General features: G+C 44.3%; 5 protein-coding genes, 2 long non-coding RNA genes and 2 pseudogenes across 21 annotated transcripts; 5 read left to right on the top strand and 4 right to left on the bottom strand.

The window, feature by feature from the left end:
• Positions 1–19,715: 19,715 nt before the first annotated feature.
• MAML1 (mastermind like transcriptional coactivator 1) lies at positions 19,716–94,008 on the bottom strand. 2 transcript variants are annotated; one of them, XM_077138222.1, is made up of 5 exons: positions 93,700–94,008; positions 29,449–30,858; positions 27,185–27,421; positions 25,725–25,821; positions 19,716–22,928 (listed from the first exon to the last, which is right to left on the bottom strand). In XM_077138222.1, exons 1-5 carry the CDS (start codon positions 94,006–94,008, stop codon positions 21,967–21,969), a joined length of 3,015 nt encoding a protein of 1,004 aa, XP_076994337.1. In that variant the 3' UTR covers positions 19,716–21,966. The 2 variants fall into 2 exon arrangements, with proteins under 2 accessions (XP_076994337.1, XP_076994338.1); XM_077138223.1 differs by lacking the exon at positions 93,700–94,008 and adding an exon at positions 87,759–93,637.
• On the top strand, positions 22,228–25,775 carry LOC143664831 (uncharacterized). Its single transcript, XR_013166606.1, has 3 exons — positions 22,228–22,392; positions 23,424–23,595; positions 23,806–25,775. It is a non-coding gene; the product is annotated as an uncharacterized LOC143664831 (long non-coding RNA).
• A 2,975-nt stretch (positions 94,009–96,983) lies between the features above and the next one.
• CANX (calnexin) lies at positions 96,984–134,218 on the bottom strand. The gene is made up of 15 exons (XM_077138225.1): positions 134,108–134,218; positions 118,190–118,369; positions 117,855–117,928; positions 117,210–117,268; positions 116,534–116,675; positions 116,015–116,096; positions 111,514–111,706; positions 109,937–110,126; positions 104,805–104,918; positions 104,353–104,509; positions 102,999–103,214; positions 102,094–102,213; positions 100,904–101,033; positions 100,653–100,732; positions 96,984–98,372 (listed from the first exon to the last, which is right to left on the bottom strand). Exons 2-15 carry the CDS (start codon positions 118,364–118,366, stop codon positions 98,319–98,321), a joined length of 1,788 nt encoding a protein of 595 aa, XP_076994340.1. The 5' UTR covers positions 118,367–118,369; positions 134,108–134,218; the 3' UTR covers positions 96,984–98,318.
• Positions 134,219–145,063: 10,845 nt separating this feature from the next.
• LOC143664757 (low molecular weight phosphotyrosine protein phosphatase pseudogene) lies at positions 145,064–145,843 on the top strand (annotated as a pseudogene).
• Positions 145,844–148,465: 2,622 nt separating this feature from the next.
• LOC143664834 (uncharacterized) lies at positions 148,466–156,231 on the bottom strand. The gene is made up of 3 exons (XR_013166610.1): positions 156,107–156,231; positions 151,243–151,675; positions 148,466–150,899 (listed from the first exon to the last, which is right to left on the bottom strand). It is a non-coding gene; the product is annotated as an uncharacterized LOC143664834 (long non-coding RNA).
• Positions 154,182–156,306, top strand: CBY3 (chibby family member 3). Of its 6 annotated transcripts, none has more exons than XM_077138228.1 (3): positions 154,182–154,243; positions 154,613–154,821; positions 155,731–156,306. In XM_077138228.1, the coding sequence occupies exons 2-3, from the start codon at positions 154,772–154,774 to the stop codon at positions 156,296–156,298; spliced, it is 618 nt and encodes a 205-aa protein (XP_076994343.1). In that variant the 5' UTR covers positions 154,182–154,243; positions 154,613–154,771; the 3' UTR covers positions 156,299–156,306. The 6 variants fall into 6 exon arrangements, 3 of the variants coding, with proteins under 3 accessions (XP_076994343.1, XP_076994341.1, XP_076994342.1); XR_013166607.1 differs by lacking the exon at positions 154,182–154,243 and adding an exon at positions 154,310–154,501 and having other exon boundaries at positions 154,613–154,982; positions 155,728–155,787; XM_077138226.1 differs by lacking the exon at positions 154,182–154,243 and adding an exon at positions 154,310–154,501.
• A 28,897-nt stretch (positions 156,307–185,203) lies between these two features.
• On the top strand, positions 185,204–194,216 carry HNRNPH1 (heterogeneous nuclear ribonucleoprotein H1). Of its 7 annotated transcripts, none has more exons than XM_077138235.1 (14): positions 185,204–185,324; positions 185,710–185,838; positions 187,009–187,164; positions 187,373–187,516; positions 189,032–189,170; positions 190,135–190,313; positions 190,400–190,471; positions 190,528–190,661; positions 190,819–190,954; positions 191,390–191,449; positions 191,541–191,630; positions 192,279–192,371; positions 192,825–192,874; positions 193,455–193,566. In XM_077138235.1, exons 2-13 carry the CDS (start codon positions 185,742–185,744, stop codon positions 192,872–192,874), a joined length of 1,350 nt encoding a protein of 449 aa, XP_076994350.1. In that variant the 5' UTR covers positions 185,204–185,324; positions 185,710–185,741; the 3' UTR covers positions 193,455–193,566. The 7 variants fall into 7 exon arrangements, with proteins under 7 accessions (XP_076994350.1, XP_076994351.1, XP_076994347.1 ...); XM_077138236.1 differs by having other exon boundaries at positions 191,541–191,600; XM_077138232.1 differs by lacking the exon at positions 192,825–192,874 and having other exon boundaries at positions 193,455–194,216.
• A 2,217-nt stretch (positions 194,217–196,433) lies between these two features.
• On the bottom strand, positions 196,434–254,063 carry RUFY1 (RUN and FYVE domain containing 1). Of its 3 annotated transcripts, none has more exons than XM_077138229.1 (18): positions 253,773–254,063; positions 243,259–243,432; positions 241,831–241,948; positions 238,780–238,881; positions 237,318–237,441; positions 217,106–217,167; positions 215,145–215,210; positions 212,463–212,532; positions 210,239–210,340; positions 209,435–209,551; positions 208,735–208,902; positions 202,867–202,964; positions 200,851–200,970; positions 200,443–200,572; positions 199,621–199,715; positions 198,266–198,314; positions 197,708–197,785; positions 196,434–197,054 (listed from the first exon to the last, which is right to left on the bottom strand). In XM_077138229.1, exons 1-18 carry the CDS (start codon positions 254,053–254,055, stop codon positions 196,911–196,913), a joined length of 2,100 nt encoding a protein of 699 aa, XP_076994344.1. In that variant the 5' UTR covers positions 254,056–254,063; the 3' UTR covers positions 196,434–196,910. The 3 variants fall into 3 exon arrangements, with proteins under 3 accessions (XP_076994344.1, XP_076994346.1, XP_076994345.1); XM_077138231.1 differs by lacking the exon at positions 253,773–254,063 and adding an exon at positions 243,537–243,717; XM_077138230.1 differs by lacking the exon at positions 196,434–197,054 and adding an exon at positions 197,062–197,243.
• LOC143664684 (THAP domain-containing protein 5 pseudogene) lies at positions 225,715–226,345 on the top strand (annotated as a pseudogene).
• Positions 254,064–288,358: the final 34,295 nt, after the last annotated feature.

The following is a 288,358-nucleotide window of genomic DNA, read 5'->3' on the forward strand; positions in this document are numbered from 1 at the left end:
GAAAACCTCTTCAAAAACCAAATCAATAAATTGAGGGAGGACATGAAGAAGGCAAGGGATGAACAAAAAGAAGAAATGGAAAGTCTGAAAAAAAAATCACAGAACTTATGGGAATGAAAGATACAGTAGAAGAGATGAAAAAACAATGGAAACCTACAATGGTAGATTTCAAAAGACAGAGGTTAGAATTAGAGAAATGTAGGATGGAACATCTGAAATCCAAAAAGAAACAGAAACTATAGGGAAAATAATGGAAAAATTTGAGCAGGGGCTCAGGGAATTGAATGATAATATGAAGCACACAAATATACGTGTTGTGGGTGTCCCAGAAGGAGAAGAGAAGGGAAAAGGAGGAGAAAAACTAATGGAAGAAATTATCACTGAAAAATTCCCAACTCTTATGAAAGACCTAAAATTACAGATCCAAGAAGTGCAGCACACCCCAAAGAGAAAAGATCCAAATAGGCGTTCTCCAAGACACTTACTAGTTAGAATGTCAGAGGTCAAAGAGAAAGACAGTATCTTGAAAGCAGCAAGAGAAAAACAATCCATCACATACAAAGGAAACCCAATAGGACTATGTGTAGATTTCTAGCAGAAACCATGGAGGCAAGAAGACAGTGGGATGATATATTTAAATTACTAAAAGAGAAAAACTGCCAACCAAGAATTCTATATCCAGCAAAATTGTCCTTCAAAAATGAGGGAGAAATTAAAACATTTTCAGACAAAAAATTACTGAGAGAATTTGTGACCAAGAGACCAGCTCTGCAAGAAATACTAAAGGGAGCACTAGAGTCAGATACGAAAAGACAGAAGAGAGAGGTGTGGAGAAGAGTGTAGAAAGAAGGAAAATTAGATATGATATATATAATACAAAAGGCAAAATGGTAGAGGAAAGTATTACCCAAACAGTAATAGCACTAAATGTTAATGGACTGAATTCCCCAATCAAAAGACATAGACTGACAGAATGGATTAAAAAACAGGATCCTTCTATATGCTGTCTACAGGAAACACATCTTAGACCCAAAGATAAACATAGGTTGAAAGTGAAAGGTTGGGAAAAGATATTTCATGCAAATAACAACCAGAAAAGAGTAGGAGTAGCTATACTAATACCCAACAAATTAGACTTCAAATGTAAAACAGTTAAAAGAGACAAAGAAGGATACTATCTACTAATAAAAGGAACAATTAAACAAGAAGACATAACAATCATAAATATTTATGCACCGAATCAGAATGCCCCAAAATACATGAGGAATACACTACAAATACTGAAAAGGGAAATAGACACATCTACCATAATAGTTGGAGACTTCAGTTCCCCACTCTCATCAATGGACTGAACATCTAGATAGAGGATCAATAAAGAAACAGAGAATTTGAATATTACAATAAATGAGCTAGACTTAACAGACATTTATAGGACATTACACCCCACAACAGCAGGATACACCTTTTTCTCAAGTGCTCACGGATCATTCTCAAAGATAGACCATATGCTGGGTCACAAAGCAAGTCTCAACAAATTTAAAAAGATTGAGATCATACACAACACTTTCTCAGATCATAAAGGAATGAAGTTGGAAATCAATAATAGGCAGAGTGCCAGAAAATTCACAAATACGTGGAGGCTCAACAACACACTCTTAAACAACCAGTGGGTCAAGGAAGAAATTACAAGAGAAATTAGTAAATATCTCGAGGCAAATGAAAGTGAAAACACAACATATCAAAACTTATGGGATGCAGCAAAGGCAGTGCTAAGAGGGAAATGTATTGCCCTAAATGCCTATATCAAAAAAGAAGAAAGGGCAAAAATTCAGGAATTAACTGTCCACTTGGAAGAACTGGAGAAAGAACAGCAAACTAACCCCAAAGCAAGCAAAAGGAAAGAAATAACAAAGATCAGAGCAGAAATAAATGAAGTTGAGAACATGAAAACAATAGAGAAAATCAATAACACCAAGAAGTTGGTTCTATGAGAAAATCAACAAGATTGATGGGCCCTTAGCAAGATTGACAAAAAGAAGAAGAGAGAGGACACAAATAAATAGGATCAGAAATGGAAGAGGAGACATAACCACTGACCTCACAGAAATAAAGGAGGTAATAACAGGATATTATGAACAACTTTATGCTAATAAATACAGCAATGTAGATGAAATGGACAAGTTCCTAGAAAGGCATGAACAACCAACTTTGACTCAAGAAGAAATAGATGACCTCAACAAACCAATCACAAATAAAGAAATTGAATCAGTCATTCAAAAGCTTTCCAAAAAGAAAAGTCCAGGACCAGACAGTTTCACATGTGAATTCTACCAAACATTTCAGAAGGAATTAGTACCAACCCTGCTCAAACTCTTCAAAAAAATTGAAGTGGAGGGAAAGCTACCTAATTCATTCTATGAAGCCAACATCACCCTCATACCAAAACCAGGCAAAGATATTACAAAAAAAGAAAACTACAGACCAATTTCTCTAATGAATATAGATGCAAAAATCCTCAACAAAATTCTAGCAAATCGTATCCAACAACACATTAAAAGAATTATACATCATGACCAAGTAGGATTCATCCCAGGTATGCAAGGATGGTTCAACATATGATAATCAATTAATGTAATACACCATGTCAACAAATCAAAGAAGAAAAATCACATGATCATCTCAATTGATGCAGAGAAGGCATTTGACAAGATTCAGCATCCTTTCCTGTTGAAAACACTTCAAAGGATAGGAATACAAGGGAACTTCCTTAAAATGATAGAGGGAATACATGAAAAACCCACAGCTAATATCATCCTCAATGGGGAAAAATTGAAAACTTTCCCCCTAAGTTCAGGAACAAGACAAGGATGTCCATTATCACCACTGTTATTCAACATCATGTTGGAGGTTCTAGCCAGAGCAATTAGACAAGAAAAAGAAATACAAGGCATTAAAATTGGAAAGGAAGAAGTAAAACTATCACTGTTTGCAGACGATATGATACTATACATCGAAAACCCTGAAAAATCCACAGCAAAACTACTAGAGCTAATAAATGAGTACAGCAAAGTAGCAAGTTACAAGATCAACATTCAAAAATCTGTAGTGTTTCTATACACTAGTAATGAACAAGCTGAGGGGGAAACCAAGAAACGAATTCCATTTACAATTGCAACTAAAAGAATAAAATACTTAGGAATAAATTTAACTAAAGAGACAAAAGACCTATACAAAGAAAACTACAAAAAAAATTGTTAAAAGAAATCACAGAAGACCTAAATAGATGGAAGGGCATACCGTGTTCATGGATTGGAAGACTAAATACAGTTAAGATGTCAATTTTACCTAAATTGATTTACAGATTCAATGCAATACCAATCAAAATCCCAACAACTTATTTTTCAGAAATAGAAAAACCAATAAGCAAACTTATCTGGAAGGGCAGGGTGCCCCGAATTGCTAATAGTATCTTGAGGGAAAAAAACGAAGCTGGAGGTCTCACGCTGCCTGACTTTAAGGCATATTATGAAGCCACAGTGGTCAAAACAGCATGGTACTGGCATGAAGATAGATATATTGACCAATGGAATTGAATAGAGTCCTCAGATATAGACCCTCTCATCTATGGACATTTCTTCTTTGATAAGGCAGTCAGGCCAATTCACCTGGGACAGAACAGTCTCTTCAATAAATGGTGCCTAGAGAACTGGATATCCATATGCAAAAGAATGAAAGAGGACCCATACCTCACACCCAATACAAAAGTTAACTCAAAATGGATCAAAGATCTAAACATTAGGTCTAAGACCATAAAACAGTTAGAGGAAAATGTAGGGAGATATCTTATGAATCTTACAATTGGAGGCAGTTTTATGAACCTTAAACCTAAAGCAAGAACACTGAAGAAAGAAAGAAAGAAATGGGAGCTCCTCAAAATTAAACACTTTTGTGCATCAAAGAACTTCATCAAGAAAGTAGAAAGACAGCCTACACAATGGGAGACAATATTTGGAAACGACATATCAGATAAAGGTCTAGTATCCAGAATTTATAAAGATATTGTTCAACTCAACAACAAAAAGACAGCCAATCCAATTACAAAATGAGAAAAAGACTTGAACAGACACTTCTCAGAAGAGGAAATACAAATGGCCAAAAGGCACATGAAGAGATGCTCAATGTCCCTGGCCATTAGAGAAATGCAAATCAAAGCCACAATGAGATATCATCTCACACCCACCAGAATGGCCATTATCAACAAAACAGAAATGACAAGTGCTGGAGAGGATGTGGAGAAAGAGGCACACTTATCCACTGTTGGTGGGAATGTCAAATGGTGCAACCACTGTGGAAGGCAGTTTGGCGGTTCCTCAAAAAGCTGAATATAGAATTGCCATACGACCCAGCAATACCATTGCTAGGTATCTATTCAGAGGACTTAAGGGCAAAGACACAAACGGACATTTGCACACCAGTGTTTATAGCAGCATTATTTACAATTGCAAAGAGATGGAAACAGCCAAAATGTCCATCAACAGAGAAGTGGCTAAACAAACTGTGGTATATACATACGATGGAATATTATGCAGCTTTAAGACAGGATAAACTTATGAAGCATGTAATGACATGGATGGACCTAGAGAACATTATGCTGAGTGAGACTAGCCAAAAACTAAAGGACAAATACTGTATGGTCCCACTGATGTGAACCGACATTAGAGAATAAACTTGGAATATGTCATTGGTAACAGAGACCATCAGGACATAGAAATAGGGTAAGATAATGGGTAATTGGAGCTGAAGGGATACAGACTGTGCAACAGGACTAGATACAAAAACTCAAAAATGGACAGCACAATAATACCTAATTGTAATGTAATTATGTTAAATCACTGAATGAAGCTGCATCTGAGATATAGTTGTTTTTTTATTTCTTATTTTTTATTTTTTCTCTCTATTATTGTTTTATTTCTTTTTCTGTTGTCTTTCTATTTCTTTTTCTGAATCGATGCAAATGTACTAAGAAATGATGAATATGCATCTATGTGATGACATTAAGAATTACTGATTGTACATGTAGAATGGAATGATTTCTAAATGTTGTGTTAGTTAATTTTTTAATTAATAAAAAATAAAGAAGAAAAAACACATTGAGACTATAAAAAAATTTGTACTAAATGTTATTTGCTCAATTTGTACAAAAATATTTATTTATATGACCATTGTAAAAACTGAAAAGTATAAAGAGACAAACTGCTAAAGTCTTAGAAATATGCATACCCTAATAAAAAATATTTGTTTTGTAATCAATTTCTTTGAAAAACTTTTCAGGAAAAAAAAAAAACGATTCAGCCAAGCTCTCCTTCAGTACAAACCCCTCGGCAATCCTCCTCACTTGTCCCTTATCAGAAGAGTATTTACTTACTGCAGAGGTGGCGCTGCCGGCCCCCGGCCCCTATTTGAGGGAATTTAAAGAAAAACTACCAGGCATATGGGCAGAAACTAACCTACCAGGATTAGCTGTCCACTGGCCCCCCATCGTTGTCCAGCTGACTAGCACCACCACCTCAATCAGAGTCCGACAATACCCAATAAGCTGAAAGGCTAAAAGAGGCATTGCAGTCCATAGCAAAAGACTCCAGGAGGCAGGTACTCTAGTCCCTGCCATTCGGCCTGGAACACCCCCCTTCTCTTGGTCCAAAAACCTGGGACCGATGATTTCCAGCCTGTGCAAGATCTCCGAGGGGTAAACAAAAGAATTGAAACCATTCACCCCATGTGCCTAACCCATATACGCTGTTGAGCCTGTCGCCTCCCAGCCAGCAGGTCTACACTGTTCTGGACTTAGGATGCCTTCTTTCCGCTTCCCCTGCTGCGGAAAGTCAACCCATCTTTGTTTTTGAATGGACTGACCCAGAGTGGGGCTTCTCTGGACAACTAACCTGGACTTGGTTGCCACAAGGTTTCAAAAATTCTCCCACCCTGTTCGATGAGGACTTAAGCCCGGATCTGGCTCATTTTAGACAAGAGCATCCAGAGATAACCCTCCTACAATATGTGGATGACCTCTTATTGGCAGCTAATAATCTGTCAAACTGCAAAAAGGCAACTGAAAACTTGTTACAGGAACTAGCCCAGTTGGGCTATTGGGTCTCAGCCAGAAAGGTCCAACTCGGCACCAGCTCAGCAACATACTTAGGGCATGAATTAGAAGGGGAAAAGCACTCTGTCTTCTAGTAGGATTGAAGCTATCCTAAAAATACCTCAACCAAAAGCAAGAGGGCAGGTACGGGAGTTTTTAGGAGCAGTTGGATATTGCCAGCTCTGGATTCCTGGGTTTGCAGAAATAGCAAAAACCCTGCACACTAGCACAGGGGGAAAGAAGGAAGCTCTAACCTGGACTGAGGCTGAGCAAAAAGCTTTTAAAACACTGAAACAGGCGCTTGTGAGTGCCTCTGCCTTAATCTTGCCTGACCTGTCCAAACTTTTCAACTACATGTTGCTGAAACCCGAGGAATAGCAAAAGGAGTCCTCACCCAAATGTTAGGACCATGGAAAGGCCAGTTGCCCACCTGTCTAAAAGACTAGACTATGTGGTAGCTAGGTGGCGAAGCTGCCTCCGAGCCATTGCAGCCACTGCCATTTTGGTAAAAGAAGCATCTAAATTAACTCTGGGACAGGACTTACACATAGTGGCCCCACATTCAGTAGAAACATTACTAAGGAGCCCACCCGAGAGATGGCTCTCAAATGCCCGGATAACCCAGTATCAGGTATTGCTACTGGATCCCCTGAGAATCCGCTTCCTAAAAACGGTGGCTCTTAACCCTGCCACCTTGCTTCCGGATGATGACCCATCCGAGCCCATCCATGACTGTCACGAGATCTTGGAATCTTTCACGAACCTGAGGGCTGACCTCACCGACAACCCCTGGCCAGATCCTGATGAAGAATTATATACAGACGGGAGCAGTTACGTCTCAGAGGGAATCAGATATGCATGGGCAGCGGTGGTAACTGTGGACTGGGTCATCTGGGCTCAGGCTCTAGGACATGGGACTTCGGCCCAAAAGGCTGAACTAGCACAGGGGGAAAGCTCTGACCTAGGCTCTAAGGTGGGGAAAAGAAAGTTTGTCAACATCTACACGGACAGCAGATACGCCTTCGCAACTGCGCACATCCATGGGGCACTGTATCAGGAGTGGGGACTTTTGACATCAGGAGGAAAGAAAATAAAAAATATACCAGAAATACTCGCCTTGCTAAAGGCTATCTGGTTACCAAAAGGGCAGCCATTATACATTGCAAAGGACATCAGACTGCTGAAACTTAAATTGCCAGAGGAAATGCCCTGGCTGATAAAACGGCAAAAACCAGTGGGGACGCTGCAGATACTTCCTGTTTTACCGGGGCGAGTGCTGCTGAGCTCTCCAAATTATACTGCGGAAGAAATTAAACTGGGTGAAACTCTGGGCACTAAAACAGATCCGGATGGTTGGAAAACTCTCCCGGCTGGGAGAATCCTGGTGCCGGAGTACCAGGGGCATGATTTGGTTGCTCACATTCACCAAAGTACACACCTGGACAGTACGAAACTAAGTGAACTTTTACAGAGAGATTACTACATTCCCCGATTACAGCAACAAGCCCGCAGGTATCTTCCAGATGCCACATCTGCGCCCAGGTAAATTCCGGCTGAGGGAGAAAATGCCCCAAGGAACCAGGCTGAGGGGACAAGCCCTGGGGGAACAGTGGGGAATAGACTTCACGGAAATATTACCTGGTCCATATGGATACAAATACCTGTTAGTCTTCACCGACACCTTCTCCAGATGGACTGAGGCATTTCCTACCAGAACAGAGACAGCACAAATAGTAAAAAAACTAGTTTCTGAAATTGTCCCCCGATTCGGCCTCCTGACTGCAATGGGGTCCGACAATGGGCCGGCGTTCATCGTCCAAGTTACCCAATTGTTAGCAAGAATATTAACTATCAAATGGAAATTACATTGTATTTATAGGCCACAGAGTTCAGGACAAGTTGAAAGAATGAATAGAACAATAAAGGAAACTTTAAATAAACTAAAGCTCGAGACTGGTGAAAACTTGGTGAGTCTCCTTCTGTTTGCCCTCCTAAAAACTAGATGTACTCCCTGTGTTAAGGGAATTACCCCACATGAAATCATGTTTGGACGACCACCTCCACTAATCCCTAAATTGGGGGAGAAAAAATAGCTGAATTAATTAACCATTCTCTTCTAAAATCATTACAGGCCCTGAAATCTACCACCCAGGAAACTCGGGAACTGGTGAAGGCAGCCCATCTGGGACCAACAAATCCTGCCCCTAAAAAAGACCTTTTTCAGGTGCAGCCTGGAGACCTGCTCTGGATAAAGAAACTTCAGCCAGCCACCTTGGAGGCCCAGTGGACAGGACCCCCGCCAGTGATCCTCTCAACCCCAATGGCAGTGAAAGTTGCGGGAAAACGGCACTGGATTCATCACACCCAGATAAAAAAGGCTGCCCCAGACCAGATCCCTGAAAAATGGACCATCCAGCGAACCAAGGATCCACTAAAGATAAGACTTTCCAGAAATCCCTCTGGGTCCTCTTAATATCCCTGATGGGGGTGGCGGGAAAAACCCTCACCAGGTTATAAACTACACCTGGGAACTCACTGAAACGGTGGATGGAGTACTGGTGGCTACACCCACCACTGCCTCCCCACCAACTCTCCACTTGATCTCTGCCGACTGCTTGGACACCTGAGGAAGGGGAGTTACGGTAACGTGCTCAGATTCGGGTGTGCTACCCCCACCAAGAAAAAGGCTTATGGCATACCCAATACTCTGCCTGCCCTGCGGAGGGAAGTTCTAACTGCCAAGGGGGAGGCCAATACTACTGTGACAACTGGGGTTGTGAAACAATCACGGAATGGACTAACCGAGACCCATTCATAACTTTAATAAGGGCTCATAACCCCAACAGTTGCACCCGAGGCGCCTGTAACCCAATGATTATTACTATCCCTTCCTGGCGTAGCCAAACCTGGGCGAGTGGAAAAACTTGGGGATTGAGATTATATGTCTCAGGTTACAACCCAGGCACCATTTTCACAATTCAAAGGTTCCTTCCCCATAAAGCAGATAATCCCATAGGACCTAATTGAGCTCTCAAACCTGGCATAAAAGCAGCACAGCCCCCCAGACTCAGGGTCCCATCTCTGGTAGGCTTGAGCTCAAAAGCCTATGCCACCCCAAACTCCCAAATAAATTCCTCTCCCTCCCCTAAAAAACCCTGCTTGACATGTTGGATTCAGTTTTCCAGTTTATGAATCAAACCAGTCCACTTATTACTGAAGACTGTTGGCTTTGCTTAAACCCTGAACCCCTTATTACATAGGAACAGGAGCTAATATCTGCCTAGACCTCATGGATCCCATATCAGGAACCTCTCAGTCCAGGAAGCGCCAGGCCAGCACCTATGCAGGTGGGGACAGGAACCAAACCTCACCCTAGGAGACCTCCAAGGGCAGGGAACCTGTGTCTATTCTGAGGATTTTAACCTAGCCAAATCCCCCTATAGTGACTCCTGTGGTCTCATCATGTCACTAAAGGGCATTTTAAGTTCAGCCCCAGGTGGATGGGGCCGCCTCCTTGTAGCCCCTGATGGTTCTTGTTTCGCCTGCACATCCGGCATCACCCCCTGTATAACTCCCCCAGTAATGGCAGTCGAGGAGGAGTTTTGTATTTTGGTTCATATTATCCCCCAAGTATATTATTATTCTGGGGAAGGAGGTAGGGAACATTTAGAACCCACTTACTGGGTCAAGCGAGCCCCAATCTTAGTGCCCCTCCTTGTCGGACTGGGCATTGCTGGATCAACTGCAGTCGGGACTTCAGCCCTTATCACCAGGGACCAAAATTTTTTTTTTTACTTTTTTTATTAATTAAAAAAATTTAACAAATAAAACATTTAGATATCATTCCATTCTACATATACAATCAGTAATTCTTAATATCATCACATAGTTGCATATTCATCATTTCTTAGTACATTTACATCGACTTAGAAAAAGAAATAAAGACAACAGAAAAAAATAAAATGATAATAGAGAAAAAAAAGACTATACATACCATACCCCTTACCCCTCACTTTCATTTACCACTATTTCAAACTGAATTTATTTTAACATTTGTTCCCCCTATTACTTATTTTTATTCCATATGTTCTACTCTTCTGTTGATATAGTAGCTAAAAGGAGTATCAGACATAAGGTTTTCACATTCACAGAGTCTCATTGTGAAAACTATATCATTGTTCAATCATCACCAAGAAACATGGCTACTGGAACATAGCACTACATTTTCAGGCAATTCGCTCCAGCCTCTCCGCTACGTCTTGAACAACAAGGTGATATCTACTTAATGCGTAAGAATAACCTCCAGGATAACCTCTCAACTCTGTTTGGAATCTCTCAGCCATTGACACTTTGTCTCATTTTACTCTTCCCCCTTTTGGTCAGAAGTTTCTCTCAATCCCTTGATATTAATTCTCAGCGCATTCTAGGGTTTTTCTCAATCCCTTGATGCTGAGTCTCAGCTCATTCCAGGATCTCTGTCCCATGTTGCCAGGAAGGTCCAGATCCCTGGGAGTCATGTCTCACGCAGAGAGGGGGAGGGTGGTGAGACTGCTCGGTCATGTTGGCTGGAGAGAGAGGCCACATCTGAGCAACAAAAGAGGATCTCTTGGGGGTGACTCTTAGGCCTAAATTTTAAGTAGACTTGACCTATCCTTTGTGGGGTTAGGTTTCATATGAACAAACCCCAAGACTGGGGGCTCATCCTATAGCTTTGGTTATTCACACTGCTTGTGAGAATATCAAGAATTCGACTTGGGGACGTTGAATTTCTCCCCACTCTCACCATTCCCCAAAGGGGACTTTGCAAATACTTTTCCAGTCACTGATCAAATCACTCTGGGATTCATTGGGGCATCACTCTGGACAAACCAACAAAATCTCATGTGCTACCTGAGATTCCAAGTACTTATGACATTCAATCAAACTATCTACATGAGTTATATTAGGAAATGCTCTAGTCAAAATCTAAATTTTGTAACAAATAAACATTTTTTACTTTAGTCTCACACATAAGGTGACATTTTAAAGTATTAATTATCATCTATTTTCAGTACCCTGCAATAATGACATTCCTTTGTTCTTCCTCATGTCAAAACATTTTTAAAATTTGTACATTGTACATTTCACTATTATTATACACTCTAGGCATTCCTAGATTATACCATCTCGATCTTTAACATTTATCTTTCTTTCTGATTTCATTTATGTCCCCAGCCCTCCTCCCTCTATCATTCTCACATGCAGCTTCATTCAGTGTTTTAACATAATTGTATTACAGTTAGGTAGTATTGTGGTGTCCATTTCTGAGTTTTTGTATCCAGTCCTGTTGCACAGTCTGTATCCCTTCAGCTCCAATTACCCACTATCTTACCCTATTTCTATCTCCTGATGGTCTCTGTTACCAATGACATATTCCAAGTTTATTCACTAATGTCAGTTCATATCAGTGAGACTATACAGTATTTGTCCTTTAGTTTTTGGCTAGTTTCACTCAGCATAATGTTCTCTAGGTCCATCCATGTTATTACATGCTTCATAAGTTTATTCTGTCTTAGAGCTGCATAATATTCCATCGTATGTATATACCGCAGTTTGTTTAGCCACTCCTCTGTTGATGGACATTTTGGCTGTTTCCATCTCTTTGCAATTGTAAATAATGCTGCTATAAACACTGGTGTGCAAATGTCCGTTTGTGTCTTTGCCCTTAAGTCCTCTGAATAGATACCTAGCAATGGTATTGCTGGGTCGTATGGCAATTCTATATTCAGCTTTTTGAGGAACCGCCAAACTGCCTTCCACAGTGGTTGCACCATTTGACATTCCCACCAACAGTGGATAAGTGTGCCTCTTTCTCCACATCCTCTCCAGCACTTGTCATTTTCTGTTTTGTTGATAATGGCCATTCTGGTGGGTGTGAGATGATATCTCATTGTGGCTTTGATTTGCATTTCTCTAATGGCCAGGGACATTGAGCATCTCTTCATGTGCCTTTTGGCCATTTGTATTTCCTCTTCTGAGAAGTGTCTGTTCAAGTCTTTTTCTCATTTTGTAATTGGATTGGCTGTCTTTTTGTTGTTGAGTTGAACAATCTCTTTATAAATTCTGGATACTAGACCTTTATCTGATATGTCATTTCCAAATACTGTCTCCCATTGTGTAGGCTGTCTTTCTACTTTCTTGATGAAGTTCTTTGATGCACAAAAGTGTTTAATTTTGAGAAGCTCCCATTTATTTATTTCCTTCTTCAGTGCTCTTGCTTTAGGTTTAAGGTCCATAAAACCACCTCCAATTATAAGATTCACAAGATATCTCCCTACATTTTCCTCTAATTGTTTTATGGTCTTAGACCTAATGTTTAGATCTTTGATCCATTTTGAGTTAACTTTTGTATAGGGTGTGAGATACGGGTCCTCTTTCATTCTTTTGCATATGGATATCCAGTTCTCTTGGCACCATTTATTGAAGAGACTGCTCTGTCCCAGGTGAGTTGGATTGACTGCCTTATCAAAGATCAGATGTCCATAGATGAGAGGGTCTATATCTGAGCACTCTATTCGATTCCATTGGTCGATATATCTATCTTTATGCCAATACCATGCTGTTTTGACCACTGTGGCTTCATAATATGCCTTAAAGTCAGGCAGCGTGAGACCTCCAGCTTCGTTTTTTTTCCTCAAGATGCTTCAGGGACCAAAATTTTAAAACCCTTCACAAACAAGTTGATCTGGATCTTAGTGAATTAAAAAGCTCCATCAGCTGTTTGGAAAAGTCCCTAAATTCACTGGCCGAGGTCGTCCTCCAAAACCGCAGAGGCTTAGGTCTCCTATTTCTGAAACAAGGGGCGTTATGTGCGGCCCTCGGAGAGACCTGCTGCTTCTATGCCAATCATTCTGGAGTAATTAGAAATAGTCTATCCCTAGTCCGTAGCAGGTTATGAGAGGGGGAAAAATGCCAAAAAACGGAAACCAACTGGTATGAAAACTTACTTTCCTGGTCCCCATGGCTGACCACGCCCTTGTCCACCGTAGCAGGGCCCTAGTTCTCATATCATTAGGCTTAATGCTTGGACCCTGTGCAATCAACTGTCTAACCTCATATGTGCAAAGAAAAATACAAACTGTAACTGTTAGTCCTTGGAACCCAATATCAACAGATTAATAATCAAAATGAAGAAACAATGATTTGATTCTCTCATAAAACCATTGGGGAATGTGGAGGGCCAGGAGCAATCAATCAGGCCCAAGTAGGGAGAGTCCCCACAACACTGGGGCGGACTGTCCCCGAGAGTTAAACAATAAGCAATGTTAGGGAACTGAGAGAAACGGGATGTGTTTTGGCAACAGCTAATGGCATTTTTCTGCTTCTATGATGACGTTTGCTTGCTAGCAACTGCAAACCACAACATGATTTTAGCCTTTATAAGCACCCTTTGAAAACCTCTGGGGGCTGCTCTCTGAATCTTCCTTCTTGGAGGTTTCTGAGGCAGTCGCCGGCCAGCTAATAAAGACTCCAAATTGGCTTGCAGTTTTGAAGTGTGTGATCTTTCTTTCGGTGCGCCCCACGACAAAACCCAGAGGGCCCAGCCTCTCCAGAACATCAACTAGTTCCATCCCCCTATCCTATATCATCAACACCTCTTTCCAACATGAAAATGAATGGATATAGCCCAAATAACCCTAAAGATTGGGAGAAGGGTCCAAGGAGGAGTTATACAGAGAAGACAGGATTTAGCAAACGAGTGTGACTGCTGAGTCATTACACTGGTATTTCTTTCTGTCTCCAGTGTCTTGGAGCAGCTGGAAGAAAAAGCCTAAAATTTTGGAACCCATACCAAACTCTGGAATCTGTCCTATACCTACTTGTTACAATGTACTTTGAAATTGATTGCTTTTCTGTATATATGCTTTCACAATAATTTTTTTTAAAGAGTTCTGTGTATCTTCTGGAAGAACAATTGGAAACATTCCTCTTTGGACTTAGAACTGACTGTAGTTCAACTTAGAGTTGAAGGCCATGCTCGTATAAAAGAGGATCCAAACTTAACATAATAATAATAATAAAAGTCTTGTTCTACTGCACGACCATCGAGAAGAAATGGCATGGAAGGGAAGGTGCTTTTTGATCCCCTGAGGACAGCCCCAGCTGAGGCCTCCAGGTCTAAGGGTCACCTGCCACGGGAGGGAGGAAGGATGCAGTGACCTGTTAGTGAGAGTCCAAGAGTGAAGTAGTGCTCATCTGAGGCTCCGGAACTTGAAGGTGTACTGCACAATGCCCGGCTGTGCCCTGCCTTAGATCAAAATACATGATACTTAACAAAAGTGTGAGAACCGACCACAACCTTAAAATTCATGCATTTCCCAGGAACTTCTCAGTAGTACCAAATCCAAAAGTAGTTAGTCCAAACTCTTGTCTCTGTTGCATAAAATGTAGTGACATCTTTTCATAGCTTATTAAAAATGTATCATTCCAATTTCTCTTTCCTTAACCTTGAAAAGTTCTTCTTTGCCAGTGTCCTGGTTTGAAGCTGTTATGCGCCCCAGAAAAGCCACGTTCCTTCTCCTAGTCCAAACTTATGGTGCAGTCCCATTGCTGGCTGGGGCCTTTTTGACTGAATTGTTTTATGGCGATATGACCTACCCAATTGTGGGCGGGAACTTTAGATAACATGGTTTCCAGGGAGATGTGTCTCTACCCATTCAAGGGGGGTCTTTATCCACTTACTGGAGTCCTTAAGAGGGAACCAATTTGGAAAAAGCTTCAGAGCTGACATACACACATTTGGAGATGCAGAAAGAAAACACTCCTGGAGAAGCTGTTTGAAAACAGAAGCCAAAGGACCAGCAGATGCCAGCCATAAGCCCTTCGAGCTGACAGAGGGGTTCAGACTCATCGGCCTTCCTTGAGTCAAGGTATCTTTCCCTGGATGCCTTAGTTTGGAGATTTTTATAGCCTTAGAACTGTAAATTTGTAACTTAATAAATCCCCTTTTTAAAAACCTATCCAATTCTGGCATATTGCATTCCAGCAGCTTTAGCTGACTAAAATACCCAGATGCCAAAGAAAAATGGGTTGTGGCCATCTAACAGACTCATTGGCATCCACGGAATGCATGTTTCTCACTGAAACTTGTCCAGTTTAGATTTGTGAAGAATTGTCTTCAGTGTGGAAATGTTCTGACTTGTTACCACGATGGACAGAGCAGGGAATTCTGCACACACACACATCCGCCCCCTAGACTCTCCCCACTAGCTGCCATATTTGCTGGTCAATTTATATTTGTTTTTTCCTAACACAGGTTACCCTTCCCAGAAACTCACATGCCTGGAAACAGCAGTGGTGCCTTAAATTCTGTTCTTGTCATACTGTTTTCTACTTTAAGGGAGGGTCTTAAGTTATTCTGTCCGGTTTTATGAAATGATCAGCATGCACTCAAGAGTCTGCAGCTCAGCTTAACACCCAGGTTTGCAACCATTCGACAGTAAATTACATTTGATGGTGAGTAAGTCTGAAAGGCGGATGGTACAGTAGCAACTTACCAAAGACAAAAGGGAAAAGACCCAGTAGGGCCTAATGCATCACAGCACAGAACAGCAGATCTGTTTCCAAAACACCATTGCTGGCCAAGCCTTGTTCTGGCCAGGGAGTGCCTGGAACTCTCAAGTTCAGTCCCAGCTTTGGCCTAGGTACCCAGGCAACCACCAGTCTTGTGTCTGCAGTAGCTGTACAGCCACAGTGCTAGTTCTCGGCCCACCTCAGGGCTACACCAGCTGGTTGCCCACAAAGCAGCCTTGGTGCAGGTCACACTGTTAACTGGCAGGGGCAGTCAAGCTCCAGGTTGAACCTGAGACTCCAGAGCTGGCCCCTGACTTACCTTGGGCATCTCCTGGGGCCAGGCCGGCCAAGCTGACTCGTCCAGGTCAGCGCACTGTAGAGGTCCCAGCCACCTGGAGAAGACAGGAGCTCATGTGCCCCCAACCGCATGCAATGTCATGTCCTCTTATGTTAAAAATTCAACACCTAAGCACTGGGCATCTTTGCCCTTCTCAGGATTCCTTCCCTCTCTTGTTTCCAGTACTCAGCTTTTTCTTTGGAGAACTTTCTTTCCCATTTCATGCAGCTTCAAGACCTTAGCAATTGCTGTTCCCTGCTTAAAAACACTCTTCCCACAGATCTCTGGGTGGCTGGCTTTGTCCAGTACTTAGGCCTCAGTCAACTGTCACCTTCGTAGAGACCTCCCTTACCATCCGTTCGGAGTGGCCTCGGGCCCACCATTACCCCTCTGTCTTATTACCCTGCTTCGTCTTGTCCCTACTACTTGCCACTCTGAAGTCCTTCTGCTGACCTGCTGATGCCGTCTCCTTCACCCACACGATGCGCTCCACGGAGCAGGGGCCTTACCCTGAGTTTAGGGCTGCCTGCTCGGCTCCTAGTAAGGACGCTGCCTCTCCATGGCAGGAACTAATTACCCAATGGCCTGTCCTTCCCAGCCCCTGCCTCCTGGCTGGGTGGCGACACTGTCCTGTAGCCCAGCTGCTTGACACCTTTTAGATTTCTGTTTGCCAGATTTCTTTTCTACTGGCTCGCAACATTACGGACCCGACAAAACCCCCACTCCAGGTACTCGTGCATCAGAACACTTGCAAACAGTTCCTATTTGTTTCCTGGGATACGAGTGAGGGTGAGCTTTTTTTCCTTCCACGTGCTGTGCATTCTTAGCCGAGGATTCATGGGGAGCCTTGAGACTGTTTTGCCCTTTATGCGGCAAGGCTGTGAACACTGTCAGGTCTCTCCCCCGCCCCCCGCCTTTTATTAGTATAATTCAATTTGTTGATTCTATCACCGCACAAGCTGCTCCACTCCAGCTGCCTGGAGACAGACCAGAGACTGCCCTTCCAAAAACACTGGCTTCCTCCAGCCGGACACACCTGTGTCACTGCACAGCGAGCCAAGGACAAAGGGGCGCCTGGCTCCGGCCTGCCCGGGAGGACTCACCTCAGTGTGATGCAGGCAGACCCGGGGTCAAAGGTGACCATAGGAAAAACCAAACTCTTCTCCAGGTAGGAACCGAACAGGACCTGGACAAGAGTAACCCTGAAGGTTAAGCCCAAGGACTTCAGAGAGAGCCTGTGCCCAGCTGAGATGCTCAAGTCTCCAGGTTCTGTAGTCCCACACAGCTGACACAAGGGCTCAGGGGGAGGAACTGGCTTTGAGCGACATGACTTCCCAATTTCGTGTCATCAGGATGAAGTCATGCCGAGGCTCAGCGCACACAAGGACGGCCCCACCACCAGCTACATGCAAGTCAAGGGCAGCTATGTGGGACGGGACGTCGAGGGGCGTGAGTCTCCCTGCCACGGTGGGATCGACAATGCCTTCCTGACCAAAAGGGTGAAAGAAATGTAATAAAATAAGGCATCAATGGCTAAGGGGTTTCAAATAGAGTTGAGTGGCTATTCTGGAGGTTACTCTTACACAAGCCTCAGGTAGATGCTGCTAATTGCCACAGAAAGCCAAGCTCCAGGTAAGGAAGGGTGTTCCTGAAAACCCTGAAGAGCCCTCAGGGCTCTATCTAAGCTACTATCAAAGTTTTACCGATTGGGATGGGTCTGTCTTTTTTTGGATGGGTCTTTTTCATTTTTTCCCTAGACAAAATTGTATTCTTGTAAATTTATCATTCTATGTGAAGTTCATAATTAGTTTAATATGCTTCGTAAGAAATCCTGTTGGGATTTTGTCTTGCATTAAATTTATATATTGATTTTTTTGGGGGGAGGGGAAATCAGCCTTGTCACCATACTGAATTCTACCCTGTTTATGTTTTTTAATGTATTTATGTCTTTGTAGTCTTCAATAAAGATTTATACATTTTGCCGTAAAATTTTCTTTACCTATTAGGCTTATTTCCTCAGGAACTCCAGGCCTCCAGCTGGCTCCTGGGCCAGGTGAGCCTGAACCCAGAGGTCCGAGTCCCTCCAGGAGCAGCAACCAGCTCCTTCCTCCACCAGAAGCTCGCCGCCCCTTTCCAGCACGAACACGTTGGAGTGGGCACGGCCAGGCGTCCCTGGAGACTGGGGGAGGTCAGACGAGAGGGAGGAGGTGGATCCGAGAAGGGAGGAGTAACAATGACTGTGACAGGGACTCGTATGGATATTCTTTTAGTTTCCAGTGTGTTAGAATAGCAGAAGGAAATGTCCAAAGTTGTTGAACTGCAACCCAGTTCATTGATCTTTGGTAACAACTGTGTAACTATATAGTTTTATTGTGTGATCTTGTGACCATGTGATTGTGAAAACCTGTGACTGACACTCCCTTTATCTAGTGTGTGGGTAAATAAGTAAGAAAATAAAGACAAAAAGTAAAAATAGGGGTATGGAATTGTACTGGTTTGAAAGCACGTGTGCCCCCTAGAAAAGCCATGTTTTAATCAAAATCCCATTTCATAAAGGTAGAATAATCCCTATTCAATACTGTATGTTTGAAACTGTAATCAGATCATCTCCCTGGATGATGTAGTTTAGTCGAGTGGTTGCTAAACTGGATTAGGTGATGACATGTCTCCACCCATTTGGGTGGGTCTTGAATGGTTTATTGGAGTCCTATAAAAGAGGAAACATTTGGGAGAATGGGAGATTCAGTGAGAGCAGAGAATGCTGTAGCACCACGAAGCAGAGAGTCCACGAGCCAGCGACCTGTGGAGATGAAGAAGGAAAATGCCTCCCAGGGAGCTTCATGAAACAGGAAGCCAGGAAAGAAAGCTAGCAGATTGACACCGTATTCGCCATGTGCCCTTCCAGCTGAGAGAGAAGCCCTGACTGTGTTCACCATGTGCCTTTTCACTTGAGAGAGAAACCCTGAACTTCATCGGCCTTCTTGAACCAAGGTATCTTTCCCTGGATGGATGCCTTTGATTGGACATTTCTATAGACTTGTTTTAATTGGGACATTTTCTCGGACTTAGAACTATAAACTAGCAACTCATTAAATTCCCCTTGTTAAAAGCCATTCTTTTTCTGGTATATTGCATTCTGACAGCTAGCAATCTAGAAGATGAATGTTCTGGGTTTTCTATTTTTATTTCTTTTTTGAGTAATGAAGTTGTTTTAAAATTGATTGTGGTGATGAATGCACAACTATGTGATGGTACTGTGGACCTTGGATTATATAACGTATGAAAATATCTTAAAAAAAAAGTTATATTTATAAGAAGAACCACTCATGCAAAAAGTTGATAGAGAAAACTGTGTGTGTGATAAATGAGAGCTCTGAATTTTCTGCACACCTACAGCTTCTGTAACAGACTAAATAAAAAGTACCAGTTGCAGTGCAGTGTGTAACTTGGTAAATAATGTTAGTCTTGCATGGAATATTGATGCCAGTAGTCACTTGGGCAAGGTTTTAAGCTGTTGGAGCTGGTTTTGCTCTTTGTTTTTATTTCATCTACAAATCATACATGTGAGCCTGCTGTCCCCTTTCAAGGAAGAAGGCGCACTTCTGCACAGTGCCCTGCCTGGGCCCCACAGGCCACCCCGCCCTGTGCCAGCCCTGCCCCACGCAGAGCCACAGGCTGTTTCCATACTAGCAAAATACTTTTATTATCTTTATAATGATAAGACAAGGAAAGTAAAGGTTTCTTTTTGGTGTATACCAGAGTTAAGGGAAGTAGAAGAACAAGGGGGTTAACAGGACTTTTATGTACTCTGATGACAATAAAAAGTTAACAATATCAACAGTTTGCCATAAAACATCACAGCTCCCCCAAAACACATATATAAAGGATCATCGTTTTAAAATCTATAAAAGTAAAAAATATACAGTCAGAAGATCTAAGTCTTATTCCCTCTTTAATATAAAATTGTAAACATTTATTTACACAAAGCAAGTGTGTATAACAAAGTCCGAGCACCCTTGTGCGAGCCCCGGCTCCAGGAAGACGGGGATTCGCACACAGCAGAGCCACCCCCTCCCTGCCTGCCCAGGAGCCAGATCCTTGTAAGGAAAGCTGCGGGCAGCTCCTGGGGGAGTCCCGAGAATCACATTTTATTGCTATGACACTGCAGCAAGTGAGGAGCCCGGCTGTCTGTCCAGCCAGCCACAGAGGCCCGGCAGGGCTGGGCAGCAGCCAGGGGGAACCGGGAGAAACAGGCCCCCAGCAGTCTGCAGGCTCTGCTATTTTTGGTAGAAAACCTGAAGTCGCCCTCTTCCCCTTCAGACTGAGGAACTTGCTCAGAGGGTGGAGTCTCCCCTGGCTTAATGACTCATCCCCTTCTTTGAGAGCCAAATTCAGCATCTGGGGAAGGCTGGGAGGGTGTTTAAAGGGAAATGGCCCCAACATCACCCACGGTGGCAAATGGCTATTAAAGAGGATCTGAGGGTCTGAGTCCCCCCAGTGAAAAGGCACTGCTGGTGCAAAATAATTACCAATGTGCGCACAACCCTTCCCCCCTCGGCGTGGGTTAGCTTCCCCGCCCAGCCGTTCCCTTGCGCTCGGCCACTGGTCGCGCTGGGGCTCAGGGAGGGCAGAGCGGGCTGTGCACAGACACAGCCTCCCGGCTGTGCTCACTCTGCACTACCACCTTCAGTTCCCACGAACGACCCACCGTGAAATACTCTATTTTGTATAACCTTAGCTTAGTCAAGTCCATTAATTCATAGACCTAAAAGGAAAAACCCACTTGAATCTTCAGAAAGGATATGTTAGTGTTATAAAGCAATTCTCTCTTAAAAAGTGCAAGTCATCTGGCGTGGGAGGGGCACCGCGGACTCCTTCCTCTGCCCCTCCCTCCCTCCTTCCCTGACAAGATGGATCTGGTTTGGGGGTGCCCCAAAACCTTTACTTTCTGGGGAGGAGCTGTTCCTTCTCCCCATGGTGCTAGGGTTCCCCAAGGGTTTTAGTAACTCTTTTTCCCCTTCAGTCCGGGAGGTTTTCCATCTTGGCTAGAGAGGAAGAAGGGGAGGCAAAAGATGGTCATGGGAGAGGGAGGCAAGGTAAAGGCAGCCATCTGTGCACAGCGCAGCGACAACCCCGGACCTAACACATTAAATACAAGCCCTCCGAGCAACCCGGAGGTGGAGTGCCAGTGCCAAAGGCTCTGCAATCCCACACCCGATGGACACGGACCCTGGGGGATGTGCTCGGGCACTCGCGAGAACAGCCCAGGGTCTTGCCACCAGGGACCTGGGGACCAAATGCCAATCAGGAAGAACAGTGCACAGGGAGGAGGAGGAGAGGCTTGCACCCCGCTTCCGTGCCCCAGCTCTGCTGTCGCACAGCATCCTCTTCCTGTCTGGCATGGGCAGCAAGAGCCTGCACCAACAGAAATGACTTTCCAGCTGCCCTTCCTCTGAAACCTGACAAAAAGCAGAAATAATACTAGGAAGGAAACCCTAGTTTCCAATGCCACTTAATCAATTTAAAGTATCAACTATCCTAATCTGCTTAAAATCCTTTTTAAAAATGTTTACCCTTTTCTATGCTACAAACTGCAAATAATTCTGCAATATGAAAAGACTCAACAAAAACTCATTGCCCCAACTGGGCACGTGGAGAAATCTTGGACCAAGTGGCCACGATGGCGCCGATTTTCTTCAGCCTGACGTTGTGGGGCTTCAGTGTTGGTTCTGGCCATTTGGGCAGCGAGCCACGTCCAGAAGGGGCTCCTCCTCCGGAAGGGGCTCCTCCTCCGGAAGGGGCTCCTCCTTCGGAAGGGGCTCCTCCTGAGCCGGGACCTGCCCGCCCACAGCGCCGCCCATACAGGGCCTTTGGTCCAGAGGGCTTGCTCCTCCCTGCATCTGAGAACAAGAACTGTAGCTGCAGAGCTCCTCTGTCACTGGGAACCTAAAAGGTCATCCAACTCATCGATCCACTCCTCTGAAGTCCTGTTTTTCAGCAGGGAGTCGATCAGGTCGGTGTCTCCGGCCATGCTGGACAGCCCACTGCTGCCCGGCTGCCCGCTGTAGGCAAAGGGCAGCTCCTGGCCCGCGGTCCGCACGGGGAAACCCTGGGTGCAGGGCAGCCCTGCCCGGGCTCCCAGCTGTGGTGCTGGGCTCTGGCTGAAAGCCCCCAGCTCAGGCACAGCTGGGCTCAGCCCTGGCAAGACCTGCTGTGGGGGTCCCGGGGCTGGGGCCGGCGCACCAGTCCTCTGCTGCGTGCTGACGGAGGGCAGCAGGGACCCCACGGGAGCTGCCGAGCCCAGGGGTGCCATGGGTCTGCTGGGCATCGCCTGGGAGAACTGCGGGCTGGACATCTTCAGGTGGGTCTGCTGCACATGGAAGCCAGAGGCTGCAGAGAAGGGGCTCACGCTGTTGCTGCCTGGGCTCTGGCTGCTCAGGTTTGGCATGCCCTGATGTTGCCAGGAGGGGTTCTGGCTCCCCATGGTTGCGGAAATCCTTGGGACCTGTGGCTTAGTTAAGCCAGCGCTCAGGCCCCCCTTACTGTGCTGCTGGGAGAGACTGGAGCTCCCCAGAGAGCTCTGCCCAAAGGTGGCAGAGGCTGAGGGGTTCTGGCCCACGGGGGCCTGCCGAGGAAGGTGGGCGTGTCCATTGGTGGCCTGTGGCGGGGGCTGGGCCACCATCTGGGGGATGCCAGCAGCCATGCCGTACAGGCTGCTCTGGGAGGCGGTGAACTGAGCCACACCCCGATCCTGCTGGCCCGAGTTTGCGGGGAGAGAAGAAACCGCACTGTGTCCAGAGCCCATGGACATCAGAGTCCCAGGCTGGGGGAATACCCGGGGACAGCTGGAGGCAGACGGACCCAAGTTACTCATGCCAGACACAGCAGCAGAGGGCCCTGGAAGGCAGAGAGAGTGTGTCATCCAAGTTGGCTTTCCTTTTGCATTTCACTGTGCTAACATTAACATGCACGCGGCTGCACTGCTTTGGCATCTGCTGACCCCTACAGTCATGGACGTCACACCCAAACACCAGAGAGCATGTGGGCATTGGCAGCCAGTGGTGGGCCAGAGGGTCTGCAACAATAACAGGATTTGGACAGGCGTGGGGAGGGGAAGCCAGCAGGGTCATTCATTCACGTCCCAAACGCCCACCCCATTTTTGCTCTAGGCCCCAGGGATGGTGTGATCAGGGTCCCAAGGGAGGCTGGGGCAGCAGGCTGGGGCAGGCGCAGGGCCTGGGGATGGCTTTGGGTGGCTGGGGTTAGCCACCTGGCCAAAGAGGACTGCAGGCAGAGGGGAGGAGGGCAGGTGCACAGGGGTGGGCAATGGTGCGTGTGTGCGGTGGTGCAGTTAGAGACAGAGCTGAAGACGTGGACGTGTTCTGGATGCAGGTTGACGAACAGGGGCTGCAGAGTCAGGGTCAGCAGACAGCGACGTGGTTTCTATCTGCCGGGAAGAAGCTGTTGAAGTGAGGTGGTAACGTGGAGACGAAGAGGGGAGAATCCTGCTGCTTATGCCTCGGGATGACCCGAAGGTCATGGAAGGTGGCCTCTAGAATGGAGGGTGAGTTCAGCAGCACGCTCCTGGCAGCCACTCTGGGGAGGGGCATGGAGTGGGACAGGGCGCCCTGGCCCTGGGAGCCTGCTGCTGGGGCTTGGGAAGTGGTGTTGGGGACAGCCATTGACTGAAGTGTAACATTGGAGGGTAGGAGTGCAACTGTGCAGGGACTGCAATAACTGAGTTCTTCGTCTCTCCTCTTCCTCTCTCCACTAGCACCTAAAATTAAAACTGCATTGAGGACGAGAGGCTGAAGCCTTCTATTCTGGTCTCAGGAGTGACTCATAACAACGTTAGGTGGGGCTGAGGCAGGACCCACGGCCCAGTGCCAGGTTCCTAGGCATCTGCACCCTGCAGCACCCACACTCCCAGCCGGCACACCCCACACCCCACACCCTGACCTGGGCTCCTCAAGAAGCCAAGGCTGGGGCTGCTTTCTCAGGGATGCCTTGTAATGGAGGTAATTGACTAAAAAAGGAGACAGGCTCCCAGGATTTTCTGAGAAGAGCTAGGAAGGCAGGTAATGACTAGCTTTTACTGCACAGATCAACCGGACTGTCTTCACGTCTGGAGAGGGAACCTGAGCATGCCATGCAGCCAAGCTCCCGGGCACAGCTGCAACCCCGGCAAGCTTCCTGCCCTTTCCCAGTCAGCTGTCCACAGCTGATACTGCCCTGTGACACCAAGGTGAGGAAACAAGGGAAGAGGGAAGAGGGAAGAGAAGCAAAGGACCACAAGTGCATTACGTCTCTTTTTATCTGGAAAACAGGAGAGGGCCAGTTGTTGAAGTGACATAAAACAGAAGCAAGGAACTTATCAAAACCATTTGCTGCTAATGTCATCTAACTAGAAATTAACGTTGCTTCAAAAGATTGTATATGATGGCTAAAAAGCACATGAAAAGATGCTCAACATCACTAGCTATTAGGGAAATGCAAATCAAAATCACAAGGAGATACCATCTCACACCTATAAGAATGGCTGCTATTAAACAAATAAGAACTTACAAGTGTGGGAGAGGATGTGGAGAATAGGAACATGCATTCTTTGCTGGTGAGAATGTAACATGGTACAGCTGCTATGGAAGAATCTGGCAGTTCCTCAGAAAGCTAAGCATGGAACTGCCAAATGATGTGGCAATCCCTTTACCAGGTATCTACCCAGAACTGAACACAGGGACACACAGACACCTGCATACCAACATTCAGAGCAGCACTATTCACAATGCCCAGAGATGGAAACAGCCCAGGTGTCCATCGACCAATGAATGGACAAACAAAATGTGGTCTATACATACGATGGAATATTATTCAGCTGTAGGAAGGATGGACATTGGGTGCAAGTGACAATGTGGATGAACCTTGAGGACATTATGTTGAGTGAAATAAGCCAGAAACAACCAGACACATACTATATGACCGCTAATATGAACTAAAAAAAATGAGCAAACTCTATGGAGTTCATAGGTAGAGCTTAGACAGAAATAGGGTAAAGAACAGGGAGCTGATGTTTAATTTGTGCAGAACATTTAATAAGGTTTGGAAAGGGACAGAGGTGATGGTACACATCACTGGGAGTAATTCAGTGCCAAATTACGGGTGTGATGGTGGCTGAAAGGGGAAGCTCAGGCACGTGTGTGTCACCAGGAGGACAGCCACAGGACGAAACCCAGGGCTGCGTAACACACCGAGCCCTGCTGAGGACGATGAAGGCGGGGAATTGCGCAAGCACAAGAATATACTTTCATTAATTAGAACAAATGTTATGTCACAGCTACAAGGTGTCAATAATAGGGTAGTATAGGGGAAAAATGCAACTCACGCTAACTGGGCTATAGTTAACAGTAATATTGTAATATTCTGTATGGTATGTGAATAAAACTATTAAAAAAAAAAAAGTATAGCCACAAGTCTGACCTGTGACCCTGTTCTCCTGGTGCAGCTGGGCACACGGAAAGCCAGGCTCTGTAGACAGGCTGATGTCCGTACGAGCAACCCTATTATTTGGCACCTAGCATAAAGTCGGGCCACCAGAAGGAATCTGGGCAGCACGGACAGTCAGCTGACATGGACCCGCTGACACACGCGGGCCCACCTTCCCCCTGCCCTTATCCGTCACCCAGATACCCCTTTTACCTGTGAACTGTCCAACCTGCTGTGGGTAGGTATTTTGTGTGGGGTCTTGGTACTGGGGTGGCGGGCGGGTCAGATGGCGCTGAAACTGCTGCTTCTCCTAGAAAACGCAAGAGCCACAAAACAAAACCACACAAACCACATGACACAAAAACAAACAAAACAGAGTTAGGAAACAGGAAACTGTCCAAGTTTATGACTCGCACCCAGGATCCTGTGAAGAGAATGTGGATGACCTTACTCTGGGGGTTTACACACAGTATGAAGCACCAGGACAGGGCAGTTTTAAGGAGCAATGACTAAAAAGAGGTACGTGGGTTAGTTTAAAAACATGAGGAGGGTCAGGGAAGTGCAAATCGAAGCTACAGTAAGACACCACTTCATACCCACCACCTGGCTAGAATAAAAAAAGACACAGCAAGCGCTGCAAAGATGCAGAGAGCTAACTGCTGGTGGGGATGTGAGATGGTACAGGCACCCTGGGAAGTTTACCGTCTGACCCAGCAATCCCACTTGTATATAACCACAGGAAATGAAAACAAAGGGCCACACAAAACATGCACCTGAGTGCTCACAGCAGCATTAGCCATAAGAGCCAAGAGGCGGACACACCCCAGTGTCCATCCATCTGTGAGTACACAAAAGAACGTGGCATAAGCCGCACAACGGAATATATAGCTTGGCCATTCAAAGGAATGAAGCAGAGATACAAGAATGTTCCAACAAGAATGATCTTAAAAACACTGGTGTAAAATGTATGGGGCCTTCCGGACGTAGGGTGATAAAAACGCTCTGAAATTGATTTCTGGAGATGGTTGCACAACTCTGTGAATATACTAAAAACCACTGAAGTGGTTTATGAATTCACCCATTTATATGTGAATTATATCCCAATAAAGGCGTTACTGAGGAAAAAAACAAAAATGAAGGACAGGAATGAAACAGGGGTATGGGTTTTAAAGTTATCCTCAATCAACTTTACTCTGGATAGCTAATGCTTCTCTTAGTTCTTAATGATGTAATTTAAAATCCTGAAAACTTTAACTTGTAAGCATTAGTGTCTGCAAACTGCACTTGGTGACCAAGTGGGTGAACTGCATGCTTGGGAGGGAGCTGTTCTGCCCTGAGTCTAAAACCTCAGAGACTTCTTTGCATCCCTGCCTCACTTTCTTGCTTATAACAAAGTAGGATCCCACAGCAAACTCACAGTGGTTTAGAAGCTGCCAACAAGAGAACCCACTACATTTCCATTTAGCCACCCATTCTGCCTCATTAATCCCCACTAAGAGACACGGTGACTTGTGACCCCGGCCACCACTGCCTGGGAAACGGGAGGAGGCTCTCCTTCGGGGTATCCAGCTCATCAGCGCGTGCATGCACAGGCGGCGCGGAGACACAGCAAAGGCCTAGGAGGCTGGCAGAGGTGGGTGGGCAGGGTGGCTTTCTCCTGCCTTCCTTCTCACCTGTTCCACCAGAAGGTGCTGCTGCCGTAGCAGGCACTGCTGCTGCTGCAGATGCTTTTGCTGCTGCTCCCTCTGCTTCTGCTGGTCCAGAAGCAACTGATGCTGCTTCAGGACTGCCGCCTGCTGCTGGCTGCTGAGATAGGCCGTGCTGCTGTGTGTGCCGGCCGCCGATACTGTGGGTGGCTGGGTCCCCACGCCAGTGGCCTGGGCTGGAGGGCCGTTCGGCGCATTCTGCTCCTGCCAACACAGGTACAGGGGCTCTGGAGTCGGGTGGCGCTCGGATGCGCTCCATGCTCTCAACCCGTGCCTCAGCCTCTCTGCTCCACATAGCTGTCGCCTGCAGGGCCAGGGCAGAGGCTGGAAGAGCCAGCAGCTGGGTCCCCAGGCTCCCAGTAGCCACCAACCGCTCCACATGTGTGAGCCTGCACCCTCTGACTCTACCTTAGGCACACTGAGGCGCTTACACTCGCACACGACAGCTCCAGCAAGCCGCTGCAACCGAAGTGTGCGTGCAGCTGGGCCAGTGGGAAGAGCACTCCGAGGAGGTCTCCGGCGGTGGAGACTCTCAGCCCTGAGTACGCACCGGGGTCGCTGGCCTCGGGGTTATCCCCAAACCACCCGAGACTGTGTCGTCTGCCCGCTGCTCAGTTTTCATCAAGAAACTTCTGTTCAAAAATTCCTTAAGTGTCTGGATGAGAACTTACTCGACAGAGATTATCTGCTAATACATGGACCAAAAGTGGGATTCATGTCATAGGCTACCACAATATTTTTGCACATCATCACTTAAATCGAAAAGAAAATGGAAAAACTCAAGACAGGGAAAAAACAAAAATGAATTACTATTTAAACTTGTCCGACATTCTGAGTTTTCATCCATCTCTCACTTGTGTATTGAATCTCGACAAGGTTCTGCTCTCACAGCAGACAGACTCAAACAGGGATTTCTCTGCCCCGTCACCAGAGGCGTAAGGGGCATGAGAACTCTCTAAGCTGCAGGGGCTCCTCCAATGCCAGGCACTCTCACTGTGTCACGAGGTCAATGCTGTTTTTGTGAAGGTCGTTTTTTTACTGGATGTGTAAATTTTAATGGCTGAAATATATGAAAGTATCAACATTTACACATGCACTTTCCTGCTGGGACATGCTTAAGCTGCCTCCAGTTTTCAGATATCAGACAGAGTCATGCAATGAATGTCGTGTATAAAACTTACTCCTTATTTAGGATTGCTTCTTTAGATGAAACGGCAAGGGTATAACATGTCAATGCTTAGGAACATTTTTACAGCTTATGAAAAACACATAATACCAGATCACTTTAAAAACATTGTCCCAACTTACATACCCTCAACCAGTATGTGAGTGTGTCAATTTCCTCATAATATTACTGGCACTGGGTTTAATTTTTAGAATTTTAGAGTGTGCAACAAATACACAAAGATATACATGCAAAGTTATTCACTGTAGGCTTATTTATAATAGGGGAAAACAGGGACAAGCTAAATAGCCATCAATGGGGAATGACTATACAACTGAATACCACACAACTGCTAAAATATATCAATGGATCTACTACACAGGCAGACGATAGAGGCATTTTGGGATACAGTGCGGAGGGGGGAAAGCAAGATATGCCCCAAACTATCTTTGAGGAAGTCGGGGGGACATTGTGGGTTTACCATATAACACCTGCCTTGAGAAGGGTGCTAGGGAAGAGATGCATTTTAGAACATATTTTAACATGAGTAGAAATACAAATAATGATCATGAATTACAAACAAGAATTATGCTACAGAGCCAGATAATTCAGTCAGGCTTGAGCGACATGCCCAAGTAACTTCAGAATTTAGACATGTTGAGAAGCACGTCTTATAAAAAATTAAGGGATTTTGAACTTAGAGATCTTACAGGAGGTTAAAAAAAATAATGAAATAAAAAGCAAACTCTCTAAGAGGCACATTGTATGTGATCTTTAGCAGTAAAAATAAGGCCACAAATGACGTCAACTGTACGGCATGAAAGAGACCCTGAGCTAAATGCAGGCTATTCCTTAAATGTCTGTATAGTAGGAATTAAACCCTATTTTTGTTTAGTAAGAAACAACCCTGGTTTGTTTGATAAATCAAACTTTTACTCCCAAGGGAGTTAAAGGTGGACAGCAGCCGCCCCCTCCCTCCCTCTGCTCCCACAACCACTGCAGAGCCTTTCGAGTTAGCTCCTAACGCATGCGTGCACGGGGACAGAACAGGAAGCCACCGATTTACCTGGCCAGGCGGAACCAGAGATCTGAAGGGCAGAGTTCCTGGCTTTGGTTTCATCAGAAACAAGGGGCTCTGCTCACTGCTCAGATGGGACAGCTGTTGTGGCAGATAAGTCACCATGGCTGTCTTACTCTGGCCAGCCCCAGGGCCTCCCTGCCCACAGTCTGCTTTGTAATGAGAAAGGGGCTTGGTGTTGCCGTAGTCCAGCGCGGACCCCTGGTTATTCACGGAGTTTTGGCTCAAGCTACTCGGCGGCTGGTGACCCAGCAGGTTCACGTGGCCGGGCTGGAGGTAGGGGCCTCCCGTCCGAGGGGAACTCTTGTTCACACTAGGCATTATGAGCAATTTGGGGTTACTGAAGTCTGGCTGGTAGCCAGAGGGGCTGGCAGGCTTCTCCACGGGGTAAGGGACTTCTAAGGGGCTGTGGGCAGGCCCTGCTTGCTGCCATGTGGGCATTGGGCCTGGGGCTGGGGCCGCCTGTGGTGGGTTCTGGAGCATCTGCTCGCGCTTCTGCTTGGCAGCGATCTGCTGGAGCTGGTGTGCGGAGGACAGTTCTGCGCCCCCTCCTGCGCCAGGGCTGGGCAGCACCACACCAGAGAGGGTGCGCTGTGCGTTCTGGGCCTGGGCAGGGGCCGGAAGCAGGTTCGGACTGGGGTTTTCTGCCCCAGCCTGCCCAGTAGAGTGGAACATGGTCTGAGAGCCCCCCAGGCTGGGCGATGTGGTGCTCACAGGGGCGGACGAAGGCCCCAGGAAGGTCTGGCCTGTAGACCCGGCCCTCACCTGCGGAGAGCCTAACTGTTCTTGCTCAAAGGCTGCTGGAGAGAACTCTGTCTTGATGTTCATGTCCTGAGCCAAAGGGGGCTGTGTGGTGGAACTAGAAGCCTCCGGGTCCTTCTTCTCTTCAAAGTCCTCGTTGAACAGATCCTTCATGTCCTCATCGGGCACCGACCTGTTGAGCTCCTCAATGAGCTCCTTCCACTCCTGCTCATTGAGGTTCAGGTCAGGCATGAGGTTGCCTTGTGGTATGGAACTGCCCGCTCCGGCAATCATGCATGGAAGGTCATCGACAGGCTCCTGCTTCAGTTCTTTACTCAAGCCCAGAGGAAAGGGCTCCCTGGGGCCACTGCTTCCGTTCAGGTGGAGGCTCGAGTCGGCCAGGCCCTTTTTGACGATGGAGTCCAGTCCCAGGGAGTGTTTCCCACTGGACGGGAGGGCGTCTGCACTGGCAGACTTGTCCGGCTGACCGAGTGGGGAGGCTGGAGGCAGCCCGTTGGAAGAGACAGTCACTCCCAGAGTGGCTTCCCGGCGTGTCTTCTTATGCCCAGAAAAGAGGTCTCCGTAGCCATTCTGCTGGTCACCGTTCTGAGGGGAGGCTGCACTTTCGAGGTTCCTCTTCACGGTGTCATGGAGATGCTGAAAAACATCGACAAGAGTGACCTAGGAATGCGACCTCTGCTTGGGACAGATGCTCACCCAGGGGCCTGGAGTTGTGCAGGGCTTCCCTGCAGCCTGGCTGGCCCAGCGTCCTATCCCCACCTACACCCCCCTGCAGCCTCCAGTGGACACCCCCCGCCCCGCCCTTCGGCCCCTGGCCAGTCAGCTGTGGGAAGGCAACCCAATTCAAGCCAGAGGGCCGCTCTGTACCTGGGCAGCACCACGCAGGAAGGAGGCAGCCTCTGTGCATGACACAAACCTGAGGCTGCCACAGACAGCGCACCTGGGGGCTTGCCCGAGAATGGAGTCACGGAAGAAAGAGAGGAGAAGCCCCAGGACACACACACAGGACGGAGGGCATCATTTGAACTCTGGCTCTAACTGCCTGGGAATCGCCACATCCCTGGAATGCTCACTTATGTGAACCAATAAATTCCTTGTTGTGTATAAGCTGGTTTAATTTGGATTTCTGTTGCTTTCAACTGAAGGAGCTCTCACTAGCGTACTTCTTGAGTCTCGCTGGGTCCCTCCACTTTTAGGCACAGGCCAGTTTCCAATCCCTTCCCAACGCTTTTTAGGCCACCCTGTCTGGATGTCCCTCTTTCTCCCAGGCCACAAAGCCTCGGCCTTTCAGCTTCTGTCCTGCTCTTTTCCTCCCTCGCCATTTGCTCTGAAGCATCTTCCCGCACGCTGCTTCTGCTCTCTGCCTGCCTCCGACCACTATCCCTCAAAACCGGACCACTTCTCATCAGGCCATCTGCTTACACCCAGTCACATCTGAGGTCCTACCACTGACATTCTGCTTTCCTATCCCAGTCCCCTCAAATAGATCTATCAACCTAATCCTCTTAACCTAACTTGTGCCCAGGACAGGTGCTACAGAGACTACAAGGTAACAAGGGGAGCCGCTACTCTTCACGGGCTGGCCGTCTTCTAGGACACAAGACACACAGACAGACAGACAGACCGCCACAGGGTCCAATGGACGGCCCATGCAAACAGCATGGGAGCAGTACTGGGGGGTTCGGGGGAGAGTGCCATGAAGAGAAAATGGCACTGGGAAGGGAAGGGGAGGAGAGGGGTGCTATCTTCCCACCACTTCTCCGGCCATGTTTCCAGCTGTCCCTGACACCCCCTGCCTGCAGCCTCCTCACACCCACTGCACCTTTCCCAGGTCTTCTTCGTTACATTTTCACCCTTCACCCACGGGTCCCTCCCACCACTTGAAGGCTCAAGAGGGTGCCATTAAAGAACGCTACAAGTAACAGTGCGGTGGTCACAGAGCGGACCGCAGAGGACTCACAGAGGGCGAGGCTGTAGGAAGGGGCCCCGCCGACCTACCAGTGTCCACCCAGCGGATAAAGGAGGCCACTTCCTCAACCTCTGAGTCTGACGTCTCTTCGGTCCTGCCAACCTCTACGGGCCCCATTCACCTTCCACCCCATTCCTGGATGTTCCTGTCTCTAAACTGTTAATAAAGTCAAGTGTACAGTGCACTGTACATCTGGTGGTCACTGTTTCTTTAAATCCACATCTGGGAACCTAAGCTAGTCTCAGAAAAACTGAGGAATGTTAAGACAATGGGAATTGCAGGAGAGGGACAAGGGAAACAGTTTTGGGAGCCAGGAACGCCCCCCACAACTGAAGAACGCACTCCCTACTGCCACCTGGAGGCAAGAGGGGGAAGGGACCCAAGCTCCCAAAGGGACTGTTCAACCCCGTGTTTGAAGTTTCTTTTGGGGGAAGGTAATCTGATCCATTTAATTAGTCAGGCGGAAATAAAATGAGCAGCTAATTTTTCTTACACTTTTTTGTTACTTCTGTTATTTTCTCTTTGGAAAGTCATTGGTTCAGCAGTGCCAGGCCTTGGCTTGTAAACCTGGGAGCTGAGTTTTCCATTTCCCTGGAGGGAAGATGGAAACAAAGAGGTCAGGGCTCTTGGTGAGTCAGCTGGCTGTCCCAGATTAGAACAGAATCCTTTGCCCTAACAATTATAAAAGCTACCACGCCCTCCTTCAATATACACATGCAAACAGCTACAGACAAGCTCCAGAGGAACAACTCAATTTTGCAATCCCAACTGCTTTTAGCCAAAGGAAAGACTGGGCCTTTTCTTCACTGCTCAGAGTTTCACTGGAACGATACAGGGGGGTGTGGGATGCGGGATGTGGTGGTCCTGGCAGCCTGGGAAGCCCTGACCTCCGCAGGACTGCCTAACAGGACAGGGCACTGCCGGGGACGGCGAGGAGGCGGAGGCCTGCAGCCAATCTGCAGCAAGTCACGGCAGAGGGGAGCGGCCTGAACAGGCTCACAGCTGCGCAAGCACACACTTGGTTGCTACGGGCAGGAACACTGGCTGCCATGCGCACATGCACGAGGCTGCCTCCGCTGTACCGTGGGCTGCAGCCCTGGAGGCTCCTGTCACCTGCTGAATGGCCTCAGGGAGGGTCTGGCTCTCCAGGGCTGGAGGCACCACCACTCAGGACTTGTGTCCTCTGAGAGTGGGGTCTGGGTGTACTGGCCAAAACCCTCACCAAGTCAGGCTTCCACCAGCGTCACCCTGCTGCCTGGACACCCACCTGAGCTCCTGCCAGCTTGGCTCTGGGAATACCCTGCTGGCCACACCGCATGGACACCAAACCAGTGTCGCACCTCTCCCCGACATACTAGCCACATGGGACAGTCCCCCTGGTCTCTGCCCAGCCCACTCCCACACTGGGAAGTCCAGTGTGCCTGGCTCAGACTCTCAGCTGCTGAAGATAGCAGCGGCTCTTCCTGGCCAGCACTCCGCATGCACTGGCCACCACCATGCAGACACCAGCCTCCTGGCTGCCTGGCCTCCCCCTCCTGCCTGCTGCCAGCCTTCTATCAGCACCTGGTCTACGGTGATTCGCTGCTGTGCTCACAGCTCAGGGAAGGGATTGGACGTGGGCAGTAAAGGACAGAGGGGAGCTGAGACTGATGGCCTTCTTCTCCATGGTCACCCATGGCCTTAAGGTTTCTAAAAGAAACCCACATCTCCAGTCCTTGCATCTCTCTCAGTAGCACCTGGCACTGAATCATGCCCTCCCTCTGCCAAGGTGCTCGTTCCTCATAGTTCTCCAGCCCTCTGACAGCACCCTGGAATCCTCTTCTCTTTCCGCTCTATACAGCCCCACCTATTCCCATGTCTTTAAATTTCTAAGACAGAATACCACTCTCAGAATAATCCCCCCCTCCCCTCCAGGGACCGAACGCTGGCGCACGGGCCCCCTGCCCACCTCTACACTCCCCCTTTGCGGCCCCTCCCGAGGGTGCACCGGCTTGAGTCCTGCCCCCCTTCTCACAGTGCCTTGGGGCCTCTGTGCCCGCTCTCCTCTTTGCAGAAGGCTCCTCTGTCACGTCTTCCCAGGGCTGGCTCGCCTCATCACGTGGATCGCTCGTGCCCTCAAAGGCATTCCCTGCCCACTCCCACTGGAGGAACTCAACTGGGTAGTGCCTTGAGGAGCGAGCTTGGTAGAGCTCCACTCCCGTTCCTCACAGCCTACCTGGATGCCTCCACTGGGACAGTCCAGATACCTCCAACGCAACCTGTGCAAGACCACGGTAGCTCCGCCCCAGGCCTGTTTTTCTCACCTGTGTTCCTCTGCCAGCAGCCTCACCCCATCCACCCACTCACAGCCACCCCACACCCGCTCTTTACTCCCTGCCTCCACCAAGAACAGACCCGAATTCTGTGAGTCTGCCTCCTGAGCATGCCCTGAATCCATCCGCTCTCTGTTCACCTACACCACTTCCTCTCACTTGAATGTCACCTTGTTGCAACGCCCTCCCCCCAAATCAGGGTTCCACACCATGGCCACAGTGGGCCCTTCACAGGGCAGAGCTGACCACATCGCTCCTTCCCTTAAAGCCATCCAACGGCTCCTGCTTAACTGCCCAGCAAGAGCCAAAACCACACCCTGCTACACTCCAGTGGTGCAGCTCACTCCACTCCTCAAACGTGTGGCTCGAAACTTACACAAGCATCACTACTTTAGGTGAGAACAGTACTGGCAATGTGAACCTAAGGCTGCGCTGGCCTCCGCTCTACGCGTGGGCACTCCTGGCCCCGAGGTGTGCACTCAGAAGTCCCTCAGGAGCCCTGACTGCTGTTGCAAAGGGTCTCTCCAGGGAAAGTGGATCCATTTTCATTCGGCACTCATGGTTTCAATTATTTGAATAAAAATCTGGTAAATCTGTGTCAAGCTGCAATCTGTCACTTTGACAAAGCATATACTTGAGCCAAGTGCTAAAGAGACAGGTCGATTAGCATGGAGGCGAGCCTGCGAGCACCTGGCACCTGCACTCACTGTTCCCAAGCAAGTCAGGGTTTCGAAGTTCGAGCCAGCCCTGGAAGACGAGCACAGCAGGAGCAGCTCTGAAAACGCATGAGGTTTCCCGACACATGAGTCTTTAGAGGACCCCCTGCACCCCTCCCCAAGTCCTGCATCACACTTGTGACAGGCAGAAACTGTGCCCACATGCGAAGCTAAGAAACGGAGTGCGTGCATGCAATGTGAGAAACTCAGTGGAGTGAGTCAGAGTTTCAAATTGTGACGAAAGGAACACACGCCTCTGGCCAGTACAAACAGCCTCACCAAGGTGTTATTACCAGATAAACCGGCCATGCTATGAGGAAATCCCATGCACCATGGGCACAAGCACCTCTTTTTAAAATATTAAAGAAAAAGAAAAAATATCACAGTACTTTATAACCTGTTACTAAAAATTCTCACTTGTTATTTGTCTCAGTGGCTTGGCAAACAACCCTGCATAGCGAGTATTAAAAATCTATCAAAACCACTTTTTGTCAAGGAATCCACTGATCAAGGACATATAGAAAACTGGATCTTCCAGAAAACTCTGCATTTGGGTGCCTGGACATTTTTACCTTCAACTTGTCAAAAAAAGAATCTGTTTATTTGGAAATAATTACAGATTCACGTTAAGTTGCAAAGATAAAAACAGAGAGGTCCTGTCCACCCCTTCACCCAGCTTTCCCAATGGGATTCTGCATAATTACAGTCCAATATTAAAGCCAGGAAGCTGAGACATGGGTACAGTGTGTGTACATAGTTCTGTCATCTTATCACATGGTCACCAGCATTTTCTGTTAGCTTCTGAAAATATTTAAGAAAGCAAGGCTCTGTAAATAACGCACAGTAACCTCTTTCTCCATGATTCAAAGTGGATATTATAAAGCAGAAGTTAAAATTCACTATACTAAGAAACAAAATTGCTTAAATAGATTGGTTCTTGCATTTGGCAGTCAGTCAGTATATGCTCCTAAGGAAAAACTGAGGTGAGAAAGCAAACGAGGTTCAGAAGGTGGCTGGTGTGCATGAAAACTGGGCAGGCTGTTGCTGACTCACCGTGTGCCCACATTAAAGCACACCTGTTTCACGGACTGAGTGTGGGGACCGGAATGGACGTTTGCACACTGGGGTCTCTGGCGGCAGTGCTCTCTGTTCACTATGGGTGCAGGCGGCCTAAGGGCACCGCGACTGAGGAACGGAAGGGGGAGCTGTGGGTATTTATGTGAAACCTGAGATTCAGAGTATATACTATGAAAGTCAGCATTACCACATTCAGCAACTGTTAAAAAGTTGAAAGAGATCAGACTTTGACTAGAGATATGAATGAAGCTGACCTGGATGGGATTAAGGTAAATCAGAATACCAGGTAAAGAATGATAGGGTCTATATTTAAAATTCAACTTATGTGTGAGACCAAAGGAAGAGATATTTATTTGGTGGAAAATTTATATTTTAACTAGTGCATTTCCTAATATAACTTATGTGGACAGCTTAATTGAACACCATAAGTACACGGAACCTTGAGTAGGGCATGAGATTTTGTAGGTTGGTCCAGAGTGATGCCTCGATAAATCCCGGAAGGATTTGAACAGTGAATAAAAAAGTATTTGCAAAGTCCCCTTGGGGGGAAAGGTGAGAAAGGGAAAATTCAACTTTCCCAAGTGGAGAATTCTTGATACTCTCACAAGCAGTAGGAACAACCAAAGCATTAGGCTGAGCCCCCAATCTTGGGGTTTGTCATATGAAACTTAACCCCGTAAAGGATAGGCTAAGCCTACTTAAGTTTAGGCCTAACAGTCACCCCCAAGAGAACCTCTTTTGTTGCTCAGATGTGGCCTCTCTCTCCAGCCAACACAACAAGCAAACTCACCGCCCTCCTCCTCTCTACGTGGGACATAACTCCAAGGGGTGTGGACCTTCCTGGCAACGTGGGACAGAAATCCTAGAATGAGCTGGGACTCAGCATCAAGGGATTGTGAAAACTTTCTCAATCAAAAAGGGGAAGAGAAAAATGAGACAAAATAAAGTGTCAATGGCTGAGCAATTCCAAACAGAGTCGAGAGGTTATCTTGGAGGTTATTCTTACACATTAAATAGATACCACCTTGTTATTCAAGATGTAATGCAGAGGCTGGAGGGAACTGCCTGAAAATGTAGAGCTGTGTTCCAGTAGCCACGTTTCTTGAAGACGACTGTATAATGATACAGCTTTCATAGTGTGACTATGTGGTTGTGAAAACTTTGTGTCTGATGCTCCTTTTATCTACCTTATCGACAGAAGAGTAAAACATATGGATGAAAAATAAATAAATAGGCAGAACAAATGTTAAAATAAATTTGGAAGTTTGAAATGCTAGTGATCAATGAAACAGAGGGGTAAGGGGTATGGTATATATGAATTTTTTTCTGTTTTCTTTTTGTTTCTTTTTCTGAATTGATGTAAATGTTCTAAGAAATGACAATGATGAATATACAACTATGTGATGATATTGCAAATTACTGATTATATATGTAGAACAGAATGATCATACGGTAAGAATGTTTGTGTCTGTATGTTGGTATGTTAAAAAAATTAATTTAAAAAATTCATATTTTGAGCAGTGCATTATTTAATTCATCTTGTGTGCTTAGTTGATTCAAACACCACAATTACATGGAATCTTGAATAGGGAGTGAGATCTTGTTGGTCTGTACAGGTTAGTGTGATTCAACAATGCATCCAAGAGTAAACTGTGCAAAGAATAAAAAAGTATCTGAAAAGTCTCCCTGTGGGTCTGGGGAGAAAGGAGGAAATATTAAACTTCCCCTTCTGGGGAATTCCTGATATTTTTGCAAGCAGTGGGGACAACCAAATCAATAGGCTGAGCCCTCAATCTTGGGGTTCACCCTATGAAACTTATTTCAAAGAAGAACCTAGTTGCTATACCTAAGACTTACCCCCCAGAGAATCTCTTTTGTTGCTCAGATGTGTCCTCTCTCTCTAACCCAACTTGGCAGGTGAACTCACTGCCTGCCCCCACTCCATGTGGGACATGACTCCCAGGGGTGTAAATCTCCCAAGCAATGTGGCACAGGGCTCCTGGAGATGAGCTGGGACCCAGTATCATGGGATGGAGAAACCCTTCTTGACCAAAAGGGGAAGACAGAAATGAGACAAAATAAACTTTCAGTGGCTGAGAGATAGCAAACAAAGTTGAAAGGTTATCCTGGAGGTTATTCTTACGCATTATATAGATATCCCTTTTTAGTTTATGGTGTATTGGAGTGGCTGGAGGGAAGAACCTGAAAACTGCTGGACTGTGTTCCCATAGCCCTGATTCTTAAAGATGACTGTTCAACTATATAGGTTTTACAATGTGACTCGTGACTGTGAAAATCTTGTTTCTGATGCTACCTCTATGCGGTGTATGGACAGATGAGTAAAAAAAAAAAAGGGGGGGGATAAATAAATAATAAGGGAGAATAAGGGGTAAAAAGAAATTGAGTACAATATTAATGGCTAATGAGAGGGAGGGCATTCTAGTGTGCTAGCTGCCAGAATGCAACACACCAGAGACGGGTTGGCTTTTAATAAAAGTGGATTTATTTTGTTAGTTCTTCAGAGGAAAGGCAGCTAACTTTTCACTGAGGTTCTTTCTTACGTGGGAAGGCACAGGGCGATCTCTGCTGGCCTTCTCTCCAGGCCTCTGGGTTCCAACAACTTCCCCCAGGGTGACTTCTTCCTGCATCTCCAAAGGCCTGGACTGAGCTGAGAGTGCTGAGATGAGGTATGCTGAGCTGCTTAGACTGTGCTACCTTGAGCTCTCTCATTTAAGCACGAGCCAATTCAATCAAACATCATTCATTGCAGCAGGCATGCTTCCTAGCCAACTGCAGATGTAATCAGCAACAGATGAGGTTCACATACCATTGACTCATGGCCACAGCAAAAGAACTAGGCACCTTCACCTGGCCAAGTTGACATCTGAATCTAACTACCACAGAGGGGTTAGGGGTACAGGACATATGAGTTTTCCTTTTTATTTCTTTTTCTGGAGTGAATGAAATGTTCTAAAAATGATCATGGTGATGAATACACAACTATGTGATGATACTGTGAGTCACTGATTGTGTACGGTAGATAGATTGTATGGTGCATGAATATATCTCAATAAGAATACATAAAAAAAAGGGAAAAAAAGGCACAACCATTTCAGATCTTTCTTGACCTGTAAAAGGAGATGGCGGGTCGGATGACCTAAGGCTCCCTCGCCAGTCTCAAAGGCCCATAATGCTGGACCCGCACAGGGAGATGCCCTCATGCTCCAGGACCCACTGTGTGCCAAGCACTGCCCCTACAGGCTGTGCACAGAGTCAGGCAAACAGAGTGAAGCGCATTACTCACATACTCACGAGGATTTATTATAATCTAGGCAGGGCACTAAGTCAGGGGATAAAAAGATGAGTAAGAGAGTTGCCCTCCCTGCCCCACCGGATGTGATGGAGCAGCACTACGGAGGCAGGCCCAGGCGATCCTGGGAGAGGAAAGAAGGGAGGGGGAAGGGCATGGCAGGGAAGGCATTCCAGGCTAAGACACAAAGGTGGGACCCACAAATCAGCACCGAGGGGGAGTGGACAGAGGGAGGCAAAGAGAGAGTTTAAAGAGTTGAGTGTTACTATAGTGTAAACGGCACAGCAGGGAGCACTAAAAGATGAGGCTAAAGAGAGGAAGAGAACAGGTCATGATGGTCCCAAAACATCTTTAATGGAGAATCTCAAAATACACACAACTAGAGAGAACAGTGTCATGAAACCCTGTACACCTATCAGCCAACTTAAATAGCCATCAGTATTTGGCCAGTTTTGATTCATTTCTACCTCCTATTCTCACCAACCTGTATTATTTTAAAAACAAACCCTGAAATTAAAAAAGAGATCAGGCTTCAATTAGAGATAAGAACGAGGCCAGTCGGGTCAACACTGAATACAGGGGTAAGGAGGGCACCATCTGTATTTTAGAACTTCACTACTATGTAAGACCAAAGAAGAGATATTTATTTTGTTCAAAACCTAGATTTTCTGTGGCACATAATCTAACTCAACCTGTCTGGATAGGTCATTTAAACAACCCAAACACATGGAGCCCAGAATGGGAATGAGAGCTTGTAATTCTGTACAGCTTAATGTAAAACCCAGACACAGCCCAGAGTATGCTGGGCAGATAATTAAAAAGTATTTGCAAGGTCCCTTGAGGGCTGGGAGAAAAAATATGGGACTATTAAACTCTACCCCTGGGAACCCCCGATATCAGACACCAGGGACTCCGAAATCAGTAGGCTCAGCGAGCCCCTAATGTGGAGGCTTGTTCCTGTGACGCTCGAGTACGCAATGGAGCCGCTCAGCCCACCCACAACTGTGCCTGACCGTCGCCTCCAGAGGACTCGGCTGTGGCTCAGATGTGGCCTCACTCTCTCTAAGCCCAACTCTGCAAGTGAGACCATTACCCTCCCCCTACGTGGGACATGACCTCCAGGGGTGAAGGTCTCCCTGGTGACGTGGGAGAGGACTCCCAGGGATGAGCCTGACCCTGGCACCATGGATTGACAACGACTTCCTGACCAAAAGGGGAAAAAGAAATGTAATAAATAGGTATCAGTGGCTGAGAGAGTTCAAATAGAGTTGAGAGGCTACTCTGGAGACTACTCTTTTTTAAAAAATTTTTATTTTGTATTATCAAGCCAAAACAACATACGAAATGAACATTCTTGACACACAAACATTCTGTGTGTGGTGTACAATCAATGGCTCACAATATCATCACACAGTAGTATATTCATCACCATGACTATTTTTTAGAACAGCTGCATCATGCAGACTACTCTTAACGCTAGCTTCATTTAGATATTGCTATATACCATGGTTTGTCAACTCCCAACCTACAACATATTCCTGCCAACCCTAAAGAACACCTTGGGCTCTATCTGAGAGTAATACTAAGGTTACTCTCCAGAAACCTAAAACTTCCAGATGGTTTCTAGGCCAGATAAGTCTTGAAACCCAGAGGGGCCCGGCTCTCCAGAATATCAACTAGTTCCACCCCCCCCTACCCCATATTATCAATAGCCCTTTCCAACATGAAAATGTTAGAATGGGCATGGTTCAAAAACCCCTGAAGATTGGGAGAAAGGAAAAAAAGGAGTTATAACAGAAAAGGTAGGATTTAACATGTGAGTATGACCACCAAATCATCATAATGATATTTCTTTAAATCTCCAGTATATCTTTAGAGCAGCTAGAAGAAAAAACCTGAAACTGTGGAACTGTATCCCATACCACTCTCTGAAATCTATTCTACAATTAACTGTTGCAGTGTGCTTTGAAATTAATTGCTTTTTTGTATATATGTTATATTTCACAATTAAATAAAACAATCTTAAGATATGTATGTAAATAATGAAGGACAGTATGCTGAATGAAATGTCAGGAACAAAAAGGCGAATATTACCATGACTCAATTACATAATTTGTATTTTTAACTATAATGTAAAACTCAGTGTACTGAAGTTGAAAGCATGGGTTATCAGGCTGGGGCCTACTATAAAGGGTTCTAGATTGTAAACTCTTACAGCAGTCACATTTATGCAGAAGGTGTGACTGTTATTTCTACATTCTGAGATGCTGAGCTGTTTGTTCATAGCCTGGTTGTTTCCAGAAACTATGGGTATTTCTGTGACACCTGAGACTCAGAGTTAGAACTGTGAAGCTATGAAAGTCAGCAGTACCCCATATAGGAAATATTTTAAAAGTTGAAAAAAATTTTCAGACTTTGAGAAAAGAAAGAAGCTGATCTGGATGGGACTAAGGTACAGTAGAGTGTAGGCAGGATAAAGGATGATATCATCCATATTTTAAAACTTCAACTTCTGTGTGGGACAGAGGGAGAGATTTATTTCCGTGCAAAATTTATACTTTGAATAGTACATTTCCTAATTTAACTTTTATGGTCAGTTTAGTCAAACACCATAATTACATGGAATCTTGAATAGGGTGTGAGATTTTGTTGGTTTGTCTAGATAAGTGTGATGCCCCGATGTATACCAGAGAAATCTGGGCAGTGAATAAAGAAGTATTTGCAAAGTTCCCTTGTGGGACTGGGGAAAAGGGGGAAATATTCAACTTTCCCATGTGGAGAATTTCTGATATTCTGGAAAACAGTGGGGACAACCAAATCAATAGGTCAATCCCTCCATCTTGGAATTTGGCCCTATAAAACTTATTCCTGCAAAGGAGAAGCTAAGCCTACTTAAAATTATGCTTAAGAGTCACTCGGAGAGAACCTCATTTGTTGCTCAGATGTGGCCTCTTGCTCTAATCCAAGTAGGTAGGTGAGCTCACTGCCCTCCCTCCTATGTGGGACATGACTCCCAGGGGTGTAAATCTCCCTGGCAACATGGGACAGAAACCCCAGGATGAGCCGGGATCCAGCATCAAGGGATCGAGAAAATTTCCTTGACCAAATGGGAAGAGAGAAATGAGACAAAATAAAGTTTCAGTGGCTGAGAGATTTTGAATATAGTCGAGAGGTTATCCTGGAGGTTATTCTTATGCATTATATGGATATCCCATTTTAGTTTATGGTATATTGGAGTGGCAGGAGGGAAGTACCTGAAACTGCTGAACTGTGTTCCAGTAGCCTTGATTCTTAAAGATGATTATATAAAGACATAATTTTTACAATGTGATTGTGTGATTGTGAAAACTTTGTGTCTAATGCTTCCTTTTATCCAGGGTATGGACAGATGAGTAAAAAAAATATGGATAATAAATAAATAATAGGGGGACAAAGGATAAAATAAATTGGGTAGATGGAAATACTAGTGGTCAGTGATAGGGAGGGGTAAGGGGTAAGGTATGTAAGAGTCTTTTCCTTTTTTGTTTTATTTCTTTTTCTAAAAAGATGCAAATGTTTTAAAAACTGATCATGGTGATGAATACACAACTATGTAATGATATCGTGAGCCACTGATTGCACACCATGTATGGATTGTATGTGTGTGAAAATTTCTCAATAAAAATGTAAAAAACAAAAACAAGCAAACCCAAGGCAACATATCATTTAATCCACAAATACTTTAGTATGTATCACTAACAAAAAAGAACTCTTAAAAAATATTTGTGTGTAACAATATCGTCACACTGAGAACTTTAATAATTTGTAATCATCTTATACACCATTAGCGCTTAAATTTCCCTGTCTCACTGATATCTTTTCATAACAAACAAAAAACAAAACCCAGCCTTTGATTATGTAAGATGCTGCCACACAAAGTAACAAGAACAGCACAATGGGCTTCCACGGACCCACTGCCCAATTCAAATAACTCATAACCAATCCAGCTTCATTCGTACCCTGCCCATTCCCTGGGCTAATCTAGGAATCACATCATATCTCCTCAAATATGTCAGTATGTATCTCAAAAATATGATGCTCTTTAGAAAATAACCACAACACCATCACTGAATGTTTAAAAGAATCAAATCATTTTTATGGATGGATTATTCAAATCAGGACCCAACACTGAGCAGCTCTTAAGACTCTTCCAATATGTTAAAGTTCCCTCTTCTCTCCCTTTTCTTCCCCCTTGCCCCCCTTTCTTGTCAAGGAAGCTTAAACATGTGTCCTATAAAATTTCTTGCCTTCTACAGATGGCTGATTACATCCCACGGTATCCTTTACAAGGTTATCTTTCTATCTCCTAAATTTCCTGTAAACTGGTAGAGGCTTGATCAGCACTTTGTTCTCCCACAAATACTTATAGGTGACGCTGTGCTGAATGTCATTTTGAAAGGAGTCATCAGAGGGACCTCAACAGGTGAGGGCAGATTTGTATTTTTATAAGATCTCTACAATGGCTGTGTGGAGACTGAATTTCAGGGGAAGAGACTACAGACAGAGTGACCAAGTAGAAAACTGCTGAAATAGACTGTAAAACAGATGAGGACCTGACTGTAGATGTGGGAACAGAGGGAAGATTTCAGAATCACGATGGCAGTCAATTCAGCAGGTAGTGGACACCAATTTTATACTGGGTGTGAGGAAAAAGACGTTTCTGTGTAAAGTTTGGGTTCATGGGAAGGACCGAAAATAATAGAGAAGCAGATTTGTTTTTTTGGAGGGTTGGGGAGGAGGAGATGAGTTCAAATTTGCAACCGAGAAGTTAAGAGTTAACAAATGGTAGGGTGTGACTATATTTCAATAAAATTGCATTAAAAAAAAAAGCCAACAGTTGGAGGCGGGGCCAAGATGGCGGCTTAGTAAGGTACGTGCGTCTTAGTTCCTCCTCCAGAGCAACTACTAGGTGAACAGAAACAGTGCAGAACAGCTCCCGGGGCCACGGCAGGGAATGGACACACAGCGTACCCCAGTCTGGACTGGCTAGACTGACTGCGAGACTCTGCTGCGGTGAGATCCCCGAGTGGCGCGCGCTCCCCCAAGCAGCGGCAGCTGGCGGCCGGAGCTCGTCCCTCCCTCCTTCCCGAGCCGGCTGAGAGTCTCGGAGAGGCAAGTTTCCCAAGCCGCGGCGGCCAGTGCCCCTCTTTTGCGGGCGGCTTCCTGGACCGGCTACGAGTCTCGGATCAGAGGGCTACCCAAGCCGCAGTGGCCGGCAACCAGCGCCCCGCCCCCGCGGGCGGTTTCCTGGTCCGGAGGTGAGTTCCCCAGGCCGCGGCGGCCGGCAACCGACACCCCTCCCCCGCGGGGGCTGGCGACCGGCACCCCTCCAGGGAGAGGAGGGAACTTCCGACAGTGGCAGGGACTGGGTCCAACCAAACACCAATAGGGGCATTAATAAAGGAACCACAGGGTCCACTCAAGCCGCGGCGGCTGGCGCCCACACCACGCGTGACCCCCCGGACCAACTGAGAGAATTGGATCGGAAATCCCCAGGCCGGGGAGAACGGTGACCGGGGGGATCCCTTCAAAACACGTGAGACAAACGTGTGACACGAGCGCCACCTACTGGGCAGGATAAGAAAAACAGAACCCAGACATTTCACAGAAAAATCTTCCAAACTGTCGGGTCCAACATCCAGGGAAATCTGACTAAATGCCCAGATGCCAGCAGAAGATAACGGACCACGCTCAGAAGAGTGAAAATATGGCCCAGTCAAAGGAAAAAAACAATAGTTCAAATGAGATACAGGAGCTGAGACAACTAATGCTGAATATACGAACAGAAATGGAAAACCTCTTCAAAAACGAAATCGATAAATTGAGGGAGGACATGAAGAAGACATGGGCTGATCAAAAAGAAGAAATAGAAAAACTGAAAAAACAAATCACAGAACTTATGGAAGTGAAGGATAAAGTAGAAAAGATGGAAAAAACAATGGATACCTACAATGATAGATTTAAAGAGACAGAAGATAGAATAAGTGATTTGGAGGATGGAACATCTGAATTCCAAAAAGAAACAGAAACTATCCGGAAAAGAATGGAAAAATTCGAACAGGGTATCAGGGAACTCAAGGACAATATGAACCGCACAAATATACGTGTTGTGGGTGTCCCAGAAGGAGAAGAGAAGGAAAAAGGAGGAAAAAACTAATGGAAGAAATTATCACTGAAAATTTCCCAACTCTTATGAAAGACCTAAAATTACAGATCCAAGAACTGCAGTGCACCCTAAAGAGATGAGACCCAAATAGGCGTTCTCCAAGACACTTATTAGTTAGAATGTCAGAGGTCAAAGAGAAAGAGAGGATTTTGAAAGCAGCAAGAGAAAAACAATCCATCACATACAAGGAAAACCCAATAAGACTATGTGTAGATTTCTCAGCAGAAACCATGGAAGCTAGAAGACAGTGGGCTGATATATTTAAATTACTAAAAGAGAAAAACTGCCAACCAAGACTCCTATATCCAGCAAAACTGTCCTTCAAAACTGAGGGAGAAATTAAAACATTTATAGACAAAAAGTCACTGAGAGAATTTGTGACCAAGAGACCAGCTCTGCAAGAAATACTAAAGGGAGCACTAGAGTCAGATACGAAAAGACAGAAGAGAGAGGTATGGAGAAGAGTGTAGAAAGAAGGAAAATCAGATATGATATATATATATAATACAAAAGGCAAAATGTTAGAGGAAAATATTATCCAAACAGTAATAACTCTAAATGTTAATGGACTGAATTCCCCAATCAAAAGACACAGACTGGCAGAATGGATTAAAAAACAGGATCCTTCTATATGCTGTCTACAGGAAATACATCTTAGACCCAAAGATAAATATAGGTTGAAAGTGAGAGGTTGGGAAAAGATATTTCATGCAAATAACAACCAGAAAAGAGCAGGAGTGGCTATACTAATATCCAACAAATTAGACTTCAAATGTAAAACAGTTAAAAGAGACAAAGAAGGACACTATATACTAATAAAAGGAACAATTAAACAAGAAGACATAACAATCATTAATATTTATGCACCGAACCAGAATGCCCCAAAATACGTGAGGAATACACTGCAAACACTGAAAAGGGAAATAGACTCATATACCATAATAGTTGGAGACTTCAATTCACCACTCTCATCAATGGACAGAACATCTAGACAGAGGATCAATAAAGAAATAGAGTATCTGAATATTACTATAAATGAGCTAGACTTAACAGACATTTATAGGACATTACATCACACAACAGCAGGATACACCTTTTTCTCAAGTGCTCATGGATCATTCTCAAAGATAGACTATATATATGCTGGGTCAAAAAGCAAGTCTCAACAAATTTAAAAAGATTGAGATCATACACAACACTTTCTCAGATCATAAAGGAATGAAGTTGGAAATCAATAATAGGCCAAGTGCCAGAAAATTCACAAATACATGGAGGCTCAACAACACACTCTTAAACAACAAGTGGGTCAAAGAAGAAATTGCAAGAGAAATTAGCAAATACCTCGAGGCGAATGAAAATGAAAACACAACATATCAAAACTTATGGGATGCAGCAAAGGCAGGGCTAAGAGGGAAATTTATTGCCCTAAATGCCTATATCAGAAAAGAAGAAAAGGCAAAAATGCAGGAATTAACTGTCCACTTGGAAGAACTGGAGAAAGAACAGCAAACTAATCCCAAAGCAAGCAAAAGGAAAGAAATAACAAAGATTAGAGCAGAAATAAATGAAATTGAAAACATGAAAACAATAGAGAAAATCAATAAGACCAGAAGTTGGTTCTATGAGAAAATCAATAAGATTGATGGGCCCTTAGCAAGATTGACAAAAAGAAGAAGAGAGAGGATGCAAATAAATAAGATCAGAAATGGAAGAAGAGACATAACTACTGACCTCACAGAAATAAAGGAGGTAATAACAGGATACTATGAACAACTTCATGCTAATAAATACAACAATTTAGATAAAATGGACGGGTTCCCGGAAAGACATGAACAACCAACTTTGACTCAAGAAGAAATAGATGACCTCAACAAACCAATCACAAGTAAAGAAATGGAATTAGTCATTCAAAACCTTCCTAAAAAGAAAAGTCCAGGACAAGAGGGCTTCACATGTGAATTCTATCAAACATTCCAGAAAGAATTAGTACCAACTCTCCTCAAACTCTTCAAAAAAATCGAACTGGAGGGAAATCTACCTAATTCATTCTATGAAGCCAACATCACCCTCATACCAAAACCAGGCAAAGATATTACAAAAAAAGAAAACTACAGACCAATCTCTCCAATGAATATAGATGCAAAAATCCTCAATAATACATCATGACCAAGTAGGATTCATCCCAGGTATGCAAGGATGGTTCAACATAAGAAAATCAATTAATGTAATACACCACATCAACAAATCAAAGCAGAAAAGTCACATGATCATCTCAATTGATGCAGAGAAGGCATTTGACAAGATTCAACATCCTTTCCTGTTGAAAACACTTCAAAAGATAGGAATACAAGGGAACTTCCTTAAAATGATAGAGGGAATATATGAAAAACCCACAGCTAATATCATCCTCAATGGGGAAAAATTGAAAACTTTCTCCCTAAGATCAGGAACAAGACAAGGATGTCCACTATCACCACTATTATTCAACATTGTGTTGGAAGTTCTAGCCAGAGCAATTAGGCAAGAAAAAGAAATACAAGGCATCAAAATTGGAAAGGAAGAAGTAAAACTATCACTGTTTGCAGACGATATGATACTATACATAGAAAACCCAGAAAAATCCACAACAAAACTACTAGAGCTAATAAATGAGTACAGCAAAGTAGCAGGCTACAAGATCAACATTCAAAAATCTGTAGCTTTTCTATACACTAGTAATGAACAAGCTGAGGGGGAAATCAAGAAACGAATCCCATTTACAATTGCAACTAAAAGAATAAAATACCTAGGAATAAATTTAACCAAAGAGACAAAAAACCTATATAAAGAAAACTACAAAAAACTGCTAAAAGAAATCACAGAAGACTTAAATAGATGGAAGGGCATACCGTGTTCATGGATTGGAAGACTAAATATAATTAAGATGTCAATCCTACCTAAACTGATCTACAGATTCAATGCAATACCAATCAAAATCCCAACAACTTATTTTTCAGAATTAGAAAAACCAATAAGCAAATTTATCTGGAAGGGCAGGTTGCCCCGAATTGCTAAAAACATCTTGAGGAAAAAAAACGAAGCTGGAGGTCTAGCGATGCTGGACTTTAAGGCATATTATGAAGCCACAGTGGTCAAAACAGCATGGTATTGGCATAAAGATAGATATATCGACCAATGGAATCGAATAGAGTGCTCAGATATAGACCCTCTCATCTATGGACATTTGATCTTTGATTAGGCAGTCAAGCCAACTCACCTGGAACAGAACAGTCTCTTCAATAAATGGTGCCTAGAGAACTGGATATCCATATGTAAAAGAATGAAAGAAGACCCGTATCTCACACCTTATACAAAAGTTAACTCAAAATGGATCAAAGATCTAAACATTAGGTCTAAGACCATAAAACAGTTAGAGGAAAATATAGGGAGATATCTTATGAATCTTACAACTGGAGGCGGTTTTATGGACCTTAAACCTAAAGCAAGAGCACTGAAGAAAGAAATAAATAAATGGGAGCTCCTCAAAATTAAACACTTTTGTGCATCAAAGAACTTCATCAAGAGAGTAGAAAGACAGCCTACACAATGGGAGATAATATTTGGAAATGACATATCAGATAAGGGTCTAGTATCCAGAATTTATAAAGAGATTGTTCAACTCAACAACAAAAACAGCCAACCCAATTACAAAATGGGAAAAAGACTTGAACAGACACCTACCAGAAGAGGAAATACGGATGGCCAAGAGGCACATGAAGAGATGCTCAATGTCCCTGGCCATTAGAGAAATGCAAATCAAAACCACAATGAGATATCATCTCACACCCACCAGAATGGTCATTATCAACAAAACAGAAAATGACAAGTGCTGGAGAGGATGTGGAGAAAGAGGCACACTTATCCACTGTTGGTGGGAATGTCAAATGGTGCAACCACTGTGGAAGGCAGTGTGGCGGTTCCTCAAAAAGCTGAATATAGAATTGCCATACGACCCAGCAATACCATTGCTGGGAATCTACTCAAAGGACTTAAGGGCAAAGACACAAACAGATATTTGCACACCAATGTTTATAGCAGCATTATTTACAATTGCAAAGAGATGGAAACAGCCAAAATGTCCATCAACAGACGAGTGGCTAAACAAACTGTGGTATATACATACGATGGAATATTATGCAGCTCTAAGACAGGATAAACTTATGAAGCATGTAATAACATGGATGGACCTAGAGAACATTATGCTGAGTGAGTCTAGCCAAAAACTAAAAGACAAATACTGTATGGTCCCACTGATGTGAACCGACATTCGAGAATAAACTTGGAATATGTCATTGGTAACAGAGTCCAGCAGGAGTTAGAAACAGGGTAAGATAATGGGTAACTGGAGCTGAAGGGATACAGACTTTGCAACAGGACTAGATACAAAAACTCAAAAATGGACAGCACAATAATACCTAATTGTAAAGTAATCATGTTAAAACACTGAATGAAGCTGCATCTGAGCTATAGGTTTTTGTTTTGTTTTGTTTTGTATTTTGTTTGTGTTTTTTTTAGTATTATTACTTTTATTTTTTTCTCTATATTAACATTCTATATCTTTTTCTGTTGTGTTGCTAGTTCTTCTAAACCGATGCAAATGTACTAAGAAACGATGATCATGCATCTATGTGATGATGTTAAGAATTACTGAATGCATATGTAGAATGGTATGATTTCTAAATGTTGGGTTAATTTCTTTTTTTCCACTAATTAATAAAAAAAAAAGCCAACAAATGATTATGAATACTGAATCATTCTCTAGATGGCCTTTTTACTTTCTAGTATGCTATCTAGTATATCATAGAATACCCAAAGTAAATACCTGAATCTACTGAGACTCACTGAACTGTCCCGAGACGGCTGAATCTTTGATAAAGGCTTTATCGTTACCTTTTGATCCTAAAAGCCTTGCACTGACTCGTAACTAGTCCCATAAGTGCCCCTTTATCTCGTTTTACAACTTCAAAGTCCTGTGATCACTAGACAGCCCCTTAATGTTAATTAACGAGGGAACCTGAATCAGCCCAGAACTAATCCATCCCAATTCCTAAGCTATCTTACTAGACAAGGCTAGAGCTAACCAAACTGGGCCCACCTGACATGTGTAGTAACTGAAACCTTAATCTGTAAGTGACTCATACCTCATTATAATACTAAACCCCACACCCATCATCATGTGAAGGCCACCATGTTCTTACATGTAACTAGGATGTAATCGATCTGTGCATGCTCAATAATTAGACCATCTCTAACCTTGTCATCTCAAGCCATTATAATCATTATCCTAAAACCTGCCCATCTTTTGATACTATAAAACTCTCAGAATTACTGCAGTTCAGGGAGATAGATTTTAGGCCATAAGCTATCGGTCCTCCTTGCTCTGTGCTTGACAATACACTCTTCCTCTCTTTGAAACCCCAATGTTTCAAGAATTGGTCACTTGTGCACATCAGGCAGAGAACACCTATGTTTTTTTTCTTTTTTTAATTTTCAAAAAAATATATAACAACAAACACAAACATTCTTAACTTATGATCATTCCATTCTATCAGTAATTCACAATATCATCACATAGTTGTATATTCATCATCATGATCACATCATGATCAATTCAGAAAAAGAAATAAAAAGACAACAGAAAAAATGCATACACACCATACCCCTTCCCCCTCCCTTTCATTGATCACTAGCATTTCAATCTAAATTTATTTTAACATTTGTTCCCCCTATTATTTATTTTTACTCCATATGTTTTACTCATCTGTTGACAAGGTAGATAAAAGGAGCATCAGACACAAGGTTTTCACAATCACACAGTCACACTGTGAAAGCTATATCATTATTCAATCATCTTCAAGAAACATGGCCACTGGAACACGGCTCTACATTTTCAGGCAGTTTCCTCCAGCCTCTCCATTACACCTTAACTAAAAAGGTGATAGCTATATAATGTGTAAGAATAACCTCCAGGATAACCTCTGGACTCTGTTTGGAATCTCTCAGCCATTGACACTTTGTTTCATTTCACTCTTCCCCTTTTTGGTCAAGAAGGTTTTCTCAATCCCTTGATGCTGAGTCCCAGCTCATTCTAGGATTTCTGTTCCATGTTGCCAGGAAGGTCCACACTCCTGGGAGTCATGTCCCACGTAGACAAGGGGAGGGTGGTGAGTTTGCTTGTTGTGTTGGCTGGAGAGAGAGGCCTCATCTGAGCAACAAAAGAGACTCTCTTGGGGGTGACTCTTAGGCCGAAATTTTAAGTAGGCTTGGACTATCCTTTGTGGGGTTAAGTTTCATATGAACAAACCTCAAGACTGGGGGCTCAACCTATAGCTTTGGTTGTCCACACTGCTTGTGAGAATATCAAGAATTCAACTTGGGGAAGTTGAATTTCTGCCGGTTCTCACCATTCCCCGAGAAGGGGACTTACTTTGCAAATAGTTTTTTATTCACTGTTCAAATTCCTCTGGGGTTTATTGAGGTATCACTCTGGACAAACCAACAAAATCCCATGTCCTACTCAAGGTTCCATGTACTTATGGTAGAACCCCTACTTTTGGTAAGTAACAGCTTTGCCTTGAAAAGTGATGAGATGGCAAGGGGACATCCAGATAATGGCCAAGGGGCAGTGAGCAACACTGTCTACAAGATCTGTGGAAAGGTAGTCAGTGGCAGGGTATGCAGCTGACATCATGAGTGATTCTGATCACTGAAGAGTGTGAAAAGCCATCCAAGGGGCAGGCGGACAAGAGCACATGTCAAAGACAGAAGGACTATGTGACGGTTAGGTTCAGGTGTCAACTTGGCCAGGTGATGGTGCCCAGCTGTCTTTCAGGCAAGCACTGGCCTAACCATTACTCCAGGAATATTCCATGGCAGGTTAATAAGCCAGAAATCTGGTTTTTAAAATCATCAGTTGATTGCATCTGTGTCTAATTACATCTACAATCAACCAAAAATGTGTCTTCCGTACTGACTGGAGAGAATCCAATCAGTTGAAGACTTTTACGGGAAAAGAGAGAATCTTCTTGTCTTCTTCAGTCTTCTACCCTCTCCTATGACGTTCATCAAGACCCTTCATTGCAGTTGCCAGCCTTGCTACCTGCTATATGGATTTTGGGCTCTTGTTTCCTCAGTTGCATGACACACCTTTATAAATTTCACAGTTATAGATATCTCCTGTTGGTTATTTCTCTAGAGAACACTGACTAATACAGATGGGGAGAATCAGGAGGAACTTGGAGACACAGAAATGCAAAGGAGTACAGTTTTAAGAGTGACAGGTTAAATGCACCAGAAAGGTCCACAAAGATAAAAAGTGAACATGTCAACTGGATCTGGCAATTAGAGGATCATGAATGTTGCTGCCCAGGGCAGTTTTGTTTTGTTTTGTTTTTTCCCTGAAGAGTGACCAGTTGACTTGAGAGGTAATTGAGAGGTGAGCAGTGATATGTATGGATTGTTCTTTCCCACATTCAGTTTAAAAAGGGAAGACAGGGAGAAGATATGGGAAGTCGGAGGGTCAGGAAGCTACAGGAAACAGTGCCTTCACCAGGACCGTTTCTTGGAAGTCTGGAAGAACACTGTGCAGCATAGAGGGAAGAGTGGGAAGAGGCTGGGGTCTGCAGTATACATCAGCGAACTGCACTCTCCAGGCAGTGGCTGCTGCCACCCAGCCCCAAATCTCATGGCTGGTAGCATGAGATGCTCACTCACACCTGGCCCCTGGTGCAGTAACCCGGTGCCTGGGTGGGACCTAAAGACCTAGTTCCCCTAAATCCAGGGGCATATGATCAGCTACAGCAGACTGCAGGGGGCTTTGGCTCTGGGGACAGCCCAAATCCCCACCCACCCTGGACAAAGGAGGTGAAGATGGTATGCTTCCTTGAGCTGTGGAGGACAGTTAAGGGACACCTTCACTGGCAGGGGCCAGGTCACGGAATGGCAGCCTTGAGGAGCCCTGAGAGAGGCTCCTGAGGCACTGACTGGCCCTCTGCCATCCTCTCCCAGAGCAGTCTGCAGCCAGCCAGGTTTCCTTTGTGGGTCCCCAGCCTTGCTCCAGCTTAGAACGACTGACCTGGGAAACTTGTCTCTGGCATGCCCTCAACCCCAAAGTTGGATCTCCTGGCAAAGGCAGCTTGAGGACAGCCAAAGTAGGTAAGAAACAGTTGAGCTGGCTGCCAGGATCAAAGGCTTCAATGCTTTAAGTCCTGCGGTGGAACACACGGAACAGGGAGAAGGTCTATCTCCTCGGGAGTTAAGGGGGCATTTAAATTCCTGTAAACAGGGAAAATCCTAAGGTTAGTAGCAAGCCAAAATCCAGGACAAGACATAGGACCGTGAAAGACAGGGAACCCTGCAGTTTGTTTTGCCTTGAGCTGACTTCTCGATAGGAGGTTGTAACTCTGAAGGAGAGTACTGGCCAACATAAAGTCAGTATGCAGACTGTGAAAGGTACTTTTTGCTCAGGTTTGCCTGATTTTGTTAGCTCCGGGCATTCACGAAAATCTGTCATATCACCACCTGGATACACCTCATGAAACGGACATCTCAAGGAATAAATCCCAGAGTCAACGTTTTAAAATATTAAAATGTACAGCATGCGAAAAAAAGAATACAAGACAAACAAACAGGGAATGATGGCCCATCCAAAGGAAGAAGATAAAAATCCAGAAAGCATCAATAAAAAAGACAAGCCTGAGAACATACCACACGAAGAGCTTAAAAAATACGCTCAAGGAGATAAGGGAAATACAAAGAACTATAGGATATCAGGGAAACAATGACCAAATAATGGGAGAATCTCCAATAAAGACATGAAAAATTTGAAATGAACCAAACAGAACTAATGGAGTTGATGACCACAATAACTGAAATGAAAAATTTCCAGGAGGTTTTCAACAGGACACCAGAGCTGGCTAAAGAAAGAAACAGCAAATTTGAAAACTATGTTGAAATAAGTAAGACTTATTCAGATAGAAAAAAAGAATTATAAAAACAGAAAACAACCCAGGTTTGATTCCTGGAGCCTACTCATGCCAAGAATTAAAAAATTAAAGGAAAAAAAAAACCAATAAGTAAATTTTCCTAATATAACTCATGTGGATAGTTTAATTGAATACCATAATTTCGCAGAACCTTGAGTAGGGCATGAGATTTTGGAGGTTTGACCAGAGTGATGCCCTGATAAATCCCAGAGTGATCTGAACAGTAAACAAAAAGTATTTGCAAAGTCCCCTTGGGGGAATGGTGATAGAGGGGGAAAATTCAACTTCCCCATGTGGAAAATTCCTGATATACTCACAAGCAGTGGGAACAGCCAAAGCAATAGGCCGAGCCCCGAATCATGGGGTTTGTTCATATCCCCACAAACGATAGGCTAAGCCTACTTAAAATTAGGCCTAAGAGTCACCTCCAAGAGTACCTGTTTTGTTGCTCAGATGCGGCCTCTCTCTCTCAGCCAACACAACAAGCAAACTCACTGCCCTCCCCTTATCTACATGGGACATGACTCCCAGGGGTGTAAACTTTCCTGGCAATGTGGGACAGAAATCCTAGAACAACCTGGGACTCAGCATCAAGGGATTGAGAAATCCTTCTAGACCAAAAGGGGGAAGAGAGAAATGAGACAAAATAAAGTGTCAATGGCTGAGAGATTCCAAACAGTCAAGAGGTTATCCTGGAGGTTATTCTTACACATTATATAGCTATCACCTTTTTAGTTAAGGTGTAATGGAGAGGTTGGAGGAAACTGCCTGAAAATGTAGAGCCATGTTCCAGTGGCCAAGTTTCTTGAAGATGATTGTATAATGATACAGCTTTCACAATGTGACTGTGTGACTGTGAAAACCTCTGCGTGATGCTCCTTTTATGTACCTTATTGACACACAAATAAAACATATGGATTAAAAATAAATAAATAAAAGGGGGAACAAACAAAAATAAATTCAGCAGACCGAAATGCTAGTGATCATTGAAAGGGAGAGGTAAGGGATATAGAAAAAAACAGGGGGAACAAAGGCTAAAATATATCAGGTAAATGGAAATACTAGCAATCAATGAGAGGGAGGGGTAAGGGGTATGTATGAGTTTTTTTTCCTTTTTCTTTTTATTTCTTTTACTGAATTGATGCAAATGTTCTAAGAAATGATCATGGTGATAAATATACAACTATGTGATGATATTGTGAGTTACTGATTATATACCAAGAATGAAATGATCATGTGGTAAGAATGTTCATGTTTGTATGTTATTATGTTTCAAAAAAATTTCTAATGACAAAAAAATAGAATAAAAATAAAAACAGAAAACAGCCCAAAAGACCTCGGGGATACCATCAAACCTACCTTCTCCCAGAAGAAAAAAGGGGCAAAAGGGATATTCCAAGAAATTATAACAGCAAAATTCCCAAGCTTAGCAAAAGATAAGAATATGCACATCCAAGAAGTCCAGAGAACACCAAACAGGATAAACTTGAAAGAGAAATAGGCTCCAAAGCACAGTGGTCAAACTGTTGAATGCAAAGCCTTTTAAGTACAAAGGAATAGTGATTAGATTGACAGTTTTAGTTCGTAAAAGTTGCCAGAATGCAATATACCAGAAATGGAATGGCTTTTAGAAAGGGGGATTTATTGTATCTGATGTTCCTTTTATACAGGATATGGACAGATGAGTAAAAGCATATGGATAAAAAATAAATAAATAATAGGGGGATAAGGGGTAAAATACATTGGATAAATTGCAATACTACTGGTCAATGAGAGGGGTGTGGAATGTCTAAGTTCTTTCCTTTTATTTCCTTTTCTGGAGTGATGCAAATGTTCTAAAAAATGCACACAGTGATGAATACACAACTATGTTATGATAGTGTGAGTCACTGACTGCACACCATGTGTGGACCTTATGTGTGTGAAGATTTGTCAGTAAAAACATTTTTATAAAAATTAATTCAGAAAAAAAATTAATTCAGAAGACCCAAATGTAAAAGCCAGTACAATAAGACTTCTGGAAGAAAACATAGGCAAACATCTTCAAGATCTAGTAATAGCAGGTAGCTTCTTAAACTTTACACCTAAAGCATAAACAGTGAAAGAAAAAACAGACAAATAGAAACTCCTTAAGATCAAGATCTTCTGTGCCTCAAAGGACTTTGTTAAAAAGGTTAACAGGCAGCCAACTCAATGAAAAAATATTTGGAAACCACATAACGGATAAAGGTTTGATATCCTGTATATATAAAGAAACCATACAGCTTGACAACAAAAGAACAAACAACCCACTTACAAAATGGGCAGAGGATATGAATAGGCACGTTTCTGAAGAGCAAATACAGATGGCTCAAAAGCACATGAAGAGATGCTCATTTTCATTGGCTATAAGGGAAACGCAAATTAAGACAACAATGAGGTATCACCTTACACCTATAAGAATGGCTACTATTAAACAAACAGGAAACTACAAATGGTGGAGAGGATTCGGAGAAATCTGAACACTTATTCACTGCTGGTGAGAACTGATAATAGTTCAGCCTCTGTGGAGGTCAGTTTGGAGATTCCTCAGAAAACTAAATACCGAGCTTCTCAATGACCTGATGTGCCTTTGAAAGGATTATGTTTTGATATTCTAGAAAAGCCATGATTTAATCCTGATCCATTTTGTGGAGGCAGCTGTTTCTTTTAATCCCTATTCAGTACCGTAGGTTGGAAGCTTGATTAGATTATCTCCACCGAGATGTGGTGCGCCCAACTGTGGGTATTAACCTTTGATCAGAGGGAGTTGTGACTCCATTCATTCAGGGTAGGTCTTGATTAGTTTACTGGACTCCTTTAAAAGAGGAAATAGGAGAAAGCTTCAGAGCCACAAGAACCACAGAGCCCACACAGACACAGACCTCTGGAGATGAAAAAGGAAAATGCCCCTGGGGGGAGCCTCATGGAACAAGAAAGCTGGAGAGAAAGACAGATTTTGAGATGTTCACCATGTGTCTTTCCAGTTGAGAGAGAACCTTGAACATCATCTGCCTTCTCGAAACAAGGTATCTGTTCCTGGACGCCTTAGATTGGACATTTCTATAGCCTTTCTTTAATCTGGACATTTTCACAGGCTTAAAGATGTAAACTTGCAACTTATTAAATTCCTCATTTTAAAAGCCATTCTGTTTCTGGTACATTGCATTCCAGCAGCCTGCAAACTGGAACACTTGGTAATACAAGTATTTGGTATATACCCAGAGAATATATACCGGGCAGTGACACGAACAGACATTTGCACACTGGAGTTCACAGCAGCACTATTCATAATTACCAAGAAATGGAAACAATCAAGGTGCGTCAACAAACGAGTACATAAACAAAATGCGGTACTTACATACAATGGATTATCATGCAAGTTAGACAAAATAATGTCCTGAAAGACACAACAACGTGGATAAAACTTGAGGACATAATGCTTAGTGAAATAGGTCAGACACAACAGGATAGATACTGTATGATTTCACTATTATGACTCTGGTAAAGCCTGCAGTGTTTTGGAGCAGCTAGAAGGAAAATCTGAGATGAGGGTATGGTAGCCCATGGCAAACTCTGGTACCTGTTCTATAGCTGCTGGTTGAAGAGTGCTTTAAAAATTATTGTTTTTTTATTTCTTTGCTTTGTGTATATGTGTTATATTTTACAACAACAGCAACAACAAAATGGTAAAAAAAAAAAAAAAGAAAGAAAGAAAGAAAAAGAAGAAAGAAATATAGGTGACAATACTAATATTAGAAAAAATAAGTTCCTTAAATAAAAAATTAGAAAATGTTTAGTGACACAGGTCACTGTTAGAGCAAAGATGATATTTGTAATAACTTTCTGCTTGATATTTCAGGAATATACACAGTTTTGATAGTTAATCAGATGGTTTTTAAGATAGTACAATCTAAGAATCTAGTATTTACAATCTAAGAAACTCTGATATCTGTATCTGTTGATTTTTCCCTTCCTTGCTTTAATTTTAAATTGGTTTATGAAACATCATACAAAACAGGTTTTACAAAAACCATTTAGATATTTTATTCAAATATACCTATGGATAAGCTAACTAAGGTATCCATTTTAGGTAGTTAAGATTTTCCTATGTCAATTGTAGAAATATTTGTATCTTTACATTTTCCTGAAATCAGGAAAATGTTTAGTAACATAGGCTAGAGCAATGTTGATATTTGTAATTAACTTTTTACTTGATCTTTTGAAAACATTCACAGTTTTGACAGCTAATCAAATAGTATTTAAGTTACTACTTAATATTTAGAATTTAAGAAACTCAGCTATCTGAATTTGTACATTTTTTTTTCTTTGTTGCATTAACTTTAAATTGGTTTAATGAAACTTACTGTGCTGGTTTGAATCTGTGGTGGACCCCAGAAAAGGCATGTCCTTTAATTCTCATTCAATATTGCGGATGGGAGCATTTTGATTGTTCCCACAGAGATGCGACCCACCCAATTGTGGGTGGTAACTTTTGATTAGAAGATTTCCATGGAGGTGTGTCTCCACCCACTGAAGGTGGAGAATCCTTTAAAAGAGGGAACATTTTGGAGAGAGTCCTTTTTTTTAGAGCCAAGAGAAAGCCGGCAGACGCCACCATGTTCACCATGTGCCCTTCCAGCTGAAAGAGAAACACTGCACTTCATCGGCCTTCTTAAACCAAGGTATCTTTCCCTGGATGCCTTAAATTGGCCATTTCTATAGACTTGTTTTAATTGAGACATTTTCTCAGCCTTAAAACTAGAAACTTATTAAATTCCCCTTTTTAAAAGCCATTCTGTTTCTGGTATATTGCATTCCGGCAGCTAGCAAACTAGAACACTTACTGTGCAAACAGGTTTTACACTGATTATTTGGATACTTCATTTACATATGCCTATGGTTAACCTAACAAGATATTACTAAAGATATTACTAAAATATTACTATAAGAAATTTTAAAAGACCTCAATAAATGGAAGGATATTCCATGTTCATGGACTGGTAGACTAAATATCATTAAGACATCAATATTCCCCAAAGCAATTTACAGAATCAATGTCCTCCAATCAAAATTCTAGGAACTTTCTTTGCAGAAATGGAAAAACCAATCATCAAATTTATATGGAAGAGTAAGGGGTCCCAAATAGCCAAAATCATCTTAAAAAAGAAGAACAAAGTTGGGGGGACTCATATTCTCCAATCTCAAAGCATATTACAAGGCTGTAGTAATCAGAACAGCATGGTACTCGTACGTACAAGAAGAGACATAGATCAGTGGAATAAAATTGAGAGTTCAGAAATCAACCGCCACAATTATGGCCAAACGATTTTTGACCACTCATTTGGGAAAGCACAGTTCCTTCAAGATATGGTATGGGGACAACAGGATCTCCTTATGTAAAAGAATTAAGGTGGACCCCTACTTCATACGATATATAAAAATCAACTCAGAATGGATAAAAAACCTAAATTCAAGTACCAGAACTATAAAACTCCTAAAGGAAAATGTAGGGGAGCATCTCCAGAACCATGTGTTAAGCAATGGTTTCTTAGATGTTATACTCAAAGCAGAAGCAACAAAGGAAAAAAATAGATAAATGGGATCTCATCAAAATTAAAAACTTTTCAGCATCAAAGGACTTCATCATGAAAGTAAAACAACAACCTACACAAGGGAGAAACTATCTGGAAACCACCTATCTGATAAAGGTTTAATATCCTGAATATGTAAAGATTCTTCAACTTAATAAAAAGATAAACAACCCAATTGAAAAATGGGCAAAAGACCTGAATAGACATTTTTTCAAAGATGACACGTAGATGGACAAAAAAAGCACAAGAAAAGATGCTCAACATTATTTGATATTAGGGAAATGCAAATCAAAACCGCAAAGAGATACCATTTCACACCCACTACAAATGTATCATGACAACCACTAAAAACATAAATACTGCGATCTTTTTGTTTACAGGGGAAGTTCCGAATTAACTGAAGGATTCTGCATGTAAAAATTATGGCCCTTCATTTCCAAACCTTCCCACCACCACCCCTCCCCACCATGGGGTTCTCCACCCCATCTCCACCCAATCAGTCTCTTCAAGTTCCCTGTCCATTTACCACTCCTTTTCTCTATTTTCTATTTATACCCCTCTTTATGGGTTCTTTCTTCCCCTAAGCACTGACAAATGCTTAGTACCTCCCATCTTTTAACTTGCATCCTACTGTAATACCAGTTAGAGTGTTAAGGGCGCAGCTACACTTGGCTTCAATTCTGGTAGCATTGTTTAAGGGAAGTGTGTACAAAAGCAAATTAAATTACTTAACATCTCAAAGCTTTGGTTCCTCATCTAATAAAAAGGGGGAGGTGAGTAAGAGCCACTTCCTGGGGTGGCTAGAAAGCACTTCACTATCACCTGATTAACTGTTCTTGCACTTCAGCTAATCCTCTTCCTTCCCTGTCCAATACAGATTTAGTATCATCCTCAGTATAGTAAAAACTTGCTTATTATTACCACAGGATTGACAATGGAAATATGTTACCCACAAATGTGGAAAAAAGCTTTCAAGTAGTCCCATTAAAAGTAAAATAAACATGTAAAGTTAATAATAAATTTTATTTAACCCAAAATATTATCACCTCAACATGTAAACAATATAAAAATATTAAGAGTTTATAATATCAGCGTATAGAGGGAAAACTACTATTGCAGGCTATGATCTATATTTAACAGGAAGACATCAGCAGTATGACAGCAATACCAGGGGTAAATAACTGGGGAGAAGGATAAGAGTCCTAAGGGTAGGTTTGGATTTTCTGTTGGGTGGGGGTGTGTTTATCAGTTACGTTTCTCTTGGGAGCAATGAAAATTGTCTAAAATTGAGTGTTGATAATTATATCACTAAGTGAGGATAATGTGAGACATGGACTGCTGACTTTGGACATTATCCAAGACATCCAATGGACAGAGGTGGCTGAAGGATACACTGACTGAGAAGTAGAAAAGCAAACTGTGGTGTACATATATGATCGAATACTGAGCTGCTAAAGAAAGGAATGAATTGTGAGACACGTAACATTGGGAATGAACTTGTGGGAAATTATGTGATGCAAAACAGGCCAGAAACAAAACAGCAAATATTGTATAGTCTCATTTAGAAAATACTTATAAATAAAATTGGGGCCTAGACTATAAGCTCTTATAGTAGTCACATTTAGTCTGGAGAGGTAATTGTTATTTCTAGATTTTGAGAGGCTGTGTTATGTATGTATAACCTGGTATTTCACTGGACTGCGGGTACCCGTGTAATACCTAAGAATCAGAGTAGGAGTTCTGTAGGTCTGAAAGTCAGCACTGCCTCATTCGACAACTGTTAAAGAAAACAAAAAAAGAGATCAGGCTTCAATTAGATAAAGGAACAAAGTCAGTAGGGTCGGGACTAAGGTAAATCACTATGCAGAGGTTAGAAGGTCATTGTCTGTATTTTAGAACTTTACCTACTCTGTGAGACCAAAGGAAGAGGGGTTTATTTTGTCTAAAACCTAGATTTTCTAATTCAACAGTCTAGATAGCTCACTTAAACAACCCAAACAAACACATGGAGCCCAGAATGGGAATGAGGGCTTGTATAGCTAATGTAACGCCCAGATACATCCAGAATATGTTGAGTACATACTTAAAAAGTATTGGCAAAGTCCCTTGAGGGAATGGAGAAAAAATAAGGAATATTAAACTTTACTACCAAGGAAACCCCAATACTGTGTCAAACATTAGGGACTCCCATCCAAGTCAACAGGCCAAGCCCTTGACTTTGAGGCTCAGTCTACTGAAGCTTATTTATTTAGTAGAGAAGCTAAGCCTACCTATAGGTATGCCTAAGAGTTACGTCCAGAAGACCTCTTTTGTTGATCAGATATGATCCCTCTCTCTCTCTCTCTCTCTCTAAGCCCAACTCTGCAAGGAAAATCACCACCTGCCCCCTACATGGGACATGACATCCAGAAGTGAAAGTCTCCCTGGCAACATGCGACATGATTCTCAGGGATGAGACTGGCCCTGACACCGTGGGATCAACAATGCCTTCCTGACCAAAAAGGGAAAAGAAATTCTAAGAAAACAAGTTATCAGTTGCTAAGAGAGTTCAAAGAGTTAAGAGGCTATTCTGGAGGCTAATCTTAATGCAAATTTTAGCTAGATGTTGCTACTTATCAAGGTTTGCCAATCCCAACCAACCCCATTCTTGCCAACCCTAAAGAACACCTAAGGGCTTTCTCTGAGATTCTACAAAAGTTCCACGCACAATGATTACTTTCCAGAAACCTACAAACCTACGATCTCCAATGGGCTTCTAGGCCAGATAAGTCCTCAAAGAGGGACCAGTTCCATCCCTCTACCCATATTATTGACAGCCCCTTCCAACCCAAACAATGTAGAATGGGCAAAGCCCAAATACCACTAAAGATTGGAAGAAGGATCAAAGGAGACGGTGGAGTTATAACAGAGAAGATAAGATTTAACAAATGAGTATGACTGCTTTCAGTATGTAAGCTGCCGGAACACAATATACCAAAAACAGAACAGCTCTTAAAAAGGGGAATTTATTAAGTTGCAAGTTTACAGTTCTAAGGTCATGCAAATGTCCAAACTAAGCCATCCAGGGAAAGACACCTTAATTCAAGAAAGGCCAATGGGTCCAGAACACGTGTGTCAGCTAGGAAGGTACATGGCAACGTCTGCTACCTTTCTCTCCTGGCCTCTCATTTATAAGGATTCCCCGGGGATGGTCTTCTTCTGCATCTCCAAAGACTCTAGCTGTGTGGACTCTCTTGGCTCTCAAGCTTTTTCCAAAATGGTTCCCTGTTAAAGAGCTCCAATAAGCACCCCCACCTTGTATGGGTGGAGCAACCTCTCCATGGAAACAATAAAAAAGATCCTACCCAGCTTTGAATGAGGATTAAAGCACTTGGCTTTCTTGTGCCTAAGAGTCACCCTTCAGAGAACTTCTTTTTGTTCAGATGTGACCTCTCTCTCTCTAAGCCAACTTGGCAGGTGAACTCATTGCCCTATTCCCCTACATGGGACATGACTCCCAGGGGTGTAAATCTCCCTGGTAATGTGGGACAAGACTCCCAGGATGAGCCAGGACCCAGCATCAAGAGATTGAGAAAGTCTTCTTGACTAAAAGGGGGAAGAGAGAAATAAGACAAAATAAACTTTTAGTGGCTGAGAGATCTCAAACATAGACAAGAGGTTATCCTTATGCATTACATAAATACCCCTTTTTAGTTTATGGTGTATTAGAGTGGCTGAAGGGAAGTACCTGAAACTCATGAGCTGTGTTCCAATAGCCTTGATTCCTGGATATGATTGTATTAAGATAAAACTTTTACAGTGTGACTGTGTGATTGTGAAAACTTTGTGTCTGATGCTCCTTTTATCCAGGGTATGGACAGATGAGTAAAAAAAAAAAAAGGATAAAAATAAATAGATAATGGGGGGGGACAAAGGGTAAAATAAATTGGGTAGATGGAAATACTCATGGTCAATGACAGGGAGGGGTAAGGTAAGGGCTACAGGATGCAAGAGTTTCTTTTCTTTTTATTTCTTTTTCTGGACTGATACAAATGTTCTAAAAAATGATCATGGTGATGAATACACAACTATGTGATGATGATATTGTGAGCCACTGATCATACACCATGTAGGGAGAATGTACATGGGAAGATTTCTGAGTAGAAATATTAAAAAAAAAAAAATGGCAGTTTTAAGTGTTCAATGAGCATGAAGTATATAACCTACACTAAAGTGTTCAGAAAATGGATTCATAAATGGACTGTCAGACAGATGGATGGATTGACGGACTGATGGATAGAATGATTCAGCACATATGGCAAAGTGTTAAAGTTGGTGGATCTGGGTAACCTGGGGTATGTTGGAAATCTCTGTAAGAGGGTAGTATTGTTTTTGTTAACTGTTGCTGCAAATTTGAAAGTTTTTAAAAACGAAAACAACCACTTAAGACAAGCCAAGTACTCATGAGAATCTGAGCCTAGCTCTCCAGGGTATCCTGCCCTTGGGTTAATGGCCTGAGGGAGGAGGGGATCTTAGTGAGGAGAGCCTATCTCTTGGGTCATGCTGCTGCCACCTGGCTCAGGTGTCATCCTCTCCTGGTGCAGATCTGTCATCCTGGGCCTGCTGGAACCATCCTGGGACCCATCCTCCAAAGTGTCTACCTGCTCAGCTCTTTGGTACTGGGTCTCCTCTATCTCCTGTCTTCCTTTTCCTTGAGCTAAGTATTTCAATTTCATGGAGCATCTCCCAGTGGTTTCTTAGAAGGTGTATATAACAGTTAAAATTTTCAAACATCGAATCTCTGAAAACGACTTTACCTTATACCCATTTTTGTTCTATAGTTTGGCAAGGGAGAACATATGAGATTGTTAAATAATTTTCCTTAAGAATTTTGAAGACAGTTTCATGTCTTCCTTCTTCCTATAATGCTATTGTGAAGTCCAAAGACATTCTACTGACATGTGATCTAGTGTGCTCCCCACCTGGAAGCTTGTAGAATCTTTTATTTAAGCCCAATATTGTGAAATTTTATGAATGATAGGACCTATTTTTATCTCTAGTGTGTCCTTTTAATCTGGCAACTCGTGTCCTTCAAATCTGGAAATGGTTCTTGAATTACTTTATCAACTTCTACCCTTTTTCTTTCTTTCTGTAATTTCTATTATTCATATGTTGGACTTCCTCCACTGGTCCTCTAATTTATTTTCACTCTTCTGTGTTCCATCTGTTTGGCTTTATTTTACTTTTTGGGAGATTTACTCATTTTTTCATATGTATAATTCATGTATATAATATTTTATATGTTTTTAAAAATCTCCAACTTCTTGCCTTCTGAATACTTCCTTTTTATTCTTGTTTCATGGATACAGTATATTCTCTTACCTCTCATTAACATCCCATTGGCCAAAGCAAGTCATATGGCCAAAACCAAACCAAGAGACAGGAAAATACACTGTGTACAAGGAGACCATGGCAAAGGGTGTGGGTGTATAACACGACCTTGGGAGTAAAGAAATGAAACCAATAATTTAATCTACCCCAACAAAGCTGAAGGGTAGGACTGATGCCCATTAATAATAATAAATCATTTCATCAAGAACAGAGAAAAGTGGGGGGGGGGGGGAGAAAAGGCAGGAGATATAGAGTTAACACATGTCCCAAGCAATTCTGACATACATACCCCTGTGGCACAGGGAGTATCTCTGACTGAAAATCCCTGGTCTATACTACATAGTGTATTAACTAACAATCTGTTTCTAAAAAGAACTTCTAGGCCTGGAACCCAGATGTACCAGTCCCTCCAAGAGTATCAACCATTTTCATTCCTCTACCCCAGAAGGTCAATGCACCTTTCCAACATGAAGAAGTTAAAATGGGCATTGCACAGATAAGGTTGAGAGAAAGATCAAATGAGAGGGAGAGATGTAACTGAGAAATTAGGATTTAACAAAAGACTGTGACTACTGACTCATTGTATAGATATTTCTTTCTAGTGTCTAGTGATTTAGAATAGTCAAAAGGAAGGAAATATGAAGTTGGTGAGCTGTAACCCAGTAGCCCTGATCTTTGATAACGATTGTATAACTGTACTGTCAAAAAAAAAAAAAAAAAGTCAGTTGTCTGAGTTTGTGCATCTACTTCTGGATGTTTTGTTCTGTTTCACTGATAATAAATCTCTCTCTGACAATACTACACTATCTTAGTTAAACTACCTTTTAAATTTGGATAGAATGCAATACTAGTGGTCCATAAGAGGGAAGGTAAAGGATATGGGATGTTTGGGGATTTTTTTTCTTTTTAATTCTTTTTCTGGAGTAACGTAAATGTTCTAAAAATGATCAGGTGATGAATGCACAACTATGTAATAATACCGTGAACCACTGACTGTACACTTTGGATGGATTGTATGGTGTGTGACGATATCCAGATAAAATCACATTCAAAAAAAAAAAAAAGAACTTCTAGTTTTATAAAGTTCTTTCCCATTTGTGATCTTACCAGCAGAAGTCAAATGGAAGAGCAGAAAGATACAGAGCCTTGGTATTGGACATCGGCTTCAATTCTGGTCCATACTTCACTGGCTACCTTAACAAATTAACCTCTGAGTCTCAGTTTCCTTACATGTAAAACTCGGCCTAACAATGCCTGTTTTTGAGACTACTGTGAGGATTAAATGACAGCTTATCTCAAATCCTGCGATGCACAAACGCTCACAACAGTGTGGACAGGCCTGGCTGCCCTAATCAGGAGCAGCAGAGGCAGCTAAAGGCATCATCCCCAAAGGGCTGTGCTCAGCACTAAAGACCATCTCCAGCCAGCCCCAGGCTTACCCAGAGGAAAAGTCCTATCAGCAACATTCAGAAACTCTGTTTTCTGAACACAGGAAGAGACAGCTGCGGTCTTCTGCCTCTGAAATACCCACTCTATTTCTTCTGCTCTGGAACCCACCCCTGGAGGCCAGACTCCGTACTGTGCTGGGCTCCCTACCTGGAGGCATCATTTTTCTACTCAGTTTTCAATCTTTCATCTCTTAAAATCTTTTTCTTCCCTTTTCTTTTAAACTTTTAATGCCTTTTAAAGATGAGGAGACTTAGGCAGAGAGAATAAATGCTGTGCCTAATGTGACACAATTACTTTAGGTTCAAGTTGTCACTGCATTCAGGTTTTTTTTTTTTTTACTCCTGGTTCATAATTAGCATTCTCCCTTCTGCGAGCAAATGTGAACTCTCCCAGCTTCTTCCTGCTCATTATCAGTACGCTTTTCCCCTGACACATGGGCCTACGGTCTGGTCTCTACCAGCTCCTTTCTGAAATGGTCCCAGCCAAAGGCTGATCAACAGCTCCTTCCACAACACAATGGAATTAAAACTATCCAGATTCATTCCATACCCAACTGGTAAGCACCAAACATGCAGCAGGTATGGTGCCACACTCCTGGTCTCACTCTCGGGTTGCTCCTGGTCGCGCGCAGAGCAACAAAATGCACTCATCAGTGCTCTGTTAGCACTTAGCCCACCTTGAGGAAGGGAAGGGGTCCCAGAGAGGATGACAGATGAGCAAAGTCCTAAACAGTGTTGGGTGCAGACATCATGGCACAGAGGGAAAGGCAACATGGTAAGTGTGCTGGTTTGAAATGATGTATGTACCCTAGAAAAGCCATGTTTTAATCCTAATCCCATTTTGTAAAGGCAGCCGTTTTCTTCTATTCCCTATTCAGCATTGTATATTTGAAACTGTAATTAGATCATCTCCCTGGAGATGATCAAGAGTGGTTGATCAAGAGTAATCCAAGAGTGGTTGTTAAACTGGATTAGGTAGAGACGTATCTCCAACCACTGGGGTGGGTCTTGATTAATTTCTGGAGTCCCATAAAAGAGGAAACATTTTGGAGAATGAAGGAGATTCAGAGAGAGGAGAGCAGAATGACATAGCCACGAGAAGCAGAGCCCACCAGTCGGTGACCTTTGGAGATGAAGAAGGAATATGCCTCCTGGGGAGTTTCATGAAACAGGAAGCCAGGAGAAGCTAGCAGATGACACCGTGCTCACCATGTGCCCTTTCAGATGAGAGAGGAACCCTGACTGTGTTCACCATGTGCCTTCTCACTTGAGAGAGAGAGACCCTGAACTTCACTGGCCTTCTTGAACCAAGGTATCTTTTCCTACATGCCTTAGACTGGACATTTCTATAGACTTGCTTTAACTGGGACATTTTCTCAGCCTTAGAACTGTAAACCAGCAACTCACTAAATTCCCCTTTATAAAAAACCATTCTGTTCCTGGTATATTGCATTCCAGCAGGTAGCAAACCAGAACAGATTTTGGTACCAGAAGTGGGGTGCTGCTGAGGTTTGCAAATACCAGATATGTTGGAATGGTTTATTTGATGGATAAGCGGAAGATTTTGGAGGAACTGTGAAGAGAATGATGGAGAAGTTGTGGAGTGCTTGAAGAGACCATTGGTGTAAATGGAATCACTGCCAATCTGGACAAAGGGGGACACAAAAGGGACAAATTGGAGTTTGCAGAGTGAGAAAATTGGAAGCTCGGGTCTGAAGCCAAGAAAACTCAGCCAGGAAAATGGACCCACCTATATACATGGAGAGGATGAGTTTACCCTGAAGGGTGAGGATGAATCTCCCACCTCGTTGCAGTGGAAGAGTTGTGCCACCTCAGGCCTTGGAAAAGGTACAGAGCGCTCCTGAGGAGAGCCTGGCTGTCACTACATGGAGGGGCTGAGCATGTGCCCTGGAAAAGGCAGAGAGCCCAGGTGTGGCCCTGATGCCTGGAGAGGGTGGAGCCGAGAAAAAAGGTAGTCTCCTCAATGTCCACTGTGGTTGATTCAGAAAGCGGCAGGCCACTGCATAGGCCCTTGGAAAGGGTGGGACTGCCAGTTTCTAAAGCTGAAGGATAGATGACTTTCAGATTTTGAAAGCCAGTGGTGTTTGCCCTGAAGGTATTCCTTCCAATTTCTCCCTGTGGATCCTGTGACTGTCCCTACTTTGCATACTGGCACCAGATAACCTGTTTTGAGATTCATAGGTGCACAGCCAGAAGAGAATTTGTGCCACTTTAATATCGTTTAAGGTGATGCATATAGTTTCCAAGTTGACAAGGGGTGGCCATGTGGTAATTAGGTTCAGCTATCAACTTGGCCAGGTGAAGGTGCCTAGTTCTGCTGCTGTGGACATGAGCCAATGGTACGTGAACCTCATTTGTTGCTCATTACATCTGCAGTTGGCTAGGAGGCATGCCTGCTGCAATGAATGATGTTTGATTTAATTGGCTGGAGCTTAAATGAGAGAGCAGGCCAGCAGAGATCGCCCTGGGCCTTCCCACATAAGAGAGAACCTGAGTTGAAAGTTAGCTGCCTTTCCTCTGAAGAACTATATGTTAACTAAATAAATTCCCTTTTATTGAAAGCCAATCCGTCTCTGCTGTGTTGCATTCTGGCAGCTAGCAAACTAGAACATGTGGCTTGTGCGTTAGGATGATTCAAATTCAGTTACGCCATCAAGTGGGAAGCAAGAATGATGTTTTTTTTTTCATTTAAGGACTTCACTCTTCCATCCCTCAACTCATCAAAGACTGTACTCCTTCATCAAAAGAAAGCTCCATGAGAGAGCAAAGAGTACCTAGGTAAGGAACATGGAAACAATATGCCTTAACTGACACAGCAACAAAACTCACAACAAGACTCCATGCCTGTTATCTAGCTCTCCTAGAATAAGAATTTGGAGGAGAATTCAGAGGGGTTATGACAGTCAAGGGTTATGTATTATCATGTATACTTGAAAAATGAAGTCAGAATGTTTCTGACAGAAAGTGAATCTGATTTGGCCGATTAATAGCTCCACAAGATATGGCTCTGCTGATCAGGTTATGTGGAAGATATTTCCCATTAATTAAATAAGTTACATCTGTAGCACTAAGGTTTAGATAAAAATATGTTTAGGGCAAAGTTATTTTATAAAAAAAATACTGTACTGGTAAAGGTGTATTGAGCTGACAGAATATTTATTTTCCCAATGCATTTTGAGTATATTAGGTTAAAAAAGATATTTCTAAGTGGAAGAATAGACGGTATAATCAATACTTAAATGATAAGGATTGGTAGAGCCTTTCTTGTTATACTTCTCAGTAACTGACAAAGCAAATGAGTAATAACTAGCTGAATCCTCTTACAATATTGGATTTCTACTTTTTTTGCTTTCAATAAAATGGAAGGAGGACTTAAACTGTCAATTCAACAGTAAAGTAATTTTTGATGACACATCACTACATGATTTCTGGCACTGAACTAGGGTTTCAAAGAATTGAATAGCACTGCTATAACTAGACCCCTTCCCTTTCCCTTATACTTATTAATATGAACAAACTCCCCCTCCCCCCCCAGGGCTGAAATTTATAAAAACAAAAACAGGAATACAATTGAGAACTCTGTCTCATTTTGGTAACAAATATATTCTTCCATGATTAACTAAATAAATTGAGGAGGGAAAGCCTCATCTTTCTCATGAAGAAGCATTTCTAATAAACCCGTACTTTTTGCTTAAAATTACTTATAGAAGTTTATAATGCATTTGTTTACTGTGCACTAAATTACTATAACTTAATTTCTAGAAGTAAGAAATTTATGTTAACACATGGTGCCTTTAAATGCTACAAATATTCTTTCGTTTCAATCATTTTAAAAAGAAAAAAATACACAATGATGCTGTGCAAGTCTGAAAGGATTATGTGCTCTAGAAAAGCCATGTTTTAATCCTGATCCGTCTTGTGGAGGCAGCACTTTCTTTTAATCCCTATTCAGCACTGTAGGTTGGAAACTTGATTAGATTATCTCAACAGAGATTTGACTCACCCAACTGTGGGTGGTAACATGATTTTTTAAAATATTTTTATTTTTTTATTTTTTAATACTTTTTATTAATTAAAAAAAATTACAAGAAAGAAACGCAAACATCCTCAATATATGTTCATTCCATTCTACACATATAATCAGTAATTCCCAATACCACATAGTTGCATTTTCGTCATCATGATCATTTCTTAGAACACTTGCATCAATTTAGAAAAAGAAATAAAAAGACAACAGAAAAATAAAACAAAAACAGAAAAAGAAAAACAAAAACTTTACACACCATACCCCTTACCCCTCCCTTTCATGGATCACTAGCATTTCAAACTAAATTTATTTTAACATTTGTTCCCATTATTTATTTTTATTCCATATGTTCTACTCGTCTATTGGCAAGGTAGATAAAAGGAGCATCAGACACAAGGTTTTCACAATCACACAGTCACATTGTGAAAGCTGTATCATTATACAATCATCCTCAAGAAACATGGCTACTGGAACACAGCTCTACATTTTCAGGCAGTTCCCTCCAGCCTCTCCACTACATCTTGGATAACAAGGTGATATCTACTTAATGCGTAAGAATAACCTCCAGATAACCTCTCGACTCTGTGTGGAATCTCTCAGCCATTGACACTTTGTCTCATTTCACTCTTTTCCCTTTTGGTTGAGAAGGTTTTCTCGATCCATTGATGCTGAATCTCAGCTCATTCCGAGATTTCTGTCCCATGTTGCCAGGAAGGTCCACACCCCTGAAGGTCATGTCCCAGGCAGACAAGGGGAGAGTGGTGAGTTTGCTTGTTGTATTGACTGGAGAGACAGGCCACATCTGAGCAACAAAAGAGGTTCTCTTAGGGATGACTCCTAGGCCTAACTTCAAGTAGGCTTGACCTATCCTCTGTGAGGCCAAGCCTCATGTGAACAAACCCCAAGACTGGGGGCTCAGCCTATAGCTTTGGTTGTCACCACTGCTTGCGAGAACATCAAGAATTCAACTTGGGGAGGTTGAATTTTACCCCATTCTCACCATTCCCTGAAGGGGACTTTGCAAATACTTTTCCACTCACTGATCAAATCACTCTGGGATTCATTGGGGCATCACTCTAGACAAACCAACAAGATCTCATGTCCTACCCAAGGTTCCATGTACTTACGTTTTCCAACCAACTATCTACATAAGTTGTATTAGGAGATGCACTAGTCAAAATATAAATTTTGTACCAAAGAAACATTTTTTGCTTTAGCCTCACACACATAAGTTGAAATTTTAAAATATTAATTACCATCTATTTTCAGCATCCTGCAATAATGACATTCCTTTGTTCTTCCTCATGCAAAAACATTTTTAAAATTTGTACATTTAGTCACTATCATTATACACTCTAGGCATTCCTAGATTATACCATCTCAACCTTTATCGTCTATCTTTCTTTGTGATTTCATTTATGCCCCCAGCCCTCCTCCCTCTAGGATTCTCATACTCAGCTTCATTCAGTGTTTTAACATAATTGTATCACAGTTAAGTAGTGTTGTGCTGTCCATTTCTGAGTTTTTATATTCAGTCCTGATGCACAATCTGTATCCCTTCAGCTCCAATTACCTAACATCTTACCCTATTTCCACCTCCTGATGGTCTCTGTTACCAACAAAATATTCCAAGTTTATTCACTAATGTCAGTTCATATCAGTGAGACCATACAGTATTTTTCCTTTGGTTTTTGGCTAATCTCACTCAGTATAATGTCCTTAAGGTCCATCCATGTTGTTACATACTTCATAACTTTATTCTGTCTTACAGCTGCATAATATTCCATCGTATGTATCTGCCACAGTTTGTTTAGCCACCAGTTCATTGATGGACATTTTGGCTGTTTCCATCTGTTGGTAATTGTAAATAATGCTGCTATAAACATTGGTGTGCAAATGTCCGTTTGTGTCCTTGCTCTCATGTCCTTTGAGTAGAGACAGCATATAGATGGGTCCGGTTTTAAATCCATTTAGCCACACTGTGTCTTTTCTTTGGGGAGTTTAATCCATTAACATTTAGTGTTATTACTGTACGGGTAGTACTTTCTTCTACCATTTTGCCTTTTGGATTCTATATATCATATCTAATTTTCCTTCTTTTTACCTTTACTCATAGTCTTCCTTTCTACACTCTTCTCCACACCTCTTCTTCTGTCTTTTCGTATCACTCTCTAGTGCTCCCTTTAGTATTTCTTGCAGAGCTGGTCTCTTGGTCACAAATTCTCTCAGTGATTTTTTTGTCTGAAAATGTTTTAATTTCTCCCTCATTTTTGAAGGACGATTTTGCTGGATATAGAATTCTTGGTTGGCAGTTTTTCTCTTTTAATAATTTAAACATATCATCCCACTGTCTTCTCGCCTCCATGATTTCTGCTGAGAGATCTGTGCGTAGTCTTATTGGGCTTCCCTTGTATGTGATGGATTGCTTTTCTCTTGCTGCTTTCAAGATCTTCTCCTTCTCTTTGACCTCTGACATTCTGATTAGTAAGTGTCTTGGGGTACGTCTATTTGGATCTATTCTCTTTGGGGTACGCTGCACTTCTTGGGTCTGTAATTTTAAGTCTCTCATAAGAGTTGGGAAATTTTCAGTGATAGTTTCCTCCATCAGTTTTTCTCCTCCTTTTCCCTTCTCTTCTCCTTCTGGGACATACACAACATGTATATTCATGCGCTTCATATTATCATTCAATTCCCTGAGTCCCTGCTCATATGTTTTCATTTTTTTCCCTATATTTTCTTTTTCTTGCTGGATTTCAGATGTTCCGTCCTCCAGTTCAGAAATCCTATGTTCCGTCTCTCGAAATCTACCATTGTAGACTTCCATTGTTTTTTTCATCTCTTCTACTGTGCCTTTCATTCCCATAAGTTCTGTGATTTGTTTTTTCAGACTTTCGATTTCTTCTTTTTGTTCACCCCTTGCCTTCTTTATATCCTCCCTCAATTCATTGATTTGGTTTTTGATGAGGTTTTCCATGTCTGTTCATATATTCTGAATTAAATGTTTCAGCTCCTGTATCTCATTTGAATTGTTGGTTTGTTCCTTTGACTGGGCCATATCTTCAATTTTCCTAATGTGATTTGTTATTTTTTGCTGACATCTAGGTATTTAATTATCTTAATCAGTTTATTCTGGAGACTGCTTTCACTTCTTTTACCTAGGGTTTTCTTGCTGGATGAATTTGTTGTCTATCTGTTCTTTGACATTCAATTCAGCTTTTTCTGGACCTCTAGCTTAGGTTTTGTTTAACAGAGGAGAATTTTTCAGTTCTTGTTTTCTTGTTTCTTGCCCTGCTTGTATGGTGCTTTCCCCCCACACACACACACACTTAGGAGGGTCTACTTAGGTATTATAGACCCCAGCAGATTTCCCCAGACCAAACTGGCCTCCTTTAGGAAGAAAGAGTCATCTGTGTCAGTTTTCCCCGAGGGTGAGACCCAACAGTTTAAGACTTTCCTGTGAAGTCTCTGGGCTCTGTTTTTCTTATCCTGCCCAGTATGTGGTGCTTGTCTGCCTGCAGGTCCCACCAACATAAGATGATCCAGTACCTTTAACTTTGGCAGACTCTCCCTGCTGGGGGTGTGGTGGAGACAGAGGAGAGTTTGTAGGCTGGTTTTAATGGCTTCAAATTACCAAGCCCTGGTGTCTGAGTTCCTTAAGGAAGGGATTCCACCTGAGTTGGGCTTCACCCCTCCCCTGGGGAAGGCACAGGCTCCAGACAAGCCCTCAAATGAGCTTGTTTCTGCCTATGCCTGGGGCAGTTGCAGCCTGAGAAGCCCTGCCACTGTATCCAGAGGCAGTCAAGACTTTGTGGAAACACAGCCACAAAAACGTCCTGTTTCCTTCTTTTTTTTTCCTTTTTCCATCAGCCCTGCCCCCTTGGTGCTGGGGCAAAAATGAGCGACCTCCACTTTGACCAGGTACACCTGAGCTGGGGGCCTATTTTTAGCAGTCATAATTTGTTAATTAATGCCACAATTGGCGTTTGGTTGGGCTCAGCCCCTGCTGCTGGTAAAGTCTCTTTCCTTTCCCCTCTGGGAAGCAGCCTGCGGGGGACGGGCACCGGCCACTGCAGCTTGGGGAACTCAGAGTTCTGGTGGGGGGGGGGCTTGCAGCCAGTTCAACTGGTCCAGATTGGGGTACGCTGTGTGTCCGGTCACTGACATGGCCCCAGGAGCTGTTCTGTACTGTGTCTGGTTATTTAGTAGTTGTTCCAGAGGACGAACTAAAGTGCGCACATTGTTAAGCCACCATTTTGGCCCAGAAATAAAATATTTTTATGGATAAATAACATACAAACACATTCCTAACATACAAACATTCCATACACTGTGGTGTACAATCAGTGGCTCACACTATCATTACATAGTTGTATATTCATCACCATGATCATTTCTTAGAACATCTGCATCACACCAGAAAAAGAAATAAAAAGAAAAAACTCATACATACCCCTCCCTCTCACTGACTTCTAGTGTTTCCATCTATGTGGGTAGTAACTTTTGATTAATGGCTTCCACAGAGGTGCGTCTCTTCCCACTGACGGTAAGGCTGCTTACTGGAGTCCTTTAAGAGGAACCACTCTGGGAAAGCCTTTAAAGCAATAGAGCCACAGAGTCACAAGAAAGCCAAGAGAATCAGCAGAGCCCAGGCAGCTAGACACCTGCGGAGGTGAAGAAGGAAAATGCCTCTGGGGGAGTATCATGAAACAAGAAGCAGATGCCACCACGTTTGCCATGTGCCTTTCCAGTTGAGAGAGAAACCCTGAATGTCATCGGTTTTCTTGAACAAAGGTTATCTTTTCCCAGATGCCTTAGATTGGACATTTCTATAGTCTTGCTTTGATTTGGACATTTTCACAGCTTTAGAACTGTAAACTTGCAACTTATTAAATTCTCTTTTTAAAAAACTGTTCCATTTCTGGTATATCACATTCTGGCACCATGCAAACTAGAAGAGATGCTTAGATCCTTATGGGCAAAGTAAAGTAAGGAGCTTTGATTTTCAATTTTTATAACTGTTTTTGTTACAGAGAAGTATGATAGTGAGCAATAAAGATTTTCAAGCATGTTATCTTTAAATTAAAATTATGTGTGCAAGAGTATTGGGCAGATAATTAAAAATATTGCAAAGTCCCTTGAGGGATGGGAAAAAAATATGGAATCATAAAACTTTCCCACTTGGGAAATCCCTGTTACTGTCTCAAACATTAGGAACTCCAAAGTCAATAGACCAAGCCCTTGATCTTGAGGCTTACTCTTGTGAAACTTATGTATATAACAGAGAAACACAGCCTACCTATGTTTATGCCTAAGAGTTGCTTCCAGAGAACCTCTTTTGTTGCTCAGATGTGGCTTCTCTCTCTCTAAGCCCAATTCTGCAAGTAAAATCATTTCCACCCCCTATATAGGACATGCTATCCAAGGGTGAAAGTCTCCCTGGCAATGTGGGGCATGACTCCCACAGATGAGCCTGGCCCTGGCACCTTAGGATCGACAATGCCATCCTGACCAAAAGGGGGAAAAGAAATGTAACAAGTAAGGTATCAGTGGCTGAGAGAATTCAAATGGAGTCGAGAGGCTATTCTGGAGACTACTCTCAAGCAACCATCAGCTAGATATTGCTAACTGTCACGGTAGGCCAAACTCCAAACAATATAATTCCTGTCAACTCTGAAGAACACATAGGACTCCAGCTGAGATTCTACAAAAGGTTCACATAGCAAGATTACTTTCCAGAAACCTAAAACCTCCAGATGGTTCCTAGGCCAGATACGTTCCGAAACACAGAGGAGCCAGTCTCTCCAGAACAAAAGCTAGCTTCATCTCCTTATCCCACATTATCGACAGTCTTTTCCAACATGAAAAAGTTAGAATGGACAGAGACCAAACACCCCTAAAGATTGGGAGAAGGATCAAAGGAGAAGGAGGAGTTATAACAAAGATAGGATTTAACAAATAAGTATGACTGCTGAGTCATTATATTGATATTTCTTTAGGTCTCCACTGCCTTGAAGTAGCTAGAAGGAGAAAACCTAAAATTATGGAACTTAACCCACACCAAACCCTGTAATCCATACTATGACTTGTTAAAATATACTTGGAAATTTATTGCCATTTTGTATATATATTTTTCATAATAAAAAATGCTAAAAAAAAATCATGCAGGCAAGTGTAAAAGAAACTGAATTCCAGGAGAAAAAGAAATGATTAAAATTTCTGTTAAAGGAAAAGTATCTTTGAATGGTTGATAAAAGATAGGACCATCTCTAAAGTATTCAGATTCCACTGACTACATTTTAAAAAGTGATGTAACCCTTTTATTTTTAAACATTAATGTTTATAATTCCCTGGAAGTCACATTCCTGGCAACTATAAATAGCTTCCTCCCCCAATTTTTGCTTCCTTTTCTCTTTGTAAAATAGTTGATTCACACACATAAAATATATTGGTAGTATTTATAAGGCTGTATTACATAAGTTTCTCATTTCATACTGTTCCCTTAATAATTACAGTAACTTAATATACAATTGATCCAAAGAACAAATGTTAACACTAAATTTTGATAAGTTTAAAAACTTAGGACAAAAAGTGTTAGATGTCAACTGAAAATGCATGAGGGGGATCAGTGTCTCAATATTACTTAGCCAAACATTTCATAATCAGACTCCTACCTTCCGAGCCTCTGGCACGTTCAGCCCCCAACTCAAATAACTACCCACAGTTATGATTTTGTGCTTTTACTTATGACAGTTTACAAAAAGGATCAAAGTCTTATTAGATGCCCCTTGATCACTGTTCCACAGACCATGTATATCATTATATTAAAGGTTCAGAAGAGTCCTAAATTAAGAAAATTATTCAAACCAGCTTAACCTAGCGACACCCAAATTTATTCTACTCTAGAACTACTTTAAAAGGCCAGGAAATTAATGTTCCATGGAACATCCTCTGAGAAAAGAATCTGGTAAAATCTTTTATGGCCCATTTTAAAATTCAAGTTTTGAAAGCCTTCCAAACCACTCAAGAAGCATTCCTTCCCCAAGATTCCCACAGGCTCTGCAGTTCTTAGCACTGCTTTGCAATTGCTTGGTTCCAGTCAGCTCCCTCCAGAGGCTGCGTGCTTCAAGCCCAGTCCCTGACACAAGGCCAACTCCCAGCAGAGGCTCCCTATTACCTGAACACGACCAGCTGAACGCTGCAAGTGGATAACTCCCAGGTTTCTACTTTGAATGGCTGGACTAGGGAAAATGTTCAAAAGGACTATAAGGTTTGGTAAGAAAGAGGGAGAGGCCATGTTGAATATGTGGGAAATCAAAGTGGAAATACCCAGTAGAGTTAGTTGGAAATATGGCTCTGAACTTCAGAAGACGGATCTGGGCTAGAGATCTGGAGAGTCTCATAGGTGATAGCTGAAATCATCAAAACAAACAAACAAACAAACAAAAAAAAAAACAGTGACATTACTTTGGAAAATAATACAAAGTGAAAAAGGCAAAGAGTATCTGGCAATAATCAGAAACACCATTATTTAAAAGCTGTACGGAGAATGGTATCTCACACTAAAATCCAAGGACCTACCCCTGACTCCTCTCATCCCACTTCTAATCAGTCAAATCCATTACCAGGTCCAGTCCAGTCACAAGCTGCCCAGAATCAGCTCCACCACACTACACAGCCCCAGCCCTCTGCAAAGGCCTTTCAACTACATCAGTTCTTGCTCACACCACCACATCCATCCTCCACCAAGCAGCCGAAATGACCTTTAAAAGCATAAAATCAGATCACATCATACTTCTGCTTAAAATCCAGCCACTGCTTCCCTTTGCACTTAGTCTAGCCCTTGCTTACAGACCTCTCATACCAGTCGCCTTGCCCTGCTGCTCCTGCCATGCTGGCCTTCTTTTCCATTCCTCTCACAAGCTAGGAAGGTTCTTGCCTCAGAGACTTTGTGTCTTTCTTTTCCTCCAGCTGTAATGCTCCTTCTGAGACTTTCCCCTGACTGACGGCTCCTTGTCATTTAGGTCCAAACCAAGACAAACCGTCTTAGCTTAACGTTACTGCTGTCAGTCACTCAGTATCACAATACTCATTTCCATTTTTTCTTAGCACTTATTATGACTTAAAGTTAAAATTTAAGGGGTACACATGTGGTTCAGTAGCAGAATGCTTGCCTTCCATGTGGGAAACCAGAGTTGAATTCCTGAACCATACACCACCACCACCACCCCAAAAATTAAAATTATAGATCTTCTCTTTTGTCACATGAGTATTAGTGTGTCTTGTTCAATGCTATATCCCTACAATACTCTCTGACTCACAGTAGACTCTCGAATATTTGCTGCATAAATTAATATGGGAAAGTAGGATGAAGACTGAGAAGAAACAGTCAGAAAGCTAAAAAGAAAATCAGAAGAGGACAGCAGCTAGATACAAGTCTTGGAGAGGAGGAAGTCAAGAAGGATGATGATTAAGAAGCCAGTAAATTTGGCAATTCCAACCTTCATGTCCTTCCCTGAAGGACAAAAGAGTTGGAGAGGTAGAAGGGCAGAGGATGTGAACAGATCCTCAAAAAATTAAATACTGATAACTTGTATGGTCAGTTTGGTTAATACCATAAGTACACTGAATCTTGACTAGAGTATGAGATTTTGTTGGCTTGTCCAGGTTAGTGTGATGCCCTGATAAATCCCAGAGTGATTTAGACAGTAAATAAAGAAAGAAGTATTTGCAAAGTCCCCTTGGGGGAATGGAGAGAAAGTGGGAAATATTCAATTTCCCCACTTGGAAAATTACTGATATTCTAGCAAGCAGTGGGGAGAACCAAATCAGTAGGCCAAACCCTCAATCTTGAAACTTATCCCTGCAAAGGATAGGCTAAGCCTACTTAAAATTATACTTAAGAGTCACCCCCAGAGAACCTCTTTTGTTGCTCAGATGTGGCCTCTCTAAGCTAATACAGCAAGTGAACTCACTGCCTTGCTCCTCTAAGTGGGACATGACTCCCAGGGGTGCAAATCTCCCTGGCAATGTGGGAGAAATATGATGAGATGAGACGGGACCTGGCATCAAGGGATTCAGAAGAACTTCTTGACCAAAATGGGGTAGACAGAAATGAGAAAAAAAGAGTTGAGAGGTTATCCTGAAGGTTATCCTTATGCATTAAATAGATACCCCTTTTCAGTTTATGGTGTACTGGAGTGGCTAGAGGGAAGTAGCTGAAACTGTACACCTGTGTTCCAATAACCCTGTTTCTTTGAACGTTGTATGATACAGCTTTTACAATATGACTGTGATTGTGAAAACCTTGTGTGCGAAGTTCCTTTTATCTAGGGTATGGACAGATAAGTAAAAATGTGGATAAAAAATAAATAATGGGGGTGATAAGGGATAAAATAAATTGGGTAGATGGAAATATTAATGGTCAATGAGAGGGAGGGGTAAGGAGTATAGTATGTATGATATTATGCTCAGGTTCATGTATCAACTTAGCCAGGTGGTGGTGCCCGTTTGTCTGTTTGGACAAGTGCTGGCCTGTCTGTTGCTATTAAGACATTTCATGAACTTACATCATGATTACATAGCTGCATCCACAGTTGACTGCATTTGCAATCAGTCAAGGAGAGTTCTTCCTGCAATGAATGATGCTTAATCTAATCACCGGAAGGCTTTTAAGGAGGATTCAGAAGAGACAGCTCTCTTCCTGCTTCAGCTGGCGAGCCGCTTCTGTGGAGTCTGTCCAGACCCTACATCGGAGTCGTAAGCTTCACAGTCTGCCCTACGGATTTTGGACTCCTCCATTCCCATGGTTGTCCAGCCAGCCAAGTTGCCAGCTGTGGCCTACCCTACAGACTTTGGACTCTACGTTCCCATGGTTACATGGCACTTTCATAAATTTTATATCTACTCATATTTCCTGCTGATTCTGTTTTTCTAGAGAATCCCAGCTAATGCATAGGAATTTTCACTTTTTTCATTGTTATTTCTTTTTCTGGAGTGATACAAATGTTCAAAAAAAAATGATCATGGTGATGAATACACAACTATGTGATTATATTGTGAGCCACTGACTGTACACCATATACGGAATGTTTTTATGTTAAGAATGCTTGTATGTTGTTTTACTAATAAGAATGTTAAAAAAATTTTTGAATATCAAGTTGGCCTATGATGCAGCAATACCAATACTTGGTATACACCCAGAACAGCTGTAAGCAGGAACACGAACAGACATTTGCACACCGATGTTCACAGTGGCACTGTTCACAACTGCCAAAAGATGGAAACAATCCAAGTGCCCATCAACAGACGAGTGGATAAACAAAATGTGGTAAACACAAACGATGGAATATTATGCAGCAGTAAGATGAAATGAGCTCCTGAAGCATATGACAATGTGGATGAGCCTTGAGGACATAATGCTGAGTGACGTAAGTCAGACAGAAAAGGACAGATACTGCATGATTTCATTATTAAGACCCTGGTAAACATAAACTCAGAGGTTACACTGTAGAATAGAGCAGACTTAGAGGTACGCAGAAGCTAGAGACAGGGGAAATGCTACCCAATGAGGTTGAAATTAAATGCAAGGGGAAGGACAGATATGATGGTAACTAACTAGTGGGGTTTAAGTAACACTGCCATATTGAGAGGGGACATACAGCGACAGGTATCCCACCAATTAAATCTACAGTTACCAATAAATTCTCACGTGAAATATTTCAAAGGTTCAATAGTGGACAAAGAGTCAGTAGTAGAGGGGTGTGGGGGAAATACATACTATGGACAATAGTTAACAGGCACGTCCATGGCACCACAGCAATACCAAGGGCAATGAACTGGTACAGGGACAACTTGGGGAGGGACGAGTGACAAGGGGATGCTTTTATTTGATATTTGGTGAGGCTGCGTTTGTCGATTCTTTGTCGCTACAGACCAATGAAAACTGTTAAAATTGAGAGTGCTGCTGATTGTACAACCAAGTGCAGACACTGTAAGACATGGCGTGTTTATTCTGACATCATCCACAATGCCCAACAGATGGAGGGAGCCAAAGGGCGCAGTGACTGAGAAGTAGCATGGCGAATGGTGACACACTTAGAAGATGGAAGATGGAGCGGCTACAAAAAGGAGGGACGTCGAGAGGCACACAGGAAGTGAATAAACCTTAGGGACAATGTGTTGTGCAAAATAAGCCAGAAACAAAAGAACAAATATGCGAAGGTCCCTTCCAGAAAATACATGTAAGAAAATTGGAGCCTAGATTGTAAACCCTTATGGCAGCCACAGTGAGTCTGCACGTGTAAATGTATCTCTAGATTCTGACACACTGAGCTCTATGTGTATCAGCTGCTATTTCTCTGGCAATTTGAGTAATTCCGTGACACCTAAGACCCAGAAATGGGGTGCTGCGGCCCTGCAAGTTAGCAAAGCTAGCTAAGTGACAGTTAAAGTGACCAGATATGAGACCAGGCCTCAACTAGGGATAAAAACGAAGCCACTCTGGCTGGACTAAGGTAAACCAGAACACAGGATAGGAGATGACAGTGTCCGTGCTCCAGCCCTTCAGCTACTGTATGAGACCAAAGGCAGAGAGGTTTACTGTGTCTAGAACCTGAATTTTCTGTAACACACAATAAAAATCAACCTGTCTGGATAGTTCATTTAAACAACCCAAACTCCTGGAATCCAGAGCGGAAACGTAATGTAATTACATTATGTAATAGCCAGATACATTTCAGACTGTGGCAGGCTGATGACTGAGAAGTATTGGTATAGTCCCTCTAGGGTCCAAAAGAAAACAAATATAGAACTACTAAACTTTCCCATCTGGGGAACTCTGGGTATCCTCACAATCATTGGGGACTCCCAAGAAAATAAACCAAACCCTTGATTTTGAGGCTTGCCCTTATAAAACTTATTTCTGTAGGGGAGACACTAAGCCTACCTAGAACAAAGCCTAAGAGTTGCTTCCAGGAAACCTCTTTTGATGCTCAGATGTGGCCTCTCTCTCGAATCCTAACTCTGCAAGGAAAATCATTACCTTACCCACTACGTGGGACATGACATCCAGGGCTGAAAGTCTTCTGGCAATGTGGGGCATGACTCCCATGGATGAGAGTGGCCCCAGCACTGAACCCCTTCCTGATCAAATGCAGGAAAAGAAGTGTGATAAAATAAGGTATCAGTAGGTAAGAGAGATCAAATAAGAGTCAAGAGGCTATTCTAGTTACTCTTAGGCAAGCTTCAGTTAGATAGTGCTATTTACCATAGGTGATGGTTAGTTTTTGGTGTCAACCTGACCAAGTGCCCAGTCGGCAGGCCAGGTGAGCAGTGGCCTGACCCTTCTGCAAGGATTTTCATGGCTCGCTGATAAACTAAAAGGTTGCTGTATTAAATCATCAGTCAGCTGATTCCATCTGTGAGTGATTACTTCTGCCATCAACTATGACACGTCTCCCACCAATAAAATAATTCAACCAGATAATGCTTTTAAGGAAGAAGAGAGACTCTTTCCCTGCTTCTTCAGCCAGCAAGACTTTCCTGTGGAGTTCATCCAGACCCTTCATTGGAGCTGCCAGCTTTCAGCCTGCCCTGCGGACTTTCTTCCATTCACATGCATGCATGAGGCACCTTTTTAAATCTCTTATTTATGGATATCTCCTGTTGGTTCTGTTTCTCTAGAGAACCCTGACTAACACAGCTTGGTACCAGGAGTGGTTCTGGAGAAACAGAATCTTAAAAACGGTTTTCTACTCTGACTAGACTCAGAGGCATTAATGACTCTATTTCCAAAAATCAAGATGGAACTGACAATTCACAGGATAAGTTGGCAAAAGCGATACTCAAAATATCACCATCAATATGGTAATATTATTCATAGACCCACTGCAGAACTGCTTTCACTTATATCTATTCACTTACATTTGAGTTCAACTTCATTAGCAAACCATCCACCCATCTCTAGTCTCTATGTGTTTCTAATTCTGTATTATAAGCCTCTCACTTTACCTTTCCATGGTCATAAAAGTGGAGTCATATTATATCTGTCCTTTTGTGTCTGGCTTATTTCACTCAGCATTACGTCCTCAAGACTCATCCATCTTGACATGTGCTCCAGGATATCATTTCGTCTTACTGCTGCATACCATTCCATCACATGTATATACCACATTTTGTTAATCCACTCATCTGTGATGGGCATTTGGATTGTTTCCATCCTTTGGCGACTGATTGTGAATAATACTGCTATGAACATGGGTGTGCAAATCCCTGTTTGTGTCACTGCTTTCAGCTCTTCTATATATACCAAGTAGTAGTGGTATTGCCACGTCACAGGGCGACTCGATATTTAGTTTTCTCAGGTGAGCAAGACTGAAAGGGGTTGTACAGACCTATGTATTTCGCTGATCAACATTAGAAATATAAGTAAGTTCTTGTAAGAACTACTGCAAAGGTATGATTCATGTACAGAGAGTGTTTAAGTCCAGGGGCAGGGAGAAAACTGCTATTACATGCTATGGGCTGTATTTAACAGGAAAACATCAGCAGTACCACAGCAAGAGCAGGGGTAAATAATGGAAGAGGGACAAAAGTTAAGGAGAGATTTCGATTTCCTATTTGGTAAGGGTTTGTTTATTGGTTATTTTTCTCTTGGGAACAATGAAATTATTTAAAATTGAGAGTGTTGAATATATAAGATTCTACAAAGGTTCCATGCACTAGAGTAACTTCCCAGAAACCTAGAACCTGCTGATGGGTCCCCGGAACAGGTAAGTCCTGAAGCCTAGAGGGCCCAGCCTCTCCAGAACATCAGCTAGCTCCATCCCCCATCCTATATTATCAACACCTCCTTCTAATATGAAAAAGTTAGAACGGCCATAACCCAAATACCCCTAAAGAGTGGGATAAAAAGACTAAAAGTGATGGTGGAGTTATACAGAGAAGGCAGGGTTTAAGAAACGCATATGATTGCTGAGTCATCGAACTGATACCTCTTTTAGTTTCCAGTATCTTACGTCTTTCCAGCTAGACGTAAAAACCTAAAATTGTGGAATTGTAACCCACACCAAACTCTGAAACCTGTTATACAACTGTTGTGCCGTGCTTTGAAATTTACTGCTTTTTTGTATATATGTTATTTTTCACAAAAAAGAAGAAAAAGTCTATTGTGATGATAAAAATATATTTATTCCTTCTGGCCTTCAATGTTCTGGAGCATCTAGAAGAAAAAAAATGAGAGGCTCTGTCCTGTAACTGGTTACTGAAGAGTGCTTTGAAAACTATTGCTTTTCTTTTCTTTGCTTCGTATATATGTTATATTACACAATTTAAAAAGTTAAAAAAAAATCACTATCACATTCTGCTGACTGCATGCATATACGAGGCAAGGCTCTAGGTGATAGTTTTTGACACCTCTATGGAGTTTTGTGGAATTAAGAGGTCTAATGATGTTGGCTGGTTGTTGTTAGACATGCTGGACACAATGATGAAGGAAAGAGATGAGATGAAGGCTTGAAACTTGGAACTTAAGTGCCATATGAATGATGTAAAAGTTTCCATGTATGCCCTGAAAGAAAATCTTATTTCCTGTGGTCCCAGGCTTGAGATCTTTGAAAACGATATGCAGAGCCTAACTGTGCCAGCAGCAGGTTTACAACGTAAACTAACATGTCAACCTTGCAGGGTGTCTGCTGTTGAGGGCTCTGACGGGAAAACAAGAGGACCCTGAACTTGGGATGAGAATACATGGCTTGACAATGATGGCAATGGGGAGATGGAATCTCTTGAATGGGTAATAAACTGTCCTGAGGAAAAGGCTTCCCAACTTCTAGCCTGCCTTAAAGACAGAGCTTCCCTGCCTCCAGTCTCTGCAGAGGAGTCTGCCTTCCAACCTCTACCAAAGGGACTACCCCTTCACTGCCTGCCAACCCCATCACACCTCCCCTGGGGAAACAGTCCTCACTCCTCTGTGCCTAACCCTGTTTCACCAGCTGAAACGCAACGGAATGCCCTGAGATAACTGGCTTGAAGACACTTCTATTTCTATTCATGACCCACCCCCACCACGTCTCTTTTCTTCCAGACCTATAATTAGATGAAAGTTCCAACAGGCCCCAAAAGGTGAGGTACAAAATGTGACCCATGAGGAAGTACACTATATTCCAAAAGTACTACATAAGTTTTCTAGTCTATACAGACAGAAATCAGGGAACTATGTGTGGGAATGGATATTAAGGCTGTGGGATAACGGTGGAAGGAATATAAAGTTGGATCAGGCTGAAATCATCACTATGGGCCCACTAAGCAGAGATTCTGCATTCAGTATTGTAGCTTGTGGGGTTAGAAAGGGCATTAACAGTTTGTGTGGATGGCTGGCTGAAACATGGATCAAAAGGTGGCCGACATTACCTGAGGTTGAAGTGCTAGGACTTCCCTGGTATAATACAGATGAGGGGATCCAGAGGCTTAGAGAGACTGGAATATTAGAGAGGATTTATCATGGAAGACATGCTCACACACCCCAGGAATGACCTGAGGACACAACTTTCACCAGAACCCTGAGAAATAAATCTGTGAGACTAGCGCCATCATCCCTGCAGAGCTCTGTGATCGTCCTTCTCTGTAGGTCAGACACTACTCTGGGAACTGCTGTCACTGAGCTGGAATCCTTAAACAGTGGGGATGACCAGCTCCCGAGCTGGCAGAAACCAGGTGCAGAGAGTTAATTGCCATAAACAAGGTGGGCACGGCCATCATAATGGACAGCAGACCCAAAGCAGCTGTTAAAATAACCTGACTCACAGAGACTTGTGGCATTGGCTAGTAGATTATGGGGTACCTAGAAGTAAAACAGATGGGCAGTCTACTAAATTCTTGCGTGAGCTGTATAAACAAAAAGAGTTCTTTTTTTTGTGTGTGTGAACAGAAAAGTGAACAGAAGTCTAACTTGAATTACAAAAACAGATACTTTCAGCCTCTTAATCAATTTCCAGACTTAAGACAGTTTACAGACGCAGAGCCCCTCAAACGAGGGGAGGGTGGGGCATTCTTGGGGAAGGACCCTTTAACACTGCCCAAAGTTTACAGTTACCCTTCCCCACAGCCTTCCCCAAGGAGACCTACGGCCTTTTACTAGGGAGACCATACTTTGGGGAAAAGGATTATTTTAGGGATTACTGGACATTGGCTCAGAACTGACAGGTGATCGATGGGGTTTTAGCTCAGGTCTGTCTGACAGTGGGTCCAGTGGGTCCCCAGATCCACTGTGTGGCCATTTCCCCAGTTCAGAATGCGTAACTGGAATCAACACACTCAGCAACTCGCAGAATCCCCACACTGGTTCTCTGACTGGTGGAGTGAGGGCTACTATAATAGTAAAAGCCAAACGGAAGCCAGTAGAACTGCACCCCCCCCCCCCCAAGCAAAGTAGTAAATAAGAAGCAATACCAGATTTCTGGAGAGACTGCAGAGATTATTGTCACTCTTAAGGACTTGAAGGATGCAGGAGTGGTGATCACATCCCCATTCAACTCTATTTGGCCTGTGCAGAAAACAAACGGGTCTTGGAGGATCACAGTGGATTATCATAATTTAACCAGGTGGTGACTCCAATTGCAGCTGCTGATCCAGTGGTGGTATCACTGCTTGGGCAAAGCAACACCTTGCTTGGTACCTGATATGCAGCTATTGACCTGACAAATGTTTTTTTTTTTCAATGGCTATTAGTAAGGGCCACCAGAAACAGTTTGCATTCAGCTGGTAAGGACAGTAGTATACCTTCACCATCCCGCCTCAGGGGCAGATCAACTTCCCAGCCCTGTGTCATAATTTCGTCTGCAGGGACCTTGATTATTTCTCCCTCCCACAAGACATCATATTGGTCTATTACATTAATGATACCATATTGATTGGATCTAGTGAGCAAGAAGTAGCAACTACTCTAGACTTATCGGTTAGGTATTTGCATGTCAGGGGATGGGAGATATATACAACAAAAATACAGGGACCTTCCACCCCAGTGAAATTTCCACTAGGCGTCCAGTAGTGTGGGGCATGTCAAGATATCCCTATTAAGGTGAAAGATAAGTTTCTGCATCTGGCCCCTCCTGTGACCAACAGAGGCACAACGTCTAGTTGGCCTCTTTGGATTTTGGAGACTATATATTCTTCATTTGGGTGTACTACTACAGCCAATTTACCAAGTGACCAGAAAAGCTGTTAGTTTTGAATAGGCACTGGAAGAGGAGGCTCTGTGACATGTCCAGGCTGCTGTGCAAGCTGCTCTGCCACTTGGGCCGTATGATCCAACAGGTCCTATGGTGCTGGAAGTGTCAGTGGCAAACAAGGATGCTGTCTGGAGCCGTCGGCAGGCCCCTATAGGAGAATCACAATGCAGACCTTAGGATTTGGGGGCAAAGCCTTACCATCTGCTGCAGAAAATTACTATCCTTTTGAGAAACAGCTTTTAGCCTGCTACTGGGCCTTGGTCGAGACTGACTGCTTAACCATGGGCCACTAAATTACCATGAGACCTAAGTTGCCAATCATGAGCTGGCTGTTGTCTGACCCTCCAAAACATAAAGTTGGGCATGTGCAGCAGCACTTCATCACAAAACGGAAATGGTATATAAGAGACAGGGCTCAAGCAGGTCCTGAAGGCACAAGTTACATGAGGAATTGGCCCAAATGCCCATGGTCCCCACTCATGCCACATTACCTTCTCTTTCCCGGCCCAGAGCTATAGCCTCTTGTGGAATTCCTTACAGTGAACTGACTGAGGAAGAGAAAACTTGAGCCTGGTTTACAGATGGTTCCACATGATATGCAGGTACCACCCGGAAGTGGACATCTACAGCACTACAACCCTTTCTGGGGTGTCCTTGAAGGACACTGGTGAGGGGAAATTCTTCCAGTGGGTGGAAATCCAAGCAGTGCACCTGCTTGTTCATCTTGCTTGGAAGGAGAACTGACCAGAGGTGCATTTGTATACTGACTCATGGTCTGTTGCTAATCGTTTAGCTGGATGGTCACAGAATGTGAACCAGAGGGTGATTGCAGCAGAGGAAGGTTTTAATAATCAAGTGGATAAGATGACCTGTTCTGTAGATACAAACCAGCCTCTTTCTTCAGCCACTCCTACCTTTTGCCTAATGGGCTCAGGAACAAAGCAGGCATGGTGGCAGGGATGGAGGTTATGCATGGGCTCAGCAACACGGACTTCCACTCACCAAGGCTCACCTGGCTATAGCCTCTGCTGAGTGTCCAATCTGCCAGCAATAGGGACCCACGCTCAGACCCCAGTATGGCACCACTCCCCAAGGTTATCAGCCTGCTACCTGATGGCAGATCGATCACACTGTATCACTTCCATCATGGCAGGGCCAGTGATTTGTTCTAAATGAAACAGACACACACTCTGGATGTGGGTTTGCCTTCTCTGTACGTAACGCTTCCCCAAAAACTACCATCCGTGGACCTAGGGAATACTTTATCCACCGTTATGGTATTCCACACAACACTGCTTCTGATCAAGGAACCCACGGGAATGGGGACATGCTCATGGAATTCTCTGGTCTTACCATGCCTCCCATCATCCGGAGGCAACTGGGTTGACAGAACAGTGGAATGGCCTTTTGAAGACCCAATTACGGTGCCAACCAGGTGGCAGCATCTTGCAGGGCTCGGCCATATTCTCCAGGAGGCTGCGTGTGCTCTGAGTCAGCAACTGCCGATTCTTCCACAGCCAAGATTCATGGGTCCAGGAATCGAGGGGTGGAAATGGGAAGGACACCTCTCACTATCACCCCTAGTGACCCACTAGGAAAATTTCTGCTTCCTGTCCCTGTGACCTTGAGCCCTGCTGGTCTACAGGTTTTAGTTCCAAAAGCAGGAATGCTCCTACCAGGAGACACAACAAAGATTCCACTGAACTGGAAGTTAAGACTGCCACCTGGTAACTTTGGACTTCTCAATGCACTGAATCAACAGGCATAATAGGGGATTACTGTCCTGTCTGGGGTGACTGATCCACACTATCAAGGGAAAATAAGACTGCAACTACACATATGGAAGAAAAATTTTCCTGGAATACAAGAGATCCTCTAGGGCATCTCTTAGTACTACTATGCCCTGAGATTAAAGTCAATGGAAAACTGTAACAATCCAATCCAGGCAGGATTACCAATGGCCCAGAAACTTCAGAAATGGAGACTTGAGTCATCCCACTAGCCAAAGAACCATGGCCAGCTTAAGTGCTTGCTGAGGGTAAAGGGAACATGCAATGTATAGTAGAAAAAGGTAGTGATAAATATGAACTACGACCACATGATCAGTTTAAGAACATGATTACAGGAGAGTATCTTCTGTTATGTTCAGAAACATCTACTCCCTGGAAATAATGCAAGGTTATTTACATGATCCCTACATAAGTTTGCTCACAAAATCATTACCAACATTATGTACACTTTCATTGCTGTTAGGATACTGGAGGGTTCAGGGGTAGAGAGCCATGATATGGGTGGCTTAATCTCACTTGGTTCAAAGACAAAGCTGAGAGAGTGAAATAGAGGGAGAGAGAAAGCACGAACCATGAAGCAAATGGGGTACAATGTTGACAAAGGGTGAGTGAGCCTGGGTAAAGGGTATGCAGGCCTTCTTTGTACTATCTGCACGTCTTTTCTGTATGTTTGAAATTATTTCCAATTAAAAGGTTAAAAAAAGAGAAATCTTGCACATCTGAAACTAGATAGGGAAAGCAATTTCCAGGACAAATGGATGTATGCAATGGTCAAACTGCTTTGCCAAGTCCACAACCACTTAGCAGTAATGCTCTTCTCTGCTCAGCAGCACAAAAAACAAGATTGCTATAGAGAATGAGAATAACTTTTATTGTATTTTACTAAAAGAAAATGGTCAACCTACTACAAAACAGTAGTTTCATTTAGCAAATAAATGACTATAAACTGGTAGGATAATTTTCCATAACACAGCATTCTTAATAGAAAAATCAATCATCTCATTAGAATATTGCTTTTTCTTTCTTTCTTTTTAGGAGCACAAACAGTATAAAGGTCAACCTCTGAAAATCAGAATAGGAAAAAAAAACACCTGAGACATTTCTAATAGTGTAAACAGATAATTGTTAAGACTTTGCTGTGGTGGGATATCCTAAGAAGGAAAAAAAAAAACTGAAGGTGAACCCTATTAACAAATTCAGCCCCCTTCCAGTTGTACAAATGGTTTGCTGACAGTAACTCTGGCTATGAAATGGTCGCCTGCCAGCTCTGTCAGGGACATTCACGAGACCAGGTATGTATGTGGAAGCGTTAGAAGAAACAATGGCTAAGAGACTGGGCACAAAGCTCTGCTCTCCAGGTGGCTTGTACTAAGTCAAGGACTCTCCCCTCCTGTGAACTGAAAGCGCCACTGCTTCTTAGCCATTGCCCCATTCCTACTACCCCATTCCAAGGCCAACAGGAATGCTGTGGGCCTGAAATGTAACACTGTTGCTCACGGAGACATGGAAATACACTTCTGTTCTAAGAAGTAAGCTCACCGACATGTGGGTCAAGGTAGAAGGCAAATACACCAACATGACAAGGCCCATCTGGTGAAGCTCTTAAGCCAGAGGGATGAATGACAAGTCAGAATCAAGCTCCAACACACCCAGAACTCACTTCTCTCAAAACAGCATCCTAGCATCTCCCCAGCAACTCAGGCAGCAAAATATCACATAGGGTCTTTTTTTTTTTCTTTTACCATAACCTTAAAAAGAAATTTAGTCACTACTTACCTACTTCGCAGAACTATGTGTTAACCTAAGATTTTTAGCAAGTCATTATCGACTTAAATTGGAATGACCACACACTCCTCTCCCAGACTTCCCTTAAAACAAAACACAGCTCATGAAATTAAGCCATTTTGCTTTTTGAGGGTGGAAAACAAGAGGATAGATTTCTGCACAGCAATCACTCAACAAACCTGTGCTGAGGGCCCAAGGTCTGCGCCCTCCCTGCCTCCAGGAGCTTATGACCCAAGGGAGTGTGCGACTGTGTGCTAACGTAAGTGGCACAGACAACACGTGTGCTGGATGCCCCGACAGAGGACACTGACTGGGGTCGGCTGGGTGATCAGAGACTAGCCTGAAGAGGTGGACCGGGAAGGACCGCACATCTGAAAGGCGGGCAGGAGGGTTCTGCAGGCAGCGCTTCCCTTCCTGAAATCCTTTCACATTCACACTCCTTTCTTTTGAGACTGGTAAGAACCCCGGGGATAAGAAGCCAAGCATTCCCTGGCTTACAAAAGAGAAAAGCAAGGCTGACCAGACTTGCCCAGTCGATTCAATCAGCAATGAAATCTAGGTTGAACCCAGGTCTTGCAGTTCAGTAGCCCAGACCAGCATGGGAGAGGACCAGGAAAATAACTCAACCAGAGTGGAGGACCCGGGGAGCGGACGCGAAGGGCGGGTTAGGCCCGACTGGACCTGAAAGCCGAGCCAAGAGAACGTGAGCTTCATCCCTGCAAGCAACACGAGGGCTTTTAGCTTCATGACAGCAGGATTTTAGAGAGATCGGCCACTGAGAATGAAAAAGGAGAAAGAGACTTAGAAACCAGAATGCGGGGAAAGCCCTGCCATGGCCCAGCTGAGCGGTAATGAAGGCATGAATGAGAAAACACAGAACGAAGCAGCACGGCGACCCTGGTTTTAAACTTTAAGTTACCAGGAGAACTACGTGCACAAAATCTTGTGGTTTCCCTCTTTCTTACAGAAATCCATGGCAGGGAGGTAAAAAGTCCCTATCAACCAATTTCACGAACTGTTTACTAGGAACCCGGAGCGCATTCGCGATCCATCGGAGACCTTCCACAGTCCCATAAATAAAAACGGCAATGGTCAATGCCGTGGGAATCGCGAGTCCACAAATGTCAGGGGCGCCTAAAAGAGGGAATACATTCCCGCAACTCGATGCGCAGCGCCGCGCATTTTACTAAGGTCTCCAAAGACTTGGGGTTTTCCGTCCAGCACAGTTCGCTGGGGCGACCCCAAGGCCGCCTCAGGTCCGCGCTTAAGCCCCGTCCTGGAAGCACAGGCCCCTGCAAATCGCAAAGGCCCCATGAACGTTTGCCAAGTAAACGGGACCAAACCGACCGGCAAGAGCGACGCCTCCATGGCAGGCGGCCCTAACGCCAGTCGGCTCCAGAGTAAAGGGCTCAAGATTTCGGGTTTAAGGGGCGAGGAAAACGGCCCGGCCAGAGAGCGCCGGGGCCCCCGGAGACCTCCCGATCGTCGTCTCTACCGGAGGCTCTTCTCCCGCGCGCAGGACCCCAAGCGGCCTCCGCGGGCAGGGGGTGCGTTTTCGGGAGGAGGGGGCGCCGCCGCCCTACTCACCGCGACCGGGCGGCCGTGCTCCGGGCCGTCGGCGGCGTCCAGTCGCGGGGCGGGCGCGGGCGGCGGGGCCGGGGCGGGCGGCTGCCGGTGCTTGCCGGCGCGCTTGGCCTTGGCCTGGATGCAGCGCTGGTGCAGGGCGAAGGTGTGCTGGCGCTCCAGCTCCAGGCGCTCGGGCGACACGGCCTCGTAGCGGGCCTCGCAGGTGCTGTGGTGGCGCCGGCACAGCTCGATGCGCCGGCGGAGGCGCTCCATGACGGCGCTGTGCCGCGGCAGCGCGAACTCCGCCATGGGGCAGGCGGGCAGCACCATGGGCCGCGGGCGGGCCAGGCCGGGCAGCTCCGGGCCGGCTGGCGACGCGCGCTCCCCTCCCCGCCGGCGGCCGCCGTCCGCCTCAGGGCCGCGCCATAGCCAGGCGCGCGGCAGGAAAGGCTCGCGCGCTGCGACGGGCGGCAGGGGATCCTCCTCCCGCCCGGCTCGGCCCGGGCCCGGGCCGGCGCTCGCTGCCCACCTCAGGCCTTGGCGCGTCCCTGCCGCCCCAGCCCCATTGTTATCCGCGCCGCTGCTGCCGCCATCTTAAAATTGTTTTCGGACCTCTCGGAAGAGGGCGGGGCCTCGGCGGGCGACTTCGGGCGTCAGGGGCTGACAAACAGGGACTCCGGCCAATCAGGGAAGGAGAGACGGGCCACCCGAGATAGAGGGGGAGAGCACGTCAGCGGCGTGCCCCGGCTCCCGAGCAGGGATTAAACGCGCTCTACGAAAGGGGCGGGGCCTGGCGAGCCGGCAACACGTGACCGTTGGGGGCCCGCCCCCGGGATAGGAGCTTCCGGGTGCGCCGAGATGATAGGGGTTTACAGGCATTCTGCGGCGAGGGGCGGAGCCTGGCAGGCCTGAGCACGTGACCTCTTGGGGCCAAGCCCCTGGAGAAGCCGCTTCCGGCTGCGCGAATTCAAAGACTCTCTACGGCGATGGGCGCGGCTTGGTGAGCCAAAGGCACGTGACTGCCGAGACCCGCCCCTGAAGCAAACCCTTCCGGGTGCGCGCGGCGAGGTGGGCGGTGGGCGGTGGGCGGTGGGCGAGCCGGGGTGGTGGGCGAGCCGAGCCCGGCTGTCTCTCCTTGGCTTCGTTCCTTTTGGTCGGACCGGCTCTGCTCGGGGCGAGCTGGGCGAATCTGAGCCCTACGAGCTCAGTTGCTCCCCTAAAGAGAAAGGGCTGGGGTGTGAGGAAGGGGTGGAGGGGCAGAGGGCCCCGCGGTGAACGAAGGTTCGGCGGGTCAGGCGGAGACCCTAAGCAGAGCTCGCCCACGACGGCTGTCCCTGTCGACCCGGCTCTGCGTGGCAGCTCGTAGGCAAAGGGCAGTCAGGGCAGTCAGGGCTGCCCGGCCGCCCGGAGCCGCGCCTGGCCCCCGCGAAGTGTGCCTTTCAAACTCGGAAGGGGGCGCGGGGCTGCAACCCACACCAAACGTTAGAAGCTGCGCTTTAATTACTTGTTAACATGCACTTGGAAATATATCGAAAGCAGTACGGGTAGGTCATAGAAAAATTCTTTCGGTATGATTTTGAAAATCATCCCTGAGACATGTAAAACTAATGGAAGATGGAGACCAAATGATATTTTGCAATAAAATCTCTCTCTCGCTATATATATGTTTTTAAGAATACTATATATTTTGTAATAAAAGCTTTGGCACTTCGTTTCCCAGTGCCTGCCTATGTTAAAAAAGAAAGGAACAAAACTCCGGTTCCTGTTAAGTCTTAAAAGAGAATATCTACCAATTACCAGTGGCACCCCCCCATCCGTTTCTGAACCTCTGTGGGTGATTACGCAACGGAATATACTGAACCACATAATCTGGCAGGAAAAGCAGGCAAGGAATAAATTTATATAAAAGACTGAATCAAATTCATGTTGTAAGATAATTACTCCCAGTCCATAATGAATTTCTGCCTATCAGCAAATTTTCATGCAGTGGCCAATTAAAGGAAGATTCACCCACTACAAAAACACACACACACTTAAGATCACCATGAAGTTCAGTCAAAAGCAGATACTTAATACAGGGCTTTAATGTAATACCATTTAGTAATTTCACAATTTGAAAAAAGCAAAAAGAGTACTTTGTGGATAAGAAGAATTGAGGGACCAACTGATGACATGGAGGAACTGAAGGTGGATTTTATGGGGTCCAGTTTCAGCCCTAAAATAATGCAAGACTTTTGCCATTAAAAACAGTCACAGTTCTCAAATTGCAGAGCCATCTTCATTTTAGAAACTAATGTTTCTTCAAACTATGATGGCCAAGGCCCTGGACCTGACATGATGTAGACACCCGCTGCTAAGTTAGTGGCACCCAAGACATGTATTTGGAATAATAGCGTCCATGTTTGGCTTTGGGTCTAAGATAAACTATTCTGTTTCTTTGTTTCATTTTGTCCTGTTTTTTAAACCAGTAATTAAACCATCCAGAGCCTAAAAAAAGAGAGGAATTGAGGGGCACATTAGTGGAAAGTGGGCATTTTACAATAGTGGGAGAGAGAACCAGGCTGTAAAATTCTAAATGGCCTTTTTAAGAATTGAAACCTTCTACTGGTCATTTCATTAGTATGTCAAATCAGGAGGCTGCACCTTAAAGAGTGTAAGAGAGAACCCAAAAAAAGGCACGTGGGGGTGGGGGTGGGGGTAGGGGCAAGGTTGCTAAATAACCCTAGGAAAGCCATAAACACTTAATGATTTGAACCACTCCACAATTCAGCTGGAAGCAATTGTGAGGCATGAATGCAATTCCAACAAAAGAGTGCCCAAGGCATATCTTTGGAAATGTAAGGGTCCCCACACTTGTGCTTCAAGGAGAAACCTGCAGACAGAGTTTCAGGTCTTGCTAAGTAACTGTTTATTTGCACTCAATACATTTGGGAAAGTCTGCTACATAGCTAAGGTCACTGTGACCACAGAACAAGAGATGAAAAGGGTAACGCACCAAACAGCAAGGACAATGCATCCCACCCTCAAAAGAATTTACATGAACCTGTAAAAATGTTAAACAACTTCTATGAATACCTCCCCAATATAAACACCGCAGAGTGTTTATATACTCAGTGCCAGGAACAGTATCATCAGTATTTGAAATGCCTCTGAAGAAAGAGTGAAGCAGATACCTACTTTTGAATAGGTGTGGTGTAATAATATCATTACACTCTTGATAGGGGAGGGACTCTGATAGCACCCACCTGAATTCCACATGAAAAAAAAACCTAAGATCACTTAAAAAAGAATCCTACAAGCCATACTTAAAAAAAAAACACTTGAACAGGATTGCTTTATTGGGTAATTTAAGACACAACTGTTACATGAATTGAAAATGAAAACTTGAAAGATGCAGCAGCTTTACACATCAGATGGCATGCTCTGTGTCATTCTTCCCACAAATACTTTTTAGCCTGCGTTCAATTACAGTCAATTCTGAATTGGCTCACCTCTGCATTAGACTTCTACAGTCTGCACAGAGTAACAAAAATGGGGAAAAAAGAAAGATTGTATTCTATCCTGTACTTCCCATCCTAGAAAGGTTGGGTCTGCTCAAAAAGGAAAAGAAAAAACATACACAGAATCACAATAAAGCTTAACACTATGCAGAGCTTATGATCGTTTTCAGCAACGAACAGCAAGCTGCGCTGTGAAGAAAATGCATAGCAGAGGAGAGTTGGGAATTCCAGGGACTCGGTAAGGAAAACAGTGTCAACACAGTGGAAGAAGTGATTAAAACACATCTGCATTAACTCCGGAGCTCACATGCTTTACTAACGTTCCTTAAAAAGCCGCATGTTCAAGAAGGCCAGAGGGCAGATGCCCCGTGTGCAATGTGACTGCTTAGGGCACATTAAATTGCCTCCTCCAAAGCTGTCTGAGAACTGCACAGTTAGTTCCAGGTGCCACCAAACACACATCCATGTAGCCAACATCAAGTGAAAAGGTGTTTTTCTTTTTGTATGTCTACTTTTAATACAACTTAAATGGAACCTTTATATAAATTTGGGCTTCCATCTAAGCCCTCATGCCTCAATTTCTTTAAGAGGAATTGAATGATGGCAGCAAGCAAAACAAGATTATAACCACAAATGACTCAGCTTGAAACATGATTATCAATTTTAAGGGACAGAGACACTTGAACATTTTGTAATACCAAACTTGGAAGAAAAAAAAAAGTACAAAAACTGTAATTCATTCCCCTAGCATTCTAAATGTTGGTGTTATTTCTGCACGGATAGATTACTATATTAAATTAAGCCAACATTTTAAAGACCAGCAAAGTTCTATCATTCTATTTTAGAAAACAAAGATGTTTAAAAACAAAAAAATACAAGTTAGTTTCTTCATGTTTCATTTCACAACCATTATGTTAAGTGTTTTCTTTCTACAAAAACAGGGTCCTTTATGTCACAACTGCAATTATTTACTGCTAGATGTTCAAAATTACAAGGGCCAGTGTTCGACTGGAACCTGTCGACGGTGTGGTTTTGAGGTTTTCAGGGTTTCAACCTAAGGTGTACCAGGTCCCCTCCTAGGACAATACTCGCAGGGAAAAGGGAGGGAGAAGAAATCACAGATCAAGTTCTTAAGACCGTTCACTCTCTTCGCGGCTTTCTGTTTCTTGGTGATCTGTTCAAAATTTCATCCTCCTGTTGGTTGAAAAGACAAGAAACTCTTCATAACTAGTGCACTTTTAAAGATAAAATTTACGATATTTTCAATATCAGCCAACCTGAGGGTGGCCTATGGACCAGATTATTACAAGGAGATACACCCCCAAAAATGGATGTCTCTAAAGTTGGTGGGCTTGTGAGTATTCTAATTTAGTTTACTTTTTTTGTTTTCCATAAACTAACCTACTTTAAAGACATTTCCTTTAAAAGGGAGAGACCGTATGACAGTCAAGACTACAACGGTCCGGTGCTCCTTCTGTTCTGCTGCGGCTCCTTTTTACTAGGTGAGACAGTCTGGGGATATAAAAAATGTGGCCTCAGCCTTCCAGCCAAAGCAGAGCATGTCCACAGAAAATGTAACCAAGGACACAAACAGCAGGACCTTTATCAGTAGGAGGGCAGAACGGAGGTAGCTAGAAACAGAACTTAGGTAGAGCTTTACAGGAAGGACCAGACTGAAACACAGAGAAGTGCTAGGGACCTCTGTAAGCAGATACAAACATCTAACAGTAAAAATGGTCTGGGGGACCCTCAGGAGAACATTAAGACAGAGGACATTTAAGCAGGGGTCAGGGAACAGCCCTCACATCAAGCTGGGTTTGAATTTGAACTCATCCTTCTGGCCATTCAGCCAGCCAGCCTTGGGGCCATCCTGGACTGTTCTCTTCTGTCAGAACCCATTCTCAGCCCCTCCACTCTTATCACCTTGTTCAGAGCCAAGACTGCCTGGACATTCCAGGGTTCTCCCTGGTCTACAGAAAGTGAACATCACACCTGCCCCCTGCCCCAAAGCCTGCAGTGGCTCCCCATGGTGCTGAGAGGGACAAGGTTTGTGAGGCCCTCCAATGGAGCTGCATGGCCTCCTCCCTCCACTATCATGCCCTTGGGCCCTTCAGGCCTCTGTGCTGGCTCTGCTCTCCGCCTGGAATACTCTCCTCACTGACAGCTCCATGGCAAAGCAGGCCTTCGTCTCCTGCGAGTTTGCTCAGGTGCCGCCTTTCAACAAGGCCCACCTTATTTAAAACTGCAATCCAAGCCACCCCCAGCACTTCCAATCAATACCTTTTCCTATCCTTTTTGGTTTCTTTTGCTTAGACAGCCTATTGCTTTCTAAATTTCAATGGCATTTACTTCCTTATGATGTTTTGTGTCTGTTTTCCTCTATTAAAATTTAAATTCAAAGGTAGGGGAGCTTTGTCTTATTCACTGTTGTATGCCAAACTCCTTGAATAACGCATGGAATTTATCATCTGTTAAGTGAGTGAATCAATTTATCTGTGGACAACAGGGATGAAGCTTAAGAAAACAGTGATTTGTGCAGAGGAATACGTCTAAGGGCTTGGTGAGGAGAGAGATGAGATGAGACAAATGTTAAATAATAACCTAAAAGGAATGGGAGAAAGATCAAAGGTGATGGTGGAGTTATACAGAGAAGGTAGGGTTTAAGGAATGAGTATGAGTGCTGAATCATACTGATATTTCTTTTGGCCTCCAGTACCTTAGAACAGCTAGAAATAAAAACCTGTAATTGTGGAATTTGTAACCCACACCAAACTCTGAAATGTGTCCTACAACTAATTGTTGCGATGTACTTTGAAATTTATTGCTTTTATGCATATATGTTATTTAAAGAGAAGGAGGAGTAACAGAGAAAATAGGGCATCAATATTTCTGTTGGTCTCCAGTGTCTTTGAGCAGCTAGAAGAAAAAACAAAAAACCTTGGAATTGTAACCCATGCCAAACTTTAAAATGTGTTGTATAACTACTTGTTAAAAAGTACTTAGAAATTTATTGCTTTTTGGTCTATATATTTCACAATAAAAAAAAAACATATTAAAAAAAATACCGGGTGGGCCACGGTGGCTCAACAGGCAAGAATGCTCGCCTGCCATGCCAGAGGACCCAGATTCGATTCCCGGTGCCTGCCCATGTAAAAATAAAAAAAAAAAATTTAAAAAAAAAAAAAAAACCTCAAATCTCATGTTAAAAAGCATTTTATTACTTTTTCTCCTAAAATATTATCTTACTCAAAGAAATGATTTTCACCACAGAAAAAACTTTGAGATTCAAATGTAGCTTGTAATTATCAAATGAAATGCTGGTCTGCATTATCAAGAGCCCCACCCACATAAAATCGTCCGACAGAACTTTTGCTGCCAAAGCCACTGCAAATCACCCTAGGACAATGCTCCCTCGACTTTAAATGTGCCTTTAACTCTGCCTGAAATAAAACACTAATCGCCCGCCTCTTTTACCTCTGCCTTAGGGTTTCTGTCTTCCTCCTCCTGACTGACAGAGCCACCGTCTTCTTCAGCATCACTTTTTTGTTTCTCTTCTAGAAGTTAGAAAAAACAACTGAGAAAACCTTACTTTTTTCAGTACTTAGACAATTACCATTAGAACACACTGCTAGGGTCTAAAACAGTCTTTACTGTAACTTGCTTATAATGCTTTGAAACGACGTCCTAGGGTCTTGGATTTCAGCAGATTCTGGTCCAATTCTTACCAAGTATCTCTTCAGCTACCCCCTCCTCATCTGCCTTGTCCTTGTCCTCCTCCTCCTTCTCTTCTTCCTCCTCCCTCACATCTGGCTGAGGAGCATCAGTCTTCTTGTACTCCACAGCACTGGGCTGCTTCTGAAATATTCCAAGTGAAGACACACTGTTCATATTTTAATAGATTCCATTATCACATGACTACTGCATATCCCTGGGAAAGACTCAGTACCAGGCTACATTCTGGGGGATAGATATACAGAAGTAAGATGCAATTCTTACCTTCAAGGGCCTTCCTTCTCCCGTGAGCATTGTGTGTGTGTGCACGTGTGTGAAGTGACTGAAGATGGAACAGCAAAAACAAAGGGATCAGGCAGAAAGTGCACGTCTGAGTACTCTAAGTTGACTGGAGCACAGATGTTGGGGGGGGGCAGACTAGAAAGCATTACAACTGCTTTGAGTACAAGATGAAGCATAATCTCCATTTAGCAGAAGTAAAGATAGCCTAATCAAAACTTTAAGATTTTTCTGTTGTCTCTTTATTTCTTTTTCTGAATTGAAGCAAGTGTTCTAAGAAATGATCATGATGATGAATATGCAACTATGTGATGATATTGTGAATTACTGATTATATATGTAGAATGGAATGATTATATGTTAGGAATATTTGTGTTTCTTCGTTGTCACGTATTTTTTCTTAATTTAAAATTAATTAAAAAAAACTTTAAGATTTCATTCAACAAAGGCTTAATAAGAATACTTAACACTAAGACTGCGGTACCCCCACCTTTCATTTCTCTTGGAAGGTGAGGATTTATAGGAGAATGGATAATGCAAAACCAAAGATCTCATTACAAAAGTTTAAGAACTGAAACAACTCTGCCAGGAGGAAAACTGGTTTGGGCCCAGAAGGATAGTTTGTATCTAAGTCTACTTTTTCAGAAAACTGCTGCCAAATATTGAAGACACAATAACTATATAGTGGTATAAAGAATTCTAGAAATTGAAGGGCCATAAATTCTACTCCTATCTGGGCACAATAAATGGCCACTGAGGTTTAGTGAATCCAAGTTTCGGAAGTGAATACCTTATCTGGCTCAGTTATTCGCAAGCTGCTACAAAGGAAACTTGAAGTTATCCTATCTTAGTGATTTTTAGCAGTACAAGAGTTCTTTCTAAAATCTTCAAAGAAAATTCTTACCTTTCCAGAACAGCAAAAGAGGATAATCAGGAACACAGGCAGAGCCACCGTCAGGACGTAGACCACCCAGAGCCACGGGCGCTCTTCGGCCGCCTCGAGCATCTGGCCCACCACACCAGGCTGAAACACAAGACACGCTCGTTCGGGGGGGTCTGGCCTTGGACCCCAAGTCTAGGCAAACAACTCTACTGTTCAGTTGCCACACAGCACTGCTCAAGCTCCTCCTTTTTTCAAAGAGCTCAAGCCAACACATTTATACAACCTAGAAGGGAAATTAGAGAAGAGCATCAATTTCCACGCTCCTTTCTATCATTAAGGTGACTTAACTCTGATAGGCAAGGAAATGACTTTCTTAAGTTACCTGTACTTGGTCTCCCTTAACCTCAGGAGCCAGTGAATGAGGACTTTCTTGACCTAAGTGTCCCTGACTCTCCAATTTCCAGCTCTGCCACATGACTAAGTGTTTGCAAATTCCATATATTGGGTCAACCAAGATTCAACATTTAAAAATGGATTAAAAAAATCAAAAAAAAAAAAAAAAGTGGATTAAAACACACCCTACACATAACACAAACAGAGAATCCAATTTTTGTGGGCAACATGGCTCACTGGCAGAGTTCTCGCCTGCCATTCCAGAGACCCAGGTTCAATTCCTGGTGCCTGCCCATGCAAAAAAAGAAAAAAAAAAAAAAGCTAAATTGAAAATCCAAAGCCACTACACACGACTAATGAAATCATGTCCAAAAACCCAGTATTTTGTCTTTTGCAGGCAACTTATCATCACTTCTTATGCCAATACTCCCAAATAAGCAAAGACATACCCTAAAAGATAATGTTTCACAAAAGTAGCATTTAGTTGCCCACAATAACAGGTATAAAAACATGAGAAACAAGCAAGCACCAACCTCGGCAGCCCCATCAGCAGCTTTTTTCAGACCCCATCCATCATTGGCCCAATCATCGACTACTCTTCGATCAGCACAAATTATAAAGTTGTCAAAAAAAATGTCAGAAGTCATGGACCATAGCTCCAAACCAATAGCACTAAAAGGAGTCATTCTGAAAGGTTCCAGGTCTTCAAAGAAATCTGGATTTGGTATTTTCCTTGGTTTCCAGATTCCCTAGGAAAACATATGAAAAGAGAAAATTATTTCAGAAAACAATAAACAAAAACCTGTGGTGAACCTACCATATAATGAATTCTTTATGGTCCATGAAGATAAACATTGACTTTATGAGACAGAAGTGAGAAGCAGGAGTAGTAAATCTGGTGCTGTGGCCAACACTGTGCTGAGGGTTGTCCAAGTTCTACCTCTAAGATAGCAGAACCCTAACTACTTTCTTTCTCTAATATTCCCCACCACTTGGTGCAAACCACAACAACATGGCTTCCCCTCAACTGCTCCAGCAGCCTCCACTCTCATCAGCTGCAGTGTGGGTTGGGAGTGCAAAACAGCACAGGCTTTTTCAGGTGATTTACAATGTACGTGATCATTAAGCGGCAACTTCACATCTAGATACTGCCCAGAGAACAACACATCCGCTGAGATACGGATGAGGGTGATTTACTGCAGCATTGACTCTAAATGCAAAAATGGCCATCCACCAAAATAGCCATCCACAGGGCAGCTGAACAGCAATTTTAGATTTATCTTGTTTGACTACACAGTTAAAAATACATTTGAACACAGATAACATACAGACAATGTGTGCATGCAGACAGACCTACACTTTACACTTTAAAGGCTGACAAATGAAGTGGAAATGAATGATGACAATTTTACTGGGGTACAAACCAGAAGAGGGGTTGCATCCTTATGTTATGCCCTTACTTGATCCCCAAGGTTCTGTCAGCGGGAGATGGTGAGGCCAAGAAAGGAGCTGGTTTGCCATGGCCGAGGCTCCACTCACATCACTCCCTCTCTCCACCGCTTTGCAGAGACGGCCAATCCTGAGACCTGGAAGGCCTATGGTGGGGGCAGCGCTGCCACCTGACAGCAGGGTGCCCAAGCCCTAAGTTCTCCATCTTTTTCTCTTAGTTCTTAAACTTATGTTTTAAGGCAACAACGAATGCCGTTCTCTCCAGATTCTAAGTTTATCTTTCTTTACAACACTTAACCCATTAAGATCTCAGTTTATGAAGTCTGCTTTGTTTTTAGTTCGATAATTTGAATACAGTGATCCACCTAGCAGCATCAGAGCAGAAAACTTTGAATATGAAGATCAGTAAAAGCAGGTAAGTCATTAAGAGGCACAAACCTGGTAGTTAGGGTTGTCAATCATGGGAGGCTTCCATTTACCCTTGTAATTCGGGTTGTCTATCATAGGTCGCTGCCAGGCGCCACAACCAGGAGCCGATTCACACTTGGGGTTGGCGATCTGGGGAGCTTCCCACTCTCCATCCATATCCTCATCCCTGTGGAGACGTAAAAGGCAAACTGCAAATGGTTTCCGTGAGGAGGAACAAAGATCAAATGCAAGCACTCTCAGAGATACTACCAGGATGCTTTTACAACATCATGCTGTAAGACACTTTTGCCTTTTGTTTCTGTACTTCTAATAACAGTGTCTTTCAATGAGAGAAGTATCAAAAAGCAGAAATTGCAATTAAATTTGTCAAGCTCTACACAAAAATCTGGGCACTTTGCTGTATTTGAGACTTAGTTGAACGAAAAAAAAAAACAAATTAATTAAAAAGCTACTGCGCTTACCAGTCCTCTGGCTTGTCCGCATCTGGGTCAGGAATGTACTCTGGTTCGTCATCTAACCAGCCTTCAGGTTTTGTGGCCTCTTCATCGGAAATCTTAGCAGGGGCATCTTCATCCCTTAAACAAAAGGAAAAAGCCAGTAAAGACAACATTGGCCAAAAATCACCGTGTAGTCCACTTCATGAATCTGAAACAGGGCACTCTTAACCGAATTTTCAGAATGGGCCAAGGACAGATGAGTAAAAACATAAATATTAGGGGAGGAGGTAAAAAAAATTGGGTAGATTGAAATACCAGTGATCAATGAGAGGGAGGAGTAAGGAGTATGGGACATATGAGTTTTTTCTTTGCTGTTTTTATTTCTTTTTCTGCAGTGATGCAAATGTTCTAAAAATGATCATGGTGATGAATGCACAACCATGTGATGATACTGTGAGCCACTGACTGGATACTTTGGATGGACTATGTGTGTGCGAAGATTTCTCCATAAAAATTTTAAAATGGGCCAAGGACTTGAAAAGACATTTCTCCAAGGAAGATCTACAAATTGCCAAGAAGCATCATCAGCCCCCAGAGAAATGCATGCAAAATCCAAACCACATGAGATGCTACTTCACGCCTACTAGGGGTAGCTGCACTAAAAAAAGGAACAAGGGGAAAGTAACTAGTGCTGGCCAGGATGCAGACAAATTAGAGCCCTCAGACACCGCTGGTGAGAATATGAAATGGTGCAGCACTCTAGAAAGCAGTTTCTACGTGAGCACAGTTCCCACAGGACTCGCAATTCTACACCCAGATGAACCGAAAACATCCGCTCACACAAAAGCTTGTACATGAATGGTCAAAGCACTATTCCTAACAGCCCAAGTGTCCATCAATTGATGAATGGGTGAGCACAATGTGGGACATCCATACAGTGGAGTTATCTGGTAAGAGGAAGGAGTGAAGTTCTGATACAAGCTACCACATGGACAAACCTTGAAACATTATGCTAAGAAGTCAGTCATAGAAGAGCACATTTACAAGATTCCATTATATGAAATATCCAAAGCAGGGCAAACCCACAGAGACAGAAAGCAGATAAGTAGTTTAAGGGACTGAGGGAAAGAGGGAAGTAGGCATCAACTGCTTAACGGGTATGGGGTACTTTCTTTTTGGAGTGATAAAACGTTCTGGAATTAAGATAATGGTGGTGGTGACAAAACTTGTGAATATATGAAAATCCACTTGACTGTACACTTTTACAAGCCAAATTTTATGGTATGGGAATTCTATCTTAGTGAAAAAAAATTTTCGTACTAAAAACACTCAGCTAGGAATGGGCAACTTCCTAGTTTCGTGCATTTGGAACAGCTAGGAGGAAAAACCTGAAATTGTGAAACTGTCACCCATACCAAACTTTGAAATCTGTTCATAACAACATGTTACCATGTACTCTGAAATGAACTGCTTTTTTGTACATATGTTATATTTCACACACACATACATAAGTTCTAAAAAAGAAAAATTATAAGCTGTTGCCATAAGTCAGCATCAAAACAAAGGCACTTGCTATCCTTGGTAGGATTATGCTTGTTTATACCAATTTTAAATTATGTGAGACCAAAAATTTGTTTAATAGTCACCTACCCTTTTAAACATTTACTCCACCTGTCTCCCTACTCCAAAAAAGCTAGTTAAGGAATACAGTACACAACAAAGCCAAGTTCAAATATAAAGACAGTCTACTATACAAATGAAACTGACATTTATATTAGTGCAACATAAAAAGTCACACATACAAACCCAGTATTTAGAGATAAGAATGAAGCCAATCAGGTCGGGATTAAGGTAATTCAGAACATGGGGGTAAGGAAGACATTGTCTGTATTTTAGAACCTCACCTACTCTTTGAAAACAAATGAAGAAAGGTTTATTTGGTCCAGAAGCTAAATTTTCTGTAGCACATAATCTAAGTCAACCTGTCTGGATGGCTCATTTAAACGAAACAAACACAGGGAGCCAGAATAAGAACGAGGGCCTTTAATCCTGTATAGCTTAATGTAAAGCCTGGATACATCCTAGAATATATTAAGTAGATAATCAAAAAGTATTGGCAAAATCCCTCAAGGGATGAGAGAAAAAATATGGAACTATTAAATTTTACCACCAGGGAACCCCCTGATAGTGTGTCAAACATTAGGGACAACCAAATCAACAGGCCAAGCCCTTGATCTTAAGGCTTGCAATTGTGAAGCTTATGTAGGTAGCAGGGAAGCTTAATAGCCTACCTATAAGTATGCCTAAGAGTACTACTGGAGGACCTCTTTTGTTTTTCAGATGTGGCCTCACTCTCTCTAACCGGACTCTGCAAGTGAAATCATTGCCCTCCCCCCTACGTGGAATATGACATCCAGGGATGAAAGTTTCCCTGGTGGCGTGGAAGATGAGTCCCAGGGATGAATCCGGCCCTGGCATGATGGGATCAACAATTCCATCTTGACCAAAAGAAGAAAAAGAAGTGTAACTAATAAAGTATCAGTGGCTGACAAGAGTTCAAATGGAGTCGAGAGGCTACTCTGGGGGTCACTTTTATGCAAGCTTTAGTTAGACATTGCTACGTATCATAACTTGCCAAACCCCAACCAAAACCATTCCAGTCAATCATAAAAAACACCCAGGGCAATATATAATATTCTACAAAGGTTCTATGCACTAGGGTAACTTTCTAGAAACCTACAACCTCCAGATGGGTCGCTGTACCAGATGAGTCCTGAAGTTAGAGGGCCCAGCCTCTCCTAAGCATCAGCTAGTTCCATCTCCCTACCCCATATTATTGACAGCCCCTTCCAACATGAAAAAATGACAATGGCCATAGCCCAAATACCCCTAAAGAGTGGGACAGTGAGGGTGGAGTACAGAGAAGGTAGAATTTAACAAATGAATATGATTGCTGAGTCATTATACTGACATTTCTTTTAGTCTCCAGTATCTTAGAGCAGCTAGAAGTAAAAACTAAAACTGTGGAATTGTAACCCATATGAAACTCTGAAATCCGTTCTACAACTAATTGTTGTGCTGTGCTTTGAAGTTTATTGCTTTTTTGTATATATGATATTTTTCACACACACACACACACACAAAGTTGACTGTAATGATAAAAAAATATATATTCCTTCTAGCCCCCAATGTTCTGGAGCAGAGAAAAGGAAAAATCTAAGATGGAATGGCAGTCCACAACAAACTCTGGGAGTTGTCCTGTAACTACTTGTTGAAAAGTGCTTTGAAAACTTGCTCTTTTCTTTCTTTGCTTTGTACGTATGTTATAATATATAATTTAAAAAGTTAAAAATAAATAAATAAATAAATAAAAAGTTAAAAAAAAATCTCATACATGTACAACTCACCTTAAAAGGGGTGGGGTGGGGATACTTCAACTAGAATTTAATTGCTAAGCCTAGGATACTTTTATAAATGAAATATGAGTTTTTTTACTTCCTTGATCTATGTGCTAACATTGCTGACAGCTACTGTACTGTACTTTGGAATCACACGTGGCCACATATAAGAGCATGACTCTGCCCATCTACATCCCTCAACACTCTCTAATTTGTACCCAACATAAAAAAGATCATATATCCTCAATTTCTCTCATATACCTCAAGCTCACTCCGGCTCCTCTACTTTTGTTCATGATATAATCTTTTTCAAACCAGGAGTATCATTTTCAATCCCTACCACTTAGATGACTCTCACCTTATCTTCAAGTCTCAATCTGGTTTACCTTTCTCCAAGAAACCCTGGGTTAGACCTACTAAGTGCTCTGTTCACCCAGTAACACGTTCCAACAGACCACAGACCACACCACATGCCGATGTTGTTTACACAACTTTCACAATAGACTGAGAGCTCTGTGTAGCCATGCTCAGCCCTCTGGCTTTGTATTCCACTGCCCAACATACAGCAGGGATCTCTAAGTGTTTCTAATTAAAATATAATTTTATACCGAAACTGCTGATCTGTAATTCAAAATCTTGATTCTTGAAGATGACTGAATAATTATAGAGCTTTTAAGGTGTGACTGTGTGATGATGAAACCTTGTGACTGACATTCCCTTTACCCAGTGTATGGGCAGATGAATAGGAAAAAAAAACCAAAAACAAATAGCCAGGGAGGGGGTATGAGACGTTTTGGGTGTTCTCTTTTACTTTCATTGTTTTAATTTTTTTTTGAGTAATGAAAATGTTCAAAAGTTGATTGTGATGACGAAAGCACAGCTATATGATCAAACTGTGAACCAATGACTGTACAATTTGCATGATTATATGGCATGTGAATATACAGCTCACTAAAATTGCATTAAAAAAAAAAAAAAAAGGAATGGGGAGGGCAATGGTGGTTCAGTGGCAGAATTCTTGCCTGCTGTGCCGGAAACCGGGGTTCGATTCCCGGTATCTGCCCATGTTAAAAAAGAAAAAAAAGTAATGAAGTTCTGACATTTTCAACAACATGGATGAAACTTTAAAATATGTTGATTGAGAACGGGCCACGGTGGCTCAGCAGGCAGGAATGCTTGCCTGCGATGCCAGAGGACCCAGGTTCGATTCCTGGTGCCTGCCCATGTTAAAAAATAAATAAATAAAATAAAATATGTTGATTGAAACAAGCTAGATACAAAAATACAAATATTATATGATCTCACATAGATGAAATAATTAGAATATGCAAATTAACAGAGCCAGAAACTGGAATAAAGGTTACAGGGGCCAGGGTAGGGATTGGAAATGGGGAGTTAATGGTAACTGGTATGGAGTTTCTGTTTGGGGTGATGGAAAATTTTGCAGGAGATACTGGTGATGGCAGCACAACAATTTGAATGCAATTAACACCAACGAATTGTATAATTTGAATGCAATTAACACCAACGAATTGTATAACTGCAGGTGAATAACAGGGAATTTTAGGTTGTAAAAAACCAACATGATTTCAGCATTTGCAGAGCAATGCAGATGGACAGTATGGCCCCCTTCTAGCTACGCAGTTCTGCATTTCTGTAGACTACTGAAAGTACCAGCCTTAACAACATGTGGTTGTTCAAGCCACATGAATTATACAACATTCCCCCTGGACTCCTAGACAGGTGCCAAAGGCTCACCAGTCATCTGGCTTGACGGCATCCGGGTCTGGGATTTTTGGTCTCTCATCCCAGTCCTCAGGTTTCCGGTCCTCGGGGTCCTCAATTTCACGCGAAGGATTTACAGGAGGAGTCATATCACTCAGCAGATTGCCACTGTTCACGACAGACTGGTCAACTAATATTTCAAAGCTGTTATCTGGATTCAAGACTGGAGGAAAAAAGGAAGTCAGTCGCCCATCCCCAAGTTCTTACCACAACCCAGACGAACCCAACTTGTGAGGGAAGGACCCAGTGCAGGCACCTGGAGGTGTGCAGTGGGCCCCACCGCTGGGACACAGCCTCCAGTGCCTGGCTCTGCTCTGGGCGGGCAGCAGGCCCACGGTAACCGGCACCCTCCCTCACCTGTAAACTCAGATGCTAGTACAGTAAACGATAGGTAACGTATTTAAAACCAAAAGACCTCATTATGGACGTTAAAAATAAAAAAAAGCATGCAAAGATACATAAACGAATGTAGGTAACTGCACAAACGGTTCCAATCATCAGGCAAATAGTTTATTATAACCACTTGCAGTAGGAGAGGCCCATTTCTCCATTGTCAGCAGTTGGCATTACCACCATCTGTGTGACGAAAATTTCAAGTCACACAAGCCTTATATATCCTTAATATTTTATTAAATCACATGTTCTCATAGTATATCCTCTGAAGTCCAATGAAGAACGAAAACAATTTTAGATACACGAAGGCATCTTAAATGTAGTTTCTAACAGCTAAAGCCCAGATTCCACACTTCAATGCGCAACAGGCAAGTAACCAACAGCACATCTAGACAATGGCGCATCACACTGCTGTGGTTAGTGATGATGAAGATAAGGCACATACATGGAAAAATTCTCACACTCTTTTGAAGTAAAGAAAGTAATTAGAAAGTACTACAGTGTGATTACTTTTTGTAAACATTATACACACAAACAAAAAGTTTGGGCAAACACATATCAAGATGTTCTATCAGTGGTTATTTCTAGGTGGTGATATTTCAGATAATGTTCAGTATCTTTTTCTTGCTTATTTCTATCTTCTCGATTTCTACAGTGAATATGCATTACTTTTGCTAAAAAGAAAAAAGGGTTCTTATACTCATTAGGGAAAGAGTCTCATCCATGTGAGCAGCAGAAAAGCTTCAATAAATTAAAAACCTATTCCAATGTTCAAATGATTAAACCCAGGTGTCAGAGCATCTAAAGATGAATCCAAGTAAAAGAGAATTTGGAAAAATTTTACATGTATTTCTACTGTATGTCCTCTTATTGAACATTCTTTTCAATAAGAAGTTAAAATAAACCGAGAGAGAAAATAAGGGGACTAAGTGAAGAAACTTTCTATGGGACAATAAAGAAGAATTAAAGAATAATCTTTAAATGGTTTCACACATCAGCTCTCAGTTCAACCTATGGGAAAGTAAACAATGGCTCCTTTCTTATTTGCTGGCCTAGATCTACTACAGATGTACAATTCTCAATTAAATGGGTAATAAATGCAAAAAAAAAAATAAATCATAATGCTCTAAAACCCTCAAACTCATTATTTTCCTTACTTAATGTATAGAGATGCGTTTTCTTATCAGTAAAATAGGTCTTCAGATCTGTGTCCGGCCTCTTCGCATGCTTTTCTTCATATATACCCGTCTTCGGGTTTTTGTGCCGGAAGATGAAGTGTAATTTATAGTCCTCTCCACATTTATCTGGACCAAACATAATCGTGTAAGGAGTCTTGTCGTGGAATTGATCCTTCAGAGACAAAAGTGGATTATTTTAGTAACTCAGTCAAAACATTTAAAAGCAACCTTTCAAAAGCTTGTGATGCTTCCTCTTATAAAATAAATTAGTGTTGCAATTAAAGGACAAGTTGATCTATGAGCTTATTTAGGTACCAGTGAAAAGGAAGAACCAACAATTATTAGTTAATTTTGAGAAACTGCAATATTTTTTAAAATAACAAAGTAATGCCTGCAACTATACATATATGGTTACTGCTTCTTTCATAAAAGAAATAGATTTGGTAAAACTAAAAATTAGAAGAGAAACTAAAGACACAACAGAAACCACTGACAGCTTTGAAAGTCAGCCTTACTGATTTTCAAATAAAAAGAAGAGAACTATAAAAGTTAATGTTCCTAACTCTATAAAATATTTAAGCAGCAGGGAAAAAGGCTTTCATTTTCACAGGTCTTAGAAAAATATCATTGCCTTTTCTCTAAGATTCTTAAAAGACAATTATGGACCCTGGCCCCATCAAGCCAGCAGAGGGAGCCGCTCAAGGGCTCTGTCCCTGCACAGAAGCTGTGAACAACCATTAAGAACTGGCAGCAACATCCTTCTCAAAGCTCCAGAAAACAGTTAACAAACTGGAGTGACCGCGCCAAATCAAGAAAAAAGCCACTTAACAGTAGTAGGACCAACGGCGTCCTGGCTAGGCCTTCCCTCACCCCTCCCCGGCTCAGGGCAGAGATGGCCTGCGCTCGTCCTCCCCCAGTCTCTGGTTTTGTATCCAGAGGCAGCAGAGTAGCTCTTGTGCACAGAGGGACACGTTTGTCTGTCTGGTGGTGGCCTGAGGGACTTGATATCTCAGAACCTGCCAAGGGTGCAGAAGGCATAGGGCTCTCTACAAGAGAACACTGTGGACGAGCAGTCAAACTGTACTGCCCATGGCAAGGGACCGCTGGCTGTAAGCACACAGTGCAGTGCCTGGCACCAGGAGGAAACTGCTTCCTAGGGCAGAGGGGACATTCCTATTCCTAGATCCACAAGCTCCACGCACACAAAGGACCAGGGTGGCCCCTATTCTTTGTCCTCGAGCTATTCTTCAAACTCACTGCATGGGTAAATCCTGGAGGACACAGCACTAGCACAGGTCAATCTGCAAAGACCAGAAAGGTGTTTATTTTCCTTCTTGTTCTTTCTTGTTGTAATTGTTAACTTCTGGCATTCAAGGAAAGCTCTTGTCATAACACTAGAGGGCTACAAGCTTAAGGAACAGACAGCCCAGAGTCTAAATTCCAGCAATAAAAACACTAAAATATGAAACCATCCAGGTTTCAGCAAGATTATGAAACACACAAAGAAACAGGAAAGGATGGCTCCGACAAAGAAGACAAGGCATGTTTAGGAATGAGGAAGATCAGACTTGGGACATTCCATGCAAAGACTTTAAAAAGTGGTCCTCAATACGCTCAAAGAGCTGAAGGAAAACACAAAGAACCAAAGGAAATCAGGAAAACGATAGTGAAACACAATATCAACAGAGCAATGGAAAGTATAAAAAGAGCTGAAGATCATAATAACAGAAATTAAAAATTCCCAAAGGATCCAACAGCAGCTTGGAGATGGCAGAAGTATCAGTGACCTTGAAGATAAAACTGCAATCATTCTGTTTAAGGAACAGAAAGAAGAAAGAATGAAGAAAAGCAAAGAGAGCTTCCAGAAGCTGTGGGACACGATCAAGCATACCAACAATATTCACATTCTGGGAACTGCAGAAGAGAGAAAGGAATAGAAAGAATAATCTAAGAAATAATGGATGAAAACTTCCCCAATTTTATATTAGACACAAATAATCACATCAAGGGTGCTCAACCAACTCCAAACAGAACAAACCCAAATAGATCTCTACTGCACCATGTTAAAATCAAGCAGCCGAACACCAAAGATAAAAAGAGACGATTGTGAAAGTTGCAAGAGAAAGAAGCAATGTGCAATGTGTAAGGGGGAGCCTCACTAAATCTCAGTAAGTGCTGATTTCTCATTGGAAATCGTGGAAGCAAGAAGGCTCTTGCTTACGTGGCAAGACACACTTAAAGTGCTGAAAGCAAAAATCGCCAACCAAGAATTCTACCAACAGCAAAACTTCCCTTCAAAAATGAAGGAGGGGGGGGGCCACAATGGCTCAGCAAGCAGAGTTCTCACATGCCATGGAAAAAGAAAAAAGGAGACCATGCTACCTATCATTACCTGCCAACCCCCAACCAGGGCCATTCCAGCCAAAAAGAACACCTAGGGCAGTATATAAGATTCCACAAGGGTTCCAAGCACTAGAATAACTTTCCAGAAGTCTACAACCTCCAGATGGATCCCTGGTCCAGATAAGTCCTGAAACCTAGCCCAGCCTCTCCAGAACATCAGCTAGTTCCATCTCCCTACCCCGTATTAGTGACAGACCCCTCCAATATGAAAAATCTAGAATTGCCATAGCTCAAACACCCCTAAAGTGAGTGAGCGATCAAAGGTGATGGTGGAAGACAGGATTTAACAAATGAATATGAATGCTGAATCATTAAATTGCTATCTCTTTTAGTCTCCAGTATTTTAGAGCAGCTAGAAGTAAAAGCCTAAAATTGCAACCCATTTCAAACTCAGAAATATGTTCTACAACTAACTGTGGTGCTGTGTGTGCTTTGAAATTTATAGCTTTTTTGTATATATGTTATTTTTCACAAAAAAAAGAAGGAAAAAGTCAATTGTGATAATAAAAAAATATTTAAGCCCTCTAGCATCCTATATTCTGGAGCAGCTAGAAGGAAAAATATGAGAGGATCATATGGCAGCCCATGACAAACTCTGGGATCTGCCCCATAACTACTTGTTGAAGAGTGCTTTGAAATCTATTGTTTTTTTATTTCTTTGCTTTGTATATATGTTATACTGTACAAAAAAAAAAGAAAAAACAAACAAAAAACGCAGGCAGCTCCCTATGGTTGCATAAAAGCAACTATTGACCTTGCTTAGTTTTGTTTCTAAGCCAGTGATTTCCTTGATACATAATAAAATCTCAGTCATAAAACTGAGCTCTAGTAGGATTATTTGACAATAAAGCTGTCAATATTATTTATAATCATCTGCAAAATGTTCATAATAATACCTATTTCTGCTAGTCTCACAGGGATGCTTTGAAAATAAATGAGTTACTAGCTGTAAAAAAAAAATGAAGGAAAAATTAAGACACATTCACGGATAAACAGAAGCTGAGGGACTTCAACACCGCTAGACCGGCCCTACAAGGGACGCTATAAAGAGAATTCTGCAGGTTGAAAGAGAACAGGAAACAATTCACTGAAGCCACATGAAATAAAGATCTTCCATAAAGATGATGACATGGGTAAATAAAAATGCAAGTACTATTATTATTTTTTGGTTTGTAACTCCACTTTTTATATCCTACAGGATCTAAAAGCAAATGCACAAAATATACTAATAAATCAGTGGTTCTGGACTGACAATCTATAAATATGCCATTTGTGACAAGAACTACATAAAGCGGGGGGTGAGTGGGGGTACACTATAAAGCTGTTGGAGTAAGCTGAAGCTGTTTCAAAGCAAACTAGACTGTTACAGATCAGGGATGTTAACTGTAAGCCCCAAGGATACCAGGGGTGGAGGTCAGGGACAGTGGGGAGTTAATGCAAAATAAGTGGAGGTTCTGCTTGGGGTTTAGGGTGAAGGGAAAGTTCTAGTGATGGAAGGTGGTGAGGGTATTGCAACACTGTGGATGGAATGCTTGGGAGGGGCTGTGATGGGAAGATTTATGTTGCTTTACGTTGTATATGTATTTCCATAATTAAAAAGAAAGTAAAATTAAGAGATAATGACAACTAAATGAAATGCATGAAACTGGATGGGATCTAAGAATGGAGGAGAAAAGGCTCAAAAGGACAAATATGTGACATAAGAAAAAATTGGATTATAGAATATATACTTTATATCAACATTCAGTTTCTTGAACTGAATAATCGTACTTAAGGTGATTACATAAGTGAATAGCATTGTTCATAGGAAATGACCATCCAAGTATGATGTAAAGGTCAAGGAGTATGATGTGTGCAATTTACTCTCAAATTCAGAAAATAGATAAATGGATACAGCAAAGGTGGCAAAATGTTAAAATTGGTGGCTCTGACTATGGGGGAGAGGCTGATATGTTGTGAGTTCTCTATGGGGTTTATATTATTTTTGCAGCTGTACTGTAAGCTTGAAATAATTTCCAAATAAAAAGTTTTAAAAAGGTAACTGTAGGTGCTATATAAAGAAACAGGAAGTACTCACCAGGCTGAGTTCTGGGGTTTTGGAAAGCAGTTTCACATAGGCACCACCACATTCTATTCCATTTTGGAAATTAACCTCATATCTAATTTCAGAGAGGAAAGCAGAAAAGCACATGGCATTTTGAAAAATCAAGTATCTTAGTTTACTCCCCCCAACACCCCACCTTGGGCATATGTTTTGTCACAGCCTCCGTAGTAAGGATTACACACAGCACATTCCTTTTGCATGGCTACTCAATCTCAGAAAATAAGAAAATCAGAGTCCTAATATATACTTTTGCAAAATCCAGACATTCATTTACTATCAGGAGGAAAAACGGCCAATTTGTTTCAATATAATTCATTAGGCAGGAAAAAACAATCATGGAATCCCATTTACAGGATTCTAAAAATCACCCAAAAATCCCTATTGTGATTTAATAATTCTTTAATTTTTTCTATAGAAAGAACAGTTTTACAGTGTAATGTCTCCTGCAAGGAGTGCCCCAGAAAGTCACTTTTCAACAACCATCTCACTTACTGGACGATGAGGGGCTTGCTGTCGAACAGGAAGGGCTCGTCTAGCTTGGCTGAGATGGCATGGTGCTTGGCCCGAGACAGCAACACAAGTCCTTTATCGCCTGGAAGCTTTGTTTCCTTCATTTCATCCACCTCCCACTTTCCTACAAGACAACCCAGAAATAAGGGAATTTTAAGCTAGGCTTTTCAAGGTCTTTTATGTGAGAATAAGCAAAACTCCACATTCTTTTTTTTTTTTTTACATGGGCAGGCACCGGCAAGCATCCTTGCCTGCTGAGCCACCGTGGCCCGCCCAGAACTCCACATTCTGAGTTGAGCAGACTGACAAAACTTTAATATGCTTCAGTAACCTAGTAGAGGTGGACTATTGATATTAAGTACACATATACTTGACAAATCTTAAGAGTATGGCTTTAAAAAAACTTTAAAACAGCTGCTGCATAACTGACCAAAATTATACATGCAATTATACATTGGGGATAAATTACCTTGTAATTTTATAGTGTAAAACAAAGATTAAATAGGCCTAATCCTATACAATATAAAAGACATACAAAGACAGCAAAATTTCCAAGGTAAAAATCTTAAAATGTACATCTTTTAAACTAGGATTGAGAGGTACCATAGAAACAAAATGACAATTTTCAATCTTTGATATAAATCAGTGGAATTCTCACCATCATATTTGGCAATTTCATCATCAGTGTCATCTTTTTTGGCTTTGGATAAAATCCACCTGTAATTAAGACAAACCCCAAAGTTAAGATTCAAATGACAGTTGATTTAGGAAGAGAAACAATGAAAATGCCTCTGAAAGCAGAATCTACACTTTCCAGTCCCCATTCTTCTTCCCCCTTTCTTTGGGGAGCGGGGGCGATGCAAGCTCAGGGACTCGCACCCGGGTCGGGTCGCCTGCTTGACAGGTGAGCGCCCGACCACGGAACCACCTCTGCGCGCCTCCATTCTTCCAAAAACCTACTTGGCCATTCTACTTTCAACCTGAAAGTCTGCGGCACAAGTAGGAACACCACACTGCACTTGACTCAAGAACCTGTATGAGAAAGTACCAAATACATCAGACTATTCCACTCTTTTCAAGACTCAGGAAAAAACTTTCCTCAAAGAACAAAAGAGGATGGCAGAGGGAGGAAGGAATGGAAGAAGACCCCAAGTTCCAAAAGATATTTTCTTAACTGGATGCCAACACTGTGCAGATTAAAAAGCTAGACATTTCACTACAGAAGACGCCATGTGAAGACTCCATTACTCCTTACTGTTCACATGACGTTTGCATTTAAGTTTGTTCTCCTTCAGGAACTTACCCTGAGAGAGTGCCTCTGTCAAAGGAATCGGCAAAATACACTTCCCCTGTGGGAACCGGAGCTTTGTAAGTGACCTGTCAGATAAAAAAAATCAATTAACAACTGAAATTGTCATCAACATTTCTTTCTTTGTAGGATTTATTGTCCTGGTTTGTTTTCAATTACCAAGCATTCACAGCTGGTCCTTGAATTCAATCCACATTTTACCTTTTGGCAAGACATACAGGCTGCCAAAAAGATCAATAGGTATTTTAGCAAGCTTTGCTTTCCCTTCAGAAAGGCCTGAAAGGGATCTTCATACTTAGACTCCCTGGAGGCCAAAGGAGCAGACGCACCTTTGGGGACGGAGGAGGAGCCCCAGTCTCCGCTCTCGGCTTTGAGTCCTCCACCTCCTCAATGACGTCTTCAAGGTCGTCCTCGATGTCAACCACGTCGTCGTCCGGGCCCTCGTGCGCGCGGGCCACAGCGGTGCCAAGCACCAGGAGCAGGCACAGCCACCACTTCCCTTCCATGCTCTGCACGGAGAAGATGGGGAGCTGAATACACTGCCTCCTATTCTACATTTCCTAACCATCACTAACCTCTCTTTTATTTAAAATTCAGGTCTTCAAATCACAGAGCTAGAAGGCACCTCCGAGTGAATCTTTAATTTTACAGATGAGGAAAGTGAGCCCAGAGAGGCTACACAGGTTTAGAGTATTCAAATAAAATGTCCAACTAATCCCTTCTTCTATCTGTCGAGTGTTTTACAATGGATAAAAGCCTTTCACACATAAATTTACAAAGGATATTGATTAAAACAATACAATGAAATGATAACTGAAGAGACAACTCGCCTTCTATTAAAGATTTAACATGGATGCTACTGTTTTGTTCAACTGTAGATATGCTTTTTAAACTGTCTTTTTTTAAGATGCAAGATCAAAAATATCAAAACCAAGGACCCAGCTACTTTTATCTCTTATTGCATAACATATGAGACTCTCAAGAGTGAGGTAGGGGTCATTCCAAGGACTACAGATTTAAAGACAGAGAAGAAATAAACTGAATCACACGGATGCACAAAATGACTTGGTGACACGTGGATTTCTCTTTGTTTGTTTTTGGATTTAGAAGTTGAGCCAAGTGGTTAGGGGAGAAAAACGTAGAAGATATACCTGATAGCCTTTTCTCCTATCCACCTATCAGGTGACATATCACACCAGCCCATCTTTCATTCTTCTTCACTACAGCCATCAACATATTTACTGGTCCCTTGTTTTACTATGGCTTCCAGTTTCTTCCTTCTTGAAGCCATTCTATATCCAGATGACACACAAATCACCCAAAAACTGATTCACGAAAGTCCAGGTTTGCAAAATTCCTGAGTTCCCTAGCTAGCCCGTAAACCCTCATGCCCATCTTGCTTTACAAGACATTCCCCCAAGAATCCGCCACTACCATCCTGCACACCAAGTCTACTTATGCATGTATACACTTCCTCCTCCTCCCTTAACATGCCCCTAAAAAACCTAAAACACATCCCAAGGATTGCTTTTCTCTCTAATCTTCTTTACCACGAGATTTAAAGAATCTGCTGCCCTTTCTCCCCGACAGCCACAAACCACTTTTTCTCATTAGGCTGCTTTCTCCCCAGGGTGATTACGATTCCTTTCTCTGCTGAAGTAAGCACAAAGAATCTTAAAGTTTACGTAATAATTACTATGTTAGAGACACTATAACAAGAATAAATCTGAAAACTTAAAAAGTTTGTATGCAAAAGAAAACCCCTTTTGTGTGTGTGTGTGCATCTGTCACTTTACTCTTTAGAACAATAAAAATTGTCTAAAATTGAGAAAAAAAGTTTGTATAAAGCTTTTGTTAAAAGCCTAATCCAACCATACGAAGCAAAAATATTCAATGTATTTCAACAAATACTTTACCAAACTGCTGCATCAAAACACATACATCAAAACATGCCACTAAAACTAAAATCTGAGAGGTCATTTGACTTAGAGCAGAGGTTGGTAAACTTTTTCTGTAAAGAGGCAGATATAAATACTTTAAATTTTATGGGCTAGAGGCATTTCTCTGATGGCTATTCTTATTTACAATCCTTTTTATTCTTGGTTCGTGGTCTGTAAAAAAGCCATAGTTTGCCATAAAGTTGAAATTTCCAGAAAGCTCTTGATGGTTTCTGGTGCCATAGGTAGGAATGAAGTTTAGGGAGAGTAGGGGAGGTATGACTAGTAAACCTTACTTTGCCTCTTTCTCATTTACAATGAATTTTAAAAGCAATTTCTCAACAGAAAATGCTAACAGGCCTATGATCCTGGTAATTTATTTAAATGATGCCAATATCTCTATTTTTATAAATAGGTTATGTTTAGAAAGGAAAAATGCATTGCCTAAAGTCTCTCAACAAACAAGCACAAAAACATGAACTTAGGTCTGTTTCCATGCCTTTCTCCCACACCTGATTATATAAAATCTTAAGAAAGCTGAGCTTAAATTTGTGGTCTCTTGTTTACAATGGAGACCTTTATTTTTCAGACAAAATCCAAAAACCAGGAAAGAAACTGAAAGGACTTCCTTCATAAACTTCCATGGCCCCAATTCACAACTGCGGCTGCCATTTTGACGAATTAAGTTTCTAGAAAAAATATACTTTAACTTATTCTGTTGAACTGAATACCAAACTTCTTATATACTCTATAATCCTTTAAAGCAAGTAAACGCAAATACAAAGAACTAGACTTTCATGTATTAGGTTCTGTAGTGATTCTCTTAGGCATTTGGGGCTGTGTTCACAAAATGAAAGGTAAAGTTCACTGGATGCCTAAATGCTCATGAAAACAGCAGTGCTGAGAGCAAAGGGCAAAATAAAATCACTAGTAACCTTTCCTAGCACTGGTATATTAGCTTTTAGAAGAAAATCTCAACGTCAACATTGTGCTATGGTTTCTTGTATACTTAAGAAATACCAGTAGTCACAATTTCCATTTATTCACTGAAGAGGGCTCTATTCTCTATCGTCAAAATTATACAAAATGGCACAGCAATACTGCTTCATTTGAATTATAGTAGGAGCCTCTGTAAAACTAAACAAGTTGATTCAAAACTTGTATCTGAATCAACTTACAACCCCCAAGTTGTCTTTCTTATAGAAACAATGCTATAAATGGTGAGCAGATTTGCAGGGGTAGGCTAGGACAGCAAATTAGCCTAAGAAACATAGCTAAAACATCATGATAACAACATTTACAACTTCTTAAAGGTAAAACAAAATGCTTTTAAGACTAGTAACTGAGTGAAGCACAAAGCCAATGGATTGGAACACTGATAATCAAGGAAAAGCCTAGCAAGCCAACAACTTGGGTTTTTTCCTCAATAATTTTAATTAGCCAATCTACTTTCTTCAGGTTTTCAAGTATAATGAAGTAGAGCAGGGCTTCCTTAACTTGAGTGTGCAGCAGAATCCCCAGAAGGGCTTGATAATAAAAAAACCGACTGCTGGGCTCAGTACCAGAGCTTCTGATTCAAAAGGGCACAGGAATTTACACTTCTAACCAGTTTCAAGGTGAGGCCCAGAAACCACGCTTTGAGAAGCACCGGTCAGGGGGTTATGAATAAGCCACAGGGGCTTGGTATTCCAATTTATAAAGCATTTTTGCATACACTGTTTCATAGAGGCCTCACTTTACGCACTTGTAACTATGACTTGATGAAATTATTTTAAACAACCTACCCATGTTCACACCAATATGCAAGAGCTCAAAGCATCCAAATCTGCTATTTCGAGGGCATTCGGCAAAATGCTAGCAAGTACTGAGGAGGCATGCCAGAAATCAGAAGGGGAGCCGGGCCAGGAAAGAGCACAAGGAGTGTGACCTGGGCAGAGGGCTTCAGGGGGTTCACTGCTGAAAGGGCTCTGCAGGCTGGTGGACTAAGGAAGCTGGGAGAAGCAAAATGACCCAACGAAAAGAAAACAGCTGCCTGTCCTGTCAAGAACAATACTGAAAGTCTCCAGCAAACTTCCAGAAACACATTTCACTCCCACCACACTTTCACCAAGATTCCGAGATGCAGAACAGGGCTTTTCAGGCAAGAGAGAGATGTACAGGCACTCATCAGCTATGTTCACACTCTCCACAGGACTGTTTAAATTGTGGGGACTCTAGATTGCCAAACCATGACAAGTCCATTCTCACAGCTGTGCATGTAGGAGTCTTATCACTGCTAGCTTTGTGAATACTCTTTTTATTAATTTTTAAAAAATATAACAAACTCAAACATTCTTAACATATGACCATTCTGTTCTACATATATAATCAGTAATTCACAATATCACAGTTGTATATTCATCATGATCGTTTCTTAGAACATTTGTTCAATTCAGAAAAAAAAATAAAAAGGGAAAACAGAAAAAAATTTATACATATCATAACCCTTACCCCTCTCTTTCACTGATCACTAACATTTCAATCTACTAAAATTATTTTAACATTTGTTCCCCCTATTATTTATCTATTTTTAATCCATATGTTTTATTCATCTGTCCATAAGGTAGATAAAAGAAGCATCAGACACAAAGTTTTCACAATCACACAGTCACATTGTGAAAGCTGTATCATTATTCAATCATCCTCAAGAAACATGGCTACTGGAACACAGCTCTACATTTTCAGGCAGTTCCCTCCAGCCTCTCCATTACATCTTGACTAACAAGGTGATATCTACTTAATGCGTAATAGGTGATATCTATTAATGGCGTAAGCCATTGACATTTTATTTTGTCTCATTTTGCTCTTCTCCCTTTTGGTGGAGAAGGTTTTCTCAATCTCTTGATGCTGAGTCCCAGCTCATTCCAGGATTTCTGTCCCACGTTGCCAGGAAGGTCCACACCCCTGGGAGTCATGTCCCACATAGACAGGGGGAGGGTGGTGACTTTGCTTGTCGTGTTGGCTGGAGAGAGAGGCCACATCTGAGCAACAACAGAGGTTCTCTTGGGGGTGACTCTTAGGCCTAAATTTTAAGTAGGATTAGCCTATCCTTTGTGGGGTTAAGCCCGTATGAACAACTCCCAAGGTTGGGGACTCAGCCTATTGCTTTGGTTGTCCCCACTGCTTGTGAGAATATCTAGAATTCTCCACTTGGGGAAGGTGAATTCTCCCCCTTTCTCACCATTCCCTCTAGGGGACTTTGCAAATACTTTTTTATTCATTGTTCAAATCCTTCTGAGATTTATTGGGACATCACTTTGGACAAATCTACAAAATTTCATGTCCTACTCAAGGTTCCATGTACTTATGGTGCTCAAGTACACTGTCCACATAAATTATATTAGGGACTGCACTAGTCAAAATATAAATTTTGTACCAAATAATCATTTTCTGCTTTAGTCTCACACATAAATTAAAATTTTTAAATATTACCATCTATTTGCAACACCCTGCAGTACTGACATTCCTTTGTTCTTCCTCATGCAAAAAACATTTTAAAATTTGTACATTTATTCCTGGGTCTAATTAATCACTAGATTTATGTGAATGTCAAGCCAGCAAGTCAGACCCAGTTAATGCTAGTCTTTCATGTGAAATGTGAAGCTGCCACGTTGCCTTTTCTGTTAGTGTGATAACTAGCAGTTGGTACATAATCACTAAGGAGCTATTTCTTGACATGCTTTTAAACCATGTTAATGCTAGACCACTATTTAAGGACTAATCTCACACCCTTTTCAGCCATAAAAGTCCGGCTTAGACCAGACCTGTGTGTGCAGTAATGTGGCTCTTTGGAAATCCCTGGCTTGCGTCTGTATTTGGGTGGCAATGGTTCCCAAGGGCCAAAGGAATTAAAGGCACAACCGTTCTCTGAGACTGTGGTGAAGCTCCTTCCAAGGCTGGGGGTAATTAGGTGCTTTAGAAGAACTCTGCACCATTTGAAATTCAACAGCCACTTGAGCCAATTATAAAACTGTATTTACAGCTGATGGACTCAATTTGAGCTTTCAAATATGTGGTTATCCTATTGTAAACTAAAACATTGTCTAGCATTGATTAGGTTCCTGTGCATATATGTATGTTCACAATCTGCTCCCCACTCCTCCCCAGATCTGAATTAAATCAGATTTTGCAAACTCAAAAAAAAAAAAAAAAATTTGTACATTTAATCACTATCATTGTACACTCTAGGCATTCCTAGATTATACCATCTCAGTCTTTATTGTCTATCTTTCCTTCTGATTTCACTTGTGCCCTCAGCTCTCCTTCCTCTGTTATTCTCACATTCGACTTCATTCAATGTTCTAACATTATTGTATTACAGTTAGGTAGTATTGTGCTGTCCATTTCTGAATTTTTACTATCAGTCCTGTTGCATAATTCTTATTCCTTCAACTCCAATTACCCATTATCTTACCCTATTTGTACTTCCTCATGGTCTCTGTTACCAACTGAAATTCTCCAAGTTCATTCACTAATGTCAGTACTTATCAGTGAGACCACATAGTATTTGTTCTTTTGTTTCTGGCTAATCTCACTCAGCATAATGTCCTTAAGGTCCATCCATGTTGTTACATACTTGTGAATACTCTTTTAACCACCATCATTTGTCAGCATTCCCAGGAGCCACTATTAAACAAATTTAAATTTTTGAACTTTTGTTAAGAGACCTACCCATAACTGCAAACACTTCTAGAAAATACCTTTTTTAAGGCGGCTTAATTCTCTGCTTCATTAAGTGGAAGAAATGGAAGCCGATATAGAGCAACGTTACAGTGGAACCTGGCAAACTACCTAAGCCCAGTGACCAAAGTCAAGGACAAGAGGTCACGGTGACAGCACGTGCCCTTGATGTGATGAAAATGGCACTTTGATGACAGTGGTGCTCCTCCACCCGTCTTCCTCGCGTCATCATGCGAAGACCATCAGACAAACCCAACAGCAGACATACTACAGAATTCGTGGTTGGCACCTCTCTCAAAAATATCAGGCTCATCAAAAACCAGGACAGTCTGAGCCACCGTCACAGCCAACAAGCGACTAAGGTACTGTGGTATCCTGACATGGAAAAAGAACTGCAGGCAAAAACTATGGAAACAGGAACAAAATACAGACCTCAGTCAATAATAGTGTATGGACACTGGTTCATTAATCATAATGAACATATCATCCTAATGCAAGGTGTTAACAGGGGAAACAAAGTATGGGCTATCTGGAAGTCTTGGGACTTTCTTTGCACACTTTCTATAAATCTAAAAATAAAGTTTATTTTAAAAAAGAAAAAGCCCCAGCTGATCCCTATCCCCTCCCCCCAAATACCCTGGGGCTGAAACACATTATAGAAATCCCATCTAACTCCCCCCCTTTTTTTTTTTACTTTTTTTTTAATTGTATAGTATAACATATATACAAAACAAAGAAATAAAAAAGCAATAGTTTTCAAAGCACTCTTCAAAAAGTGATTACAGGATAGATCCCAGAGTTTGTCATTGGCTACCATACAATCCTCTCACATTTTTCCTTCTAGTTGCTCCAGAATATAGGAGGCTAGAGGGCTTAAACACTTTTTTTTTCTAACTCCCCTTTTTGAGGAAAAAACTGAAGTGCCAAAAATCACACAGTTACTGGTAGAATCAGGACCTGAAACTAAGATTCCTGACTGTCAATACTCACATCTACCTGGCCACTCTACACTGCTTTAGATCTAAAAGACACAATGGGACTTTTCACACACTTTAATGTCTAAAGAGATCTCACAAGTTTTTCCCTTTTTAAGGTTAAATCTTCATTTGTCTTTACAGTCTCAGAATCCTAACAGACACTTACTTTGCTGTCACCCAGTTTCTGACTGTCAACAGAAAACAATTACCTCAAGAACAAAGCAATACTGCTTTGTAAAAACCTACATTAAAAAAAAACAACCCTACAACTCACCACCAACAAAGCCACACAGCAAGGGGCTCCTAGATTTGGACTGGTCAGGAAGAAAAATGAATAAAGAAATTACCTTTACACCAAATAATAATCTGCCGTACTAAAGAAATATTTACCGTATCTCTTAACATTCTCTAGGTCAAAGAGGAGGAAGAGTGAAATGAGACAAAATAAAGTATCAATGCTGAGATTCCAGAGAGGAGAGGTTATCCTAGAGGTTATTGTTATGCATTGGGTGGATGTCACCTTGTTGGCAGGATGTGGTGGGGAGGCTGGAGGGGGCTGCCTGAGGGTGGGGAGCTGTTCTGGTGGCCATGTTTCTTGGAGACGATTGTAGAATGATGTGGCTTTTGCAGTGTGGCTGTGATTGTGGAAGCCTTGTGACTGATGATGCTCCTTTTGTCTGCCTTTTCGGCAGACCAGTAGAGCATGTGGAATAAAGGTGGGTGACGGGAACAAATGTTGAATAGATTTGGACTGAGGTGCTGGTGATCGGTAGCGGGGAGGGGTGGGTGGTGTGGTATGCATAAATTTTTTCAGTTGTCTTTTTATTTCTTTTTCTGGATTGATGCAAAAGTTCTAAGAAATGATCATGATGATGATGTGCAACTATGCGATGATACTGTGAATTACTGATTATATATGTAGCACGGAATGACCATAAGTTAAGAATGTTTGCGTTTCTTGTTAAATTTTTTTTTTAATTAAAAACAAGAAATTCTCTAGGTCAAGGTTTTCAAAACTCCTGACTACCAGGACAGCACAATTTCCCCCATACTTCAAATTTTCTTCTTGAAAGTCTTCACTTTCTTGGAGCACTTCATCTTCTGTGGTTTTCTTTCAGGAGCCGTATTCTCACAAACACACTAGTAATTTTTGCCGTTCTAAGACTGTTACTTTTAACTCCACAGCAGAGCCCCTGTGAGCTGGGATGCAAAGGCTGGGCAGCGGGACCTGTGAGGAACAACCAGGCCGCTCTGGGCTGCACGACTGTCTCACAGTGAGCCCACCTAAGGTGTCTGTCTTGGCCTGGGCCTTTGGAGAGCCAGAAATTAAAAACTGAAACCACGAACATAAAATATTTTAACATCTATGAGTCTTCTGGAATGGACAAGTTTCCTCAAAACTGCTCTCCATTATATGTCAATGTGTCTCATACCATCCTTTAAAGTACGCAAAGAATAAATCAGTAAAACCAATAGGGGCTTGCGGGGGGAGGGGTACACACTATATGGCCCACCTCCTGTTGGTTCAGAACTCCATCTAGAGATAAAAGCTAGAATATCTAGGTTCTACACAAACAAACTACACATTCTTCAACAATCTGTTGATATATCTCTCAAGTGAGCCTTTGACAGAAAGTCCAAAACTACCTTCTCACAGTTGGAAGCTTCGACTGCAGGAATTGTGCGTGACAAAGGGTTGAGGGAGAAAGCGTGGTGCCTAGTAGGGAACTTGACACACTGCAGACATGGAATCAATGTGCTGAACGTATTCAATTTCAAGAGAGACAATCAGGTATCAAATAATTAAAAGCATATGCCATCCTGACCAAAAGGGGTGAAAGATGTGTAACAAGGTATCACTGGCTGAGAGAGTCCAAATAGAGTCGAGAGGCGTCACTCTTGGGCAAGCTTCAGTTAGACACTGCTCCTACCATAACCTGCCACGCCCAACCAACACCATTCCTCCCGATCCTAAAGAACCCCTAGGGCACTACATAAGACCCAGGTGAGTCCTGAAACCCAGAGGGCCCAGCCTCTCCAGAACATCAGACAGTTTCATCTCCCTACCCCATATTACTGACAGCCCCTTCTGACATGAAAAAGAACGACCATGCCCAAATACCCCTAAAGAGTAGCACAGAAAGACCAAAAGTGATGCTTGAGTTACACAAAGGTCAGGTTTAACAAACGAATATAATGCTGAATCATTATATCGGTACTTCTTTTAGTTTCCAGTATCTTAGAGCAGCTAGAAGTAAAAACCTAAAATTGTGGAATTGTAACCCACACCAAACTCTGAAATGTGTTCTACAACTAATTGTTCTTAGAAATTTATTGCTTTTTTTATATATGTTATTTTTCACAAAAAAGAAAAAAAGTTGATTGTGATGATGACTATACAGCTATGATACTGTGAACCATTGACTGTACACTCTGAATAACTACAGGGTATGTGAATATATAACATAAGAATACCAATAATTTTTAAAATAAATAAAAACATAAACAAATTTAAATAAAGGTCAACCAGTATAAGATATCTGTCAAGTCTGGGAATGTGATTTTTTTTTTTTAAATAGATTGAATGTGACCTGATGACCGTGTTTTTAGGACCATGTTTCTGGACTTTACGAATATAATGTAACATCAGTTCTACAAAGTTTGCTTTTTTGGTTTTCTTGGAAAATACAGGTAAACAGTATTACACTCCACTTTTTACCTAACTTGCAAAAATGCATAGATCTTTAGCACTACTCCACATTTTCCTTCTATAAAAAGAGAATGCCAGGGGCGGGCCGCGGTGGCTCAGCGGGCAAAGTGCTTGCCTGCTATGCCGGAGGACCTCGGTTCGATTCCCGGCCCCAGCCCATGTAACAAAAACGGAGAAACAGAATACAATAAAACAAGAAAATGTTTAAAAATGTTTCCCTTTCTTCCTTCCTTCCTTCCTTCTATCCTTCCTTCCTTCTAAAAAAAAAAAAAAAAAAAAAAAAAAGAGAATGCCAGAAAAGTAAAAATTTCAAACATGAATTATGACATGATAAAACTGCAAAGGACTACACACACACACACACAAGTGCATGTAAAATCTGGTGGCATCTGATGGGGGTGATAACATCTATTGGTGGTGATGGCTGCACAACACTGTCAGTGGGATGCCACTGTATTGTATACTCAAAAATGGTTAAAACAGCAAATTTTATACTATACGATACCACAAATTTTTTTTAATCCACACTCAGCTGTACTTCAGAAGTGTGAAATGTATGTTTTGTGAATTATATTTCAATAAAGCTGTTACTAAAAAAACAAAACAAAACCTGGCAACATCAGGCCTGTATATTGTAAAATGATATCAATTTCCTGGTTTTGATATTGTACTATAGCTATATAAGACATTACCATGGGAGGAAGCTAGGGGAAGGACACAAGGGACCTCCCTGTACTATTTTTGCAACTTCCTGTGGATCCTTAATTATTAAAAAAAAAAAAAAAAAAATTACTAGACCAGTGAAGTTGGTTGTTTAGATTTATCAAATTAGTCAAGAAACCAGCTTTAAATTGATCTGGTCCTCTAAAAAAAAATCGCAGAACTCTGTGTCAGAAATGAGAGCTCATCAGAAATTTGAACCTGATGAAGTCAAGTCCTTCCACTTTCTTACAGGTAAGGGTCTTGTTTTTAGTAATCAAATATAATTATCTATTTGCACGCAGGCCAGAGAATCCCTACTGCCTGGGATCACAGATACACATGAATGAATGTATACAAAGCCAAGAAAATCAGAGCCAAAACACACGCACATTTATATTGCACACAGATCATTTCTGGTTTGCTTCCCAATTTCTAAAAGGCGGGACACAAAGTCCAGCCCACAAGACTTCGGGGCCATAAGGGGTCTTCAAGAGCACCTACCCCAATCACAGGTAACATTTCAACTCACTGCCAACTTTTACAAGAATGAAGTTGGTTTAAATTCAAGACAAGTTTGAAACTGGTGATTCAAAAAATAGAATTTCCCACGCACAAGGCACACGGCACAGAAGTGGGGTGACACAACTGCCAGGCCAGCCAGAGGATTCTCCTGCTCAGCTCTGTGGCCCTGCTGGGTTACTGAACTTCCAGGAGTCATCACCTGCCTGGTTCATAGACGTGGGCGGTCTGCGTCCGGGAATGCGCGTCTAGCAGTGTCCAGTACTTCACAGCTACACTCAAACTTCGGGGGGTTTTTCGAAGCACAAAGTGAATACATTGTAAATTCTCCTATTCCCCTGGACCACAGGGAATAAGTGCCTGCTTAACTCCTACAACACATTTCAATGAACTGGCATGATTTTGCAGACCAAGAAAACTCACTTTCCCCTAATTACATTATTTGATTTCTTCAACTCTTTCTTGCAACAGTATATCTTCAATTTTAACATCCTGAAATGGAAATTTCTATGACTATCTGTGATTTTTTCCCCTAAATTTCAAACATTACTTCTTTTTATGAATTCTCATAATTTTTTTAAGGGTAATTACAATTGTTTTCAGCACACACTTTACTACACACACACACACACACACACACACACTTTACTACACACATTTAAAAATATACATGAGGGAGGGCCACGGTGGCTCAGCAGGTAAGAGTGCTTGCCTGCCATGCCCAAGGACCCGGGTTCGATTCCCCATGCCTGCCCATGTTAAAAAATAAATAAATAAATAAATATATATATATATATATACACATGAGATTTCCAATGAACATGAAATACTCTATTTTTAACAGGAGACAGACACTGCTTCGACCTTCGGCAAATCTGAAAATCTAGACAAATGGGCAATTAAAGAAGTAAATGTCAGATCTCAAAGGCAGAAACTTTAACCTCAATAAGGGTCCATTCAGAAGATTTTTTTTTTTAAATGGAGGCTCAAATTATTTTCAGGTTTATTAAATTTAAATTTTTATACTTTGCTCAAATTAAGTCTAATTTTTCCCCAAGGAGTTATTTCTTTGTATTTTAATCAGGTTGAGGAAATTCTTTTATTTCTTGTTTGTTGAGGATTTTTGTCATGAAAGCACTGAATTTTGCCAAATAATGTTCTCCATCTATTGAGATGATCACGTCATCTTTGTCCTTTACTACTGTGGTATATTACATTGATTTTCACATGTTGAACCAACCTTGAATTCTGCTATAAACCCCACTTGATCATGGTGTATAATGCTTTTTATATGTTGCTGGATTCAGTTTGCTGGCATTTTGCTTCTGGTTTTTGCATTGGCTGGTCTGTATTTTCTTTCTTTTTCTTGTGACATCTTTGTCTGGTTTTGGTGTAGGGTTATCTTGGACTAATACAATGAATAGGTTGGGAAGTAGACCCTCTCCTATTTTTTGGACGAGTGTGTAAAGGACTGGTGCTAATTTTTCTGTACTTGGCAGAAATCACAAGTGAAGCCATCTGATCCTGAACCTTATTTGTGGGACTTAGTTTCTTAAAAGAAGTTAGGAAACTGAGTAGTTGCTTCCTGTGACATTTTAAATCCTAACTCCTTGAACCCATGAGACTAGAGAGAGAAACAGAAGAAACTATCCAGTCTAATGCTCCTGGTTGTTTAAATAAAAAAAGGCAGTACATACTAAAAAATAAGGCAGGCTTTCCCTGACGTAACAGATCCATTCTTCTATTTTTATACCCTTTTAAAACGTCAAGGCTTGTAGTTTTTAGACACCTGTGTGTTCTACTTTAATCATCACAATTCTAGGTCAGTACTATCATGCCCATTCCACACATGAGGAAACTAAGTCTAAAGTTACATAACCTATCCAAGAACAAATAGCAATGAGTGTTTATGAGCAGGGACTCCCAAGTCCTGCTCAAGCACCTGACAACTTACAAGCTTAGGTGAATTACTAACCCCTCGGCGTGAGCTGTTTCATCCAGAAAATGAGAATATCAGTATCTACCTCTTAAGACTGCTGCATAGACACCATGCATGCGACATGCCTAGCTTACTTACAGTATATATTCAGCAACAGCTGGGATTTTTTTACTCTTACTAGATATTGTCTAATAACTCCTTTTATTTGTCATATTTTAAAGGTTTCAAAACTCTGAGTTTTAAGACAGTATAAGAAACTCTAAGTCTTAGGTTGGAAAGGAACCATTTAAAAGAATAGCAGTCACAGATGAACCAACTTACTGCTTCATATGGTACCTTCCGGTTTTACCATCATGCATATCTAGTCAAAAACAAAATAATAAAAGGAAATTAAAAGGTAGATAAAATACAAAGTGGTCTTTATTGTAAACGCTCACCCATTTTAAAGTAGATCTTCCAAACTGCCTTGTTGACCTTTATGGATTTTTTCACTGACAGAACACTAGAATGGACTTTTCCATAACATTTTATTTCTTCCTCTCAACTAAGTAAGTTTAAGAAGTGAATACTTGAAACATACTGAAGATCCTCCAAATTCTTTTTTTTTTTTTTGTATGCTGTATAGTAGGGTCACATTTCATTATTTTTCCATATGAGTATCCCATTATTGCACCATTTGTTGAATTTTTGTTTTTTCTTTTGGGAAGTGCATGCACTGGGAACCAAACCTGGGTCTCCGGCATGGCAGGTGAGAATTCTACCACTGAACTACCGCTGCACTCCTCTCCAAATTAATTTAAAACTGTACACCGGTTGCAGTAACAAGGCATTGAACTAGCATTTTTATGATGAAGTTCTACAGTAAACCATATAGACTGACCTATGCTTTGGCACTTTTATTATCTTCCAGGAATTATTAAGAGCTGCCAATTTTCCTAATTGCCCAATTTTCTACACTTTTCAAAGAAGCTTCGTGCTAAGATGGACAAAGGTAAACAGCCTCCTAAAAGTAAGGCATCTGAAGAGACATCTCATTCCCATTTTAAAGATGTGTAAACCAGGGAAGCACATGAGCTAATTACTGTGCTCAGCTTGAGCCTACACTTATGAATTACCAACTGTCATTCCTTTCTTGTAAGATATCTTGCAGGACAAAGTGAACTCTACTGAAAGGATGCAGCAATGTGATTGCCAAAACTGCAGCAATGACTTCTGCCACAATGTTTACTCCGTGGTCTGTGAAAGATAACATGACAGCTGATCTGCCTAGTTAAGATAGTAAGGGGGGTTGGGGGAATGGGGTGGATGGGATGCTGACACCCATTTTCAGATAGGTCTGGAGACTCATTTGCTGTGCAACATTCATGCCAATACTTTTCTCCAGCAGTCACACAATCCAGTTACCTGGACCTTTTCTCATGCCCCTGGCTGGTGGAACGGAGAATTCCCACACAGTTCTTCACCTGTGCTCTACGGATAATTATAGTAAACGTGCAAGGGGGCAGTCGATTCTACTCAGGACCCTCCGACATTGTTACAGGAAGATATAGCATCATTTTAAAGATTGCTACACTGCTTCCCCTTAAAACAAAATCTACTTGTTAAAAAGCTAAGCAAAAACTTCCATTTCTTAAAATTAGAAGAGACGTCACTGTCGTTCACCTCTGTCCTCCCAAGCATTTAATGTTCAGCTCAGTGTAACTTCCCTCAACCAGCATTCACTGGTGTCATGCCAGCAAGTTAATTCACACGCTCCAGTTTCTTCCCCCCAGACCATCAAGGTGTCTTCAAGTCCTGCAAAACAAGACTTGTCCAACTCAAAAACAGGACTGTCAATACAGCGAAACAACATCAAGATTTCAATCATTTATCGCAATCATTATTTATCGAGCATTCGCTATATGAATCAGGCTTCCCTGTCCTATTTTCTAAACATCCTAATGTATTCCTCAACGCCGCCAGATATTATTATATCCACTATTTGCCAAGAACTGGAGCACAAAGGTTATGGAAATTGCCGAAGCTCACAGAGCTAGCGAACCGCCCGGGCGGGATTTGAACCAGGGCCTTACCCTTCGCCACTACACCGAAACGACCTAGCCCTGGATCATACCCTCAACCGCCCGTTAAACCAATCGCATGACCTTGGGCCTGTCGGTTTCCTCCACCGCAGGGCGAGTCGCAACTCCGTGAGCTTTCCCTTTCACTGGGAATTTCCGACGGGGTCACTCCCCACACCCCCGGAGGTACTGCAACGCTAAGACTAAAGTTTCTCAGCCCCCTAGCTAGGTTCTAGTACATTCTCCGACCCCTCGGGGTGCCAGGATCCGGGCTTCGCTCCGAAATCTTATTTTCCAAACATTCCTCAATCTGATCCTGCATCCTCTCCCTCGGCCGGTATTCTCCTTCCCCCTACCGAGAGTGCCGACACGGCGCGATTCCACTCGGGATCTTTCCCCGACGGCTCCAACCCACCCCGCAGCCACTACCAAGAAGAGGCCCAGGAAAGGCCCAGGCGCAAGGCCGGGGCAGCAGGTGGGCCTTCCCGAGGCCGGCGAGGGTCGGTGCACCTGCCACGCCTCCCGGCCCCGGCGGCGCGGCCTGGGCGCGGTTCCCCCGCTGAGGAGGCCCAGGTCCCGAGCTCGCCCCTCATGGCCGCCGCGCCCACCGGGGCCTGGGGCCGGCAGATCCGGCCCAGTGCCCCGACCCCCGGCCTCTGGGGCCCTCGCAAGCCCCCGCCTCACCTCGAGCCTCCCGGGGACCGCCGGCGGCACCCGCGCCTACTCGCGCCTGCACACACGCCCGGCCCCGCGCTGCAGTGGAGACGGCGGCGGAGGCGGCCCGGCCGTCACGTGCCGCAGCTCCCAGAAGCCTCGGCGCGGGCGTCCCGCCCCGCGACGGCCCCTCGCTCGGGAGTGGTGGCGGCGGGAGCCAAGTCCCGCCCTCGCGCGCGAGCTCCGGGCTGTGGTTGGTCAGCGTGGCCATCGCTCGAGCTACCTTCCCAGACGCCTCCTAGGGCTATTCTTCGTGGAGCGCGCCGATTGGCTTGATGCGAGGAAGGAAGTGGCTACCGGCTGGGCGAGCGAGGAGGGGCGGGGCCGGGGACGACGGGCGCGCGCGTCCTGGGGCGGGGCCGGCCCCGATGAGCCGCGCGCTTTAGGTGCGTTGGGTTCGCGCACGCCCTGGGTCCTGATCCTCGGGGCTGGTGGGGAAGGCTTCCCGGGCTGTGGGCCGGCGCGGGGACTGGGCGCCCGGCACCGAGGGCCGCCCGCGGGCCTGGGCTCGAGTCCCCGGCGCGTTCCTGTGCGTCATCACTCCGCGCCGCGGCCGCCTCGTGGCCCGCTTGCAGTGGAGGCCGGTACAGACCTGCCGCGCGGACACGCGGACGACAGGCCCGCGGAAGGCCGGCGCGGCAGAGACGTGGAGACGCGCATAGCTCGCGTCACCCGCCTGCAGCACATCTGCAGTTTCTACTATGCCGAGAAGCTCGGGAAGTGAGAGCGACCCAGGGTTGCTTGAAAACTGGCCCAGGGCTCCGTCTCCCGTCCGCTCTGCTCCCCAAAGGCCGAATCCTCGGTGGAGAATAGCTAGAGCCAGTGGGTGTGTCATAGAAGCCAGGTGGATCTCCCGGAGGGGCATTTGAGGAGTTCAGGGTCTGGCGTTTGCCTTAGTTTCGTTTGCCACCTCTCAGGCTCCAAATGTGCATAAGGGAGTTTTGTTTTTTATTTCCTGCTTAACTGGGAAAGTAGGAATTAAAGGCAACATAATATTTCAAACAAAGGGCTTCAAAGTGAGGTAGAGTGAGCCAAGTCGCTGCTGCAGCAAAGGTTAAGTGCTAAAAGATGGGGGTACGCAAGTGAAGTTGGTGGGGTTCTGATTAGGGAAGAACTGCTTGCATGTAGGATGATGTTTTAGTTTGCTAATGCTGCTGCAGAGCAATATAACAGAAATGGGTTGGCTTTTATTAGGGGGATTTATTAAGTTGCAAGTTTACAGTTCTAAGACCATAAAAATGTGCAAACTGAGGCATTGAGGAAAAGGCCCCTTGACTCAAGAAAGGATGATGGCATGGAATGTATCTCTGTTCGCTGGGAAGGCATGTGGCTGGCATCTGTGGTCCTTTGGCTCCTGGTTTCAAACACCTCACTTGGAGACGTTTTCTTTCTGAATTTCCAAAAGTCTTTACCAGCTCTAAACTTTTTCTCAAATTCTTCTCTCTTAAAGACTCTAGTAAGTGGAGTAAGACCCACTTGAATGGGTAGAGAAATCTCCATGGAAACCACCTAATCAAAATGCACCACCCACGATTGGAAACACTTTAACCAAAAAGTTTAAAAACCAGAATTCCTAGGTCAGATAAATCCTGAAACCCAAAGGGAGCAGCCTCTCCAAGATTATCAGTTTATTTATGTGCCCATATCCTTTGCTGTCCACATCCGTTCTCAACATGAAAAAAGAACAGGCGTTGCCAAAAAATCCCTATAGATTAAGAGGAGGATTAAAGGAGAAGGTATAACAAAGAAAATGGGATTTAATGAGTATGGCAGCTGAATCACTATATTAATATTCCTTCGAACCTCCAGTGTTTTGGAGCAGCTACAAGGAACAATCTAAGATGGTGGAATGGTCGCCCATGACACTTTGGGATCTGTTCTGTAACTATTTGTTGTAGTGTGCTTTGAAAATGATTGCTTTGCTTTGTATATATGTTGTACTTTACAATTTTTAAAAAAAGTTAAAAAAAAAAAAAACCACCCAACAATAGGCCTACCCCCACAAAATGGGATTAAAATAAAGAACATGGCTTTTCTGGGGAACAACAGTTTCAAACCAGCACACATGGCCAGGGAAAGTGAAAACATGGGAGCTGGGCCTCGTAGGCTGTGTGGGTTTTCTGTAAGTAGAGGGTGGGAGGAAGGTTTCTTTAGATGAGGGAACAGCGTGTGCAAAGGTAAGAAACCAAGCAGAGTGTGTTTGTGGACAATGGTGTTCAAGCTGGAGAAGGATGTTCATTAAAGTGAGAGATGGTAAAGTGGCTCCACAGTTGAGCTGGAGCCTGGCTTAGCCAAGGAATTTAGAGGGAGAAATTTCACATTTTAAGTTTGTGTCATGTTTTCAGTGTTGGGGGAAGCCTTATTTTAACCATCATTCCAGGGAGGTCTGAAACAGGCAGGTAAGGAAACCAGCGCTTGCAGTTGATAAGGGGAAAATTCGGAGATGGCTTCCTATGCAGAAATAAAAGCATTAAATATTAATGCTGACAAATGGCCCATTGGACTCAGAAGGCTAAGGAAAGAGAGAAACAAAGCCAGTGCAGAGAGGCTTGGGGCCTGGACTGGAGGTGGTAGAACCCCAACAGAAAGAAGTAATTCAGGCTTGGTTGGACCTGGGAATATGGATTTGGGCCTGAGACAGAGCAGGTCTCGGGATGCGGATTTTTCCACCAGAGCATGATGTTCTTCAGTGTAGGAGGCTGACAATGAACTTGGAAGAAGGAAATTTTTCTTACCAATTCAAAAGGTACCTGCGGCATTAAAATACCTCATTAAAATAAATAAGCATTGTATAGTTCTTAGATGTTAGAGGTGTGGGAAATGGGACTGAATATTTTCTGACCTTATTGTATAACCTGCAAGTTTTTCGAAATGAATTATTTATATCCATTTTGAAATATGCATATCCTTTAACCCAGCAATTGCACCCCTGGGAATATATCCTCATATGTGTATGGAATATATCCACATACTGTTCTGGTAGGTATATACATATAAAATGTATGAACATATAAAGTTATACACACTGCATAATTGTTTTGGTACCAAAGTCCTAGAAAAAATCGAATTGACCAATCATAGAGAATTGGTTAGATGAAGTATGAAAAGCATGAGGTGAGGGTATATATATACTGATGTGGAATGACTGCCAAGACAGTGTTGCGTGAAAAAGTGCTTAGTAAAATATGCTTCTTTCTGTGTTGAAAAGAGAGATATATTCTTAAAAATAAAAGCTTGGACAAACAGGCTCCCTGGAAAACTACAAGAAACTGCTATGAGGGCTTGAGACTCTGGAAGAAAGAAGACATATATACATACATACATATGAGATGCATGTATTATTTTTTCAATAATCAAATAGATTTTTACATATGTAAAAATATGTGCTTAGTTACTAAAAAAAAAAAAAAAAAGACTATTTTAAAACTACTGTAAACAGGGTGGGCCACGGTGGCTCAGCAGGCAGAGTTCTCACCTACCATGCTGGAGACCCAGGTTCAATTCCCGGTGCCTCTCCATGTAAAAAACAAACAAAATACATAAGCAAAACTGTACTGAAGGCATTGATCAATTTATCCTTCCTTTCCAACCTCCTCTTATATATTAAGTTGCCTCCTCCACCTTACAAGATCCCAGAAGAAAAGCCAGCTAGCTCATCCTTACTCATTCTCACCATCCTTTGCTTGAAGGGGAGTGAGGAGCACGGGGAAAGAAGGGGCACCCTACATTTCCATCAGGCCCTTTCTTTCTGGTTAAGCAAGGAACGGTCATTTCCTTCTACCGACACTAATGTGGCAGTGTGAAATTGACAAGCACAGAACAATACGAGATTATTTTAATTGAGGTTTCTTTTATTACAGTGAGGTTAAACATACTAGAAATGGGTCAGTTTTTAACAATGGGGTTTTATTTCTAAGGCCATGAAAATGTCCAAATTAAGGCCTCAACAGGGCAATACCTCTGAGGAAAGCCCTCTGGCAGCCAGGCTTCCTCTGTCAGATAGCAAAGCACTGGTCTACATCTGCTGGTCCTTTGTTCCCAGGTTTCACTGCTTTCAGCTCCTGCTTCCAGTGGCTTCCTCTCTGAGCTTCTGTAGGTTCTCTCTGAGCATCTCCGGAGATTTTTCTCTAAGCTTTCTCGGCTTTTTCTTCCTTTGATCCTCTCATAAAGGACTTCGGTAAAGGATAAAAACCCACCTTAAATTGGGCTGGGTCACATGGCAACTGAAACCTAACCAAGACAACAGGTCTGCACCCACAGGAATGGATTAAAAGAACCTGGCCTTCTAGGGGTACATAACAGCTTCTAACCAGTGCACAGTAAGAAATCTTTATGCATTAGGATAATTAGCTTAGCTACTCTAATTCTTTTTTTCCAGTTTCTTTAAGAGCTTTTTCATTTGGACCTCTTTCTGCCTATAAAGAATAGAAATATATTGAGACTAACTCAAGGAAACTATCAAAGGACACCAAAGAATCCAAGGACAGGAAAAGAAGTATGGCCTTGCCTTTCGCTATCCAGAACTTGGAGGTGGATTGAAGGTTGCTCTTTCTGTCTTAAATTCTCTTTAAGAAGGGAATTTATTAAATTACAAGTTTACAGTTCTAAGGCCATAAAAATGTCCAAACTAAGGCATACAGAAAAAGATACCCTGACTCAAGAAAGGCTGATGTCTGTCACATGGGAAGACACGTGGTGGCATCTGCTGGTCCTTGTTCCCGGTTCCGTTGCTTCCAGCTTCTGACGCCAGTGGCTTCCTCTCTAAGCATCTGTGGGCCTCACTCAGCTCCTCCGGGACCCAACTCTGGGTTCTGGCTTGTCAGCATCTCATCGGAAGGCATGTGATGACATCTGCTGGGATCTGCATCTCCTAACGTCTGTGTCTAGGCATCTGCTCTCTCTGTCGGCTCTCCAAGCATTTCCACATTCTGCGTCTATATGAGCTCAGAAGCAACTGTGTCTTCTCCAAAATGCCTCCCCTTTTAAAGGACTCTAGTAAACTAATCAAGACCCTCCTTGAATGGGTACAGTCACATCTCCATCTAATCAAAATGTCACACCCAGAATTGGGTGTGTCACATCTCCATGGAAACAATCCGACCCATGTTTCTGCCCCACAATATTGAATCAGGATTAAAAGAAGCATGGCTGCCCCCACATTACTGGGTCAGGATTAAGACATTGCTTTTCTGGAGTACATAACAGCTTCAAACCAGCACAATATTCCATCCTTGTCAGATTGTCCTTGATAACCCCTAAATTGCATTGTATTTCCCCTCCCGGCTTTCTTCCTGAGTGGAGACCATCCATCATCATTGGATGGAGAAGGGCATTTGGGATCTAACTTGTGAGACTTTCATCCAGTCCTCCTGTTAATATAGTGCCCCCTTTACACTCACATCCAAGGTACTGGTGCCAGCAACTCTTCAGTCTTTCCTTGCTGCTAGAATGTCAGTCGGGCTGTTTCTCAGGTTTTTCCACTACCAGCTAATTCAGCACCGCTCAAACACCTAACCATTTTAGATACCCAAATTCTGAAGCTGTTTTCTCCTCTCCCATTCTCTTTGTCCTTGTGGGTTAAGGCCTTTCAAGAAATCCCTTTATTGTCTTTTCAATAGATTTTTATGAGACAGCAAAACTGAATGCATATAAGAATTATCACCAAACCTTCTTAAACTTTTCCAAAAAAACTGAAGAGGAAGGAATACTTAGTTCATTCTCTGAGGCCGGCTGTGCTGGTTCGAAAGGATGTATGTACCCTAGAAAAGCCATGTTTTAATCCTAATCCCATTTTGTAAAGGCAACCATTTCTTCTAATCCCTATTCAGTATTGTATGTTTGAAACTGTAATTAGATCATCTCCCTGGAGATGTGATTTAATCAAGAGTGGTTGTTAAGCTAGATTAGGTGGAGGCGTGTCTCCACCCATTTGGATGAGTCTTGATTAGTTTCTGGAATCCTATAAAAGAGGAAACATTTTGGAGAATGAAAGAGATTTGGAGAGAGCAGAGAATGCTGCAGCACCACGAAGCAGAGAGTCCATCAGCCAGCAACCTTTGGAGATGAAGAAAGAAAACTCCTCCTGGGGAGCCTCATGAAACTGGAAGCCAGGAGAGAAAGCTAGCAGATGATGCCATGTTCACCATGTGTCCTTCCAGATGAGAGAGGAACCCTGAACTCCAACGGCCTTCTTGAATCGAGGTATCTTTCCCTGGATGCCTTAGATTGGACATTTCTATAGACTTGTTTTAATCGGGACATTTTCTCAGTCTTAGAACTGTAAACTAGCAACTTATTAAATCTCCCTTTTTAAAAGCCATTCTGTCTCTGGTATATTGCCTTCCAGCAGCTAGCAGACTAGAACACCAGCATTGCCCTGATCTCAGAGCCAAACACACACAGAACACACTACAGGACAATATCCCTTAAGAATACAGACGCAAAACCCTCTACAGAAACGAGCAAACTATTTAGCAACATACTAAAAGGCTTATGCAGGGCGGGTCACTGTGGCTCAGTGGCAGAGTTCTTGCCTGCCATGCCAGAGACCCAGGTTTGATTCCCGGTGCCTGCCCATATAAAAAAAATAAAAAATAAAAATGATTATGCGCCATGACCAGGTGAGATTTATCCCAGGAAACAAGGGTGGTTCAACATTACATAATCAATCAATGTAAAGCACCATATTAAAAGAAACGAAGGTGAAAAAAACGTGCTTTATTGTTCTAGTTTGCTAGCTGCCAGAATGCAATATACCAGAAGAATGGCTTTTAACAAGGGGAATTTAATAAGTTGCAAGTTATCAGTTTTTAGGCAATGGAAATGTCCCAGTTAAAGCAAGTCTATAGAAATGTCCAATCTAAGGCAGCCAGGGAAAGATACCCTGATTCAAGAAGGCTGATAAAGTTCAGGGTTTCTCTCTCAAGTGGAAACGCACATGGTGAACACAGTCAGGGGTTCTCTTTCATCTGGAAGGGCATATGGTGAACATGGCATCATCTATTACCTTCCTCTCCGGATCCCTGGGAGGCGTTTTCCTTTTTCATCTCCAAAGGTCATTGGCTGGTGGACTCTCTGCTTCATGTTTCTGTGGCGTTCTGAAGCTTTCTCCAAAATACTTCTTCTTTTATAGGATTCCAGTAAACTAATCAAGACCACCTGGATTGGGTGGAGACACAGCTCCACCGAATCAAGTTTAATATGCACCAGTTGGTTGAGTCACATCTCTGTGGAGATAACTTGTAGTACTGATAGGGATTAGAAGAAACCGTGCCTCCCACAAGATTGATTAGGCTTAAAACATGGCTTTTCTAGGGCACATAAATCCTTTCAAGCCAGCACAGTGATCATTTCAATTGATGTAGGAAAAGCAACTGACAAAATCTAACATCCTTTCATGATTTTAAAAAAACAAAACACCTTATAAATGAGGAATAGAGAGAACTTCCTCAATATGATAAACAGCATATGTGAAAAACCCACAGCTAACATCATACTCAGTGAAAGACTGAAAGCTTTCCCCCTAGGACAAGGAACAAGACAAAGATGCTGACTCTTGCTACTTCTACTCAGGTTAGCACTGAAAGTTCTAAGCAGAGCAAATAGACAAGAAAAATAAATAAAAGGCATTCAAATTGGAAAGGAAGAAGTAAAACTATATTCATAAATGAGATTATCTTAAAATCCTAAAGAATCCACACGCAAAAACAACAACAAAAAAACTGTTAGAGCTAATAAACAAATTCAGCAAGTTACAGGATATGAAATCAGCATGTAAAAAGTCAGTTGTATTTCTATACAACAGCAAGAAATAATCTGAAAGGGATAGTAACAAAACAATTTACAATAGCGTCAAAAAGAATAAAATGCCTAGGGCTAAATTTAACCAACAAGGTACCAGACTTTACACTGAAAATTACAAAACATTGCTGAAAGTTAGCAATGCCACCTACAATAACAGTTTAAGTCACTGAAAAAGAGACCAGGCCTCAACTAGGGGTACAAACGAAGCCACTCTGGCTGGACTAAGGTAAAACAGAACACAGGGTAGGAGATGACGGTGTCCGTGCTCCAGCCCTTCAGCTACTGTATGAGACCAAAGGCAGAGAGGTTTACTGTGTCTAGAACCTGAATTTTCTGTAACACACAATAAAAATCAACCTGTCTGGACTTCCGGAGAAGATGGCGGCTTAGGAAGACGCGCGGGTCTTAGTTCCTCCTCCAGAAAAGCAACTAAAGAAACAGAAACAATACGAAACAGCTCCCGGAGTCACGACAGAGACCAAAAAGACAGCGTACCCCATTCTGGAACAGCTGAACGGGCAGGGAGAATCTGCTGCGGTGAGATACCCGAGAGGTGCGCATTTTCCTGGCCGGGGCGGCTGGTGACTGGGGTCCCCTCCACGCACGTGGCTCCCCGGTCTGACTGGGAACGTTGGATAGCGGGGCCTTCCCGTCACGCTTGGCGTCTCGGGCCAGCTGGGCAATTTGGACCGGCACTCTCCCAAGCCGCTGCAGCCAGCAACCCCCGCCTCCACGCGCGGTTTCCCGGGCCGACTGCCGTGCAGACAGACGAGCGCCACGAGCGCCACCTACTGGGCAGGAAAAGAAAAATAGAGCCCAGAGATTTCACAGGAAAACCTTTCAACCAGCCGGGTCCCACACCCAGGGAAATCTGATCAAATGCCCAGACACCAGCAGAAAATAATGGATGACGCTCGGAAAATTGAAGATATGGCCCAGTCAAAGGAACAAACCAATAGTTCAAATGAGATACAGGAGCTGAGACAACTAATGCTGAATATACGAACAGAAATGGAAAAACTCTTCAAAAACCAAATCAATAAATTGAGGGAGGACATGAAGAAGACATGGGCTGAACAAAAAGAAGAAACAGAAAATCTGAAAAAACAAATCACAGAACTTATGGGAGTGAAGGACAAAGAAGAAAAAATGGAAAAAACAATGGATACCTACAATGGTAGATCTAAAGAGACAGAAGCTACAATTAGTGAACTGGAGGATGGAACATCTGAATTCCAAAAAGAAACAGAAACTATAGGGAAAAGAATGGAAAAACTCGAGCAGGGGGTCAGGGAACTGAATGACAATATGAAACGCACAAATATACGTGTTGTGGGTGTCCCAGAAGGAGAAGAGAAGGGAAAAGGAGGAGAAAAACTAATGGAAGAAATTATCACTGAAAATTTTCCAACTCTTATGAAAGACCTAAATTTGCAGATCCAAGAAGTGCAGCGCACCCCAAAGAGAATAGACCCAAATAGGCGTTCTCCAAGACACTTACTAGTTAGAATGTCAGAGGTCAAAGAGAAAGAGAGGATCTTGAAAGCAGCAAGAGAAAAACAATCTGTCACATACAAGGGAAACCCAATAAGACTATGTGTAGATTTCTCAGCAGAAACCATGGAAGCTAGAAGACAGTGGGATGATATATTTAAATTACTAAAAGAGAAAAACTGCCAACCAAGACTCCTATATCCAGCAAAACTGTCCTTCAAAAATGAAGGAGAAATTAAAACATTTATAGACAAAAAGTCACTGAGAGAATTTGTGACCAAGAGACCAGCTCTGCAAGAAATACTAAAGGGAGCACTAGAGTCAGATACGAAAAGACAGAAGAGAGAGGTATGGAGTAAAGTGTAGAAAGAAGGAAAATCAGATATGATATATATAATACAAAAGCCAAAATGGTAGAGGAAAATATTATCCAAACAGTAATAATACTAAAAGTTAATGGACTGAATTTCCCAATCAAAAGACATAGAATGGCAGAGTGGATTACGACCCAGCAATACCACTGCTAGGTATCTACTCAAAGGACTTAAGGGCAAAGACACAGACGGACATTTGCACACCAGTGTTTATAGCAGCATTATCTACAATTGCAAAGAGATGGAAACAGCCAAAATGTTCATCAACAGACGAGTGGCTAAACAAACTGTGGCGTATACCTACGATGGAATATTATGCAGCTTTAAGACAGACTAAACTTATGAAGCATGTAATAACATGGATGGATCTAGAGAACATTATGCTGAGTGAGTCTAGCCCAAAACTAAAGGACAAATACTGTAAGGTCCCACTGATGTGAACCGACATTCGAGAATCAGCTTGGAATATATCATTGGTAACAGAGACCAGCAGGAGTTAGAAACAGGGTAAGATAATGGGTAATTGGAGCTGAAGGGATACAGACTGTGCAACAGGACTAGATACAAAAACTCAAAAATGGACAGCACAATAATACCTAAGTGTAATGTAACTAGGTTGGAACACTGAATGAAGCTGCACCTGAAATATGGTTTTTTGTTTGTTAAAAAAAAAAAAAAAAAAAAGAAAGTTAAATATTCTAGCAGCGGTGTAATGAAAAGTTACATCTTACTGTTGATGTGTGTATGCTGTGGTATAGAGATGTTATTTTGTTGTCACAGCACTATAATGAAATACATAAAAATTTAAATTCAAAAAAAAAAAAAAAATCAACCTGTCTGGATAGCTCATTTAAACAACCCAAACTCCTGGAATCCAGAGCTGGAACGAGGCCTTGTTGTTCTGTATAACTTAATGTAATAACTGGATACATCTCAGATTATGGTGGGCTGATCATTTAAAAGTATTGGTAGAGTCCCTTCACGGGTCCAAAGGGGGAAAAAAAATGGAACTACTAAACTTTTCCATCTGGGAAACCCAGGTACTCTCTCTCAACCATTGGGGACTCCCAAGAAAATAGGACAAGCCCTTGATCTTGAGGCTTGCTCTTGTGAAGCTTATGTATGTAGTGGAAAAGCTTAGCCTACCTATAGGCATGCCTAAGAGTTACTTCCAGAGGACCTCTTTTGTTGCTCAGATGTGGGCTCTAAGCCCAACTCTGCAAGTGAAATCATTGCCTCACCCGCTACATGGGACATGACATCCAAGGGTGAAAGTTTCCATGACAATGTGGGAAATGACTCAGGGATGAGTCTGGACCTGGCACCATGGGATCATCAATGCCTTCCTAACCAAAATGAGGGGAAGAAGTGAAATAAAATAAGGCATTAGTGGCCAAGAGAGATCAAATGAAGTTGGGAGGCTACTCTTATGCAAGCTGCAGTTAGATATTGCTAATTGCCATGGTTTGCTAAACCCCAACCAACATCACTCCTGTTGACTCTTAAGAACACCTAGGGCTCTCTTTGCGCCTGAGAAGAGGCAGTGCAGCCACCCAAGTCAGTGCTGATTGTATGTCTGGGTAACATCTGTTGTTCACCTATTGCAGAAGCAGTTTTCAGAGAACTTGTAACTGATCAAAATATTTCAGGTAACTGGAGGATAGACAGTGCTGCAACATCCAATTATGAGGCAGGAAACCTTCCTGATTATTGAGGGCAAAACTGCATGAAGAAGCATGACATTCACATGAATCATGTTGCCCAGCAGGCTACCAAAGAAGACTTTTGATTAAATACTGTATATGGATGAAAGCAATCTGAGAGATTTGAATAGAAAAGGTAATGAAGGTAAAAACTGCAAAGCAAAAATTGAACTACTTGGGAACCGTGATCCACAAAAACAACTTATTATTGAAGATCCCTATTATGGGAATGACTCGACCTTGAGATTCTGTACCAGCAGTATTTTAGGTGCTGCAAAGCATTTTTGGAGACAAGTAGCATCCATTCATTGCTGAAGGTCAACAGTGATTAACAGTGATGTGTTAAAAGTGTAATGTTTCATAGCTCAAGGCCACAACCTCTTTCTCAATTGATTTATTGTTTCTTATCTTAAAAAGTAATTGTAGATGAGAGTCAAGAGGCTACTCTGGAGGTTGCTCTCACACAAGCTTCAGTCAGACCTTTCTACCTATCATAACCTGCCAACCCCCAACCATGACCATTCCAGCCAATCCTAAAGAACACCTGGGGCAATATATAAGATTCCACAAGGGTTCCAGGCACTAGAGTAACTTCCCAGAAACCTACGCCTCCAGATGAGTCCCTGGTCCAGATAAGTCCTAAAACCTAGAGAGCCCAGGCTCTCCAGAACATCAGATAGTTCCATGTCCCTACCCCATATTATCAACAGCTTCTACCAACATGCCATAGAATGGCCATAGCCCAAACACCCCTAAAGAGAGGGATGGAAAAATCAAAGATGATTGTGGAGTTATATGCTGAAGATAGGATTTAACAAATGAATATGAATGCTGAATCATTAAACTGATATCTCTTTTAGTCTCCAGTACCTCAGAGCAGCTAGAAGTAAAAATCTAAAATTATGGAATTGTAACCCATGTCAAACTCTGAAATATGTTCTATAACTAATTACGGTGCTGTGCTTTGAAATTTATTGCTTTTTTGTATATATGTTATTTTTCATACACACACACAAAAAAAAAGAAGGGAAAAAAGTAAATTGTGATGATAAAAAATATTTAAGGTCCCTAACCTCCTGTATTCTGGAACAGCGAGAAGGAAGAATCTGAGAGGATCATGTGGTAGCCCATGACAAATTCTGGGATCTATTCTATAACTACTTGTTGAAGAGTGCTTTGAAAACTATTGCTTTTTTATTTCTTTGCTTTGTATATATGTTGTACTATACAATAAAAAAGTTTTAAAAAATAGTTGATGAAATCAATGTTGTGCTTAAAGACAAATTGATAAAAATCTTTGATTCACATAGCTTATGGGGTACATTAAATATTCTTAATCAAACTGTACCTCTTCTCTTGCCCTAATTACAAAAATAGTGGAACAAAATAGTAGAACCACAAAATATAATGTTTTGTAACAATCATTTCTTTTCAGTGTTTAACCTTAATGTACTATCCAGTGACGGCTAGCTTTCTAATATGCTTAATTATGATCTTAATAAATAATTAAAACATCACTTTCAGGCCCAAGTCAATATCTGAGCCCACTGAGACTTTTAAATAATCCACCTCCTTATTAACCGATATGTTTAATTTGATGGACAAATGTTCTCTATTCACTTATACTACCTCTTTTTTAAAAGGTCAAAAGGATCTTTTACAGAATTACATACTCCCCTAGTCATAGAAGTTAACAATTTTGACTGCAAGGATTTTGATTCACATGTACTCAGAGTGTACACTTGTATGTTAAAAGGATAGGAAAGAGAATGATTTGTGGTATAAATCTTTAGCATTAGTCTTAATTTTTATCTAGTTCATTTCATAAGGAAATCATCATTTTGCTCCCATTTGGACCACTTTGCCTCTGAAAATTTAATTATATCCAGAAAGCAGATTGTATGCCTGTTCTAGTGTGCTAGCTGCTAGAATACAACACACCAGAGATGTATTGGCTTTTAATAAAAGAGGATTTATTTCATTAGTTCTTCAGAGGAAAGGCAGCTAACTTTCAACTGAGGTTCTTTCTTACATGGGAAGGCACAGGGCGATCTCTGCTGGCCTTCTCTCCAGGCCTCTGGGTTCCAACAACTTTCCCCGGGGTGACTTCTTTCTGCATCTCCAAAGGCCTGGGCTGAGCTGCAAGTGCTGAGATGAGGAATGCCGAACTGCTTGGGCTGTGCTACATTGAGCTCTCTCATTTAAGCACCAGCCAATTAAGTCAAACGTCATTCATTGCAGCAGACACGCCTCCTAGCCGACTGCAGATGTAATGAGCAACAGATGAGGTTCACGTACCATTGACTCATGTCCACAGCAACAGAACTAGGCACCTTCACCTGGCCAAGTTGACAACTGAATCTAACTACCACAATGCCTTTTCATCTGAGGTTCACTTTGACAAATGTGTTTGCTTTATATGCACATATAGCCCAAATGTCAGATAATACATATTGGCTTATATGGGGAAAAAAAAAAACAGTTTAAAAAGCTGGAAAAAGAGGGTGGGCCACAGTGACTCAGTAGGCAGAATTCTCACCTGCCATGCTGGAGACATGGGTTCAATTCCCAGTGCCTGCCCATGCAAAAAAGCAAAAAAAAAAAAAAAAAAAAAAAAGCTGGAAAAAGAGAATTCTATCATCTTGAAGTCCTTAAATAATATGCTGTGTTCTTTGAACAAACAAACAAACAAACAAACATCTAGGGCTCCAACTTAGATTCTATAAAGGATTCATGCACTAGGTTTGCCTTCCTGGAACCTAGAATGCCAGGAGGGTCCTAGGTCAGATGTATCCTGAAATAGTGGAATGGTCGCCCATGACAAACTCCGGGATCTGCTCTATAACTACTTGTTGAAGAGTGCTTTGAAAATTATTACTTTCTCTTTCTTTGCTTTGTATGTGTGTAATATTTTACAATACAATGCATAATAAAAAATGGACAAAGGACTAGAATAGACATTTCTCCAAAGAAGACGTACAAATGTCCAATAAGCTCATGGAAAGATGCTCAGCTTCATTAGCCATTAAAGGAATGCAAATCAAAACCACAATGAGGGGCCATGGCAGTGCCCTGCCCGCAGCATGGTCAGCCCCACGGCCAGCACCACCTTCCACGGCGAGCCTTTGGACAGCATCTCCTTCGAGCTGTTTGCAGGCAAAGTTCAAAAGACAGCAGAAAATGTTCATGCTCTGAGCACTGGGAAGAAAGGATTTGGTTATAAGGGTTCCTGCTGTCATTGCATTACTCCTGGGTTTATGTGGCAGGGTGGTGACTTCACACACCATAACGAATGGCGCTGGTGGCAAGTCCATCTGTGGGAAGAAGTGTGATGATGATAAGTTCATCCTGAAGCACACGGGTCCTGGCATCTTGTCCACAGCCAATGCCAGACCCAACAAAAATGGTTCCATTCTTTCATCTGCACTGCTAAGACTGAGTGGTTGGATGGTGTTCCAGTTTGCAAGCTGCCAGAATGCAACATACCAGAACCGGAATGGCTTTTAAAAGGGAAATTCATTAAGTTGCAAGTTTACAGCTTCTAAGGCTGTGAAAATGTCCAAATTCAGGCAAGCCTGTGAAAATGTTCAAGTTAAGGCATGCAGGGAAATCAAGCTTCAGCTAGATATTGCTACTTACTATGATTTGCCAAACCCCAACCAAAACCATTCCTGCCAACCCTAAAGAACACCCAGGCGCTATCTGCCATTCTACGAAGGTTCCGTGCACTAGGGGAACTTTCCAGAAACCTACAACTTCCAGATGGGTCCTTGGACCAGATAAGTCCTGAAACCCAGAGGGCCCAGCCTCTCCAGAACATCAGCTAGTTCCATCCCCCTCCCCCATATTCTCAACAGCCCCTTCCAACACGAAAAAGGTAGAATGGGCAGAGCCCAATACCTCTAAAGAGTGGGAGAAGGATCAAAGGAGAAGGAGGAGTTATAACAATGAGTGTGACTGCTGAGTCATTGTACTGATATTTCTTTTACTCTCCAGCGTCTTGGAGCAGCTAAAAGGAAAAACCTGAAATTGTGAACAGTAACACATACCAAATTTTGAAATCTGTTCTATAACTATTTATTGCAATATACTTAGAAATTTATTGCCTATATATATTATATTTCATAATTTTAAAATGTTTAAAAAAATACTCTCGCAAGAAATATCAGGCTCTCCTGCCTAAATCTTGGTGTCTAATCCCATTCCCCACTAAAAAGAACAAGGGCTCTTTGGAGAAATACTCAATTCTGTATCTGACACAGGTTCATACAGGATGAGCCCAGAACGTCTCACTATGCTGGAAGTAGGGAGAGGCTCACCCGAAACGATGGAGCATCACCTCGTACCTATGATGGGAAAGACTTGACCAGGCTAGAATCACTAACGGATACTAAATTGGGGGGCAGCGAGGTGTTGATTTTGATGAGGAGCAGGATAGTTCTGTGATCTCAGTCTTTTCTGCCCAAAGATGCAAAAGAGGGAAAATAACACAGTAATTATACAGTGGAAAAATGGGACAGCACGTTTGCCAAAATTAACTTCACCAACAGCACGTGGACGTTGCCTGCCTCTGGATGGGACATACTGTGAGAAGGACACAGATCAGCTAAGCAGCCCTCTGGTGAAAAACATATAACTTTAATTGTAAGAAACATCAGACAAATGGAAAACAAGGAATTTTCAATTTTTAAAAAATGTTCCATATTAATGGAGGCTAAAAAGACACGAGAACTGTCTTTTTAGCAGCATCTGTCCCTAGATTGGGTCCTGTGTTGGAAGGATTAAAAAAAAGTAATAAATAAAAATAAACCACAAAATTGAAACAGAATATGAACAGTGGTTTAAAATAATTGATCAAGGGGTGCAAGGGTAGTTCAGTGGTAGAATTCTCACCTGCCATGAATTTGATTCCCAGTCCATGCACATCCCAAAAAACAAACAAAAACCAACAAAGCAAACAAAAATTCAACAAATGGTGCTAATAATGGGATACTCACATGGAAAAATAATGAAATGTGACCTCACCATACCGTATACAAAAAAAACATACAAAATAATTTATCAATATAAATTTATGAAGTTGATAATAACTATAGTGTAGTTGTAAGAAAATTAAGTATTAAGTGTTATAAATGGTTCAGAAATGACAAAGTGGGGTAAAATATTGACAATAGGGAATCTGGATAAAAGATACACAGGTGTTCCTTGGGCAACTTTTAAATTCACATTTTTAAAGTTTGAAATTAATTTTGAATGAAAAAAAAAGGCAGACTCACAATTTAAAACAATTGTACAGATCTTACTTTGGAAGTTAAAAGACCTGAAACCGATGCTGTGTTCTGCAGAATGCCTCAACCTCAGGCTTTCATTTAAATGACAACAGGACACCTATGTAAAAAGGAATTATTCAGGACAATACAACAACAAAACGCGGGCTAACACTTGAAAATACTAGCCCACCACACAATCTTACTCAAGCCCTTATAGGCATAAGGCCCAGGTCTAAACCCATTTACTTACAGTTTGCATACACTATAAATCCATTACCTACAAAAAAAAATTTTTTTTAATCAAATTAACATTATTTTAAGCTGACTACGAAAGGTGTTTTTCAGCTGCACATGATTTGCTGCTTGGCCTGCGTGGCGGTGAGGCTGAGGTTCTGGGGTCGCCCTGCCCCATGCCTGTTCCCCATCCAGCCGTCACTGTGCACAGGGCCCCGGGGGCTCACATTTGCTGCACTGCGGCTCGACACCGGCTCGCTGGCCTGTCCTCTCCCATTAGCCCTGATGCTGCAAACCCAGGGCAGCTTCTCAAGCCTTCAAGGAGGTTCCTCGTTTCCAGGGCAAGTAGGAAATGCTTTAACTTTTTTTTTTTCAAAAATTAAAACAGAAAATTTAAACATTTCTTCTAGAGACCTCAGATCCTAAAGAATGTCCATGGAGCAAATGTAGAGAATGCTGGTTGGAGGCAGCCCTGGGGTGGGGGGAGCCAGAGCTAAGCCCAGGCCCCTCTTCCCTCCACCCTGCCACTCCCCCCTCTCCTGTCACCACCAACCCTCAGGAAAGGCCAAAGGACAGGGACAGAAGACAAAGCCCAAGCGGAGGATGAATCAGAGGGAGAGGCACCCTTACCTGCTAGACTTGCTCTTCCGAGAAAGGGACCTGTAAAGAAGGGAAGATGGGAGTGCCAAGGTGTGCGTTTTCCCTGACTGTGTACTGCCTGCGTACTGGGCTGTCTGAATGCCTGTTCTTACCAAGATTTTTTACAAGTGCAGAATTATTATTAGCACAGAGAACATCTGCTTCTTGACTCAGGGAAGAGGCAGGTGTCACTATGGACATATTTCTGCAGCTGGATGAAAAGGCCACAGGGAAAGGAAGATTCCCCTTCCTCGGTTTCCTTCTTGGTCCCAGGGAGACGCACTGGGCAGTCACCCACCAGCCTGTGTGAGCAGATACCTGTGGCATGGGTCATGCAATGTAAAACTTCTGTGTGAGTCCAAAGGAAGAGATGTTTATTTGGTGCAAAATTTATATTTTCTGTAGCACACTCGTATGGTCAGTTTATTCAAACAACTTAATTATATGGACCCTTGAATAGGGCGTGAGATCTTTTGGTGTGTACAGGTTAGTGTGATGCCCCAATACATCCCAGAGTAACCTGGACAAGATCAAAAAGTATTTGCAAAGTTCCCTTGAGGGCCTGGAGGAAAAGGTGGAAATGTTAGTTGTATGCCATTCCTGATAATTGCCAGAATCCTCCCTGAAATATAACTGTTAATGAAAAGTCACTTTAATAAAGTGGAAGGGAGAGTAACAGGCTAAATCCCTGGCTCGGTGCCGGGCTCTGACTCCTGCCCACAGGCTGCTGAGGGCGTCCAGTGCCCTAACGACAGGGAGAGGCAGCTCAGAGCTGCCACCATAAGGGCTTATTTGTGGAAACTGACATTGTGATTCTGAAGTTTCTGGGGAAGTACAAAGGTCCTAGAAATCTTAAGCAATCTTAAGGAAAACTGATGGAATACTTACACTACCAGACGCTAAAACTTACGCAAGCTCCCATAATTATTGTGATATTTGTGCAAGGATAAACAGACCAACAGCAGAGAACAGAGAGCCCAGAAAGAGACCCAGGCATAAACAGTCTCATCACGGACAACACAGACACAACCGCAATGAAGAGGGAAGGCTAGTCTTTTCTACAAATGAGACTGCTGGGTCAATTTGACATATACATGGAAAAAAATGAGTCAATCCCTACCTCACACTATAAATGAAAATGACCCAAAATGGAGCATAGCGTTAAATGCAAAACAACTATAAAACTTATAGCAGAAAACAGGGGAAAATATTAGTGACCTTGAGTCCAGCAAAAAGTTATTAAGACACACAAAGTATGAACCAAAAGAGAAAAAATTGGTAAACTGGACTTCATCAACATTTAAAAGTGGTGAAAAGGCAAGCCAAAGACTGGGAGAAATATTTGCAAAACATATCTGACAAAGGACTTAAATCAAGCATTAAAGAGCTTTCATAACTCAATAAGATAAACAATCCAATAAAAAATGGGCAAAAGATTTGAACAACCACTTCTCCAAAGTGTGTATCACATAAACACAGGAAAGGACGCTCAGCCTCATTAATCACTAGGGAAATGCAAATTTAAAGTGTACTGAGGTCTAATTACACACTAGGATGGCTAAATTAAAAAGGTCTGCCAGACGATTGTGAGCGCGGAGAAACAATTCTGGAAAAAGCCTGGTGGCTTATTAACGTGCCGAGTATACACCTATCACGTGACCCAGTTCTATTTCTATTATTTCCCAAGAGAAATGAAAGCAAGTATCACAGATTTTCACAGCAGCTTTATTTGTAATCATAATAAAAAGTAGCCCCCAAATTGGAAACAACCCAGATTTCCACCAGCAGGTGAATGGAAAAACAAAGTGTGGTGTTTCCATACAATGGACTATTACTCACCAATTAAAAGGGATTAACTATAGATGACATGCGACAGCATGGATGAATCTCAAAATGATTGTGCTGGAAGAAGAAACTGCAACTGAGTACATACTATATAATTCTACTTGCATAAAATTCTGGAAATTGTGAGCAGAGGATGCACCTGGAGGCAATGCATACCTCCAGAAGACAATGGTAACTGATCTTAATTATGCATATATTTAAAATGGATAATTTGTCATGAGAACTCAGCATAAAACTGCTAAAGAGGAAAAGTTCCCAAATGGTGAGGCTACCACAAGCCTCCATCCCAGAGTGTGAGTTCCCCCTGAGCGTGGGTCACGGAGGCTGGAGTGAGGTTCAGACCCCTCTGCAAATGATCCCCTGGGGCTGGGAATGCAGTGTAGAGGCGATGGCCTGGCAGGAGGCCCAGACTTCAATTCCTTCTGTTACCCCAACGCATGGCACTTGTCCTTTCAACACACCAAGCTCCTCCCATCTCCAGCCCCCAGCCCTTCGTGTGGCTGGGGTCTCCAGATGAGCCAGGTCTTGGCATGAATGAGCACCTCAATCCGTTTCTCCCCTCCCCTGTCCCAAAGTCACCTCCTCTCCTTCTCTCCTTTATTTTCTTCACTGCATGCCTCACAACCAGAAATCCTGATTCATTTCATCATCACCTTTCATTCATGATCTCTTTTCTTTCTCCCTCCCTCAGGCTGGTGGCACGCCACCTGCTCCCTTTCACGGGTGACCCACCCCACAGATGCAGTAAGTTTGAGTTGATGAGTTACAGCTGAGATACAGTTGCCTCTGACAAGGGACTGAGATGGCGTCGGCAGGGCAGAGGGCGGCCCCCACCTCACCCTGGGCTCTGCGGTGCCATTTATGCACACAGCTCCCTGGGGGCGCTTCTCCCGTCCTGTGGTGCTTCCCTCACTCTTCTCCTGAGTGCACACACCAGACACATCATTCCCAGAACCTGGGTCTTAGGCTCTGCTTCTAGGGAACCCAACGCCCAACCCCTAGGTCGGCTTTGTGTAAGATCACCTTGCTCACTCCCCACCCCGGGCTCCTGACCCCCACCCCAACCCCCTGCAGGGTGTTGGCCTGGTGAGGGATTCTCCTCTTCGCTTCCAGGACAGTGCCCAGAGCAGGGCAGGAGGTGGGCAGATGCACCCAATGAATGCACCAGAGAGCCCAGGGTGGGCTTTAAAGCTCAGCTGCCAGCACCTCTGCTCGCCAGGGCTGGAGGCATTATGAGTCATAAGTGTTGGACAGGGGCTGAGCAGCTCAGAGATGGAGCCAGGCCTGAGGCAGCAGTTCAGCACCTCCAAGGCATCTTTCAGGTGAGGCCCAAAGCCGGAGAAGACTGTCAGGGCAGGGTTCTGGGGGGAGATGCGGGTCGCGTTCCACCCCGGAGTCCCCGTGGGCCTCCCGAGATGACCTCCCTGAACTAGCTCCAGGGGCTCGCACCCTCCAGCCTGTCCGAGCTCTGTAAGAGGGATAAGTACGCACTGCCCCTGCCCCAGTTCCTTCCCTTTTCACCCTCCATGGGGAGAAAAGGGATTTAAAAAAGGAACCCCTAGCCGGTCTTCTCACACTAGAATCAACTTACTGGGGATGGGGGTGGCCCTGTCGTTCTCCGGACCTCAGCTTCCTTGAGGCGGCAGTCTGCTTGGGACAAAGCTTGTGTCCGCACAGCCCTGGAACGTGGCCACCTAAGCACCGGTCCCAGCCCACAGCCCGTGGCCCGGGATGTCCCCGGGCACGCTGGACGGCGATCTGCTCCGGGTGGCACTAGGCATCCTGAGGGCAGACACTGGCCGTGCTGGGCCCCCCGCCCGGCCCAGACTCAGGCCAGGGCACATCTGTCGCAAGGATACGTGACGCGGGCGGCTGGCGTTGGCTAGGCTGGCCATCTCCCAGACCCCTTCCAGATGCACACCTAACCCGGGCTGCGGCAGGGCCCCTGGATGAAGTCTCAACTCCGGAGCCCTTTCTGCAGCCTCCTCTGCTAGCCCCAGCGAGTTCCTGGGGCCCACCCACCCCAAGCTGTCCCGTCGGCCTGGAAGCCCCCAGTGTCCAAGCCCGCAGCCCACCCCACCCCGGCACCCCCCTGCCCTCCCTGGCCCTGGGGGAAGGCGCTCCCCCGGGCTCCCCCGGGCTCCCCCGACTCCTCCGGGCGGGCTCCGGCCCCTGCAGGGGAGTCGGCGGGGCGGGGCCGGCGCTCAGCGCACTCCGGGTCCCCGCAGCAGCCAGGACCGCAGGGCCCGGACGCTGGAGGCCTTCGGGGGCGCGCGGGGCGGCCAGGCGGGCCGCCTGTGGGCGCGACTGCGGCAGCTCTGGGCCGACCACTTCTCGCGGCGCTTCTCCCCGCGCCGGCCGCCGCTGCGCCGCCTCTCCTCCATGTCCACCTTCTACCTGCTGGACCCCCGCACACGCCAGGCCGAGCTGGGCCTGGGCTACGGGGCGCCGCGCACGCGCCTCGGGGGCGACGCCTTCGTCTTCCGCGGCGGTCGGTGGGCACCCGAGGGGCCCGCGGCGCGCGCGCCGGGCTGGAAGGCGCAGGCGCAGGCGCAGGCGCAGGCGCGGCGCGCGCAGGGCCAGGTGCTGCTGGAGGAGAACAACTACCTGAAGCTGCAGCAGGAGCTGCTCATGGACATGCTGACGGAGACCACGGCGCGCATGCGTTTGCTGGAGGAGAAGCTCGGCGCCGACGTCGGCCCCGCGGCCGCGGCGCGCGCCTGGCACCGGAAGCTGCGCGCGCGCGAGAGCGCCGGCGGCGTGCTCATGCTCGAGCCGCGCGCCCCCGAGCCGCGATGACGCAATAAAGCTCCGTGCCGCGCGTGCGCTGTCGCTTCCTGCGCGTGAGCAGCTCGGCGGCCTGCTGTTCCCGCCCCTGGGCGGTAGGGCGAGTGCCCCGGCGCCTGTCTCGGGGGAGGAGGGCCCGGGGTGGTGTGGGGGGGTCGGCTCCCCGGGAACGCGGAGGTGGGAGCCAGGCCCGAGATTGGGAGTGTCCGGAGAGCGGGGGAGGGGGGGCGTCAGAAACCTAGGGCGGGGTTTAGGGGAGCGGGGGTCGTCAGGAACCTAGGGGTGGGGGGTCAGGAGCCTATGGGATGGGGGGTCAGGAGCTTAGGGGGTGGGGGGTCAGGAACCTAAGGCAGGGGGCGTGGGCGATCAGGAGCTTAGGGGGTGGGGGGTCAGGAGCTTAGAGGGTGGAGAGTCAGGAGCCTATGGGGTGGGGGGTCAGGAGCTTAGGGGGTGGGGGGTCAGGAACCTAAGGCAGGGGGCGTGGGCGATCAGGAGCTTAGGGGGTGGGGGGGTCAGGAGCTTAGCGGGTGGAGAGTCAGGAGCCTATGGGGTGGGGGGTCAGGAGCTTAGGGGGTGGGGGGTCAGGAGCTTAGGGGGTGGGGGGTCAGGAAGCTAGGGCAGGGGGCGTGGGCGGTCAGGAGCTTAGGGGGTGGGGGGTCAGGAGCCTAGGGCAGGGGGCGTGGGGGGTCAGGAGCCTAGGGGGTGGGGGGTCAGGAGCCTAGGGCAGGGGGCGTGGGGGGTCAGGAGCCTAGGGGGTGTGGGGTGGGGGGTCAGGAGCCTAGGGGGTGGCGGGTGGGGGTGTGGGGGGCGGGTGCAGGGCAGGGCGCCATGCGGAGGGTAGCCTGGACTGCCCAGGATTCCCCGACCTTGGAGGAGCGGGTAAGTGTATTTTTCGTCCAGGACACTGTCCCCAGAACTTTCTGGAAACCTTGAATTCTGCCCCCACCACGTGGCTGTGCAGCCTCAGGCGAGTGGTTAAGGGCTCCTTCCTCTCCCCTGTGGGACAGTGGGTGTGCCCGATGCAGCGTACAAATGAGCACTGTGCAGGGAAATCTGGATGTTGTTTGACTCACTGTTTTTGGGTTGGGGCATTAGTTGCTGATAGTTGAATGGTGAGAAGTCACCCCAAAATCCAAATTGTCTGTTTCTCCTGAAACATTGCAAGGCTCAGCTCCCCTGGACCTTCGTTCTGCCTAGCAGCTGTTGGCCTGTGCTGAGTCCAGCTGTGACCGCCTGGCCAGCTTCAGCCCCTCCTGCCCTAGGTGTCTAATCTGGGTCCCCTTTGAGATCAGTGTTTTTTCCGGGGCCCTCTCACTCCCAACAGTGAGGGGCGTTATGTAAGGCATGGCTGAGCAGTGCGTGCTGTGCTTGTGAATGATGTGATGCTGAACAAAGTGGGGGCAGTGGCCCCTGCAGCACGTGACCCTGCTTGGCCTGTAGACAGGCCATTTCCATAGGACTTGGGGCCTTTCTCCCTGTGCCAGGTGAGGAGTGACAGAAATGTGGGTGTCCTGCAGCAGCCTGACGTGCTTTCAGGGGCACAGCAGGAATGACTGAACCACAACATTGTTTAAAAGTGTGACCTTGTTAGATAAGTCCACAAAGCAACAGGAAATATTTCTGTCGTGTTCTAATTTGTACACTACCAGAACTGGAATGGCTTTTAAGAAGGGGAATTTAATAAGTTATAAGTTCACAGTTCTAAACCTATGAAAATGTCCACACTAAGGCATCCAGGTGAATATACCTTAGTTCAAGGAAGGCCAATGGTCAGGACCCCCTCTGTCAGCTGGGCAGTCACATGCTGGCCTCTGCTGGTCCCCTGCTCCAGGGTTCCATTGCTCTCAGTCTCCGCTTGGGTGGAGGTTCCTTTGCTCCTCCAGGTTCTGTCTTAACATCTTGTGGTGACGTCTGCTGGGCTCCAGGCACCTCCAGGCATCCGTGTCTCTGTTCTCTGCCTATCAGCTCTGCTCTGAAGTTTCTTTTTGGCTTTGTCTTTTCTGACTTTCCACAATGTTTGCACTTTTAAAGGACCCCAGTAAACCAATCAAGACCCACCTGGGATGGATGGAGTCACACCTCCATCTAATCAAAAGGTCACACCCACCATTGGGCGCATCACATCTGTGTGGAGATAATCTAATCAGAAGTTTCCAAGCTACAGTATTGAATTAGGATTAAAAGAAACAGCTGCCTCCACAAAATTGAATAGGATTAAAATATGGCTTTTCTGGGGTACATGATAGTTTCAAACCAGCACAGACAGTAAACTTAAAAATGATACTTCTTTAGAGCAGTGCTGTCTTGTTAATCCTGATAATCTTGTATTTATAATCTTGATAATCCTGTATTTATATTCGGATGGATTAAGTAAAAATATTTAAAACAGTTGTAATTGTTGTGAAATAAAATTTCCTTTAAAAATAACTAAAATATAATTAAGGCCACTGAATTGTGTACTTAAAAATGGTTGAAGTGGCCAATGTCATATATCTAGGTTGCCACAATAAAAATAAGAATAACTGAGTCAAAAAGAAGGAAGTTGACTGACATAAAAACGTGAAGTACGGACTGTGGGTGGTGTGGGGAGATAGCGGGGTTCACGAAGGTGACCCAAGCACGCCCAAGGTTGAAGGGAGTGGCTTTGGCCAGACCGCTGGAAGCTAGCGGACCTTCAGCGGAGGTGCCTGTGCCCTGCGGGAACCCCACGGCCCGCTGGGTGCCCTGTCAGTGGATAAAGGTGCCCTGCAGAACACTATTTTGGGTTTCTGACTTTGCTTTCCTGCTCTGGAGTTTAGCTTCCTGGCCTTGTCCCCCGATGGAGGCAGTGAAGCTCCTCGCCCAGGGAGAGAGATGACAGAGCAGGGACAGAGGGGACTTGGTGGCTTTCACTTCCTACTAGAACACTCAGAAACAGAGTTTTGCAAAACTATGACTTTGGGCGTGAGGAAGGAGGTTGGAAAGGCTGGAGACATGTCTCCAGTGAGGGGAGAGATGAAGGGAAATGAGATGCAACTGGTCTCCCGATGCTTTACCCACCCCCTTCCTGCCACTGCCCCATTTTTCTGCTCCCCGTTAGGACGAGTCCCCCAAAGTTACTTCTGCTGTCTCAGACACCGCCTATCCCATCTGCTGTTACACCCATCCGAGTTGGGATTTCTCCCCTACAACTTCCCCAGCCGTGCGCACGAAGGCGCCTTTCGACTCCACGTTGCTGGTGCGCCGTCAGCTCTCCGTCCTGGCCCAGGGTGACACCACCTCCTCTGAGGAAGGCTGCCTGCCCTGGCTTCCCGGACACCGCACTCTCCACACTCCCTCCTACTTGATGATTGCTCCGTCCTGAGGTCCTGCTGATTTCACTCCCTCTCACTGTCACCAGACAAGGGGGTGGTTTTACGCCCAATGCACTCATGACTGATTCCTGAGACACTGGTGCTACAAAGAGAGAAAGTTTACTACTAGGCATGAAGCTGGGCAGCAGATGGCCTATTGGCTCCAAAATCTGTCTCCTCTAAGTGGAGTAACCCTGATAATGTTTTAGTATTAAAAGATGGGCAGGTTTTAGGATAATGAGCACCATGGCCCCAGATGCTGTAATTAGAGGTGAGCTAATATTTAGCATGCATAGATTGATTGCACGTTAGTCACAGAACATATGTAAGAAAATGGCAGCCTTCACATGATGGTGTGATTTTAGTATAATAATGAGGTATAAATGATGTGCAGGGTCAAGTCTAAGCTACTGCCCATGTCAATGAGCCCATTTTGGTTAGATCCAGTCTCGGTTATCAAGGTAACTTTGGCCTTGGGGTGAGTTAGTTCTGGGCTGACCCAAGACCCTTCATTAATAAACATGAGGGGCTGTGTTTAGTTATTATAAGGCTCTCAATAAGAAAAAACTAATAAAATGGGTACAGGTGAGGGTTAGTCATAAGGTTTTACATAAGGGCACAAGATAAGGGCTGTACAGTCACAACCAGAGATCAAGGCTTCTGGGTTACAGGTCAGAGATTTCAGGTATTTCTCTCTGTCTACTCCAATATACCAGAAGGTAGAAAGGCATATCTATATCATGATTCCCTAATCATAATCACCCCTTAAATCCTAACTTCCCAATTATTTCACTTCCTTCAGGGTCTGCTTATATGCCCCCTCTTCAGTGAGATCTTCCCGAGTGGCCTTATTTAATTCAGCCTCTCTTCCCTTCAGCCCCCGACCAAACCAAGCACAGCTTATCCTCCTTCCCTCCTTTATTTTCCCTGGCATCCACCACTGTTAGCCATGCTGTAAATTTTATTTGTTGTCTTTCTTCCTCCATTAGGGTGTAAATCCATAAGGGTAGAAACTTTTCTGTTCTCTGCTGAAACTCAGTATAGAACAATGCTTAGCAGTAATGCACCTCCATCATGAACAAAGGCCCACAGGGGTCAGTGCCCCAATCCTGCTTTTCAAGAAGAGCCTGAGGGGCAGAGAGTGTTTGACATTTGGCTTTGTCACAGAGCCCTTGGGAGGCAGGGACAGCACTGCAGATGCTTTGGGCGCTTCTGGTTGCGTCTAATCAGCCCACCTCTAATCTTAGCTACCTCTAGGGTAGGTGGTTCTGTGTACCCTGACAGCGGCTCACTTCGAGAGACTGTTGTGCATGGAACACGACTACCCGGGATGAGCCTGCCTCTGGCGACGTGGAACAGGACTCCCAGGGATGAGCAGGACCCAGCTGTCATGGGATGAGCAAGCCTTCTTGGCCAAAAGGGGGAAGAGAGAAGTGAGACAAAGTGTCAGTGGCTGAGAGATTCCAAACAGTCGAGAGGTTATCTTGGAGGTTATTCTTACACGTTATATAGAAATCCCTTTTTAGTTTGTGGTGTATTGGAGTGGCTGGAAGGAAGTACCTGAAACTGATGAGCTGTGTTCCAGTAGCCTTGAGTCTTGAAGATGATTATATAACTAGAGAGCTTTTACAGTGTGACCGTGTGATTGTGAAAACCTTGTGTCCGATGCTCCTTTTATCCAGGGTATGGACAGATGAGTAAAAACATAAGGCTAAAAAATAGATAATAAGTGGATATAAGGGGTAAAAATATTGGGTAGATGGAAATACTAGTGGTTAATGAGAGGGAGGGGTAAGGGGTGTGAGATGCATGAGTTTTTTCTTTTGTGTTTTTATTTCTTTTTCTGGAGTGATGCAGATGTTCTAAAAATGATCATGGTGATGAATACACAACTATGTGATGTTGTGAGCCACTGATTGTGTACTTTGGATGTACTACTGTGCAGGAAGATATATCAATAAAAATAATTTTTTACAAAAAAGACTGTTGTGAGTTTCTCTGCTTTTCTGCTTCAGGTTTTCTCCTCCGCCTCAGGAGCTGCCTCAGCCCAAAGGCACAGCCCTGGCGTGGGGGTCCCTGGCATCGGAGCCTCCTGGCATCCTTCAGCCAGTCAGGGACAACCCACGGCCCATGGCTGTCCTTAGACAGCCTGGACGCCGTCCTCCAAAGCTTGGGGATTCCACTCCACTGGCCCGTTCTGGTAACCAGCTCAGGAACACGCCATAGAATTATCCTCCTATCCCCTGTCCCTGGCCTGTCCCCTTCTCTTCCCTTGGAATCATCTACCCATAAACTCCCTGCCCCCGACTTCTGGTCTCAGTCCCTACTTTGGGGGGCGTGGGCAAAGGCAGTGGAAGTAGTGCTGGAAGGCAGACCTTTGCCAGGGGGTCTGGAGTGAAAGCACGCACATCAGAAGGCAACGGAGGCGGTGCCACCTTGGGCGGCGATGACCTTGCAGTGTCCTGAAATGTAAGGCCCCCACCTGACATGGGCTTGGAAGAGAACGCGTGGCCTGTGCCGCAGCTTTGGCACTTGAGAATGAAAGGCTCAGGTCAGCTCCCTCTCAGCTCAGGGTGTGCTATAAATCCAAAAAGTCCCAAGCCCATGTTAAAGAGACCCTCACTTCCGGCAGCCAGGAGGCAGATGGGCCTCAAAACCAGGCCCATTCCATTCCCCTACCCCATATTATCAGCACCCCCTTCCAACATGAAAAAGTCAGAATGGCCATAGTCCAAATACCCCTAAAGAGTAGGAGAAAGATCAAAGATGATGGTGGAGTTATACAGAGAAGATAGGATTTAACAAATGAGTATGAATGCTGAATCATTAAATTGATACCCCTTTTAGCCTCCAGTATTGTAGAGCAGCTAGAAGTAAAAACCTAAAATTGTGGAATTGTAACTCTTGCCAAGGTCAAATCTGTTCTACAACTAATTGTTGTGCTGTGCTTTGATATTTATTGCTTTTTTTGTATATATGTTATTTTTCACAAAAAAGAAAAAAAAAGTTGATCATGATGATAAAAAAAAAAAAACCAAACTTATTCCTTCTAGCCTCCTATATTCTGCAGAAGCCAGAAGGAAAAATGTGAGATGATGGTATGGTAGCCCATGACAAACTCTGGGAGCTGTCCTGTAACTACTTGTTGAAGAGTGCTTTGAAAACTATTCCTTTTTATTTCTTTGCTTTGTATATATGTTATACTATACAATAAAAAAGTTAAAAACAAGCAAACAAAAAAGCCAGGCCCAAGTTTCCATCCAAAGGGTAGTAGAGGTACAAGGGGACTCCTAGCTCTTCGACAGTTTTCTCTACTAACATCGGGACTCAGGGGGAAGGAAGGGGACTGAAGCTTGGCCGGGTCGTGTCTGGGGAGATGGACCCAAGACCCTGGGGTCCCTGGAGTCCCCTGAGCCCTCCCTGCCTGCAGAAGCTGCTCCTGACCCCTTGAGAGAGGACCACGGCCTCACCGGACCTGAGACCATGCAAAAGCTTCACCTGCGGTGAATGTCTATAAGAGGGTGCTGGCTTTCCTAAAAATCTATCCCCTTCATTGCTTCCAGACCAGCACCTAGGATCAGGCCTCAGCAGAGCCCCAGCAGGAAAGTGGAGCCGCTTGTCTGGTTTAGTCACCCTGAAAGCTGCAGAACCCGTCTGCAGAACACTCAACACAGTTTTCGACATCAGCCGCCTTCACAGGTGCAATTCACTGGCCTGTTCATCAGTTCCGTGTCACAGCACCACCCAGTGCAGAACTTCCCATTGCCCCAAACAGAAACTGTGTCAGTGAGGCATTAACTCCCAATTCCCCACTGCTTCGGCTTGCTAGAGTTTCTAGAACACAATATACCACAGCTGGGTTGGCCTTTACAAAGGGGATATATTAGGTTTCAGATTTACAGTTCTAAGGCCGTGAAAATGTCCTTCCTGCATCAGCAGGGAGGCACTTGGACTCTGAAGAACGGCCGCCGGCAACGGGAGCACCTGCATCAGCTGGGAAGGCACGTGGCCGGCGTCTTGCTCCTGCTTCACAGCTCTCAGCTTCTGATTCCAGCGTCCTTTCGTAGCTTTTCCGGAGCAAACTCTGGATTTCAGCTCTCTGCTTAGCATCTCCAGGGGCATTTCTGTCTCCAAGCACCTGTGCTTTCTCCAGTTGGTTTCATCCCTTTGCTCTCGGCATCAGCTCTGAGCTCTCTCATGTTTTCTGTCTTCATAGAGGATTCCAGTAAGAGGATTAAATTGGGCGGGTCACATCTCCATGGAAACACCTAATATGTAAAATTGCATATTTTACAATATTTATCCTTTCCTGTCTGGCTTACTTCACTCAACATGATATCTTCAAGTTCATCCATGCTGTCACACGGTCAGACTTCATCACTTTTAGAACTGAATAATATTCCATCGTACGTATATACTAGAATTTGTTTATCCGTTCACCTGTTGTGGGCACTTGGGCTGCTGCCACCTTTTGGCAGTTGTGTGTAATGCCACTATGAACGTTGCACAAATATGTCTTCAAGTCCCTGTTTTCCGTTTCCCGGGGTGGACACCTAGAAGTGCAATTACTGGGTCATATGGTAATTTCATACTTAACTTTTTGAGAAACTGGCTTCAACAGGAGCTGCACCATTTTACATTCCCCCCAGCAATGTACAAGGGCTCCTATCTATTCACATGATAACTATCCTAAATGGGTGTGGAGTGGTATCTCATCGTGGGTTGGATTTGAATTCCCTAAAGACTAATGATGTGGAGCATCTTCTCACGGGCTGACTGTCCGTCTGCATCTGGAAAAGTTTTGAGGTTGGGATCTGAAAGCTCTGGGAAGAGGGGTGTTAGAATGCATTTATTATGTGAGTCCAGAGGAGTTGCCACTTGACCCAGTTCTCCAGAGTTGCCGAGAGGACCCTCTCTTTACTCAGGTAACAAGGAGGGACCAGCGCGGGGAGCACTGGCCCAGGAGAAGCCGTTGATGGCTGTCCTGGGATGAACCACATCTGAAAGGCATGGTCAGTCCTCGTCCCCGGCCCATGACTGGCCCTATTTTGATACAGGGTCTTGAAGATGGGGTTGGTTCAGATGATGCCACCTGGGTTAGCGTGGGCTCTGATCCAGTATGACCAGGTGCTGACAAGAAGAAAATGTGGGCGCAGAAAGACATGAGAGGGGATGATGACACGTGATCCCAGAGGCACCGACGGAAGTGCTGCAGCTACTAGCCAACGAAGGCCAAGGGTTGCTGGCAAACACCAGAGACTGGAAAGGATTCTCCCAGACAGGTTTCAGATGGAAACTTGAGTTTGGACTTCCAGCCTCCAGAACCGAGAGATGATACATTTCTGTAGTTTTAACCCCCCAGTTTGTGGTGCTTTATTATGGTGGCCACAGGAAAGCAAGCAGAGGGTCTTCTGTCACCCGAAAGCAAACAGAGGGTCTTTTGTCACCCTGGGATAACAGCAGGAGATGCCGCCATGGAGCCATCAGGAGCGACAGGTGCTGGGATGGTGGGAGCCAGGTGGTGGCATTTAGCCAGGAGAAGCCATGAAAGGCAACTAGAAGACCTTGCTCGCCAGGAAGTTCACAGGAGCCAAACAGGTAGCGAGCCCATCTAGAAGTGGGGTGTGCTGGTTTGAAGCTGTGATGTACCCCAGAAAAGCCATGTTTTAATTCTGATCCAATCTTGTGGGGCAGCCGTTTCTTTTAAACCTGACTCCATACTTAGATGATCGCCACAGAGATGTGATGTGGCGCCCAGTGATGGGTGAGATCTTTGGGTTAGATAGATTTGTTTTCATTCAAAGTGGGTCTTGATTAGTTTACTGTAGTCTTTTAAATGGGAGACACTTTGGAGAAATCACAAATGCAGATGCTTGGAGAGCAGTTGCTTCAGAGCTGACAGAGCCAACCCGAGAGCCAGATGTCTGGAGATGCAGAGTCCAGCAGATGTCACCATGTGCCTCCCTATGAGATTCTGAGCAGGCCAGAAATTGGAGAGAGCCAAGGGGAGCCAAGAGATTAAAGACAAGCCTTGGAGAAGGGAAATGAAAGCCCACAGACTCCAAGTGAGGAACCCCACAGGAATAGAGGCTGAAAACAATGGAGCCCAGGAGCAAGGGACCAGCAGATGCCAGCCATGGGACTACCCAGCTGATAGAGGGGTTCCAGATGGCATCAGCTTTTTCTGAGTGAAGGTGACCTCTTGTTGATGTCTTAGTTTGGACATTTTCTCAGCACTAGAACTGTAAACTTGTAACTTATTAAATTCCCTTTTTAAAAGCCATTCCATTTCTGATGTATTGCTTTCTGACACCATTAGTGAACTAATAACGGGGGGGGGGGGCAGAGAATTGCCAGGTGGAAGGGGTTAGGGAGCTGTGAGGAGAGAGCTGACACTTCTTGTTATAATGCTTTAGGAGTCTTAGGGCTAGGCTAGCATTTAGACACACCCAGAGGGAAAGGTGGGCAGAGGAAAAGGCCAACTTGACTGAAGTTAAGTTTCCACCACTACAGGTTTGGCATTATAAATTAGGCTGAGTTACAAAAAAAATGTGAAAATAAAAAAAAAAACGTACTTCTTGCACACTTGAGAATGTGAAGTGAGCTTTGTATGTGCCACCAAAGCTGACGAGGCACCACTGAGGCTGAGATGGCTGAGACACGGCATGCACACAGGTGAGGGTGGCCTTGACGTCGGCCCTGCCCTAAAGACAGAAATTCGGGCTGTTAGGAGGCGAAGCCCAGATGCAAAAGCAGGCTTGGCAAGCAGCAGGGATGCAACCTGGCCTCTGCCTGTGGCCACAGCAGGCTGTGCCTCGACATGCCCCCCAGTGCAGGTGACAGGTGGGAGCTGGAAGTGCCACACGGGTGGGTAAGCTTGCAGAGCATGGGGTCCAGGGTGGGATGTGAGCCAGAAGAGCAGAGGAAGCACAGCTGCTAAGAGGAGGTACAGACAGGTTCTGTCCAGAAAACAGATCTGCAAAGTCCAGGGTAGAAGTGCTTAAGAGACCTGTTACTCAGGTGTGGCCTCCCTCCCTAACCCAACTCAGCAGGTGAGCCCACTGCCCTGCCCTCCCCTCCGCAGGACATGACTCCCAGGGGTGTAAATCTCGGTGGGAATGTGGGGCCTGACTCCCAGGATGAGCTGGGACCCAGCATCAGGGGACTGAGCAAGCCTTCTTGACCAAGAGAGGGGAAGAGAAAATGAGACAAAATAGTGTCAGTGGCTGAAAGATTTCAGAGTCGAGAGGTTATTCTTATGCATTATATAGATATCCCTTTTTAGTTTATGGTGTACTGTAGGCTGGAGGGAAGTGCCTGAAACTGCTGAGCTGTGTTCCAGTAGCCTTGATTTTTGAAGATGATTGTATAATTATAGAACTTTATACAGTGTGACTGTGAGTGTGAAAACCTTGTGTCTGATGCTCCTTTTATCCAGGGTACGGACAGATGAGTAAAAAACATAAGGACAAAAAGACAAATAAATAATGGTGGGTAATGGGTTTATGGAATGTTTTGGCTGTTCTTTTTTATTTTTATTTTAAATCTTATTTTTATTGTTTATGGAGTAATGAAAATGTTCAGAAATCGACTGTGATGATGAAAGCATAACTATACAATGATACTGTGAACGCTGAATACTTTGGGTGATTATATGGTGTGTGACTACAACTTAATTAAATTGCATTAAAAAAACAGAAGTGCTTGAGCGAGGGAAAGGGCTGGCGCGGGGGTCGCAGGCGCGGGGCGGCGCGGGGCGGGCTGGGTGCTTCCCGCAGACCCCGGGCCGGGCTGACCGCTCCGAGCCCCCGCCGCACGGCCTCCGCGCTCCCTGCCCTCGGGTCCCTTCGCCCCGCGCGTGTAAGCGTCTGCCCCGCACCCACCGTCCCTCCCCTCCAGCCCCCTCATCTGCGAAGCTCTGGGCGCCTTTCCTCCGGCCTGGGGAGTCCGGGGCCCCCGCGCGGCGGGCCGGCTCGCGGGTGTGTGGAAGGGTCCCTGAGCCACTCGGAAGCACACGCGCAGCGCTCCCGTGTGCACCTGTGCGCGCGCCAGGAGGGAGGACGTCGGCGGGAACCAGGGGCCAGAGCCGCCTGCCCGGCCCCGGCGCGCGCGGAGGAGGCCCGGGTGCAGGAGGCCCGCGTGGGCGCGCGGAGGAGGCCGGGGTGGGAGCAGGGTCTCTGGGCTGCGAGACACAGCCCCGGGGCCAGGGCTGGGGACGCCGCCGCGGCGCCTCCGGGAACACCGAGGTGCTTTGCCTGCTGCCCGGGAGCCACCGCGGCGCTTCTGCTTCTGCCCGCCCGGACAAGTGTGTGATGCGGCTCCAAAGGCGAGGGCTGAGGGCACAAAGCGGTCCTGCCCGCGGCTGGCACACGGCTGGGGGCACAGGGCTGGGGGCACAGGGCTGGGGGCACAGGGCCGGGGGCACAGGGCTGGGGCACAGGGCCGGGGGCACAGGGATGGGGCACAGGGCTGGGGGCACAGGGCCGGGGGCACAGGGATGGGACACAGGGCTGGGGACACAGGGCTGGGGGCACAGGGCTGGGGCACAGGCCTGGGGGCACAGGGCCGGGGCGCAGGGCCGGGGCACAGGGATGGGACACAGGGCTGGGGGCACAGGGCTGGGGGCACAGGGCTGGGGCACAGGGCTGGGGGCACAGGGCTGGGGGCACAGGGCCGGGGCGCAGGGCCGGGGCACAGGGCCGGGGCACAGGGCTGGGGGCACAGGGCTGGGGCACAGGGCTGGGGGCACAGGGCTGGAGGCACAGGGCCTCCAGGCCGCAGCGACTCCCAGGCTCCCGGGCAGCGCCGCGGTGGATAGCACCAGGCCCGCTGCGGGACCTGGGAAGAGGCCAGGGCAGGCCGGGCAGTCTCAGGGCGCCGGTCCTAGCTGGCTCTTGATTCACACAAGCAGGAAAACATCATCAACCACAATAAAAACAATCCTTAAAAGTCATGGAAAGGTGAAAACAGACAGATTTTATCCCAGTATTGTTAAATTTTTGTAGGTGCAAAAAATTAAGGTTCTTTTAAAAAAAAATCCTTACCATTTAGAGATTCCTTATGGAATATTTACAGATAAAATGATGGTTTTAGCCACCGGCGGTGGAGCAAGGGAAGAGGGCAATGGGAAGTCAGTGTTTAAGGGGCTCAGCGCCTCTGCCCAGGGCTGTGCTGGCTGGTGGTGGCTGTGCACGCGGAAAAGGCCAAGCTCTTCCATCCACTCCCGCCAAGGCAGGCCGGTCGTGAGCCGCACCTCTTGGTTACGTTGCTCCGATTGAGATGTGACCATCCCGTTCAAGGTGGGCTCAGTCTTCCTGAGAGCATAAAGGACAGAAAAAGCCGAAAGAGCTCAGAGAAAAAGCCCTGGGGAAGGCTGAGAAGAGGCAACTGAAGCCGGAAGCTGGAAGCAATGAAAGCGGGAGAGCGGGGCCCACGGCCTTCTTCCGAGTCGAGGTACCTTTCCCTGGATGATTTAACTGAGGCATGCTCATGGCCTTAAAACTGTAAATAGTCAGTGACTGGATCCGCAGTGTAAATGCCGACCCATTCCTGGTGCATCTGGCAGCTTTAGCAATGTTACCACAATTAAAAAAAAATGATATGATGTCTAGAATTTGTTTCTGAATAGTCTAGAATGCAGGCTGGGGCAGTGGGCGATGAGACGGGGGGATGTCTGCCCACAGCCGCTCACTGTGGAAGCCGAGGAATGAGCATCTGAGGGCTCATGACTTGTTACTCTAATTTTGAATATGTTGGCATTTTCCATAATAATTTCTTTTCAAAAAGGAAGTCTGAATTTTTCTTGTAACCTTTAAAGACATTGAATCACTATTTCAAAATCTCCCCGCACAAAAAAACACCAAGTCCAGATGGCTTCATAGGCAAGCTCGACCAAACTGAGAAGGAACAGATCATTCCAATCAGAAAAGAACAAACTCTTCCAGAGAACAGAAAAAGAGAAACATTCTTGAACACATGGCTACTCTGACCTTGAAAGCAAAACCAGGAAAGGGCTATATGAAAAAGAAAATCACAGGACAATCTTGCCAGAAAGATAGAAGTGATTAAACTAGAAGTAGCAAAAAAGGTAAATGCAAGAAAACCTTACAAATTATTAACAAACCAAATTCAATTAAAGTGATTTTTTTATTAATTAAAGAAAAAAAGAAATTAACATAACATTTAGAAATCATTCCATTCTACATATGTAATCAGTAATTCTTAACATCATCACATAGATGTATGATCATTTCTTAGTACATTTGCATCGATTTAGGAAAAGAACTAGCAAAACAACAGAAAAAGATATAGAATGTTAATATAGAGAAAAAATAAAAAATAAAAAAAAAGGGCTTCTGTCGTGAGTGGCACACGTAGGACGCCTCGGTTGCTCTTCGTGCAGAATCGACATCAATTAAAGTGCTTTTAATTTAAAGCATTAAAATGACAATTTGCCATGGACCAAGTTGCATTTATCCCAGGAATACAAAGGTGAATTAATGTTAGAAAATCTATAAATGTAATACATAAGGAAATTAAAGGAGAAAAACCATACGATAATCTCAATGGGAGTAGAAAAAGCCTTGGATAAAATTCAACATCCACCCAAGAGAAAAACTCTTATTAAAACAAAAATAGAAAGGAACAGCTAATTAGCTAGATGATGCTTTGGTTTGCTAAAGCTGCTGTAATGCAAGATACCAGAAATGGGTTGGCTTTTACAATGAGGATTTATTCACTTATAAATTTACGGTTCTTAGGTGGTGAAAATGTCCAGCTCAAGGCATCAGCGGGACGATGCCTGGGCTCTGAGGATAGCTGCAGGCACTGGGGCTCCTCTGCCATCCGGGAGAGCACATGGCCGGCTCTGCTGGGGCTTAGCTCCTGGTTTCATTGCTCGCAGCTCCTGTTCCCGGTGCTTCTCTGTGGGTACTCTTCTCCGGGGCTGTTCTCTAGGAACTTCCTGAATTTCATCTTTCCCCTCCGCTAAGGCTTTTCTCCTCTCATAAAGGACTAGCGGGAGGATAGAGAGCAGCCTGAATGGGGCACATCCCTGCTGGCCTCACGGGAGCTCGGGGTCCCACCCTCACAGGTCAGCACCCACCTGGATAGGCTAACTGAACGTGGCCTTTTCTGGGGGTACATCATAGCTGCAAACCCCCCAAAACACTCAATCTTTTAAAATAATTTTCAGTATTATTGCTTTTATCCTCTCATCATCTTTTGTGGAACAATTAATGCACACATTTGAAGTGGGCGTGTTGGTGAGGGCTGACCTCTCATGTACCCGGGGAACCACCACACAATCGAGACAATGGACAAATTCATCACTTCCACATTTTCCTTGTGCCTCTCGATAACCCTCCCTTCCTTCCCTTGTGGCATCCTTTCCAGGGCACCGCAGAGCTACTTTCTGTTGCGATGGCCTTCATTTTCCAGAATTTTATATAAACGGGGTAATGCAGGATGCATTATTTTAGAAGCCTAGTTTCTTTCACCCTACCTATTCCAAGGTTCATTGCACCAACATTCCTTTTTTTTTTCTAGTCATTCAAATGTGATTTTGCAATAAAAGACATGAACGGACAGAACATTATCTCTATTGTCTGTACTTCTCTCCTCCCATACGTTTCTTATGTAAATTGGATATACACATAAATACTTTTGCAAGAAATAAGTAAACTAGTAAACTTAAAATGCAAATACTCAGATAACCACAGTCATTGACATATTTGAATCTATCTAGATTCTCCTCACCTATGCTGAGTCCCCTTCCAACCCGAGATGCAACTTCATCAGATATAATTAGACCCTATTTTTGGTACAGAAAACAGGAGGCTATTTACTTTTTCTTATTTCTAAGCATTACTAATTTAACACACAGATTTCTGAGAGTTGGCTTTGCCTATATATTTTGATTCTTAGATGTATTTTGGCTGCTACCCTTGGTTAATATAGTACACTACATGAAAGTATGATTTATTTGTGAGTTGCCTTGCCAGAACACATACAGATCATTTTTATGTTTTCTCTCCTTACAAATGATGCTGACACGGCCATTCTTTTTACCTGTAAACACATGCAAGAGCATTTCTAGAATACATGAGGCTGGGCGTGGGACTGCTGGGACAGGGAAAGTGAATGTATTCATTGTAAGGATAATGATCCCCTCTTTCTCCACAACATTCCTTTTAACCGCTGAGCAGCAGTTCACTGGGTGGAAATACCACAGTCTTCCTATTCACCGCTGATGGAAATTTGGGTTGTTTCCCCCACTTTGGCTGTCATAAGTGAAGCTGCTGTGACCGCTCATGGCCAAGCCCTTGGGTGAACGCATGTTTTCAGTTCTCTCAGGTATGGTAAAGCTACATTTAACTTCTGGAGGAACTACCAGGCGGTTTTGCAAAGCAGCTGCTGCATTTTACCTTCCCACCAGCAACGGCAGGGAAGTTCCTATTTCTCCACCTCCTCACCAACACTTGTCATTTTCCTGTATTTTTATTCACCATCCTAGTGGGAGAGACGCGCCCCTTTCAGGTGCTGCTCATCAAGATTGCTGAGAAATCAATTCAGCTAACTCTGAATTGATTAAACGTTAAAAAATACATGCACATTTGCATATTTCCAAAGATAAGGGCATAAAGCATGGCACATCTAGAGGTGTGGCTTGCATCTCTGTCCCTTTCTCCTGTTCCTTCCTCCCCCTCTAAATAAATGTTCATACTGATTTTTATTTATCTTTCCATTATTTCGACTTGAAAATATAAGGCGGATAGGTCTGGATATATTTCCCGCCTTTCTCAGGAAGAAGGAGGCATGCTAAGCCCCTGCAGAGCACGGGAGGGGCTCCTAGGCTGAAAATCCCACCAGGTCCAGAAGTGGACAGGTGTGGACGGCCACCCAGGCAATCAGTGCTCTGCAAAGGAGGGCACAAGGCAGAACGTGCTTTTAGGACAAAGACATTTTCATCTATATGAGGACAGCGGTTCTGTTACACAATTATTAAGTAGCCTAAAACCTGATGTTTACTTTCTAAGGTTAGTGTTTAAGACTAAGACACAAGCAACCGTTTTTTATATCCGTGATTACACCCTCTCCTCGGCGGGGACTGTTTACTTTCTTGACCTCTGTCTTGGCTGAAGCAGGTTTGTTACGGGCTTGTAGAAGGGGCCTGGGTACCGCATTGCTGTAAAGCTGCGACGGCCTGGCCTTCCTCCCGTAAGGGTGAACGCTGGGGTTTTCACCACGGCAGCGCCCAGAGAGGTGCTCCTTGTTTTCTACAGGTGCGCTGAAGCGTTCTGCCTGGCGGGTGTGCTCTATGCACTGTGCATTCAGTGCATGGACTGTTTCCTCTCTCTTGCTCATACAATTAAGGCTGCAACTAAAAGACGTGAGACTGTGTAGCTTTGCTAGCTGGTATTTGGGACAGATTCTGAGAAGTGGGATTGTTTGGTCAAAGGGTAAAGGCAAAAGTAGTTTTTGTGTGTTTCTGTGTGTTGTCCCATCTCCTTACTAAGGAGTCGTGTCCAGCAATCTTACATTTCCCCCAGCAACTTCTGAGAGTGCCTGTTGCCCACAGCCTTGCCAGCCGAAGAAGTTGTGACCCCTTGGGTTTTTGTGAATCTGACAGGTGAGAAATATCTTAGTGTATTTTTATTTAGCATTTCATATCATGGGCAAGATTCAGCATCTTTTCATATGTTTAACGGTTGTTTGCATTTATTTTTCTGTGACCTGTTACTATGTGTTCCCATGTTTTCCTTAAGATTGTTAGTTTTTTCCCCTCTCGACTTTTAGAAATTCTTTAAAAGCAGTGATATTAACCCATGTCTGTGATACGGTTTGCAGATATTTTTTCCAATTTGCCATTTGTCTTTTACTTTGTGGATTTTTGTCAAAATTAAAAAAAAAAAATTGGGGTGGTTGAATTTGCCAATCTTTTCTCTTACTCTTTCTGAATTCTGCATTGTAGTTGGGAAAGTTTTCTTTATGTGAGGAAAAGAAGAATTCATTGATGTTTTCTCCTTACTCTTTACTTTAGCTCTCCACTCCTATGGGATGTCCTCACCACGCGTGCTGCAGCCCCCCTCGTCCCGTAGCCCCCTCGTCCCGCACCCCCCTCATCCCACCCCCTCCTCGTCCTGCACCCCCTCATCCCGCAGCCCCCCTCGTCCCGCAGCCCCCCTCATCCCCCACCCCCCTCATCCCGCAGCCCCCCTTGTCCCGCACCACCCTCGTCCCACCCCCTCCTCGTCCTGCACCCCCTCATCCTGCAGCCCCCCTCGTCCTACCCCCTCCTCGTCCCGCACCCCCCTCGTCCCGCACCCCCCTCGTCCCGCAGCCCCCCTTGTCCCGCACCCCCCTCGTCCCACCCCCTCCTCGTCCTGCACCCCCTCATCCTGCAGCCCCCCTCGTCCTGCACCCCCCTCGTCCCACCCCCTCCTCGTCCTGCACCCCCTCATCCCGCAGCCCCCCTCGTCCCGCAGCCCCCCTCGTCCCCCACCCCCCTCATCCCGCAGCCCCCCTTGTCCCGCACCCCCTCATCCCGCAGCCCCCCTCGTCCTGCACCCCCCTTGTCCCGCAGCCCCCCTTGTCCCGCACCCCCCTTGTCCTGTACCCCCTCATCCCACAGCCCCCCTCGTCCTGCACCCCCCTCGTCCTGCACCCCCCTCGTCCCGCAGCCCCCCTTGCCAAGCAAGAGACTGAGGCGATTCTTGCATGTGGGCTCTCCTTCCGGGGCGGGCTGGGCGCCCGTGCTTTCAGACCGCCTGGAATAGGGCCGCGGCCAGGCTCTGCCGGACGGACGCTGGACCTGGTGGCCCGGCCGTCATCCTGTCCCTGGGAGACTTGAGGCTGCTGGGAGGCCCCAGACAGAGAGGAGGTGCTGCTCTGCGCAGGGGCCTGGCGTGGACTCATTGTCCCCAACCTGCATTTGCTTGGTCCCGTGCGCCCTGCCCTGACCCCAGCTGCTGGCTGTCCCTCCCCGCCATGGCCCTGTGTTCCAAGGACAGCCCCAACCCACCCGCTGCCGCACCCAGCCTGTGCTGTGTCCTGCTCTCCGACCTTACCACGGGCTTCCCCTTCTCTGCAGTACTTGTCCGGGCTTAAAGGGACACCTTCAGGACTCATGGGACTCTACTGTGACTCTCATTACTTCTCAAGTTTCAGGTCCTGTCAGGTGGCAGACTCAGCCCTGAACGGGGAAGCTGAGGGAGGAAGACAGTGGGGGGTTGAGGAAGGCAGCAGCTTTGGAGTGCAGAGGACGCCAACTTCACCTCCCCGATAAGTGGTGGGTGGGTATGGACTACGTTCTTTTTTTTTTAACATTTTTAAAATTGTGAAATATAACATATGTACAAAAAAGCAATAAATTTCAAAGTACATTGTAACAAGTAGTTATAGAACAGAGTTTGGTACAGGTTATAGTTCCACAATTTTAGGTTTTTCCTTCTAGCTTCTCCAAGACAAAAGGAAACTAAAGGGGAGACTAAAGGAAATACTAATATAATGACTCAAGCAATCATCCTCATTTGTTAAATCCTACCTTCTCTGTTATAACTGCTCCTTCTGTTTTGACTCTTCTCCCAATCTTTAGGGGCCTTTGGGCTCTGCCCATTCTAACTTTTCATGTTGCAAGAAGCTGTTGACAATATGGGGTAGGGGGATGGAACTAGCTGATGTCTGGAGAGGCTGGGCCCTCTGGGTTTCAGGACTTACCTGGTCCAGGGACCCATCTGGAGGTTGTAGGTTTCTGGAAAGTTCCCCTAGTGCACGGAACCTTTGTGGGATCTCAGATAGAGCCCTGGGTGTTCTTTAGGTTTGGAAGAAATGGTTTTGGTTGGGGTTTGGCAAATCATGATAAATAGTAATATCTAGCTGAAGCTTGCATAAGAGTGGTTGTTGTAGTTTGCTAGCTGCCGGAATGCAACACACCAGAGACGGATTGGTTTTAATAAGAGAGGGTTTATTTTGTTAGTTCTTCAGAGGAAAGGCAGCTAACTTTCCACTGAGGTTCTTTCTTATGTGGAAGGCACACGATGATCTCTGCTGGTCTTCTCTCCAGGCCCTTGGGTTCCAACAACTTTCCCCAGAGTGACTTCTTTCTGCATCTCCAAAGGCCTGGGCTGAGCTGCAAGTGCTGAGATGAGGAATGCCGAGCTGCTTGGGCTGTGCTATGTTGCGCTCTCTTATTTAAGCACCAGCCAATTCAGTCAAACGTCCTTCATTGCAACAGGCACGCCTCCTAGCTGACTGCAGATGTAAATCAGCAACAGATGAGGTTCACGTACCATTGGCTCATGTCCACAGCAATAGAACTAGGTGCCTTCACCTGGCCAAGTTGACAACTGAATCTGACTACTGCAGTAGTCTTCAGAGTAGCCTCTTGACCCTATTTGAACTCTCTTAGCCACTGATACCTTATTTTGTTACATTTCTTTTCCCAATTTTGGTCAGGAAGGTGTTCTTGATCCCATGGTGCCAGGGCCAGGCTCATCCCTGGGAGTCCTCTCCCATGTCACCAGGGAGACTTTCAACCCTGGATGTGAGGTCTCATGTAGCGGGGAGGAGAATGATTTCACTTGAAGAGTTGAAAGAGAGAGAGAGTGAGGCCACATCTGAGCAACAAAAGAGGTCCTCCAAAAGTAACTCTTAGGCATATCTATAGGTAGGCTGAGCTTCTCCACAACAATAAATAAACTTCTAAGAGTAAACTTCAAGATCAAGGGCTTGGCCTACTGATTTGGGAGTCCCTAATGTTTGAGACAGTATCAGGGGTTGCACAAAGTTTAATGGTCAGTTCAAAGGCTAAGTGAAATTTAGCTGTGCTACCAGGTAGATGTTCTATTTTTCCTGCAAAAGGCATTTCCTCTTCAATGTGTGCGTGTGTGTGTGTGTGCGTGCGTGCGTGTGTGTGTGTGTGTATAAATATTTATGTAGTTCAGTCATATTTCTACTTCTTCTCCTTCTAGGCCCATGGGAAGATTTCATTTCCTGGCCTCCCGAAGCAAGATTTGGCTATGGGACTTGTTTGCTGAAGGACCTGTTTGCAGAAGCAAAGTGTGTCTCTTCCTGAAAGAAGCCTTTTAGTGCCATGGCAGTGGACCCAGATGGTGACAGTCAGTGAGCACTGATGTGACACATAGGCAGTGAGACCTAACCTTTGTTGTGCGAAGCCACTGAGATTTTGATTTGTTATTGCAGCATAACCTTGCCTGTCCTGACTGACACATCCTAAATCCTTTCTGAAACAAAACAGGGTACAAGCAAACTAGCAGATGGGCAGGGGGACATGCAAGCAGGTTGTTTCCCTTGGGGCTGTGAGCCCTAGCTGAACTTAGCAATCTACCCTCTGTACTTAGTTCCTAGGACACTAACCAGAGCTTCTCAGTTCTGCTTACAGAACGAGGTGACAGAAGAGCTCCGCAACACCCTGTGGCCCAGGGAACCAGTGAGTTCTTCTTCAAAAGACAGAAGTTTGACATTCATGAGGATCAGCTAAGAAAAGCTCATGATGACCCTGCATGTTAGAGCTTCCATATCAATATCTAAATCTAATCACCGAAGGTGGGACAACAAAGTGTGCATTGGACAACACAGGATGAGACCTTTGCCCATGTCTTCGTCACAAAGACCCAGCATCATCGCTGACCTGGCAAGAGTGCATCAAGTGGACATTACTTAGTTTTGGACCCTTTTTCGGTTTGCTAAACCTGCTGGAATGCAATGTAGCAGAAATGGATTGGCTTTTATGAAAGGGATTTACTATAAGTCACAAGTTACAGTTCTAAGGCCATGGAAATACCCAAATTAAGGCAACAGTAAGGGGATACCTTCACTCAAAAAAAAGCCGATGGCTTCTGGAGTTCCTTTGTCACAGGGGAAGGCACATGGTGATGTCTGCTGGCCCTTCTCTCCTAGGTTGGTTTCAAAAATGGCTCTTTCAGCTCCTGTGGATCCTTCTGGTTCCTGCTGGGGTGTTTTATTTCTTCAAGCATCTGTCTCCCAAATGGCAGGCGAGCAGCCTACCACTGAACCATCTGTGTACACCCTGAAATCTGTCTTTCTTAAAGGACTCCAGTAAGTGGATTAAGACCCCCTTGACTGGGCAGGGTCACATCTCCATGGAAACCACCTCATGTAAAGTCACACCCACAGTTGGGCTGTGTGCATCTCCATGGAGACAGGCCAATCAGAAGGTCCCACCCAACAATGAGTCTGCCGCACAGGACTGAATTAGAAGAGCATGGCTTTTCTGGGCTACATAACAGTTTCAAACAAGCATAGACCCCTACTCCCTTTCCTTTACCTATAATGACCCTAACTCACATCGTCACTTTGAACTGGTTTTAGGGAGAGTCCCTCCAGTTCCTTGCATGTTTCCCCTCGGTAGTGCAGTTCAGGCAGCCCCTTCTATTGGAAAAGAGCTAGGCCTGCAGACTCTGCTGGGACCCCATGCTGCTCTGGGAGGTCCCGCGTCCCCCAGCTCCATGCCTAGCAGCTGCTGGGGGAAGTGCCTGGACGACTAAGGTGGGAGGTTGTGGGTGAGGCCTGTGCCACAGGCAGACCTTAGCACGTCTGTGTGATGGTGGTTTTCAGGTTGAGCCCTTCCCTGTGCTTGGTAGGTGTATGATATTTTCTTTTCTGAGCTGTGTTGACTTTCACTTTATCAATCTTTTCACTTTGCCAGTCTGCTCATGCCAAGGAGAGTGCTGAATTGATCTGGGTTCCTAAGTGTGGACTCTGTGGGTTTGGGTCCCACCATCTGTGAGCCCAGATTTGTGGCTCCAGGTTTTGAGCTGGGGAAGCTGTTGTGATTGAGGAGCTCAGTTTGCATGCTGTGGAGGCTTAGCGCCTGCTCCCCCTCCACGCTGAAAGGAGGTTACTGCACGTAGCCAGCTGCGTGACCCAGAGAATAGTTGAAGGTCAACACACCTCTTCAGGGAGGGAAGAATGTACAGATGGTGCCGTAAAGCACACATCTTGTAAAGCATGACACACCCTCCCCTGATATGCTCACCACAAACCTCTAGGCCGCTATGCTGGGAGATCTGCTGGTTTGTTCCTTGCTGGGTGGAATGTCCTTGTCCTAACCCCTTACAAGCTGCTCCTTGCACCCCCACTTTAGCGGAGTGCTGACTTCCCAAACAGCCACTACCAGGACAACATATTTTCCTGTTTGTAATCCTAAAGGTCATGTTGAACTCCGTGCTTGGCATGTTCTTTAGTCTTAGAGCTGCCCTGAGAAAGCTGGGTTAGAACATGCGTTTTGTCTTCAAGGCTTTGTTTCTAAGTTGAAGAACCTATTGACTTTGAAAAACTCCTGTCTTGATGTTTTGTCTTCATGAGTTTCGTTAGTGTTGCCTGGCCGTGAGGACCTCTCCAGATGTTCCGGTTTTGTCTCCTTTGGGTTGTATCTTGGATAATTGGTTTAAATTTGGAGGAAACCCCCTTAAAAAAAGGAATTAATTTTCTATTATAATGCTGCCTGGCCACAGTATAAATTGGACATGGGTGAAGAGTAGCTTAAGAATGGGACTTTACATTTCAATACCATTTTGCAATTAAATTTGTTTTGTAAATAAAATCACAAATGAAATGAGGTGCCTTATGTTTGAGCTTTATTTAGAATGCCATTAATTCTTAAGATTGTATATTGCTGTTTCAAAAATGCATCAACTAAACGTTTTGAGTATTTAGCATTATTCTGACAAGTTTTGTTTTTTTTTCACATGGGCAGGCACCGGGAATCGAACCCGGGTCCTCGGGCATGGCAGGCGAGCATTCTTACCTACTGAGCCACTGTGGCCCGCCCACAAGTTTAATTTTGATGGTAATTATATGTTGTAAGATGTTTGCTTGAAGATGGTTTCCAACTATAGTTAGTTACCAACATGACTGGTAGTTGGTAAGTATAGGGCATAAAGGGTACACCTTTCATTAAAGGAAAAAGAGAGTAGTTTTGTCCTAAATGACTGGCTGTTACAGGATGAGAACGAAAACATACGACAAAACCTGCATAGAAATAATAAGCCATAGAAGGTTGGCAGTAAAGGAAATGATGGTCAAAGTTGAAAGATTTGATGGGTTTATCTATAAAATGTTTGAAAGCCTTCGTATCAAATAATATCCTGATGCAAAACTAAAATTTTCTTTTCTCCCTATTAATTGACTGTCAATTTTTTTCTTAATTTTTTTTGTTATGAAAAGTTTTTTCCTGAGTCATCAGTGTACAAGCAGTCAGTGTTTTATCAGAATCACCTCTGGTGCTTTAAGTTGACTTTATCATGTCCCGGGTTGTTTTATGAAAACAAGTGTTTAGAACCAGGTCCGGGGCACTATGCTTTGGTCGCGGGGGCAAAGCTGCCCCAGGGCCCGCCTGACACAGCCGTGCTGCCCTCGGGGGTCTAGGAAGAGGCTGGCATGAGGGAGGATAAGGCAGACGCCTGGGCACAGTCAGCAGAACCCAGACCAAAAGCCGGGACCCTGGGTTTGCGTTCTTACAGTTACGGAGGTATTAGGAGATTGGGGGAATTCTGTTACTATAGGAAGGGAGGGAGAGTTGTTCAAAGTAGAAGATGCCAAGTTCCTCAGTGCCCTAAGCCCGCACCTGCAGAGTATCTGAAAAACTGCAGCTGGGCTGTCCGCCCCCCCCCTCCCCCCCCATGGACCTGCCCCAGTGCCTTCCTTCCAGATAGCACGGCCTTGTTTGTCACTCGCACACCGCTGGTACCATCCAGGGCGAGAGAGAATGGGGAAGAGCTCTGCTGCCGCAGGCCAGCTGGGGGGGGGGGGGGGGGGGAGGAGGCAAACGCACACCTGAATGACGCCTGCCGCTGATTGTGCCACACAGGCTCTTCAAACTGTGCATGTTTTTCAGATGCTTTCAAAGACATGTATATATTTTTAAAGTGCAAAAATATTTTAATATGCCAAAGCCATGAGGAATTTTTTTGAGATGCTTTAACTGTGTCCCCCCGTCTCATGTTATTTTTGGTTGTCATTTTTTTTCACAGCCTTTTTTCAGTTTTTATGCAACCGAATTTATAACTTTTTAGTGATGATGTCTTTGATTTCATGATTATAGATGGCTGCCTCACCTCAAAATTTTATAAATGCATACATATATTTTATTTTTGTACCTTTAGCTTTTCATACTTTGAAATTTGAGCCTTTCTATTTATTAGAGTTTATTTTGATATACAGTGTAAGATAGGGCACTAATGTTATTTTGTCCCAAGGAGCTAGTCTGATATGAATATCACTTTATTGAATATTGCATTCTCAAATATACTTGTTTTCTAGATCCTTTCCATTGATTTGTTTCTTTCTTTGCTGGAGAAATTTTTTCCAAATTTTTTTTAATTTAAGAAAACCAACAATACACGTAGAACCACCAAAAATGGTTATTAGTTAGCTTAACCATAGGCACATTTAAACAAAGTATTCATTTAATCACTGTAAAACCTGTGTTTGTACAGCAAGTTTCATAAACCAATTTAAAATTAAGGCAACAAGGAAAAAAATCTAGAACTTCAGATAAGCAAAGTTCTTAAATTCTAAATATTCAACACTAACTTAGATACCACTTGATCAGGTGTCAAAACTGTGACATTTTAATTATTATAACATTTAAATAATTTGACATTGATTTACCACTCATTAATTTTACATACTGCTTGCCCCCTACATACAATTATATCATATGCATTTCCTCATACTATTAAGAAAAACCTAAATGTATAAAAAACCTATAAAAACAAGTTAATAGCTGTAGCATGTCATCACAAAAATTAAAGAAAAAACTAGAATATGCCAATACCCATCAGATTTGAGATGAACTGTAAGCGCCACTGTTTTAGGTACTTGAAGAAAAAAATGCTGCAAATTAAGTTGTGACATGCCATTGAAGACACCTCTTTTAGAGAGGTCAAACTGTGAAGGAGAAAAAAAAAAGCAGACCTTAGAATTATTTGAAAAAGGTAGATAATAAATATGTGTTTCATCTCTGGATGGGAAAGACCTTTCTCAGCTTTAAAACAAAGAAGTAAGTTTCAAAGGAACATATCCTTGGCCTTGAGTTTATCAAAATGAAAAATTCTGTGTATCTGAACATTAAAAAATGACAATAATCTTAGATAAGCTGGCTGAGAAAAATGTGGGGGTGGGGGCAACTATGAATCAGGGTTAATAGCCTTATTTAATAAAGAGCTCTTTACCCTAAAGAAACTCTCCAAAACCAAATGACCATTAGGGAAAAGAACTTGAACCCACTAAAGAGGGAACTAATTGTAAATGTGAGAAATTCATTCTACCTGTGCTGGTTGGAAAGGAAGTATGCCCCCTAAGAAAAGCCATGTTTTGATATAAATCCCATTTCATAAAGGTAGAATAATCCCTATTCAATACTGTATATTTGAAACTGTAATGAGATCATCTCCCTGGTTGATGTGATTTAGTCAAGAATGGTTGTTAAACTGGATTAGGGGATGACATGTCTCCACCCATTTGAGTGGGTCTTGATTGGCTTATTGGAGTCCTATAAAAGAGGAAATGTTTTGAAGAATGAGCAATTCAGAGAGAGCAACACTACGAAGCAGAGTCCACCAGCCAGCAACCTTTGGAGATGAAGAAGGAAGATGCCTCCCAGGGAGCTTCATGAAAGAGGAAGCCAGGAGAGAAAGCTAGAAGATGACACTGTATTTGCCATGAGCCATTCCAGCAGAGACAGAAGCCCTGACTGTGCTCGCCATGTGCCTTCTCACTTGAGAGAGAGAAACCCTGAACTTCATTGGCCTTCTTGAAACAAGGTATCTTTCCCTGGATGCCTTAGATTGGACATTTCTATAAATTTGTTTTAATTGGGGCATTTTCTCAGCCTTAGGACTGTAAACTAGCAACTCATTAAATTACCCCTTTAAAAAGCTATTCCGTTTCTGGTATATTGCATTCCGGCAGCTAGCAAACCAGAACACTACCTCACTAGAAATCAAACACATAAGCTAGAGATACCGTTTTTCTCAGTATTAAATCAGCAAAGCTAGGGGAAAGGAAAGGTTTTCCCTTGCTGGGAAAACTGGGAGACACTGAACGCACACCACAGAGAGACTTGCCAAGTGCTTTAATAATATTTTATTACTGGTAGCCCCCAAAATAGGCATATCCTTTCATTGAATAATTCTCAGTTCTAGAAATCTTACCTAAGAGAATGATCTAATCTTCAAGGATTATAAATTACTTTTTCTCTTATGATGGAAGAAAATCTCAGAAAACTTTTGGAAAAGATTTAGGAAAAATAAACATCTTAGGAGTGTGGCCGTGCTGCAAAGTTTTTTCCTGAGTCATCAGTGTACAAAGCACAGTGTGTGTTTGATCAGAATCACCTCTGGTGCTTTAAGTTGACTTGATCACGTCCCCGATTGTTTTATGAAAACAAGTGTTTAGAACCAGGTCCAGGGCGCTGCGCTTTGATCGCGGGGTCGATCAAAAATCGACTTTTCCCTGTCATTCCAGTTTATTAAAATGAGTACATTTATGGATTGGCGTATGGAACAGTGCACACGAGAAAGTAAGCACATGCAAAACGGTTAGCATGACTCAACATCACCTTCAAAAACTGAGTTACCTGAGAGCGTTGCCTCCAGCTGAGCGCGCAGTGTCTGTGCTCGGCTCGCTGGAGCGGCAGGGGAGACGCACCTGCCGCAGCCCGCACCTGCCGCAGCCCGCACCTGCCGCAGCCCCGAGCCCTCCCGCGGCACCCACGGACGCCACAGGCGGGACACCCGAGAGCCTGCGCTCACGGGCCAGGTGGGCCCTTTAAACCACACTCCGCAGCTGCACGGGTGACGGTGGGCTGGGAAGGCCTGGGCTGACGCTCCCTTCATCCAGGGGAGGGACGGGGAATTAAACGAAAACAAGGACAAAAAATATGTAACTCATAGCGGGGTGATGAAGCAGGTAAAACATTGGGTAGACTGAAGTACTGGTGGTCAATGAGAGAAGGAATGTGGGTTTCCTTTTTCTTTTTCCTGAGCGCGGCAAACGCTCCGGAGGGCTGGCGGCGATGCCCGCGCAGCTGCGCGGCGCTCCTGGGAGCCGGCTGTCCCGGCCACCGAGACACACCAGCGAACCCGGAGAAAACCACAGCCCTCGGCTTCTCTTCCAACCCGGCTAAGGCCAGTCTCGGTGGAGGCGGGTGTGGGGGCACAGGACACCACCACCCCTCACCCCGAGCCCGTTGTCCTCAGTGGGGTCCCCGTAGGTGAGGGGCGCCACGGGGGCGTGCTTAGCCCCGGGGGGAGATGCTTAGCCCCCGGGTAGGGAGTGGGGGGGCGTGCTTAGCCCCCGGGTAGGGAGTGGGGGGGGCGTGCTTAGCCCTGGGGGGAGATGCTTAGCCCCCGGGTAGGGAGTGGGGGGGGGCATGCTTAGTCCCCGGGTAGGGAGTGGGGGGGCGTGCTTAGCCCCCGGGTAGGGAGTGGGGGGGGGGGCGTGCTTAGCCCCCGGGTAGGGAGTGGGGGGGCGTGCTGTTTAGTCCCGGGGTAGGGAGTGGGGGGGGCGTGCTTAGCCCCCGGGTAGGGAGTGGGGGGGCGTGCTGTTTAGTCCCGGGGTAGGGAGTGGGGGGGGCGTGTTTAGCCCTGGGGGGAGATGCTTAGCCCCCGGGGGAGATGCTTAGCCCCCGGGTAGGGAGTGGGGGGGGCGTGCTTAGCCCCCGGGTAGGGAGTGGGGGGACGTGCTGTTTAGTCCTGGGGTAGGGAGTGGGGGGGGCGTGCTTAGCCCCCGGGTAGGGAGTGGGGGGGGCGTGCTTAGCCCCCGGGTAGGGAGTGGGGGGGGCGTGCTTAGCCCCCGGGTAGGGAGTGGGGGGGCGTGTTGTTTAGCCCCGGGGTAGGGCGCAGGAGGTGCTTGGCCCCGGGGTGAGGGTACGGGGGGCTGTTTGGCCCGGGGAAGAGCGCGGGGGGTGCTTAGTCCCGGCGGGAGGGCTCCACCGTGCCCACGCGACCCCTCGCGTCCAGGACCGAGGGCCCAGGCCGGGCTGTCCCGGGGCCGCGTTCGTTAGGGCAGGAGCGGGGCGCGGGCTGAGACGCAGGCCGGGGCCGGGCCCGGCGGATGCAGGTGAGAGAGCCGAGCCCCAAGGCTCCGGGAATGCGGCCCGGCCGCCTGGGGTGTCCGGAGGCCGCGGGCTCTGGAGGAAGAAGGGGACCGGCGGCTCGGGGCGGGGCCTTCTCTTCACGTCGGCCAGGGGCGCCTGAAAGGCTGGGGTGAGTGGGAGGGCGGCCGCCCCGCCGAAGCCCGAGGCCCGGGACCCTGGGGTCGCTCCTTCGGGAAGCTGCCCGCCGCCATTCCCCTCCCCCACCCCAGCGGGCAGGCGAGAGAACGGTTTGGAGAAGCACGCATGCGCGTGAAAAGCGCGCTACAGCGCTGAGGCGCTCAATTCGAGATTCGCGGGAAGGCGCAAGCGCAGAAAAAAACACGGCGGGTTAACGGGGGTGGGATAGAGGAGCCGAATACAACACGCATGCGCGCCATAATCTGATGGCGGGAGGCTGGCCCGCGTTGTGTGATTACGCATGCGCTTGAGCCCAGTGTGACGCAAGGAGGGGTGGTGCGGTCCCTGCGTGCGCGTGCGCAGAGCCGGCTGCGCGAGCCTTATTTAGGTTGCGCAGGCGCCCCCTAGCCATTTCTCCTCAGCCGCGTTTGAGTTACGCTCTCTGGTGAGTGCTGGTCGGCCTCTTCTTTTTTTATTTTTTACCGTACCGGGATCCCTGACGACCCTGTTTTTGCGAGTACTGCTTGCCGCGGGGGCCCTGGTGGGGCCCAGGAGTCTTGGGCGGGAGGCGGGAGTCCGGGCGCGGGTCCGGTCGCAGCGGGGCCGCTGAGGCCTGCAGGCCGCACCGCCCCATTGTGTGCGCGACCGGAGGGGGCGGGGCGCGGCGGCCGCCGCCATTTCCTCGCCTCCACGCTGGCGCCAGGCCCGGGACCCGGGCGGGCCTCGGGGCGGGGCGGGGGCCCTTGTGCTCTGCCCGGGCCTGGGGGGGTCCGCCGGGGCGGGGGGAGGCCCGACCCCCCCCAGGCCTGACGCCCGCCTCCGCCCCGCAGCCTCTGTCGACGCCAGCGCTCCCGCAGAGACGATGATGCTGGGCACCGAGGGCGGAGAGGGCTTCGTGGTGAAGGTGCGCGGCCTGCCCTGGTCCTGCTCGGCGGACGAGGTCCAGCGGTTCTTCTCGGGTGAGTGCGGGCGGGGGGCGGGGCGGGGCGGGCGCCCCCCGGCGGCGGGAGGCCGCGGTGCGGGGACTGCGGGAGCCCCGCCTCCCCCCGCGCCGCCGCCTCGCCCCTCCTCTCCCTCCTCTCCCCCCGCCCCCCCCCCGCCTGCCTGGACGCCGCTGGGGCACCCTTCGGAGGGAATAAGGGCGCGCAGGCGGGAATCTCCTCTCGCTCTTGAGACGCCATTTGCGGAGTGCTCGCGCACATGCCCGTGGTGGCATCTTGCCAGGTTTTAGGCATCAGGATCCCTTTCCGGTTTCGGTGCGTCTCTGGAAAGTGGCATTCTGCTTCCGAAGCTAAAGTGTCACCACCTAATTTCAGTTGTGTTAGTCCAGATTTGGTAACTGGAAAGTCTTCGTTCATCTAGTTGTTGACCCTCGAGGACGTTGAAGCCCAGGGAGGTGTTCTCGCCGTGTATTTCTCTTGGAGTATGTAGGTTTCATGAGTAACATCTACAAGAATGTCTTTGTGCCTGTTAATTAGTGTAAGGTTAGACTGCTAGTTCTGTTTGGAAGAAATTGACTGGTTTTGGGAAGACGTCTGTAGTATTGATTTACCCTTTGAATTTAGCGTGGTTAACGGGAAAGCATCCTGTAAAACAAGAAACAAGTATGCTGGAAGCCACCTTGCAAGGGGGGAAGACTGGGTTGGCTTCAGCTGTGCACACTGGAGCGTTGGCTTGGTAACTGTGATCCTCTCAGGTGAGTATTGGGACTGCAGGTTGGATTTGGATGAGAGATTTTTAGTGTGTCTGCTGGTAAAGGTAAAGCACATTCCCCCCATCACATCACAGCTAAGCATTTCAGAAAATACCGTAAAGCCAGAAGATGCAGAATTGGTCATTTTGGCTGAGGCGTTATATATAATGTTTAATGGAGATCTGGATTTAGCAATAACTTCCAAAGAAACTGCCTTGAATATTAGGTTTTCCTGAATGGATTGGGGTTGTCATTTTTAGGGAAAATGGTAGTTTGATTGTGAGTGGATGACTGTTTAGCAGTTGGCAGGAGGACACCATTGGAGTTCTAATACCTTGGTCATTTCTAGGCTTTCCACAGCAGGGCGTTTCGTCTGTTATCACCCAGAGGTGGCTTTAGGTGTTCAATTCTGTATTGACGGCTGTTTTCTTTCCAGAGTGCAAAATTCAAAATGGGGCTCAAGGTATTCGTTTCATCTACACCAGAGAAGGCAGACCAAGTGGCGAGGCTTTTGTTGAACTTGAATCAGAAGATGAAGTCAAATTGGCCCTGAAAAAAGACAGAGAAACTATGGGACACAGATATGTTGAAGGTTTGATTTATGTTGCCCTAGTAACAGTAAATAATACATTAAACTCATAGAGATCTTACCCCTTCTGAATTTTAGGTATTTGACCGCATGGAAATGGTCATCTAAGGGAGTTTATGGCAGCTCTTCCTAGCTTATCTAAAGACCCAGGAAATCTGAACTTGGTTCTCTTCGCTTTCCAAAATTGACTAATTCTAAGCACCTCTTTCAGTATTCAAGTCAAACAACGTTGAAATGGATTGGGTGTTGAAGCATACTGGTCCAAATAGTCCTGACACGGCCAATGATGGCTTTGTGCGTCTTAGAGGACTCCCCTTTGGATGTAGCAAGGAAGAAATTGTTCAGTTCTTCTCAGGTATGTAGTCATGTCTGTTGCTGAGCAGTGAGGTTTGGTTAGCTTCTGGCAACATGTCTTTTAATATCGACCCTTAAAGTTAAGTAGCATAGATACTTAAACAGGTTGTAAGTATATGCAAATGAATTGTTTTCTTCTTCCTGGAGACCTTCAAATAATTTAAGCCCATCTTAAAGGTGGAAATGAAGTACTGCCATGTGCTAACTTTGCCTATATTTGATATTGTAGTTCAGACTAGATAAGAGTCCTCAAATAGCTTAACTACTTTACTCAATTGCTGTTCAGCAAGGTCCTTCAGTTTAAAGGTAAGATTTCCCTCACCGTAAGATTGACTGATGTGTGAGTTAGGTGGTTGTTAATTTATGGCAGTGACAGGTGTCTGTTTTAAGAGACCCTGTGGGTCATGGACCAGAAACATCTCATGGCCTAATTAATTCTCTTTAGAAAAAGAAAACTACTGTGGAAGAAACTTGGGTTATCCTATATATTTTTACAAACTTTGACTGAAGATCAGTCTAATGTAGTGAGTGAGAGGTTGAATGTTTACAGTCTTAGTATCTGAAATACAGCAAGTATTTTGAAAGTGTTTTGGGCCTAAATGATTTGAATGTTTTTATGCTGAAGAGCTGATAAGATTGCATGTATAACAATGTTAGATTATGTATCTAAATGTTAGTTTTAGTAGACATGATGTGATAAACTGGAATTAAGAGCAAGAAATCCTTTCATGGTTTAGAGTAGTATGTATTTAAGTCTTAAATTATTAGAATGTAACAAGTCAGCATTTCTGAAATCAAGTCTGTTTTGTTTGTTTTTTATTTTCTAAATTGGTGAGAATTAAATGCTATCTGTCAACGTTAAATATGAACATAATTTCATATCTTCTAGGAAAGTGCTTTAAGCCCTTTTTGTAAGCTTGGGAATGTATCCACGGAAAGGATTTTTCATAGACGGAATTTCCAGAAGTGAATCATACTACTATTAGAGCATAAGAGTGCATGATTGCTGTGTAGATCAGTTGTTTGTTGAAAGTTTTAGATTGTATGTTTGTCAATTATATGACTTAAGCAATGTTTCAATTTGTATATAAAATGTTTAAATGTAAATTTCTTGAAGTTCCACTAACTTAAATATTGAAATGTAAAATGAGGTAATGAAAGGTGTGTACTGAATTTAGTAAAACTGTTGTATTTAATGTTTGAAACCTGATTATAAATTCTTGTGTAGTGCTCAACATTAAGTTGCATAGATAAGAGTTCTTAATTGTTGAATTCTTGATGCATCCTATGCTCAAGTATTTCCTTATGTTGCTGTGCAATGGGGTGTGTTAAGAATGTTATACTTTGTAATAATGGAACTTCATATTACTGCAATGCATATTTAGAGTATTGTTGAAAGCATACCGTTCACCTAAAGTTAAAATTCTGGTTTATTTAAAGCTATAAGAAGAATCATTTCTGGGCTTGTGATGTTAATATTGCCCCCCTACTGGGGTTATTTGTCCTTGGGTTGAAGGGTTGGAAATCGTGCCAAATGGGATAACATTGCCGGTGGACTTCCAGGGGAGGAGTACGGGGGAGGCCTTCGTGCAGTTTGCTTCACAGGAAATAGCTGAAAAGGCTCTAAAGAAACACAAGGAAAGAATAGGGCACAGGTGGGGATGGATGGTTGGTTGGATATGTCACTTTTCTTATGGTAAACAATTAAATCCATATTCTCTCTGCTGAAAAGAAACTAATTCTTAGTCCCAGTTAATTGATGCTTTGCCACAACTTTCAAACTTATTTGTCAGAGTCCTAGATTGCATTCAAATTAAATTTTAGGTTTTAAAATTGTTCCCCATTATTTAATTTGGTCTACCTGACAGTTTGGTAAATTCTGAATTTATATTAACCCTAGTCAATGGAGTTGAGAGACTATGGCTTTAAAAAATGTTAATGCAAACCTGGCTTTACCTGTAATAACACCCACCTAGTGTAAATTAATATTACCATAAGAAAATGTGATACTTTCTGATCTTGTTTTTAAAGTTGAAATGCAACAAACTTTTTCTTGCTGTATAAATATTCTGCATATGTATTAATAAGCATAGCTTTCAAGAAATTGTCACAAAAGGTTTTATTCTCTTTGCTTGTGACTATTTTTCATTGAAGCATGCGCTTACCTATGCTGATTCCTACTAAAAGCATAGGCTGGGGTATATATTGGCAAAATGAAATGTGTAGTGTGGGCTAGACTGTTGGTGGAGGCTGGCTTTTTAGCCCACTTGCTATACATGCTGCCAGTGGATTTAAGATTTGAAATGTTAAAGTTGAGTGGAATTCTTTCCCTCCTAAAACATGTTATTTACAGTGCTCCTCTCTACCCCTAAGGTTGGGCTCCCAGCGCCTAAGAGGAGTGAGTTGTTTTTTTCTTTGTAAAATTTAAATTAAGTAATTTTAAAATTGAGTGAATTTCTGGTCATAGCCTATGCAAATATAAGAAATCTGGCTTTAAATATTAGTCAGTTTCACGGCTATGACTGGACTGTTTACTTTGTTATAACTAAATATCTGTATGAAATGAACTAATGTTTTCTCTCCCCTCCCCATTCCCTTCCCTCGTGAACAATGCTTTAGGTATATCGAGATCTTTAAGAGCAGTCGAGCTGAAGTTAGAACTCACTATGATCCTCCAAGAAAGCTCATGGCCATGCAGCGGCCAGGTCCCTATGATAGACCTGGGGCTGGCAGAGGGTATAACAGTATTGGCAGGGGAGCTGGCTTTGAAAGGATGAGACGTGGTGCTTATGGTGGAGGTATGTAATGATGTGCAGGGGGAGAAGTCTGTTCTTATTTTGTCCTGAGTGTTTGCATTTGATGAATTGTACTTTTTAACTTTCAGGCTATGGAGGCTATGATGACTATAATGGCTATAATGATGGCTATGGATTTGGGTCCGATAGATTTGGAAGAGGTAAGGTAAGAATTGAATTTGTCAGCTGAAGGATATTTACACTCTTGTCCATCTAGACCTCAATTACTGTTTTTCAGGAATGTCTGATCACAGATACGGTGATGGTGGCTCTACTTTCCAGAGCACAACAGGACACTGTGTGCACATGCGGGGATTACCTTACAGAGCGACTGAGAACGACATTTACAATGTAAGCGTAAGATGGAGTCACAAGTCAGATACTTAGTGGAGTGGTAAAAATGTGGGCCTTGTGTACTGAAGTGAATGAAACGCGACGTTTTATTATTAGTATTGTGTTTTTCTTGTAGCATTAGAACGTTAACTTGATTTCTTTGAAATACCTTCAGTTTTTTTCACCGCTCAATCCTGTGAGAGTACACATTGAGATTGGTCCCGATGGCAGAGTTACTGGTGAGGCAGATGTTGAGTTTGCTACTCATGAAGATGCTGTGGCAGCTATGTCAAAAGACAAAGCAAATATGCGTAAGTGTGTTCAGAAGTGTGTGGGGAATTCGTAGGTGGTTGTGTGACTAATATCTTCCAGGGTATTTATGCTAGGGCCAATAGTGTAAGGTTGTATGAGAAATTTGTCTTTAATAATATGTTCTTACAGATGTTGAAAGTATGGATATTTCAGTTAGAATGAATAAAACAGATTTGTGTTAATAACACTGACTTGAAGTATATAGTCAAGTCAAACTTTGACTTTTGATTGACAAATGATATATTTTAAATGGACATATGAAACTTCAGTAAAGGCTAGTTTTTAAACCTGCATTAGTCAAATAACTTGGGAAAAACAACTAGAATTTTTTCTATTAAGAATATTTGAGTTCACAGATTTACTTGTTTTGAGAACGTAAGTGGGTTATTGTGTTTCCTTCAATATTTTCAAACTTTTTTTTCCTCTCATTTCAGAACACAGATATGTAGAGCTCTTCTTGAATTCTACAGCAGGAGCAAGCGGTGGTGCTTACGGTAGCCAAATGCTAGGAGGCATGGGTTTGTGTAAATATCACTTTAGTGTCTTTTTTTAAGCTAACCTTGTATACCTTTTCTCTCATTTCAGAACACAGATATGTAGAACTCTTCTTGAATTCTACAGCAGGAGCAAGCGGTGGTGCTTATGGTAGCCAAATGATGGGAGGCATGGGCTTGTGTAAATATCGTTAGTTTTTTTAAAAACCAAACATTTATAAGTTGATTTATGTAAGTTAAGTTAATCTATGTTTAATGAGTTTAGCATAGCAATATAAGTTAGGCAAAGAAAGTTTCTCGATTTAATTATTTTGTGCCTGGTTAGCTAATTAAATCCATGTGAGTTAAAACTGCTTAGAATAGATAATTCTGATTTTATCTAAGTATTTTTGGGGGGAGGGTACCAGAATGAAACTGTTAGAATTGCCTAAGTCTAGATCTGAAATAAATGTTTTGGGCATAATTTAGAGGTATTCAGTGTAGCCGGTGTATCGATAAATCTCAACACACAACAGGTGTGGAAGGGGAGAGCCCCGCTAGGTCCAGTAGTGTCATAAGATCCTCACAAAATGCCTCTTCTTACAAAATCATGTGGGTTTAGTCCTGCTGCTGATACATTGCCGTTGGCCTTTTTGGTTGGTAAATGTTTGATGAGTGCAGTGATGGCGAGAAGGGTAGTCTGGTCACAGACAATAGGCAGAAAGAGGCAGGGGGTAATAGTTACATAGGATGAAGGCTGGAAAATGGTAGCTGTAGATTTACAAGCCCGGTACCACCAGGTACCACACTGCATCAGAAGCGAGGTTGTAATATTCTCTTAACTTGACAGCAAACCAGTCCAGTTACGGTGGCCCAGCTAGCCAGCAGCTGAGCGGGGGCTATGGAGGTGGCTATGGTGGTCAGAGCAGCATGAGTGGATATGGTAAGCATGTTTTTTCATATACCGGAGAGAAGTTTTAGGCAGGTTTCTTTAGTTGGGGGAAAAATGTACAGGCTCCTTTTTGGTGAAATTATTGGGTTATTAAATGTGTACTTTCATCTGATTTCTTGATAGTTAATTTTCAGAAGCAAACATTGGGAGGGGGAAATGTTCTATAAAATTTGAAACTAGTCATTACAATTCTGAATAGTGTTGAGCCAGAAAACATCTGCCTCCATTTATGAAAACATTGGATAAAGTAGTTTACCTTTTGCTTTTTGGCTAGCATTAAATCAGGTTTAGGTGGAGGGACAGTGTCAAATAGAATGGTGGTTGGGTTCAGGACCGTATTTACTAGCCAGTTAACCTAGGATTGGTTTTATTAATTTTTTTTCAATTGGTCTAAAGAATGGTGATTTTGGTATTATAGTCTTACCCTACAAAATCCTTTTGCAGACCAAGTTTTACAGGAAAACTCCAGTGATTTTCAATCAAACATTGCATAGGTAAATATTTTCTCAAAAAATATAAATTCCCCCTAGCAGACACATATGTTGTAATAATACTCCCTATAGCAGAGCTACGGCTCTGACTGAACTCCATGGAGGCTGCCGTTCTGGGCACAGTGAGTTGCCTTTAGTCCAGCTCTTTCGGCTCACTCCCTGCCCAGTGTGAATAGGAAAAGCAAGAGACATCCCCTGTGCTCCCTATTCATACATGCCATTCGATGGACAGTTGTGAATGTTTATGGTAAATTTTTTGAAATGCCTTGTTTAGCTTTAAAAACAAAGTAATTTTGCAATTTTTGAAAAACACTAGTTTTCCTTTAAACTTAATTTTTCATGTTGATCCTGAAGCATCCACTTAAATGGTAGCAACAAGAGTTTGGCAAGTTGGTACTGCAGAGAAAAGGGGTTAATTGAGACTTGTTTGGAGTCGGTTTTCCCTTTTCCCGGACATGCTTCTCGCCACTTGGACAGCAGCCATTTGTACTCGTACACTTTTTAGACCTTTTCTTCGCATGTTGTATTTATTTGACTGATGATCTGACACGTCTCCTCACTTGTCACGTTGGTCTCTTTGCAGGCAGCCAAGGAGCAGTGAACAGCAGCTACTACAGTAGTGGAAGCCGTGCATCTGTGGGAGTGAACGGAATGGGGGGGGTGTCTGGCATGTCCAGTATGAGTGGGGGATGGGGGATGTAATTGATCCTGATCCCTGACTCTTGGTCAACTTTTTTTAAAAGAAAAAACCTAAGTTTAAACAGTTTGGCAATACAAGCTTGTGTGACTTATGCTTACTCTAAGTGGAAATCAGGATTGTTTTAAAGACTTCAGGTTCAGTATTTTTGAACACAAACATTCATCTAGGATGTAACGAAGATTGAGTAAAGTATAACTGTTGAACAATTTTCAGCTTTTCTCAAGCTAGTTATGTTGTAGGATGTATTTAAGCAGTAAGCGTATTTAGGTTATAAAGCAGTTCAATTATGTTAAATGTTGCTCTTATATCTACCACATTACATTGAACACTGTTTGGATGCATGTTGAAAGACATGCTTTTTTTGTAAAACTCAATATAGGAGCTGTGTCTACAATTAAAAGTGAAACATTTGGCATGTTTGTTAATTCTAGTTTCATTTAATAACCTGTAAGGCACGTAAGTTTAAGCTTTTTTAAGTTAATGGGGAAAATTGAGACGCAATACCAGTACTTTAGGATTTTTGGTCTTGGTGTTTGTATGAAATTCTGAGGCCTCGAGTTAAATCTTTCATTGTATTGTGATTTCCTTTTTAGGTGTATTGCGCTAAGTGAAAATTGTCAAATAAATCTTCCTTTTAAAAACTGCTATCTGTCTTGTCTGTGCTTCAGTTTCGTGTGGACTGTTACTTGGTGCTCTCTTCCTGCTGGGGCGTAGGTGACAATGGTCCATGTCTCTAGCTGCGGCAGAGGCTCAGCAGCTGGGGCTGCTGGAGATGTCTTCAGACTTTTCTTCCCTCCAGTGCGATGAAGGTAATAGAGCTTGGGGGCCCTTTTGGCCGGGCTGCACGTGGCCTGACTGCATTGCTTCCATGTTGCTGGGCACCTGCACAGAGCAGAGGCGGTGGCACGGGTGCAGCGAGCTGCATGGCCTGCATGTGCACAGAGGCCCTGGGGTGCAGCTGCTGAGGATCCCAAGGCAAGGGGACAGATGCTGGAAGCTGATCCTGTGAGTTTTTTGGATTGTGTGTATATATGGGGTTTCTTCTAAAAGGAACTCTTCAGAAAGAGGCAATTTGAGGTGTCTCATCTATTTTTCTTTCCGTTTATTTCCTGGGCACCTTCAGGGGTAGAATATCAAGGATTCGGAGGGTGAGGACAACCAGTTTATGTGAACTATTGAAATCTTTCTCATGTTGGTAGGGTAGGACTCGGGATATTTGCTAGGAAATAAACTGAGTTGCATTAAGCAGCTCTTTTGAGGGCATTTCCATTTGGAAACTGCTTCTGAAGTGAGGCCAAAGAATTGAGTCATTCTCTGGAAGTATCGAGATTAGAATCTGTACTCCTTGAAGCAGTGCCTGAGAACTTGGTGGGCTGAGCTGAGCTGAGCTGAGCTGCAGACTTTCCTGCTGGCTCCTGCTCTGCTGAGAAGGCCTGGCTGTGGGCACTGCGGCCATGTGCTGCCCGGGGCGGGCCAGGCTTCAGTCCCCAGGTGTCCTCAGGGGAGGCAGTCCTGAGCACTCGGCGCGGTTGGTACTGCCACTGGGATACCTGGGGCTCGTCTACCCTGGAGGGCTGTTGTTTCCTTGAGCCCTGTGATCAAAAGTTAGGAGAAAGGAGCAATCTTTGTTGACTAGAAATTTAGGAGTTGAGGCTTAATCTAGTAACATCTGGCTTTTGAATCAGTTTCTTTAGAATCTTGTACTCCATGGACCAGTGTTACCTGGAAGGAAGTTGAGTGACTCATGTCCCCAGCCCCTCTTCATATTTCAACAAAAGCCTGAGAAGCCCTGCCTTGTACGGAAGATCCATTCCTCCTTGCTCGGGGTGGAGGAAGGTGATGCAAAGCGAGAGACAAGGGTTCCCAGCTCGGGGCATACACATTCTGGTAGAGCAGAAAAGGGATCTTTTCAGGCGGCTTAACACTGGTGACTGGGATAACCTGGCTGTGGTAATGCCGTTAACGGTCTTGAATAGGGCGTTACTCTGCTTCCTTTTTTTGGTGTGTAGAGGTGAGAGCAAAGGCTCAGAAACCACCCCCTCTCCTCCCAGGAAGCTGGAGTCCAAATTGGGTACACTGACAATAAGGTACAGATACTTGATAAAGCGTGGAAGGGTTTTCTGAAAAAGTGGGGGCTGTGTATGAGAGGAACAAACCTGCTTAGGTAAAGGGAGATCGGGGGAATCCTTTGCAGCTACCATCTGCTTCTCTAAAACCTGAAGCCCATAAAGAACATGGTTTTGGAGCTGGGCAGGCCTATTTCTGAAATCTGTCCACAAAATTCCTTAGCTGTGGGGCCTAACGTGGAATCTGTTTCATCCATAAGAATGGGTGTCAGACCCAGTGCTGGCCCAGGCTGGGGTGAGCTTGCTGCAAGGGATAAGGCCAAGGTGGCTAAGAGGTGCCCAAGGGAGTAGCCGCATGGGAAGGACTGCTGGCGCAGAGAGCAGGGGTGAGGAACAGATGTCCAGTGTAACCCAGGAGGCAGGGACTGGGCCCAGTGGATGTGCAGGTGTCAGGGCTCCTCTGGGGGGGATGAGGAGTCTGCATGTGCTCAGGGGTGGGGCCAGTCTTGAAATTCAATGCCTGCTCGCCAGGTACCTACCCACGGAACTCTCCACCCTTCAGGTAGCACCAGATTACCAGTGCACAGCACATGAGCTTCACTGCGAGCTGCGGGTGTGCTCTCCCATGCCCACCGTGGTGGGCTTTGCGGTGTGTACCCACTGCATGCCAAGGCCCCATGTGGGCTGTACCCCCAAAACCTCCCTACCCTCCATCTCTGCCCTTGTCCCTATGGGCCTAGGTGAAGGGCTCAGCTGGCAACAGTGAGGTCAACACCACTTGTTTTGTGCACCAGAGTGGAAAATAAAGGATTTTATTGCAGGTAGTCACAGGGCGTGAACGGCAGGTTCTCTACTCTGAGCAGGGGGGCACGCTGTGCCGAAGGACCCTGGTGTGGAGAGAGCAGAGGTGTGCTTGGAGGGTTGGGTGGGATGGGAGAGGAAGAACCGGTTAGTCACTAGTATGGCTGGTTAGTCACTAGTATGGCTGCTACAAAACAGATTAATTGTTTGAAAAGTGGAAAATGACAGTAGCAAAACAGGTTATTTGAACCCCCCCTGGAAGAATTGCAGCCCATACAGCTCAAAAAGGAAGGGTGCGTGCATTCCGGCTCCGGGACCCTCCCTGAGTTTGCCAGCTGGCCAGGTGAGGATTTCGTTCTTTCCCTTGCTTCTCGTGGGAAACAGCAAACTCCCCCAAAGTTTCTGGGGAAACATCTGGGCCTGGTGTTTCCCTGAGACCCAAAGAGCGTGGCAGAGTCCCCGGGGATGCAGGTCAGGGGCCGGTGGAGGAGCAGCGCTGCAGAAGCAAGGTGTGGCAGCTGTCGCACACACGCACGGGCCTGGGGTAGGAGGGCAGGGCCAGTTCGTTGCTGGAGCACGTGTTGCAGAAGATGTGGCCGCAGTTGCGGCAGTGGTGCTAGAGGGCGGAGAGAGGACAATCGCAGGTTGTCTGTTCTCACCCTTCTACCAATTTAACGTTTAGTACCACCTATACTTCTAAAGTCAAAGCACAGGCAGGGCCTGCTGTAAACCCAGATTCCTGTCCCAGGGGTACGCTTATCCATTTGCAGTGGGGTTCTCCAGACCTTTTTGTTTCTATGCATTCCTATAAGAGAGGGGAGAGGGTATGCTGCCACGAGGTTAGAACTGAAGCTTGGGCTTCACCGTTTCACTGAGCCCTGCCCTTCGACTGCTGCATTCCACGGTGGCCCAACCCTCACCAAAGCTCTGGCCGCCTTTCACTTTACAGACAGGGCTCTGTGAGCCCGCTTGCCTGTCTTGGGCTCCCTTTGCTCCTCGGCCCAGCTGGAGGGCTCTGGGGAAGTGGGCCGTGGCGGGTCCAGGGGCAGCCAGTTCTAGTGGACTCTGAAGGCAGGGACCAGAGCCTGCAGGGGTCCTGCTGCCTTTCCAGGGGTGGGTAATGGGAGCAGCGTCACTGGGGTGGGGGGTGGTAGGGTGTGCCCAGGGCACCCCAGTGCTCTGAGGTATGTGTGTTATCAGACCTGCAGGTCACTCACTGAGGGCCAGCGCAGGAGCAGCAGGACCCCAGCGGGGTGAGGCCCGGCCTACCTTTCTCCGGGAAATGGAGAATTCCTTCTCACACTGCTTGCAGTTGGTTGCTTCATCATCTTTCAGCCAAGCGTGGCCCTGCAGAGGGAAAGCACCAGGGTCCCTCTCGTGGCTCCCCTATGCTAGAACTGGCTGTGCCTGAGTGCCTGCTGAGTGTCCCTTCCTCATGCCATCCTTGTTCCTTTGGAGGAATGGCCTCTTCCTACTAAGTGTGGATCCGCGGGGCTCCCCGCTGATACCATGAGATTCATCCAGGCCTAGGTAACCCCTGACCCTGATGGGGGCACTCCTCAGTGACCACCGAGCTGGCAAGAGGGAAGAGGCTGTCGGGGCAGGCGGGCAGCGGTTCCTGGTCTGCGCTTGCCCACGTGGCTGGGCCAGCTTGGCTGAGTGACCTCCAGAAAGGGCCTGGGCTCTGGGATCCCGGCCACCACCCGGTGGAACGAGGAGGCCTGGGTCATTCTGGGTCTGTACACTGGGCTCTGAGCAGCATCTTCCCACCCGTGAATGTGCCCAGCCCGCCCTGTGCGGCCAGCAGTCAATTCCTTGCGCCCATACCTTCAGTGCCTTGTTCACTTCTTTTATGTCTTCCATCTTCAGCTTAGACCTACACAAGACAAAACAAAGAAAACCAACAGCAGGGAGAGGGGCTCCAAAGCCAACAAAACAGACACCTCGATTGGGTTTGGAGACGCTGTGGAGACTCGGGCGATGAGCAGCTCTCAAATGCTCTGCTTGAGGCCCCCAAACAGGAGCCTGCGGAAGCTTCCAGGGTCCACAGCAGGGCTGAGCCCACAAGCACTTAGAAAGACCGAGATGAGTGCCCTCGTTTAACAACTGGGTGCCGCCTCACAGGAGCCTGGGTTCCAAGACAGGATCGCATCAGAACGGCACTGAGCACCTCCAGCCAACCCCGAGGCCCGGTGGCGGACGGGCTCCTGGTGACGCCAATGCTCCTGCCTGCCTGTGACAGCACAGCAGGGCTGCTGCTTGATGGCTGCCCACGTATTTGAGAACTAAACTGGGGAGCACCCTGGCTGCCGGGGGGGGGGGCACTCTGGCTGCCAGGGGCCAGAGGGGAAGCCAGGTTCGGCAGGCAAGGCACCAGGAGGTGTCTGGCTGACAGCATCCCTACCCCTTATGTCCTGTTTAAGCTGCTCGTGGGCTCAGTCGGGAGCTCTGCTTTTGGGGGCCCCGCCTGCACAACCTGTTCTTGGGGAGTTGGGCTCAACCCTGGGCTGTTGGAGGCTTTGCTGGGTCTCACAGTGCATGTTGGTATTTATATACATATATACACATATATATACACACATCAACTGCATTAGTTGCCATGATTAAAAATTTGGGAAGTAGAAGAGTAAGCAATGTCTGGTACTGAAAGAGTAAAGATAAAGATGGGCTGGGACTCAAAAGACAAAAAAAGAGCCGTCTTGCCTCAGGCTAGTCCTCTGGAGGTGGGGTGGGGCGCAGGAGTGTTTCGGGAGTGGAGGGGAGACCCTCTCCCACACTCGCCCCATGACTGTGCGGCCTGGGCCCTTTGCCTGATCTCCACAACTAAAGGAGGCCCCCACTGCGCATGGGGCAGCCCCAAGCTGGGCACGGGGCTGCAGGGGGCTTGGGTGGGAGCTCCGGTTTGAAGCCGGCATACAAGGCGCAAGGCCTTCCCTCCTGTGAGGGACCCAGGGAGGACGTGGGCACCGAGAGGGTCAGGGTTAGGGCTTTTCTTTGAGCCGGCGCGAGCAGGGTTTGTGTCACTTGCCACCCACAGAGCTCGGGCACAGGGAGAAGAGTGCCTGGTGGGCCTGCAAAGGCGGAGGGTGCACGACACGTGGTGCCCAGGCCCCGCGGTGGGGAGGGGCCCGAGAGGGGGGCAGCCGCTTCCCAGCCCCCACCCCCTCCCCGGGGGCGCTTACTGGCTGAGGTGCAGGCCCATTTCCTGCAGCGCCTGCTCCTGATCGGCGCAGACCTTCTGCAGCCCGGCCTTCTCCTCCTGCAGTGCCCGCAGCTCCTGAAACGCACAGCTGGGCGCTGACCACCAGACCTGGAGCTCCACCCTTTCCTGAGCTGGGTGCACTCGGGACGAGGCCACCCAGTGTCCAGGGCCTCGGCTACTGCCCCCCACGCGGGGAGCAGACTTGCTCCTGGGAAACAGGCTTTTGAACGCGCACCCCCGGCTCCCACCAAACCCTCGGAGGCGGGCACTGTGACAGCTGGTTGGAAAAGCGGCTTTTTTGGGAGCAACACTAAATAAAGCGATCTTTAGGAAAGGTCTGGTCAAACTTTTCCTGAGAACGGGGGCCGGGCCTAAGGCGCAGGGGGGGCAGGGTGGGCCCCCAGGAGCCAGGCCTGACGCGGGCTAGACGCGCTCTCAAGCCGAGCCCGGGCGCGGGTCCACGATGCAGAGCCGCTTCCCGCAAGCGCACCTGGGGCCTCCCGCAGCACCTGCCCCGCAGACCCGAGGCTCCCGGGCTGGCTCCGGCCACCCCAGCCTCAAAAGCCCCAGCGCTGGGCGGCTGCGGACAACTGTGCGCGGGGCAGAAGCGACGCCTACCCCGACTGTCCAGGCAAGCAGGCCGCCCCCTCCTCACGCTAGGGGGCCCCCCAGCTGGGCGGGCGAGTGTGGGGTCCCGGCCGCCCTCCTGCGCGCCTCCCACCTTCAACAGGGGCCGCGTCCCTGCAGCCGCCCCCCGCCCCGCTGCTGCCACGCCCTCGGCCGCCCGCAGGCACCAGCTGACCTTCTTCAGCCCCTCCACCTGCTGCAGCTCTGTCCGCAGCAGACAGGACGTGTCCTTCTCGTGCTGGAGCTCGCGCTGCAGGGCTTGGCGCTGCTCTTTTTCCGATTTTAGCTCCTTCTCCAGACTTGAACTGTTCCCGCGGGATAAACCGCCCTGGGTCTCGGCAGGCGCTGCCCCTGCCCAGCCCGCCTACGTCCCCCAAGCACCGCGAGGACCCCCGGGGCATGGACGGGGGCGGGGGTGGGGCTCCGAGAAGCCTGGGGCCACCAAGGCGAAGCCCGTTCCCAGAAGCTGTCGTCACCGCCCAGAGCCGCTCCCACAGAGATACTGGTCCCGGGCGCCCTCTGCACCCAGCATTCACCTCCTGCCCCCACCAGAACCCAAGCCTCGCAAGGGGGGACCCCTTACCGCTGCTCGTGCAGCTGGGAGAGCTGCTGCTGCAGACGTCCCACCGAGCAGCCCAGCTCCTGCTGCAGCGCTCGGCTCCGCTCCTCCGCCCCGCGCCGGGCCTGCTCCGAGTGCTGCAGCCTGCGCAGGGGCCAGACCACGCTGTGAGGGCCGCCCCCCGCCCCGCCCCCCAGCCAGCATCTCGCAGGCCCCAGTCCGCGAGCGCCCCCGGCGCTTTCGCATGACCGCGAGCTCTCCCTCCTCTTGGGCTGACACTGCGTGGTAAGTGTGCCTTTAGCTTAAGACCCTGCTTCTCCAGTGAATAAAAAAGTATTTGCAAAGTTCCCTTGGGGGAATGGCTGTAAAGGGGGAGAATTCAACTTTCCCACCTGGAGAACTGATATTCTCCCAAGCAGTGGGGACAACCAAGTCAGTACCTGAGCCCCCAGTCTTGGGGTCTGCCCCTATGACACTTATCCCCCCAAAGGACAGGCCAAGCCTACTTAAAATTAGGCCTAAGAGTCACCCCCCAGAGAAGCTCTTTTGTTGCTCAGATGTGGCCTCTCTCTCCAGCCAACACAAGCAAACTCACCACCCTCCCCCTGTCTACATGGGACATGACTCCCAGGGGTGTGGACCTTCCCAGCAATGTGGAACAGAAATCCTAGAATGAGCTGAGACTCAGCATCAAGGGATTGAGAAAACCTTCCCGACCAAAAGGGGGAAGAGAAGAAATGAGACAAAACAAAGTGTGAATGGCTGAGAGATTTCAAACAGAGTCAAGGGGTTATCCTGGAGGTTATTCTTTTGCATTATATAGATACCACCTTTTTAGTTTATGGTATATTGGAGTGGCAGCAGGGAAGTGCCTGAAAATGTAGAGCTGTGTTCCAGTAGCCGTGTTTCTTGAAGATGACTGTATAGTGATAATAGCTTTTGCAATGTGACTGTGAAAATCTTCTGTCTGATGTTCTTTTAATCTACCGTATAGACAGATGAGTAAGAGATAGATAAAAAATTTTAAAAAAATAGGAGAGCAAATGTTAAAATAAATTCAGTAGATAGAAATGCTAGTGACTGATGAAAGGGAGGGGTAAGGGGTATGGTATGTATGAATCTTTTCCTGTTTTTTCTTTTTCTGAATCGATGCAAATGTTCTAACAAATGATGATGATGACACCTATAAACTATGTGATGATAAAAAAAAAAAAGACCCTACTTCTAAAGCAGCTCTGTCGCTTTACATTCCCCGAGCACCGTGGGCGCTGCCTGCCTCAGGTAACAGCCCTTGGGGTCATCAGCCAGGCCAGGGGCACTGCGCCGGCCTGCCCCACACCTCCTCCTGGGCTTCCTTGCCACCCACAGAGGCTTGGGGAGGTGCAGCTTCAACTTTAACCCACTTTTTATTGGACTGGTTGTTTACAGTTGAGTTCTGAGAGTTCTTTATATATATATTCTGAACACCAGCCCTGGGCCAGGATATGTGATTTACACATTTCCTCCTAATCTGTAGCTTGTCTTTTGATTCTCTTAGAAGTGTCTCTAGCATGGCAAATTTAAATTTTGATAATTTATCCAGTTTTTCTTTCACAGATTGTGCTTTTGCTAAGTGCCATCTTTAAGCTCTCTCTGCCCAACCTAAGGTTGTGAAGACTTCCCCCTATGCTTTCTTCTAAAAGTTCAATATTTTTAAGTTTTACATTTAGATTTATGGTCCATTTTGAGTTAATTTTTGTGTAATGTGTGAGAATAAGGCTCATTACCCAAAGGCCATCCTTTCCCATTGAACTGCCTTGATCTCTGTAACCATCAGTTGTCGCCTGTGTCCGCGTGTCCCTTGCTCTACCCACTGCTTGGTAAGAGCGCCTGCGCAAGGCGCTCGCTGTCCACGTCCTGACCCCGAGAAGGCCAGCTGGAGCAGCCACCAAAAGGCTGGGAATAAAAGCATCTCAACAGGGCTGGTGGGTCCCCGAGAGGGTCCCCAGGCCCCGAGAACGTCTCCTGTTTAGATGGGGCATGTGCTGCAGCAGGGGTTACCTGTCTTCCATCTGCTTCATGCTGGCCACAGCCTGCGTGGCTTTTCCTTCAGAACAGGAGATAACTTCGTCCTTCTGCTGTAAGCTGCTCTCGGCGCTCTGCAGACGAAGCACAGTGAGCTCGAGTTTGGCTGACACGCCACTGCCACCCCTGAGCACAGACGGGGCTTAACCACATGCCTTGTGCTGTGATGTACTTTGAAGAGTGTTTCATTAATTGCTGCTCCTTGCTAGGGTTCTGGGAGGTCACCTGGGGCCAAGCCACCAGCCTTACTGGTAGAGAGGAAGGTGAAGAGGGAGGGATAGAGCATATATTCTTCGTTCTTCCTCAACGAAGAACATATGCTCCTCTTTCTCCATATTCACTGTTTTATTTTTGTCTTCGGAAACGAGTCTCAGGAGTAATGCTGCTGTTTGGCTCCAGTGACCACATGGTGGAGGAGGGAGTGGAGCGCGTGTGGGGAAGGGGACAGGGCCGCCTTTCCGACGGTTTCTGCATTGCAGGCAGCTGGGCAGAAGTGGGGTGGCCTGGGACCCCCCAGCCTGAGCAGGAATCTGAGCCCAGGGCAGTCTTGGGGAGGAGCATGTGCCTAGGCTGTGCCCATTTGGAAGGGTTTATGCACCCCAGAAAAGCCATGTTCTAATCCTAATCAATCTTGTGGAAACAATGGTTTCTTCTAATCCCCACTCAGGCTGGAAACTTGATGAGGTTCTCTCCATGGAGACGTGACTCAGTCAGTTGTGGGTATTAAACCTGATTAGATGGAGATATGACTCTACCTATGTGGGTCTTGATTAGTTTACTGAAATCCGATACAAGAAGTATTTTGGAGAAAGTTTCAGAACGCCACAGAAGCACGCAGCACAGAGTCCACCAGCCAGTGACTTTTGGAGATAAGGAAGATGCCTCCCAGGGAGCTTCATGAAACAAGAAGCCAGAAGAGAAAGGTAGCAGATGATGCCACGTGCCCTTCAAACCTAGAGAGAAACCCTGAACATCACTGGCCTTCTTGAACCAAGGTATCTTTACCTGGATGCCTTGGATTGGACATTCCTATAGACTTTAATCTGGACAATTTCACAGCCTTAGAACTGTAAACCAGCAACATATTAAATTCCTTTTTAAAAGCCACTCTGTTTCTGGTTTATCACATTCTGGCAACTAGCAAACTAGAACATGGTCCAAATAAATTCCAAAGAAATAACAGAAAGGTTGTATTCCCTGGCCTTAATGTTATAAAGTTAGAGGTCAACAACAAGAGTAGCTGAAAATGTCATATTATTAAATAAACCAAACAGCATATTATTAAATAAACCCTGAGCTAAAACAGTAAACCAGAAGGGAAACGTGGAAATACTAACAAGCTAAACAACTAAGGTAAACTCTAAGGCACATTTCACTCCATCTAAGATGCTGCTGAGTCTAAGAAGTGCCAGGATTTTATTTATCATGGAGAAAGAAAAAACACAAATTGAAAGATGACATGCCATTGATTATCAGAGCATCTCAATTTCTGACATTAAAATGTGGAAAATGTGCTTTTGAGGAAACGTTTTATCAGAAGTTGAGGGATACAGGTAAAGTAAGACTTGGTGGATAATGTTTAAGTACAAATTTTTTAGGAATACGAAACATAAAATGAATGAATTAAGCATGGACTTTAAGAGAAAGAGGTGCAGAGCAAACCTGAAAGATAAGAAAGTGGAACATGAAGAAGGTGAGGGCGCAAACCCGTGGCGTGAGAATGAGAACACTCCTTACAGCAGAGAAGACTTCTTAAAGAAATGCTAGTTCTTTGAAAAGACTGAGCTAGACACAGTCTGGCAAGACCGAACAAGGAAAACAGAGGATGTGAATACGAAAATGTTGAATGAAAGGACTTAAATAATTTTATGAAAGAATATTATGTACAACTAACTATAGGCTACAATATTTGAGAACATAAACAACATAGATACATTTCTGGAAAAACAGAAAAATATACCAAAATTGGCATAGGAAGAAATAGAAAACATGGACAGACTAAGAAGCATTCAGTACGTTGAAATGATAATTAAAGTCTTCTCATCAAAAGGCCTGCCAGATGAGTCCTATAAAACATGTGGGTTCTCAAAACTTAGGGAGAACAAATATTTGCTCTATTACACAATTATTCCAAAGGAAGAGAGAGCAGTTAAGCTTATATTATAATGCCAGTCTAACCTTGATTTCTGAAGCCAAATAAGGTAAGTAAAAGAAAACAGAACCAGAGACCTATCTTTTGTATAAATACGTATATAATATTACCTAAATCAAAAGTCTACTTAAAAATAATACATCGTGTTGAAATACAATCACAGAAATGAGGATGGTTTAACATCAGAGAATCTATTAATATAAACCACACATGCACAATGGGAAAAAATATGATGACCCCAATGGATAAAATGTGGAGAAAACACAAAGTTCAACACTCACTTACGATAAAACTCTGAACAAACAAGAAGTAGAAGGGACTTTCCTCACCTTGGGTGGGGTTACATACAAAACCCCGGAAAGCACCAGAGTCGAAGAGAGACCTTGGCTGGACTCTCTGAGATGACCATGAACGTCCAGCCGTTCCCAGGACAGCTTACAGCTGCCAGCAGGCTCCTGGCCCCTGGGTGCCACGGAACATGGGAAAGAAGAGGTGCAGAAGCTGAGAGGGGAGCTTGTCTCCTCTGCCAGTGATGTGACCAATCACATGTAAAAACAAGAGGATCAATGGACAAACTACTGGAATCATGTGGTGAGCCAGAGGTCGTCAAATACAAGATCAATGAATAGAAGCAGCAGCACATCTCTACACCAGCAAGACCTATCTAGACAAGATACAAAAACAGAGCATCAGCCACACCAGCACCAGAATCTATAAAGATTCTAAGAATTAACTCAGAGACATCGGAAGACCTTTAGGAGGAGAAAAAAAAAAGAATATCTGACTAAATGGAACGCTCTTCCCTGCTATTGGAGGGAAGGACTTAATAGAATACAGAGTTCAGTTTTTTTACAAATTAGTCTACACTTTCAAATGTAATCCTAATTTAAAAAATTCTGCTGCCTTTTTTGGGAAGAAATTTATAAACTTACTGTCAAGTTTTTATCAAGAATAAAGATGCCCAAACAGTAAGTCAATCTTAAAAGAAGGGGAAAAAAGAGCTTATCTCCTGAAGAGCAGACTTCACCCACCAGATGTGGAGCCATCCTGCGAGGGTGTGCTGATGACAGCGGGCGGATGGCCAAGCAGAAGGTTCCGTCTACCAGAGGAACCTATCTATGGCAAAGTGGCACCACGTACGAGTGGGAGAAGAATGGATTAACCTTTATTCAGTGACTTATTATATGGGGAAAAATCAAACTGGATTGCCAGGTAAGACCATATCCAAAGGTAAACTCAAGATGCATTAAAAAGCTACCTGTGAGAGGTAAAACTAATGTACACTATTCTTTGGCTCCTGGGCAGGAGAAAGGGCTTCTTCAACAAAACCGCCAAGCTGTGAACCGTGACATAAGAAGACACTTTTGACTCCATCAAAAATAAGGGCTCAAGTCACTGGGTGATGGTTCAGAGGAGAGACTTGGACCATGCCAAGCGATAAGGGACCGATCCTTGGACTGTACATGGTGTTTTACTGCTTATCAATAGAGAAAGGAAATCCAGAAGAAACCAGGACAATGAAGTGAACAGGCAGCTTGCAAAGAAGCACAGGTGGCCGGCAAGCGTGGGAGGGATGCTTGAAGCAAGGGCTTGAGGATTAAAACAGCAAGCTGTCCCTTTGTCCTCATGGGACCGGTACAACTGGGTAAACGTGATGGCTCGTCAGGGCTCGCCAGGCTGGGGGGAGACAGGAGTTAGCAGGGGCCCAGCTGGGGATACGTCGTGCGGCCCTCTGGAAAGCTCCATGGGTGGGCTTCACTGACTCAGGGTTGCCAAGGAAGGATGTGGCCAGCAGCTGGTGCCCAGTGATGCGCACCGTACCCTCCCCAAGGGGCGAGCGGTGCACCAGCTTGGCTTCCAGGCTGTGGCCTGTATGAGTGGAGCTGGAAGGGACGTGCCCACTGTCACTGGGGACACAGCAAAGAGTGCAGCGGGCGCCCATGTGAGGCCACCCTGCTGTACAGAGGGGAGGCAAGGCCCAGGCATGGATGAGGGCTGGAGGGTGCGGTGGGACAATGAGAGCCGCAGCCTGCTGCCACCTACGTAACTTAAAATTAGCATGCAAAATGACCGTGTTCTAGAAGGACAAGGAGTGGTGTCCATGGAAGAGGATGGAGTAGGGAGTGCGGGCAAGAGGAAAGCAGACAGAGATGTGGCACTCATCTGTGCATGAACGTCACGCGTGCAGCGAGCCGAGGGGTCTGAGGGCTCCGCTCTCTGAACCTGAGGCCCAAGTGAGTAAGGGGAACTCTGAAGTGGAGGAAGGATGACATTATCCTGTCAGCCCTGGACTGCGGCCCCAGGCCTGGTGCTGCCAGAGAAACACAGACACGCCGCTCTGAGGGTGCAGTTGCGCGCTGCAAGCTGGAGGGCTGGTGCTCCTTGCTGGGTGGGCCAAAGAGCGGACCTCCCACTTGCCCAGAGGCGGAGGGCCAAAGGGCACTGTGGGGCTGGGGTGGGCAGTGGCGAGGGCCAGGGACAGTGTCCCAAGCCGAGGAGCTCCTGGGGGAGGCCAAAGGCCTGAAGGCCCGAGCAGCACAGGCCCCGGGGCGAGGTGCGCAGCCAAAGTCAGGACAGGCGCCCGTGGGCACAGCGATGGTTTCAGACGACCTGCCCTCAACCGAGCAAAGGGGAGCAGAGGGGCGAGGGAAGACAGAAGCCAAGGACTGGGCAGAGGGGCTGGGAGAGAGCAGGGGGCCAGTGGTGACAGAAACCCGTGTGCGGCCTGAAGGACGCTGGGATGAGGCGCTGCCAGGAGGCACAGCCCCCAGGATACTGCTGGATGGCTCTCTGCCTCCAGGGCCGACGGACAAGCAGAAGGCACAGTCCAGGGCTGTGGGCTCGGCTAGTGGAGAAAGTGCCCAAGAGGAAGGCTGGGGACAGCTGGATGTGCTACGACACGGGGCCATCGTGGGGGCCAGGGGCTGCCTGCTCCCTGTGTGGCCTCCGGGACGAGGCAGCGACTGCTGGGCCTTCGGGCGCCTCTCGCGGGCATCCAGCAGCACCGGTGCTCCCTTGGGTCTGACTTGAACCCACCCTCCCACCCCAAACAAGATGCGGTCTCCAGGCCCCCCAGCAGCCAAGCCCGGCCGCGAGGTGGCTGAGCAGGTGGCACGTGCGCCCTGGTCTCCCTGCTGGCTCTGGGTTCCATGGGCAGGAGCGGGACATCTGGGTCGGAAGCTCCCGCTGCCACAGCCCAGCGCCCTGAGTGTGGACGGCCAAACTGCTAGTGTGAAAGGCTCCCCTTGGAACAACTGCGTAACGGAAAAAACAACCTGCACGTCTTTAAGCCACTCCACCTTAAGGTCGCTACATTTACCCGCAGTTTAGTCCCCCTTCGAATGCACTTCCTCATTAGGTCATCTACTGGCCAAGGTCAGGAGGAGGCCTGAAAAATCACAGGAGATGACCGACTAGGAGGGCAAGATGGATTTTCTATACTTCTCGAGCAGCTCCTCACTGGAGCGGAAGGAAACAGGCCCAGGGGACACTGAAAGTACAACGGGCAGAGTCCGGGTCTGGGTTCAAAGACCTGGTTTAGTTCTCAGCTTTGCAGCCGACGTGCTGCAGTGCGCATTTTCCCACCTCATCTGTAAACCTTCCTCAGGGGCCTCGGGGAAGTGTGCCTGCAGGGAGAACCTGGGCTGACAAGTGGGGGTCAGGCTGCAGTCGGGGCGCACACCAGCTCCCACCTGCACTTTGTGGAACATCTGCAGGTTGATGGCTTTGACTTCCTCCAGCTGCTGGCGGAGGGCGGCCAGGGCGTCCTGCTTCTCATGGATGTCCTTTTCCAGCAGCTTCATCGCAATCTCCATTTCCGTTTTCAGCCCGATTTGTAACTCCAGTTCTTTTTCTAGTTCCTTAATAGGATATTGTTAATAAGGAAACGCGTTAGAGCACAGCACAAAAATGTGTATGACAGAGGCTGTGCCTTAGGCACTAAGGCCTCAGGCCTAAACTAGACACAGAAGCCAGAACAGGTGAGAGAGATTTAGAAAAGTGTGTCTGGGGCATACCTCAATGAAGATTTTCTCATTTTCTAATTAAAACGGACCGTGTGTCACGTCAGCAGAAAGCTGTAAGTGGTGACACGAGCCTAGAGTCCCACGACTGCATTTCCCGTTCCCTAAATCAGGGCACACCAGTGGCGGTGCGCCTGTCTCACGTGTGCCTGCTGGACGGTGCCAGTGTTTTGAAGCAGGCTCTGTCCTGGCCACACGTTCCCCACATCCAAAGACGGGGCCGCTCAGCAAGCCTTCAGGGAGAAAGGCCACCTCGGAGCTACTCCCAGTGCCTGCCGGATTCAGGCCTGTTCCATGAGAAGCGCTGAGAGAATTAACTTCCAGGGCAACTGGAGAGCTTGGAGCTCTAAGGACAGCCTCACACACTCACTGAACGGACTCTCTTCTCCTCTTTTAGTTGCTTCCACACGTCACTGTACATTTCATCCAGGCCTTGCCGAGTCTGCTTGTAAGTCTCCAGCTCAACTTTTGTATCCTGTTTTGTAATCTGTATCAAATGAGAACACTGAGATGGGTGACTTGCTTATGGAAAGCAAACAAACAGCAAAGCATTTAAAAGTATGCTTTAATTTTTTTCATTTAACTTTTCTTAATGTGATCATTTCTGTTTTTTAAGTATGACAGAGAAAGATCAAAATTTTAATGGTATTAACTTGACGATCAAGGACAAGGCAAGCAGACCTATTTCTGATAAGAAAAGACATTTGCAGAGCAATCTGATTTTCTCTGGGGCAGAACGATCGGGCACTCGGTGTTTACCAAGCAGGGGTGGACAGAGAGATGAGTCACAGAACATCTGTACCTCTGCGTCTCTCGGAGAGCAGCAAGCGAGCAATTTCCTAAGAGGCATACACTGGCTGCCATAAGGAGGGGCGGCCAAAGAGCCGTAAGGAACGCGGGACGAGGAGGGCCCCACCCCAGGGGCTCAGCACGCAGGGGCGGCCGAGGGGCAGACGGAAACCTGCAGGTGGAAGGTCTGGAGGCAAGGGGCCGGTGTGCATGGGGGGTGTGGGGGTGGCCAGCCTGCCCGCTGGCCGAGCACAGTGCGGGGGCACAGTCAGCATCAGCCCAGGCCGTGCCCTTACGGGGAAGGGCCGCTTTCCACCTGTGAGCCTGGTGCTGGCACACCACGCCTGATGGGCAGAGCGCCCTGATGCCACAGTCACTTTCTCACCTCAACGTGTTTTTCGCTTCTTTCGCGGATTAAGTCGTTCTGCTCTCTGAGCTGCTGCTGCTCTCCCTGAAGTGAGCGAATCCGGTCAGCTGCAGCTGAAAGCTGATTAAGAACCATTTTTATTCCTTTTAACATCAAAATTATTCTTACTGCTCAAATACAGGCTAACATTTATTTGGCGTCTTCACAATTTACAATGTGCTTCCACATTCTGATTGTATGTTGTTTTCTTCCTCCTTTTGAATAGGTGATGCATTCACGCAGTTAAAATTCCAAAGGCGTAAAAACATATAGCAAAATCTCTCTCACATCCTGCCCCTAACCACCTCTGGCTACCCCGGGTTTTCTCCCCTTCTACAAAATGACTGGATACTGCCTGGTGTGGGCCAAGACTTACGGACATGAAAACTGAGTAAAGGCTGAATGTCCGATAGTTATGTAAATTCCAGTGGAAACATAAAACAGCGATATCTGTTATTTAAAATGTAGGTTTTAACACGTTTGCAGAAACTTCTAGCTGCTTGAGAAAATACTTATGGAATTAATAGTAGAAAAAAAGCAGGTTCTATAGTAAGCTCTTGACTCTGATTTTTTAAAAAATCAAATCTGTTAAAACTGCTAAGAAAAGGTGGAAAAGTAATATACCAGATGATAAAAGGAGCTGTCACTTAGCAAAGGGATTACGGACATCTTTTCTGTTACTTCCTTCTGTATAGTTTTTTAGCCAATGCACAAAACTCTGGAGTGAGAACTGAAGAAATTTGGGGAGGAATGAAAAGCAGACCAGTAAAGACGTGCCTGGAGGAGGCTCTCCCTCCACTGAGCGTTTGTGGAGTGTGGGGACAGTGGGCAGGGGTGGGCAGGGGCAGGCTGGCGCGTGTGGGAGCCGTGAGGAGGAAGCTGTGCGCTCCCCGTGCTCTTCGTGCTCCCCGCCTGTCAGGAGTGCGAGCAACGCAGCCCTCCCCTCCTTCTTGTCAACAGCAACCAAAGCCCCCACTCACTCTCTGCTCAGACCCAGGACCTGGTCGGGTTTTCTCAACGCAGCTGCTGTGCCCAAATATGGAACTTTAAGGACATAAAAGGAGGTGTCAGCTGCTCGAAGGGAAGAAGCTGGCAAAAAGTATAAGCTGTTTCCCATTGCACCCTGGAAGCAGGAGAGCATCCCCTCAGGAAAGCTGTTCTCTGCCTCTCTCTGCAAATGGAAAGCACACTTTCCATTACAGTAATTTGCCTCTAAAGAAAAAAAATATTTCCGTTTGCTCTCCCAAGCTAAGACAGACCTGCCCTCAAAGCCTGGACAAAATGTGAAGCTGCATATTCTAAAACCGATCGCTGAAGTCTCTCCTGAGTGCTGCCACATGCTGAGATGCTATGAATGGAAGTCAGCCTTCTCAGCAGTGCTCTCCACGTTTAGGGAGAAGGGAGGTAAGGCCCAGGCCTGCCTCCCCGCAGTGTCCTATGGTCACCCTCCCTGGGTGCCAGGCGCAGAAGCCCTGCTCTGTGCCCTCTCCACCCTGGCCTCCGGCCTCCAAGGGTCCTCCTAAGAGCTGGCAGCCAGCCGGCTGCAGCTCCCTTAGCCATCGGAGAACACTTCCTCCTTCCCGCTGGACTTGCTGGGCAGCCCTGAGCAGACTGGGGGCCACTACCTGTGCAAAGGCTCAGAAAGGCTGAGCCACCCCCCTGCAGCTAACAGGAGACAAGATGTGTCCAGCAAGGAGGCTGCCGGGCAGTGGGCAGCCAGCACTCTTCCTCGGCCTCAGCCCTCCTTCTTCCTGTCCTTTCATTCTCTCTCCTCCTAGTGAGAAAGAAGAGAAAAACTGTGCTGTGGGGAGACGGCTCCATGCTTCAGAGAGGCAGTAGAGCAGAGGGGCGACTTGGGCACTTATACCTCAACAGGTCTGGGCCTTCTAGGGCCACAGAGAGACCGGGAAGGCGGGAAAAGAGGAAGGAAACAGCAAGGTCACAACAGAAGCTGAGTTTCTCCCACGCTGAGCTTCTGCTGGATTGCCTGGGTGTGATACAATCGGATCACTGCAAACCGGCCCACGATGGGCTCCCCGGGGCCCCGACACAGCACAACAGAGGTCCCCTGGGGCATGAAGCTGGCGTGCACCAGTCCCACAGGCAGCGCCCCTCCTGCCACCAGCAACCTCGTCGTCGGGCTGGCCAACCAGGCCAACTCTCAGTAAGTGCTGTCTCATGTAAGAATTTCAGGGTTACGAACCTCTTCTTGAAGCTTTGAATTTGTCTTTTCCAAGCCATCTATCTTGGCCTGAAGATCCCCAACCGTGCAGCTATAGAAAATTAAAATATTAAGTAAATATGAATGTATAAAAGCTGACTGTTTTCCTAGCCTGCAAAAAATGAGAACAGAGGTGTTTAGATTTTGTAAATGAAGTGGAAAATCAGAAGGTCTCTAATTAACTCAGGGGAGATGGAAATTCTCTATATAGCTAACAAGAAATACTGTTTCAGAAGATGGACATTGTGTCGTGTGAAGTAAAGTGTTTAGAAGCAAGTGCAACTTGTACACCACTCAGTTCTGAAAACTGTAACATACGTGATGTGCATTATGTAAGTGTGCGAACACTGTGTTAGATGAGTGGAGGGTATTTTCCTAGAAAATGCAAATGACCAAAAAGAAGCAGAGAACCTCCATGGACAACCAGCCAGACCAAATGAAAAGCCAGTGAAGCATTACCTCCACTCTATGGCTTCGAATTCTCAAGGACTGAACAGTGCTCATGGGCCAGAAGCTGTACCAGGCAAAGGCATGAAGCAGTGCTCCCTAATTCATTCTGTGAAGCTGCATGCTCCTGATACGTGCCAGAGTAAGAAAACTGGAAATAACAAAGTCGGGTTGCATCTTAAGAGAATGATTAAATCGTCAAAGCTATGATCAAGCAGAGTTTATCCCTGCGATAGGGGAATGGTTCATTAGGATGGCATTCATTAATAAAATAAACCATAAATCGATACATTTTAAGGACAATAATCATTATTATCTTAATGGATGTGGAAAGGCATTTGATAATGTTCAATATTGATCCCTGATAAGAAGGTCTCTAGGATTAAAGAATCTTTCTCAAAATGACAGCCAGCATGACACTTAAGGAGACCCTGGAGCAGCACTGCCCCGAGCTCAGTCCAAGGAAGGTGTCGGCTCCTTTGCAGTTTACCTGGGATAGCTGAGGTGCCACTACACTAAGAGGGGTCCTGAGAGAGTCACGCCAGATGGAGACTCTTCTGCCCCCTCTCCCCACCAACATCTCCAGAGGTTAGGGCTGCATGAAACACATTAGCAGCTGTTCTAGTTTTCTAGCTGCTGGAATGCAATATACCAAAAATGGAATGGCTTTTAACAAGGGGAATTTAATAAGTTGCAAGTTTACAGTTCCAATCAAAGGCATCCAGGGAAAGATACCTTGGTTCAAGAAGGCTGATGAAGTTCAGGGTCTCTCTCTCAAGTGAGATGGCACATGGTGAACACAGTCAGGGCTTCTCTCTAGGCTGGAAGGGCACATGGCGAATACGGTGTCATCTGCTAGCTTTGTCTCCTGGCTTCCTGTTTCATGAAGCTCCCCGGGAGGCATTTTCCTTCTTCATCTCCAAAGGTCGCTGGCTGGTGGACTCTCTGCTTCGTGGTGCTGCAGGATTCTCTGCTCTCTCTGAATCTATCATTCTCCAAAATGTTTCCTCTTTTATAGGACTTCAGAAACTAATCAAAACCCACTCAAATGGGTGGAGACATGTCATCCCCTAATCCAGTTTAACAACCATTCTTAACTAAATCACATCAACCAGGGAGATGATCTCATTACAGTTTCAAATATACAGTATTGAATAGGGATTATTCTACCTTTAAGAAATGGGATTTATATTAAAACATGGCTTTTCCTAGGGGGCATACTTCCTTTCAAACCAGCACAGCAGCTTTCCAGTTAAAATGAAAAGTCAAGATAATAAGATATCTGCCCTCACTACCTGACAGTTCTGGAAAGCCCAGCCCAGTGGTTCCAATGCCTCTCATGCCCTGAGACACCAGCAGGAACGCCCTACTTCCAGCAGCAGGGCTTACCAGTGCTGTGATTTTCACCCAAGGGGCTGTACGGTGGGGACTTGTGCTAGTTTGAGGCTGCTGTGTGCCCCAGAAAAGCCATGTTCTTTAATCCTGATTAAAGGATTAAGGGGATCTTTTTTATTAGGTTGTTTCCATGGAGATTGACCCACTCAACTGTGAGTGGTAATTTTTGATTGGATGATTTCCATGGAGATGTGTCTCCACCCATTCAAAGTGCAGTGGCCTACTGGAGTCCTTTAAGAGGGAATCATTTTGGAAAAAGCTTCAGAGCCAACATAGGCAAGAGACCTTTGGGGATACAGAAAGAAAACATCCCCAGGGGAGCTGTTTGAAAGGAGAAGCCGGGAGAGAAAGCCAGCAAAAGTCACCATGTGGCTTCCCAGCTGACAGAGAAACCCTAAAAGCCATCGGCCTCCCTGGACACCTTAGTTTGGACACTTTATGGCCTTGGAACTATAAATTTATAACATAATAAATCCCCTTTATAAAAGCCAACCTGTTTTGTTATATTGCATTTCTGGCAGCATTAACAAACCAATACAAAACTGAAGATTCAAATTTTAATCTGTTTACTTCTCTAAATTATATTAACTGTACAAAAAAACAAAACCCAGAGAATTCCCCAAAGTTCTTTATTAATAAGAAATTCTACTCCTTCATGCATATTGCTTGAATGGTAACTTTTTTTCTTGTTTGGGGGGAAAAGCACATTATGAATGATAACTGTTAGTTATAAATTTTATGGCCACCCAAAAGCGCGGCATGAGCTTATCATAGGCTGCTGAGCACACAACTGTAAGACAGGAGGAGGGGAGGAAGTCCTACCTTAAGTGCCGGTTAAGTTCTTCCACATAATTCTTTTGATCAAGGACATCAGTAATTCTTTCATGCCTTTTTTCAAAAGAGCAAGAAGAAGTGGGACATATTTTTTTTACCGTTCGTGTCTTTGGATTGCCCCCAACCTTCCCACCGGCTCAAAGAAGTGCCAATGTGCTTGGGAAACCAAGAAACAGTGAGAGTTTAGTGACGCCTGCAGGGTTTCAGAGTGAGCAGAGCCAAGTGCTGGGAGATGCGGCTCTGCACTGCAGCCCCGTGGGAAGCAGGGCTAGGCCTGCAGAGGAGGAGCATGTGTCCTCAGTGGGACCGTGGGAGCACAGCCCACCATGTGCAAGGGGCTGTCGGATGTGGCAGAGGAAGCAGTACTTTTAACACCGAGGGAAAGGGGCCCAGGGGACTTTCTGAAACACAAAGCTGATCAGTTCTTAAGGCCAGGGAAGCCTGGGTTAAAAGAACAAAACGAAAGCACTAATGTTTTAAAAGTTAAGATTCCCCCTCCCCCAATTTCCTTAGGTACATATGTACGTACATAATTTACACAAATGGGATCATTTTTCCCAAGCTCACGCCATATGCGCTGGATTTGTTTTTCAGGGCAGCCATCTGGTTATTTTACCTGCGTCCCCCTGCCCGGCCCCTCGCACAGCTCTCTCAGGCAACCCTCACCAATACCATGTCTAGCCTTATGGTGCCAACGCAGGTGTGTGCAGACACTTTCTATATATGTGTCCATATACGCATATGCTATCTGCACATGCACGTACATGCATATATAGCTGACATTTAAGGATACCGTGTGTATTAGGGATTTCTGGTTGATGAAAATGGGATGTTACGTGTACTTCTCCATGTCATAGTTGGTTCAATCAACAACTCCCTCCAGGTCTACTCTAACAGTAGCTCAAATGTGTTCTTTTTTATTTTCTATAATTCATTGGATTATCCCCTTATTGGTGGGTAATAATTTTATTTCCACTCTAACCCCCTCCCAGGTCTGCCTGCTGTCTCCTTACCCCACTGTTTTTGGGGTCTGTGTGCCACCCTAGAAATGCTCTGTGTTATGAAAGCATAACGTGTATGCACCTCTATCATAAATGCCACTGTGTTCTTTAACTTGCTTTCCTTTTTCTCCTGGATCACTTATTTTAAAAGAATGCTGTTACAGGATGAGAAAGAGCTAGAAAGTTTCAGGAAAGAGCACCACAGCACGAGCGTACTCACAAAAAGGTTTGTGAGGAGACGAGGAGGAATTTCTTGGCGGGAAGCATGGACTGCAGTGGGGGTGAGAGGCGGTGTGAGTGGGGAAACTTCATATTTACTCTTTTTCCCTCTGTAGAGCTGTGGTGGTTTGGAGCTGGAAGTACCCCAGAAAAACACGTTCTTGAACTCAGCCCATCCTTGGGGTTCTAAGTAGGTTGAATGTGAGCCCTTCCTTCTGACAGGGTGGGCTTGACCCAATCAGGATGGTCTTGACCCTATTGCTGGAGCCTTTATCAGCAGAAGGAAAGCCAGACAGACAGAGAGAGAAAGGCAGGGGACACAGGGGCCCGAGGTCAACCAAGCCCAGAAGAGAAGGGCGAGGCCAGGGGAGGCAGCCTCGGGCATGGCTGAGGGGCAGAGGGACCCAGGAGTCAGGGTGGCAGCCAGCCTTCAGGACCAAAGCATCGCCAGGATGGCGCCTTGATCCAGCTCTTCTCTTAGCCTCGCACGAGTGAGCCGATTCACTCCTGCGCTAGGTGGGCCGCTGCATGGCGTCTGCTTGAGCAGCCCCGGGAACGAAAACAGGAGCTTAGTTTCTTAAACAAGGAGGATCATTAGTATATTACCTTGTAGTCAGAAATAACTAACTAAAAAAAAAAAAAATCCCAAATAAAGCAAAAAACAAAAGTAGTGGTCTTTGCCAGGTTCGTCTGAAAGGTGAGGAGGGGTGGCAGAGCGCGCAGACTTACTCTTTGCCACCATCCAGATCCTGAGCGCCCGGAAGGTAGAGGGAAAAGTCGATCACGCCCACCTGGCCGGGATAAAATACACATGTTCAAATGAAAAACAACACTTTCCGTTTTCCACAGGCCTGGTAAGCTTTAAAATTTGGGCTGTTTATACCCCTGCCTCTTTCTTACCAGCACGTTCTTAGCTCTAGAGGGTGGCAATCAACCAAGCCAGCCAACCAGGAGAAAAGTAACCCACCACTTTCTAGAAGAAACACTAATTAAAAATGAGAATTTAAGGAAAGAGTATGAAATTTTACCACTGAGTTAAATTAATAATCACGTTGTTTACAAAGACCAACAAATCCTCTGGGTACAAAGCAATTCCTGGGGCTCAGCAGAAGCCTCCACGGGCCCAGAGAGGGGCTCTGTGGCTGCTGGGCACTGCAGGGGACCAGGACCCGTGCACCCCTGGGCCGGTCCACCAGGCCATCAGCGCCGTGCTCCTCCCTGGGACACGGGAGGGCTGCTACAGCTGGAAGGGCCCAGCACTGTGTGAAAACTCTCGCTTCAGCATCTCCCAGGACCCTGCAACTGCAATGTGTGTAGTGCCATGATGCCAACTATGGAAAGAAGCTCCAGGACACAATAGGTTTTTCTTCAACCTTTTATTTGGAAATGATTCAAACTTATGGGACAGTCACAAAAATGATACAAAGTCTTTACGGAGAATTCCAACATACCCACCTCTCCCCAGATACCCAGATCCACCAACTCCCCATTTGCTGTATATTCTACCCAATTCTCTCTCTCTCTCCATCCATCCACCAACCACCCATCTGTCTATTTCCTAAACATCTGAGAGTAGGCTGTACACCTCATGCTCCCTGAATGCACAATACTTCCATGGACATTTCCTAGGAACAAGGACTACTGCACTTAGGTTAAAACGAAGCCTGTGGGTGATGGTTTTAAAATCTGTCGGCAAATTCTTTGGCACAGCCCCATCAGGAGGAATCGATATTCTCACCCTTCAGACCCGGGTGGTCTCTGGGCCTGTCTCGGTGAGCGGAAGGCCGTGGAAATGACATGGCTGACTTCGGCAGCTACGTTAAGAGAGGCCGCACAGCTCCCGTGTGTCATGGCCTCTGGAGTTCTGAGCTGCCATGGAAGAAGTCCGGCTACCTGTACCCCTTGCTCCCGTGTGTCATGGCCTCTGGGGTTCTGAGCTGCCATGGAAGAAGTCCGGCTACCTGTACCCCTTGCTGGACAGACCACGTGGAGAGACGCCAAGGACACAGAAGGAGAAGCCTCTGCTGCTCCCGTCACCTGTTTCTTGAGTCTCTTCGGCCGAGAAGACACGCATGCTAGAGAGGAGACCTTCTGAGAGCTGCCGCTCCTGTCCCTGTGCGACCGTGCTCACGCAGCCTCGAGCAGAAACCGCCCTTCTGGGCTCTGCAAGCCCAGAGAGCAGCAGTGCTCACTGCGAGTGACCGTCACTGACCAGTTACCCAGCGACAGAACAATGGAACAGATCGAATTTAAAATGAAACCTATGTACACATGAATGCCTAGAGAGAGTAGAAGAGAGTCTAGAAAGATATCCCCCCACCAGGACACTGTTCTTTCCTATGGGGAAGAGAGCAGTATCAGAGTGTGGGGTGGAGAAGAGGAGTTTGAATTTCACTTTTCACTCCAGACACTTCAGTATTGCCTAAGTTTTTTTTAACAAGTATGTTAATTTTGTAATAAAACAAGCCATAAAAATGCATATTCAGCTGGGAGAAAAAACCCAACAACAATCCAAAGAATGGGAAAGAATTAAGACCAAAAGCAGAAAGGTATTAGAAGCAAATAAAGCCCTCTCCCCAAAGAAGAACGGAAAAGATGAGACCAAGCGCTCTCGCCAGGTGTGCTCGTGCGAGGAACCTATCTTGAAACGCCCCGTGGCAATCCCTGGCGCAGTGCTGTGGTGCCCACAGAGGACAGGGCGACCTGGAGGCCCAGCTACTTCCTTCAGGTCCCCCGACTTCCAGACAGCGTCTGCAGCGCTTCACCACGTGGGCAGACAATGCGGGCTCCGCACAGGCGCAGCAGACCACGCGTCGCTCGGGAAGGCCGATGGGCGAGGCCATCTGTGGGCAGCTGGAAAACACCCCAGCCCTGGAGCAGCAGCTGCCTCACCTCCGGGGGCATCTGGGCTCGGTGCCACCACACAGAGGACCTCGCTGAGATCGGGCACGCGCCGAGGGCAAACAAGGTACCAGCGCCGTGCCCCACATGAGGCCGCTGTGCCTGCCCACAACACTTGTCCGGAGCCCAAGGAGACACTTCTTCCAGGCTTTCGGCATCACCGCTCTGATCTCCAGGGGCCCCCCCAGAACCCCCAGTGACGCGGGGCCAGTGGAGCCACGCTGCTGGGGCGCAGAGCATCACATCTCTCCCTTCCCCTTTGGGCAGGTGGGCCGTCCACAGGTGTCTGCCAGCGGCAGCATTACAGCCTGAAGTGCCTGACTACACCGAGAAAACTGCACTGTTGCTTCCTGGAGGGTGTCAAAGTGTGCCACCCTGTACCTGCAGACCAGTTACCCACCTGTGGCATCAGCACCCCATGCCATCCTCAGTGGGGACAGCAGCTCTGGTTTTGTCTGTGGGGACCGACCACACCTCCCCATTTGCTGAAAAGGTCAAGGCCTGCTAGGCTGACCCCTCTGCATATGTGGCTGCCGCTACGACTGCTGCTGCTGCAGTCCAGTCAATGGTGAAGCAAAGGAAGAGTCAGAGGAGTCGGGTGAGGATGTGGGATTTGGTCTCTCTTACTAGTCTCCAAAGAGCAGCCAACTCAACTAGCTGTATTTGTGAAATGAAGAAATAAAGGCTTACTTCTCTTAACAAAACAATGAAACCAAGTTCAACAAAAAGTAGGTAAACCTCCACCAGGTACAATTAATATTTAGCAAATGTACACTGTTAAAATGAGAACAGTGAGATGAAAAGCACTATGAGACTTCGGGGGAGGATGCTGGAAGAGGGAGCACCCACCAAGGCAACTGTTGAACAGGAAGGCGTGGCCAGAGACCACTGCTACAGCCCTGCACAGCCCCCAGGGCGTGGCGGCAGGAGCAGGGGGTGCAGGGAGGATCTGCAGATTTGGATTGCTGGGTCCCAGCTCTGGGGGAAGGGGAGGAGAAATAAAGATGCAGGGCTTACACCTGGCTGCAGCAAAACTTAGCTGCAGGGCTGCATTTGCTGGGCAGTCCAGGAGAGCTCAGCTTTGGGGCTATGGTGAAGTTTCTGGTGCCCCTGATGACCTCTCCACAAGGCTCTCTGGAGCCTGTCTGCACTCCTTCCGGGTCCCCAGCCTTGGATTGGCTGGCAAGGCTGAGCTGTGAAGGTCCTCCCAGGAGCTGGCCCTCCTTCCCAGAATTTCCCCTCCAGGCACATCGGAGGGAGACAGTGAAAGGGGTGTGAATCCCAAGAGGCAGACCGTCTGGACAATGCGTGCGGAAGCAGAAGGGACAACCCAACCCCATGAACAGGGGCACTCCAGGAAAACCAAGCAGCAGGCCACGACAAGGCAGAGGCCCCGTGCTACAGGGAAACCCCTGTGTCATCACCAGCCAGGGAGCAAACCAAGACACAGGCAGGCCAGGGAGTAAGTCCCAGAGTTAACATTTTAAAATATTAAAATGTGCAGTGTGCAACAAAAGACAAAGAAAGATGAGGGAAATGACTGCCCATGCAAAGGAGGGTAAATACCCAGAAAACACCAGTGCAGGAGACGAGAACGTGACATACCAAGCAAAGTCTTCAACAGAATGATCTTAAAAATGCTTGAGGAGATGAAGGAAAGAACAGAGAAAGAACTACAGGATATCAGAAAAACGATGAATGAACAATAAAAGAGACTAAATAAAGACGGAGAAATTTTGAAAAGGAACCAAATTACTAGAGTTGAAGACCACAGTAACCGCAATGAAAAAACACCCAGGAGGGTTTCAAGAGCAGAATGGAGCAGGCAGAAGAATCAGTGAACGTGAAGACAAGACACTTGATATCAATCAGGATGAGGAGCAGAAAGAAAAAGGAAACATGAAAGGGAAGCCAGCCGAGGACCCTGTGGGCGCCAGCACACCCGTCTGTGTGAACGGGGGCCCCAGAGGAGGGAGACGGGGGCAGAAGGAACAGTCAAAGAAATACTGGCAGAGAACTTCCTAAACTTAGCAAAAGGTACAAATACACACATCCAAGAAGCTCAGAGAACCCCAAACAGGATAAGCATGAAGAAAGCTACACTCCATCCTGTGCTGATGACACCATCAAGTGCAGAGGGCAAGGAGAAAGCACCATGGTACATGCGAGGGAGATCTGCCAGACTGAGGGCAGACTGCTCATCAGAAACCATGGAGGCAAGAAGGCACTGGGTTGAAATCCTGCAGGTGCTGAAGGAAAACAACTGCCAGCCAAGAATTTTGTAGCCGGCGAGACTTTCAGAAATGACGGAGAGATTAATATATTCTCAGATAAGGAAAAGCTGTGGGAAATCATCACCACTAGTCCTGTCCTACAAACTGTGCTAAAGGGAGCTCTTCATGCTGAACGGAAAGGAAAGGTGGTGGTTCAAAGCAGCGTACAGAAGTAAAGATCCCCCAAAAAAGCTGATTGTGATGATGAATGCACAACTATATGATGAGACTGTGAACCACTGATTGTATACTTTGGATGATTACATAGTTTGTGAATATATAACATATATCAATAAAATTGCATTAAAAAAAAAACTGCGGTAAAGGTAAATGCCAGTATTATTATTGTGTTGCATTGTTTGGTAGGCAATTCCACTTTTTAATTACTATGGGGCTAAAATGTAAATGCATAAAAAGTAATGATAAATCTAGATTCCTGGACATACAATGTACAAAGGTAATAAATGATAACAAGTACAAAAAAAATGGTGGGGGCCAGAAGTGTGCAGGAAAGTGTATGTGCATGATATTAAAGTTAGTACAAACCAAACACAACTACTATAATTTAGGAGGTTAAATTTTAACCTTATGGTACCCATAAGAAAACAGATGAAAAGTATATCCAGATAGCAATGAGAAGGCACTCAATATGGTACAGCACAAGAAGGCAAATGAATACAAGTGGGCTTTAATGGAGATGAGAGACAACCAGGTAAGACTGCAAAGGCCAGCCAGGGGAACAGCAGCAGAAAGACGTGTGCACCAGCTGCAGGGTAAGTGTGAGCACGCGGCCACTCGCCTGTGCTAACGCTCATGAGCTTCTACCCGTTTCCTCTGCACAACAAAGACTTGAGAAACGGTTAAAAACTATGAAACGTGATCGATGGGTTCCCAGGAAATACCAGTTCCTACGTAGCGGCCATTTCACTCCCGACTTGCATGACATCTGATGGGGTATCCGACACTGGAAACAAACTGCAATTCCAGCAGTATTTTCCTTGCCAGAAGACAATCAGGTACTGAAGCCAGGGAGAAGGGGTTGATGCTGAGCACAGGGTGAGAGGGAGGTATAACAAATACTTGAGAAAAAAAGAAAAATTTTTGCTTTTACCAAAAGAGTAATAATATATACAGACATATTTTTTTGCCTGGGCAGGCACCAGGAACCAAACCTGGGTCTCCAGCATCGCAGGTGAGAAGTCTGTCTACTGAGCCACCATGGCCCGCCCGTAATAATGTTTTTTAAACAATTTTAATTAAATTCATGAAGCATAGCTTGAAACAAGTAAGCAAAAGATAATACATACATAAGTTATTAAGTTATTAATTTAACTTAATGAGTAAGAATTTTTTACTGGTCTTTTGAATGGTCTGAAACTTTTCCCTCATATATCAAATATGCTTAATGCTTTTTAGAAAGTACTTTAAGGTATAGTTGTGTTGTTACATATTTAGAACATATCTTTTTAAACAAATAAACCTATTTGGCCAGTGTACTGCTCAGAGTTACAATTAAATAATTAGAAAGAATTAGTAAGAGAATAAGCCTAGAAAGGGCTTTTTTTTTTTTTTTTTTTTGGTATATGTAAAAGCTGTTCTTTAATTCTTTCAATTGCTCATTATAATTCCTCAAATTTAAGTATCAACTTTCCAATTGATACTTGCTTTCAATGGTTAAATATTATCTCATGATGCTGGAAACTAAACTTGAGGACCTTTTGTTTTAACTTAAACATTTTCATACTATTTTATTATACCTTTTCTTTACCTCTCCTAGGATTTTAACAACAACAAATCAGGTTCAGGCCTTCAAATGAATTTTTTTTTTTTCCTTTTCCTATACACATTTTTATTTTATTTGAAACCACCTCAAATGTGTTTCATGCAAGGACATGATATAAAAATATGTAATTATATATCCTAATATAACTGTAGTCCCGCAGGAAATGAAACATTTCACAAGATTAAGTAAGATGTTATAATACTTTCATGAAGTTTGATTTTTTAAAAAATTTTTTTATTAATTAAAAAAAATTAACACAACATTTAGAAATCATTCCATTCTACATATGCAATCAGTAATTCTTAATATCATCACATAGATGTATGATCATCATTTCTTAGTACATTTGCATCGATTTAGAAAAAGAAATAGCAAGACAACAGAAAAAGAAATAAAATAATATAGAGAAAAAAATAAAAAATACAAAAAATATATATAAAAAAACAAACAAAAAAAACTATAGCTCAGATGCAGCTTCATTCAGTGTTTTAACATAATTACATTACAATTAGGTAGTATTGTGCTGTCCATTTTTGAGTTTTTGTATCTAGTCCTGTTGCACAGTCTGTATTGAAAGGGCATCTTTTTAAAAGAATTTGAGAATATTATTTTCTAGGGAAAAGACTCTTCCAAAAAAAATCTCAGAAGAAAAAATTAGAGTGTGAGAAAGAACAATCATTTGCATCAAATGGGCCTACAAAAAATACAGCCAAGGACATGTTCCCTGAACATGCAGAAATTACCTAGTTCATCTGCCGTGACACATCCCCCAGCTCCAAAGCAGAAAATATTCAAAGTAACATTAACTCTTAACATGGTTAAATAAGATACTGAAAAACCACAATCTACTTTGGAAATATCAGTTACCCAAGATACAGATATGAAACCGAGAAGTTATCATTTTACTAAATCATTATTACAGATACTCTTTTTACTTTTTGGTATACTGGAGTAGACAGAAGGAAATTACTGAAATCTCTAAATTGTAATCCAGTTACCTTGATCTATTTATTTATTTTTAATCGACAAGCCAAAACAACATACAAACATGAACATTCTTAACAAACAAACATTCCATAAATGGTGTACAATCAATGGCTCACAATATCATCACATACTTGTATATTCATCACCATGATCATTTTATGAACATCTGCATCACTCCAGAAAAAGAAATAAAAAGAAAAAAGAAAAAACTCATACATCCCATACCACTTACCCCTCCCTCTCACTGACACTAGCATTTCAATCTACTAAATTTATTTTAACATTTGTTCCCCCTATTATTTATTTTTAATCCATATGTTTTATTCATCTGTCCATAAGGTAGATAAAAGGAGCATCAGACACAAGGTTTTCACAATCACACAATCACACAGTCACACTGTGAAAGCTGTATCATTATTCAATCATCTTCAAGAAACATGGCTACTGGAACACAGCTCTACAGTTTCAGACAGTTTCTTTCAGCCTCTCCATTACACCTTAACTAAAAAGGTGATATCTATTTAATGTGTAAGAATAACCTCCAGGATAACCTCTTGACTCTGTTTGGAATCTCTCAGCCATCGACACTATTTTGTCTCATTTCTCTCTTTCCCTCAATCCCTTGATGCTGAGCCTCAGCTGATTCCAGGATCTCTGTCCCACGTTGCCAGGAAGGTCCACACCCCTGGGAATCATGTCCCATGTAGAGAGGGGGAGGGCGGTGAGTTTGTTTCTCGTGTTGGCTGAGAGAGAGAGGCCACATCTGAGCAACAAAAGAGGTTCTCCTGGGGGTGACTCTTAGGCCCAATTTTAAATAGGCTTGACCTGTCCTCTGTGGGGATAAGTTTCACAGGAACAAACGCCAAGATTGCCAGCTGCCTTGATCTTTGGTAATGGTTGTACAGCCCTTACCTTCTGCCCCTGTGATTGTAAATACCTTGTGACTAACCTTCACTTGTATCTAGCTATCAACTTTAGAGTCTTGTAATCTAAAGACAGCCCTTACTATTTATTAATGAAGGGTCTTGGTCAGCTCAGAACTAACCCACCTCAGTCCAAAGTTATCTTGATAACTGAGACAGGATCTAACCAAAGTGTGTCCGTCTGACACAGGAAAGTCACCTGCACCTCATTCCGCCGTTTTCTTACACACGTTCTGCCACTAGGCATGTACTCAACCTGCACATGCTCAGTAATCAGATCCCCCCAATCCCATCATTTGGGGCCACTGTGTCCGTCACCCTAAATCCTGCCCACCTTTTCTCCAATACAACTTTCAAAATTTCAACAGTTCAGGTAGACAGATCTTGGGCCACGAGGTCACCTGCCTCACGCCTAGTAATAAACTCCTCCTCTCTTTGAAGCGCTGGTGTCTCAGAAATTGGTTACTGAGAATGTTGGGCGAAAGAATCCATGGCCTTGGTCCAGTAATAGATCAAGGTGCTTTTCACGTATCTTTTGACAATCTCAATTCTACAACTATTACTTTGACAACTTCAGATTCAGAAAGTATTCAGCAGCCTGAAAACTCAACAAGTGCTGGAAATTTTGCTAATCCAAATTTTACAAATGACTCTGGAAATTAAGTCAGCACAGGAAAATCCAGTCTTATTCAGCACAATTACTCAAACAGTTGAATTAAACACAAATAAGGAATCTGTTATTGCCATTTCTGTACCCACTGAAAATCCTAGACCTACAATTTTTCTATACCCATCCAACAAGAAATCATGGAAATGGAAGACACAGTGAAGGCTCCTATGTAATGACGGGACTGTGGGACAGAGGTCGCACAGACTGAATGGTCTTACTGCACACAAGAAATAAACAAGGAACAGGTGTGGCTGAAAGTTTCTCAGCTATATTCAAAGGCAGCACTTTCTTGAGCTACATGAGCAACACGCCCTAGGAAGACCGAAGTCTTAGGGCGCTTTCACAAGGCGTGAACAGGAAAACTGGCTGTCTGAAGAAAACATCAAGATTACGGATAATCACTGCACAACATACAAGGTTACTATGGTATAAAAAGGTTTTAAATGCATAATTAAGCTTTTTGCAGTCCAACCAAATTATATGTAAAGTGAACTTTTTCCTGTATACATTTCTCATTTTAATGAAACTATGAAAGTGCTCTGTTACAAACTACATTCTGCTCCTGGAATGCTCATTTTTGAGAAAAAACAAGAGAATTTGAACGGTAGAGAATGGTTCTATTCCTTGATAATTTTCCAAATTAAAGTTAAAATATAGTAAGTGATATGATTAAGTCATAAAATGAGAAAACACTGTGATATGGTAAAAGAGATCCCAGAATAACCAAAAGGGGGAAGAGAGAAATGAGACAAAATTAAGTTTCAGTGGCTGAGAGACTTCAAACAGTCAAGAGGTTATCCTGGAGGTTATTTTTATGCATTAAACAGATATCCCTTTTTAATTTATGGTGTATTGGAGAGGCTGGAGGGAAGTACCTGAAACTGCTGAACTGTGTTCCAGTAGCCTTGATTCTTGAAGATGACTGTATAAAGACATGTATAACTTTCACAATGTGACCGTGTGATTGTGAAAACCTTGTGTCTGATGCTCCTTTTATCCATGGTATGGACAGATGAGTAAAAAAAAAATGGATAAAAAATAAATAATGGGAGGGATAAAGAACAAAAAATTGGGTAGATTGCAATATAATATCATCACATAGTTGTGTATTCATCACCATGATCATTTTTAGAACATTTGCATCACTCCAGAAAAGAAAAGAAAAAAAAACACACACACCCCACACCCCCAATCATTTTTTGAACATTTATCATCACTCAGGCAAAAGAAATAAAAAGAAAAAAGAAAAAAAATCATACATACCATACCCCTCACCCCTCTCTCTCATTGACCACTAGTGCTTCCATCTACCCAATTTATTTTACCCTTTGTCCCCCCATTATTTATTTATCTATATCCATATTTTTCACTCATCTGTCCATACCCTGGATATAAGGGGCATCAGACATAAGGGTTTCACAATCACACAAGTCATATTATAAATGTTATATCTTTATACAATTGTCTTCAAGAATCTAGGCTACTGGAACACAGCTCAACAGTTTCAGGTACTTCCCTCCAGCCACTCCAAATTGACACCAAAACTAAAAAAGGCTATCTATATAGTGTATAAGAATAACCTCCAGGATAACCTCCTGACTCTGAAATCTCTCAGCCACTGACACTTTATTTTGACTCATTTCTCTCTTCCAACTTTTGGTCAAGAGGCTTTCTCAGTCCCATGATGCCGGGTCCTGGCTCATCCCAGGTTTTCTGTCCCACATTGCCAGGGAGATTTGCACCCCTGGAGTCATGTCCCACATAGGGGGGAGGGCAGTGAGTTCATATGCTGAGATGGCTTAGAGAGGGGCTACATCTGAGCAACAAAAGGGGTTCTCTGGGGGTGACTCTTAGGCCTAATTTTATTCTTTTTTACAGGGGCAGGCACTGGGAAACAGTCTCCAGCATGGCAGACAAAACTCTACCTGCTGAGCCACCGTGGCCCAGGCCTAATTTTTGCTAGGCTTAGACTGCCTTTTGCAGGAATAAGTTTCATAGGGGCAAACCCCAAGATTGAGAGCTTGGCCTATTGATTTGGTTGTTCCAAATGATTGCGAGAATATCAGGAATTCTATGAGGATGCTTTTAACAGAATAGGTTTCTATAAAATAATCTATACTTATATATTACCAGAGGTTGGCCAGAATTCAATAATAGTAGCTATTGGAATATCCTCAATATTGAATTATATGTTTGACCTTTTAGGTATTTATATATTTGTATCATTCGTATTATAATTTTATTCAGTTGAACTAAAATAATGAACCACTCAGTCCAGTTCTTACAAGAGGTATTTTAAGCTTAAAAATATATATATTTCAGTACCTTATATATATAAGATTCTCAATCTTAATACACAGTCATTTAAGCTTTTTAACATTCTGTACTCATAAAGTTATATTTATAAATAAAAAATGTGTATATTTATATAAAAGTATATTTTAGGAATCATAGTTTGTAACTTTTCCTTAATAGGTATAACTTTTTAAAAGTTTGTGCTTGTGTGTCATTTTAAAATTCCAGAATGCTATAGTAATATCTAATACTATACATTCACATTTCTGCTTACCGTAATGAAATTTATAGGCAGGAAATTACAGGTAAGTAATGAATACCTTACGGAGACAAGTAGGAAAGAGAACTGGTGGTGATGTAAACAAAAATACTGCTTAAGTCCACAAAAGCTTAAGAAAAATTAATGTCAAAGCAAAGAGTGGTAGTAATACAAATGTGAAAAAATAGGTGCTCTGTTCTCTTAAACCTAGCAGTAGAATTCAATAGTTCATGGTTGTCCTAATGTTTACGGGAAAGTTTCTGTTAGTCTGAGTCTTAGTTTTCTCATCCATAAAATAAAAGATTTAATTACCTAGCTTGTAGGATGGATTTGAGAATTCTTTAAGGTATAGAAGAATATACCTTAGAATATTCCTGGAAAATAGGAGGTGCTCAATAAGTATTAGTTGTCTCTGAACAGCAAATGGAATATTAATTGTTTTATAAATGCATGGTGATTATTTTGGCCAGATTTCACTTGTTTTCTTCAGGCTAATATAATTGCTATTATATAAAAAAAAAGTAAATGGGTTAAATACTTATGTTAAAAGGCAGAGATTGGAACAACGGATAAAAAAAGCATGACCCAAGGTTGAAATACTGTGGGTCATGAGAGGGAAGGCTAATGAGTATGGGACGTAAGAGTTCTTTTTTTTCTTTTCCTGGAGTGATGCAAATGTTCTAAAAATGATCATGGTAGAGAATACACAACTATGTGATGATATTATGAGTCACTGATAAAAATTAAGGGAAAAAAAAAAAAAAGCATGACCCAGCTAGAATCTCACTGTAAATTCAAAGATACAGGTATGGCTGATGATGAAAGGATGGAAGAAAATACACCATGCAATTAGCAACCAGAAGAGAGCCAGGGTGGCTATACTAATATCAGATACAAGACACCTGAAGTAAAATACAGTTATAAGGGACAAACATGACCACAAACTTATAAAGGGGACAAATCAATAGGCAGGGCCACAATTATAAACATATATGTACCTAACAGCAGAGCCCTGAAATATATGAAGCAAATACCGTTAGCTTTGAAGGAGAAAGTAATGGTTCCACATTAGTAGTAGTAGATGTTAACATGCCACTCTCTATAACAGACAGAATATCCAGTCAGGAGACCAGTAAGGAAGAACAGGACTCGAATGACAGACGAAACCAGCAAGACCTAAAGAGACACGCGTAGAGCACAGCACCCAGTGAAATCAGAAGCGTTTCGGAGTGCACACGAATCCTACTTTAGAACAGATCACGTGTTGGGTCATAAACAAGTCTCAACAGAAAAACCCTAGAATGAGCTGAGACTTAGCATCAAGGGATTGAGAAAACCTTCTCGACCAAAACGGGGAAGAGTGAAATGAGACAAAGTGTCAATGGCTGAGAGATTCCAAACAGAGTTGAGAGGTTATCCTGGAGGTTATTCTTACGCATTAAGTAGATATCACCTTGTTATCCAAGATGTAGTGGAGAGGCTGGAGGGAACTGCCTGAAAATGTAGAGCTGTGTTCCAGTAGCCATGTTTCTTGATGATGATTATAGAATGATATAGCTTTCACAGTGTGACTGTGTGATTGTGAAAACCTTGTGTCTGATGCTCCTTTTATCTACCTTGTCAATAGACGAGTAGAACATATGGAATAAAAATAAATAATAGGGGGAACAAATGTTAAAATAAATTTGGTTTGAAATGCAAGTGATAAATGGGGGCGAGGGGTAAGAGGTATGGTATGTATAATCTTTTTTTTCTGTTGTCATTTTATTTCTTTTTCTGTTGTCTTTTTATTTCTTTTTCTGAATTGATGCAAATGTTCTGAGAAATGATGAATATGCAACTATGTGATGATATTAAGAATTACTGATTATATATGTAGAATGGAATGATAGGTTAATATTTTTGTAGTTAATTTTTTTAAATTAATAAAAAAATTTCAATAAATTAAAAAACATTGAAATCTTACAATGTGGTCTCTGATTACAACAGAATGAAGTTTTAAATCAATAACAGAGCGAGAAAGGGAAAATTCACAAATACGTGGAAATTAACTAACATACTCTTAAACAACGAATGGGTTAAAGAAGAAATCAGAAGAGTATTAGGGAATACCTTGAGGCGAATGAAAATAAAAATACAGCATACCAAAAGCTGTGGGATACAGTGAAGGCAGTGCTGAGAGGGAGACTGACAGCTCTAAATGCTCACATTAAACAAGAGGAAAGACTTCAAATCAGACACCCAACCTTAAAACTGGAAGAACTAGAAAAAGCTCAAAGTAAACCCAAAGCAAACAGAAAGAAATAAAGGAATTAAAGCAGAGATAAATGAAATAGAAGACGAAAAAATAATAGAATCAACAAAACCCAAAGGTGGTTCTTTGAAAAGATCAAGAAATTTGGTAAACCTTTAGCTAGACTGACAAAGAAAAAAAGAGAGGATACAAATAATAAAAAATCAGACATGAAAAGGGGGACATTACTACCATCCCTTCTGAAATAAAAAGGACTATAAGAGGATACTATGCCAATAAATTAGATAACCTAGATGAAATGGACAAATTCTTAGAAACACACTAACTACACTGACTCAAGAAGAAAGAGAAGATCTCAACAAATCAATTATTAGTAAAGAGTTTGAATCAGTCATCAAAAACCTCCTAACCAAGAAAAAAAGCCCAGGACCAGAAGGTTTCATAGGGGAATTCTACCAAACACTCCAAGAACACCTAACTCAAATTCTACTCAAACTCTTCCAAAAGCTTGAGGAGGTGGGAATGTTCCATAACTCACTCTACAAGGCCAACATCACCCTTATACCAAAGCTGGATAAAGATACCACAAAAAAAGGAGACTACAGACCAATATCTTTTATGAAAATAGACACACAAATCCTCAACAAAACATCAGCAAACCAAATTCAACAGCATATTAAAAGAATTATGCACCATGATCACGTGGGATCTATCCCTGGTATGCAAGGTTGGTTCAAAAGAAGGAAATCAATTAATGAAGTACACCATATTAACAGAATGAAGGAAAAAAACACATGGTCACCTTAATCGACACAGAAAAGGCATTTGACAAAATTCAGCATCCCTTTTTCATTAAAAAACAAAACAGAACTGTGAAAAACTAGTAATAGATGGGAACTTCAAGATAAAGGGCGTATAGGAAAAACCCACAGCTAACATAAAACTTAACGGTGAAAGACTGAAGGCTTTTCCTCTAAGGTCGGAAACAAGAAAAGGATGCCCACTGTCACCAGTGAAATTCAACACAGTACTAGAATTCTAGTCAGAACATTTAGGCAAGAAAAAGACATAAAAGGCATCCAAGTTGGAAAGAAAGAAGTCAAACTTTCCTTATTTTCAGATGATATGTTCCTATGCACAAAAAAAATCCTGAAAAGTCCACAACAAAGCTACTGCAGCCAATAAATGAAGTGAGCAAAGTGGCGGGGTACAACATCAAACCCCCAAATCAGTAGTTTCTATACACAAGCAATGAACAATCAGAAGAAGAAATCAAGAAAAAATTTCCATTCACAATGGCACTAAAAGATCAAGTATCGAGGAATAAATCTAACCAAGGATGTAAAAGATCTTTACAAGAAAACCACAAAACATGACCAAGAGAAATGAAAGAAGACCTAACTAGATGGGAGGATATTCCATGTTCGTAGACTGGTAGACTAAATGTCATTAAGGTGCCAATATTCCCCAAAGCAATTTATAGATGCAATCCCAATCAAAATCTCAACAACCTTCTTTTCAGAAACAGAACAGGCAACCATCAAACATATAAGGAAGGGAAAGGGGCCTCAAAGAGCTCAAGTCATCTTGAAAAAGATCGAAGTTAGAGTCACACTTTCTGATCTTAAAACTTATTACCAAATATGACTGCTGAATCATTAGATTGATATTTCTTTCAGTCTCTAGTATCTTAGAGCAGCTAGAAATAAAAACCTAAAATTGTGGAACTGTAACCCATACCAAACTCTGATCTGTTCTACAACTAATTGTGGTGCTGTGCATTGAAATTTATTGCTTTATATTATTTTTCACAAAAAAGAAAAAAAAAGTCAATTATGATGATAAAAAGATATTTAATCCTTCCAGCCTCCTGTATTCTGGAGCAGCTAGAAGGAAAAATCTGAGATGATGGTATGGTAGGCCATGACAAACTCTGGGAGCTGTCCTGTAACTACTTGTTGAAGAGTGATTTGAAAACTATTGCTTTTTTCTTTCTTCGCTTTGTATATAAGTTATACTATACCATAAAAAAAGTTAAAACAAACAAACAAACAAACTACTTATTACAAAGCCACAGTAAACAAAACAGCATGGTATACAAGGACAGACATACAGACTGATAGAAGTGAGAAATCAGAAATCAACCTTCATTCTCGTGGCCAATTGATTTTGACAAGGGGGCAAACTATTCAATTGGGAAAGAACAGTCTGTTCAAGAAGTGGTGCTGGGAAAACTGAATCTCCGTTTAAAAAAAAGAAGGTGGACCCCTACACCTCGTACCATATACAAAACTCAACTCAAAATGGATCAAAGACCTAAATGTAAGAGCCAGAACTATCAACTCCTAGGAGAAAATATAAGGACACATCTTCAGGACCTTGTGTTAGACAACAGTTTCTTAGACTTTACACCCAAAGTAGAGGCAATAAAAGAAAAAATAGATAAATGGGACTTCATCGAAATAAAAAAAACTTTTGTTTCTCAAAGGAATTTATCATGAAAGTAAAAAGACAACCTATACAATGGGAGAAAATATTTGTAAACCACATATCCAAAAAAGGATTAATATCCAGTATATAAAAAGAATTTGTTCAATTTAACATCAAAAAGACAAACAACACAATTTAAAAATGGGCAAACTTTGAACAGACTTCTCTTCAAAGAAGATATACAGAAAGCACATGAAGAGATGCCCAACACCATTAACCATCTGGGAAATGTAAATCAAACCACAATGAGATACCATTTCACATCTGTTATAATGACTGCTATTAAAACAACAACAAACAAAAAACACCAGAAAATAAGTGTTGGAGAGGATGTGGAGACATAGAAACACTCATTCACTGCTGGTGGGAATAAAAATGGTGCAGCTGCTACAGAAAGCCATTTGGTGATTCCTCAGAAAGCTAAGTGTAGAACTACCATATGACCTGGCAATCCTACTACTAGGTATATAACCCAAAGAACTGAAAGCAGGGACTCAAACAGATGTTTGCACAGTGATGCTCACAGCAGCATTATTCACAATTGCCAAAAGATGGAAGCAACCCAAGTGCCCATTGCCCAACGAATGGATAAATGAAATATGGTCTACACATCAATGGAGTATTGCTCAGCTGTAAAAAGGAATACGGTCCTGAAATATGCGATGACACACATGAACTTTGAAGCCATCATGCTGAGTGAAATAAGCAGACACAAAAGGACAAATACGTATGATCTCACTGATCTGAAAGAATTAGAGTAAGATTCTAACTCATAGAGTCAAAGTCTAGAATACAGGTTACAGGGGCTGGGGTAGGGGTAGGGAATGGGGAGTTAAGGCTTAAGATGTACAGGGTCTCTGTCCAGAGCGATGGAAGTATTTTGGTAGTGGATGCTGGTGTTGGTAGCACAGTATGTGAACCTAACCAGCAGCACTGAAATATATACCTGGAGGTGGTTAACAGAGCAGATGTCAGACTGTATATATGGTGACAGAATAGAAATTAAAAACAAATCCACAGAACTATGCCCCACAAATAGTGAACCCTAAGTTAAACCATGGACTTTAGTTAATAGTACAATTATAAAAACATGCTGTCATTAATCGTAACAAATGTTCCATAACAATGCAAAGTGTCATTGTGTTGTGGCATATAGAAATCCTGATTCTATGCATGACTGTTCTGTAAATCCACTTCTCTAATAAAGAAAAAAAAGTTACAAAAAGAAAAGCAAAGAAAACAAAACAAACACTGTATGAGAATCCTCTCAAACTACTATAGCTTAATAGATCCAAATGAAATGAACGATTTCTAGAAAAATATATCACTAAAGAACTGGCCTATGGCTTAGGAAAGCAATCAACTGACCACAGGCAATGCAAAAAACAGAGTGGTCAAAGAACTAGGACCAAAGAAAACACAAGGCTGAAGTGATACCAGTAAAGTTCCAGCAAACCTTCAAAGAAAAAATAAATCCAACACTAATAAATTGCTGTAGAGATCCAGAAAAGGAAGAATATTTTAATTTATGAGACTAATCTTATCCTGACACTGAAAAGTGATGAAGACAGTATAGAAAAAGAAAACTCAGAACAGCTTCACTTACAAGCAAAGATGCAAACATTCTAAATAAACCAAAACCATACTAGACCCAAGAGCGCATTAACAGAGTAACACATAATGACCAAGCAGTGTCATTTTAGGAATGCAGGCATAACATTATAAAAGGAAACCTCAATTATATTGTGGGTTAAAACAGGTATGATCTCTCAACAGATGCCAAAAAAGGTATTGGAGACCATTCACAGTTCATTTTCAATAAAAACTCAAAGTAAATTAGACTAGAACGATACTTCCTAACCATGAGAAAGAGGGTCCATCAGACACCAATAGGGAATATCACATTTTCTGTTAATATGTTAGAGGCTTTGTCATTAACGAATAGACCAGGAGACCCAATAACATTGAGCATTTAATAAAAATCTTTGAAATTTGACAAAATAATGTTCAACTTCACCTGGCAGACTGGATGGGCAGTGTAGGAGCATTTGAAAAAGAAGTACAACAAAGCAGGCAGGGGTTGAGCCGCCAGGATGAAAGGCACCCTATGCTAGGAACTAAGAATATGTGCTACTTGTGTAGGAATAAAGAGACCCAGGGCCTGAACAGAATCCAGTAATAAACTTAAGGGCACCATGGATATTTTCACCAATGGACTTTCAAATTGATAGACAAATAATATATTTGATAAATAATAAAGAGAAAACTGGTTTAGCATTTGTAATAAAATGTAGATTCCCACTTCTTTAAGAAATACATACTTGATTTTAGAAGTTACTTTTAAAGATGAGGAAGAGCCTCCTACGCACATAAAGGGAAAGTCACTAAGTGGGACTTCAAAAAAGAAAAACTTTCTGCAGGGCAATCCATTGCCGAGAAACCAGAAAAACCAAAACCATCGATAAAACATTCGGACAGAGGGTTAATGTCCTTAATCTATTAATAAGGAAACAGAAAAGGTTTCCTTTTCCGGAAAGGAAATGGACAAACACAGAAAAACAGGTATTGGGATATGAGTCGTCACAAAAGCTAAACTGGCAACGGTAAAACAAACCCGTGAGAACACCTGACCTCACTAGTCCTCAAAAGTGGCAATGGGAAACGACGAGTTCCGTTTAGTGGCTGAAAACCACCGACACGCGGCAGGCCCAGCGTCAGCAGGAAGAAATGGGCCCCACTGCGCGTGGATGCGCACAGCTTTTGGGGGTCCATTTTCTCTCCAAACGCCCCAAGGAAGTAGGTATACAAGGTATACCCCTTTGTATAACGACCTTTAGAGAAGGGTTGTGAGGAAGGCACTACATCACAGGACATTTACTGAACTCTGAACTTGAGACTAATTAAAATAGGAAATGCTATGTCGCAGCTACGTTCCCACGACAGGAAAGATTATAGGACAGTCATGAAATGGAACACCATCCAGGCTTTTAAAATTAAGGTTTACATCTCTCTCTACTGACAGTGACAGCCAAGCGGGACATACTGTTGAGTTTAAAAAGGAAAAAAAAAGACAAAACGGTATGTTTATAATAATCATATTACAATTTAATAAGAACACTCCAAACATCTCTCTCTAAAACACACACGCACACCCTGTATCCACACATGGCAAAGATCTACACCAAAATGCAACCCAAACGAGCAATCTCTGGGTAACGAGATTAGTGCGATGCTGACTTTCTTTTTCAATGCACTTCTCTGAATCTTCTGAAGGAATTTTCGACACGCAAAACTAACAGAACTGTTCAATAAGAGGACGGGGAGTAGGCTACACATGAAGAGTTGAGCTGGGAACAGAGAGACTGGGGAAGCTTTAGAGTACTCAGGTCTAAAAATGTGGTGGGAAGAAGGCTGGGGTGGTGACCCAGCCTCAGCTCAGACACCCTGAAGAGGCTGAGCAGGGAGCGGGGGGCTCAGTGTCTCTGCGCCCAGCCACACTGACAGCTGTGGCCCGGGGGTGGGCCCAGCCCTGGCCACCAGCTCCCAGGCAGGAAAGAAAGCCCACCCCAGGAGCAAGGACAAGCTGTGACTTGCTGCCCGCTTGCATGTGACTCCGTTTTATCAACCTGACTCCCCAAATCTCTCTGAGTTTCTCTTTCCACTCCCCATCCTCATGCCACTACCTTCCTAGAATAATCTCTCTAGATTTCTGGCCACTTCTAGCTCATGACTTGGGGGGCTGCAGGTTGGTCTCCAAGCTTAAACCCATCTGATGGCTCCCCAGAGCCCAGTGGGTAAAACAAAAACCCACGGGCGTACCATTTAAAGCCGAACAACTGGCCCTAGGCTCTACCTTCCTCTCCCTCCTCGAGCATGCCAGTGGCTGCTTGCTCCAGCCACGGAGCTCTGTGAGCCTGACTCCAAAGAGGCTGTGATTTCGTGGCATGCCCGCTGCCTTTGCCCGTGCTGTTCTCTCACCCTTCCCCGAGCTGTCTGCCTTCATGGTACAGCTTCAACACCCTGTCCTCCCCCAGGCCAGAACCTTCCTCCTGTGTAAAACCCTGGCCTTGCAGAGCCTTGCGGCTGGGGCCAAGCTTCCACTTTACCTGCGAGTCCAGGTCTTCTCCCTTCAGGCAGAGATTGGCATCCAGAACATTGAGCCCGACGAGCAGACCGACAATCACCATCCCTTCTTCCTCCATCATCAGTGCCTCCGGCTCATAGAACTCACTACAAGAGAGGGACATGACAGGGCAGCTGCTCAGAAATACCTCTGCCTCTCTCCTTCCCCACAACCTGCCTTGCCCTTTCAACTTCAGGGAGGAGCTGGAAGTTACTGAGCGTGGACTTCCTTCCTTTCACTTTCCTCTGTGGCTTCGAGGGCTGCTATTTCTTCTCTGTCCTCTTCTCTCTTCTCCTGACTTGAATGGGCCCCTCTCTCCCGGCCCTGGCTAAACCCATGTTTAGAGGCGCCTTCCCAGCTGCTCTTGACCGCCACCCATCCCCTCCCGAGTCTCACTGGCTCCTGCTTCCATGCCCAATATGAACTCCTCCTACTTCCACTCAGATGCACAGGAAATGGGCACCCTACACCCACCCTGCACCTCTTCCCTCGGGCCACCTTCTGTCCTCACCTCCCCAGCATCCCAGCCGCTTCCAATGTGGCTCCCTCTCTTCTCTGTTACTGCTCCTGGTCACCAACGATTTGCTAGTTTAGCAAATCCAGTGGCACCCAAGCCACTGTATATGTGTGTGTGTCTGAGAAGGTACGGACTTAAGCATTCGTTCATCAGAACACAATCTGCAATTTCAACTCCTTTGGTGTAACCGGAGCACTGAATGGATGAGATACTGGAAAGCAGTGCCCCTCAGTGTAAGGTCACGTTCAACGAGAAGCCATGACTTGAACATTCTGAAAACTTGTGGGTGACAGGCTAGGCTGCAAAAAAAGTTTTTACTTCAATCTGACAAGGGAATTAAACTTTAGAGAAGTTTCTCCCTCATAAATTCTTATCTGATAGAGAAAATTCCTTTTGTAATGATTAGGTTTGCTTACATGGTTATAAATATCCAAGACGAACCAGCCATGAATTTTAGCATTAGCCAGTTTAATTCTTTACTGATGCTAAGAGACATAGCATTTTATAAGCTGGATATGCAATCTTAAAGTAGGCAATTTAGGTATGTGATCTTACAAAAAGTGTATTTTAAAACTGCCCTTTGCATCATTCTGAGATCATTTTTTCCTGTTATCATGTAATCTAATAAATACCATTTCTTTGAAACTTGGAGGAAAAGGCTTCAAGTGCCTATTCTTAAGTACTGATATTTTTGAAGCTTCAAGATGACTTTTCATTTGGAAGCATCATATGAAACTTCATAATGACTCTCAGGTATCAGAACTCAAAAAATAAAACACCACTATTTTAAAACTAAGCCACTGAATATTTAAGATTGGTGATATTCGAGTAAAAGTTTAGTACATTATATACTCTCGTTTCAGTTCAAAATGATCTACACAGCTATTTTCTAATTATTACAGATAAGCCAAGACAGGTGCTAGTATACCTTAAGAGATGTTTATTGTCTATGAGCACTTTCAGGTAATCTGCCAGCTTCTTCTGCATGAGCGCAAGGTAGAGCCACGCTCTTCCTCTTCCCACAGCAGTCCTGGGAGAAAAACAGACGATTAAACTGTCGTAGCCTGACAGCAACGAAGCAAAGAGAAAACCACGACTTAGCCAGAAAGCTACTCATGCCCACATCTACACAGGCTTGTGAATGGAAAGACTACTGTAAGAGCTGCTTTTGTGTGGGGCAGGGGTGCTGTCCCGGATGGCAGAGAAAACCTTTGGGTACTGCACATCTTGGAATTTCACACCATGAGAGAGAGCGCGCGAAAGCGAGAGCATGTGTGCGTGCGCGCGCGTGTGTGTACATGCGTGTGTGTGTGTATTTTTTCCCCAAGTACAAAAAGAAAAATCTTAAACCACAAAATCAGATTTCTGGAACAAATATAATTAGACAGAACTTTGAGTATCATCACAAAATTTCATCAGGAGCCAGAACCATCAAGTTAGGTTTGTATAATGCATAGAGGTCTTTTCAAAAAGCCTAATATAGAACAAAGTCATTGCTTGCTAAAGTGCTGAAATCACATAAGATTTCTAAAGCATTAGTTCCAAGGTGCCATTTTGAAAAAGTTTGTTTTTTCTGCTATTAAACATTAAAAGAAAACAAATCCCTCCCAACTGCAGACCTAAAACTGAAAGGAATAAAGATTCTGTTCTAGTGCAGTGCATTTTGTAGAATCCAAGGAAGTTGAAAGGGAAGGCCATATCAATTATTTGCATACGAAGGAGCTCTCAGAGCCCATGGTTTTACCACAGGGTGAAAAGCTGGGCTCTTGGGGGTTAACCTAATTTCATCAATACCAAAGGCTTTGGAACAGAGACGCACACACAATAAATGCCAAATCACAGTACAAAGGAGGGAAGATGAAGCACAAAGAGAAAGACATTTAGTGCTGGCATGATGTGAATAAAAGGCCCCTGCCACACACCTTTGGAGGGAGTGTGAACTGGCAGAGCTTCTTTTCTGGGGACAATCTGATGACATTAAGTATCAAAACTCCACACCTAGTAATATATCCTAAGGACATGACTCAGGACAGATGCGAAGAGGTATGTTTGGGATTGTTCAAACACCAAAGCACCATCTGTGATAGTGAGACTCTGACCACAACCACAAAGCCCAAAGGGGGTTACACAAACTAATGACACAACAGAATTCTTTTTGGCCATTAAAAAAAATGTTGTGGATGAATATTTGATATGGAAAGAGGCTTAAAATCAAATATTTTTAAATGGAAAAGGGCTACAAAACTGTACGTACAGCTTAATACTTATGTTGTTGATTTTTATTTAGTTTTGAATAGACAGTATTACCTCTAGCTGGTTTGAAAACCAAAAGCATTCAAAGGCCTATAGCTGCAGAGCTCCCCTTTGACTCTGTCCTCCACCTTCCGACTTCCCTCCTTCCTGTGCCCCGAAATATTGTTCTTAGTTTAGGTAGACAACCAAAATGCTTTCATGCATATGGAAACAAGTACAAATATATTCTTGTTTTTCTCTTTTTACAAAAAAAAAAAAAAAAGCCATATTTTACATGCTGTTCTGCAACTTATTTTCCTGACAACTTATCTTGAAAATCTTTCCATATCAGGACAGAAAGATGTCAATAATTTTTCACAGCTGCAGAGTGTTTCCTCAAAGGAAAATACTACAGTTTATTTAAACAGGTTCTCTAAGCTATTTCTAAGCTTCTGCTATTACAAATAATGCTGCTGTAAATAACTCAGTATACCTGTCGTTTCCGCATGTATTCCATCTTTAGGATAAAATGCCTAGAAGTAGGTCAAAGGGTAGATGCCTTTTTGATTTTTGTGGCTAGTGCCAAACTACCCCCTATAGGGATGAGGGCATCTGAAGGTGCTAGGAGAGGGCGTAAAATAAAAATAGAATCTGATCCGCCAGACCATGCACTGAAGGATCTGGAAGGATGTGAACCAAGCTATCAATAGCGTTTCTCTGGGTAGTGAGATAATGGATGTTCTACAATGTCTTTTTTTTTTTTGTACATAGTTTTATCTCCTAATTAAATATTAGGCAACAAGAAAAAGTGTCATTTTAATTTTCAAAAGAGAGAGAGAAGTCTTGCCTCGGTTTAAGTGCCAATATTTGAAATCCGAATGTACCGTGTAAAGCTAAGTTCAATCAAGCCCTGACTTGAAAACACTAAAATTTGGGGGTATTAGACTATACTGTAAAAGATTTTATTTTTGGTGCATGGTCTGGGAATCAAACCCGGGTCTCCTGCATGGAAGACGAGCATTCTACCTCTGAACCACCTGTGCACCCCACCGTAAAAGATGTTTTTTTCTTAATTAAATGAGGGATACAAAAATCATTCTTCAAGTTTCATATTGCCTTAGAGTGAAACAAGTTCCTAAATAAAAACCCAAAAACCCAACAAGCAAAAAACCCACTACCATAACTGCCAAAACACTGTAAAAATTTCAGAACTTTGGGTACTTTTGGATGAAACAGTAAAAACGCAGCACTCCTTTATGAACTGAAACAGCAGCCCTTTCCCACATGTTCCCCAGGTCTCTTCCTCCAGAGGCACTGGGAGAGGCCAACTACCTGTGCTTTCACTTTCTGGCAGAGTGAGGGTTTATGCTGCTTGAGCTGGTCGCCTGTGAGTGAGGGTTCGCTCACAGTGATTCCAGGAGGGGTGTAACAATGACTCAGTTTCCTTCTCTAACTGCCCTTTGGTTTACAATTTTTTTTTCAACCTCCTTGGCCCTCAGAATAGTTCTGTGTGTTAAAGAGGAGTCAATAACCACATTTTAAAGAAAAGAAAACTGAGGCTCAGGGAGGGGCACATCTTGCTCAAGATCATGTGGATAGCTTGCAGCAGAGCTGGGAGTAGATTCTAAGGGGTTGGCTTGTGCTATAATTTGTTTCAAATTAGAAAAAGTTTCATCAGTAAGGGATGGAGAAATGGGTAAAATAAAAAGGAGTTTTTTGTTTAAAACATCAATCATTTCTCACTCACTTTAATTCTGGCAGGTTTTTGACACTAGTGGCTATATCTGATGCTTCTGGACAAAGTTTCTCCACCAGCTCCAAAGGACCAAAGAAAGATTTATTTTGGCCAATAAAACTCTTCTTAACTAAAAGGGAAAACAAAAGTGTTATTCATCAGAACAGGCCATGGAATTTCCTCAGGGGCCCACAGTCTGTCCCCAAGAAGCCAAGTGAGAGCTGCAGAGCTCTGCTGTTTAATCCTTCTGATTTAGTCTCGAGATCCAGGAGAGGCCAAGTAACAATCCGCTCTTCCCTCCTCTGGCAGCAAGGTGGCTCTGACACACTACGATTGCTCATGTGATGCCTATGAACTCCCTCTCTCTTCTTCCTCCTACCTGATGCAAAATCCATGCTTGATTCCTCCAACTCATCCCCACCATCTCTCAGCTGAACTGTCACAATAACCTCCTAATTGGTCTCCTTGCTCCTAATGTCGTCTCCATCCGACCCTTAGAATCTGCTCTTGACACAGCAGGAAGTTTTTTTTTTTACATGGGCAGACATCAGGAATGGAACCCGGGTCTCTGGCATGGCAGGCGAGAACTCTGCCACTGAATCACCATCGCACTGTCCAGGAGAAAGTTCTTTTAAAAATATAAGTTAAAAAAAGATGTATCTACATATCTATATATAAAAGTCAAATCACATTACTCCTGTGCTTAAAACCCTCCAGATAGACTTAGAATAAAATCCAACTCCTGGCCACCGCCTTCAGGGGTCTAGTTGGCCTCACCCCCTCCCAGTCTTCCTCAGACCAAGCTTGGTCGCACAACCACCTGTGCACTTGTCTGTCTCTGGCTAGGAACGGCCTTGCCCCAGATCTTTGCGAGTCTGGCTCCTTCTTCAGAACTCGGCTCCCCCCGCCCCTAGCTGAACGGCTGATCCCATGTCGATGTCCTCCCTCAGCAGCATCTCGTAAGCACGTTTGCTGCTGCCTCGTCTCCTCCTCTAGAACCGCCGTCCAATACGGCAGGCACCCGTGCCACTTACTGAGCCCTTGAAAAGTGGCTCGTGCCGCCGAGGGGCTGAACTGCTGTGGTCTGTAAGTGTAAAATAAACAGTGGATTTTTACCAGCATTAAAAATGCAGAATACTTCCTTTATAAGGCTTTTTGGTAGGGATTACGTGTCAATGTCACTATTTAAGACACATCGGGTTAAATAAAGTACATTAAAATTGACTTCACCTGCTTCTCTTTCCTTCTTTTTAACGTTGCTACTAGAAAAGTGAACACTGCATTTGCGTTTCTCGCACCCCAGCACCCCGCTTTCCATTTCTGCCAGCCAGCGAGGCGCGGGGTCAGCCCCGGAGGGCCCGGCGCCCACGCTGCGTCTGCAGAGTCGCTGGGGAGCCTGTCGCCCGCACTCCCACGCCCCCCGAAGCGCACCGAGCTCACCTTTCAGCCCGTGTTTGAGGCAGTGCTCCATGACCACAAAGAACTGCTGCAAGGGCGCATGGTCCGCGTCCAGGCTGCGGCCCAGGCTCAGGGCGGACTGCAGCAGCACCTTGATGCTCAGCTTCATCATGTGCATCAGGTTGGCGCGCTCCTCCATCACCTGGCCCTTGGTCGCTGCGGGGCAGGGGCGGGGGCAGCCCGGTTAGGGGACCGAGACGGGGGACGCGGGAGCACCCGGCGCGGACGAGCCGCAGCCCCGGCGGACCTCAGAGCCTCACCTGGCCGCACCCGGCGGGCCCGAAGTCCGAAGAGAACCACCCGGCTGCGGACTCCAGAAGCCTCCCAGGCGGCCGCGCGCGTTGCTAGGGCAACGGCTCTACCAAGACGCGCCGCGACTGGCCGCCCCGGCAACCCGGAACTTCACTTTGGACCAACGAAAGCGCGCAAAGGCGTGAAGGCCTGCCCCGCCCGCGCCGGAACGGCTGCTGGGAACGCACACCGGCCCGAGCACCGCCATTGGCTGGGCCAGCCCGAGGCCACGCCCACGAAGCCACTGGCGCCATTTTACGCCCTCCCCCCCTCCAGCCCTTCCCCCATGCGCGTCTTGCCGAGGTGGCGCCTTTGTCTGGCCTCCCCGCTGGGTTCCTGCGGGAAAGCGGCTTTCTCTTCATTCCAGACTCAACTTGGCGCTGCCGCATCCGCCCTTCTTCCGCTGCGAGCTTAACGCGCGCTTTCTGAAAGAGCGGCCCGGTCAGAATCACACGGGCTCGGCCGGCCCCGACGCCTGCTGAGAGGACGAGGGGGGGAGTCTGCGCCCCAGGCCGGCTGTGCGCGCCGCCCGAGGGCCGCCACTGAGGCGAGGCCGCGGACCGGGAGCCGCGCAGGAGGACGGCCGTGAGGAGCAGGCCGGGACCGGCGTGCGCGCAGCGTCGGAGCGCGGCACGGACGAGGGCTGCGAAGGGAGCCCCCGGTCCTGAAGCCTTGTCCGGAGACGAGCAGCCGCGCCGCGGCGTGCGGAGGGAAAGCCCCGGCCCAGGCCCGCCAGCCGGAGGCCCGCGGTCCGAGCGCGCCGGGCGCCGTCCACCCTGCAGCCGCGCCCAGCTGCGCCCCGGAGACGGACGTCTCGGGCCTGGCGGGGCACCGGCTCTGCTGCTCCCCACGCTGTCCCTTATCTTCCTCTTAATGCCCTGTCCGGGGGCCAGAAGCGTCCACAATGCCACATGCAGGGGGACCCTTCAGTAATGAATCAACACCCCAAAACCGCGAAGAGCCCCGACCTCTCCTGGCCACTCGGGTCGGTGGGGGTGACCTTTTCCTCCAGGGAGCTCCGCCTCGCCCACCCTCACCACCGTAAAGAGATGGCCGAGTGCTGAAAACAAAGCAAGGTTTAAAAGGCTCTAAAATGAAACAAAAAACTAGAAAGTTAAAACTGAGCTGTCTCTCTCCTCAAATATAAATATGTAAAAATTTTCAGCAAGTCTCACTACTCATCCCTAATATGTCCTGTTCACTCGGTACAGATTTTCCACAAATCGAGACAAAGTGGCAGCTCCAAGTTTTAATAGCAGTGTATTTGAAGTATACAATAAGCTAAAAGCCTTTCTGTCAGGCTATTGTATCAGCACAGAAAGGTGTAATGAAATCGGCGGTTTTTTCTTTTTCTGGCGTGATGGAAATGTTCTAAGAAATGATCATGGCGATAGGCAGTATTTGTTTTTTTATTTTTTATTACTTAAAATAAATTACAAGAAACACAAACATTCCCAACACATACACTCAGCAATTCACAATATCATCACATAGTTGCATATTCATCATCATGATCATTTCCCAGAACATTTGCATCAATTCAGAAAAAGAAATAAAAAGACAACAGAAAAATAAAACAAAAACAGAAAAAAAATTTTTACATACCATACCCCTTACCCCTCCCTTTCATTGATCACTAGCATTTCAAACTAAATTTAACATTTGTTCCCCCTATTATTTATTTTTATTCCATATGTTCTACTCATCTGTCGACAAGGTAGATAAAAGGAGCATCAGACACAAGGTTTTCACAATCACACAGTCACATTGTGAAAGCTGTATCATTCTACAATCATCAAGAAACATGGCTACTGGAACACAGCTCTACATTTTCAGGCAGTTCCCTCCAGCCTCTCCATTACATCTTGTTAACAAGGTGATATCTACTTAATGTGTAAGAATAACCTCCAGGATAACCTCTCAACTCTGTTTGGAATCTCTCAGCCACTGACACTTTGTCTCATTTCACTCTTCCCAGTTTTGGTTGAGAAGGTTTTCTCAATCCCTTGATGCTGGGTCTCAGCTCATTCTAGGATTTCTGTCCCACGTTGCCAGGAAGATCCACACCCCTGGGAGTCATGTCCCACGTAGACAGGGGGAGGGTGGTCAGTTTGCTTGCTGTGTTGGCTGGAGAGAGAGGCCACATCTGAGCAACAAAAGAGGTTCTCTTGGGGGTGACTCTTAGGCCTAATTTTCCGTAGGTTTGACCTATCCCCTGTGGGGTTAAGTTTCATATGAACAAACCCCAAGACTGGGGGCTCAGCACATAGCTTTGGTTGTCCAAACTGCTTGTGAGAGTATCAAGAATTCAACTTGGGGAGGTTGAGTTTTCCCCCGTTCTTACCATTCCCCAAAGGGGACATTGCAAATACTTTTCCACTCACTGATCAAATCACTCTGGGATTCATCAGGGCTCACCTGGACAAACCAACAAAATCTCATGTCCTACCCAAAGTTCCATGTACTTAAGATGTTCAACCAACTATCTACATCAGTTATATTAGGAGATGCACTAGTCAAAATATAAATTTGTACCAAATAAACATTTTTTGCTTCAGTCTCACACCTAAGTTGAAATTTTAAAATATTAATTACCATCTATTTTCAGCACACTGCAGTAATGACATCCTTTTGTTCTTCCTCATGCAAAAACATTTTTAAAATTTGTACATTTAGTCACTATCATTATACACTCTAGGCATTCCTAGATTATACCATCTCAATCTTTATCATCTATCTTTCTTTGTCATTTCATTTATGCCCCAGCCCTCCTCTCTCTACCATTCTCACATGCAGCTTCATTCAGTGTTTAAACATAATTGTATTACAGTTAGGTAATATTGTGCTGTCCATTTCTGAGTTTTTATATTCAGTCCTGATGCACAATCTGTATCCCTTCAGCTCCAATTACCCAATATCTTACCGTATTTCTATCTCCTGATGGTCTCTGTTACCAACAAAATATTTGAAGTTTATTCACTAATGTCAGTTCGTATCAGTGAGACCATACAGTATTTGTCCTTTTGTTTCTGGCTAATCACACTCAGCATGATGTCCTTAAGGTCCATCCATGTTGTTACATACTTCGTAACTTTATTCTGTCTTACAGCTGCATAATATTCCATCGTGTGTATATGCCACAGTTTGTTTTGCCACCCGTCCGTTGATGGATATTTTGGCTGCTTCCAACTCTTGGTAATTGTAAATAATGCTGCTATAAACACTGGTGTGCAAATGTCCGTTTCTGTCCTTGCCCTCATGTCCTTTGAGTAGAGACAGCATACAAATGGGTCCTGTTTTGTAATCCATTCTGCCAGACTATGTCTTTTGATTGGGGAGTTTCATCCATTAACATTAAGTGTTATTACTGCACGGGTAGTACTTTCTTCTACTATTTTGCCTTCTGGATTTTATATGTCATATCTAATTTTCCTTCTTTTTACCTTTACTCATAGTCTTCCTTTCTACACTCTTCTCCACACCTCTCTCTTCTGTCTTCGTATCTGTCTCTAGTGCTCCCTTTAGTATTTCTTGCAGAGCTGGTCTCTTGGTCACAAATTCTCTCAGTGATTTTTTGTCTGAAAATGTTTTAATTTCCCCCTCATTTTTGAAGGACAATTTTGCTGGATATAGAATTCTTGGTTGGCAGCTTTTCTCTTTTAATAATTTAAATATATCATCCCACTATCTTCTCGCCTCCATGGTTTCTGCTGAGAGATCTGTGCATAGTCTTATTGAGCTTCCCTTGTATGTGATGGATTGCTTTTCTCTTGCTGCTTTCAAGATTCTTTCTCTTTGACTTCTGACATTCTGATTAGTAAATGTCTTGGAGTATGTCTGTTTGGATCTATTCTCTTTGGGTACGCTGCACTTCTTGGATCTGTAATTTTAAGTCTTTCATAAGAGTTGGGAAATTTTCAGTGATAATTTCCTCCATTAGTTTTTCTCCTCCTTTTCCCTTCTCTTCTCCTTCTGGGATACCCACAACACGTATATTTGTGCGCTTCATATTATCATTCAATTCCCTGAGTCCCTGCTCATATTTTTCCATTTTTTTCCCTATATTTTCTTTTTCTTGATGGATTTCAGATGTTTTGTCCTCCAGTTCACTAATCCTATGTTCTGTCTCTCGAAATCTACCATTGTAGATTTCCATTGTTTTTTCCATCTCTTCTACCTTGCCTTTCATTCCCATGAATTCTGTGATTTGTTTTTTTCAGAATTTGAATTTCTTCTTTTTGTTCATTCCTTGCCTTCTTTATATCCTCCCTCAATTCATTGATTTGGTTTTTGATGAGGTTTTCCATGTCTGTTCGTATATTCTGAATTAATTGTTTCAGCTCCTGTATGTCATCTGAATTGTTGGTTTGTTCCTTTGACTGGGCCATATCTTCAATTTTCCTAGCGTGAATTTGTTATTTTTTCCTGGCGTCTAGGCATTTAATTACCTTAACTAGTTTATTCTGGCGATTGCTTTCACTTCTTTTACCTAGGGTTTTCTTGCTGGATGGATTTGTTGTCCATCTGTTCTTTGACATTCTGTTCAGCTTTATCTGGACCTTCAGCTTAAGTTTGTTTAACAGAGGAGAATTTTTCAGTTCTTGTTTTCTTGTTTCTTGCCCTGCTTGTATGGTGCTTTTCCCCACACACACACTTAGGAGGGTCTACTTAGATATTATAGACCCCAGCAGATTTCCCCAGACGAAACTGGCCTCCTATTAGGTGGAAAGAGTCACCTGCATTGGTTTTCCCTGAGGGTGAAACCCAGCAGGTTGAAAGACTTTCCTGTGAAGTCTCTGGACTTTGTTTTTCTTATCCTGCCCAATATGTGGTGCTTGTCTGCCTGCAGGGCCCACCAGTGTAAGATGATGCAGTACCTTTAACTTTGGCAGACTCTCCCTGCTGGGGTGTGGTGGAGACAGAGGAGAGTTTGTAGGCTGGTTTTAATGGCTTCAAATTACCAAGCCCTCATGTCTGAATTCCTTAAGGGAGGGATTCCACCTAAATTGGGCTTCACCCCTCCCCTGGGGAAGGCACAGGCTCCAGACAAGCCCTCAAACGAGCTTCTTTCTGCCTATGCCTGGGGCAGTTGCAGCCTGAGACGTCCTGCCGCTATATCCAAAGGCAGTCAAGCCTTTGTAGAAACACAGCCACAAAAACCTCTGTTTCTTTTCTTTTTTCCCCCTTTTTTCTGTCAGTCCTGCCGCCTTGGCTCTGGGGCCAAAATGAGCAACCTCCGCTTTGATCAGGTTCAGCTAAGCTGGGGGCCTATTTTTAGTAGTCAGAATTTGTTAATTAATTCCACAATTGGCATTTGGTTGTGCCCAATCCCTGCTGCTGGTAAAGTCCTTTCCTTTCCTGTCTGGGAAGTGGACTATGGGGGAGGGGCGCTGGCCGCCGCAGCTTTGGGAACTCACAGTTCTGGGGGGGCTTGCAGCCGGTCCAGCTGGTCCAGACTGGGGTACGCTATGTGTTTGGTCACTGACGTGGCCCCAGGAGCTGTTCTGTACTGTTTCTGGTTATTTAGTAGTTGTTCTGGAGGACGAACTAAAATGCACACATCGTTAAGCTGCCATCTTGACCCGGAAGTCATAGGCAGTATTTTGATATTCCCAACCATTTTGAGAATTCTGGGTTAAAGTGCCTCTAAGTGAATGAATAAGAAGTATAATTCATGATCATTTGCTAAGTCTTGGTAAATACTTTTTTTTGGTATTTTCAGAAGTTGAGAAATTTCTTTAATGACTAAGCTGCATTCTTTCGCCAGGCAGATGGTTTCCAATGATTTGCTTTGAACAAAAATAAAAGAACCAAAAAATTCTTTGTGATCCTAGTATGATTTGAGTAAGGCATGTAACTTGGAGAGAACTCAAAAGCTTGGAGCAACACAGCTTTAACAAAACTCTGTCCATTTCTGTTTTCTATTCACATAAATAAGTGTCTCAGGGATCACATCTGTTAAAATAAAAAAATAGGAATAAAATGATACCAAGTCTTGTCACAATTTAGCAGCAAACCATGTATTTGCACCTACAGATACATGTTAGTTGACAAAAACCAACACCATCCAGCTCATTAAGGGACAGAATTCCAATAAAATTTTATTCTTAATAATTATTTATAAAAATTGAATATATTTACATTGCTTTCATCAACTGGGTCCTACTAATAATTTTAAAGGTAATTTACTCCAGAAGAAAACACTTTTAAACACTTAGAGTCTTAGTCACAGAAAAAATTTATTAAATTTCCACTTATATGCTTTTTTGCTGAGATGTATGATAGAATGACCAGTAATTTTTTTTTAAACATACAAGTCTACTCCATTAAGATCTGATTCTGCAGGGTAAGTGGACTAAAAGTTCAAGTTTAGCAATAAAAGAGAAAATGTAAAAAATTTCAAATATAAGGAAGAACATTATCTTTAAGATCACATCATTAAAGTATTTAGATACCACGTGATACTCGTAAAAGAACGATGTAACAGCTTTTAAAAAGTCAACATTTATGACAAGCCTGAAGATGTATTCTGAGCAACTTTAGGATTATGACAAAGAATTTGCATATCGCAACTTTAAATGTTGGGGATATTTTTAGAGAGCCACCCACGCAAAAAGTGAGAAGACCACCCATCCCAGGACATCAGCGCTGGGTGGCAGTGGCTCTTCCCCCATTTCTGGGAACATGGCAGCCCTCTGCAGCCACCTCATCCACCACTCTCCTGTGAGTCATCTAGTCCCATTTGTCCTTCATCTAGAATCATGAAAAATGAGAGTCAGGAGGGTCTTGAAATCATCCCATCTCTCAGTCTCAGCTTTGTGGCCCTGACCAAGCTGCTCACATCGTTAAGCTTCTCTAACCACAGTTCAACACGAAGTGTCACGAAGCACTACACACCTACTGAGCTGACACACCCATGGTCAGATCAGGGATCTCCATCGTGACTGTGCAGGAGGCCTGGCCTGCAACATAGATGAGAGCAGCTGCTTGCTCAGGGCAGGACGTGCCCAGTCTCATGCGTGCGACCCCCACCTGGTGAGGGCAAAGGCTGGAGATGCGGATTTTATAAAACTTGCTGACAGGCTAAAAACAAAAAACAAACAAAAACCCCCACAAACTTTGAAATGCTTCTACACTGTAAAGCAGGATAGAAAGAAATGCAACAACTGACCACAACGGCTCAAAGGCTACATGTTCGTAACCTTTAGCATAAAGAAAAAGTACTTGAGAGGTGTAATTTTTTGTTTTGGGTTCTGAATTACAGCAAACTGACTAGGTTATTTATAAATATGATTTTTAGTTTTGAGTACCTGTTGATGTTTCAAAAAATCTAATACAGGATGGTGTTATCCATACTGATAAGGAAGAATGTTTTTTATACTTTGAAAATTTTCAGGACTGTCCCTTCTCGTCTCAGTGGCTAATTTAAGGAAAGTTATTGTGCTGCACTTGGAAAGGAGCTGCAGCAGTTGGGGGGTCCTTGTGACAAACACAATTCACAATGGAAGAGAGCAGACAAAGACATAATGGCAAAATATCTCTAATAATTAAGAAATAATGACTGCGGGTGGGCCATGGTGGCTCAGCAGGCAGAGTTCTCGCCTGCCATGCCGGAGACCCGGGTTCGATTCCAGGTACCTGCCCAGGCAAACAAACAAACAAACAAATAAATAAATGACTGCCCTCTCCTGCGAGTACCCCCGTACAAGGCGATGTGCTTTGACATTAATTCTTATGAATATGCATTTTTGCTACTTATCCTTTAGAAGACATTTGAAAAATCAAGATGTGGAACATTACATCCTGCTGTTCGTGTGAAAAAAATTGTGTGTGGAAGTAAAAACGTGCTAGATGCATAGACTATCTCTGAAAAAAACACAGTACTGGTGACAGTTTCTGGGGAGAAGGCGTGAACAACACACTGAACATTCTTTTGCATGGTTTGATTCTTTTTTTAAACCACGTCCATTTATTACCTTTGCAAAAACAAAACAAAGCAAACATGACAACTACGGACAACAAAATCACAGTGGCAGGCTATGACTGATACCAGATCTCACTAAGAATAATATTTCAAAATGAGTGTTCAAAGCCTTCTGCAATATTACACTACATTTCCCTTCAGCCCATATCATCAAAAAGTTTTACCCAGCAAGAGAGCTGCTCACATTCAATCTCGGCAAAATTCTTTGTCCTCATTGTGTAAGCAGATAAAAGGCTTTGGGACTCTGGGAAAAGAGAATAAGCTGGCCTGGCCCTGGCCCCAGATGAAGAGGTGGCCACTGTCTTCTCCTGACCTCTCACTCCATGTCCATTTCCTTTACCCTATCCCAACTCCTGTCCTACTTTCTGGCTACAAATTCTAGTCACTTCTGGGAGTAGAACACAACTCAGCCCAGCAGTTTTTCACACTTCTCAGTCTTTTGTAAACCATGCTTACAATTTTTGCCAGTTCTGAGGGGGGAATATTTGCTTGCTATTTTCTTTAAATTAATTAAAACATCCAGATGGTATATATTATGACATTCAACTTAGAAGTTATTTTAAGGGAGCAACAGCAGTATGCTGGGATAAACTGTCTTCGTTCAAGTCCTGGCTCTGCCACTTCAAAGTGACTTGGTCAAGTTACCCAACGCCTCCATTATTCAGTTCTCTTCTTAAGACAGGGATAACAAGCACACTTAACACAAGGCAGGGCCCACTACATAATTCATACTACATAGTGCGAAAAGTGGGGCCTGGCTGGAGGTGGGGAGCCAGTTTCCCCTTCTCAGGGTCCTAACAGATTGGAACTTCCCTGCAGGGTGCAGTCGGCATCTGGCACAGGGTGGGCAGCCCAGGGCAGGCGGAGAGGGTGGTCTGCTAGACTGCAAGGCCGATGGTGCTAGGTGTTGCCAGCATGGGGCCAGGCAGTGGAAGCCTTGCCCCACCCTGAGACCCTCCCAGGGCCAGTGGTGGTTGCAAGGTAGGAGGAGCAAGGGCTCGGAAGGGAGAGGCCAGCCGGACAGGGGATGGCAAGTGGGCAGCTGAAAAGCCGTCTAAGGAAGCAGTGGGAGGTGGACTGGCCAAGGGGCCAGGTCCAAGCCCCATTGCAGCTCCATGGTTCCCCTGGACCTCACTTACAGAGCAAATTCACGGTTCTAGTCACTGGCACATTTTATTTTTCAATGAACCGCTAGCATGTATGGTTTTTTTGCTCTGTGCCAACACCATCTAGGTCACCTTCAAAAGACCCACACCTTGATTCTCAGGTGCAACCATCAATGGGTAGACAATCATACACCTGCTGAAGTTTCCAAAAAGGTGGCAAGCTAGTGGGAACTACCTTCCTGTGCTGGACCCACTTTCTCATTACTTTCTAGTTTGACTTCTCATTGCTAGAATTTCAAAACGAGTCAGCTTTTAAACTTTACTAGTTAATGCTTCTTGTCAGGGAAAATCCCCTAATTCACCATTCTGGTGCCTACATCTACAGCAAACTGATCAGGGTAGGGGAGGGAGACTTTAAGAGCGCACCCTAAGGCTTCTTAGAAAGCGCTCCGGCCTTTAGTTAGCGCTCTTCCAGAACCTTCTATGAAGAGGGACAGGTTCTATATTGGGTAGCACAGCTCCAGATACTTACAGTGGTCTCTAAGTTAGCATCTTAGCATCATGATCATTTACTGTTTCCAAGGCGTATGCTCTTTGTCTTCACGGATACACTGCGAAAGTATCCTCGGTTACAAGGACCGAAAAGGACGCTAAAGAGATCTCCAGGTGTATTAAAAATCCCTTATTTTACAGGCTGGGAAACTTGACTGCGAGTGGCAGAGCAGAGCCGCACAACAAAACCTCCTGACCTCCGACACGGTTCTCACTCAGCATGCGCCGGCTGCTCACATCCGAGGAAGCGAGAGGTGGGCTGGCACTTCGAGATAGGGAAGGCGAAGAACTGGGTTCATCGCTCAAGTGTTCTTACAAAACGACACTGCAGTACCTTAAACTTAGATCGGTCCGTTCCAACATAACGGTTCCGGCGACCGCACTCTCAAGTGGGGCCCCGGGGACCTCCCCGCCCGGGTTACCGGGTCTGGCCGCAACAGCGGGCGCCGCAACGGGCAGTTCACTCCGCAGCTCGTCACCCCGGCCGGGCTCCCCCTCCTCTTCGCCCCTCGCCGCGCCCCCGGCCCCCGCCGCAGGCAGGAGGCGCCCCACACCCGTCCTACCTGCACGCGCCGCGTCGTCCGCGCCGCCGTCCCCGCCGCCCAGCCCCGCGGCCGCGCGCAGCGCGCTTCCGCAGCTCGCCGACAGGTTCCCCGTGGCCCTGCGCGCCAGGGTCAGGATGGGCGCCGACCAGCCCTCCGTCGCCGCCGCCCGCGTCCTCGTGGCGCTCCGCAGCTCGCCCGGGCCCGGCAGCTGGCTCCGGTCCACGATCTCGAACTGTTCCCCGAGTTCTGGTTCGGGGCCCAGCCCCGGCCGCGCTGGGCAGCCATCTTCCCCGTCGGCCATCTTGGCCGCATCACGTGGACCGGCGGGCGGTGCGTGCGCGGGCACTCAGGGCGTGCGCGGGCTGTCGGGGCGCGTGCGCGGGCACTCAGGGCGTGCGCGGGCTCAAGGGGTGCGTGCGCGGGCACTCAGGGCGTGCGCGGGCTCAAGGGGTGCGGGTGCGTCCTGTCAGGGCGTGAGCTCTCGCGCGGGCTCTCAGGGCGGCCTCCCAGGTGTGGACTCCCAGGGCGGGCTCCCAGGTGCGGGCCCTCAGGGCGGCCTCCCAGGTGCGGGCCCTCAGGGCGGCCTCCCAGGTGCGGGCTCCCAGGTGCGGACTCCCAGGTGCGGACCCTCAGGGCGGACTCCCAGGTGCGGGCCCTCAGGGCGGCCTCCCAGGTGCGGCCTCCCAGGTGTGGACTCCCAGGTGCGGCCTCCCAGGTGCGGGCCCTCAGGGCGGCCTCCCAGGTGCGGGCTCCCAGGTGCGGACTCCCAGGTGCGGGCCCTCAGGGCGGCCTCCCAGGTGCGGGCTCCCAGGGCGGGCTCCCAGGTGCGGGCCCTCAGGGTGGGCTCCCAGGTGCGGACTCCCAGGTGCGGGCTCCCAGGTGCGGCCTCCCAGAGCGGACTCCCAGGTGCGGACTCCCAGGTGCGGGCCCTCAGGGCGGCCTCCCAGGTGCGGGCTCCCAGGTGCGGACTCCCAGGTGCGGGCCCTCAGGGTGGCCTCCCAGGTGTGGACTCCCAGGGCGGCCTCCCAGGTGTGGGCTCTCAGGGCGGCCTCCCAGGTGCGGGCCCTCAGGTGCGGGCCCTCAGGTGCGGACTCTCAGGTGCGGACTCCCAGGTGCGGGCCCTCAGGGCGGCCTCCCAGGTGCGGACCCTCAGGGCGGACTCCCAGGTGCCGGCCCTCAGGGCGGCCTCCCAGGTGCGGGCTCCCAGGTGCGGGCTCCCAGAGCGGGCTCTCAGGGCGGACTCCCAGGTGCGGGCTCCCAGGTGCGGACTCCCAGAGCGGGCTCCCAGGTGCGGGCCCTCAGGGCGGCCTCCCAGGTGCGGCCTCCCAGGTGCGGGCTCTCAGGTGCGGCCTCCCAGAGAGGGCTCCCAGGTGCGGCCTCCCAGGTGCGGGCCCTCAGGGCGGCCTCCCAGGTGCGGGCTCCCAGGTGCGGACTCCCAGGTGCGGGCCCTCAGGGCGGCCTCCCAGGTGCGGGCTCCCAGGGCGGGCTCCCAGGTGCGGGCCCTCAGGGCGGCCTCCCAGGTGCGGGCTCCCAGGTGCGGACTCCCAGGTGCGGGCCCTCAGGTGCGGACTCTCAGGTGCGGACTCCCAGGTGCGGGCCCTCAGGGCGGCCTCCCAGGTGCGGGCTCCCAGGTGCGGACTCCCAGGTGCGGGCCCTCAGGGCGGCCTCCCAGGTGTGGACTCCCAGGGCGGCCTCCCAGGTGCGGGCTCTCAGGGCGGCCTCCCAGGTGCGGGCCCTCAGGTGCGGACTCCCAGGTGCGGGCCCTCAGGGCGGCCTCCCAGGTGCGGACCCTCAGGGCGGCCTCCCAGGTGCGGACCCTCAGGGCGGACTCCCAGGTGCGGACCCTCAGGGCGGCCTCCCAGGTGCGGGCCCTCAGGGCGGCCTCCCATGTGCGGGCCCTCAGGGCGGCCTCCCAGGTGCGGACCCTCAGGGCGGACTCCCAGGTGCGGGCCCTCAGGGCGGCCTCCCAGGTGCGGGCTCTCCGGGCTCTGGAGGCGCGTGCGCGGAGCTGGACACGCCCCCCCCCCCTCCCCGCGCCCTCCTGGCCTTTGAAAAACCGCGCCCCAGGAGGACCGGCCGCCCCTGCCGTGATTCCTGAGCTCCCGCCGCCCTGGCCTGGCAGTCCGGAGCCCCCGAGACCTGCGTTCTGGTTCTGAAACGATCTCCGGTTTATTTCATGTCCTCTTTTGTGCCTTCTGCCTCTCTGCAGTTATCTAAAGAGCAGAGAGGAAGGAGACGGGGCCAGGGACGCAGGGTTGTTTTTAAGATTTATGTGATTAAATAGGACAGAGTGTCAGGAAAGATGGGGGAATCCGAAATTCTGGATCCTGCTGCTAATTAAAGGGAGGAAACTGCTGGAACCCAACTTCTTAAATCCGATTCTGCGCGAGGAGCTTGGTGCGGGGCACGGGGGACTGTGATGACTGTTGCCTGTTACACAGCGCGAGGCTGGGTGAAGCCTTCTGCTTGGGAGGAAAAGGGGGGAAAGCAGGATAAAAGGACAACTGGAGGCCTCCTGTTTCCTACCCAGCTCTGAGAGTGTTACCCTGCAAGGCCCGGGTTCCCTGTCCAGCTTTGAGAGAGCTGACAACTGCAAGTCCCTTATTTCTTATCTCGCTCCAAAGGAGCTAATGCAAGCTGCAAACTTCACCTGCAGACTTCCTGTGACAAAAATTTTTCCTAAAACCTCCAAATTTCCCCAAACCATGAAAGCTTGTAATATCATAGGCCCAAAGCTCACTCTTCTTAATAACAAAAACCCAGGTTGTAAAGAATGTTAAACATCTGCCCAAAGCGAGTTATCTCTTCCTGAAGCAATGCTAGCCCCACAGACTCCTGGTTTCCGGGGAAACCTGCCACCAGGAAAGCTGTCCTGTAGGACCCACTTGGCTCCCTGCATGCCCCTTGCGTGGGCACTCTGTGCTAACCTCTTTAGTGTGCGCTCTCTCTCCCTCTCTTTAATAAACTACTACTTGTTGCTTCCTATTGAAACGGAGCTCGAAGGATATTAAGGAATGATGAGAAAAAAAGAAAGAAAGAAAGACACAGACGGGCTCAGGGGGTCTGAAGCTTGAGTTTACATCAGACAGACTTCAGACAATTTTATTCTTAACCAAATCCTGGTTATATACCACGGGATGTCAATAGGCATGCATGCATTTCCTGAGGGAGCAAAGTTCTTATCTTTCAGCGTTCTTCATACTTAACATAACCATTTTGGGTAAACATTCTCTTCCTCCCAGACTGCTCTACATAACAATCTCCACAGTTTACTGCCGCCATCCTGAGGCCAGCTGCTTCCACAAATTCTGCAGGTCTTGTTCTAACCCTTGGCTCCTACATTTCCCCCTTTTTATTTTATAAGCCGAGGAAAACAAGAATCACATTTTTAGGGTGGCTATAAGCAGAGGTGACCGCGCCTGTCTTAGGTTGCCCTTAGGCTCTGAAGGAAGGGTCTTACCCGTCATTGGCTGCCAGTCAAGCTCTCTGACTGATTCTTTGTTGTTAAACACAGCTGAGGAGGAAGCGAAGAAGTTTAAACAGCCCCAAACCTAAGAATTTTTAGCTCTTGGGTAAGTGATTGTGTAACATTACCTCCATAGGCTATATGTAAATAATTCTGAGATAATTCTAATACTCCTTTTTTGTAATTCTAAGATATCAGGACTTAAACTATCTGAAAGCCCTAAAAGATGCCTTTTTACCTTTTCCCATTCTATTTCAGACAGGTTATATGTTAAAAGGGGGTAATACAAAAACTACTCTCATTCCATTTACACTTTAAACTTTGTAAAAAATTTAAATTATACATTTGATCTCCAATATGAACAAATGTCATTTTTATATCATTTAGTCTACTATTAATTTGCTCATCAATGAGATTGTCTATGCCACAGTTCACTGGTGTTTTTCTAACAATGCTACATCTGTATAGTTTGATGCAATGCAGTTCCAGTGACTGCAGCCACTGTGATGTGTCCAATGATTCCAATGACAGCTGCAATAATGAGTCCAATTAGTCTATTAGTCCTTTTTAGATATTCTTTTGCCAAATGGATCAGTATATGTGTTTCTGCAGAGGATTGCCAGGATCTTGACATCTGCACCAGCAGCCAAATACCTCTTTTTCTTGCTGCTATAATCGTCTCATTTTCCTGCGACATAAATGCTTGGAGACAAGTGAATAGAGAACAATTCCCACAATTAGAAGTTTGATTTCTTATATGCATATGAACTTTAACAAATATATATGGATCTCTAATACATATTTGTATATAGTGTTTATGGCTGCCATTTAAAAAGAAGTTATAGTTACTAGAATTGGCTATAAAAATTGGTCTCAGTCCTAGGAAAATTTTCTGTCAATTTCTTTGACTAATGCTATATTTATCATCCCATGAATTTGGCACAAATTATTCTCCATGAATTAAACCCTGATTTAGCTTGCCTGTCCATATAGTCTCAGTTATCTTCAAGTTAGAGATGGGAGACCCCACAGGGGCTGCATCTCTTACAATTCCATAGGAATCATTAATTATGATAATTGCTCAATCCATGTGATATAACTGCCATCCATTCCAACTTTCCCATCTAACAGGCAAATATCATTTGTTTCCATAGAGTTATGCATATGGGTCTTTCTAAAAATGGAAGAATTAAATTTGACACCAGTTTTCTTCTTATTGGACCTTGGAATCCTAAACTAGTATTCAGATTATTTTGGTAAAAAGTTGGATTGGCCCATGTTAGGGCCCACAGCAGAGGTGGGTTAGGAATATAAACCCAATAAGTATGACTATGTCCCTGTCCTTCAGCAATTAAAGTTATATGTCCTATAATATACATTACCCATTTAGTTATTTTCATCCGGGTTGACATGTCTGGGTTTTATTCTCTTCGAGGGAATCCAAACCGAGTTTCTGTCATCTGCAATGACAAGAACAAATCCCCTACCCCACACCTTTACCATTCCTGGTTTCCATAAATCATCTTTAACATCTTTCCAATAGATTGGCTACAGCTGCAGTTCTGTTTGGGTTGTATCATTTTTCTTTCCCAAATTACTAAAATGTTGTTCTGCAGGAGTCTGATGAATTATCATAAATGACTTTTTTTTTAATTTAAAGTAAAAAGTGCTTTTGCTAATTGATCTTTAGGAGTACTTATTTTCATAACATCATTTTCCTGATCATCATCTCCCCCTTTTTGTTTTAAGAGCATAGACTTTAGCGTCCAGTTTGCTCGTTTAATAATTCCTTGCCTTGAGGGATTATGAGGAATTCCTGTCATATAAGTAATATTAAAAGTAGTACAAAATTTATGAAATTACTTTCCTGTATAAGCAGGACCATTGTCCATTTAATAGATTGAGGGCATCCCATAACAGCAAAAGCATTAAGTAAATGTGATTGAACATGGCAAAAACGATCTCCAGATTGTGCGGTAGCCCAGATGAAATGAGAACAAGTGTCTATGATAACATGTACATATTGCATTTTACCAAAATGTGAAATATGAGTAACATCCATTTGCCATAATTCATTTGCTTTTTGACCTCGAGGATTAATCCCTGATGCAAATGGGAGTGCATTTAAAGGTCCACAGGTTTGACAAGTCCTAACAAAGTCCTGAGCTTGCTGTTTAAATAAAGACGGAAATTTCTTTCACAGCCCTTTGCTATTGATATGAGTCAATTTGTGAAATGTAGTGAGATCTTGAATTAAACTCACAAAACTATCTGCTTGCTGATTTTGTAATGACAAAGAACCTGGAAGATTGGTATGAGCTCTTTATATGCATGATAAAAAGGATTAATTTGACTTCTGATTAATGTTTGTAAATGTAAAAACATTCAGGATAGTTCATCTCTTTCAAACAAAGAAGCTGTCTCAATGTGAGTAACTGTTTGGCAAACATATTTAAAATCAGAAACAGTATTAAGAGATTGTGGAAAACGTTGCAATACTTGAATTACAGCTGCTAATTCAGTACGCTGGGCTGAGGTATAAGGCATTTTCTAACTTGTTTTCCACTGACATATTCAGTGACATATTCCCATTAATATTATTATCAGTAAAGACAGTAATAGCTAGCGGGGAAGCTAGAACTATTTTAGGCAAAATCCATTGCGTTCATTTTTAAAAATTGTAAAAGTTTTGACATAGCAAATGATTATTCATTTGTCCTTTAAAATTATTTAATGCTATTTGCCAAGAGGTATTGAAATATATAGACTTTGAACCTCTTCCTTTGTGAGATTACACACTATGCGATTAGGATCATGACTTCTTAATTTATAATATCTTTGGTGACCTTTGACTATTAAAGAAATAATCTTTTGCAAATATGTATTTAAACATTTTTGTCAATTGTTTGGTAAAAAACTCCATTTTAAAACACCGTCTTGCTAAAATAGGCCTGTGGGAGATTGCAAGGTAAAGAAAATAATAAAATCAACAGGCTTTTTTAGATCTATTTGAACAAGCTGTCCTTTTTGAATGCATTGTTGAGTTAATTGTAACTCTCATTCAGCTGCAGCTGTTAACTGCCTTTTGCTTAATAAATCAGAATCTCCTTGTAAAATATCAAACAAGTTTTGTAACATATAATTAGGAATCCCTAAAGTGGCAGGTAGCAAAAATGAAAGCAGAGTGTCAATAGTAACGTGTACCCATAGTAAATGACCAGATTTTTAAATTTGAATTTATTGGATTGATTGAAAAGGAATGCAAGAATGTGGATTCTTTATAATTGGTTGTGCATTTTTGCTAATTTTAAATTTATTGCATGCAGTTTTTATGATATTTTCTCACAATAGTGGCCAAATTCCAATTTGCTTACATGACCGGGCCCAGTTGGGTCCTCTGGGAACTGGCTAGGGACCAAGAGGAGCTTCCTGGGACCTAGATATCTTTATTAAAGTACACCTCCTTCTGGGGGGATAGCCAGTGCTCCCAGCTAGAGTGTACATTTTAACTATTTCTTACCAAGGTCATGTGATAGCAACATCAGTTGCATATAATGGCAACATCAGGTGAACAAAAGACTCCACAAGTATATTTTTTCCTTGCATTCAACCCTCAAATCTGATCTGCTTCCAATATAAGCCATGGTTATCTTGGGATAAATTTAGTTTATACATATATAGTTTATATAAACACTGGACAAAGCATTAAAGTATTTTGGCTTAAAGGAATTTAGGTATTTATATGATTTGAATATTATTTAGTCAGTAATAGATTCATTTATAGTAATAGTACTTAGATTAATAGATTAAGCCACCTGGTTTAGGGCAAGAAGCAGTTTTTGCCAGTATAATGATACCCAGGAGAATATCAGTATTTTTTATACAGATAACAACATGATAAAAGTTAAATATTAAGTTATTTTGATAAAACACAGACTCTTTGCTTTTTAACTAATTATTTAGAAAAAAATTTTTTTTATCTGTTCATTAGAACAGCCTAAGAGTCCAAGAAAACATTGTCATTTTAGACTCATTAAATCTTTCTTGATTTTGACCATAATTTCCATTTTTACAAACCCTCAGCACTTATTATATTAGTTTAGGCTTTGTCCCATATTTTTCTCATTTAGTAACAGTTATTCATTTTAGGATAAAACTATTCTGTTTCCTATTAATAAAAATACATCTTTCATATTTTTCATACTTAAATCATTACTTTGAACAAATATTTTACCACATATAATTACCATCAAAATTAAATTTGTTAGAATAATGTTAAATACTTAAAATACTTTAGTTAATGTTTCAAATATGCATTAACTATCAATATATAGTTTTTAACAAGAATTTTTAGTTTTAAAGTTCTTAAAATATATTTCTTTTTAAAATATGAATAGGAGCTAAACTCATGGCCAGCTTCCAAACCACTGCCTGTCGAGAATTTAAGCCAACAAAAGAAGATGGGGCTACCATTCCCACTCTCTGTCACAAGACTTTACCTGTAGCATTGGTATAAATCTCATAGAATAATCATTCAGACTAAACAAAGGTAACCTAACAGAATACCTTGAGTCAGAACTACAATCCCGAACTGCACACCCCGTTGGGAACCAACCTGCCACAGGAACCATCAATGAGCACTGACCCCCGTTTGGTATGGCACCTTTCTCACTGAATACTTTCTCACTCAGGTGTACATGAATCCCTATATAAAGGCAGCCCATCAAGAACAAGCCCAGAAACCAATCTTTCTTTATCCTGCTCTGCCAAAGGCACGGCAAAGGAGCAATTTTTAAAATCTATCATAATAAATCAGTTCTTAGAAATTACAACTGGTGTGGGCAAGCCAGGCTGCAATGACTCCATAGGCTGAACCACAGTATCAACTTTTATCAAATCAGTCAACATTCTCCATTTTCCTGACCTCCCTCCTGCAATAAATATTGGAGAATTCCAAGAACCACGAGACTCCTCTAAACGTCCTGCTCCAAACTGTTCCCAAATCAACCGAGTCAGAGCCTCAAACCTCTCTACAGATAAGGGCCACTGCTCAACCCAAAAAGGCCTGCCTGTAGTATTTGTAGTGGATGTCCCTGGAGCATCTCCTCACTTTATGCTTTAAGAGTTCCCTTATTAGATCCCTGTTTGGGCGCCAATTGCTGAGTCCAGCTCAAGCAACTGTCGAAACAGGGTAAGAAGTGGTAGTGGGAGATTGAGAAGAAACACAACTTAGAGTTTAAGACAAAGCATGAGCCAGGTAGTTCATTGCCTCACTGAACACAATAAATAGAAACAGGAATATTTTCCCCATTTTGTTATGTTCGCTGCAAAGCCTTCATAACCAATTTCCATTACTTAAGATTTAAAACATTATGGCCTTAAGGCTGAAACCAAAAACAATGTTTTTGAATGAGATCACATAAGCTTAAAAATTCAGATGTTTTAACAGGCACCCCAGTAGCTTTAACACACACACATACTCCTCCAGCCGCCTATTATGATTACCCGTTACCTTGATGATCCAAGGAAAATGCTTACTTTACCAATATGACTCGAGTCCTCTTCTATCGACTGGACACACGTGCTTCTAATGAGACTTTTCCTTGGTTCCTTAATATTGATTTGGAGTCTTCTTCTTCAAGCCCCACGTTGGGCGCCAAATATTGCTTCCTAATGTTGCTTCCTGTAGAAACGGAGCTCGAAGGATATTAAGGAATGATGAGAAAAGAAGAAAGGAAGAAAGAAAGAAAGAAAGACACAGACGGGCTCAGGGGGTCTGAAGCTTGAGTTTACTTCAGACAGACTTCAGACAATTTTATTCTTAACCAGATCCTGGTTATGTACCACGGGATGACAATAGGCATGCATGCATTTCCTGAGGGAACAAAGTTCTTATCTTTCAGCGTTCTTCATACTTAACATAACCATTTGGGGTAAACATTCTCTTCCTCCCAGACTGTTCTACATAACAATCTCCAGGGCTTACTGCCACTATCCTGAGGCCAGCTGCTTCCACAAATTCTGCAGGTCTTGTTCTAACCCTTGGCTCCTACAGCTACTTAGTCCTACTGGCCCCCTCATTTGTGTAAATCCTTTTAGTGCCCAGCACAACAGGGTAGGTCTGGCCTGGCAGCACTGCCAGCAGGGCACCAGCCACAGAGGGACTTTTTACTTAGGGGAAACTCAAGTTTCACGAGCATTTGACACCTTGTTTGTAAAATGTGGCACACACACCAAGCTGAACCAGCAGAACTGTTTTGAATCCCAACTTTTAAAAAAAGTTGCCACAGATGCTTCAAAAGTAAAGGATTTCACAAAAATTGGATTTTGACTTTCTCTCAATACGTTGGAAGATGTAGGGATGGAGGCATGTTCCTTCATGGCCCCCCTGGAAGGCCTGGCTCCCCGGCCTCTGTCGCCGTGGCTGCAATTCCCTGATTTCCATCTCCTGCTCCCTGAAGGCCGGCTGTTCTCGGTGGGTGCAGGAATTCGTGCGGATGGTGTTTGGTTTGTCCCAGTGATGGAGGAGGTGCCACTAGTCTTTACTGGGGTGGGGTAGGAGAGGCGTGCAAGTCTGGAATAACAAAGAATTATCCTGCATCCTTCATCCTGTTCCAGTGTCACTGGACGTTTACGTGGAGAAAACTTACTGATGTTGATCAGAACGTGGAACCGAATTCCATTTTTGTATAAAAACGTCAACTTTATTATTATTATTTTTTGCGCAGTTTTAATGTTGTATCAGGTCAGGTTATGCTCCAGTCACGAGTAACCCCAAATCTCTGTGGCTTAACATAACACAAGTTTGCTTCTCATCATGCTGCATGTCCAATATAGGCTAACGGGGTGCTTTGCTCACCCAGGCTCCTTCACTTGGTGCCGAGCCGGAGTGTTTTTTTTTTTAATTTATATTTTATTTTTTAATTAATTAAAAATATATAACAACAAACAAACACAAACATTCTTAATAAATGATCATTCCATTCTACATATATAATCAGTAATTCACAATATCATCACATAGTTGCATAGTTATCATCATGGTCATTTCTTAGAACATTTGCACCAATTAAAAAAGACAACAGAAAAAAATTTGTACATGCCATACACCTTACCCCTCCCTTTCATTGAGCACTAGCATTTCAATCTACTAAGTTTATTTTAACATTTATTCCCCCTATTATTTATTTATTTCTAATCCATATGTTTTACTCATCTGTCCATAGGTAGATAAAAGAAGCATCAGAGACAAGAAGCTCGAGTGTTTTTTAAAATATATATTAGGACATTATGTTAAGGAATTGGCTCCTGCCATTATGGGGGCTGCAAAGTCTGAAGTTTGTAGGACAGGCTGGCAGGCTGGAATACGGGCGAGAATTGTTGAGTATTGAGGCACCATTCTTTTGTGGCAAACCCCGCTTTTTGCTCTTCAGACCTTCAACCGTTCGGAGAGCCCTGTCCACCCTGTACTGGGGGGGGGGGGGGGCACTGCAGATGGTCATCTCACCCACAAAATACTTTTACAGGAACCCCCAGATATGAATTTGACCAAACAGCTGGGCACAACAGCGTAGCCAGGTTGAAATTAACCACATATTCCATTTAGCAAAATTCTCTGCAAGCTGCAGTTTTTTGCATCAACACTGAGAAAGACAAATCTGGGTCGAGTTTGCAGACGATGGCATTTTATTCAGGACACTCAAGTCTGTCTGCAGCAAAGGAAGACAGAGCACGTGCCTGAGCAGGAGTGGCAGCAGGGCTCCGGGATGGTAAGGGATTTGTATGGACATAAGAAGGAACTTAGCTTGATGTCTGATTGGAAGAGGGTTTGTCCGAATGTTAGGGGCGGGTTTAAAGCAGGTGGGCTTTATTTTGTGTTGGGTCAAAGTCATGGATAGCTTGGCTGGCTGTGTAGCCCAGCCAGGCTGCTGGGATCCAAGACGGAGTTCAAAGAGGAAGTAGGGCACTTGATGTATTTATCCAGTTTTTGCTGTGAGGTGTCCCCAGGGCTTTCTTTCTTTCTTTTTAAAAACATTTTTATTAAGGAATAATACACATAAAGAAATATGTACAAATAGTCTACCTGTACACACACACTATATAATACATGTATCTGCAGAAATGTAGAGTTACCTATATTTGGAGCACTGCGTCTCTTTGCACTGTTTCTTTTTCATCACTACTCTCCAGCCCTGGGAATGGAGGGAGCCAGGTAGACAAGACTGGCGGGTACAGACAAGCGTGCTGCATGGAAACTCGCCAGGAGGTTTGAGGAAAGGCTACATGGCCAAGCTGGACCTTTTAAGATGCCTGTGCGCTGTTCAAGTTCTCTGCCACGCGCCGACAGCGCCTCCTGGCTTACATCTTGTAAAATACAGGATATAAAGCAGGTGGGGAAAAATGTCAAGATGCCACACGGTCTCCTTTTCCAGACCAAATCCAGCACTACACGGTCGCCACTAGCCCATGTGGCATCTTTGATAAATTAGAAAAATGCTCTTCCTCCAAAAAAGCACCCCCCTTCTTAAGTCACTTTACTTCCAACTGTCAGATAATTCATTGCGATATAGCTAAACTGATTTAGTTTGAATAGGAGCACTTTCCTGCCACTTGCTGGATGAGGCAACATCTTGCACTGTCCAACCTGGGATTGCTGCACTTGGCCCTCAGGTTGTAGATCAAAGTTGTATTTTGGTTGTTTTTGTTTAATGCATCAGTCAGGTTATTTTTTAAGATACATATATTTCAAACTTGAGGCATAACACATACACAGGGTAAATAAGAAGTGTGCCTAAAGAGAACAGAACACAAGAACCACCTGTTTGCACAGGAAAAAAGTAACAATCTCACAATTTCAAAAATACATAAGTGTTACATGAAACACCACTAGTAAAGTAAACACCAGAAATTTGCATGGATTTGTGGAAATAGAGTCAAAGTGAAAACTCCAAATAAGTTGAGTTATACAAGACTGAAATAACCAATAAAATTTTTACTTCCTATTTTGTGTTGATGGTAAACAAGAAATGATGCCGAAAAGCTAAGTATACTTTTGAGCAGCCACTGGTAAGTAAACACAGGTGTGGAGTAAGAGGTGGGTGGGTGGGGGAGGGCAGGTCAGAGTGCCATTCCAATTTTTGGACGAGACAAAAGATGGTCACGACTTGATATTGATATCAGAAAAGGGTTGAAAATAGATCTTTACAATGACACTGTTTTTGAGCCCTGAGGTAAGAGAACATCTGGCTTAAAGTACGAACTCAGGAGATCTTGGCTGTTCTAGTGTGCTAGCTGCCAGAATGCAACACACCAGAGATGGATTGACTTGTAATAAAAGAGGATTTATTTTGTTGGTTCTTCAGAGGAAAGGCAGCTAACTTTCATCTGAGGTTCTTTCTTACGTGGGAAGGCTCAGGATAATCTCTGCTGGTCTTCTCTCCAGGCCTCTGGGTTCCAACCACTTCTCCCGGGGAGATTTCTTTCTGCATCTCCAAAGGCCTGGGCTGAGCTGCGAGTGCTGGGATGAGGTATGCTGAGCTGCTTGGACTGTGCTACGCTGCGGTCTCTCATTTAAGCACCAGCCAATTCAATCAGACATCACTCATTGCAGCAGGCACCCCTCCTAGCCGACTGCTGATGTAATCAGCAACAGATGAGGTTCACGGACCATTGGCTCATGTCCACAGCAACAGAACTAGGCACCTTCACCTGGCCAAGTTGACAACTGAATCTAACCACCACATTGGTTGAACACAGTTGGGAAATGCCAGACCCCACAGGGAGTATCATGGGGATTCACATTCTTTGCTAAGTCCTTGGAGACAGATGGGCTGATGGGGGGATCAGTAAATTACTGGAATTCTTCCCCAAGGAGTGCTGGTTAGTGGGTCAGTGTGTGTCATTCTGAAGTGAAGTTTCTAGGTCTGTTTCACTCAACATATTTGCCCGTGCCAACAGCTTACATTTCAAAATTTAGAGTGACTGAAAACAAAAAGATTTTAGATGAATCCAGGTTTTGTTCCAGGGACTCTCATGGCTAAAGATGGGCTTTAATCTGCCATTGTTTTTCTCTTCTCCTGAAAGCACCGTTTAAATCACAAGTAACTGGATTTTTAAATGTTTGTGTGAGAACATTTTTCAACTCTGGTTTTTAGCATTCCCAGGTTTCCTCTAAAATGAGGTAAAATGTTTATAGTTAATAGAAAGGGAAGAAAGCATGAAACTGGCCTGTTCTATATGAATATAAATTTAATAACCTCCTTCCACTGAATAATTTTGAGCTTAATTTAGAGGACTGAAAAAATCTATGTTTAGGAATATAAAGTGGCAAAAAAAACCCCCAAAAACCCACATCATATTTTGGACAAAAGTACATCACCTAAATAAACTCTCCTCTTGTAACTTTTATTATGATTCCATTTGTTAATCAATTTGGCTTTTATAACCAGGGAGTTATAGAAGTTACACCAGTTGTAGCTGTGCATCATCCCTTTCTGAGAATTTATATTCCTGCTGCGCGACCGAGAAGCACCAGAAAATACGACAGAAATAGACACGCTTAGTCCTTGAGCCCAGATCTAAGCCAAGGGCAACTCTTGTTTTTTTTCCCCCAAACTCCATTGATATAAATGTTCTAGGAGACAACAGAGCAAAAATCTTGAAGTAGCAGAAAATTTCTTTTAAGAACAGCCCTGGAAAAATTTCCTCTCAATTTTGGATCTCTGGATAATTTCATGGTGTGATTTTGTGAAATAGCACATTTCTTTAATGTGGTGCATGGTTTTGTTAATCTCTGAGAATGGATTTACCAGAGTTTCACTACACAGTAGTTATTCCTGGAGTTTGCATGTAGCGCTCTAAGACATTCCTTGAACTAAGAGAAAATTGAAATTGGTTAGAAGTAGGTTCATGCCTTGTGTTTCCAAATGCTTAGGGGTAACCTAAGTTGTTTTAAGTAAAACTGTAGGGTAAATGCATCTGGAAGGGTGGTGTTGCAAAATTGCTCTTTGAAAAGGCAAAAAAAAAAAATCCTTTCTAATAACCTATGTTTTTATTTTGTAAATGTATTTTTTCTAGGGCTTTTAACCTCTTTTGGGTAGGACACACATGAATCTGGCAGCTGAGACAGATGCTGTCTAGGGTAGTGTGACACTGTCCACTACAGGGGGAAATGTCTTTCACCATATCAATGCTCACTGCGCTAACACTAAAAAAAAGCCTAAATAAACCACATTTTCTAGACTGATTTGACATGAAAGAACAGCACACACCGCTCCTTGTCCATTTGAGAGATGAGTGGCCAACAAAGCAAGTTCTCTGAATAATCTGTAGCTTATCACCTGGAAAAGCTTTAACATAATAGTTCTGAAGAATTGTCACGTGTATGTTCCTCCAAAATGGAGTCACAAATTCTGAGTAGAAAGATCTTTAAATATATTATTTGTGGAATCTCAAAATTGGAAAAAACCTGAATGGCTGAGGGTCCTCTTGCAGCCACAGTTCTAGGCAGCCCTGTCCATTCTAGTTGGTTCTCTGTGTTTCTTCCCCTAACTTGTCTTTTTAGACTTTGGGACCAAACGTTTAACCACGGATGTCTGATGATTCCCAGTGACCTAGTTTTCTAAATCTTCCATAAAGTGCACATCCTAGAACTGAGTGTTTACAGGAGAACTGTCACGTCCTTTATTCTACTTAGTATTCTTCTGTTTAACACGCAAATATTGGACTACCCTTTCTGACATCCACATGCATTTTGAGGTTAGTTATTTTTACTGCTTTTAAGCAATCCTTCCCCAGCCTGTATGTATGCAGTTGGTGTTTTGTTTAGCCTATTTGGCAGAATTGTCATTTGTTCCTATTAAAGTTTCCTTTTTCTTTCTATTTAATGGATACTGGCATCAATGAAATAATTTTTTTGTTGTTGTTTTTAACTGTGAGATATATATATAATATGAAAGTGATAAATTTCAAAGTATACTGTAACAATTAGTTGTACAACGGGTTTCAGGGTTTGGTGTGGGTTACAGTTCCATACTTTCAGGTTTTTCCTTCTAGCTGCTCCAAGACACTGGAGGCTAAAGGAAATATCTATATAAGGATTCATTTGCAGTACTCGTGTGATAAATCCCACCTTCTCTGTTACAACGCCTCCTTCTGCTTTGGTCCCTCTCCCACTCTCGGGTGTTTGGGCTCCGCGGGGGCCTCCTTTGAATAGTCTGATCAGGTACCGGAGCCCAGCGGCATCGCGCAGGGCACGGATGGACGCGCGTGGCCGGAGGAGGAGGGAGGCCCCTCCCCAGATGCACCGCCGTGCAGGGCGCGCAGCTCTGGCCGCAGGCTGCGCGTAGGTCGGCGCCGCTGTCCTGGGCCCGCCGGCTGCGGGGCTCTGGGCCGTAGCTGCCCTGTCCACTGTGGCCCGCGCCCGCCCGTTTCCCGACACGTCGCTGTCAGGATGCGCAGTGTTGGCCGCTGATGGCCCGTGACCGCTCAGGACAGTAGCTGGGGCTCGTGGATGGCGCCCGCCTGGAGGGTCAGACCGGGGGCGACAGCTGCGGAGGAAAGCAGACAGCGGGGGCGGGGGTCTGCTGGGCGCGCCCCTCTGGGGAGGGGGCCGGGGGTGGGGCCGGGCTGGGCCCCGGGTGGGGGTCCGGGAATCGGGGCCCGGGAGTGGGGACCTCTCGGTGGGGCCCCAGGGCTGCTCCCCCCCTGCAGACCCCCGCGCAAGCCTGGGCGCTGTGATGGACACCCCCCCTCCCTGCCAAGAGCTCCTGTAAGGTAACAGCCCAGGGAGGAGTTCCTGCCATAAGAAACAAATGGGCTAAATCTGCAAACTAAAACAACAGTAAAATGCCATTTCCCTCCTCCCATGAGATTGCACAAGGTTTAGTGTCCGAAAACATGAGGTGCTGGTGAAGCTGGGAGGAAATGGGTTTTCTTGTGCGATGTTGGCAGGAGTTGAAGCTGGTAGAGGCTTTGGAGGGTCATTTGGAAGACTTGTTACCCCCCCACCACACACACACACACACACACACACACACACACACACACACACACCAGCCTCATAAACTGCAGAGTTGATTAGGGCAAGAGCAAAGCAAACAGTATTTTTGAGTCCGTCTATAATATCACAAGCCCCCAAATAAAGGTCTTGGAAATTATATTGTACGCCACCACGGCTGGCAAGACTGGGAAAATTTCAGGTTCCGGGAGGAGGTTGACTGATTGCCTCTTGAGAACAAGGAGGTGGAAGCCAGTTTCGTCCACCCAGATTCACACTGCCGCGTGCAAGAGGACATCACACTCGATGGAGCTGTGCTGGCGGCAGCACCAAAACCACCCTAAGGCCGGCAGTAAAGGAGCCGAAGTGACAGCAGCTTCATGGGTGAAGCTGTGAAGGATGAGGCAGAGGTGTATGTCGAAGATATATTATTGAATAAAATATTTGGAAGTAAGCTGCAGGATGTTACATACAACTTGTACTACTTATGTAGAACTCACATACATGTATTTATGTAGAAGAAAAGAAAAGGGACCTGTTCGGTCTGACGGGGCCAGCAGTTGAGTTTGCACATGAAGTGCTTTCAGCCTGCTTTACCTTAAGTCTTCCTCGAAGCAAACGGCACTTCTACGCTCCGTTCAACTTCAGCATTATGGGACTCTAACTTTGGAGAATACTTAGAAAAGAGGGTTTTGGTAAAGAGAACATGTGTGAATATTCTAGTATAAGTAGTAAAACCAGACACCCAGACATGTAATGTTACTCCCTAATTTTCTGTATGTTTGAAGTATTCTATAGTGATTTAAAAATCCTTCCTGTCACCTAATAGCTCATTTCAGAAACCCGAACACAAGGAGCTCTGAATGAGAATGTGGGCTTGTAATTCTTGTAATAATATGCTGCACGGTACATCCCACAGTACGTTGGGCAGATAAATAAAAAGTGTTGGCAAAGTCCCTTGAGGGATGGAAGAGAAAATGTGAAACTATTAAGCTTTACCACTGGGGAAACGCCCTGTTACTGTCTCATACGTTAGGGGCTCCCAAGTCAGCAGGCCACGGCCTTGATCTTGAGTCTTGCTCGTGTGAAGCTTATGTAGGTAGCGGAGAAGCGTGGTCTACCTATGGTTATGCCTGAGAGTCATGTCTGGACGACTCTGTTGTGGCTCAGATGTGGCCTCTCTCTAGCCCAACTCTGCAAGTGAAACCAGTGCCCTTCCCCTATATGGAGGACATGATGTCCAGGGGTGAAAGCCTCCTTGGAGACGTGGGACATGACTCCCAGGGATGAGTCTGGCCCTGGCTCCGTAAGATTGACAATGCTGTCTTGACCAAAAGGGGGAAAATGTGTAACAAATAAGGTATCAGTTGCTGAGAGAGTTCGAATAGAGTTGAGAGGCTCCTCTGGAGGTCACTCTTACATTAGCTTCACCTAGATATTGCTATTTATCACAGTTTGCCAACCCTAAAGAACACCCAGGGTTTTCTATCTGAGATTCCACAAGGGTTCCATGCAGTATGATTACTTTCCAGAAGCCTACAACCTCCAGATGGCTCCTAAACCAGATAAGTACTGAAACCCAGAGGGCCCAGCCTCTCCAGAACATCAGCTAGTTCCATCCCACTGTCACATTATCCACATCCCTTTCCAACATGGAAAAGGTAGAGTGGGCAGAGCCCAAATACCCCTAAAGAGTGGGAGAAGGATCAAAGGAGAAGGAAGATTTATAACTGAGAAGACAGGATTTAACAAATGAGTGTGACTGCTGAGTCATTATATTGATATTCCTTTTAGTCTCCAGTGTTTTGAAGCAGCAAGAAGGGAAAACCTTAAATTGTTGTATTGTAACCCACACCAAACTCTGACATCTTTTCTATTACTACTTGTTGCAATGTACTTTGAAATTTATCCCTTTTTAGTGTATATGTTATATTTCACAATTAAAAAACACAACGGCCGTCCTCGCAAACATGTGCCCCTCTCATACACTGACTTTCCCTGAATTCCGTGCTTCCTCCCCAGTTCCTTTCAGCCCACCCTGGGGCCCTCCCCAAACGCCCCTCCTGCCTGCCGTCCAGCCCCGTGGCCTTCACTCTCACTTTTCTCTTTTCCCTGTTTTGAGGGTTCTCACATACCTTTTTTTTTAAGGCCCAGGAAATGAACTCTCACCTCCTTTTATACCCTTGTCTCTCAGGTTTGAAGCTGCCCCCTTGTCCCTCTTGTCGCCGTCATGCCCCTCGCTGGGCTCTGCGTCCCCCTCAGGCAGCGTGGCCCTGGGCTTTGCTCCTCTCGCCTCCCCCGGCCCCGCCCACCGCGGGACCCTCCCTGTGGCCTTCCTGGTTCTCCTCTCGCTTTCCCTGCAGCTGTGTCGCCCGTGTCGTCCCGGCACTGCGAGTGCAGGTGGCTGATTCCCTGTGTGGTGTGGACAGTTTCACATGGCAGTTCCGGTGTCGCTGCCACGCCTGAGCCAGTCAGGAACCCGGAGGTGCGTGGAGAGGATGCGCCGCGTGGGTCTCGCCCAGCTCATTTCATGCACACGCTCATAATCCAAGGGGCCCATACCCACTGCAATAACTGGCAGCCTGGCACCCAGGAGTGGGAGTCAAAGCGAAGTCACTTTCCCGAATGGTGAGACACGAAGCATGCACCACTGGCTGGGAGGTCTCTTGTCAAACCTGTGTGGCTGGACACCAAGCCTGCAGGGCCGGCCGCACCGTGGGACCGAGGGACATTATCACGGTCAGGTTCATGGGTCAGCTTGGCCAGGTGGTGGTGCCTGTCTGGTTGGGCAAGTGCTGGCCTGTCTGTGGCGATGAGGCCATTTCATGGACTTAAACCATAATCAGGTCAGCTGCATCCACAGCTGATTCCATTTGTAATCAGCCAAAGGGGAGTGTCTTCTGCAACAAGTGGTGCTTGATCTAATCACTAAAAGCCTTTTAAGGAGGATTCAGAAGAGACAGGCTCTCTTCCCGCTTCAGAACTGTGTGGTTCGTCCAGACCCTTCATTGGAGTCGCCAGCTTCACAGCCTGCCCTACAGATTGTGGACTCGGTGTTTCCACAGTTACATGAGACACTTTTATAAATTTTACATTTACGGAAATTTCCTGTTGATTCTGTTTCTCTAGAGAACCCTAACTCATACAGACATGGTACAGCTTGCCGCTGTCCTCCAGCACGGCCGCCAGCCACGCGGCTGCCCCGACAGCTGCAAGATGGCTCCTGGACCCAAGGGGCTGAATTTGCCCCTGACTTCATTTAAATAGCCACAGGCAGCCAGTGGCCATGGACTGAACAGCAGGACTTAGATGTAACTTCCAGTTCACAGAAAATACAGGAGAGAAAGGAAGAAGCCGGACAGGCTCACCAGGGACTCACGGCACACACCTAAAGGGAGCCTCTCATGGGGACTCCGATTAGACCCTGGAAAGAGCAGCCCACTGGGAAACCTTTGTCTCTCCCTTACCTTTCCTTCCTTCCTCCTTCCTTCCCTTCCCTTCCCTTCCTTCCATCCACCCTTCCATCCATCCATCCATATATCCACTCATTAATCTATCCTCCCTCCTTCCTCCTTCCACCTGTCCACCCATCCATCCATCCACTCACTTATCTATTCTTCTTTCCTTCCTTTCTACCGCCCATCCTTCCATCTGTTCACCCATCCACATATCCTTCCCTCCTACCCTCCCTCCATCCCTTCCTTTCTTTTTTCTTTCTTTATGGTGGAGGATGTCAGTTGGGAAGATTTGAATAGGGACTAGGTATCAGATGGTATGGATTTTTTTCCAGTGTGATAATGGATTGTGGTTATGTAGAGAAATGTCTTTACTGTTTTAAGGCTGCATTAGAGAGTAAGTGGTAATGTCATGATGCCTGCAATTTACTTTAAAATAATTCAACAAAAGAAAATGGATGAAGCAGATATGGCAAGAGGTACACATTTTTAAAATTTAGGTAATGAGTGTAAGAGTTTAGTGTATATTCTCTTCACTTTTCTGAATGCCTGAATTTTCATAGTAAAAAGTGAAAAAGAAAAAAGTACATCCATTTGAAACAGTGGGAAAGAAACACAAAAGGCTTGAATGGGATTTCATTTTGAATAATGAAAACAAAAATTATGAAGTTTATTTTTATATCACATTTAGCAAAATTTAGAATATGTTGGGAGCCAGGTGCTAGTTTTTGGAATGAATAAAGAATGAACCAGTGTTGACTTCTTTTTTGCATATATTTTCAGAAAAATTGCATGTAATAATGATAGAGCATCATTTCCAAGTTTAAGTGGAATCAGAAAGAGAGTACAAAAATCTTTAGGTTTTATTTCTCAAAGGCCCTCCTTAGTCTTTTAATAGTCAAATCTACATTTTATTGTGTGCGTGTATGTGACTACATTTTCATTTCGTTTGCTTCTTGTGGTAGTTAGATTCAGGTGTCAACTTGGCCTGATGAAGGCACCTAGTTGTGTTGCTGTGGACATGAGCCAATGGTACGTGAACCTCATCTGTTGCTAATTAGATCTGCAGTTGGCTAGGAGGTGTGACTGTTGCAATGAAGGACGTTTGACTTAATTGGCTGGTGCTTAAATGAGAGAACGCAACATAGCACAGCCCAAGAAGCTCGGCATTCCTCATCTCAGCACTCGCAGCTCAGCCCAGGCCTTTGGAGATGCAGAAAGAAGTCACCCCGGGGAAAGTTGTTGGAACCCAGAGGCCTGGAGAGAAGACCAGCAGAGATCATCGTGTGCCTTCCACATAAGAAAGAACCTCAGTGGAAAGTTAGCTGCCTTTCCTCTGAAGAACTAACAAAATAAATCCCCTTTTATTAAAAGCCAATCCATCTTTGGTATGTTGCATTCTGGCAGCTAGCAAACTAGAACAGATACCTTGGTTCAAGAAGGCCAGTGACATTCAGGGTTTCTCTCTCAACTGAAGAGGCACATGGCGAACATGGTGACATCTGCTAGGTTTCTCTCCAGGCTTCTTGTTTCATGAAGCTCCCCTGGGGCGTTTTCCTTCTTCATCTCCAAAGGTCTCTGGCTGCGTGGGCTCTATCTCTCTCAGAATCTCAAGCCTTTTCCAAAATGCTTCCTCTTTTAAAGGATTCCAGTAAACTAATCAAGACCCATCCGGAATGGGTGGAGTCACATCTTCATTTAATAAAAAGTTAATACCCACAATTGGGGGTGTGTCACATCTCCATGGAGAGAATCTAATTCAAGTTTCCAACATACAGTACTGGATAGGGTTTAAAAGAAACAGTTGCTCCCGCAAGATTGAGTACGATTAAAACATGGCTTTTCTAGGGTGCATAAATCCTTTCAAACCAGCACGAGAGGTTATCCTGGAGGTTATTCTTATTCATTATATAGATATCCCTTTTTAGTTTATGGTTAATTGGAGAGGCTGGAGGGAAGTACCCAAAACTGTAGAGCTGTGTTCCAGTAGCCTTGATTCTTGAAGATGATTGTATAACTATAGAGCTTTTAGAGTGTGATTGTGTGATTGTGAAAATTTTGTGTCTGATGCTCCCTTTATCCAGGGTATGGAAAGATGAGTAAAAAAATAGGGGCAAAATAAATAATAGGGGGGAATAAGGGAGAGAAATTGGGTAGATTGAATACTAGTGGTCAATGAGAGAGGTGGGTAAGGGGTATGGGATGGAAGGTTTTTTTTTTCTTTTGTCTTTTTATTTCTTTTTCTGGAGTGATACAAATGTTCTAAAAATGATCATGGTGATGAATACACAACTATGTGATGATATTGTGATGAATACACAACTATGCGATAATATTGTGAGCTGTTGATTGTATACTTTGGATGGGCTGTATGTGCATGAGGATATCTCTATAAAAATATTTTTTGAAAAATCTAGGGCAGAAAACTCACTTATAAACAAAAAATAAGATGAGATTAAAAAAAATAACCTCAATCAGGCTGGTAAACACAGTATTTAGAATCACTACAGCTTGACAGTCTTCTCATGAGAGTACATATACAGTACTTCTTAATGGATGTAGACCTAAGAATGTCATTCTTCTTGACAATTGCAATTTAAGAGAAAATGATTTTTGCTCCAAAAGATTGATTTATTCATAACCAAGTCTTAGACCAATCTGTTTTTCTCAGCAATCTCATTATATATATTTAATTTTTTTTATTGTGAAATATATATTCAAAAAGCAATAAATTTCAAAGAACACCTTAACAAGTGGTTATAGAACAGATGTCAGAGTTTGGTGTGGGTTACAGTTCCACAATTTCAGGCTTTTCCTTCCAGCTGCTCCAAGACACTGGAGAGTAAAAGAAATATCACTATAATGACGCAGCAGTCAGACTCATTTGTTAAACCCAACCTTCTCTGTTATAACTCCTCCTTGTCCTTTGATCCTCTCCCAGTCTTTAGGGGTATTTGGGCTCTGCCCATTCTAACTTTTTCATGTTGGAAAAGGGTGTGGATAATATGGGGTAGGGGGATGGAACTAGCTGATGTTTGGAGAGGCTGGACCCTCTGGGTTTCAGGGCTTATCTGGTCCAGGGACCCATCTGGAGGTTGTAGGTTTCTGGAAAGTTACCCCACTTCAGTTCAGGATCCTTTGTAGGATCTCAGATGGAGCCCTGGGTGTTCTTTAGGGTTGACAGGAATGGTCTTAGTTGGGGTTTGACAAATCATGGCGATTAGCAGTATCTAGGTGAAGCTAGTGTAAGAGTGGCCTCCAGAGGAGCCTCTAGACTCTATTTGAACTCTCTCAGCCACTGATCCCTTATTCTGTTGCACTTCTCTTCCCCCGTTGGTCAGGAGGGCGTTGTTGATCCCACGGAGCCAGGGCCAGGCTCATCCTTGGGAGTCATGTCCCATGTAGGGGAGTGTAATGACATCACTGGCAGAGTTGCTCCCTCATTATATTTAAAATGTAGTTACAAATCCAAGTCACTGACTCATTTTAGTTTTAAAGAAAAATACCAGAGATTTTAATAAGTATATTAAAAGTAGTCTTGTTAGGATGTTATGATTCTTTACAATTATAATACCACTGTATAGAACATTAGTGCTTGAGAATATGTGACATACTTTTTAAAAAAAATTAAATAACCTCCTTTGAAGTGAATTTTAATTTGTTGAAGTTGGAGTTTGTTTTTGAAACTTGCCTCAATTCATCTCGATCAAAGGTATGGTGAATAAAATTTGGTCCAAATTAAGTTGTGATTATTAAGAAAATCTTATTTTTTTGTGATACTAAAGCTGAGTTGAAAATAATTCTAAAAAGAGTACTTCTGAATAACTTAGAGAGGTTTTAACCTATAAGTTTAGTAAAATAAGTCATTTCCCACATAAGTTTCTTGATAAAATGATTTAAATACATGATTAGCTCTGAAATCCTCTTTTTTCATTTTTTTTTATTTTTATTTTTTTATTAACGGAAAGAAAAAAAAAGAAATTAACACAACATTTAGAAATCATACCATTCTACATATGCACTCAGTAATTCTTAACATCATCACATAGATGCATGATCATTGTTTCTTAGTACATTTGCATCGGTTTAGAGGAACTAGCAACACAACAGAAAAAGATATAAAATGTTAATATAAAGAAAAGAAATAAAAGTAGTAGTAATAGTAAAAAACAACAACAACAAACAAACCAACAAGCAAACAAAAACAAAAAAAACCCTATAGCTCAGATGCAGCTTCATTCAGTATTTTAACATGATTACTTTACAATTAGGTATTATTGTGCTGTCCATTTTTGAGTTTTTTTATCTAGTCCTGTTGCGCAGTCTGTATCCCTTCAGCTTCAATTACCCATTGTCTTACCCTGTTTCTAACTCCTGCTGAACTGTTACCAATGACATATTTCAAGTTTATTCTCGAATGTCCGTTCACATCAGTGGGACCATACAGTATTTGTCCTTTAGTTTTTGGCTGGATTCACTCAGCATAATATTCTCTAGGTCCATCCATGTTATTACATGGTTCATAAGTTTATCTTGTCTTAAAGCTGCATAATATTCCATCGTATGTATATACCACAGTTTGTTTAGCCACTCTTCTGTTGATGGAGATTTTGGCTGTTTCCATCTCTTTGCAATTGTAAATAACGCTGCTATAAACATTGGTGTGCAAATGTCCGTTTGTGTCTTTGCCCTTAAGTCCTTTGAGTAGATACCTAGCAATGGTATTGCTGGGTCGTATGGCAATTCTATATTCAGCTTTTTGAGGAACCGCCAAACTGCCTTCCACAGTGGTTGCACCCTTTGACATTCCCACCAACAGTGAATAAGTGTGCCTCTTTCTCCACATCCTCTCCAGCACTTGTCATTTTCTGTTTTGTTGATAATGGCCATTCTGGTGGGTGTGAGATGATATCTCATTGTGGTTTTGATTTGCATTTCTCTAATGGCCAGGGACATTGAGCATCTCTTCATGTGCCTCTTGGCCATCCGTATTTCTTCTTCTGGTAGGTGTCTGTTTAAGTCTTTTTCCCATTTTGTAATTGGGTTGGCTGTCTTTTTGTTGTTGAGTTGAACAATCTCTTTATAAATTCTGGATACTAGACCTTTATCTGATATGTCGTTTCCAAATATTGTCTCCCATTGTGTAGGCTGTCTTTCTACTTTCTTGATGAAGTTCTCTGATGCACAAAAGTGTTTAATTTTGAGGAGCTCCCATTTATTTATTTCCTTCTTCAGTGTTCTTGCTTTAGGTTTAAGGTCCATAAAACCACCTCCAGTTGTAAGATCCATAAGATATCTCCCAACATTTTCCTCTAACTGTTTTATGGTCTTAGACCTAATGTTTAGATCTTTGATCCATTTTGAGTTAACTTTTGTATAGGGTGTGAGATATGGGTCTTCTTTCATTCTTTTGCATATGGATATCCAGTTCTCTAGGCACCATTTATTGAAGAGACTGTTCTGTCCCAGGTGAGTTGGCTTGACTGCCTTATCAAAGATCAAATGTCCATAGATGAGAGGGTCTATATCTGAGCACTCTATTCGATTCCATTGGTCGATATATCTATCTTTATGCCAATACCATGCTGTTTTGACCACTGTGGCTTCACAATATGCCTTAAAGTCAGGCAGCGCGAGACCTCCAGCTTCGTTTTTTTTCCTCAAGATGTTTTTAGCAATTCGGGGTATCCTGCCCTTCCAGATAAATTTGCTTATTGGTTTTTCTATTTCTGAAAAATAAGTTGTTGGGATTTTGATTGGTATTGCATTGAATCTGTAAATCAATTTAGGTAGGATTGACATCTTAACTATATTTAGTCTTCCAATCCATGAACACGGTATGCCCTTCCATCTATTTAGGTCTTCTGTGATTTCTTTTAACAGTTTTTTGTAGTTTTCTTTATATAGGTTTTTTGTCTCTTTGGTTAAATTTATTCCTAGGTATTTTATTCTTTTAGTTGCGATTGTAAATGGGATTCGTTTCTTGATTTCCGCCTCAGCTTGTTCATTACTAGTGTATAGAAAAGCTACAGATTTTTGAATGTTGATCTTGTAGCCTGCTACTTTGCTGTACTCATTTATTAGCTCTAGTAGTTTTGTTGTGGATTTTTCTGGGTTTTCTACATATAGTATCATATCGTCTGCAAACAGTGATAGTTTTATTTTTTCCTTTCCAATTTTGATGCCTTGCATTTCTTTTTCTTGCCTAATTGCTCTGGCTAGAACTTCCAACACAATGTTGAATAATAGTGGTGATAGTGGACATCCTTGTCTTGTTCCTGATCTTAGGGGGAAGTTTTCAATTTTTCCCCATTGAGGATGATATTAGCTGTGGGTTTTTCATATATTCCCTCTATCATTTTAAGGAAGTTCCCTTGTATTCCTATCTTTTGAAGTGTTTTCAGCAGGAAAGGATGTTGAATCTTGTCAAATGCCTTCTCTGCATCAATTGAGATGATCATGTGATTTTTCTGCTTTGATTTGTTGATATGGTGTATTACATTAATTGATTTTCTTATGTTGAACCATCCTTGCATACCTGGGATGAATCCTACTTGGTCATGATGTATAATTCTTTTAATGTGTTGTTGGATACGATTTGCTAGAATTTTATTGAGGATTTTTGCATCTGTATTCATTAGAGAGATTGGTCTGTAGTTTTCTTTTTTTGTAATATCTTTGCCTGGTTTTGGTATGAGGGTGATGTTGGCTTCATAGAATGAATTAGGTAGTTTTCCCTCCACTTCGATTATGTTGAAGAGTTTGAGGAGAGTAGGTACTAATTCTTTCTGGAATGTTTGATAGAATTCACATGTGAAGCCGTCTGGTCCTGGACTTTTCTTTTTAGGGAGCTTTTGAATAACTAATTCAATCTCTTTACTTGTGATTGGTTTGTTGAGGTCGTCTATTTCTTCTTGAGTCAAAGTTGGTTGTTCATGTCTTTCCAGGAACCTGTCCATTTCTTCTAAATTGTTGTATTTATTAGCGTAAAGTTGTTCATAGTATCCTGTTATTACCTCCTTTATTTCTGTGAGGTCAGTAGTTATGTCTCCTCTTTCATTTCTAATCTTATTTATTTGCATCCTCTCTCTTCTTCTTTTTGTCAATCTTGCTAAGGGCCCATCAATCTTGTTGATTTTCTCATAGAACCAACTTCTGGTCTTATTGATTTTCTCTATTGTTTTCATGTTTTCAATTTCATTTATTTCTGCTCTAATCTTTGTTATTTCTTTCCTTTTGCTTGCTTTGGGATTAGTTTGCTGTTCTTTCTCCAGTTCTTCCAAGTGGACAGTTAATTCCTGCATTTTTGCCTTTTCTTCTTTTCTGATATAGGCATTTAGGGCAATAAATTTCCCTCTTAGCACTGCCTTTGCTGCGTCCCATAAGTTTTGATATGTTGTGTTTTCATTTTCATTTGCCTCTAGGTATTTACTAATTTCTCTTGCAATTTCTTCTTTGACCCACTTGTTGTTTAAGAGTGTGTTGTTGAGCCTCCACGTATTTGTGAATTTTCTGGCACTCTGCCTATTATTGATTTCCAACCTCATTCCTTTATGATCCGAGAAAGTGTTGTGTATGATTTCAATCTTTTTAAATTTGTTAAGACTTGCTTTATGACCCAGCATGTGGTCTATCTTTGAGAATGATCCATGAGCACTTGAGAAAAAGGTGTATCCTGCTGTTGTGGGATGTAATGTCCTATAAATGTCTGTTAAGTCTAGCTCATTTATAGTAATATTCAGATTCTCTGTTTCTTTATTGATCCTCTGTCTAGATGTTCTGTCCATTGATGAGAGTGGGGAATTGAAGTCTCCAACTATTATGGTAGTTGTGTCTATTTCCCTTTTCAGTGTTTGCAGTGTATTCCTCACGTATTTTGGGGCATTCTGGTTCGGTGCGTAAATATTAATGATTGTTATGTCTTCTTGTTTAATTGTTCCTTTTATTAGTATATAGTGTCCTTCTTTGTCTCTTTTAACTGTTTTACATTTGAAGTCTAATTTGTTGGATATTAGTATAGCCACTCCTGCTCTTTTCTGGTTGTTATTTGCATGAAATATCTTTTCCCAACCTTTCACTTACAACCTATGTTTATCTTTGGGTCTAAGATGTGTTTCCTATAGACAACATATAGAAGGATCCTGTTTTTTAATCCATTCTGCCAGTCTATGTCTTTTGATTGGGGAATTCAGTCCATTAACATTTAGTGTTATTACTATTTGGATAATATTTTCTGCTACCATTTTGCCTTTTGTATTATATATATCATATCTGACTTTCCTTCTTTCTACACTCTTCTCCATACCTCTCTCTTCTGTCTTTTCATATCTGACTCTGGTGCTCTCTTTAGTATTTCTTGCAGAGCTGGTCTCTTGGTCACAAATTCTCTTAGTGACTTTTTGTCTGAGAATGTTTTAATTTCTCCCTCATTTTTGAAGGACAATTTTGCTGGATATAGGAGTCTTGGCTGGCAGTTTTTCTCTTTTAGTAACTTAAATATATCATCCCACTGTCTTCTAGCTTCCATGGTTTCTGCTGAGAAATCTACACATAGTCTTATTGGGTTTCCCTTGTATGTGACGGATTGTTTTTCTCTCGCTGCCTTCAAGATCCTCTCTTTCTCTTTGACCTCTGACATTCTAACTAGTAAGTGTCTTGGGGAGCGCCTATTTGTGTCTAATCTCTTTGGGGTGCGCTGCACTTCTTGGATCTGTAATTTTAGGTCTTTCATAAGAGTTGGGAAATTTTCAGTGATAATTTCTTCCATTAGTTTTTCTCCTCCTTTTCCCTTCTCTTCTCCTTCTGGGATACCCACTACACGTATATTTGTATGGTTCACATTGTCCTTGAGTTCCCTGATACCTTGTTCAAATTTTTCCATTCTTTTCCGGATAGTTTCTGTTTCTTTTTGGAATTCAGATGTTTCATCCTCCAAATCACTAATTCTATCTTCTGTTTCTTTAAATCTGTCATTGTAGGTATCCATTGTTTTTTCCATCTTTTCTACTTTATCTTTCACTTCCATAAGATCTGTGATTTGTTTTTTCAGTTTTTCTATTTCTTCTTTATGTTCAGCCCACGTCTTCTTCATGTCCTCCCTCAATTTATCGATTTTGTTTTTGAAGAGGTTTTCCATTTCTGTTCGTATATTCAGCATTAGTTGTTTCAGCTCCTGTATCTCATTTGAACTATTGGTTTCTTCGTTTGACTGGGCCATATGTTCAATTTTCTGAGCGTGATCCATTATCTTCTGCTGGCGTCTGGGCATTTAGTCAGATTTCCCTGGGTGTTCGACCCCACAGGTTGAAAGATTTTTCTGTGCAATCTCTTGGTTCTGTTTTTCTTATCCTGCCCAGTAGGTGGCGCTCGTGTCACACGTTTGTCTGTGGGTTCCACCAGTGAAAGTTGCTGTAGGTCCTTTAACTCTGGAAAATTCTCGCCGTAGGGGAGGTTCGGCAGCCGAAGCGTCTTGGAAGAATGCCAGCCGGCCTGGGGTTCTGAATGCGGGGAGGGTCGCCGGCCGTCGCAGCACAGGAGAGCGTCCGGCCAAATTAGCTAGTCGGCCCGGGGCACCAAGCGTGGCAGGAGGGCGCCAGGTGTCGCAGCCCGGGAGAGTGCACTGTTCCCAGCCGACGGGGGAGTCACGTGTTTGGAAGGGATCCCCTGGTCGCTGTTCTCCGCAGTCTGGGGATTTCCGACCCAACTATCTCAGTTGTTCCGGGGGGCCTCGTGTGGTGGGGGCACCAGCCGCCGCAGCCTAAGGGGACCACCTGTCCAATTCTACCAGCTGGCCCGGGAAGGTGGAAGGGAGGGACTCCGGTCGCTTGCCGTCCCACCCAGGAAAGCCCGTGCCCCTTGGTGATCTCACCGGAGCTGGTTCTCCCAGATAGTCAGCCGTTCCAGGATGGGGTACGCTGTCCCTTTGATCTCCCTTGTGGCTCCTGGAGCTGCTCTGTATTGTCTCCACTCCCCCAGTAGCTGTTCTGGAGGAGGAAAGGTGAGGGCGGCAAGGCTGTCGAGGCTGGTGGCGGAGGAGCACGGTGAAGGCGGGGGAAGAGGGCACCGTGGTGGTTGGAGAGCAGCCGGAGCAGGAGGGGGAGGAGGGGGGAGAAGGAGGTCGGGCGGCTCGGCTGCTGCGGGGCGTGGGCGCCGCGCGGCGGGCCGGCGGAGAAAGAGAGGGGAGAAGTAGGTCGGGCGGCTCGGCTGCTGCGGGGCGTGGGTGCCGCACGGCGGGCCGGCGGAGAAAGAGAGGGGAGAAGGAGGTCGGGCGGCTCGGCTGCTGCGGGGCGTGGGCGCCGCGTGGCGGGCCGGCGGAGAAAGAGAGGAGAGAAGGAGGTCGGGCGGCTCGGCTGCTGCGGGGCGTGGGCGCCGCGCGGCGGGCCGGCGGAGAAAGAGAGGGGAGAAGCTCTTTTTTTCATTTTTATTTGTTTTATTTTTTATTATTTATTTCTTCAAACCTTTAAACATATTACTTTGGAAATTAGAAGAGGAAATATTTTTCTTTCCCCTATTCTACCTCTTTCTTATTCTTTGCCAACTTCTGATCCCTCAATATAAAACATTATGTATGTGCTCAGGAATTCAAGTAGAAAATCTTGAATTTCCTTCAAGATTATGATTCACAGAAAACATAATCTGTTTTGTATAGAGAAATGAGGAGAACATTAAGTAGAATGGAACTTTTTTTTTCAAATAAAAAAATACAAAAACAGAATATATAACAAGATTATCTCTGGAAAACAGATGACATTTCTCTCTTTATGTTAGAAACAACAAAAAGCCATTCCACATTAAATTCTTTTCTGTTCTCCTGTAATTGCATTTTTTTAATTAAACATTTCTATTAGGCCCCGCAGTGGCCTCCGCCGCCAGCAGGGCTGTCCCTGTCGCTCCGAGGGGGCCTGGGGTTGTCGAGCAGCAGAGCTCTGCCCGGGGAGACCTGGCGCCTCCACCCGGCCCCTCAGCTTGCAGAAACCCCACGCAGCAAAATAATGATCTCCTGCGCTGTGCACCCAGCTTCCAAAATGCCTGTGCGGGCAGCTCAACGGACAGAATTTCTGTCCTGTCCCGGAGTTGTAATGAATTTGAGGAGAATGTGCACAAACCCGACAGTTTAGGTCGTTCACGCAATAGTTGCAAGACCTGCTTGAATAAATATCACCGAAAGGCTTGTCCTCTTGCTCGGACTGCGGCCAGCACAGGCACTGACGCCTGTCCACCTGACACTTCCCTGGTTGCTTGGAGCCTAGGCACCAGATCGCCAGTCTATCGAGTTAAGTAATTGTCATGGTTAGGGACAGGTGTCAACTTGGCCAAGTTGTGGTACCTGTTCATCTGATTGGGCAAGCGCTGGCCTGTCTGTTGCAAGGAGGACATTTCATAGGATTAGGTCATGATCACGGCAGCTACATCCACAGCTGATTCCATTTGTAATCAGCCAAAGGGGAGTGTCTTCTGCAATTAGTGATGCTAAATGCAATCATGGGAAGCCTTTTAAGGAGGACTCAGAGGAGACAGGTTGCATTCCTGCTTTGGCTGGTGAGCCTCTCCTGTGGAGTTCATCCAGGCCATCCATTGGAGTCATCGGCTTCGCAGCCTGCCCTGTGGATTTTGGACTCTGCGTTCCTATGGTCACGTGAGACACTTTCATAAATTTTATATTTGCAAGTGTTCCCTGTTGGTTCTGTTTCTCTAGAGAACCCTAACTAATACATCTTGGCACCAGGAGTGGGGTCTTAAGGAACAGAATCTTAAAAATGGGTTTTTATGAATGGTTTTCTACTCTGACTGGACTCAGAGACACTAAGGACTCTGATTCCTGTAATCAGAATGACACTCCCAATCCATGGAGTGAGTTGGCAAAGGAGATAGTCAAAATATCATCATTCGATTCTCCTAATGCTTCGCTTGTACGAAGCCAGACTCTGGGGGATAATGTTTTTTTTTTTATTATTTTTTATTTTTTTTATTTTTTTATTAATCAAAAAAAAGAAAAGAGATTAACACAACATTTAGAAATCATTCCATTCTACAAATGCACTCAGTAATTCTTAGTATCATCACATAGATGTATGATCATCATTTCTTAGTACATTTGCATCGATTTAGGAAAAGAACTAGCAAAACAGCAGAAAAAAATATAGAATGTTAATATAGAGAAGAGAATTAAAATAATAATACTAATAATATATATATATATATATATATATATATAAAGGAAAAAGAAAAAAACAAAAACAAAAGATACAAACACACAAACAAACAAACAAAAAACCATATTTCAGGTGCAGCTTCATTCAGTGTTCCAACCTAGTTACATTACACTTAGGTATTATTGTGCTGTCCATTTTTGAGTTTTTGTATCTAGTCCTGTTGCACAGTCTGTATCCCTTCAGCTCCAATTACCCATTATCTTACCCTGTTTCTAACTCCTGCTGGTCTCTGTTACCAATGATATATTCCAAACTGATTCTCAAATGTCGGTTCACATCAGTGGGACCATACAGTATTTGTCCTTTTGTTTTTGGCTAGACTCACTCAGCATAATGTTCTCTAGGTCCATCCATGTTATTACATGCTTCATAAGTTTAGTCTGTCTTAAAGCTGCATAATATTCCATCGTAGGTATACGCCACAGTTTGTTTAGCCACTCGTCTGTTGATGAACATTTTGGCTGTTTCCATCTCTTTGCAATTGTAGATAATGCTGCTATAAACACTGGTGTGCAAATGTCCGTCTGTGTCTTTGCCCTTAAGTCCCTTGAGTAGATACTTAGCAGTGGTATTGCTGGGTCGTAATCCATTCTGCCATTCTATGTCTTTTGATTGGGAAATTCAGTTCATTAACTTTTAGTATTATTACTGTTTGGATAATATTTTCCTCTACCATTTTGGCTTTTGTATTATATATATCATATCTGATTTTCCTTCTTTCTACACTTTACTCCATACCTCTCTCTTCTGTCTTTTCGTATCTGACTCTAGTGCTCCCTTTAGTATTTCTTGCAGAGCTGGTCTCTTGGTCACAAATTCTCTCAGTGACTTTTTGTCTATAAATGTTTTAATTTCTCCTTCATTTTTGAAGGACAATTTTGCTGGATATAGGAGTCTTGGTTGGCAGTTTTTCTCTTTTAGTAATTTAAATATATCATCCCACTGTCTTCTAGCTTCCACGGTTTCTGCTGAGAAATCTACACATAGTCTTATTGGGTTTCCCTTGTATGTGACAGATTGTTTTTCTCTTGCTGCTTTCAAGATCCTCTCTTTCTCTTTGACCTCTGACATTCTAACTAGTAAGTGTCTTGGAGAACGCCTATTTGGGTCTATTCTCTTTGGGGTGCGCTGCACTTCTTGGATCTGTAAATTTAGGTCTTTCATAAGAGTTGGGAAATTTTCAGTGATAATTTCTTCCATTAGTTTTTCTCCTCCTTTTCCCTTCTCTTCTCCTTCTGGGACACCCACAACACGTATATTTGTGTGCTTCATATTGTCATTCAGTTCCCTGATCCCCTGCTCAAGTTTTTCCATTCTTTTCCCTATAGTTTCTGTTTCTTTTTGGAATTCAGATGTTCCATCCTCCAGTTCACTAATTGTAGCTTCTTTCTCTTTAGATCTACCATTGTAGGTATCCATTGTTTTTTCCATTTTTTCTTCTTTGTCCTTCACTCCCATAAGTTCTGTGATTTGTTTTTTCAGATTTTCTATTTCTTCTTTTTGTTCAGCCCATGTCTTCTTCATGTCCTCCCTCAATTTATTGATTTGGTTTTTGAAGAATTTTTCCATTTCTGTTCGTATATTCAGCATTAGTTGTCTCAGCTCCTGTATCTCATTTGAACTATTGGTTTGTTCCTTTGACTGGGCCATATCTTCAATTTTCCGAGCGTCATCCATTATTTTCTGCTGGTGTCTGGGCATTTGATCAGATTTCCCTGGGTGTGTTACGCAGCTGGTTGAAAGCTTTTTCTGTGAAATCTCTGGGCTCTGTTTTTCTTTTCCTGCCCAGTAGGTGGCGCTCGTGGCGCTCGTCTGTCTGCACTGCAGTCGGCCCGGGAAACCGCGCGTGGAGGTGGGGGTCGCTGGCCGCCGCGGCTTGGGAGAGTGCCGGTCCTAATTGCCCAGCTGGCCCGAAACGCCAAGCGTGACGGGAGGGCCCCGCTATCCAACGTTCCCAGTCAGGCCGGTGAGTCACGTGCGTGGAGGGGACCCCAGTCGCCAGCCGCCCCGGCCGGGAAAACGCGCGCCCCTCGGGTAGCTCACCGCAGCAGATTCTCCCTGCCCGTTCAGCTGTTCCAGAATGGGGTACGCTGTCTTTTTGGTCTCTGTCGTGACTCCGGGAGCTGTTTCGTATTGTTTCTGTTTCTTTAGTTGCTTTTCTGGAGGAGGAACTAAGACCCGCGCATCTTACTAAGCCGCCATCTTCTCCGGAAGTTCGGGATAATGTTTTTGACACCTTTACAGAGTTCTGTAGGAATAAGAGTTATAGAGATGTTGGTTGGTTGTTGTTAGATACACTGTCTACATTAAAGGGTGAAAGGGATGGGCTTAAGGCTTCAAACAAGAAGCTTAAGCGCCGTCTGAAAGATGTAGATGTTTCTATGAGTATCCTGAAGGAAAATTTTATTTCCTGTAGCCGTAGACTTGAGATCTCTGAAAATCAGACTCAGAATTTTATTGTTAGAGTAGCAACT

Source organism: Tamandua tetradactyla, chromosome 20, assembly GCF_023851605.1.
Source record: "Tamandua tetradactyla isolate mTamTet1 chromosome 20, mTamTet1.pri, whole genome shotgun sequence".
NCBI lineage: Eukaryota > Metazoa > Chordata > Mammalia > Pilosa > Myrmecophagidae > Tamandua > Tamandua tetradactyla.

What these genes read in the sequence shown, in the direction of transcription:
- MAML1 (XM_077138222.1), bottom strand. Translation starts at nt 94,008, where the DNA reads ATGGTGCTGCCCGCCTGCCCCATGGCGGAGTTCGCGCTGCCGCGGCAC. An exon ending in CTCTGGTTCCGCCTGGCCAG is followed by an intron (nt 27,422 to 29,448) that starts GTAAATCGGTGG and finishes CTGTGTTGGCAG; the next exon opens with GAGCAGAATGCGCCGAACGG. An exon ending in GCAGGTTGGACAGTTCACAG is followed by an intron (nt 22,929 to 25,724) that starts GTAAAAGGGGTA and finishes TCTGCCTTCCAG; the next exon opens with GGCCCTCTGCTGCTGTGTCT.
- CANX (XM_077138225.1), bottom strand. Translation starts at nt 118,366, where the DNA reads ATGGAAGGGAAGTGGTGGCTGTGCCTGCTCCTGGTGCTTGGCACCGCT. An exon ending in AACGCATCTCTATACATTAA is followed by an intron (nt 110,127 to 111,513) that starts GTAAGGAAAATA and finishes TTTTTCCTCCAG; the next exon opens with TCTTGAATCCAGATAACAGC. An exon ending in GGTAGCTGAAGAGATACTTG is followed by an intron (nt 100,733 to 100,903) that starts GTAAGAATTGGA and finishes TCTAACTTCTAG; the next exon opens with AAGAGAAACAAAAAAGTGAT.
- CBY3 (XM_077138228.1), top strand. Translation starts at nt 154,772, where the DNA reads ATGGAGCCAGGCCTGAGGCAGCAGTTCAGCACCTCCAAGGCATCTTTC. An exon ending in ACCTCCAAGGCATCTTTCAG is followed by an intron (nt 154,822 to 155,730) that starts GTGAGGCCCAAA and finishes TCCCCGCAGCAG; the next exon opens with CCAGGACCGCAGGGCCCGGA.
- HNRNPH1 (XM_077138232.1), top strand. Translation starts at nt 185,742, where the DNA reads ATGATGCTGGGCACCGAGGGCGGAGAGGGCTTCGTGGTGAAGGTGCGC. An exon ending in AATTGTTCAGTTCTTCTCAG is followed by an intron (nt 187,517 to 189,031) that starts GTATGTAGTCAT and finishes CTTGGGTTGAAG; the next exon opens with GGTTGGAAATCGTGCCAAAT. An exon ending in GTCCGATAGATTTGGAAGAG is followed by an intron (nt 190,472 to 190,527) that starts GTAAGGTAAGAA and finishes TTGTCCATCTAG; the next exon opens with ACCTCAATTACTGTTTTTCA.
- RUFY1 (XM_077138229.1), bottom strand. Translation starts at nt 254,055, where the DNA reads ATGGCCGACGGGGAAGATGGCTGCCCAGCGCGGCCGGGGCTGGGCCCC. An exon ending in GAGAAGACCTGGACTCGCAG is followed by an intron (nt 217,168 to 237,317) that starts GTAAAGTGGAAG and finishes TATCCCGGCCAG; the next exon opens with GTGGGCGTGATCGACTTTTC. An exon ending in ATTCAAAGCTTCAAGAAGAG is followed by an intron (nt 210,341 to 212,462) that starts GTTCGTAACCCT and finishes GTTCTTAATCAG; the next exon opens with CTTTCAGCTGCAGCTGACCG.